Source organism: Paroedura picta, chromosome 3 (genome assembly GCF_049243985.1).
Source record: "Paroedura picta isolate Pp20150507F chromosome 3, Ppicta_v3.0, whole genome shotgun sequence".
Taxonomy (NCBI): Eukaryota; Metazoa; Chordata; class Lepidosauria; order Squamata; family Gekkonidae; genus Paroedura; species Paroedura picta.
Genome location: NC_135371.1, coordinates 5,298,763 through 5,534,511, shown reverse-complemented (window position 1 = coordinate 5,534,511; position 235,749 = coordinate 5,298,763). Strand labels below are relative to the sequence as shown.

Genomic DNA, 235,749 nt, shown 5'->3' with positions numbered 1-235,749 from the left:
TACTCCCCCCCCTCTGCAAAGCAGCCATCTGCTCCAGGGGAGCTGATCTCTGTAGTCTGGAGCTGAGCTTTCTTTCCAGGGGTTCCCCAGGCCCCACCTGGAGGCTGGCATCCCTATCACTAGCCCATCTAACCAAATGCATCACTCATATGCCTTAAACTGAATCCCAGGATTTCAGGCCTTGGTCTTTCACATCAAACTGGAGATGCCGGCGATTGAACCAGGGACTTTTGGGATTCAAAGTGGAGAATCTTCCATGGAGCCGCAGTTTCTGAGGACCAGGGGAAACCGTGCTTTTAAACCAGGGATGCCAGCCTCCAGGTGGGGCCTGGGGGATCTCCCAGAATCACAGCTCCCTTCCAGACTACAGAGAACAGCTCCCCAGGAGAAAAAAGCTGCTTTGGAGGGGGACCTCTGAGGCCTTGTATCACCCTATGGTTCCACCCTCCCCAAACTCTGCCCTCCCCGCAGCCCTCCACTAAATCTCCAGGAACCCAAAGTTGACCTTATATTGTTGGTAGATTCTGGGGGTGGGACAAGAGCTGACTTGCTCAGACACATCTTGAGAGTAGCTTGGTGCCATGGAGAAGAGCTGAGGCCTCTAATCTGAAGAGCCACGTTTGATTCCCCATGCCTCCTCCTCCACATGTTGCCAACTGGGTGACCTTGGACTATCCCCAGTTCTCGCAGAGCTGCTGTTTTTTTTTCCAGAGCAGTTCTCTCAGAGCTCTCTCGGCCTCACCTACCTCCCAGGGTGTCTGTTGTGGGGAGAAGAAGGGAAGGCGATAGTAAGCTCCTTCCGGCAGTTACCAGCTTGTCATCTTGACATCTGTGGGTGAAACTTCCTCTTTCTATAACAGAGGTGGCACATTCTGTTTCCTTCCCATTGTCAACTTTCCTATCGGCCTGCTGAAGCTTTGTTCATATAAGAAGTGGGCTGTGTGAAATATCAGTTCCCCTTTAGGCTGCAACAAATCTCTTTGGCTGTTACAGACAGACCGACTCTGTACAAGATCCTTGGTCCATTGAGGGGACGGCCATACATTTTGTTAATCTTGAGAGGCAGCGTGGTGGAGTCCTTAAGAGCGGCAGCTACTAATCTGGCGAGCTGGGTTTCATTCCCTACTCCTCTTCCACGTGCTGCCGGCTGGGTGACCATGGGCCATTCACAGTTCTCTCAGAGCTCTCTCAGCCCCACCTACCTCACAGGGTGTTCTGTTGTGGGGAGAGGAAGGGTAAGCGATTGAAAGCTGCAGCTTTGGGTAATTAAAAGTGGGGTACAAAAAAAAAACCAGTTCTTTTTCTCTTCTTCTTAAAGGTGCTATTGGGCTCTCACTGTTTTCTGTTGTTCTGCCAAGGTCTGGGGATTTCCGCACCCGTTAAAAATAGTGAAACGCTTACCTTTTGTTGTCGTTATATTCCGGCCCCTCCATAGGTTGTCGCCAACATGCAGCGTCAGGCCAGTAAACGGCCGGCTATATTATATCCCCAAAAGTGGATTCACCAACCTATGTAACGCTACCTAATGGAGATCAACCAGCAAGCAACCAGCGGAGGGAAAATATGGAGGCTAAAACACACAAAAGGTGCCTGCCTCGTCCTGATCCTGCTCCCGCCCTCCCTCTCCTGGGGATAGAGACATGCTGGAGGAACGAATAGAAGAAGAAGAGTAGGTTCTTATATGCCGCTTTTCTCTTCCCAAAGGAGTCTCAAAGCAGCTTACATTCGCCTTCCCTTTCCTCTCCCCACAACAGACACCCTGTGAGGTGGGTGAGGCTGAGAGAGCCCTGATACTACTGAAGAAGAAGAAGAGTTGGTTCTTATATGCCACTTTTCTCTACCCGAAGGAGTCTCAAAGCAGCTTACATTCGCCTTCCCTTTCCTCTCCCCACAACAGACGCCCTGTGAGGTGGGTGAGGCTGAGAGAGCCCTGATACTACTGAAGAAGAAGAAGAGTTGGTTCTTATATGCCACTTTTCTCTTCTCGAAGGAGTCTCAAAGCAGCTTACATTCGCCTTCCCTTTCCTCTCCCCACAACAGACGCCCTGTGAGGTGGGTGAGGCTGAGAGCCCTGATATTACTGATATACATGACCACAAAATGGCCGCCATGGGAGGCGGAGCCAACCGTACACACAGAGGAATCCCAAGAATGAGGGTGTCAACTGTATCTCTCCCAATAGATAAAGCACTTGCCACAAAAAAGACTCCCACCACATCTGATTGTTATTAATATTTATTAAATCCATGAAAGCTGTTCAGCAGAAACAATTGTTTTGTGTGTCACTACAAGAAGAACAAAATTCTGAAAAAAATCAGCAAGTAAGTTTGTTCACCGCATCTTAAAATTGTCCTGTTTCACACGCAGTTTCCCCTCTATGGTGTCTGTACCTAGAGATGCCAGCCTCCAGGTGAGACCTGGGGATCCCCTGGAATTGTAGCTGATCTCCAGGTGAGAGAGACCAGTTCCCCTGGAGAAAATGGCTGCTATAAGGTGGACCCTATAACATTATGCTCCACTGAGGTCTCTCCCTGGCCCCAAATCCCACCCACTCCAGGCTCCACCCCCAAAGTCTCCATGTCTTTCCCAACCCAGAGCTGGCAACCCTACTTTGAGAAAAAATATCAGTAGAAATAAAATCAAAATGAAATAAATAGGAAATCATGTCGAGGGACGCAGCACGAGGGGACTGGGAAATGAGGCTACTCTGACAGCAAGCAGCTGTCCTCTTTTATACCAATCAGGCTTTTGGACAAAAGACCTGCAGCCCAAACCATTTAGTTCCCACTCCGTCCCAGTCCGGTCTCCTCAACTCCGTGCCTCACGTTCTTCCCTGTCCCCAAAAACCTGCCGAGGCCTGCTCTGGTGTTATCTGACGGGCCGCACCAACGTCCCCCTGTAACAGACCTGCAAGGCCACGAATGCTTTTAACCACGCGGGTTGAATGTTTGTGCGCATTCCGTGCCACTCCATCCAACCCCAGCCACGCCAGCTTTCCCTTTAACGGACCCGCCCTATGGGGCCGCCCTTTTCGGTTCGTGCAGCTCGGCTCTTGACTCGGAACCAACTGGATGCAACGGGCGAGAGGCGAATCTTGCGGCCTCCCCGGCCTACTACAGGTTCTCTCGCAGGTGGATCTTCTTGTGCTTCGTAAGCGCCGGCCTCTCCCGGAAGCTCCTCTCGCACACCAAGCACTTGTAAGGTTTCTCCCCCGTGTGGATGCGCAGGTGAGCCATGAGCAGCGCCGTGCGCGTGAAGCTCTTCCCGCAGACCGAGCAGGTGTAGGGTTTCTCCCCCGTGTGGACCCGCCGGTGCACGATGAGGTTGGAGTGCTGGCTGAAGCCCTTCCCGCAGTCCGAGCAGGTGTAGGGCTTCTCCCCCGTGTGGGACCGCACGTGGTCCGTCAGGGCGGAGCTGCGGTGGAAGCTCTTCCCGCACTCGAGGCACTTGTAGGGCTTCTCGCCCAGGTGGATCTTCTCGTGCTGGTGCAGGCCGGAGCTCCAGACGAAGCTCTTGGGGCAGAAGGAGCACGAGTAGGCCTTCTCCCCCGTGTGGATCCGCTGGTGTCCCAGCAGGCAGGAGCCTTGGGTGAAGGTCTTCCCGCAGTCCAGGCACTTGTAGGGCTTCTCCCCGGTGTGGATTCTCAAGTGCCTGTTGAGGTGGGAGAGCTGGTGGAAGCGTTTCCCGCACTCGGAGCACTTGTGCGGTTTCTGCCCGGGGGGGGTTTTCTCGCAGGCGCCGACGTCGGGACTCGAACCCAAGGCTCCCCTACAGTTCTCCAACAGTTCCTTTCTCGTAGGGCTGTCCAGCTGAGAGATCGCTGGGCTTTTTCTGGCCCGTCCCTCACCGTCTGCAGGAATTATGAGAGAATGAGCATTTGGAGAGAATTCCAGCTCATAGCCAGCACGATGCAGGAGTTAAGAGTGGTTGCCTCACAGCATCGTAATCAAGGAATTAATCCATTAATTAATTATTTCATTCATTACTTCATTCATTACTTCATTCATTGGCTGCCCCTCCCTGACAATCGACTTAGGGCAGCTAACGTCAAGAAAAACATGGACCAAGTAGATATAAAAACGGTTACGAACAACCATCTAATTTTTTTAAAAACTGAAACTCTAAAGAGTCCTCTGAACTCTGGAGAGCCAGGTTTGATTCCCCACTCCTCCTCCACATGAAGCCAGCTGGGTGACCTTGGGTCAGTCCCAGTTCTCTTGGAGCCGTTCTTGGAGAGCAGTTCTCTCAGAGCTCTCTCAGCTCCACCTCACTCACAAGGTGTCTGTTGTGGGAAGAGGAAGGGAAGGCGACTGCTGCTTTGGGTAGTGAAAAGCGAGGTTTAAAAGAAAAAAACAACCTCTTCTTCTTCTAAGTGAACACACTTGTTTTTTAAAAGAATTTCCAGAACCTTCTACTAATTCAGACTGTGGCTGCTGAAATCCTCACTGGACGTCTGTGGAGATCCAGCTGTTTTCACCACTAAGGCAGACCAATTCTTTTCAGGCCAAATACTGAATATATAATGTTTCCATTTTCTGAACTAATTTTAAGGCTTGTCTGAAAACTGAAATATTAGAAGAAGTGCTGGGGTTTTGTATCCCACTTTTTACTGCTGGAAGAGTCTCAAAGCGGCTTACAAATTTATTTCCCTTCCTCTTCCTACAGCGGACATCCTGTGAGGGAGGTGGGTCTGAGAGGGCTCCGATAGCCCCCGAAAGCATCCAAAAGGCATGCTGTTAGATATCTTCCCTGAAAGCTGGCCCACGTGTGCGAGAGAATGCTTCTTTTACACAACAACTGCTGCTACTTCAGACTGCCTCAAGACGGGAGCAGCAAAAAGGACCTTACTTGGCCTTATAGCTAGAGAAGGAGAGGATCTGCTGCTAGGCCAGACTCACCAGTCTGATGAAGTAGAAGAGTTGTTTTTTATACCCTGCTTTTCTCTTCCTGAAGGAGTCTCAAAGCGGCTTACAGTCGCCTTCCCTTTCCTCTCCCCACAACAGACACCCTGTGAGGGAGGTGAAGCCGAGAGAGCCCTGAGAGAACTGCTGGGTCAGAACAGCTTCTAACAGGACTGTGACTAGCTCAAAGTCACCCGGCTGGCTGCATGTGGAGGAGGAGCGGGGAATCAAACCTGGTTTGCCAGACTAGAGGCTGCCGCTCTTAACCATGACCCCACGCTGGCTGCATAGGAGACCACCTGAATTTTACAAACCCTGGGATGGCTTCTTAAAATGTGTTGATTTATAATGTACCGCTCCTAGTGTTAATCTTTTCTTTCTTTTCTGTCTTTCTATTGGTGGAAAGCAAATAAAACATTTTTGTTAAAAAGAGGGAGAACCTCAGAAGCAAAGCCAGGCCTTACCCAACGGAGCGGGATCCAGGCTGCTGTCTCGCGCCCCCCCTCTGGAGCTGCCCAGGAGAGCTGCCTTCGTTCTGGAGGGATACAGGCCCACCTCCGCCAACAGCCCGGAGACCTGAGAGGGAAGGAAAATCCGGGTCAGAACATTGAGGCGGGCCCCACACGGAGCATCAGCAGAACGGAAGGTCTCCAATTCAACCCCCGGCCTCTTAAGGTCTCGCCCATGCGTGACTGTCCAACAATTTTATTTTATTTTTCTTGGACTTGTCGCCCGCCACTCCCATACAATGGCTCGTGGCGAGCAACATCATAAAATCCTCCGGGTGGGGCCTGTAGAGCTCCCAGAACAACAAGTGAGCTCCAGGGCAGGGGTAGTCAGCCTGTGGTCCTCCAGATGTCCATGGACTACAATTCCCATGAGCCCCTGCCAGCATTTGCTGGCAGGGGCTCATGGGAATTGTAGTCCATGGACATCTGGAGGACCACAGGTTGACTACCCCTGCTCCAGAGGACAGAGATTACCTCCTCTGGAGAAAACGAAGAAAAAGAACTGTTTTTTTCCTCCCCTGTATCTCCCTTTTCACTATCGGAAGGTGTCTCAAAGCAGCTGACAATCCTCTTGTCTTTCCTTTTGAGGCAGGTGGGGCTGAGAGAGCTCTGAGAGAACTGGGATTGGCCCAAGGTCACCCAGCTGTGGAGGACTGGGGTATCAAACCCCCGCTTCTCCAGTCCAGAGGTCGCTTCCTTTAACTACGACACCGTGCTGGCAGATCTGGGGGGTGGACTCTTATGGAAGCCTGCACTTCTGAAGCACGCTCCTCCCCAAATTTCCAGGAATCCCCCAACCCAAAACTAGCAGCCCTCCTTGAGGCTCTGAGTCGTAGAATCATGGAATCATAGAGTTGGAAGGGACCTCCTGGGTCATTTAGTCCAACCCCCTGCTCAACGCAGGATACTCACAATTCTATCACTGTAACCTGCCACCCCCTTGAGCCTTCACAGAATCAGCCTCTCCGTCAGATGGCTCTCCAGCCTCTGCTTAAAAATTCCCAAAGATGGAGTCACAGCTGGCCAGTACCTCATTTCTTCCAGAAAAGCTGAAAAGGGTTTTGTCAGCAGCCAGAATCCCCCCCAGCCTCCCCATTTGATTGTGCATGTCTAAGCTCTGGGGATCTTTCACTAATGGGTGGTAGTGTGGGGTGGGGAGCTGAGGCAGGGAAGCCGGAACCTCACCACTTTCTCCATGTGCTGCAAGGGTAACAGAGACCCCGGGCTCTCTTCCCCTTCCGCCCGAGGCTCGGAGAGATCCCCTGCCAGTCTCAGGGGCTCTTCCCGCCGCTGCAAGAAATCCTCGGCCAAGGCCACCGCCTGAGTGCAGCTCTCTGGGCCTCCTTCCTTCACCCAGCTCTGGATCTCCGGCGGCAGGACGGCCAGGAACTGCTCCAGGATCAGCAGCTCCAGGATCTGCTCCTTGGTCCTCCTCTCGGGCGTCAGCCACTGGTAGCAGAGGAGCCAGAGGCGGCTGCACACCTCCCGTGGACCCTCGGCCTCCGGGTAGCCAAACTGACGGAAGCGCTGGCGGCGGATCTCCACGCTGGCCGTCTCTTCCGCCCCAGCCTCGTCTTTGGCAAATGTTCCGCCATCCGTCACCGGGCCAGGGCAAAGCTGGGCCAGCTGTTCTCCTGCAGGCTGACGGCTGGAGTTGGCGGCTCCTTCAAACGGCGGCGGGAAAGGGCCGGCCTGGTCCCACGGGGAGGGCTCTGGGACCTGTGGGTTCCCCCACCCTGCACAAAAGGACTGCAGCTCCTTTGGGAGATCCTGCCACCGGGTTGCCCAAGGAGATGCCAACCTCTCCTCGGCTTCCTCCTTGATTTGTGAAGGCGTTAATTTGTCCTCCATTTTCCCTGTCCTGGTGCTGCGAGGCATTTCTCTCCTTCCCTCGGCTTCCTCCTCCGGTTTGGGACCTACCAGGCCCCGTTCTTCTGTTTGCACTTTAGGCCGGAGCAGCAGAACGGAATCCGCCACAGTCTCTGGCTCGGCAGCCATTTTGTTTCTCAGGGCCAGGGCAGCCTGCTCGTAGCGGTCTCCGTTGGCGTCAGTCCCTGTCTCCCCACCTCGAAGGGCAATCTCCTCCCGGGTCTTCTCCTCGAACCCTGATGGAAGCCGGACTCCCAATCAGGGCTCAAGTCTTCTCAAAAGTAATCCTCAGAAGTCCCGTGGTTAAGCGAAAGACGCATTGAACGGGGGTCAGCAGAGACTTGCATGAGGGACATCATCCTGCAGGAGTGACATAAAATCATAGAATCCAATAAGAGTTGGACGGGACCTCATGGGTCATCTAGTCCAACCCCCTGCACAAAGCAGGACACTCACATCCCAATTGCTCACCAACTGTCCCCCTCCACCCCCTTGAGCCTTCACAGAATCAGCCTCTCCGTCAGATGGCTCTCCAGCCTCTGTTTAAAAATTCCCAAAGATGGAGAACCCACCACCTCCCGGGGAAGCCTGCTCCACTGAGAAACCACTCTAACTGTCAGGAACTTCTTCCGGATGTTTAGATGGAATTTCTTTTGGATTAATTTCCTCCCATTGGTTCTGGTCTGTCCCTCTGGGGCAAGAGAGAACAACTCTGCTCCATCCTCTCCATGGCAGCCTTTTAAATACTCGAAGATGGTTATCAGATCCCCTCTCAGTCGTCTCCTCTCTAGGCTAAAACACACAGGAACAAATTTTTAGGGAAACAGAATGTATTCATATGGCGAAGGAAATTAGCTCCTACCTGCAGCCTGAAGCAGGTATGACTGAGAGTCTGATATTGCAGAACATCAGACTAAATTCACAGGTGCAAATTCTGGCTTTGCTGCTTCCAGAGAGCTGGAAGAACGAATATTTCTACATTCACAGAACTCCATTTACCCTAACTGAGAGCCAGTTTGGTGTAGTGGTTAGGAGTGCGGACTTCTAATCTGGCATGCCAGGTTCGATTCTGCACTTCCCCACATGCAGCCAGCTGGGTGACCTTGGGCTCGCCAGGGCACTGATAAGGCTGTTCTGACGGAGCAGTGTTATCAGGGCTCTCTCAGCCTCACCCTCCCCACAGGGTGTCTGTTGTGGGGAGAGGAATGGGAAGACAACTGTAAGCCGCTTTGAGCCTCCTTCGGGTAGGGAAAAGCGGCATATAAGAACCAACTCTTCTTCTTCTTCTTCTAACCAGTAGCCCAGGAGTGGCCAAACTGTGGCTCTCCCAGCGCCCATGGACTCCAATTACCCCGAGCCCCTGTCAGCATGGTATTGGCAGGGCCTTATGGTAACTGTAGTCCTTGGACATCTGGAGAGCCGCATGAGTCCCACTTTCATGCACCGTGGCCAGATGTTGACAAACTGCCCAGGGAAAGGTGAGCCCACATTTATCCAAAAGGCAGAGAGGGCAGAACCCCGCGAAATGGCAGGAAATTATTGCAATCCCTTTCCCAAAGCTATAAGAAAGAAGAAAAAAGCAGAAAGAAAGGATAAAGGAAATGCATTAAAAAATAACTATATTCATTTTGTCCCATTCAAAATGCCTGGCTGCAATTCTCCCCATTACAGGACATATTTAATCTCCCAATGCCCCCACCTTAAAGCCCCCCCCCAAAAAAAATTAAAATCCAGCTCACCCCAGGTGCTGCAATGCAACCCTCCCAAAGGCTCAATAGCTGCCCTGCAGAAGCCCAGCTGGGAAGCCAAGCAGGAAAGGGGCTTCCCATTGTTTACCGTCCCCTCCCCAGCGCCTCTCAAAGTTCGAGAGCCCGTCTGCGAAGGACCTCTCTATGGCCTTAACCCTTGAGAGCCTACGGGGCTAGGGTTGAGGAAGCCCCCAAGGCTTCTTCCAGAGGGTGAGCCCCTGAGGGCAGGGGGCCATCTGGTGCCCTCTCCTCTGTTGCTTCCCCTACACCAGCTTGGTGTCGTGGTTAGGAGCGCGGACTTCTAAAATGGCAAGCCGGGCTTGATTCCCCGCTCCTCCGCATGCAGCCAGCTGGGTGACCTTGGGCTTGTCACAGTCCTGATAGTGCTGTTCTGACTGAGCAGGCATATCAGGTGAAGTAGGTGGGGCTCTCTCAGCCCCACCTACTTCACAGGGTGCCTGTTGTGGGGAGAGGAAAGGAAAGGCGGTTGTAAGCATCTTTGCAACTGTAAGCATCTTTGCAACCCCTTCGGGTGGAGAAAAGAGCTTCTTCTTCTTCTTCTAAATCCAGGTTAAGATTGCAAACTCCTTGGGGGCAGGGATTGCTTCTGTTGCCTCCCTCCCCCAGTCCCATTACAGTGGGGTTGCCAACCTCTGGGTGAGGCCTGGAGATCTCTCTGAATCATGATCTCCAGGTGACAGGTGTCATTTCCCCTGGAATAAATTTTTGCATTGAAAGGTGGATTTGATGACGTTAGGTCCCCTATGAGGTCTCGCCCCTGCTCAAACTTTGCCGTCAGAACTGTTTTCAGACTGGTTTTAAGCAGCGGTTCTCAACCTGGGGGTCAGGACCCCTTGGGGGGTTGAAAGAGCCTTTCACAAGGGTCGCGGCAGGGAAAGCAGCTTGGCTGGGGGGGTCGCCATCCACACAACAGCCTTGCGGGGTAGATCGAGATAGAGTGTTTGTCTGTCTGGAGCAGCGGAAAAGAACAAGATAGGCGTGGTGGGACAAGAGGCAGAACTGAACTGAACTGAACTGAGAAACCCTGGGAAAAAACCCAATTTATATACAATCATTAACAATGGATCTTCACGCCATTGTCCAGTTTTGTTTTAATTTCTGTGAAAGAACACTTGTATAACGTTATGGTTGGGAGACACCACAACATGAGGAGCTGTATTAAAGGGTCGCGGCATCAGGAAACCTGAGAACCACTGACCTAAGAGATTATGAAAGAAACTTCAGCTATCAGTTCTGTGCCTTCCTTGAACTGCTGCCAAATATTTCGCCTTGTGATATTTTTGAAATAAACTGTAATTTGAAATGAAAACGTGTGGTTTGTTATCGGAAGAATCAGCATATGGATTTTTTTTTGGTTTGTATTTTTACGATGTTTTAATTATACTGTATTTTTATTTGATTTGATACTTGATTGTGAACCGCCGCGAGCCAGCTTGCTGGGAGCAGGCAGTATACACATTTAATTATATATTAAATAAATAAATAAATGAAGTACCTGGAGACTTTGGGGGTGTTGCCAGGAGTCGGCAGGATTTAGGGGTGGGGAGGGACCTCTGTGGAGCATAATGCTATGGAGCCCCCCCCCTGAAGCAGCCATTTTTTCCAGGGGGACTGATCTCTGGAAATGTGCTATGATTCCAGGGGTGGTCATGTTCCACCTAGAGCAGGGGTAGTCAAACTGCAGCCCTCCAGATGTCCATGGACTACAATTCCCAGGAGCCCCTGCCAGCGAATGCTGGCAGGGGCTCCTGGGAATTGTAGTCCATGGACATCTGGAGGGCCGCAGTTTGACTACCCCTGACCTAGAGTCTAGCAACCCTATTTGGATTGGAGACCACCAAGGAAATCTAGGGTTACTGGCAAACCAACTCCATTCATCTGGCAGCGTCCGGCCACGGAATTGGCACCACTGTGGGTGGGCAGGTAGTTGTGGATTTCCTGCATTCTGCAGGGGGTTGGACTAGATGACCCTGGAAACAATATGACCCCGGATTCTCTAACCCTACAGAGTCATCGTTAGTCAGCTGCGACTCGATAGGACTCTCCACCACCAGGTGTTAAAAAAAACCTTATCCAAATTAAAAGGAAGTCACAGCGGCAAAATTGAAGGAGGCCAAGTGGAAGAATTTTTCTTAAACAGCCTAATTAGTTTTTTTCCCCCCGGGGTTTCTCAGTTCAGTTCTGCCGATCTCGCTCTTTTCCGCTGCTCCAGACTGACAAATGATCTATCTCGATCAACCCCGCAAGACTGTTGTGTGGATGGCACCCCCCCCCCGGCCAAGCTGCTTGCCCTGCCGTGACCCCTGCGAAAGGGTCGTTCGACCCCCAAATTGGTCCCGACCCCCAGGTTGAGAACCACTGCATCAGAGGGATCATTGGCTCCAGCGCCAAAATATACCACGGATCAACTTATCTGAAGAACTATTCAAAAGGGACTCTTGGCAAAGATCACTCCGAATGTCTTGCCGAAGGCTTTCACGAGTGGAATCAACCAGCTTTTGTAGTTTTCTCAGATTGTGGGGCCATGTTCTGGCAGTTTTTGCTCCTAACGTTTCGCCTGCATCTGGGGCCACTGCCAGCCAGAGACGCAGGCAAAACACTCGGAGCAAAAAGGACCAGAACACAGTTCCGCAGCCCAAGAACACAATAAAAGACAGTCACGGTGAATCCTTCCTTGTTCAAGCCCCGTGAAACAGTCAATTTGTAAAAAATGCGTTTCTTGCACTCTGCAGCTCTGTGTGTGCTGACTGCGGACCAAAATTTCTCTTTATCAATCCCTGCTCCCGCATCAAAGGTTCGTGCTCTCCCTCGATTTTTCACCTGGTTAAAAAAAAGCCTGTTAGAACCCAGAGTAACATAGATCCAAGCGGGTAGCCGTGTTGGTCTGAAGCAGCACAACAAAGCAAAATCAGACTCAAAACAATGACATACCCTGGACTCAACAAGGACATTGGTTTTTTTTTTTAATCTCACTATGCATGCTAAAGAGCCTCTTGTGGCGCAGAGTGGTAAGGCAGCCATCTGAAAGCTTTGCCCATGAGGCTGGGAGTTCGATCCCAGCAGCCGGCTCAAGGTTGACTCAGCCTTCCATCCTTCCAAGGTCGGTAAAATGAGTACTCAGCTTGCTGGGGGGTAAACGGTCATGACTGGGGAAGGCACTGGCAAACCACCCCGTATTGAGTCTGCCATGAAAACGCTGGAGGGCGTCACCCCAAGGGTCAGACATGACCCGGTGCTTGCACAGGGGTTACCTTTACCTTTACCTATATGCATGCTAAACTTGTTTAACTCATGTGTCCACACTCCTCACAATTTAATTGGGACAATGTGACTGTAAGGGGATGTATATAATGTAATTTTGAATTTAACCCTCAGGCCTCAGGACAAGCCGGCTCAGCTTCTACTTGCAGGAACGTTTTGCACTTGGGGGGAGACAGATGGGGCCGGCAACAAATGGTAAAGCATAAGCTGTTAGTCACTAACATAGACAGTTTTATTTCTCCTGTGTTTTTTGTGAACTACAACAAAATTGGAGGGGACCAATTGGCAGTTTTAGCAAAAGAATCATCATATGGCTGTATTGTGCCACAGTTTACTAATTTAACAGAATGAACTTTATATTCCCACTGTCATGATGGTCAGTTCATAGTCTGAGGAAGAGGGCTTGCGCTCGAAAGCTCCTGCCTTGAATAAATCTTTGTTGGTCTTAAAGGCGCCCCCGGACTCTGATTTTGTGTTGTTGTCCTGAGTAACACAGCTGAGTATTTCACAGCTTCTACGTTTCTCTTCATAAGTTCCAGCCCACAACGAAGAACTGAAATGGCTTTCTCTCTCACTCAGGCCCCCCCTACCTGTACCCCCAGTTTTTACGCCATGTGGGTTCTCTCGTGTTTCGTGAGCTTCGACCTCTGACTGTAGCTCTTCCCACAAACCGAGCAGTGATAAGGTTTCTCCCCCGTGTGAGTCCTCATGTGTAACTTTAGCCCCGAGCTCTGACTGAAGCCCTTCCCGCAGGCCGGGCACGGGTAAGGCCTCTCGCCCGTGTGGGTCCGTTCGTGCTTGATCAGGCCCGAGTGGTGGCGGAAGCGCCTCCCGCAGACGGGGCACTTGTAGGGTTTCTCCCCCGTGTGGGTCCTCTCGTGCGCGGTGAGGGTCGAGCTGTGGCCGAAGGACCGCCCGCACTCCGAGCAGGTGTACGGCTTCTCGCCCGTGTGGGTGATTTCGTGCCTCACCAGGTCCGAGCTGCGGAGGAAGCTCTTCCCGCAGTCCGAGCACCGGAAAGGCTTCACCCCCGTGTGGGTCCTCTCGTGCAAGATCAGATTGGAGCGCTGGCTGAAGCTCTTCCCGCAATCGGCGCATGCGTACGGCCTCTCCCCCGTGTGGGTCCGCTTGTGGAACCGAAGGCCTGAGCTTTTGCTGAAGTCCTTGCCGCAGGCGAGACACTTGTACGGCTTCCCCGCCGGGAGTTCGGGGGCCGGGGGGCCGTCGCCCGAACGCAAGTTTTTCTCGCGGTCAGCAGGCGGACGCGACTCCTCCCCGGCGTGGCTCCACTCGTGTTTCACCAGACTCGAATACAGGCTGAAGCTCTCCCCACACGTCACACAGGCGTAAAGCTTCTCTTCCAGGGCCAGTTCTTCATGCTGGTTCAGGCCCGAGCTTTCGGTAGAGTTTTTCCCACAATCAGAGCATTCAGGAGCCTTCAGCCCCACACTGTTTTGTGCTCCTTCCTTCACCTTTGAGCCCTGAAGGGAGTTTTCCCCACAGCTTAGGCACCGATTCGGCTTCTCGCTCCAGCGCCGGACCAAGTCGGGGCTCTCCCTAGACACGGAGCGTTTATGAGGTCTGCCTTCGGCGTCGATTAAGAAATCCGAGCCCTCGTCAAAATCGTCCCCGACGTAGATTTCCGAGCTCTCGAATGCAGACCGGCCTGACGGGTCATTGGATTCTCCTCTGCCTTCTTCCAAAACACACAGGCTGGCCTGTCTCACTGGGCTGGGTGCAGTCTTCCCTTTGAGATCGTGCCGTTTCTCGGGGGATTGTCCCGGATCTTGATGCCGGGAAACGTCTTTTACATTTCCGGGATCCACTCCATGGAATTCCACTTGCGTTGCTTTTCCCCTTGAAGAAATGTGTTCATGTTCACTCGATCCCTCATCATTGCCTGGCAAAGAGAAGAGCAAAAAGGTTGCCTTTGGTCATTACAGATTCAGGACCATTTCTACCGAATAGAGCCAACATTCCCTTTTTAAAAAAAAGACATGATTCCTTAAAGTATTTATACTTCACTTTCCCATCATAGCTACGAAGGAGATTTATTTATTATTATATATTTTTATATATAATAAACAAAAAAAAAAAAAACATGAAAGAAAAAGAATACGCATACTTGCATGGTTGAATACATGTTTTGCCCTGTGCCCCCAATCCCCCCCCCGAAATCCATTTTCACTCCAAATCTAGTTTCTTATCTGGCGAGCCGGGTATGATTCCCCGCTCCCCCACATGCAGCCAGCTGGGTGACCTTGGGCTCCCCATAGCACTGATAAAGCTGTTCTGACCGAGCAGGAATATCAGGGCTCTCTCAGCCTCATCCACCTCACAGGGTGTCTCTTGTGGGAAAAGGGAAGGCGACTGTAAGCCGCTTTGAGCCTCCTTCGGGTAGGGAAAAGCGGCATCTAAGAACAAACTCTTATTCTCCTTCAATTGTGGATTTCTTAATTTTGAATCCTATGGCACTGCCACGGATTGTACTGACTTTACACAACGGTGTTTGCCTGCTAGAGTCTCAGGGCAAAAGAGCAAAAGTAGTCACACTGGAGATCAGAGTCTGCGAGCCAAGAGGTTACCCAGTTTACTGTGCAAGCTAACATTCTTACTGAAATGGTCTTCCTTGGGCTCTCCGTTAAGCAGGACACAGCTGGAATCCGTCTGTTTGCCCTTGAGACAGATTACGGCTCCTTCAAACAGCCCCAGGTTCTGAAACAGCAACAAGAGACCCATGTTCAGGGCAAGAAACAGGGCTGAGAAAGCAGAAGCTACAGACAACATAGCAGCATGTTACACTGGCTGGTCCATGGATCAAGGGAACTGGGTTCAAATCCTACGAGAAGAGGAAAAAGAGCTAGTTTTTTGTAACCTGCTTTTTACTTCTTTTTTTTAGTGGTTAAGAGTGACGGCCTCTAATCTGGAGAACTGGGTTTGAGTCCCACTGCTCTGCATGCAGCCAGCTGGGTGACCTTGGGCTAGTCACAGTTTCTCTTAGAGCTCTCTCAACCTCACCTGCCTCCCAAGGTGTCTGTTGTGAGGAGAGGAAGGGGAGGCCACTTTGAGACTACTTTGGGTAGTGAAAAGTGGAATATAAAGGCCAGCTTCAACAGACACTTTGTGAGAGAGGTGAGGCTGAGAGAGCCCCGATATTGCTTCTCGGGCAGAACAGCTCTATCAGGACTGTGACTAGCCCAAGGTCATAGAATCATAGAATCACAGAGGAATAGAATAGAATCACACACCGATCTGGCCCAATCTGATTGAGCCTTTCCACAGGCCCCGTGCCCTGCCTCCATCCCTCTCAAACCGGCCTCTCTCTTTCTCCACCTCCTCACCTGCTCTTCCGGCCTCTCGTCCTCTGGCTGCGGCAGCCGCAGGTACTCCTCAGCCAGGGCCACCGCCTGAGCACAGGTCTCCGGACCCCCTTCCCGGACCCAGCCCTGCATTCCCGGAGGCAGGACGGTCAGGAACTGGTCCAGGATCACCAGCTCCAAGATCTGCTCTTTGGTCCGCCTCTCCGGCTTCAGCCACTGGTAGCCAAACTCCCGGAGCTGGGCACACGCCTCTCGGGGCCCCTCGGCCTCCTCGTAGCAGAAGTGCCGGAAGCGCTGGCGTTGCCACTCCCGACAGCTGGCCTCTCCACGCAAGAGGGCCGCCCTCATTTTCCCGACGCTCTCCCGGATGTCGAGGCTGTGAAGGGCCTCCTCAGCATCTCCGAGGCCAGGGACCAAGCGAGCGAGCCACTGGCCGGCTTCCGCTCCCTCAAAACGGGCCAAGAAGGCCTTGATATCTTCCCACGTAGACCTGGTTTCCACCAATGGTTTGTTGCCCCAGCAAGCCTGCGTCCCCTTTGGGGACGCCGGAGTTTTCTGACATTCAAAGAGCTCTCCCTCCGGCTCTTCTTTAACTTGTAGAGCCATTGCGCTTTGGGGAATGTTCCTTCCGGAAAGCATGCCTTGAGGAGACGTTTTCCTCTCCCTCTTCAAAAACTCTATTGGTTTGCCGACCGGCGCATCCATCTTTTCTCCCGGCTCTTCCTCCTCATCCAGAGAAGCCCGTTCTCCCACAATTCTCTGCTCAGCCGCCATTTTGTGTCCCGAGGGAAGGAACGGGTAGGCCGTGGCTCCAGCCAGCCTCAGCTCTCCCTCTCCTCAGCAGAGAAAAGTCTGCCGTTTTCGGCTTCCCTTCAGGTCGCCGGGAAGCCTTGATCCTATGGAAAAACAGAGACAAAATTAACTGTAAATTAAACTGACGACGGCCACTTACCTCATGGAGATGAGGCGCCTTTTCAAAAAAGAGTTTTTCAGAGTTTACTGACAACAATTCCTGGCGACTCGGCAGCTGGAACCTAGGCAGGGTGTGGTTTGGAGAGGAGAGAAACCCCAACAGGGCTTAGTGACCCAGAATCCACCCTCCAAAGCAGCCCTATTCTCCATTTCGGTAGCCCAGAGATCAATTGTGATTCCAGGAGAATTGCAGGCTGCACCTGGAGGTTGGTAACCCTTCCCAGCAGTCAACTCTCCCCATAGCAAATCCAGTGTCAACCAGGAGAGGCAGCAGGAATGAACTGAGCTCATCTCTGGGGGTGATGCCTGCTGTTTCCTCTCTATGGATTTAGGATTTGGGGGCCAAGGGACCAAGCCCTATGAAGATAGGTTGAGGGACTTGGGAATGTTCAGCCTGGAGAAAAGGAGGTTGAGAGGGGACATGATAGCCCTCTTTAAGTATTTGAAAGGTTGTCACGGAGGAGGGCAGGATGCTGTTCCTGTTGGCTGCAGAGGAGAGGACACGCGGTAATGGGTTTAAACTTCAAGTACAACGATATAGTACAACTGGCAGTCTTCAAGTACAACTGGCAGTCTTCAAGCAAAGGTTGGATGCACACTTTTCTTGAATGCTTTAGGATGCTTAGGGCTGATCCTGCGTTGAGCAGGGGGTTGGACTAGATGGCCTCTATGGCCCCTTCCAACTCTAGGATTCTATGATTCTAGGATGATCAGTCTCTCAAGGGCCCTTGTAACTCACCTCCACTGGAAACCTGCAGCGTCCAAGGCAGAGAAAAGCACTTTGCAGGTGTCCCAACCTCTGCAATAACCGGGGCTGGGGAAATTCAAAAGGCAGATTCCCTCCTGGGGAAGGTGGAGCAGGAAAAGGATTCCCCTTCCCAGCCCTCCTTTGAAACAGCTGGTCCGCTCTGGGAAGTGGATCCTCTATTGCGTTAACCCTTTGAAGGATCACAGCCCTGCACTCTGGGCCCCTCCTGAAAAAAGAGAAGGAAAACCCTGAGAGATTCTTGGCTTTTAATTTTGTTGACAAATCTTTTAAAAACAAAACAAACCCCCCGAAAACAAACCTAGCCCTGCTCCAGGGCTTCAGCAGTAATCTATGATGGAGAAATTCAACAGGTCAAGTTTTGTTCTGTTGGTTTCCCCCTGCCTGCAAAGGTCATGATTGCTGCCTGTGAATTGTGGTTCTTGTTATTATTAAATTTTATTATAATGGAGGTTCCCCTGCATGTCTTATTCAGAGGTTCATTAGCTGCCAGGACTCATGGGAATTGTAGTCCCTAGTCCATCTGGAGAGCCACAGTTTGCCCCCCCTGCATGTCTTATTCAGATGTCCATCCTAGCTAGAGCTGCCGGGACTCATGGGAATTGTAGTCCATGGACATCTGGAAAGCCACAGTTTGCCTCCCCTGCATGTCTTATTCATATGTCCATCCTAGCTAGAGCTGCTGGGGCTCATGGGAATTGTAGTCCATAGTCCATCTGGAGAGCCACAGTTTGCCCCCCCCCCGCATGTCTTATTCAGATGTCCATCCTAGCTAGAGCTGCCGGGACTCATGGGAATTGTAGTCCATAGTCCATCTGGAAAGCCACAGTTTGCCCCCCCCTGCATGTCTTATTCAGATGTCCATCCTAGCTAGGGCTGCCGGGACTCATGGGAATTGTAGTCCATAGTCCATCTGGAGAGCTACAGTTTGCCCCCCCTGCATGTCTTATTCAGATGTCCATCCTAGCTAGAGCTGCCGGGACTCATGGGAATTGTAGTCCATGGACATCTGGAGAGCCACAATTTGCCCAAGGCTGATTCTGGGCGAAAGCTTGCACGTGCGGGCTCCACAGAGCAGCTGGCCTTCTCCAAGAGGACCCTGAGACGAAGGGGTTAAGATCACCGGGTCCCTGTTTCCTAGAGCGGCTCCAGACCCGTGGGGACCAGCCCGGAGATCACTTCCGGGCCCGCCTGCCGGGGGGGGGGGCAAAGTAGGGTTTGAATTTCCCAGGCGCTGCGGCGGCACCGGGTGCGAATCTCTTCATTGCAGGGAGGGGGCATCAGGTGAGTGCGGGAAAGAGCACGGGAGGCCCTTTTTTTTGTTGCAATGGCACATCCTGCTGTGCTGTATTGAAGCTGTGCCTGTTGGATCCCTGCCTGTTTTGGCTTTGAAGCGTACCGGCCAGACCACGCAGGCCAATAACCTGTTTCCTGCAGCAGCCGATCAGATCTCTCCTCCTAGCAAAGCAAAATCCTTCCCCAGTATCTTCCCCTGCAGCAACTGGAGTACAGGGGTGTACTGCCACTGAACCTGGAGGCTCCATTAGCCGTGGTAGCTACTATTCAGGGATATGCTGCCACTGAACATGGAGGTTCCACTAGTCATGATAGCTGCTAGTTCAAAGGTATGCTGCCACTGAGCATGGAGGTTCCATTAGCCATTATAGCGGCTGTTCAGGGGTGTACTGCCACTGGAAATGGAGGTTCCATAGCTGCTGTTCAGGGGTATACCGCCTCTAAACATGGAGGTTCCACTAGCCATTATAGCTAGCAGCTATGGATGGATTTGCCTTCTATGAATTTGTCTAATTCATCGGTAAATGTAGTGGTTACAGGGCTATGCTTTCAAATCTACGCTCAGTCCTGACTTTCGGAGGGTAAGCTTGGACCTGTTGTCCTTGCTCTGGCAGTCCTACCTCACAGGATTGTTGTCAGCATAAAATGGGAGCTGGGGAGAGCTGTATAAGCAAGAGGAGGGCAAAAATCAAGTAATAATGGTTTTAAAGTTGTGTAATTCCAAGCTTGCTTTATCTTGGAAGCTAAGCAGAGTAGGCCTAAGGGGTGTCGAACTCATTTATTATGAGAGCTAGATTGGACATAAATGTGACTTTAAAAAGAGTTCTTTATTTCACACATGCAAGCAAATCCCACAACAGAAACCCCCAAGTAAAACAAAACCTTCTGATAACTTTATATCTAATCGAATATAGAAGTAATGTCATATTAGTGTATTATTCCAACCAATTAAAAATGAAAATATAAAAACCAAAAATAAGGGGGGAAAGGGGGGAGGAGCTTCCATCCAAGTTGGCTGTCTTTTATATAAATCCATTTCTGAAAGATTATATCTCCTGATATAATTATTCACTACCTTAGGGAAAATTTCAGACAAGGATTAAAGAAGATTTTGAAGAACTGTGTTTTTGTACCCAGCTTTTCACTCCCCAAAGGAGTCTCAAAGCAACTTACAAACACCTTCCCTTCCTCTCCCCACTTCAGAAACCTGTGATGTAGATGAGGCTGAGAGAGAGGACTGCTCCGGGAGAACAGCACCATCAGTACTGTGACTAGCCCAAGGTGGCTGCATGTGGAGGAGCAGGGAATCAAACCCAGCTTGCCAGATTAGAAGCCATTACTCTTAACCACTCTGGCTATATAAACCCTTCTACTAATTCTGTCAGAAATGCTGATTTTAGGAATTTAGGCAGATGGTGAGTGGGTGAGCAGGAAGGGACATGCCAGTGTTTGTCTCTTGTGGCCTTTCCTTGCATACCCAGGGAATTGCTGATCGCCCCTGTGGGATGGCAGGGGGATTTTCTCCAGGCCACGCTAGAGTCGAGATTTTTGGTGGTGGGGATTGCTTGGCCATGAAATTGGGGTTATTGTGGTTGGGAAGGTAGTTGTGAGTTCCTGCGTTGTGCAGGGGGTTGGACTAGATCAGGGGTAGTCAACCTGTGGCCCTCCAGATGTTCATGGACTACAATTCCCATGAGCCCCTGCCAGCAAATGCTGGCAGGGGCTCATGGGAATTCTAGTCCATGAACATCTGGAGGGCCACAGGTTGACTACCCCTGGACTTGATGACCCTGGAAGACCCTTCCAACTCTGTGATTCTGTGAACTGCAGATAAATGTGGGCTTATGATACTCTGCACATGTTCAGAAACCTTTTGGAGGTATTAGCCACGTTCGTGTCCAGATTGTTCCTCATTTTTATTAGAGAAAAGCTCTTTTTGGCTGATTCTCATTAGGAATGCGGCTCTTCTCTTCCAGATCTCTCACATGCCTGGATTTTGTGTGTCGTCATAAAGAAAATCTTTCCCAGTTGGGATTATCTGCTAATAGCAGGTCCGGCCAGGTGTCACCTGGGAAAGAAAATGGCTGGTGAGCAGTGCAACATGGCCCCTTTGGGTCTTCACGTGGGGGCTGGGGTACGGCCAGGGGTGAAAATGGAGAATCCGGACTCCGTGTCCCTTGACGGGGGGCCTGGAAAAGGCCTTCATGCAAGGCATGCTGGGAACCTTGGGGAATTCTGGGAAAGAAACGAACCAGGCCCCGTAAAACGGGAGAAGGCAAAGTCCTGGGAAGCCCAGTGGCAAGACTTCCGGAAGGCGATGGAGACCTCTCAGTCCGAGGGGAGAAATCCACGCCGGCTTGGGCCGACGGTGAGAGAGTCTCGGACTCTTCCGTCCCCTCTTGACAAAACGTCTGACCTCAAGCAACGCACGAGGGGTCAGAGGCTAACCCAACAGCTGCTGGATCTCAGCAGAGAAGCCCAGTATGGGGACAATGGCCCGGAAGAGTGTGGGAAAATGAAGGAAGAAATCCTGGAAGACGACGCCGTCAGGGCGGAAGTGCAATGCCAGCGCTTCCGGACGTACCGCTACCAGGAGGCCAAGGGCCCACGACAGGCTTGTGGACACCTCTGGGAACTCGGGCATCAGTGGCTCAAGCCGGAACGCCACACCAAGGAGCGGATCCTGGAGCTGGTGATTCTGGAGCAGTTCTTGACCGTCCTGCCCCCGGAAATGCAGAAGACAGTCCGGAAAGGCGGGCCGGAGACCTGTGCCCAAGCGGTGGCTCTGGCTGAGGATTTCCTGCAGAGGTGTCCCCAGGGAGAGAGGCAGGAAGAGCAGGTGAGAATGGCTCATCCGTTAGGCCGTGAGGGGCTCTGATAAAGGTCCCTGTGCTCAGGTGAGAGGGTGGAACCCCACTGCGGAGCGCGCCAAGCTGAATTATTTTCGGAATGTTTCCCCCATGTCTGTTTCGGAGTCAGCCTGCAGCTAGAAAGCTAGCTTGTAGCTTAGCCCACATCTTCATGAGCTAGTTTTCTGTAAGCAGGGAGTTTTTCTCCCTACACAGGGAGTATTCAGATTTGGCAGTGGGAGGCCTTCTGATGGAACTGGAGATTTGGCTTTCACGTGGCACAGAGCACTGCACTGGATGGGTCATTGGCCTGATCCAACATGGCTTCTCTGACGTTCTTATGTCTGGCCCAGTGATGCTCTGTCTTCTTGCTGCTTGGGGGGGGGGGAGAGCAACAGTGTGGGGGTTTCTGGCCCTGCTACGGGACCTCCTGAGGACCCCTGGGTTTTGGCCACTGTGTGACACAGGGTGTTGGGCTGGATGGGCCATTGACCTGATCCAACATGGCTTCTCTTCTGTTCTCAACTGTGATCCGCTGTAACAGAATCACACAGGTTTGTTGGGCTGCGGAGGTCAACTGTCCCTCTTTTTCAGGCATCGAGGCCATTTGAGGACGGGGTGGCTGGTATTCCTGAGGCAGAGGGGAGCCCTCCCGACCCCCGGCAGAGCTTGCTTGTTAGAGAAATCAAACAGGAAGGTGACAGAAGCACCATCTCTCTGGGTAAGGGTTCCCTTCTTCCAACCATTGCAGCCATGTCTGTATTGTAACGGGTTCAAATCTTAACATTGGGGTGGATCTCGAACTGGAGTTCAATGCGCTGGACCTTAAGGGGGGTGCGTTTCCACCCATCTCCTGCCTGCCCTGTGAGGTAAGCGACCCTTAATTTGGAGGAAACCTTCAAGCTTGACTCGAGGAAGGTGGGGAATGAATATATAAGTAAATAAAAACAGGAGTAAAACAGGAGTGTTTTGCAAGCTTCTAATAACAACATGACATAAGGTGGCAGGTTCCATGCACTCTGAAGGCTATTGGTGGACCAAACAAGGTGTATGCATTTCCTGGACTCCTTATGGTACAGAAAAGTGGGGTATAAAATCTATTGTTCTTATTTTATTTATTAAATTTGTATACCACCTTTCCCCACTGGGATGATTCTTCCTCTCAATGGGTTTTCGTTTTGATCCCGAAGGGTTGTTGTTATTTTGTCCAAATATTGCTACGATTCCCATTACGGCCCTCTCTTTTTTCCCAGCGGGAGATGGCCAGAGGCCGAATCAACCTGGAATCCTGCGGAAACTGCAGCCGGGGTGGATTTTTTCCGGACGAGCCGGACAAAACCTTCCCTGGCCGGATCGAGGAGACATCTCTGCCAAGCGGGAGGAAACGTACCCCGAGAAGGAGGGGGACAAGTTCATTAATTCTCAGGGTCTTTACGTGGAACTCTGCGGCAACGTGGACCGGCAATCCAGACCCCCAGAGGAGGCGCGGAAGCCGGAGAGGGAGAAGGAGAAGGCCTGCGTTCACTGCGGGAAGGACTTCCAGCTGCGGTGTAACCTCCAGGCCCACGAGAGGACCCACACGGGGGAGAAGCCGTACAAGTGCTCCGTTTGCGGGAAGGGCTTCAGCACGAGGGCCTACCTGGTCACTCACGAGCGGATCCACACCGGGGAGAAGCCCTACCAGTGCGCCGACTGCGGGAAGAGCTTCTGCGACAACTCCAACCTGATCGTGCACAAGCGGACCCACACGGGGGAGAGGCCGTACCAATGCACCGACTGCGGCAAGAGCTTCCGGGAGCGGCCGGTCCTCATCCGGCACCAGAGGATCCACACGGGGGAGAAGCCCTACAAGTGCCGGGACTGCGGGAAGAGCTTCAGCCAGAGCTCGGGCCTGCTGGTACACGAGAGGACGCACACGCGGGAGAAGCCCTACACCTGCACGGACTGCGGGAAGAGCTTCGGGGGCAACTCCAACCTGCGGGTCCACATGAGGATCCACACGGGAGAGAAGCCCTACAGGTGCTCGGACTGCGGGAAGATCTTCAGCGACCGCTCACTCCTCCTTCGGCATCAGACTGTCCACCAGGAAGGGAAGGGCTAAACGCACAGATTGGGGACGCGCTCCGGATGGGGCGGGCCCTCCTGCACGGCTCATAAACCCTAGAACGTCGAGAAATGGGGAATTCATAACCCCCGCAGAGCCGAGAAGCTGACGGCCAGTAGGGTCCCCGAAACGGACAAACGATTGCATGTCGGAATTCGATTGCTCCTTCGGGCGTCCGTCGGCAGCTGGAGTGGGTGGGCAGGAATGCGTCTAGCACGATCCTAGGAATGTGTTTTTTAATCTATGCTTGTGCTATGTAGGCTGTAGGATGTAAATCTTTAGCCCTTTAAACCAGATGTCCATGGACTACAATTACCATGAGCCCCTGCCAGCATGTGCTGGCAGGGGCTCATGGTAATTGTAGTCCATGGGCATCTAGAAGAAACACAGTTTGACCACTCCTGCTTTAGGCCATTTCTTTATACGACAGACGTTGGGTCAAGTTTAGCTTTGTTTAGTCTGTAGCCATTCTGACTGCAACCTTAGGTCTAGATAATTATCGATAGACCCACGCTCGGCGGTTTGACTATTGTCATCTCCCATCAAAAAAGGATCTCCGGGTGCTGTGCTGTGACAGTAACCTTTGCCTGACACCTTTGAGATGGGTGCATGCAGACTCAAAAAGGTTGGGGAACCCTAGAATGAACAATATTGGGCTGGGTGTATCAGCAGGTGGACTCAATAGAAGAGCATTCATGGAATCCTAGAGTGGGAAGGGGCCAGACAGGCCCCCTAGTCCAACCCCTTGCTCAATGCAGGATCAGCCTCAAGCATCCAGGAGAAGAAACATAGAACCATAGAGTTGGGAGGAGCCAGACAGGCCATCTAGTCCAACCCCTTGCTCAATGCAGGATCAGCCTCAAGCATCCAGGAGAAGAAACATAGAACCATAGAGTTGGGAGGAGCCAGACAGGCCATCTAGTCCAACCCCTTGCTCAATGCAGGATCAGCCTCAAGCATCCAGGAGAAGAAACATAGAACCATAGAGTTGGGAGGAGCCAGACAGGCCATCTAGTCCAACCCCTTGCTCAATGCAGGATCAGCCTCAAGCATCCATGAGAGGAAACATAGAACCATAGAGTTGGGAGGAGCCAGACAGGCCATCTAGTCCAATCCCATGCTCAATGCAGGATCAGCCTCAAGCATCCATGAGAAGAAACATAGAACCATAGAGTTGGGAGGAGCCAGACAGGCCATCTAGTCCAATCCCATGCTCAATGCAGGATCAGCTTCAAGCATCCATGAGAAGAAACATAGAGTTAGGAGGAGCCAGACAGGCCATCTAGTCCAATCCCATGCTCAATGCAGGATCAGCCTCAAGAATCCAGGAGAAGTATCTGTCCAGCTGCTGCTTGAAGACCACCAGTGTGGGGGGAGCTCACCATCTCCTTGGGCAGCCCATTCCACTGCTGAACCACTCTGACTGTGAAAACTTTTTTCCTCCTATCTAGCTGATATTCTACATGAAGTTTAAACCCATGACTGTGGGTTCTATCCTCTGCTGCCCACAGGAACCACCTGAGGAACCACCCTATGAGGAATGGCTGAGAGACTTGGGAACATTCAGCCTGGAGAAGAGGAGGTTGAGAGGGGACAGGGTGGCTCCCTTGAAGTATCTGGAAGGTTGTCCCTTGGAGGAAGGCAGGGAGCGGTTACTGATAGGCCGGAAAGGGGAGTGATCCTGGCCACTTAAATCATTGATGGCCGAGGCTCCTCTCTCTTGGGGCGGAGAAGAGAAGCGTGGCCAGCCGACATCACTTCCTGGCCTGTTGAAGCCTTAAAAACATTCCAGCGGTACCTCCACGGGCAGAAAGTTGAAAAATGTGGATATACCCTGAATGCAATCATTAGCTACAAAATACAGATGTGTATGTACTAAAGCAGGGGTAGTCAAACTGTGGCCCTCCAGATATCCATGGACTACAATTCCCATGAGCCCCTGCCAGCAAATGCTGGCAGGGGCTCATGGGAAATGTAGTCCATGGACATTTGGAGGGCCGCAGTTTGACTACCCCTGTACTAAAGTGTTAAGGCCTAGGGCTTTTTCTCTCCGTCCTCCTTGGATTTTTAGCCACTCTTTTCAAGGGGTGGCTCTATAATGACAGACTGATTTTGCTTCCAGATAGCCACGTAACTGTTGTACAGAGGTAACAATGACAGTTACGAGGACACACACCCGATTTTGTGCTGTCGCCACCGTTCACCCCTTGCTAGTCGGACAGAAAACCGATTTTTATCCCGTTTCTATCCTGCCCTTTTTCCGAGCAGCCCAGGACGGTGTCCGCTCTATTCCTGCCTCCTACGTTTTATCCCTAGAACATCGACCCTGCGAAGCAGCAGGAGAAAAACGAACAAGAGTCCAGGAGCACCTTCAAGACTACTCAATTTTGGGTCTGGGGATCAGCTCTCTTGAGTCACTGCCTCTAGATACTGTTAGAATATGAGTCCAGAAAGACTCGCGTTCACGCTGTATCGGAAGAATTGAGCAGCGCCTCACGAAACCTCCTCTCCGGCCACAGAGGTTGATAATCTTGAAAGTGCTCCTGGACTTGGTCTTTCCTACTGCTGCAGACAGACTCACCGGGCGATCCATCTGGGCCTGTGAGGCTGAGAGAGGACAGTCATCCCTCATGGGCCTAAATATCCAGTATATTAGCGGTGGCTAAGCTTTGGCTCTCCAGATGTCCATGGACTACAACTACCATGAGCCCCTGCCATGCTGGCATGGGCTCATGGTAGTTGTAGTCCATGGACGTCTGGAGAGCCACAGTTTGGCCCCTCCTGCAGTAGGCTGGGTTCTTAGGGGCATGGGGGCCCACTGGGGCAGGAATTTGGAGGGAGAGGGCTTAGTTTGCTCCTGGGATTATTCTCCTGAACTGCAGGCTGCTGTTTGCCCCCCACCAATGAAACTGACCTCTGTTTGAGTCAGCCCTCAATGCCTGAGAAGGCCCAGTTTCCACTGCTTTAACCATAGAGTTTTGCCCAACTGCCAGAGCGTCCCCCAGGAACACACTGATATGACATCCGGGCACACTGGGAATTGACGTTTGTTGGGATGCTGCTCACATTGGGCCCTCGTTTGCTGTCATTTTTTCACAGCCAGTGTGTGTGTGTGTGTGGGGGGGGGGTGCCCAGTGCCCGCTGGTGGTGAGGAATACCCTGCCCCAAGCAGGGGAACTGCAACAGAGGGACTACCAGGGCACATGTAGTTGACGGACCCTGCAGCTAGCTAACTAAGCCCTTAAGTGGAGATTTGAACCTGGACCCTACTCCAGGACCTTGGCTATTGTATGACTCCAGCGATCCCGAGGGAAGAACGGCTGCACCAGCGCAGTGGCCAAGGAGGTGTGTGTCCGGTCATACGGGATTGTAGAATATTTTGCTCCAGGTGACTTAAGACGCGTCTTAGATGCCCTTGAGGATTTCCCCTCCGTTTTGTTTAGAAAAAAATGTATTGAGAGATATGCAAGACAACTTGTATACAAATAAAGGTTTTGTTTAAAGAAAGCATGGAGGTTTGATCCTCAGAAAAAATTATTACAAGGATTTTACTACAAGGGGAAGCCCATTTCTCCACCCCCCTCTTTCTCTCCCTTCCCTTCCCTTCCCTTCCCTTCCCTTCCCTTCCCTTCCCTTCCCTTCCCTTCCCTTCCCTTCCCTCCCTCCCTCCCTCCCTCCCTCCCTCCCTCCCTCCTTTCTTTCTTTCTTTCTTTCTTTCTTTCTTTCTTTCTTTCTTTCTTTCTTTCTTTCTTTCTTTCTTTCTTTCTTTCTTTCTTTCTTTCTTTCTTTCTTTCTTTCTTTCTTTCTTTCTTTCTTTTGTTTTCCAGAAAAAAAGATGTTTTTCTCTTTCTGTACTGAAAAATAGCAGTGTACGCCTTTAAGGAACAGCAATCCTGTAACATGCAGTGTATTATTCTTTAAAATAAACTATTTAAATTTTAAACAATACTTTGGCGGGCTGCACCACAATCTCATTTAGGACAATCACGTTTAAACAACAGGTCTGCACAGCTGCCCAAAGGCAATTGTAGGGAAATTTCTGCAAGCTGAGATCTCCCCCAATATGCCCGAGTCAGGGGTAGTCAAACTGCGGCCCTCCAGATGTCCATGGACTACAATTCCCATGAGCCCCTGCCAGCGTTCGCTGGCAGGGGCTCATGGGGATTGTAGTCCATGGACATCTGGAGGGCCGCCGTTTGACTACCCCTGCTTCAAGCACTACTGAATGTCTGAACTGAACGGCAGTTAGGGAAAACCTGACAGTTGGAGAGACGGCGGAGGCCTTGCGATGGAGGGGGCCTTGTGTGTGTTGTGTCTGTGTGCGAGGACAACACATCCTGAGCCATTTGAAAAAGATTGTCGCTAGGATGAGAATGTGCGTGCCCTGTTCTTGCTTGCAAAGGTGGGTCCTCCTCATTTCCAAGGCTTTTGGGACACCCCCCCCAGCTAATGTTTTAGAAATACAAGAAGAGTTGGTTCTTATATGCCACTTTTCCCTACCCGAAGGAGGCTCAAAGCAGCTTACAGTTGCCTTCCCTTTCCTCTCCCCACAACAGACACCCTGTGAGGTGGGTGAGGCTGAGAGAGCCCTGAGATTACTGAAGAAGAAGAAGAGTTAGTTCTTATATGCTGCTTTTCCCTACCCGAAGGAGGCTCAAAGCGGCTTACAGTCTCCTTCCCTTTCCTCTCCCCACAACAGACACCCTGTGAGGTGGGTGAGGCTGAGAGAGCCCTGATATTACTGAAGAAGAAGAAGAATTGGTTCTTATATGCCACTTTTCCCTACCCGAAGGAGGCTCAAAGCGGCTTACAATCCCCTTCCCTTTCCTCTCCCCACAACAGACACCCTGTGAGGGAGGTGGGGCTGAGCCCTGATATTACTGAAGAAGAAGAAGAGTTGGTTCTTATATGCCGCTTTTCTCTACCCGAAGGAGGCTCAAAGCGGCTTACAATCCCCTTCCCTTTCCTCTCCCCACAACAGACACCCTGTGAGGGAGGGGAGGCTGAGAGAGCCCTGATATTACTGAAGAAGAAGAAGAGGTGGTTCTTATATGCCGCTTTTCTCTACCCGAAGGAGGCTCAAAGCGGCTTACAATCCCCTTCCCTTTCCTCTCCCCACAACAGACACCCTGTGAGGTGGGTGAGGCTGAGAGAGCCCTGATGTTACTGAAGAAGAAGAGTTGGTTCTTATATGCCGCTTTTCTCTACCTGAAGGAGGCTCAAAGCGGCTTATAGTCACCTTCTCTAGTTCACGGGGGCTTCCTAGTCGAGCTAGCAAAATTCAGTGCAATCTGGACAGTCATTCTTATTCTCTTGCTCCCTTTTGAACAGATTCAAGTGGGGTAGCCGTGTTGGTCTGAAGCAGCACAACAAAATCAGAGTCCAGGGGCAGCTTTAAGAGCAGCAAAGATTTATTCAAGGCTTGAGCTTTCGAGTGCAAACACCATTGGTAGGCTGAGGAAGAGGGCTTGCACCGGAAAGCTCCCACCTTGAATAAATCCTTGTTGGTCTTAAAGGTGCCCCTGGACTCTGATTTTGTTTGTTGTGAGTGCAAACACCATTGGTAGGCTGAGGAAGAGGGCTTGCACCGGAAAGCTCCCACCTTGAATAAATCCTTGTTGGTCTTAAAGGTGCCCCTGGACTCTGATTTTGTTTTGTTGTGTCCCTTTTGAACAGAAAGACTGGGTGTGTTCCTGTAATTGGGCGTGTTCATTTTGCTGTTCCTTTTTTGTCGTTCTTTCTCCCCCAGCCTTTGATTGTCCACATTATTTTGTTGGAGTAGGAATCTTTGCTGTCAGAGTTAAGAGTCGCATCTTCGTCATCTTCACCGATCCGATCAATTTTAGTTGGGTCGCCGTGTGGGTCTGAAGCAGCAGAAACAAGTTTCAGTCTTATTCGAGGTATATCAGCTTTCGTTTGTTGGCCTCACAGGTGTCACTGGACTCACACTTTGTTCAGGTTTCCTGAGGGTATTGTATTTTGGAATTCACCAACTGACTGTCTGAAATTTTAAAGAAAATCAGACTTGGGGGGGGGTAGCGTTGCCAGCCTCCAGGTGGGACCTGGAGATCTCCTGGAATTACCACAGATCTCCCTCAACATATTTAAACACCAAAACTGGGGGATCCCCAGGTCCTGGAGGCTGGCATCTTTAGAGACCTTCAGGTGGGACCTGGGAATCCCCAGAGCTTACAGCTCATCTCCGGGTGACAGAGATCAGTTCCCCTGGAGAAAATTTTATTTATTTAATTTTTATCCCACCACTCTCTGGGGACTCATGGCAGAAACAAACCCCAATAAAAATAAATCACCTCCCTTGTGTTAAAAATCCATAAAACCCCTATAAAACCTAAAACAGCAGCATAATCCCCAAAACTTCCTCCATTCACTATCAAGCCATCACAGTTACAAGATACGCAGGATGTAATAGCGCTGGCCGGAGGAGAGGCCCCAATTGTCCCTGGAGAACCCGGCCTCAACCCAAGACCTGGCGGAAGAGCTGCTTCGTAGGATGGACTCCCTTGCTCTATGCAACACCGGGACCCCTCCCCATCCCAAATCCTGCCCACTCCTGGCTCCACCCCCCCCACCCCAAAGTCTCCAGGTATTTCCCAACCCAGAGCTGGCAACCCTGGGTCCCTCCCACACTCCCCCCCACAAAACATCCAGATATTTCTGAACCAGGAGTTGGCACCCCCCCCCCCATCCACCATTGCTCCTGGACTATCCTAGAGCTGCCAGCCTCCAGGTGGAATTACAGCTCATATCCAGGCTACAGAGATCATTTCTCCTGGGGGAAATGGATCCTTTGGAGCAGGGGTGGCCAAACTGTGGCTCTCTGGATGTCTGTGGACTACAATTACCATGAGCCCCTGCGTGCATGGTGCCAGCAGGGGCTCATGGTTATCGTAGTCCACGGACACCTGGAGAGTCAGGGGGGACTTTATGGCATGGCCTTCCCAGGCTCCATCTCCAAAATCCCCAGGATGCATCTGTCCAAAACCCCCAACCTGCATTTGTCAACCCTACTTTTCTTCTATATTTTGCTATCCCACCCTTCCTATCCAGCTCAAGGCGGGTGAAAACATCATAAAAAAACAAAAATTAAGTTAAAAACCTAACAGCCTTAATCCCCCCCCAGCCCACATGTTGGTGGCCGGGGAGAGAACACGTGACCTCCCTAATCCCCTCTCCCCAGCGAAGGCATCGGTCGCAACCTCCCCTCCCGGGCCTCTCTAGGCATCCAAGCCGGTGCTCGACGGGTTAAGGCGAGCGAGTCCCGCTCCAGCTGCCTAGACGGGCCGCGCGAGCCGGAGGCGCCGGAAAGGAGCCACTTCCTGCCCCACCTCGAGGGGGAAAGTTGCCTTCGGATCCCCGCGGCTGCTGGGCGGGGGTGAGCGGCTGGGGGGCTGCGGGGGGGGGGGGAAGTGGGCGGAGGAGAAGGAGACGACACGCGTGTCCATTCACACGTTACGCGGCTCCCGAGTTGGGCTTGCTTGCAGCTCCCGCGGTGGGGAGGCGAGGGGAGGATCGGAGGCTTCCAAATGGGGCGAAGGCCAATGTTAGGGGGCTGCCAGGGGCGGGTTGGGGAATTCCTGAAGGTTTTGGGGAGGAGCCACATTATTTTGTGTGTTTCCGGGAGATCTCCATGCCCCCCCGGGAGGTTGGCACCCTATGTACCCTTTTGGGCAACCCCTTTGCCCGCACCGCTTCTCCCAATGAGCCCAGTCCTATGGAACAGGTACAAGGGGGAGGAGACCCGCTTGTGGCTTTCTTGGTTTCCTTTTTTCCAGCCTTTTCCCCCACTGAGACTTCCAGTGGATGGTCAGACAGCCTACAACAGGGGTAGTCAAACTGCGGCCCTCCAGATGCCCATGGACTACAATTCCCATGAGCCCCTGGCAGGGGCTCATGGGAATTGTAGCCCATGGGCATCTGGAGGGCCGCAGTTTGACTACCCCTGGCCTAAAACAATCTGGGAGCCGTGCAAGGGAACCCCGTTATACCTAGGGGGCCAGTCTCCAGGTGGGACCTGGGGTACAGCTCATCTCCCCTGGACGTATAGCTCATCTCCAGGCAGCAGAGATCTGTTCCCCTGGAGAAAATGGCTGCTGGGTGGGGGTGCACGCCATTATATAATGCTGAGGTCCGTCTCTGCCTCAAATCCCGCCCACCCCCCGGCTCTACCCCCAAAGGTATTAACCAACCTAAAGTGGCCTATGTTACCCCCTCTCCTCAATTTGAACCTCACAACAACCCTCTGAGGTAGGCTGAATGTTGGTGAGCAGCTGAATACCAGCCAGCAAGTCTCCACAGCAATATAGGGGGTCTGAAACGGGGGGTTCCTGGACCCTCCCTCAGCCTTTCTCAATTTTTTAACCCTTGAGAAACCCCTGAAACATTGTTCAGGCTTCGAGAAACCCCAGAAGAGCCACGATCCATCCTGCAGAATAGGTTTGGGAAGTAAGCACCCATCGAGGCCTCCTCCCTTTCCCACCCATTCCAGGCCCATCACTGGCTATTTTGGGAGGGGTGGGGCTGACATGACCATGTATGGTCATAACACCATTAAATGTTTAACAAATTTAAAATATATATATATGAAGACTTAATTAACTCCTCATCCATTGGGGAAAACCTTCCTGGACCATCAAGAAACCGTAGTGTTTTGTGTACCACGCTGCCTCTCAAGAAATAACACAGGAAGCCCATGACATCCTCCAGACAAGGCAGGGAACGGTGATAACTACAGGAAGCATCTTAAGGAGCTCGTTCTGCTGTGAGGGGGCCTTCCTGTATTGTTTCGATCTACGTCTTCAAAATGCCCTCCGAAATGCTGCTGAGAAACTCCTGATAAATTCTTCAGGCTGTGAGAAACCCCAGAAGTAGCGCTGTGGAGCAGAATATTATTATTATTATTATTATTATTATTATTATTATTATTATTATTATTATTATTATTGGATTTATTATGGTTGGGAGAGAGCTGTTCTCCCAGAGCGGTTCTGTCAGAGCTCTCTCAGCCCCAACAATTGTCTATTGTGAGGAGAGGAAGGAGAGGCAATTGCAATACTCTTTGAGGTTCCTTTGGGTAGCGAAAAGCAAGGTCTGAAAGCCCAACTCTTCTTCCTCTTAAAAGGCTAACGAAATTCGTGGCTGGGGGAGGAGCTTTTGTGAGAAGGGTGCAGCAATGGGTTTGGGATAAAGGAAATGACTTCCAAACCCCTGACCCTTCTTCTTGATGGTGGTCTTCCCACAGGGAGACGCCTCTTTTGCCCGGCTACGTCACCAGCGAGCAGTCCTCCCCGGCTGCATCTCGACAAAAGGGACACCGCCTTGCAGAGTGTGACCTAACAGCGCCAGGCAGGACGAGGAGCAATGGCGACAGGGCACGGAGGTGGGTCAGCGCAGCACGCTCACTCCGATGGTGAACAAGAGCCGGGGGCAAAAAGGCTCAAAATGGACCCAGCCTGTCACGTCGCCCAGGCTGGGGGTCTGGAGAAAGTCGGGGAAGGACTCCCCCTCGAAGGCGTGAAGCAGGAACCGGGCGAAGAGCCGTGGCAGGGCGCTGAAGCCCAGCGGCAGCCCTTCCCGAAGGTCGTAGAGATCTTCAGTTCAGAACGGGGATCCTCGGGAGACCAGGGACGAGCTGGCGGTTTGCAGCCCCCCCTGGAAGCAACCCCGGAGCCGAGAGGCTATAAGATCCCCCTGCTCCTGTCTGGCTCCGCCCAGAAGCCCCAGAGCCCCCCGGTGGGCCAGGGCAAGACGGTCTACAAGATCGTGAAGGCGGGCTTCACGGGCGAGGTCGGGCGCGAGGAGGTGATCCTGGGCGACGACCTCTCCAGCTGGGACGCCGAGAGGCGACGCTTCCGGGACTTCTGCTACTACGAGGCTGTGGGACCCCGGCTGACTTCCGTCCGGCTCTGGACGCTGTGCCGCCAGTGGCTGCGGCCCGAGAAACGCACCAAGGAGCAGATACTCGAGCAGGTGATCCTGGAGCAGTTCCTGGCCATCCTGCCCCCGGAGATGCAGAGCTGGGTGAAGGCCCATCACCCAAACAGCTGTCCCCGGGCCGTGGCCCTCGCCGAGGGCTTTCTGCTCATCCAGGAGCAAAAGGTGAGAGCCTTTGGGGGCTAAGGGCGTGAGAGAGTAGGCCAATTTTGACACACTCTGTGCAGGGACGGAGGCCGGGCTGCAGCCTCTCAAAACAAGATTGCAGGGATTCCCAACCAGGGGTCCGTGGGAGGTCCGGAGAGGGTCCGTGGCCATTCTCTTCTTTCCTGAAAGGCCTTGGCCACAAGCTGGGGAACCGGGTTGGCTCCGCTCAGAGGGCTTGGTGGTTGGGCCCTGGGGTTAAAAATCAAGGGGAAGGGGAGTCGGTCGGGTCACACTATGGGTCCTCTGGGTCGTCTTCTCAGCTCCTGCCGTTCTTTCAAGCCAACCTGAGGCGGAGCTGCTGCAATAGTCGTAAAGGTGGGGGGAGGGAGCTAAAGGAGGACGGTGTGAGAGGTGATGTCACTTCTGGCGGTGCACCAATTGCAATTTCTGGGTGAGGGGCAAGGGAAGCCCTGTGTACAGCGAGTTACGGAAGTCTCATCTGGAAGAGATCGTGTCATGGATCACTGTGGCCGAGTGTTCCGGGGACAGGTAGGCCTCTAGTGGCTTAGCTTGACGTAGGTGGGAAAACGCTGCGTGTGCTACCTTCGTGATCTGAGTCTCCATAGACAAGGACACATCAAAGATCCCCCCCCCCTAGATGCAGGGATGAGCTGTACCCTGTCCAAGCAGGGGAGGCACGCTTCCTGGTCCTGCCCCCTTCTACCCAGCCACAGGACCTCTGTCTTGGAGGGGTTGAGTTTCAGACGACTCTGCCTGAGCCATCCAGACACTGCTTCCAAACATCTGGCAGATGTTTCCGAGGGGAAGTCCAGCCAGCTGTCTATCAAGAGTAGGAATGGTCACTTTGGCACCCCTTGGCCAGCGGCACGTAGGGAAGGGGTGGTGCTGGCACGCCATCTGGCGCCCGAATGCAGGCCCAGAGCTCTGCACCTGCATGTGGGCACCAGCTGGTGCATTGGTGCCACACCCCTCCACGCCACGGCACTGGCTGCCTCGGGCTTCCATTATCGCCAAAGCGGCCGAGGTGGACCGAACCGTTGAACTGCCGAACCGCCGAATCGTAATCAGGAGGTATAGCTGGGTGTCATCCACATATTGGCTTGAGACTCCCCGTGTCTGCTCCTTCCCATCCAATTTCTTCTCCGCTCATTCTGCCCTAAACGGGCATCCTCGCTGTTTGCTGCAGGCGCAGGAAGCGCTCCAGAAAGAGGCAGCCGGCATCCCCAAGACGGAGGAGCCTCCGTTGGAGTCTTGCCAGAGGCCATTCGCCAGCATGGAGATCAAGCAGGAGAATGACGGAGATCCCAAGCCAGGTAAGGCTTATGTGCTCCCACTCTGGATGGGGCAGGGCGGACGGTACCATTGCAGACAACAAATGTGTGTGGGGGGGTCAGGTTACATAGGTAAGATGTACATAAGCTGGCCCAGCAGAACAGTATTTGAACCCATTTTGGCCCTACTTTCTTTTTTTCCGAGTGAAATCCTTCTGGACTTGCACAGATATCTTTGTCTATCCCTCTCTCCCTTGTCAGAATATGCAAGATCTGTAGCAGCCATGATCCAAGAGCATATGAATAATATTTTACAGGGGGCATTGGTGGAGATCTGTGCTTAGCAGAGTTAGATTAAGAACTTCTTGGTATTTTCCAGATAATCTCATCCTGGGTCTCAGTTGCCTTCTGTTTTATTTAAGAGCGACAGCGGTTAAGGATTCTTTAATCTTGGTGTTACGCTCCTTTGCATATCTAAGCTCTGCCAAATGTCTCTCCCTCTCTCTTCTCTCTCCATCCATCCAACCGTCCATTCATTGCGGGTTTTTTTCTGCCTACCCTGAAAGGGGCTGGGACTCTGCCAGTGGTCAAAGAGGAGGATCTCAGCCAAGAAGACCCTCTCATGGAACCACCTGCAACTGCTGCAGGAAGGGCACAGGGGAGCGTACCCTCTCCCAGAGAGCCGAAAGAAGAGCCAGGAACGACCTGTAATCCAGGTAGCTAGAATATGGATGACAGTGGTTGCAGTTTAAATAATGTACTCGGGGCAGGGGGGGAAAAAAAGCCATCAAATTGCAGCTGACTTTCTATGACCCCAGGGCAAGAGTTGTTCATAGGTGGTTAGCCATTGGCTGCCTACAAGAGGGGGCTGTCCGCAGCCTCTGAAAGACCCCTGGCTGAAGCCGTCCGAACCGTTGAACTGCCGAACCGTCAGAGGGTGGCACAAATGTTCTTCCCTTTTGTCTACCTCCGAAGGTGATGGGATTGGGAGGAAGATCAAAGAAGAGGATCTAAGTGAGGAGGAGTCCCCCATGGAAGTGGCTGCATCTGCAGAAGAAGGACCCCAGCAGAACGTTTCCTTTCCAAGCGGGTCTGCGCTGGTCGGGTTACCAGAAGAAGAACCAGGAGCAACCTGGAATCCAGGTAAGTAGAATACGGAAAAGCGTGGCTCTAATTTAAATAAGGTATTGATGGGTTCTTCTAAACATCTGGCAGAAAGGGCAGAAAGGCCTGGAGGATCATTGTCCGAGGGGTCACGATGGGTCGGACACGACTTCACACCTAACCACAGCAACAATTGATGGATTGAATTATTTAGAAGTGGGGTTCTTATACCCCGTTTTTCACTACCTGAAGGAGTCTCAAAGGGGCTTATAGTTGCCTTCCCTTCCCTCTCCCCACAACTGACACCCTGTGAGGGAGGTGAGACCAAGAGAGCTCTGACAGCTCTGCTTTGTGAGAACATCCCTATCAGGACTGTGAGTAGTCCAAGGTCACCCAGCTGGCTGCATGCGGAGGAGCGGGGGATCCAACCCAGCTCTCCAGATTAGAGGTCACCGCTCTTAACCATGGCACCACACTGGCTGCATTCCTATCCTGCCCTTCTCCTCACAGGGGACCCCAAACGGATTCAATCTTTTGCTTCTCCGTTTTTATAATCACCACAACCTTGTGAGGTGGGTTAGGACGAGAGGTACCAACTAGCTATCGGGGGGGAGGGGGAGAATCCACAGTTCCTGTAGTTCAGCAGTGGTGCCTAAGGAGGTGGTGAGCTCCCCCTCACTGGTGGTCTTTAAGCAGTGGCTTGATGGATACTTTTCGTGGATGCTGGAGGCTGATCCTGCATTGAGCTGGGGGGTTGATGTGAAAGACCTCTACCAGAGACCATGGGCAGACACTGTCTAGGATTCTTCTCATGGATGCTTGAGACTGATCTTGCCTCAAGCAGGGGGTTGGATTAGATGGTCTGTATGGCCCCTTCCAACTCTATGATTCTATGATTCTTCTGCACTGAGCAGGGAGTGGGACTAGAATCTAGCTGGCCTGTATGGCCCCTTCCAACTCTATGGTTCTAGGATTCTTCCCACAGATGCTTGAGGCTGATCCTGCACTGAGCAGGGGATTGGCCTAGAATCTAGCTGGTCTGTATGGCCCCTTCCCACTCTATGGTTCTATGATTCTTCCCATGAATGCTTAAGGCTGATCCTGCGTTGAGCAGGGGGTTGGACTAGATGGCCTGTGTGGCCCCTTCCCACTCTATGGTTCTATGATTCTTCCCATGAATGCTTGAGGCTGAGCCTGCATTGAGCAGGGGGTTAGACTAGATGGCCTGTATGGCCCTCCCAACTCTAGGATTCTGATATGCCCCTTTGGATCCAGACGTCCCTCGAACTGGGCCAGCAAGAGAAAGACCAAGCCCATTCCGGGCACTAGCAAAAGTGTTTTTTTTTTCCCCCTCTTGGATTCGCTATCCCCGAAAGGTGATGGGACCGTGAGCGAGATCAAAGTGGAGGTGCTAAGCGAGGAAGACGCTCTCGCGGAAGAGCCTGAGACAGCTGCGGGGGGAGCCCAGCCGAGCAGCGCCTTCCCAAGCGGCTCTTCCACAGTCAGACTTCCAAAAGAACCCGGGACAGCCTGCAATCCCGGTAGGTGAAATATGTAAAACAGTGACTAATTAAAATATATATATTTATTACAGGGGTGGCCCCAGTGTGGCTTTCCAGATGCCCGTGGACTACAATTCCCACAAGCCCCTGTAGAATGCTGGCAGGGGCTCATGGGAATTGTAGTCCGTGGACATCTGGAAAGCCAGATTTATGATTTGCTATGTTCATATGCTGCCTTTCTCCTCACGGGGAGGGGGGGCCAAGAACCTGCCCACTTCTGTGTGCTGGTACCTGGGGCGCACCACATCCTTGCCAGATGAATATCAAAGGCAGGTGCTCATGTTCTTCCATTCTTCTCTAGAGCTGTGACCAATGACAGAGCTTTTACAGTTTTACCCATGCTTGGTCACGCCCCCGTGCTCCGCCCAAGCTGAATACAAGGGCCGGTATATGTCTGGTCTTGGATATACAATACGTTTATTTACAGTACCGAGTCTGCTGCATTTTATTTGTCTTATCTGTCTTGCTGCCTTCTATTGCCAATAGATTTTACTTGTTTATACGTACAGTTGCCTGGACAACCCCGTTTCCCCTGTAAACGGACCTCTTTTAGGATCTATAACTAGGGCTTTTCTTTTTGGAGCAGGGCTGACGGTATATTTTGAGAAATCCCATCGCTCCGGTGCGGAATTCTTCTTCAAAGCCTTTTCTTTTTATCCTGCTAGAATTGGATTCCAGCGCTTCTAACCCCGGGCCAAAACAAAAACGCAGGTCCTACGAAGCCGGTTTCAAACTCATGGTTGTGTCGAGAGCGGAGGAGAGCAACAACAGTGTCGCGAGTAAGGAATTTTGTGTCGACGAAAAGCAAGTGAGGGAGTGGCGGAGGATGAAAGCGGCCCTGGAGAAGATCCCGAAGGCGAAAAAGGCTCGACGCGGCTCCACGACTTCATACGGGGCCCTGGAGACGGAATTATATAAATGGATTATGGAGTGTCTTCAAAACGGTTACTGCGTGACCCGCATGGGCATTCGCTTGCGTGCCCTTCAGATGGCGAAGGAGGACACGTTACAAGCGCCAGGGATTGAAAATTTTGTCGCGTCAGCCGGCTGGTGTACCCGCTTCATGAACAGATTTGCCCTCTGCTTGCGGCAAAGAAGAAGGATTTCCCTTAAGATGCCCAAAGACCTCGATGAAAAAGTCCTGTCCTTCCATTCATTCGTCGTCGAACAAAGAAGGACCCACAACTACGACCTGGGAGACATCGGGACCATGGATGAAACGCCTATGACCCTGGACCTTCCAAGCGACAGAGCCGTGGCACGTTTGGGAGACAGAACCGCGGGAAACGAAAAGAACCACTTCACCGTCGTCCTGTCGTGCTTGGCTAACGGAACGAAGCTGCGCCCGGTCGTGATCTTTAAAAGGAAGGCCTTGCCGAAAAAGGTCCAATTCCCGCCGCGCATCACAGTGCGCGCGCATGCGAAGGGCTGGATGAATGAGAAGGGGACCAAAAAATGGCTGGAAGAAATTTGGAACGGGCGACCGGGAGCCGGCTCCAAGAAAAAACCATCGCTGCTCGTCTGGGACATGTTCCGAGCCCACACCTCCGAGGCGGTCAAAAAACTGGCCAAGTCTTCTCAAGTGACTTTGGCCGCCATTCCGGGGGGGCTCGCACCTGTATTGCAACCCCTAGAGGTGCGCCTGAACAAAGCTTTCAAAGACCGTGTGCGAGCGAGGTGGCGCGAGTGGGCGTCATCCGGTCAGGCCCGACTGACAAAACTCGGAAATCCGGTGAAACCCGACCTAGGAGTGATAGCAAGGTGGATTCGCGATGCTTGGGAGGAGATTCCAGAGGACACGGTGCGATGCGCCTTCAAGAAATGCGGCATCGGCAGCTCTGCGGATGGCGGTGAAGACGGCGCTTTGTACGGGGGCGACGGCAGCGACGGCGAGGACTGCGAACTCAGTGACGATGACAATGTCTATGCCGGAAACCTCACGCCGGCTGCAGCCGAAGCTCTGTTTGGCCAGACGGAGGTTGAGGAGGAATCCAGCAGCAAAGGCCTTTAACTCTGGCGTTTGAGCTGGGTTGCGGGTTGAGCTCCGTTTTTTTGTACTCCGAAAGCTGTTGCTGATAGCGTATTGCTTCTGTTGACCCTCTCTTCCACTTAACAGGGCTGGCTGGCTGTTCTTCCTTGAAATAAATGTTATTCCCAAACGTTTCATCGTGCCTCGATCGATGTCATTTTATTCAGATCTGGTTTCATTTTGGAAATTGACCGGTCGCTCCTGCATTTCCCACCCTAGGCTTATACTCGAGTCAATAAGGTTTCCCCAGGGTGGTGTTTTTTTTTGTGTGTGGTGAAATTAGGTGCCCCGGCTTATATTTGGGTGGGCTTGTACTCGAGTAAAACCCTCCGGGGCACTAGCAACAGTCTTTCTTTCCCCTTGGAACGGCTACCCCCAAAAGGTGACGGGACCGTGAAGGAGATCAAGGAGGAGGTGGTGAGCGAGGAGGAAGCGGCCGCCCCAGCCGGAGGAATCGCCCAGCGGAGCGTTGCCTTCCCAAGCGGGTCCGCGTTAGCCACGCTTTCGAAAGAAGAGCCGGGGACGACCTGCAGTCCAGGTAGGCAGAGCATGGAGAACAATGTTTAGGATTCGGTTTTGATTATAATGATTTTCCGAGCAAACCGTGAACCCCTCTCTTTGCCAGGGGTGGGGGATAGGTCTACGGACCCCCAAGATGGAGGTGGCAGAGGGTTGTTCTTCATCTTCATCCTCTTATTCTCTAGGGGTCCTTCCTTCCTTCCTTCCTTCCTTCCTTCCTTCCTTCCTTCCTTCCTTCCTTCCTTCCTTCCTTCCTTCCTTCCTTCCCTTCCTTCTGTCCTTTCGTCCTCCCTCCCTCCCTTCCTCCCTCCCTCCCTCCCTTCCTTCCTTCCTTCCTTCCTTCCTTCCTTCCTTCCTTCCCTCCCTCCCTCCCTCCCTCCCTCCCTCCCTCCCTTCCTTCCTTCCTTCCTTCCTTCCTTCCTTCCGTCTATTTCGTCTTTCCCTCCCTTCCTCATTTGCAGACTGCAGTTCAGTTGGGGCTGGAGGGTCCAGTTAGAATCACAGAATCCTAGAGTTGGAAGGGACTTCCTGGGTCATCTAGTCCAACCCCCCTGCACTATGCAGGACACTCACAACCCTCTCGCTCACCCACTGTCACCTGCCACCCCCTCGAGCCTTCACAGAATCAGCTTCTCCGTCAGATGCCCATCCAGCCTCTGTTTAATAATATCCAGTCGAGGCTTGAGCGCAAAATCAAAGGGCTTCCTCATAAGAAGAGGGATTTGATGAGACAAGTGACTCCGCCTAGCCATTCCCAGGGCTGGTGTTAGCACCTGGGCATTGCCATCTAGGCCCCCTCTCCTCCCCGATAGTGGGTTTTAGTCTTGGCTGCAGGGCTTGTGTTATTTATCGCCTGTTCACTGTGTGTTTTTATATTGGATCGGTACGTCCTTTTAATGAATCATAGAATCATAGTTGGAAGGGGCCATACAGGCCATCTAGTCCAACCCCCTGCTCAACGCAGGATCAGCCCAAAGCATCCTAAAGCATCCAAGAAAAGTGTGCATCCAACCTTTGCTTGAAGACTGCCAGTGAGAGGGAGCTCACCACCTCCTTAGGGTCTTTTAATGGGATTTTTTCCCTACGGGCCATTGTAAATCCCACAAAGAAGTAAGGGGAGAGGGGATGCAGCCAAGTCCTGCAGAGGGGGAGAAATCTTTCTGCTTCGGTAAAACATCTCTCGCCTTCCTACCGATGCCTGGGATTTAGCCTGCGACCGCCCTTCACGCAGCGACTGTTTTCCTTTCAGGCTCTCTCTCCTCCGCCCTTTGCAAGCCGCCGGCCGCAACGTCGGAAGAGCCGCCGGGGAAATCGGGAGAGCCGGACGCCCAGGGGCTGGCGCTGGGCCGCGAGGAAGAGGTCGCGGGCGAGAGGGAGGAGGTCTGGACCGGCTACGGGAAGACCTTCCGCTGGAAGTCGGTCCTGACGCCCTGCAAAGAGGCCGCGACCGACTGGAAGATCTACCAGTGCTGCGCATGCGGGAAGAGCTGCGACGCGCGGTCCATCCGCGCGCACCAGAAGCTGCACACGGGCGAGCGCCTGTACGAGTGCATTTACTGCGGCCGCACCTTCAGCCAGCGCAGCCACTTTGAGAGCCACGAGAAGATCCACACGGGGGTGAAGGTGCAGACGAGCGAGAACCTGTACATCTGCGTCACCTGCGGGAAGAGCTTCGCCTACTACTCCACCCTGGTGGCTCACAAGAGGAGCCACGGGGAAGACGACGCCTCCATGACGGGCTGAGCCTTCCGGGAAGGCGTGGGGAGATTCAGCTGCCCGGAGCGTCAAAGGACCCCCTGTTGCGTCTCTGGCTCCGGACTGGTCGCACGGCCCTCGGGGCAGCTCTCGGGGAGCTCTCTGCAGCCTGCCGCACGTTGAAACCCGGAGACAACAGAGATTGTCCAGCCAGGTCGTCTCTGGCAGAACAGTCCGGCAGCCCTTTAGAGACGGGCAAGGTTTTCCCGGAGCGGGCTTTTGAGAATCAAAGCCCCCTTTGTCAGGTGTGAGTCGAACCAGCGATCCCTGGATCCTCATATCCCAGATGCAGAGGCACCGTGCGATATCTGCTGTATTTGAGCAGAGGAGAAAGGGAGAACTGCAGAGAGGCTTAAAATTAGCATCGGCAGGGAGAGAAGAATCCCATGTCCCTACTCAGGACAGTGGACCCTCTGAAGACCGAATAGGGACATAGGATTCTTACCTCTTCAAAGATGCAAATTGTCTGTTCCCCAGTAGTTCTCCCTTGCTCTGAATGAAGGGGATGATATTTCCTGCCGCACCCCTTTGAAACCCCCCCCCGCCATCTTCCGACTTGGGATATAAAGACCCCCGAGATCGCCATTCCTTCTTGCATCTGACGAAGGGCACTTTCGCCTGTCCAAAACTCATCCCCCGGAAATCCCATCTGGCCACAGCGCCACGTCTGAACACAAATCTAGAGACGGCCGAGTTATTTCCACGTTAGATTAGATGAGGCTCCGTTGAAATCCCCCATGCTAGCTGTGTCGTCTGTCATTTGATGTGGTTCCTGTGCTGTAATGTAATGCAATATAATATTCTTCCCAAATTGTTCCATTCCAGCTTGCCACCCCCCGCCTCCCTTCTTCCGCAATCTTTTCCCACAAGTTTAAAAAATTTTAACATTCAGTTGTAGGGCCGTCCAGTGTGTGTCGGCTAAATGCGAACCCCAGCTTCCTGGAGCTGCTCTCTTTTTGGACCGTTTCTTTCTTGCCCCTTCATGTTCAAGGGGTGTCCATTCCCCCGCTTCTGATTAGGCCGTTTCCGGGTTTTCCCGGCTGGCCTTTTAATGCAGCTCTTCTTTATCCCGAACTCAGAGGGGGGATCAAAATCACACCAATGCCTCTTTTGAAAAAAAGCGGAAGAGCGTTTGTGCCTGACGCTTTGGATCATTGGGGCTTAGTTCGGAGTAAATACAGGGTCTTGCTACCTTTCCTCCCGAGAGCCGAACAATGGAGACGGCTTGAACTCCGAGGATATCGGTTCGTCCGGAACTGGTCCAGAAGGGGAGGCAGGAGGTGCATCGACTAGCTCAGACCAGCCGTGTATATTGTACATAGTTGTGTGTGTTTTGTTTTGGGGTTGTTAGGGGGGGGGGTTTTGTCTGTTTGTTTTTGCACAGGAGCAAGCATGTGACTAAAAGAAGACTGCTTTGGAAAAAATTCCACGTGCAACCTCAGTGGTTTTGTGTTCGCCGTGCGCACTTAGGAACGCGATCCCGTTCCAGCGAAAATAATGTCCGTGCAATCTCGGGCCCTAAAAGGTGCTTCGCAAGGGGTGTTGGCCACATTGTAGCTTGAGAGAGTTCACACTTACACGCTCACACTGAAACATACGGCACTCCAGGCCACTGTTGTTCTACAGCAAAGGGTGAGAGAGAGAGAACAGCAAGAGTCCAGGAGCACATAGAATCATGGAGTTGGAAGGGACACCCACGGTCATCTAGTCTGACCCGCTGCTCAATGGAGGAAACTCACAATTATCTGCCCACCCACAGTGGCGCCAATTCCATGCCCAGATGATTCCTCCCCCCCCCCCCAATTCACCTTCAAAACTGAGAACGTTTGGGGCAGGGGAGGTGCTTCTGGGAGGCCCTGCTCACTTTTCCGGAACTGCAGTGACTCCCGAAAGCTAGCACCAGTTTTCTTAGTCTCGAAGGGGCTCCGGGACTCCTGTTCTTTTCTACAGACTAATACAGCGACGTGGTCATGGGTGCAATTCCACTTGGGCTCTCCCCTCCCTTTGAGCAAATTTCTCTCGCCCGGCTACCAATTTTTGTCAGCCTTGAAGGTGCTCCTGGGCTTCTGACCTTTCCTCCTGCTGCAGGCAAACGTGGTGACCTGTTGGGGCCTACCTCCACGGAGGGCACAGCATTGAGCTGTGCAGAAGGCTGGCCGTGCCTGAAGAAGTATACAGCGTCTCACCAGGGCTCCTCCCCTGCCATCAATATGGTCAGTCTTGTGGCTCTATGGATGTCCATGGACTACAATTCCCATGAGCCCCTGCCAGCATGTGCTGGCAGGGACTCATGGGAATTGTAGTCCATCGACATCTGAAGATCTCGTTTGGTCACTGCTGGTCTCGAAGATACTAACATCTTGGTCGACAACACATAGGGTTGGCAGGTTCCCTCTGGCCACCTGCAGGTGGAGAGGAGATGGGAGTTGCCACATTTCTGTTGGAGATTTTCGGCTAGGAAGTGCTCTCGAATTCTTGTTTTTTTTCCTACTGCTCACTGGTTCTCGCTGTCTGCGGCCGCAGTAAAGAACAAGAGTGTAGGACACGGGTAGTCAAAGTGCGGCCCTCCAGATGTCCATGGACTACAATTCCCATGAGCCCCTGCCAGCGACTGCTGGCAGGGGCTCATGGGAATTGTAGTCCATGGACATCTGGAGGGCCGCACCCTTGAGAGTAACAAATATCTGAAGAAGTGAGCTCCCCTGCCACCAATTTTGCTAGTCTGGGTGCTCTTTTCTCCACCAGCCAAGTCCCCAAAGACTGCGTCGGGCCTGTCAGGAGAGCTAAGCCAGGTGACTCGAAAACGCGTCTCTCCCAGAACTCTTCATCGGGTTGGGGGTAAAGTAAAAGGCGGAGAGGGGGGAACTGAGCTCTCCGCCTCGGACCTTGAGCCCTTGTCCGGATCTGATGTCGAAGGCCGATCGGGATTAAAATGCCGCGGGTGGGAGCCTGGATCCTTGACGTTTTGGAAGAAAAAGAAAACGGAGCCCTCCCTTGTAAATGGAAAGCCCCACGACGGCCCGAATGTCTTCCTCCCACTGGGCACGATGCCCAAATTGCAGAGAGGCGAGGAAGGACGGGACGGCCCCTTGTGGACATGGGGCTGGAGCTGGATTTTAATCGGCGCAGGAGTTTAAAAAACGGTGCACAATTGGGGAGGGTTTCCTCGTAGTGCACAGCCAGCACGCCTCTAATCTGGAGAACCGGGTTGGATTCCTCACTTCTCCACAAGCAGCCAGCTGGGTGACCTTGGGCCAGTCCCAGTTCTCTTAGAGCTGGAACAGTCCTGTCAGAGCTCTCTCAGCCCCACCTCCCTCCCACTGAACTCCAACGGCTTCAGACCGGCTACCCACTCGAGCCTATAAGTAAAATATTTCTACTAATTACTGGATAGCAGGGGAAGGCCTTGGTCTACCACCTGCTTGTAGGCCTTCCAGAAACATCAGAAGTGCCTCTCTGGAGCAGACCAGGGGTTCACCTAGTCCAGCATCCCATCACACAGTGGCCAACCAATTTCCTCTGGAGGGCCGATAAAAGGGCAGAGAGGCCGAGGCCTTCCCCTAATGTTGCACTGGTATTCACAGGTTTACTGCCTCCGTATGTGGAGGTTTCATTTAGTCATCATGGCTAGCAGCTACTGAGAAATCTCATGAAACGAAGGCGTCGTTACCTGTGGTAACATACCTTGGTAGCAAATTTCAGATTCAGTAAATTTCAGATCCAGCAAATTTCAGATCCAGCAAATTCCACATTTTTGTTAGCCTCCGTAGGAAACATAATGCTGTCCTAGGTGGACCACTGTTTTGATCGAGAACGGCTGGCGTGAGGCTAGCGGTATTAAATTTTAACAAAGTACAGAGTTGACTGCATGAATCCCTCATTTACAGTGAGCTGACACACATTGTGGGAACTACACCAACATTCAGAAGAAGAAAAATTGGTTTTTATACCCCACTTTTCACTCCCTGAAGAAATCTCAAAGCGGCTTACAAATCGCCTTCCTTTCAATTGCCAAGTGACTCCGTGGGCCTAAACTCCATGCATTTGTCTTTAAAGCTAAGAAAAGAAGCAGCGCTGGGTTTTTTTGGACTGGTTTTTACTCCTCAATGGAGTCTTCTGGGGGGGGCATCATTGGGGCATGGAATTGGGGGTCACGGTGGGTGGGCAGGTAGTTGTGAATTTCCTGCATTCTGCAGGGGTTGGACTAGATGACCCTGGAGTTACCTTTCAACTCTGATTTTATGAACTCAGTGTGTGATCCATGGCATATGACCAATGCCTCAATCTGTTTAGATCTTTTTTTAATTAAAAGCTTCTGCACGGGATCCACAAGGCAGCAGATCATGTTAAAACGAAGTATTTCAGATCCAGTAATCTCACAACATTCTCTAGCCCAGGGGTAGTCAAACTGCGGCCCTCCAGATGTGCGTGGACTACAATTCCCATGAGCCCCTGCCAGCGTTAGCTGGCAGGGGCTCATGGGAATTGGTCCACGCACATCTGGAGGGGCGCAGTTTGACTACCCCTGCTCTAGCCACTGGGGAGAAACCTTTGGTAACTAAGGCGCATCACCTTCCAAACCCTCTCCCGAAAAACTCTACCTCGCCACCCAAATGCCAGTAAGGGGAAGAGCAGGCTGCACCTCCCGAAGGAAACAATTCTGCATTTGCGGGGCCACCGACAGAAAGGCCCTGTCCGCATCATGCTTATATTTTCCACAATGGAGGCACATGGAAAGTTTGAATTTCTACTCCAGTTTTCTCTCACGTCACCAGGTCGAGCCTCGATACGACTCGCTTTATGGTTAGTGGTGCGGAATTCGGTGGACTCTTTCCCACCGTTCACGGGCTTTGCCTCCAATGCGAGTGTTTGCGATGCCGAATCAAGTACTGCCTCTGACCGAACCGTTTCCCGCAGTCCGAGCATTCGTGCAGTTTCTCTGTCGTGTGTCTCCTCTGGTGCCGGGTGAGATACTGGCAGACGCTGAACCTCTTCCCGCAGTCCAAGCATTCGTAGGGCTTCTCCCCCGAGTGGAGCCTCTGATGGCTCAGGAGGTTGGATTTATTAGAGAACCTTTTGGGACAGTCCGAGCAGCCGTACGGCTTCTGTCCGGTGTGGATCCTCAGGTGGCTGAGAAGGTTGGACCTATCCGAGAAAGTTTTGGAACAATCCGAGCACTTGTACGGCTTCTGTCCGGTGTGGATTCGCTTGTGGGTGTTCAGGTGCGAGCTTCGGCGGAAACATTTTTCACAATCCGGGCATTCGTAGGGTTTCTCCCCGGTGTGGGTTCTCTTGTGGCTAATGAGGTTCGAGCTCAGACGGAAGCTTTTCCCGCAGTCTGGGCATTCGTAGGGTTTCTCTCCAGTGTGCGTCCGCTGGTGGCTAGTCAGGCTCGAGTGGCAACGAAAACTCTTCCCACAGTCGGCGCATTCGTAGGACCTCTCGCCCGTGTGGGTCCTTCGATGCCGGTGGAGGTTGGAACTCCGGCGGAAACTTTTCTCGCAGTCCGAACATTGATAGGGTTTCTCTCCCGTGTGGGTCCTGTGGTGGCGGTGAAGATCCGAGCTCCAGCGGAAGTTTTTCCCGCAGTCGGGACACTCGTAGGGCTTCTCCCCCGTGTGGGTCCTTCGATGCTTTTGAAGGTAAGTTTCGTCCCTGAATACTTTCCCGCACACGGGACATTGATTCCTTCGTTTCCTGCTGTGTATCCTTGGCTGCGTGGAGATTTCGTGAAAACTGCCATCTTTTAAAAAAATATATATATAACGTTTTGTATTTAGAGAAAAGAGAAACAGAATACAGCATAGTAAATGAAAATTGCAAGTTCCACTTAATATTTATGGTAAGGGCTTGGAGGAGGAGCTGGTCTCATGGCCTAAGTGCCATTCAGTGCTTCACACCCACTCACGGCAGCTGTCCCGCCCCTCAGGGCCTCCTCCTCCTCCAACCGGCTTGCCTGTCTGTCAAGCAGCCAGCCAATCGCCTTGTGTCCCCCCACCCCTGGCCACCCCCTCCTCCTTCCACTTCCCTCTGAGGCTCGGAGGCTGCAGATCCCTGCCACGTGAGAGCTGCCCCTGCCGGTGAGTTCTCTTCCCCAGGGACCTCCAGCCTGCAGCCTTTCCAGGTCCTGGGGGGAGAGAGAGGCCATCCACAGAATTCTTTCACACACACACACACAATCTAGCACCGGTTGTAATCCTGAATGCAACGGGCTTGACCCCTAGTACATAAATAAGTGACTTTTAAATATTTTAAGCGAACACTTAAATTTTACAAACCTCAATTAAACGTTGCAATTATCTCTCATCCCCGCCTCTGCCAAATCTCTTTTTTGTCCAACAAGGCCCCTAAATTATAACTTCAAATTTAAACACTGTTAATTCACCTTTTATAAAACCACCATCTTGATAAGCGATGGCTACGTGGTTCCATTCCTCTGTTACGCTGCCTTCCTTCCATTTTCGCCTGGCTTGATTGCCGACGTTGATTCTTTCCACGCCGTGCTGCTTGGGGCCTTCCGGCAATGCTACACACGACTGCCCTTTTCTCTCGTCCTGGATCTCGTCATCTGCTGGAATCAAGAAGGAAAAGTCTATGTGACTAGAGCCAGCTTGGCGTAGTGGTCAGGAGTGCGGACTTCTATCTGGAAAGCTGAGTTTAATTCTCTGCTCTTCCTCCATATGCAACCAACTGGGTGACCTTGGCTTCACCACAGCCTTGATAAACCCGTTCTGACCGAGCAGGAATATCAGGGCTCTCTCAGCCTCACCTCCCTCACAGGGTTTCTGTTGTGGGGAGAGGAAAGGGAAGGCGACTGTAAGCCGCTTTGAGACTCCTTTGGGTAGAGAAAAGTGGCCTATAAGTACCAACTCTTCTTCAGTAATCTCAGGGCTCTCTCAGCCTCACCTCCCTCACAGGGTTTCTGTTGTGGGGAGAGGAAAGGGAAGGCGACTGTAAGCCGCTTTGAGACTCCTTTGGGTAGAGAAAAGTGGCCTATAAGTACCAACTCTTCTTCAGTAATCTCAGGGCTCTCTCAGCCTCACCCACCTCACAGGGTGTCTGTTGTGGGGAGAGGAAAGGGAAGGCGACTGTAAGCCGCTTTGAGACTCCTTTGGGTAGAAAAAAAACAAACTCCTCTTCTTCTAGTATGGAAGGGACGGATCCGAAGAAGGACCACTGCTTCTAAATGGACTTCTTGCATGAAACGGGGAAAAAAACCCTGATGATTTGTGGATTTGATAATTAAGAAGAAGAATTGTTTTTTTTTAATATACACCATGCTGCTTATTTCCCAAAGGAGTTCCAAAGCAGCTTGCAAACACTTTCCCCTTCCTCTCCCTACAACAGACACCCTGTGAGGGAGGTGAGGCTGAGCAAGCTCTGGGAAAACTGCTCTGCAAGCACAGCTCCAAGAGAACTGGGACTAGCCCAAGGTCACCCAGCTGGCTGCAAGTGGAGGAGCAGGGAATCAAAGCCGGGTCTCCAGATTAAAGGCTACCACTCTTAACTGCTACACTGTGCTGGGCGCTTGAAAACAGAAAAAAATGAGGGGTGGGTTTTTTTTTGGTAATTTTACAGTAAGTGATATGTTCAGAATTTTACATGTATTTGCCGCATAGAGAAAATCGGAAGCGTCTTTATATTTTTTCTGCTTTGGGTTTTTCTTTGCTTTCCCGTTTTTAAATATTTTGTCTTGTATTATTTTTTGTCACATTTTATCTTTGCTGTTAAAAAACAGCAACGTTCATCATTTTACATGTATTTGCTGGATAGGGAAAACTGGAAGATTCTTTATATTTTTTCTATTTTTCTTGTTTTTTAAATTTTCTCTCTTACTTCACTTTGCTTTCCTGTTTTTAAATGTTTTGTCGTATCTTGTATGACTTTTTTAACATTTGACCGTTCCTAATATAACATATATTTGCCACAGAGAAAATCAGAAGCTTCTTTATATTTTCTTTCTGTTTTTTATGTCCTCTTTTTCTTTGCTTTCCTGTTTTTAAATATTTTGTCGTATCTTGCGTGACTTTTTGTTACATTTTATCTTTGCTGTTAAAAAAGCTTTTAATAAAAATTAATGTAGAAAAAGAACTGCGGATGGACCCTGTCAACAGTGTAGTGGAGATGGACAGGAGAGAAAGAAAGTAATTGGTTTGAATCCTACAGGATTTTCGTGGGCCGGGGGTGTGTGTGAGATTATTCCTCTCCTCATGAATCAGTTTTCCAACTTTCCCCTTGTGTTGTTTGGGGGAAGCTGTCCCCCAGGAGCAGCATTTCAGGCCTTTTGTTCTGTGTTGGGACAGAAACACCTTCTATCCATGAATATAAAGTTAAAGGTAAAGGTATCACCTGTGCAAGCACCGGGTAATGTCTGACCCTTGGGGTGACGCCCTCCAGTGTTTTCATGGCAGACTCAATACGGGGTGGTTTGCCAGTGCCTTCCCCAGTCATTACCGTTTACTTCCCCCAGCAAGCTGGGTACTCATTTTACCGACCTCTGAGTCAACCTTGAGCCGGCTGCTGGGATCGAACTCCCAGCCTCATGGGCAGACAGCTTCAGACAGCATTTCTGCTGCCTTACCACCCTGCGCCACAAGAGGCTCTATCCATGAATATAAGAACCACCAAAGAGCCCTGCTGGGTAGGACCAGCAGTCCGTCTTCTAATCCGTCATCCTGTTTCACACAGTGGCCAACCAGCTCCTCTGGAGGGCCAACAAGCAGGGCATAAAGTCTGGGCCCCTCCCCTGTATCCGCCTCATGGAGTTAGTACTCAAAGGTTGACTGTTTCTGTGGATGGAGGCTCCCTTGCTGTCCCCGTGCTGGGTATCCGTTCATGGATTTCCACCACAGACTCCAAACCATTGTCTACCCCAGGGATTCCCAGCCAGGCATCCCCAGAGAATGATAGCCCATGGACATCTGGAGAGCCACAGTTTGGTATGTGGTACACATAATGTGGTACACCATAATGGTATGTGGTACACATTGCTCAGCACACTGAAGACAAGAAAGCACATTGAAAAAAGTCTGTAGTAAAGTTCATAAACAGGCAAAGGAAGGGGAGGAGGGTTGTTTGGAAGAAAAAAACGTAGGGGTCCTGGTGGGGGTGAGAGGAGGAGATGGGCTCCGGGGCCTTCTGAGCCCAGGGCCCCCCTAAACCTGGGACCCGCCCTGAAGAGAATGCCTAGCGTTAAAAACTGCAAAGCAGCAAAAACAAACAGAGCAAAACAAAGCAATTTGCCATAATGGTGAGACTGACGGAACCAACGTGGATTTTGTTCGGCTTTTCCGCGTGGATTCCCTCTAGGAGCAGAGACGAGACAAAACCCACATTGAACATCAAGCTCCCATCGCGAGAAACCCGGCAAGGTCCCCTCCCCACCCCCCAAGCCACCCAGAACCATCAATTAACGATGGGCACCGCCAAGCGTCACCTGACAAGCTGGCATCACCTTCACATTCTTGTTTGACCTCTCCGGATGGCTCTCTCTGTGAGGTTTCTAGCAAAGGCCCCTCTTCTCCTGGAAGACAGATGAGCGCCCCTTGGAACAGCCCCTCGGGCTCCTGCAAATGAGAAATAAAACACTTATCTCGAAGAAAGGATGAAACACTCAGTGGGTGATACGAACCTCAGAAGAGCCTTGCTGGATCAGACCAGTGGTCAATCTAATCCAGCATCCTATCTCCCACAGTGACCAACCAGCTCCTCTGGACAGCAAATAGCAGGGTATAGAAGAAGAAGAAGAAAAGTTGGCTCTTATATGCTGCTTTTCTCTCCCTGAAGGAGTCTCAAAGCGGCTTACAGTTGCCTTCTCTTTCCTCTCCCCACAACAGACACCCTGTGAGGGAGGTGAGGCTGAGAGAGCCCTGAGATTACTGAAGAAGAAGAGGAGTTGGTTCTTATATGCTGCTTTTCTCAACCTGAAGGAGTTTCAAAGCGTCTTACAGTCGCCTTCCCTTTCCTCTCCCCACAACAGACACCCTGTGGGGTGGGTGAGCCTGAGAGAGCCCTGAGATTACTGAAGAAGAAGAGGAGTTGGTTCTTATATGCTGCTTTTCTCAACCTGAAGGAGTCTCAAAGCGTCTTACAGTCGCCTTCCCTTTCCTCTCCCCACAACAGACACCCTGTGAGGAAGGTGAGGCTGAGAGAGCCCTGATATCACTTGCCGGTCAGAACAGTTTTATCAGTGCCGTGGCGAGCCCAAGGTCACCCAGCTGGTTGCATGTGGGGGAGCGCAGAATCGAACCCGACTCGCCAGATCAGAAGTCCGCACTCCTAACCACTACACCAAACTGATGATTTTACTGATGTTGAATTGATGTTTGTTTTTACATCGTAAGCAGCCCTGAGCCCGTTTGTGGGGCTGGACAATATACCAACTTAATAGTAACTAGAATGAATGAATGAATGGATGAATGAATGAATGAATGAAGGAAGGAAGGAAGGAAGGAAGGAAGGAAGGAAGGAAGGAAGGAAGGAAGGAAGGAAGGAAGGAAGGAAGGAAGGAAGGACCCGATGTTCTCACCGCCTTTTCCTGGCTCTCTCCTTCCTGCCGTCCCAGGAGGAAATCCTCCGCCAGGGCCACCGCCTGCGAGCAGCTCTTGGAGCCCCGATCCTTCACCCAGCTCTGCATCTCCCGGGGCAGGATGGCCAGGAACTGCTCCAGGATCACCAAGTCCAGGATCTGCTCCTTGGCGTGTCTCTCTGGCTCCAGCCACCGATGGCAAAGTTCCCGGAGGCTGCCATACACCTCCCGTGGACCTGCGGCTTCTGGATAGCGGAACTGTCTGAATTTTTGGCATCGCCCCTCCGAGCTGACGGCACCCTCAGCGGGGTCTGGGGAGGGCTTTGCCTCCTCCCACAGCGCAGGCTCTGGGTGCAATGTCTGCCATCCAGAAGGAGGGGCACGAACCGTCTTGAGGAACGCCTGCCACTGGGCTTCCCACTGCTGCGAAGAGAGTCCATCTTCTTGCTCGTTTTTGACATGTCGCAGTCCTGGTCCTCTGAGACAAGGCCTGACGGCTCCCTTTTCCAGGTCGGGACCAGTTGATTCCGCTTCCTCCATTTTCATACTTGGAAATGGGGGAATGGGAGAGGAATTCAATGGTTTCTTGGTAGGGCAGCGTGGTGAGAGCCAGCTTGGTGTAGTGGTAAAGGGCAGGGGACTCAAATCTGGAGAAAGTGGTTTGATTCCCCAGTCTTCCTCCACGTGCAGCCGGCTGGGTGCCACTCACAGTTCTCTTCGAGCCCTCTCAGCCTCACTCACCTTTTGTAGGAAAAGGAAAAATGGAGAACTGTAAACTGCTTTGACACTACCCCAGGCAGAGAAAAGCGGGGTTTAAAACCCAACTCTTCTTTGTCTTTGAAACAAAGCCACCCCCTCCCTCCCAACAAACCCTCCGCTGTGGAGGAAGGTCAAAATCAATCCTCTCTCTGCTTCTAATTGAATTCACCTGGGAAGATCAGGGCAGGATCTGACCTCGCCTAAGAAAGCTTCAGACGGTCTCAACCTTGGAAGTAGGGTTGCCACCTCCGGGTTGTGAAAAACTGGAGACTTTGGGGGCGGAGCCTGCAGAGGGCAGGGCTTGGGGAAGGAAGGGACTTCAACAGGGTATAATGCTCAGCCCAGCTTCCGAGTTGCCATTTTCTCCAGGGGAACTGGGCTTTGTTGCCTGGAGAGGAGCTGCAATTCAAGGGGATCCCCAGGTCCCACCTGCAGGCTGGCATCCTTACTCTTTGCACGCTCCCCAGCTGCGGTGGAGTGGATTGAAAACTTAAGAGATTCGTGTTTAGGGAGACTGCCTGGTTTTATTTGGGGAGGGGTCCTTCTATCTCCCACCCACCCCCTGCATCTTCTTCATTTCTCATCTAAATCTCCAACTGGAGGCCCCTCTCCACGGCGATGCACCCACCCGACAGGGCAGGTTCTACAGCTGGCTGTCCTGCGTGTGATCCTGTTTCTCCCACCCCCAGCAAGCCCCTTTAACTCACCCCCCCACTTGAAAGCGGCAGAAGCAAAGCCTTCTGGGAGCTCCAGCCGAAGCCATCCCTCCGGCAGCTGTTCCAGGAGGGAGGGAGGGTGGGGAGGGTTAGAAAGAGGAGAGCAAGGGACATTGCACAGAAATTGACATCTCCCTGCAAATGTCTTTTGCGCCTCTCTGGGAATCACAGAGCTGTTGGTTTTAACTCTTGCAGGGCTTGTGCAAAAAAAAAAACAATCTTTTTTTGTAGTGTTGGCCCTTATACCCCATTTTTCACTGCCTAAGGGAGTCTCAAAGCAGTTTACTATCTCCTTCCCTCCCTCTCCCTACCACAGGCACCCTGTGAGGGAGGAGGGGCTGAGAGAGCTTTGGCAGGACTGCTCTGGGAGAACAGATCTAACAGGACTGTGAGTAGCCCAGGGTTACACAGCTGGCTGCATGTGGAGGAGCGGGGAATCAAACGATTAGAAGCCGCTGACGCTCTTAAGCACTACACCAAGCTGGACTCTATAACATTATAAAGCACTGAGGTCCTTCACTCCAAATCCCACCCTTTCCGGTGTCACCCCCCAAAAAACTCCCCAGATGTTTCCTAACCTAGAGGCTGCAGAGGAGAGTGAAATTCCAGACACAAGGATTTCCTGTACTGATTGCTGGGAGGCGGAAGGGTTGTGTTTGTATTAATTGCCTGTAATTTTGGTTCGTGATCGTTTTGAATGTTTGCGGTAGATGTTGTATGAATCTTCCCATTGGATTGAGGGCCTGACACTGCGGGTAGCTTACCTGACCCACTAATTTTCTAGGGAAGGGGTGGGCAAATTGTGGCTCTCCAGACATCCACGGACTACAATTACCATGGCTCCCTGCCAACCTGGCTAATTGTCAGTGGCTCATGGTAATTGTAGTCCTCTGGAGAACCAATCTGGCCACCTCCGTTCTAGGGCTACAAGAAACTCCTGAAAAGAATGAACAGACGACACAAGCTGCAGGACAATTAACGGTGTGTGTGTGAATTTTTAATTTATCAGGTGGTATGACCATACATAAGAGCCTCTTGTGGCGCAGAGTGGTAAGGCAGCCGTCTGAAAGCTTTGCCCATGAGGCTGGGAGTTCAATCCCAGCAGCCGGCTCAGGGTTGACTCAGCCTTCCATCCTTCCGAGGTTGATAAAATGAGTACCCAGCTTGCTGGGGGGCAAATGGTTATGACTGGGGAAGGCACTGGCAAACCACCCCATATTGAGTCTGCCATGAAAACGCTAGAGGGCGTCACCCCAAGGGTCAGACATGACTCGGTGCTTGCACAGGGGATACCTTTACCTTTACCTTATGACCATACATAGTCATGTCAACGTGCCAAATGGCCAGTGATAGGCCTGGAGGGGGTGGGAAGGGGAGGGCCCCCAGGTGGGCATGTCCATAGGTATGCTTCCCAACCATATTCTGCACAATCGTGCCACTTCTGGGGTTTCTCAAAACCAGAAGACTGTTTCAGGGGCTTCTCAATGTTAAAGAAGTGGAGAAAAGCTGAGCTAGGCTGAAGTCACCAAAGACCGAGGCCCTTGTCTGAACACCTTAAGTACTCACCAAATTGTTGGCAGGGTGTGAGCTTTTGTGAGTTGCTGGTCACTTCTTCAGATACAACTTTGATAGTCCTCTGACCGAGGAGACGATGTGCGTGCAAACAGCACGGTCATTAAACAGAGATTCTGCCTGAAATACTGAAAAGTTTCTATCAGAGCTGTGCATGCCCTTGCTCCCCAATGTTCTGTAGTTGGCTCCGCCTCTTGGGGCAGCCATTTTGGCGGATGGCTCCCTCTCTTGCTGGCAGCCATTTTGGGATTGCGCCCACCACCCTGGATCTGACCTCCAGAGGCGTCCACAGGCTCCCAATAGAGACCCCTACACTAAGATGCCTCACATTGTGTCTGTCACTTCTACGGTGTCTTTTCTCCCAGGATCAGGTTCTCTGGAGTTCAGTCTTCCCCTCCGCTTTTTTCCAGTTACCCCCTTAAATACGTTACGGCCCAAGATGGCCGACTGCTACGTTTCCACAAACCTTGCATTTAAAACAGAGAGAGCTGGCTTTTGGGGGATGCTTAATCAAAGGGACATTTATTTCGAGAAAACGGCATAAACAGGCACACAAAACCCATGTACAAGACAATCATAGACATTAAGATTGCGAGTTAGCACTGCCCAGAAGCTGTGGCCAGCCAGAGATGGCAGGGTATCGGATCTTGAGTATTTTTCCCATTCCAGTCGGAAAGCGTAAGACAGGCTGTCTTTCGGGCATGCACTGTTCCACAGACGACCCCGCCACGGAGCCAGGAAAATAGAAACCAGACTCTCCCTTAAAACACTGTATCATACGGTCAACAAGCTCCAGACGGCACACGCCTGGGTCATCAAAACCCACGTGATCCAGAACCCGTCTTAGCCCCACCCACCCCCCAATCCCCAATGGCTTAATTAAACATGCAAATTTGAGTCACATCAAAACTAATTTATCAGGCAAAAAGGAGATAGAGCAGAGAAGGGAAGACGGAGGACAGACACCTTGGAGGAGAGCCACTTCGTCATTTCTGCTACGACCCCTTACCACGGGCGAGACTTTGCGGTTATAAGCTTCTACCAGTTGATGCAAAGAACATGGCCGCCCTTTGGTCAAGACGCCAACCCAAGACCAACGTGGGCGTTGGGGAGAGAACGAGTCCCGTCTCTCCAAATCTCCTCTCCCAGAATCCGCTGGGGTTGTGTTTCTCCACAAGGGCTTTTGTAGGAGGCGGTGCAGCAAGTTACATGCTCCCGTTGCCAAAGCAAAACAAAAAAACGCTACGGGCCAGAAGACAAACACAGAAAAGTGCCGCGCACTGCACATAAATGTCTTTGGGATGCTGAGAAACTTAGTCCGGGTGGAGTCTTTCGCCACATCCCTGACAGGCCAGCGAGGGTTCACGCGCCTGTGGCGAGTTTAAACGCTTCACGGGCGAGCCGGCAGGGACGCTTGTATAAAACTGGAAGAGAGCTGCTCCTTTCCGTGTTCCGTTCTGTACCCTGATGTGTCGTAAACAACACAGGTCACACGCGGGGAAGGTTTTCTTTTTGTTTTGTTCCTTGAGGACTAGTCACTTTTGCAGACATTTGGAGTAAGGCAGAATGCTCTTTGGCAAAAATCTGGCTTTCAGTTTTGGGGTGGGAGTGGGGAGAGAACACACAGACGGACACGGGGCTGGGTAGCAGTCAATGTCACAAGCCAAAAAAAAAACACACACATCTCCAGGGTTGCATAGCTGCACTTTCCGAGATTCACGGCTACCTGAATGGCATTGTTGACCCCAAACATACTCAGTCCATCAAGGCATAGAAATGTGCAAGGTTATATACATCATAAAACACAGCATAAACATAGAACCTTCAACACAAGGACAGGGATTAAAATTTACCCATGCGTTCCCCCCTCCCACCCCCACCCCCCCAAGCATAGACATGTAGTGTCCTGAAATCTTCCATTAACTCAAGCTCACACGTGCCAGAAAACTGGGGCGGCAGAGCCCTGAGGTTAAAGAAAGGGCGGGACTTCAACCTACGGGCGACAGTTCATAGCTTGGAACGTTCCGTTATGTTGCCAATCCCCCCCCGCAAGCAGAAAACTAGCGCGGCAAGGCAACTTTCTTCTCATGGGGTTAGCTTTCTAGTTGCGGGGAAAGGTTTGCTTTTTAACGCGACGGGAACGTTCAAAGTGGTTGTCTACCAAAGCAGTGCAGTTCTCTCTACCACCCCATTCTCCAACTCGAGAACCGGGCCGCAAATGCATTCAGAAAGATAGAAACTTGCTTTCTGTCGTGATGCTAGCAGTGTCTACCTTCGGAGTAGCACCCAATTTTCTCATTTTAGGAGCTAACCTGGGCTAGGCCCACGGAAGGATAGACTTCTCCGTATCTACAAGGATTGACTTCCCAGAAGAGGAAATACACACCAACGACCCCACAAGGGATTTCGGACACAAGCAGCCGGACAATCTCCTCGCAACGTCCGTCTGGCACCCACAAACGTCAACTCACCACAATCTCATGAATCGATCAACTAATCCAGGGGTGGCAAAAACGTGGCTCCCCAGATGCCCATGGACTACAAGCACCATGAGCCCCTGCCGTTAGCCATTTGGAAAGAAGTCGAATTTCATTTTGTTAAGTAGTACACAACCATAACCGTTTTCGCGTTCCGGAGCTTGTTTGCACCATCCACAACATCAAGCTCGCTGTTGACATCGGTGTGCACGGCCTCCCTGTCCTGAATCTCACACATGAAGCTAAGCCACCTGGGATGCCAGCCTCCAGGTGGGCCCTGGGGATCCCCTGGAATCTACAGCTCCTCTCCAAACTACAGAGATCAGCTCCCTAGGAGAAATTGATATTTTGGAGGGGGGGGGACTCTGGGGCAGTAGACCCCACTGAGATCCCTGTCCTCCTCGGGAATTTCCCTACCACCTGTCCCCATTCTTTAGGGGGACCCAACAGTCCTTTAAGCCAGTGGTCCCCAACCTTTTTATCACCTTTTTATCATCAAAAGTGAGCAGAGTGGCAGGGCAGCCCCTGAGGCAGCAGCCAAGTAGGAGAGCAAGGAGGAGCCACGACCCAGTACCGACTGATCTGCGGACCGAGACCGGTCCCCCGATCGGGGGTTGGGGACCACTGCTTTAAACCACACCTATACCCATCTGTATGTTCATCAGCCAGCTTTTGCTGTTCTTCCACTGCTTAAAAAAAAAACCTTAGGTGGAAAAAAAATATCCTTCCACATTAAACACCGGTCTCTTTCCGCCTCCCCCCCCCCTCTCCCCCAAATATTGAGATTTGTACATTCAAAGCTGGCCTGGCAGCGATGAGAGCTCAAAGAATCCGCCCAAAGTCCTGAGCACAAAAACACGTCCAGACTAAAAGGTGGGCTGTTTTAAGGATGATCTAAAAACCCAACTCTTTCATTTCCATTTTAAGCCGTGTTGTTACCTGCCCAGAGCCTATTGAGAAGGGCGGGTTATAAGGAAAAAATTATTCAGTTTTGCTAGTATCAACAGGGATTACCAGCCGCTTCAAGAAATCTTCGGTTCATTCGACAGAGAAGAGTGTTGGGGGATTTAAGCCAGACTTTCTCAATTTTCTTCTACCGTTGAGAAACCCCTGAAATATTCCCTCCTTGAAGGAGTCTCAAAGGGGCTTACATTCACCTTCCCTTTCCTCTCCCCACCACAGACACCCTGTGAGGGAGGGGAGGCTGAGAGAGCCCTGATATCACTGAAGAAGAAGAAGAGTTGGTTCTTATATGCCGCTTTTTTCTACCTGAAGGAGTCTCAAAGGGGCTTACAGTCACCTTCCCTTTCCTCTCCCCACCACAGACCCCCTGTGAGGTGGGTGAGGCTGAGAGAGCCCTGAGATTCCTGCTTGGTCAGAACAGCTTTCTCAGTGCTGTGGTGAGCCCAAGGTCACCCAGCTGGCTGCATGTGGGGGAGTGGGGAATCAAACCCGGCTCTCCAGATCAGAAGTCCGCACTCCTAACCATTGCACCAAGCTGGCTCTCTACCTAATTCCCACACGTTTGGGCAACCCATTCAGGGCCGTTATGAGTCATAGAATCACGAAAGGTGCCAGGGAGGCCATCTAGTCCAACCCCCTGCTGAAGGCAGGGTCAGGCTCAAGCCTCCAAGATCAAGATCTGTCCAGCCGATGCTTGAAGACCGCCACCGTTTCACGGAACCCCGGATGAGAAGGCCTGATTTAATCTGTCGGGCCCATTGGCGTCAGTCGGTTTGCATGCAAAACAAAAATGTGTTTTGGAGGAATGCGATTTCCGGATCAGGCTGCTCAGAAGACACCAAATTGCGCAAATATCAGGGCCGTTTGCCAGCTCCTGCCCAGCCAGAAAGCAGGGAAGGGACAGAAATGAGAGAGAAGTAAAATGGCCCCAGATGTAATCAGGAGCCAGGTTTAATTAACTCTTCTGGGAGTTCCTGAATTATCATTGGGGCATCAGAGCCCCAATTGAGCCAGTTTGGATTTGTACCCACTGGGGGTCTTTCAAGAAGTGCTTTTCTGAACCGGATAAAATATTTCCCCTATGCCCTGCTTATTTGGTTCTCTAGGGCAGGGGTAGTCAACCTGTGGTCCTCCAGATGTTCATGGACTACAATTCCCATGAGCCCCTGCCAGCATTTGCCAACATAATGCCAAGGTGGCGAAGTTGTGTATTTCCGGACATCCGTGGACTACAATTCCCATAAGCCCCTGCCAGTATTTGCTGGCAGGGGCTCATGGGAATTGTAGTCCATGAACATCTGGAGGACCACAGGTTGACTACCCTTGCTCTAGGGCCACTGTGGAGAGCAGAACACTGGATAGATGGACCACTGGTCTGACTCAGCAGGGCCATTCAAGAATGGCTCTCCAGATGTCCATGGACTACAATCCCCAAAAGCCCCTGCCTCTGCTGGCAGGGGCTTATGGGAATTGTACTCCACGGATGTCCGGAAATACATAAATTTACCACCTTGGCGTTACGTTGCAGCAACCAGATGTTTCCCCAAAAAGCCGACAAGCTAGGCATCTCTGTTGTCTGGTATACCACAGCCTGGTATTTTAAGGTACCCTGCCTTTAAACATGGAGGCTCCACTAAACCTATCAGGAGGAACTGCCATTCGCAGAACGAACCTCCACGAATGGTCAGATTCCTTTCTGGAGTTTATGGATGCCATGAACGTCTCTCTAAGCAGCCGATTCCCCAAGCTGAAAAGGAAGATCTACATCACGCCATGCTCCGTGGAGGGATAAAAATCTAACTGACAGATCGGGCAGCTTCCTGCCCCCTAAGTGCGCACAGAATCTAAATGCAGGAGGTATACAATAAAACGCTTCCTTTCATCGCTGGTAAAATTCCTTTCCATTAAAGCTATAGTTTTCACTCCTCCCTGTGGCTTGAGTTGTTACTCTGATTTGGCCTGAGTTACATGTACAGTAAATCCTAAATCTGCACATTTCTCCAGTGATAAGCACAAGTCTACGAGGAATCACGGTGGGAGAGGAAAAGGACAATTTGGAATTCTTCGCTGTGGCCCTGTGACAGAGCATCTGCTTGTCATGCAGAATGACTGATTTTTTATACCCCACTTTTTACGACCTGAAGGAGTCTCAAAGCGGCTTACATTCCCTTTTCTCTCTCTGCACAACAGACACCCTGTGGAGTCAGTGGGGCTGAGAGAGAGCTCTGAGAGAGCTGGGACAGGCCCAAGGTCGCCCAACTGGCTGCCTGTAGCGGAAGAATTGGGAAACAAAGCCAGTTCTCTGCTGCTCTCCACCATGATACCAGGCTAGCTCTCCAGCTACAGGGTGGTGGGCTTAATCCCAGGTGTCTTCAGTTAAAAGGATCAGGTCACAGGTGATGTGAAAGACCTCCGTCTGAGGATTTAAAGAGCTGTGGCCAGTTGGAGTGAAGAGACTGACTGTGGTTTGTTTTAAAAGGGTCCAATTTCAGGTTCATCTGCCCCTCACTTTAACCTGCAATGAGAAATGCTCACCCCTGTTCTCTATACCAGTCTCTATACCAGTTTGCTTTAATAAGTTTAATTGGTTCAGTGAGGTATGGTGTCATATTAGGCGGCAATCCCCATGGTTCTGGGTTCAAATCTCCCTTCCACTATGAGTATGCTAGGTGGCCTTAGGCCGTCGTCTCGCAGCCCCCCCCCCAAAAATACATAATATTGGGCTAAAAGTGGCCTACCATACAGGGTTGTTGTACAGTTTGCGGGGAAAGTTTTCGAAAGCTCAGAAGCGCTCTCCAAATTAACGCAATTAGACCACCATTAATAAGACATATCCGTTGCTCATCATGCAAGCAATCTGAGAGCTTCTCTGGGTCATCGTCCCCTCCCCCAAGCAATACGATTTTTCTTCTCTCCCTCCCTCCTGCGTGCGTGAACGTGTTTTATTCCCTGGTCATCGCACGACGTAAGAGCCAGTTTTGACCATCGACAGGGCTTTTCCGCGACGTTATCGTCGCTCCTGGGATGTACCACTTCCGGCCAAGAGATCTCGGAACAGCTGAACATTCGGCTAATCCTAGAAAAAAAAAATATCCCCGTTTATAGGAACCTAGCACGTCAGGGAAAAGGCTAGCCTAGCACCCGTTTCCCTGAAATGCTGGGTTTTGCACGTGCAAAGAGATTTTTTTTTTTTTTGACAGCGAAGGCAACATTCAAAGATTCAGTCCTCCTCTCCCGGGCCGAAGCGGCACAGTCCGGCCCCAAAGTCCCCCGCGGACGGCGCGATTCGGCTCTCCCCGCGGCGCGATTCGGCTCTCCGTTCAGTGCATCGGCAACGGCTCTTGCCCCAGGTGCATCCTTTGGTGCTTGACGAAGTACGAGCTGGTGGTGAAGCTCTTCCCGCAGAAGTTGCACTTGTAGGGCTTCTCCCCCGTGTGGGTCCGCTTGTGCAGCACCAGGTGCGCCTTGCAGCTGAAGCCCTTCCCGCAGGCCGTGCACGTGTAGGGCTTCTCCCCCGTGTGGGTCCGCTCGTGGTAGAGGAGCGCCGAGCGCTGCCGGAAGCACTTCTCGCACGTCGAGCACTTGTACGGCCTCTCGCCCGTGTGGATCCACTTGTGCTTGACGAGGTCCGAGCTCCGGTGGAAGCTGCCCCCGCAGTCCGAGCACTTGTACGGCTTCTCCCCCGTGTGGATGCGCTCGTGCTTGACCAGGTCCGACCGCTGGTGGAAGCTCCGCCCGCAGTACGAGCACGTGTGGGGCTTGTCGCCGGTGTGGAAGCGCTCGTGGACGATCAGCTTGGACCGCTGGCTGAAGCGCTTCTGGCAGGTGGTGCACTGGAAGGGCTTCTCCCCCGTGTGGATCCGCTCGTGCCGGGAGACGTCCGAGCTGCGGTTGAAGCTCTTCCCGCAGAAGGAGCACTTGTACGGCCAGTCGCCCGTGTGCAGCCGCTCGTGCGCGATGAGCTTCGCCACCTGGCAGAAGCTCTTGTCGCACACCGAGCATTTGTACGGGTTCGCGCCATCCGGCCCGAGGAGGCCCGTGCTCGGGTTGAAGACCCCGCCGCAGTTCGAGCAGAGCGACTGCTTCTCTCCGGGCGCGCTGCCTTCGCTGGCCTGCGGGGCGCCCCCCTGGGGCCCTTTCGGGGCCTCCGCATTCCCTTGTCGGCCGATCGCTCCGGCTGTCCCCGCCAACGGTCCTCTCGGCTCCGTTTGCCCGGAGCTTCTCCACCCGGCGGCCTCCTCGCTTTTGGGCCCGTCGTCAGCTGGAACAAAGGAGGGGGATCGACACGTGAGTCATTCCCGGTTGCGAGGAAAGGCAACTGAATTGTAAGCAGGAGGATGGATTTCAGCATGGGGAGCAGGGCTCAGAGGCAATGGCCCCTTGAAACTGGACCGCTCTCTGACACGGGGAGAAGAGGGAGAGCTGGTTTTTGATGCCCCGCTGTTCACTACCCAAAGGGGTTCCCAAGCATCTTTTTCTTCCTCTGCCAACGACACACACCCTGTGACTTGGAGAGGGCTGAGAGAGCTCCGAGAGAACTGGGACTAACCCATTTCACCAGAGAAAACAGCAGTGTTTTCTCTGTGACTCGCCTCGAGCCTCCTGGGTGAGGAGAGTAAGAAATCCAAATATAATAAATAAATAAGTGTTGAAGGGTGGATCCACGCATGCCAATAAAGAAGCAGCAGAAGAAGAGTTGGTTCTTATATGCCGCTTTTCCCTACCCGAAGGAGGCTCAAAGCAGCTTACAGTCGCCTTCCCTTTCCTCTCCCCACCACAAACACCCTGTGAGGGAGGTGAGGCTGAGAGAGCCCTGAGATTACTGAAGAAGAAGAAGAGTTGGTTCTTATATGCCGCTTTTCCCTACCCGAAGGAGGCTCAAAGCGGCTTACAGTCACCTTCCCATTCCTCTCCCCACAACAGACACCCTGTGAGGTGGGTGAGGCTGAGAGAGCCCTGATATCACTGCCCGGTCAGAACAGTTTTATCAGTGCCGTGGCGAGCCCAAGGTCACCCAGCTGGTTGCATGTGGGGGAGCGCAGGTGCTTCTAATGCTGGCATTGGATCCTGCTGTGGTCCGTCTCCTCCCCAAATCCCACCCCCGAGCCCCCAGGAATTCCCCAATCTGGGATTCACAAACTGATGACCCCTGCTCTAAGCAGGACACCACGCTGCCTTTGCAAGCTCACTGTGTCTCCGCTCAGCCAGGCCTCTAGCGTCTAAAAGCTTTTGCTTTCCTGCCGCGCAGGTTCCGTGAATGGGGCGTCTCACGCAGCCCTTACCCGTCGACTGCCCATCCCCTTCGCTCTCTTCCTTGATCTGCCTCCCGAGATGCCTCTGGGCGTCTTCCAGCGACGCTGGGTCCGTGTCAGGGAAATTCACGGTCACGACGTTGAACATCCCGGGCCCCTGAAAAAAACAGCGGTGATTTGTTTGACTAAGACAAGGCGGGAGGGAACGAATGAGCTGTGGAAACCCGACGGCCATGCTTTTCCATTTCCCAATAAAAAACGTGGTGCCACCAAGTCGCAGCTGAACCTGTCCAGTTTTCCAGGCAAGAACAGTTCAGAGGCGGGTTTTGCCATCGCTTGTTGCCCCGTCTCACCCCTGGTATTCGGCAGTCTCCCTTCCAAATTTTAACCAGGCCCAACCCTGCTTAGCTTCCAAGATCTGACGAGACGGGGTTAGCCTAGCCTATCAAGGTCGGAGCAAACCAATAAGAATGGATACAACACAAGTCCCTTAAAGCAGCATAGAGCCTCTTGTGGTGCAGAGTGGTAAGGCAGCCGTCTGAAAGCTCTGCCCATGAGGCTGGGAGTTCGATCCCAGCAGCTGGCTCAAGGTGGGCTCAGCCTTCCATCCTTCCGAGGTCGGTAAAATGAGTACCCAGCTTGCTTGCTGGGGGGTAAACGGTAATGACTGGGGAAGGCACTGGCAAACCACCCCGTATTGAGTCTGCCATGAAAACGCTGGAGGGCGTCACCCCAAGGGTCAGACATGACTCGGTGCTTGCACAGGGGATACCTTTGCCTTACCTTAAAGCAGCAGTAGTTTAAGGATTCATAGGACTCACTGCACTACAGCCTGGTTAAGGATTTCCCAGGCCCTAACTGAGTACAACAGTGTGGGAGCACAGACTGGGGGCCCCCACAGTGGAAAGGGGTGTCATCCCGAGGGCCCCAAAAGAGGCAAAAGGGTGGAGGAGACCACCTAGGGCCCTGGGGAGGAAGGCACAGCGGGGCCTGTAGTACGTGCTACATGTGCGACATGGATTAACCAGCCCTTCCTTAAAGCGTGCAAGGCGCTGAAAGCTAATCCTTCTGCAAGCGTGCAAGGCGTCCATTTAAGGCACCACGAAAACATGACTCACAAATAATTGCAGGTTTGGTCTGCTTACCTTTATGGCTTGTAATAATAACAGTCAGCCACAGCTCATGAAGGCTCATAACCCTACCCAAAGATTTTTTGTTCACCTTTGCTCTCTTTTACGAAAGCGGTTTCATTTCAGAGAGCCGCTGTGCAGCCAAATTTGAGCCGAGTAACCCAGGGGTAGTCAACCTGTGGTCCTCCAGATGTTTGTGGACTACAATTCCCATGAGCCCCTGCCAGCAAATGCTGGCAGGGGCTCATGGGAATTGTAGTCCACGAACCTCTGGAGGACCACAGGTTGACTACTTCTGCTCTAGAGAAGGGGTAGTCAACCTGTGGTCCTCCAGATCTTCATGGACTGCAATTCCCAGCAAACTCTGGCAGGGGCTCATGGGAATTGTAGTCCACAAACATCTGGAGGACCACAGGTTGACTACCCCTGGAGTAACCTATTCCAGACCGACAAGGATTTGGGGGTCAGATCCAACAAACGGAGCTTTGACTCTTGAAAACTCAACACCCACCCACCCCCATAAAATCTTGCCGGCATCTAAGAAGCTAAGGGGCTCCCAATCAAATGCTTTTCGAGCATCTCGAATTATCAGCGTTCAAAAGGAACGCCCTAAAAATTCAAAACGCACACTCAGCAACCCTGAGGACGCATTGCCCATAACAGACGCCCTCACCTTCTGTTCGTGCTGCCCGTCCTCGCGTTGCCTCCGGAGGAAGTCTTCCGCCAGGGCCACCGCCTGACTGCAGGTCTCCGGCCGCCCTTCCCGCACCCAGCCCTCCATCTCCGGAGGCAGGACACTGAAGAACTGCTCCAGGATCAGCAGCTCCAGGATCCGCTCCTTGGTGTGCCTCTCCGGCCTCAGCCACTGGTGGCAGAGCTCCCACAGACGGCTGCAGACCTCACGGGGCCCCTCCGCCTCCTGGTAGGCGAACTGCCGGAAGCGCTGGCGCTGCCCCTCTGCGCCCACGGCGTCCTCGCTCCCCGCCTCCTCCTCCTTCACCTTCCTAAACTCTCTGCCGCTCCTCGAATCCGGCCGGCCGTCGAACGCCGGCAGCGAGCGGATAAACGGCCCTTCCGCGGTCTGCGGGGCGGCGGAGCCCTCGAAGTGGACCACGGAGGCCTTCATGTCCCCCCACGGTGAGCTCCCCGGGAGCTGCTCCCTGGTTCCCCACCCTACCTGAGGGGGCTGCACCCCCCCTAGGAAATCATGCCACTGGGCCTCCCACTGCTGAGTGGAAAGCCCGTCTTCCGGCTCCTGTTTAATATGCAGCGGCGTTCTCCATCGCGGGCACTGCCCGGCTGTCCCTGGGTGGGTGGCGTGAGGAGGGTCTTCTCTCTGCTCCTCCAGTTTCATCTCCGGCTTCAGGTCTTCGGGTTCCTCATCCTCCACCTTCATGGTGGTGTTCATCCCTTGGTCGACCACGGCCGGGAACTGGAGGCCCAGGGCCGACGCATGTCCCCGCTCGGCTGCCATTTCTTGAGGCGGCAGAGGGTCTCGGCCGGGCGGGACGTTTGCGGTCGCCGAAGAAGACACGGGCAGGCCACCAGTTGTCGGTTTCTTTAAAAAAAACGTCAATTGCAGTCACATCACTATGTAATTTCTTTTTTTTTTTGAAAAAGTTTAAACGGTCGTCACATCACAATGAAACAGGGGGTTGGAGGAAGTTCCCTTGGCGAATGGTTTTTCTCCCTCGAGGGGTCTCCGGAGGGACTTTCGTCACGTGGATACGGTTGGCCTATTCAGTCCAGATACGGTTGGCCTATTGAGTCAGTAAAGGCATTTTTTGTTCCTGGGAGGAGGAAAAGATTTCGTTAAAGTTTGAGAAAACACGTAGAACTGAATCATGAGTTCCTATTGTCCACTTCTGGGCTGCCGTCTTTGTTATTTCCCCCCCCCCCCCCCCAGTTCTGCCATGTCCGTTTTAAGGCAGAGCAAGATTTAGAATCATAGAATCATAGAATCATAGAGTTGGAAGGGGCCATAGAGGCCATCTAGTCCAACCCCCTGCTCAACGCAGGATCAGCCCTAAGCATCCTAAAGCATCCAAGAAAAGTGCACATCCAACCTTTGCTTGAAGACTGCCAGTGAGGGGGAGCTCACCACCTCCTTAGGCAGCCTATTCCACTGCTGAACTACTCGGACTGTGAACATTTTTTTCCTGATATCTAGCCTATATCATTGTAGTTGAAGTTTAAACCCATTACTGCGTGTCCTTTCCTCTGCAGCCAACAGAAGCAGCATCCTGCCCTCCTTCAAGTGACAACCTTTCAAATACTTAAAGAGGGCTATCATGTCCCCTCTCAACCTCCTTATTTATTTACCGTTCAGCACGTGTGGCAATACAGCCAGGAGTTCCTAAGATTGTCTGGCAGCCAGGCCACCGACGTTCAGAGGTAGCCTGCCATTGCCTGTCCCTGTGTCATGAGCCTGGTATTTCTTGGAGCAGGGGGTCCATGGGAGCTCCAGAGGGGGGGCCCGTGGCCTTCCCCCTCCTGCCTAAATGGACTTGGCCACAAGCTGGGAAACTGGCTCGCTCCACCCAGACGGCTTGGTGGGTAGGCCGTGGGGGGAAAAAACAAAGGGGGGGGAAGAGTCAGATGTGGCATGGTATGGGGACGGTCTGGGCTGTCTTCTCAGCTCCGCCCTTCTTTCCGGCGTATGTGAGGCAAAGCCACCGTAGTAGTAGTATAGGTAGGGGGAGGGAGTGAAAGAAAGGAGAAGGGAGTGGATGGTTATACTACTTCTGGGGGGCGTGGCAAAGCGGCGTGGCCAGCTGACGTCACTTCGAGGGGTCTCCGAAGCCTGAACATTCCTTTCAGGGGCTCCAATACGGTCAGAAGACTGAGCAAGGCTGCCTTGGAGGTTGCCTTTCCAAACGCTAGCCAGGGCCAACCCTGCTTAGCTTTCAAGAGCTGGCGGGACTGGCCCATGCAGGTCAAGTAGGGCGACCGAAATCCTGCCCAGTGGGATCCATCGCAGCAAAAGGCAGGTTGTTCTAATCAGGCAAGAGATCAGCAGCCAGGGGGAAATCGTGAATTTGGGGGACTGGGCGCCAGAGTCCCGGAACATTTGAAGACTTCCCCCAAGTAGAACAGGGCTGCTCGGGAAACATTTTACCATCCCTGGTGTCAGGAACCGGTTTATGGCGTTTGGATCAACAGCCTGTCCCTGCACGTTTTACGACCCGACGCTGTGTGACTTGAAATACATGACTCGAATCAGATTCATGCGTAGGTCTGTTAAAAAAAAAATGACAACTCCCGAAACGTGGCTGACGTTTGCTTTGATTCCTCTTCTCCGAATCAAAGGACATGTTTGGGGTTTCCAGACAAACGAATCCAGGGTCTCATCAGGCTAGATTTATGCTCTAAATCAGGGGTAGTCAAACTGCGGCCCTCCAGATGTCTGTGGACTACAATTCCCATGAGCCCCTGCCAGCATTCGCTGGCAGGGACTCATGGGAATTGTAGTCCACAGACATCTGGAGGGCCGCAGTTTGATTACCCCTGCTCTAAACACATAATCCCCACCGCAGACATTTTAGACCTAGTCCTTCTGTTCAGGAAGGAAGACGGCCGACGGGCCCAACGCCCCAAATCAGCATAAATATTTTGTTTTATACAAGGCTGGGCTTTTATAACCGGTTTTTATTCAGTGGCACACCAGCTATTTGCATTCAATTAAACTGATCGGGACTAAAGAGCACTGGGTCACCCCTCCCCTCTGTGAAGCTCGACTCTATCAATTAAAACCCTGGAGGGGAGGAAGCGGCCGGTAGGTTTTTAAAGCCTGCGTTTCTATTTCTATTTTTTTTTTAATTGGCTTGGTGGTTATATCTGATGCTCGATCGCTTGCGTTTTCAATCTCGCGTCTGAATCCTGAAATGATCCGCCCTGAGCTGCAAAGGGACAGTCAGAAACCAAATGGAAAATTAAATTCAATTAAGTTTTGGAATTGCTGTTGCGTTAGCCGATCTTCTAGCTTACAATCCCCTTCCCTTTCCTCTCCCCACAACAGACACCCTGTGAGGGAGGTGAGGCTGAGAGAGCCCTGAGATTACTGAAGAAGGTTGGTTCTTAGATGGCCGCTTTTCTCTACCCAAAGGAGTCTCAAAGTGGCTTACAATCCCCTTCCCTTTCCTCTCCCCACAACAGACACCCTGTGAGGGAGGTGAGGCTGAGAGAGCCCTGATAATACTGAAGAAGAAGAGTTGGTTCTTATATGCCACTTTTCTCTCCCCGAAGGAGGCTCAAAGCGGCTTACAATCCCCTTCCCTTTCCCTAATGTTTTTAGGGAAAACTTTATTCTGCACCCACATTAGGCCTACAGACATCTCCTTGTCAATTTTTTGGGGTCCCTCCCTGCCGGAAATCCATGCAATTCTATTCCGGCTAAAGGGTTCTTGTGACCCTCCCCCTGGACCGAATTGGGGAATTTAGGGTGCATTGCTGGCTTTAAGGGTTTAAAATCTATTCGTTTAATCAAATTCTCAGATCTATGTTTTATTATATTTCTGTAATGCACGATGTTGGGAGCTGCCCTCAGTCCCTGGAGAGAGGGCGGCAAAGGAATGTAACTATAAATAAATATTATGTGTTTTTAAAACACTCCACCCAGCGGTGGGGGGTGGGGAACAATACTTGGTGGTGTAGCTCTCCTTTATTCATTTCAGTCACTCCCATTTCTGCCAGTCAGACATCTGTGGCGGTTTACAAAACCAGAACTGAACAAATAATCCAACCGCCACTGAGGTTGCCAGACTGAATTTGGGCTGTGCTCAGTTAATTCTGCAAATGAGGGCCTCCTGGATTCAAATGCCCTGCAGATGAATGACCTCCTTGCAGGCAGAAAACTAGGGTTTCAGGGAGAAGCACCGGGAGATCTCCTGCTATTACAGTTGCTCTCCAGACCATCAAGTTGCATTCCCTTGGAGCAGGGGTAGTCAAACTGCGGCCCTCCAGATGTCCATGGACTACAATTCCCAGAAGCCCCTGCCAACATTCGCTGGCAGGGGCTTCTGGGAATTGTGGTCCATGGACATCTGGAGGGCCGCAGTTTGACTACCCCTGCCCTGGAGGATGAACACTGCGGCATTATACCCCACTGGGGTCTCTCTCTTTCCCAAACCCCGCCTTCCCCAGGCTCCACCCCCAAAATTTCCAGATATTCCCCAACCCATAAATATGAGCACATGAAGCTGTTTTATATGAATTGGATCATCAAGGCTCCTCTAAGATTACTCGGACAAGCAGTGGTTCTCCAGGGTCTCAGAATCCAGAGAGGTCTTTCGTATCGCCAACAGCCTGATTGATTTAGATGTCGGAGATCGAACCTGGGCCCTGATGCATTCAAGACAGGTGCTCTACCACTGAGCCCCTGCCTCTTTCCCACTTGAACCTGCCTTTTCCTGAGTCAGTTCTACTCCATCCTTTCAACTGGAGATGCCGGGAGTTGCATCTACAGTCTTCTGCGTGCCAAACGGATGCTGCACCACCGAGATGGTTTCTCACACTAGTGACATGGTTCGGATTTGCGTTTTTCAAGGGTCGGCTTTTTCATTCGTTTCCGCATCGACTTCCCCCAGTTCCGTAGGGCCTGTAAAAGGAGGCTGTTCCACCAGGCCATTCTTACCCAGAAAAGTGTGGTTTCTTGTAAAAGCAGTCCTAATAATTTCAGACCAAGGGGGGCCACTGTGTGAGTCCATCGGCAGCAGCAGAAAAGTGCAAGAGTCCATGAGCACCTTCAAGACTGACAAAATTTCTGGCAGGGGAGGAGCTAGCCCAAATCACCACCCTCTCCTTCAGCTTGACCCACTGCAACCAAATGTGTTTAATCATAGAATCATAGAATCCTAGAGTTGGAAGGGGCCACACAGGCCATCTAGTCATAGAATCATAGAGTTGGAAGGGGCCATACAGGCCATCTAGTCATAGAATCGTAGAATCATAGAGTTGGAAGGGGCCACACAGGCCATCTAGTCATAGAATCATAGAATCCTAGAGTTGGAAGGGGCCACACAGGCCATCTAGTCATAGAATCATAGAATCATAGAGTTGGAAGGGGCCACACAGGCCATCTAGTCATAGAATCATAGAATCATAGAGTTGGAAGGGGCCACACAGGCCATCTAGTCATAGAATCATAGAATCCTAGAGTTGGAAGGGGCCACATAGGCCATCTAGTCATAGAATCATAGAATCCTAGAGTTGGAAGGGGCCATACAGGCCATCTAGTCATAGAATCGTAGAATCATAGAGTTGGAAGGGGCCACACAGGCCATCTAGTCATAGAATCATAGAATCCTAGAGTTGGAAGGGGCCACACAGGCCATCTAGTCATAGAATCATAGAGTTGGAAGGGGCCACACAGGCCATCTAGTCATAGAATCATAGAATCATAGAGTTGGAAGGGGCCACACAGGCCATCTAGTCCAACCCCCTGCTCAACGCAGGATGAGTCCTAAACATCCTAAAGCATCTGTTCGACCCCGAATATTTATTTATCGTACGGTGGGTGGGCAGGGCCTCTGTGTCATGACCCTCCATGTTCCTTGGAGGTCTCCCATCCCAATACTAACAAAGGCCAAGCCTGCTTAGCTTCCAAGATCGGGTGTGCCTAGTTTAGCCAGGCTAGGGCTCTACTGCTCATAATTTTAGACCTTAGTTCGTGGATTCCGCACGGCAGAAGAAATCACTTGCGAGTAAATATCCCGGGGAGGGCCGCGTGAAGAACATGAAGAGGAACCTGATGCAAAACAGTGCCGCTGTTTCCTATATATCCCGGGTGGGGAAGAACCAGTCTGGTGCACAACTGGGTGCCAACCTCTAGGTGGGACCTGGCAGTCTTCCAAAATTATAACTCTCCAGACGACGGGGATCAGTTCCCCCTGGAGGAAAAGCAATTTAGGACGGTGGACTCTGTGGCATCACATCGCTGCTGAGCCCCCTTCTTTCGAAATCCTCCGGGGAGTCCAAGGGATCACAATCTGCCCAGGGGACTGGGCCTAAAGAAGTCAAACTGGCCTTCCGGCCTGGTGGAACGCTCTACCTAACGAGATCAGAGCCCCGGGGCACCTTCACCAGTTCCGCAGGGCAGGGGTAGTCAACCTGTGGCCCTCCAGATGTTCATGGACTACAATTCCCACGAGCCCCTGCCAGCAAATGCTGGCAGGGGCTCGTGGGAATTGTAGTCCATGAACATCTGGAGGACCACAGGTTGACTACCCCTGCCGCAGGGAGTGTAAAAGGGGGCTGTTCCACCAAGCCAGGAATACACAACCCTCCCTGCTTAAAAATACAGCCAATAGATTAGGGATTCCGATCCAGGAGTCGGTGGACCCCCAGGGTGGACCCCCCAGCCTCTCCCCTCCTGCCTTAATGGACAGTCACAAGTTAGGGAACAAGCTACTTCCATTGCTCTCCCTCCCACCCTCCCAAGCATGAGATTTCTCTGGGTTTCTGGGTGGGTGGGAACGTGCATGTCTACTCCTGCCTTAAACTGCTTCCTCTCCCTCCCCGCTCAGTCCTCCTTGAGCCTGCCCGTTAACGTGGTTGGTGATGTCACTTCCAGGGGTGTGGCTGGGAGGCACGACCAGCTGACCTGACTTTAGGGGCTTCTCGAAAGCCGAAAACGTATTTCGGGGGCTCTCCCGTGGTCAAAAGGCTGGAAAAGGCTGCATTAGATACACCCTGTAGAAACTTACACACACACATATCCCCTCCAAGTTCAGTTCGACTCAATTATAATCCTGCGAGGAGACGGCAGCCTGTAGTTTCTTAAATCTTACGTTTACACATCATCGTACAGCTTTGATTTGCAGATAAGTCTTATGCTTATACTTTACTTTAAAGGCTGTACTTTAAAGGCTGTATCTGAATTCTGACGTAATCTGCTCTGAGCCCCTAAGGGAAAGGCAGGATCTAAATGGAAAATTAATTTCCCAATCTGGAACCGGCAGAGGCAATATTGATAGAATATTGATTTCTTTTTTTTTAAGATGTGGTGTGGCAGTTAAACAGCAGCAGCCTCTATTCTGGAGAACCGTGTTTGATTCCCCACTTCTCTTCCGCATGCAGCCAGCTGGGTGACCTTGGTCCAGCTCCAATTCTCTCTCTCTCAGAACTCTCTCAGCCGCACCTACCTCACAAGGTGCTCGTTGTGAGGAGGGAAAAGGATGGAGATTGTGACCTACTTTAAGAGCTGTTAAGAGCGGCGGAAAGCCCGGTTTGATTCCCCATTCCTTCTCCACATGCAGCCAGCAGGATGGCCTTGGGCTAGTCATAGTGCTATTAAAGCTGTTCTCACAGAGCTCTCTCAGCCTCACCTACCTCACAGGGTGTCTGTTGTGGGAAGAGGAAGGGAAGGCGATTGTAAGAAGCTTTGAGGCTTCTTTGGACAGTGAAAGAGGGGTATAAAAACCAGCTCTTTCTCGTCTTTAGAGCAGTTCTCTTAAAGCTCTCTCAGACCCCCCTGCCTCCCAGCATGCCTGTTGTGGGGAGACAAAGGGAATGGTGTTTGTAAACTGCTTTGGGGCTCTTTTGAGGAGTGAGATACGGGGTATAGAAAACCAACTCTTCTTCTATAAGCCACATTTAAAGTTACCAGATACTGGTGAGAACACACCAAAGTACAGAGCTAAACTTGAAGGTTTGTTGTGCCCACATACCTTACACCACTTCTCCGACAAACCGCTCTACGTGAATTCTTTTGTCTCTCAAGAGCCTGTCTTAAAGAGCTTCCCTGACAAGGGTTCATGCAGCTGCTGCTTGAAGGCTGCCAGGGGATGCCTGAAAGGGAGGTGTAGGGAAAGGCGGTTTAAATATCTAAATAAAAATAAATAAATAAAAATAATGAAAGCTCCTCTCCTGCCGCCAATTTTGTTAATCTTTGAACCGCTCCTGGACTCGGAATCCTAGAGTTGGAAGGAGCCACACAGGCCATCTAGTCCAACCCCTGCTCACTGCAGGATCAGCCTCCTGGTTCAGTATCTGTCCAACCGCTGCTTGAAGACAGCCAGTGAGATGTAGTGGTGAATTTCCTAGTGGTAGTGGTGAATTTGCAGGGGGTTGGACTAGATGACCCTAGAGGTCCCTTCCAACTCCGTGATTCTATAACCACAGATGTTTTGTTGACCCAGTCCCCAAATGGCCAACGACAGTCCTGGACGGGGTGGGAAGGAGAGGGGCCCTGGGTGGGTGTGTACACAGTTATGCTTCCCCAGGACCGGGCCACTTCTGGGGTTTGTCGAAGCCCAAAGAATCTTCCAGAGGTTTCTCAACAGTAAATAAAGTTGAAATAGGCTGCTTCTAACCATTAATACCAAACCAGCTCTTTAAAAAAAAGAGAGAGAGGGAGAGAACATGTAAAATGACTGGGACATGTAAAATGACCGGGACCTGCCTGACATTACAGCTCAAAGACAGATAAACTGTTTATTGCTGGCGATACAATCTTTGCCACCCAGTGAAAACTTAGACAGCGGCCCTCTAAGATCTGAGTTTTTACAAGGTCCTCTGAGCCTTTGAACTGAAGCTGTTGAGGATTCGAACTGGGGACCTTCTGCCCGCAATGCAGGGTCTCTTACAGCAAAGACGTCACCGGTGATTCTCGATCCACTGTGTGCACCGAGGCCCCAGGGAGGAGGAGAGAGTCGGCTTGAAACGTTCACCCACTGAATATTTAAAGAAGAAATTGCAATCTATCTTTGCAGACTGTCTCTTTTTACTTCCTGCTCTAGGGCCCAGCCCTGCTCTTTGCACCACTCTCTTGCAGACTACCTGGCACCTGCTGATGGGAAAGATTTGTCCAAGACGAATGGTCGAAAGAGAGAATCATAGAGCTGGAAGGGGCCAGACAGGCCATCTGGTCCAACACCCCTGCTTAACGCAGGATCAGCCCTAAGCATCCTAAAGCATCCAAGAAAAGTGTGTATCCAACCTTTGCTTGAAGACTGCCAGTGAGGGGGAGCTCACCACCTCCTGAGGAAGCCTGTTCCACTGCTGAACTACTCTGACAGCTCTCTTCTCCGAGCTGAACATTCCCAAGATCTAGAAAACAATGTCCTGCCCCTTTAATAAAGGCTTAAAGGGATATTATTTACCCGGTGAGGTTACTAATCTCATCTCCGTGCCAGGAAATCCACGCATTAAGCTTCTGTTAAAGGGACAGTTCCCTCTCCAGGTTGTTCCCTGTCCTTGTCTTGTTATGCGTTGACCTGACAATAGGGCACAGATCAGAGCATTGACATTTGAAGTTTTAAATACACAGTTTGAGTGTGCAGGTGCACATGTATGCAAATACGCTGTACGGGGGTTCACTCTGTGCTCTGGGTGAAGTGGCTTCTAACTCAGGAATGCTTAGAAAACAAGGAGCCAATTTGCTTTCGGGCTACTACGAGGCCCCTTTTGAGCTATGCTGTGTGACACTACAGCGAGGATCGCCAAAAGAAGAGGGGGTTGCAAATTCTTGGAGATCTGTGGTGGGGACCAGAAGAAGAGTTGTTGTTTAAACCCTGTTTTCCACTACCTGAAGGAATCTCACTGGCTTGCAATCACCTTCTCTACCTCTCCCCACCATAGGCACCCTGTGAGGCAGGTGGTGCTGAGAGAGCTCTGGAAGAACTGTGCTGCGAGAAAAGCTCTAGGAGAACTGTGACAAGCCCAAGGCCACCCAGGCGGCTGCATGTGGAGGAGTGATATATAATGCTGTAGAGGTCACTCTCCAAAAATACCCTTTTCTCCAAGTGAACTGATTTATCCAAGGAGAAATGGATCGTTCCCTGGGGAAGTGATTTCTCCTTGGAAATCAGTTGTAATTCTATAATTTCTTCTGGCTCTACTGTCCTGGAGGCTGGCATTCCTACCCAGTGTGAACCCACAGAGCCCAGATAACCTTTGGGCTGATCTAGCAAGATTTCGAGCACACCCTGATAGGTTCAATTTCAATTACTGGCTCGGTCTACACTCTTAGTTACCATAGAGAAAAAGCCACCTGGCAGCGATTAAGACGTGGTGCTCTTTGCTTCCTAAATTTAAAACACCTTGGTGGGCGAGCTCACTGTATAACTCTGAGTAATTAAAAAAAAATACAGAAAGGTGGAGAGTCATTAAAATGTGGAGGGATGGCCACAGAAATAATCAGGATTAGATAGGTTCATGGAGGATAAGTCTATCAGTGGCTACTAGCCATGATGGCTGAGGAGAACCTCCACAGTCCAAGGCATTAATCCTTTGAATCCCAGAGCCCAGGAAGCAACCTCAGGGATAGGACTTGGCCTCTATGCTCTGTTGATGGCCCTTCAGAGGTACTGGTTAGCCACTGTGTGCAGCAGGATGGACCCCTGGTCTGAACCAGCAGGGCTCTTCTTGGGTTCTTGCAGGAAGGAGATGAGAGAGATTCATAATCCATCAATGGCTACTGGCCATGGTGACTGAGGGGAACCTCCCCATTCAGAGGCACTAATCCTCCAAAACCCAGAGCAAGGCAGCAACATCAGGGGAAGTCCTCTGTCCAGATAAAAGCGGTTGGCCACTGTCTGAGACAGGATGCTGGACTAGACAGACCCCTGGTCTGATCCAGCAGGTCTCTTCTTACATTCTCATGACCCATCCCAAATTCCTAAGGCTTTTCAGGCGGCCCCCCTCCCAAATATGTATTTCTCTTCGCTTTATTTATTTCTTAAATTCTTATCCCTCCCTATCTCAAGTGACTGAGCTTTGAATTCGTTTTAACTCTTGTCTTTAATTCGTTTCAGCCTTCTGTTCTTCTGGGGTGGGGCAGGAAAGAATTCTAATCTAGACGCTTTAATACGCGACTTAAAAAAAAAAAAAGATCTATCACACCTCTCTCCAAGGGAACCTTTGCAAGCCTTCTATGCGACCCCGCAGCCCTCCCACCTTCCCACCGGGATAAAAGGACTCCGCGCCCTGCATTTCTCTTTAGACACTCGGAAACGCAAAACTGGCGCTTTGCTTTTTTTTTTAGTCCCGGCTCCGAATCGAGCCGTTCAGACGGGCTAAGCCGCCTCGGGAGGCCCCGATCGTGGAAGAAAGGCGGGATATGATTTTTTTTTTTTGTTGTTGCTGTTGTTGTTGCAAAAAATCAAGCAAACCCAAGGGCGGTGGGCGGTGCTTTTGCTTTTTTGCAAAGATCTCCGTCCTGTGCATGGCCAGGCGGGCCCTCCCTCCCTCCCCGGAGTCTTGCAGCCCCGGATAACAAAGCCGAGGAAAGGGGATCGGAAGCGATCTCCGCGCAGCTCTCCACTCACCGACCCTCCGGGGAATTGCAGCTCGTGCCACGCCGGATCCGCAGGGCGGCCCCGAATTGCAGCTCCCTCACCGGGGCATGGAGGCTCCCTTGCACCCGGGAGGCGGCCGGAGGGATGAAGGCGGCGCGGGTCCTCCAGGCTGCGGGGCGAGGAGCAGGAAGGGGCCGCCGACTGTTTACTGCCTCCCTCCCGCCTCCAGCCCCGCCAGGCGAAAGGCAGCTCTCGCTGGTTTTAACTCTTCCCGCTGCAAACGAGGGCGGCTCCTTGCAGGGCTTTTTTTTTTTTCTGGGCATGGCTTGCAAGAGCTCCCGCCCGGCTTGGGTTGGAGATCTGCTTGCAATTTTGGAATCCCGCCCTTCCCCGAGGGCTCCGGGCGGGTTGCAAGACTGTGGGCGGGGAGAAACCCAAAGCAATCTGCAGCCTTCGGTAAAAATCAAGAGTCCAGCGGCACCTTTAAGACCGACAAAGATGTATTCAGGGCGTGAGCTTTGGAGTGCAGGCGTCTGCAAGGTTAAGAAGCACGGCCCCAGTTGGAATAGAATATAGAGTCCAAAAAGCACGTTTAGGACCAGCAAAGATTCATTCAAGGGCCTCTTCCTCAGACCAGATGGAGTGTAGAGATAAGGGGAAAGAAATTGTGGCCAATCAGTAAACTGTGTCATAATATCCAAATTTTGTAACCATGCTTGGATCACTTTTCTTTTGTTAGGAAGAGCCTCTTGTGGCGTGAGGTCAGGGGTAGTCAAACTGCGGCCCTCCAGATGTCCATGGACCACAATTCCCATGAGCCCCTGCCAGCGAATGTTGGTGGGGGCTCATGGGAATTGTAGTCCATGGACATCTGGAGGGCAGCAGTTTGACTACCCCTGTGTAGCGTGGTAAGGCAGCCGACATGCTGCCTGAAGCTCTGCCCATGAGGCTGGGAGTTCAATCTCAGCAGTGCTGTCTGAAGCTCTGCCCGTGAGGCTGGGAGTTCGATCCCAGCCGCCGGCTCAAGGTTGACTCAGCCTTCCATCCTTCCGAGGTCGGTAAAATGAGTACCCAGCTTGCTGGGGGGTAAACAGTAATGACTGGGGAAGGCACTGGCAAACCACCCCGTATTGAGTCTGCCATGAAAACGCTGGAGGGCGTCACCCCAAGGGTCAGACATGACCCGGTGCTTGCCTTTACGTAGATAGAAGGTTGTTCTTTGTATGTAACATTTTTCTTAATAAGTTCTTAAAAAAAAACCAACCTCCAGACTTGCCCGGCAGATGTCACCCATGGACTTCAGAGTTTTCCATTCAAACAACCCGTTCTAATCATGCGCAGCCTTTTTTATTATTAAAAAGCAACTCTAGGCAATAAACATGATTTGCTTCGTCCAGAACCTTCTTGCCTGATTTACTTTGCCCTACATGGGACTTTTGCTCTTTAGGGCAGTGGTCCCCAACCTTTTTATCACCAGGGACCGGTCAACGCTTGACAATTTTACTGAGGCCCAGGGGGGGGTAGTCTTTTGCCGAGGGACGTCACCGCTGCCGCCTGAGCCCTGCTCCACATGCTTTCCCACCGGCACCCCTGACTTCCCACCGCCCCTGGGGTGCACTGCCAGCAGCAGCTGTGCAGTGCCATGCTGAGGGGGTGCCCCAGCCATGGTGAGCCAGTGGCAGAGTGGCAGGGCAGCCCCCGGGGCAACAGCCGGGGAGAAGGATGAGGAGGAGCCACGGCCCGGTATCAACTGATCTACGAACCGGTACCGGTCTCTGGACCAGGGGTTGGGGACAGCTGCTTTAGGGGTTTATACTTCTGTACCAGGACTTTAGGCTTAATCCCCATAGAAAAAATAACAAGAACTTTGATTCCTCTCTTTGAGCCCAGCGGGAGGACTTCAGAGGAGATCCAGAAGGTTTTCAGGGGAGGAGTTTTCGGGTGTCAAATCTCCCTCCCTCAGACCTGAGAGGGACTTTGGAGAGTTCGGTTTCCGTGATGGAACTGATTTGCTCCCACCCACCCCTCCCAGAGAAGCTTATTACATTCAAAAGACAAGAACGAAACACGATTTTCTAATACACTCAAGGCCCAAGAGAAACTGAAGACCCCGCTAGAGACTCAGAGAGGAGGATGTAACGTTCACATGGACATTTCTTCATTAGCTTCCAGTTCTTTTTTGGATCCTTCTTGAACTTTACTCCTTGCTTCTACGTTCCCAGGAATTCCCCGCCACACCCTTCAGTAAACAGCAGGAGTAGTCAACCTGTGGTCCTCCAGATGTCCGTGGACTACAATTCCCATGAGCCCCTGCCAGCAAACGCTGGCAGGGGCTCATGGGAATTGTAGTCCACGGACATCTGGAGGACCACAGGTCGACTACCCCTGCTCAGCAGCATCCTTCAAAGACCCGGGCGGGATGGGAGGGCCTTTCAGAAGATGAGCCCCAGCTCCAATGGCCTGTTTTCCAAAGTGGCTTCTAAGATGCCTGCTTGCCTCAAGGTATGAACTTTGTAGAGATGCCCATGGCAACCGACCTTCAGAGCTAAACTACCCCTGAGCGTGGAGGTTCTATTTAACCCTCCTCCCTCATGACCACTGCTGGCCTCCCCACCTTCCAATCCGCTGGCAACCATCTCAAGGACTGGGAGGGGCATCTCAGTCCCCACCCACTGAGGGCTCTCCAGGAGATGGGGGGGGGCCTTCCTTTGCCCCCCCCCCTCTTGCCCAGGGAGAAATCTGGTCGAAGGGAGCTGGTGCCTTCTCTCTCGTGGTCTCCCACGCAGGGCCCTGTGTGTTTGCTGCCTGTCTGGTTTGTTGAAGGTGGTTGGGGCGCAAGGCAAAGAAATCCAACGGACCAGGAAAGAAATATGCATTAAAAACACGTTTTGTATGCAGGGGATTCCTGAGCTGATGCCATCCTCAAGGTGGGACCTGGAGATTTCCCAAAGAGGTCCCTGGAGGAAATGGGTGCTTTGGAGGGGGAGTTCCTGGACATTGTACCTTCTCACAGGGTGTCTGTTGTGGGGAGAAGAAGGGAAGCCGACTGTAAGCCTCTTCAAGACACGCGAGGCCTGCTGGGGGATCTTGGGCCTGTCCCAGTTCTCTCAGAGCTCCCCCAGCCCTACCTACCTACATGCTGGCAGGGGCTCATGGCGACTGTACTCCATGGACATCTGGAGAGCTACAGTTCGACACACACACACCCTCCTGATTTAGGGGGATCACCCATTCATCCTGCATACCCAGCCTGCCTACCTGGCTACATATATTATCCCATGCTTCCTGTGTGTAATGTGGCGATACGATAAATAATATTAGCTAAGGGGTAGGACCCCCTGGAGAAGAGCCTACGGCCGGGAGCGATTGAGGGCAAAAGAAGAAGGGGACGACAGAGAATGAGGTGGCTGGATGGAGTCACTGAAGCAGTCGTTGCGAACTTAAATGGACTCCGGGAAGAAGAAGAAGAAAGAAGAAGAAAGAAGAAGAGTTGGTTCTTATATGCCGCTTTTCCCTACCTGAAGGAGGCTCAAAGTGGCTTACAATCCCCTTCCCTTTCCTCTCCCCACAACAGACACCCTGTGAGGGAGGTGAGGCTGAGAGAGCCCTGATATTATTGAAGAAGAAGAAGAAGAGTTGGTTCATATATGCCGCTTTCTCTACCCGAAGGAGGCTCAAAGCGGCTTACAGTCGCCTTCCCTTCCCTCTCCCCACAACAGACACCCTGTGAGGTGGGTGAGGCTGAGAGAGCCCTGATATTCCTGCTCGGTCAGAACAGTTTTATCAGTGCTGTGACTAGCCCAAGGTCACCCAGCTGGCTGCATGTGGGGGAGCGCAGAATCAAACCCGGCATGCCAGATTAGAAGTCCGCACTCCTAACCCCTACACCAAACTGGCTCTCTCAGGAAGGCCTGGAGGATCCTTATCCGTGGGGTCGCGATGGGTCGGACACGACTTCGCAACTAACAACACAACAACATTTTTTTTTTTTAATAGCACCCCCTCTACAGGGCGGATCTGCTAATTGCCGATCCGGGTCCTGCGGTGCGGGCTGTCCTCAAGCCGACAGGGCTTTGTCCACGTGTGTCCTCATGTGCCTGACAAGATTCTCACGCCGGTTGAAGCGCTCCCCGCAATTGGAGCACTTGTACGGCTGCTCCCCGGTGTGAGTCCTCTGGTGGCGGAGGAGATCCGGGCTCCAGGTGAAGCGTTTCCCACACTCTAAACACTGGTACTGTTTTTCCCCCGTGTGGACTCTTTGGTGGCTGAGCAGGTTCTGGCTCCGGTTGAAGCTTTTCCCGCAGCGGGAGCAGGCGTACGGCTTCTCCCCGGTGTGGATCCGCTGGTGGCTCACCAGGGTCTGGCTCAGGCGGAAGCGCTTCCCGCACTCGTAGCATTCGTAGAGCTTCTCCTCCGCGTGGCTGCTCCGGTGGCGCGTGAGGTTCTGGCTCCGGCTGAAGCTCTTCCCGCACTCGGGGCACTCGTACAGCTTCTCCCCCGTGTGGGTCCGCTGGTGGCTGAGCAGGTTTTGGCTCCGGTTGAACGTCTTCCCGCACTCGGCGCATTTGTACGGCCGCTCGCCCGTGTGAGTCCGCTGGTGGCTGATCAGCGTCTGGCTCAGCTCGAAGCGCCTCCCGCACTCGCAGCACTCGTACGGCTTTTTCCCGGAGTGGGCCCTCTCGTGACGGCTGAGGCTGGACTTGTCGCCGAAGGTCTTGCCGCACGCCGGGCAGCTGTAGGGCTTCTCTCCCGTGTGGGTCCGCTGGTGGGAAGCCAGATTTGCGTTCCGGCTGAAGCTCTTCCCGCAGTACAAGCACGGGTAGGGTTTCTCGCCCGTGTGGGTTCTCAGATGGCGCTTAAGGTTCGAGTCATCTCTGAAGATCTTCCCACACGCAGCGCAGGTGTTCTTGTTTTCGCCCCTGGGGACCGTTGGCGGAATCTCTGGGAAGTGGCTTCCTTGGAAAGAGAACGATTCCTCCTCCCAGGTTTCCATTCGGCTGCCTGCTTGTCCTTTTGGGTTTTCTCCTGGCTCCCACGTGGATCTTTCTGGCAGAATGTCCATTTCTTTTCCCCTATTCGCACTCTCCTGCCTGTCACCTGCTGGAGTAAACAGGGGGAAGAAACAGGGAAGAGGCCAAATTAGAAGAATGACAGGCTACAGGACTGGATCTAAGAAGAAGAGTTGGTTCTTTATATGCCGCTTTTCTCTCCCTGAAGGAGTCTCAAAGTGGCTTATGGTTGCCTTCCCTTTCCTCTCCCTACAACAGACACCCTGTGAGGTGGGTGAGGCTGAGAGAGTCCTGATATTACTGAAGAAGAAGAAGAGTTGGTTCTTATATGCCGCTTTTCTCTACCCAAAGGAGTCTCGAAGTGGCTTCTAATTGCCTTCCCTTTCCTCTCCCCACAACAGACACCCTGTGAGGGAGGGGAGGCTGAGAGAGCCCTGATATTACTGAAGAAGAAGAAGAGTTGGTTCTTATATGCCGCTTTTCTCTACCCAAAGGAGGCTCAAAGTGGCTTCTAATTGCTTTCCCTTTCCTCTACCCACAACAGACACCCTGTGAGGGAGGGGAGGCTGAGAGAGCCCTGATATTACTGAAGAAGAAGAAGAGTTGGTTCTTATATGCCGCTTTTCTCTACCCAAAGGAGGCTCAAAGTGGCTTCTAATTGCCTGCCCTTTCCTCTCCCCACAACAGACACCCTGTGAGGAAGGGGAGGCTGAAAGAGCCCTGATATTACTGAAGAAGAAGAGTTGGTTCTTATATGCCGCTTTTCTCTATCCAAAGGAGGCTCAAAGTGGCTTCTAATTGCCTTCCCTTTCCTCTCCCCACAACAGACACCCTGTCAGGGAGGTGATGCTGAGAGACCCCTGATATTCCTGCTTGGTCAGAACAGTTTTATCTGTGCTGTGGCGAGCCCAAGGTCACCCAGCTGGCTGCATGTGGGGGAGTGGGGAATCAAACCTGGCTCGCCAGATTAGAAGTCTGCACTCCTAACCACGACACCAAGCTGGCTCTCTAACTTTACACCCTGTGGAAGCCAGTGTCCTTCATACATCTGACAAGGCAGGATTTTGGCTCACAAAAACCTGTGCCACTATAAATTTCTCAAAGTGTCAAAAATTTGTCTTTCCTTCCGCTGTAATCCACCCTGTGTTCCCAAAGGAAACGGCAGAATAGAAATCCCAAAATAATAAATACTGCTGACAAATACGACCTTGTTTTTGGTACCCCATTTCTTATTAGAAGAAAAGTTGGGTTTTATACTCTGCTTTCACTCCCCAAAGGAGTCTCAAAACCGCTTACAACTCTTCCCAGGAAGTGGATCCCGAGAACAAGGTATGATGCTTGTGTTCCTATGTCATTTGAGCAGAGGCTAGGCTCAGTGGTGGGGCATTTGTTTGGCACGCAGAATCGCCCAGGTTCGATCCCTGGCATCTCCAGTTAATGAATCAGCCAGGAGAATGGTGGGAAAGACCCTGCCTGAGATGCTGGATAGTTGTTGCCAGTCTGGGTCGACAATACCAAAGGACAAATTCGATTTAATTTAAACCAGATTGCAGCTGATTTAAAATATTAAAGAAATACTTATAAAATACTTCAATTTTATACACACAAACACACACAGTCTAATAAGCAACATTTGATTTTGCACTCCGTAATGCTACCTGATCTACTAACCAGGATTCTGCTAGCTGTCCCGACAGAGCAAAAATGAAGGTTTTCTCTGCTTTTGAGACTAGCGTTTTTACCAACCTTTCACTACAACGCCTGCCTAGTTCTGAAATCCAAATGATACAGGCCACAGAAAAAGAGGGTAGCACAAACTCTGCCACTTCCCATGAGATGCTTAGCCCCAATGCTTTAAAAATACCCACCATGTACAAAAATACCCACTTCCCCGCAAGCAGAAAACAAGAACATCAGGGAATAGGCTGCCCTGATGCCTTTCTCCTTTATGAGTTAGCTCCTTACTCACAGGGAGATTTTCATGGCAGAAGCATACAAGCACGTTCAGTTGCTTTATGCCAAGTCTCTCAAGGTCAGTTCAGTCTACTGAACATGGACATGGTTTTCTATGATTTCAGGCCAGAGTCTTTCCTATCATCCACTACCAGTTCTTTTTAACTGGGGATGCTGGGGATTGAACTGGCCTTCTCCTGCATACATGGTGAGTGCTCTGTAGGAATTCCAGTCCCCACGTGGAGAACCCAAACCAAAAGGAGATCTCTAGGCTTAATGCTCAATTTTATTGGATATCATGTAGGCTTCTGGTCATAGATTCCTGCCTGTAAACATTGGGGTCCATACCATAAGCTGGCCAGGGGGTTTCCTGGAATTAAAGCTCCTCTCTGGACTAAAGCAATCAATTCCCCTGGAGGAAATGGCTGCTTAGGTGGGTGGGCTCTATGACACCTCCATCCCCCAAAATCTCCAGGGTTTTCCCAACCCAATGGTGGCAGCCCTAATGCTCTGCCTCTGAACCGCCCCCCTACCCCAATTTCACCCACTCTCCGTCTGATGCATCCAATTCATTCAACCCCCCCCCCAACTGCACGTGTAAATCAGCCCCCACCAACAGCAGAAGTGGCAGCAAACCCCTTAAAAGTTCTGAATCCAGCAGCGCCTTTACTACACCGGACCAACACGGCCACCCACCAGTCCCTGCTCTGCCCTGTGCACCATTTCCGATGCGAATCTGGGCTCGCTCCGCACATGTAGGCTGATGCACTGTCAATGTGCGTTTGCAGCTGGATTTTGCCTAACACAGCTGGAAAATCGCCTTCTAAACTGCTTTGAAAGTGCATTCACCGACGGGTGCAGAAGGAGCCCCGGATTCACGGGCATGAACGCGCCTCCCTGCACGCAGAAACCTAGCAAGGCATTGCTTGCCCACCCTGAAGTGCTAGGTTTCCTGCATGCAGGGACACCTGCAGTTAGGCACAGTGGCTGCTATATTCCCTAGGTGCAAAGCCACCTCCTTGTCGCTGCCTCCTCCTTCCTGCCCAGCCCATTTGCACTCACCAGGACGGTCACAGCAGCTCATCTGGACCCCAGTGGGAAACACCAGGCCCACTTTCCCACGGTGGGGGGCGGGGCCAGGAAGTAGCTCAAACAACTTCCGTCTTCCTCCCATTCAGGCCTCTCTAGGAGGGCTACTCTGTCCCCTTAACCCTGTAGGGGCCGCTCCAGTGCCAAGCAAGTGTGAGCTTTCCTGCGCAGGCGCACTTCCTCAGAGACGCTGTCCTGGGATGGGAGTGATCAGCTCACAAGGAGAGGGAGAACAATAAAATCAGAGCCCAGCGGCACCTTTAAGACCAACAAAGATTTATTCAAGGCTGTGAGCTTTCGAGTGCAAGCACTCAGTGCTTGCACTCGAAAGCTCACAGCCTTGAATAAATCTTTGTTGGTCTTAAAGGTGCCGCTGGGCTCTGATTTTATTGTGCTACTTCAGACCAACAGGGCTAGTCATTTGAAAGTAAAGGGAGAGTAAATTACGACCCAACATAATGGGAAATGGCCAACAGAGCCCAGGGATGAATAGGAAAAATCAGACCTTTGGGTTTGTTTGCATTCGCTTGGGGCTGAGTTGTACGGGACAGATTTTGCGAAGAATTATAGAATAACAGAGTTGGGAGGGCAACAAAAATAGAGTCCAATAGCACCTTTAAGGCCAACAAGGATTAATTCGTGAGCTTTCGAGTGCATCCCTCTGACGGGAGAGGCTGATTCTGTGAAGGTTCAAGGGGGAGGCGGGTTACAGTGGATGAGCGATAGGGTTGGGAGTGTCCTGCAGAGTGCAGGGGGTTGGACTAGATGACCCAGGAGGTCCCTTCCAACTCTTATAAGTGGATGCACTCGAAAGCTCACACCTTTAACAAATCTTTGTTGGTCTCAGATTTCGGCCGCGCAGCGCGCATGTGCGCATGCACGGCCCGGCCGTGCATGTGCGATGCGTGGGCGGGGCCGCGCATGCGTGATGCGCGGGCGGGCCTGTTGCCCTGCCGGTCCCCAGCCGAAAAAAGGTTGGGGACCACTGCTTTAAAACAAATCTCAGACCTGAGTTAAATTTGCAGGGGGAGGCGAACCTCTCTTTTGCTTCTTGGTGGGCTGCAGTGTCCCCCCAGTGGCTAGAATGTGTTATCACGGATACAAAAAATGTGACTTTTCTCTTTCAGAGGGCAGGAAAAGAGTAACCAGGCTGAAAATGGAGGGAAGAGGATTTGAGTGCAGTTGTTGGACAATGTTCTCATGGAAAAACCGGAGCTGAGATTCTGTGGGGCAGGACCCCTGGCACTGCATTTCAGGGATGATTAAATGCCCACTTATTTGAACCCAGATTTCCCCCAGGATTTTTTTGTCCACTATCTGCCTTGCTTGGTCATTCGTGGGGCTTGATTGTTATGTTTTAATGGGGGTGGGGGGTTGTTTTTAGTGTTTGTATTGTATTTATTATTTTAAAGGCTGTTTACTTTTTATTTAAGTGGGTAGCCGTGTTGGTCTGCAGCAAAATCAGAGTCCAGTGGCACCTTTAAGACCAACAAAGATTTATTCAAGGCGGGAGCTTTTGAGTGCAAGCCCTCTTCCTCAGACTATGAACTTCCATCATAACAGGCTTTATATTTCCACTGTTATGATGGTAGTTCATAGTCTGAGGAAGAGTGCTTGCACTCGAAAGCTCACGCCTTGAATAAATCTTTGTTGGTCTTAAAGGTGCCTGACTGGACTCTGATTTTGTTGTGCCTTTTATTTGTAAGCCGCCCCAAGCCGACTTGTCGAGAGAGGCGGGATATAAATTTAATCATAAATAAATGAAGGTGGCATGCTGCCCCAGGATGGATGGTTTGAGAGGGACAGTACATAAAATGAATGAATGAATGAATGAATGAATGAATGAATGAATGAATGAATGAATGAAGCTCCTTCAACGGGCTTTCATAGCTGGATTTTTCCGCCAGGAACAGAAAAATCTTCTTCTAAAGCACCTTGCGTGCGGAATCCCCCGAGATGGATGGTTCAAGAGTGACAGCGCATGAAATGAATGAATGAATGAATGAGTGAAGCTCATTCAATGGGCTTTCAAAGCTGGAATTTTCCCGTACAGAACAGAAGAAATCTTCTTCTAAAGCACCCCGCATGCAGAATGTCCCGAGATGGGTGGTTCGAGAGGGACAGTGCATGGAATGAATGAATGAAGCTCCTTCAATGGGCTTTCAACCTGGATTTCCCCACTAGGAACAGGAAAATCTTCCTCTAAAGCAGTGGTCCCCAACCTTTTTTTGGTGGGGGACCGGCAGGGTGATGGCCACGCCCGCGCAGCGCGGCTGTGCCCGTGAAGTGCGCCCGCGCGGCCGGTTGGGGACCACTGTTCTAAAGCACCCTGCATGCAGAATGCCCGGAGATGGGTGGTTCGAGAGGGACCACCATACAAATGAATGAATGAATGAATGAATGAATGAATGAATGAATGAATGAATGAAGCTCCTTCAACGGGCTTTCAAGCTGGATTTCCCCGCCAGGAACAGGAAAATCTTCTCCTAAAGCACCCTGCGTGCGGAATGGGGCCGACTTTCGAAAGTGCGCCCACAACGCCATGCCTTCCCATTCCGCACACGTGGGCTAGTGTCCTTTCCATGTGCTCCAGACGCCGATTTCCCTGCCCCACCCGGGAAAACAAAAGCACACTGTCTCCAAAAGGTGCGGGGCCCGATCCCCCAGCCCCTTCCCCTCCAGGCTCCCTGCGGCCCATGCGGGGCGCATCCCGGGCATCCCCGCGCGCAGCCCGGCGCTCCCCGCATCACCGCCTCCCCCTCGGCAAAGGGTTAAAAGCGGCGGCGCGTTTCCTAGACGAGCTCGGCGGAGAGCCGCGCAGGAGGGGAGGCGGCCGAGGGAAGGACCTTCCTGTCCCCGCCGCAGGACGAGCATCCCGCGCCCCGGCTTCCCGCGGGGATCGGCCGCGTTCCCACGAGACGCTGGACACGGGAGCAGAGGAGGAGAGCGGCGGGCGAGCCCAGGCAGGCAGGCAGGCATCTTCCTGGCCCCGATCCCCTTGGCACGACCCCCCCATCGCGCTTGGGAAGGGGAGCCAAACCCGAAGACCCCCCCAAGAGATGCCTCCTAGACGCGCGTCCCCCGGCGCGGGTTGCGAGGCTGTCCGTGGGAAGGGATCCGCGTGGATTCCCGTGCCTGGGGGGCGCAGGAGCGACAGGATGCGGAGAAAGTTGGCGGGCAGAGCTTAGGGCATCCTTGCATCCTTGCTTGGCCACCTGCACCGGTTGGGGTGTCAGATCTAAAACGCTGGAGATTTGGGGGGGGCAGGGGCCTCGGTGGGGGTCACTGGCACAGAGGCCACCCTCCAAAACATCCACCCCCCCCCCACACACACACACCCCGGGGATGGATATCTGGTCTGGAGATAGAATCGTAGAGTGGGAAGGGACCTCCTGGGTCATCTAGTCCAACCCCCTGCACTATGCAGGATGCTCACAGCCTTACCTCTCACCCACTGTCACCTGCCACCCCCTTGAGCCGTCACAGAATCAGATAAATCTGGCCATCGATTTTGCCAGTCTTGAAGGTGCTCCTGGACGCTTGCTCTGGGCTGCTGCTGCAGACGGACTCGCAGGGTGACCCATCTGGGTCTTCCGGAGAGAGGGTCACCAGCCCCCCACCCCACCCCACTGGTCAGGACTGAGGGGGTCAGGTTGCCAGATTGAAGTTGGGAAATTCCTGGAGATTTGGGGAGGGCTGGGACCTCAGTGGGGAACAAAGCTGGACAGGGCCCCCTCCAAAGCCTCATTTTCTCCCCGGGGACTGATCTATGTAGTGTGGAGTCTGGAGATGAGGTATTATTTTGGGGGATCCCAAGGCCCCTATATGCAAGTTCACCCCCTTGTTTCTTTAGATCATCTCCCAGCCCACCCCAGCCCCATCAAATTCTGGTTCAGCTCATCATTTAAAAAGAAATCCCAAAACTAAATAGGTTTCAGTTAGATTTGCTGAGGAAATGAGATTTGACTCTTGAAATTTAGCACCCCGAAACCCTTTTTGCGGACTAAAGCAGTGATCCAAAATGAATGGGACATTACAGCCCAGCAAGAAGTACCAGGAGCGCAAATCAAAACTAACTTGCTTTTTAAAGACTTCGGTTTCTGTTATAGGACTTTGGCGACTGGAGAAATCCGTGCTCCATCTGCAGCTAGTAGCCATTATGGGGGGATGTTTTAAGATCTAGGTCCGGATACCCCACAGAAGTTCTATGGATGACGATTGTTTTATGAGGTCATAGATTTTCACTTTTAAAAAAGGTCATTGCAAGAGGGCAAATGATGGGAAATTAGGAAGCTGAGAATGAAAAGGGGCGGGATGGAGATGTCCTTTTAAAAGGGAAAGCTGGGAATTCCCAGGAATCATAAATAGAATATTGTAACGTTAGACTGCCATAATCGAGTGACTGTCATTAAAAAAAAACCCATAACGTTTTTTAACAGGATTTAAACCCTGTGCTGGAAAAGCAAAAGCTTTTTGTATAGTTTTTGGAATTTATTTATTTGTTTGGATTTTTGATTTGAATCAGAATCATAGAGTTGGAAGGGACCTCCAGGGTCCTCTAGTCCAACCCCTTGAAGAAAGCAGCTCCATGCCTGGTGTAGGGTTTTTAATCTGTTTTAACTAACGGCTGTCTAATTGTTTTTTAATGTTATTTTAATCACTATATTATTTATTATGTTAACCACCTCTAGCCGGTCATATAAAGTCAGTCAGTCAGTCAGTCAGTCAGTCAGTCAGTCAGTCAGTCAGTCAGTCAGCATTCATTCATTCATTCATTCATTCATTCATTCATTCATTCAGTCAGTCAGTCAGTCAGTCAGTCAGTCAGTCAGTCAGTCAGTCAGTCAGTCAGTCAGTCAGTCAATTGAGCAACCTCAAGTGTTTTCAGGAAACAAGTGAATCCGCTGCGTTTCTTTTCCTCCAGGGAGAACCTCTTCCTCTAGTCCTTGAAAGCCACAACCACCCGTCTTAATGACTTCTGTTGTTATCTTTCGCACCCGAGCCTCCTCGTGAACGAGCCGAATTTCTGAGTCGGAAGCCAAACGAGTAAAAAAAAATAATTTCCTGTGAAATTTCCCGTTCCGGAATACATCTGCTTGCGCGTCGCCTACGGAAATTCATATGGAAGAGGCGGATCTTGTGAGCAAGGAGGACGCGGGAGGGATGGAGAAGGCGCTGAATTCGGACCCGGCTGGGGACGCCGAAGGGGCAATGCCACAAGTGATCAAACAGGAACTGGAGGAAAGACTGGCTCAGCGGTGGGAAGCCCAATGGCAGGAGTTCCTGAAGACCCTGCAGCCCCCTCATGCCGGAGGGGGCGACCCCCCGCAGCCGTGGGGTGAGAAGACTGCCTCGGAGCTATTCTTGGCTGCCTTGGAGGATGGGACCGACGTTGGCCAGCCTTCCCTTCTGGAGGGGGCAGCCCACATCTCTCTGGCCTGTGAGAGAGCCCCGGATGACGGAGATGGGGGTAAAGCCAAGGGCGGCCCGTTGGGCGAGGTTAATGTCAGCGCCGAGATCCAACGCAAGCGGTTCAGGCATTTCTGCTACCGGGAGACGGAGGGGCCTCGAGAGGTTTGCAGCCGACTCCGGGAACTTTGCCACCACTGGCTGAGGCCGGAGAGACGCACCAAGGAGCAGATCCTAGAGCTGGTGGTCCTGGAGCAGTTCCTCACTGTCCTCCCCCAGGAAATGCAGAGCTGGGTCCGGGAAGGGGGGCCAGAGACCTGCGGCCAGGCGGTGGCCTTGGCGGAAGACTTCCTCCTGAGTTGGGAGGATCGGTGGGAAGAGGGGGTGAGGGCATTCACTGACTAAGGCTCTAGTAAGGGGGGGGGGGAGACTAGAGGGGCCGGGCCCCCCATAGTAGTGGGAGACCTCCCAGGCTGGGACCCCCCTCTTTGCTTTACAGGTTGGTGGAAGAAAATGGTTCTTTGGCATCTCACCAACATGTGACGTCACTTCCTGCACAAATCCGGAAGTGACGTCATCGTGTTGGCCAGATGTGTAAGGATTCACCCGAAACTCTGTGGTTTAACCGTCATTGCACCAGGGTGACACTGTCGCTCTCCAGATGTTCAAGGACACATTTCCCATGAGCCCCCGCCAAGTGTCCATATGGGCAGGGGCTCATGGTAACTGTGGTCCATGAATATTTGGAGAGACACAGTTTGGCCTAGGGTTGTGCGATTCGGCTGGTTCGGCGGCCGTTCCCTCCGGGCGCAGCCAGCGCCGCACCGCAGGGGGGGGAGGGCGGTGCCGGCAGCGGCGTGACAGCGGGCGCAACCACGCAGGCGTGCCTGTGTGGTTGCGCCCGCTGTCACGCCGCTGCCGGCACCGCCCTCCCCCCCGCGCGGAGTGGCGCTGGCTACGCCCGGAGGGAACGGCCGCCGAACCAGCCGAATCGCACAACCCTAGTTTGGCCATTCCTGCCAGGGCACACCCAGAATCTGGATTCACTCTATGGTTAAACAACAGAGTATGGATGAACCCTAGCGCCTCACCTTGGCACCATGATGTCACTTCCTGCTTAGCACCAGAAGTGACACCCCCCAATTCTCCTGCTGTGATTTTCCTATGTGACTTCAGATTATAAGAAAGTCCCTAAAATGCTTGTGTGTACTCTGGGGAGACAATTCTAGCCCTTCAGATCAGACCTTTGGAATTATAATCTGTCAGAAATTTCTCATTGCTGTAATAATTGTGGGTTTTGGTATCTGGCCAGAAGCTGCCTTGCTCCGTCAAGCAATTGGTCAGTCTCACCCAGTGTTGTCCTGTCTACAAGTGGCTACAAACAATACAAAGAGGATACGCAGGACAAATAGTCCAAATTTAACAATCTCAAAAAAACTATTGAAGTCAATCTTCTGAGTAATCTTCTCAGTCACATCTGGTTGCAGATGGATTGTTTTTAATTTCTCAGCGTATAGTATGACAAGCAAACTAGTAAAGAACTTATTTCATTCCTCTTAATCAGAGGCATACGTATATTCCTCGGGACCATACAGCATTCACCGTTTCGGTACTCCGACAGACAGACCATGCACAGACTGCAAATCGTTCCAAGCCGGTAACATGTTCTACTCCAGGGGCGGCCAAACTGTGGCTCTCCAGATGTCCGTGGACTACAGTGACCATGAGCCCCTGCCCGCACATGCCTAGTCTGTGCATGGCCATTACAGAAGCTCTGTATGTATCCGAGACATTAGGCCAGGGGTAGTCAAACTGTGGCCCTCCAGATGTCCATGGACTACAATTCCCACAAGCCCCTGCCAGCATTCGCTGGCAGGGGCTCGTGGGAAATGTAGTCCATGGACATCTGGAGGGCCGCAGTTTGAATACCCCTGCATTAGGCTCACAGCTGCCTTGCGGCCTAGGCGGACATGACGCCTAGCCTACCTCACAGATAGGCCCGATGACCATTTGGATGCCCTTGGGCCCGTCCCAGTTCTCTCAGAGCTCTCTCAGCCCCACCTACCTCACAGGGAGTCTGTTGTGTGGAGAGGAAGGGAAGGCGATTCTAAGCTGCTTTTGGACTGAGAAGGTAGGAGCGTTGGGTTCTGATCAGCCCCTGCTGGTTAGAGGTTAGAGTAGGAAGTGGAGTGGGTCGGTTAAGATGGTATTAGCTTGGTTGGGAGGTATAAGTAAGTTAGTGGGGTCAGGGGGGTGTTGGCTGTTGTGCTTACAGGGGCACTCTGCAGGGGGGGGGGTTTAGTGTCAGCTCAGAGGGCCCAGATGGGGGCTGGGATCCCGACTATTATGGACCAAGGGCAATATCATGGGGGAGGAAGGCCGGACAAACGAAGATCTGGGGTCCATAAGGGAGACAGGGGTGTGGCTCCGGGCATCCTTGTTCCTCTTCTAGCCTTCGTCCCATCCCCAGAAAGGCAGAGCATAAATTAAATAATAACCATCCTTTTAATGGGGGGGAGCATTGCTCTGCATGCAAAGCGGGTAGAATCAGGAGACGAGTTTGTCTTTATACCCCACTTCTATCACTGCCCAAAGGAATCTCACAGCGGCTTACAATGATTAAGAGTGTAAGGAAGAAGAAGAAAAAGAGTTGGTTCTTATATGCCGCTTTTTCACTCCCCGAAGGAGTCTCAAAGCGGCTTACATTCGTCTTCCCTTCCTCTCCTCACAACAACAGACACCCTGCGAGGTAGGAGGGGCGGAGAGAGCTCTGAGAGAACGGCTCTGCGCGAACAGCTCTAGCAGAACTGTGACCATCCCGAGGTGACCCAGCTGGCTGCATGGAGAGGAGGAATGGAGAATCAAACCTGGGAGATGTCAAATTGATCTTCAAATGATAGAGTTCCTTCATTCCCAGGGAGAGTAGCGGAAGGAGACATTTCCCTTTTTGGCATCCTGGCAGTGCCAGGATCTAACCGGATCCTCTCTGCGATTTCAGGTGCTTCTTGGATCTCCGGAGGAGGAGCAGAGGAGAGCCTCTATGGACCTGCTGTCCTCTTCAGATCTCAATCCAGGCCAGGTCTGCAAAGGAGTCAAGGAGGAAGAGGACGAGGAGGATCCTGGCTTGTTTGGTAAGAGTCTGAATTTGGTGGGACATGCTGGTGTTTCCTCTCCGCCTTAACTGCCCTTTCCTCTCTGTTTCACAAAGCCTGTCGAATTGCAAGGCGAATCTTCTGCTCTCAGACTGTTTGTCTTATCCTCACCCCAATTTAGTCTACCTTTTTCATGCAAAAGACCCGAGGGAGGCAAACTTCTCTCAGCTGCGAGTTTCCTGTATAATACAGGGGTCCCCAACATGGGCGCCATGATGCCCGCTGACCTTTTTTCCTGGTGCCCACCTATCGTTTTCAGGGAAGTGGGCGGGGCCAGGTGTGGCCTGCTGCTCCTCAGGGGTTTCCGTTGCTCAGGTGGCAGCGGCTTCTGCCACGACTCCAAAATCTTCACTGGGAGACTGGAGGTATGCTACGGCAGCCATTTTGTGGCCGGCTCTGCCTCGCGCGGCAGCCATTTTGTGGCCGGCTCTGCCTCCCGCGGCAGCCATTTTGTGGCCGGCTCTGCCTCCCGCGGCAGCCATTTTGTGGCCGGCTCTGCCTCCCACGGCAGCCATTTTGTAGCAGCCGTTTTATGGCCGGGCCGGCCAACCTCTGTCAGAATGAAAAAGGTGCCATAGACTTGAAAAGGGTGGGTACATCTGGTGTAATATCTTTCTTTCTTTTATTTATTTTTGAATTTTCATACCGCCGCTTTCAGTAAACTGGCTCGCGGCGGTTCACGATAAAACATCCCCTAAAATACAACAAAAACGCCAAAACCTCATAAAATTCTGTGTGTCTGATTCCCCTTTTTCACACGCAGCGTTATATTCTTAGCCTGAAAAAAATGGGTTCAAATTTACCCAAACAAAAAATTGTTTTTTTTTGGGGGGGGGGGGTGTCGGTGGATAAAACTATTTCCTGTCTCATACCGTTCTATATTATTTATTGCATGACTTTATTTATATCCATGCCGTGGGGAGCTTCTATCATTCTTCTTTCCTCCATTTTATCCCCACAAAACCACCAGCTTGGCGTATGTGACTGGCTCGGGGTCACCTAGCCCAGGGGTAGTCAACCTGTGGTCCCCCAGATGTCCATGGACTACAATTCCCATGAGCCCCTGCCAGCGTTCGCTGGCAGGGGCTCATGGGAATTGTAGTCCATGGACATCTGGGGGACCACAGGTTGACTAGCCCTGACCTAACCAGCTGATGAGGAAGTACGGGGATTCGAACTTTGATTTTCCGGATCCTAGCCTAGTAATCTAATCTCTTCAGAATGGCTTCATGCCTTCGTTAGCCCTAATAAGATCCATTAGTAACTCCCAAAGTCCAGTTTAGCCCAATCGTGTCAAACTGGGAAGCTAAGCTGGTTCGGCCATGACTGGTACTTGGGGAAGATAAGGCTGAGACGGTTTATTTATTCATTCTGGGATTTATAGGCCTCCCTGTCTTTGGGGACAGTGTCCAGTCTGAACTCCGTGGGTTCCCAGGACAAATAGCAGACTCTTGTAAAAAATACACATGCAGTTTTATCAGAAGCTTTTTAGAAATTATCATCAGGTTATCAGCATGTACAAATTTTATTTATTTATTTTTGTTTGTTTCCTTCCATTTCTAGCCTGCCACTTCTGGCAGAGCTGGCTCGTTGCGGTTTGTAACAGTTTAAAATTAGAATATTAAAACGACGTTAGAACCTTAAGACCATAACCCAAAGCAACCATAGTAAGCAACACGGTTCTCTAAAGCCAGCTTGGTGTCGTGGTGAAGTGCGGCAGCCTGTAATCTGGAGAACTGGTTTCTGATTTCCCATTCCTCCCTCATGTGCAGCCAGCTGGGTGACCTTTGGCTAGTCACAGTCCTGTTAGATCTGTTCTCATACAACAGTTCTGTTAGGGCTCTCTCAGCCTCACCTACCTCACAGGGTGTCTGTTGCAGGGAGGACACCAAAATTTGAGCCCAGTGGCACCTTTAAGACCAACAAGGGTTTATTCAAGGTGTGAGTTTTCATGTGCATGCCCTTTTCCTCAGGCAAGGAAGGGAAGGCGATTGTAAGCCGCTTTGAGACTCCTTCAGGTAGTGAAAAGTGGGGTATAAAAACCAACGCTCCTTCTTCTTCTAAAACCAAGCAGCTCAGAGAATAACAACAGCCAACGTAACTGCCTAATACACTGAATGTTGCATCAATTACAGGCCTCAGCTTAAGTATTTCTCTATGTTGCTGTCAGCATTTCATAGGCTTGGGCCCGTATTCCTTCAAAATCCAAACTGGTCTCCGAATTCTTAGGCCAATTCTAGTTCTTGGCCTACCTGAATCAGGCAAGGTAGGCCAAAATCAGAACACTATTTTGTGATGGTGTTGTGCTTCCAAGGTAAAGGATTTCTTTTGTTTGTTTCACCCTATCATAATAACCATTTCTGTCATTTTTTTCCTCTCCCCGATAGTCAGCGGAACGACAGCCCTGAGACTAGATTCGAATCCGTCTCCTCTCTGCACCACTCTGGATCCAGCCCAGGTAAGGACGGGGCGGAGGGGGAGAAAGGAGAATGTCATGGAGACATGGGTGGGATGGTTTGTCATTGGATGATGGGGGAGTGTTCTTGGCCAGTGGCCTCCCTCCGGTTGGCCGTGGGTCCCCACCTGTTGGATCATGAGCTGCTGAAGAGCTGTATTTTGCTGCTTTTGGGAACCTGCACCCCATGCTTCTCCCAACATGCATGGCAGGAGGAGTGGCAGGACAACAGGGTGAGCTTATTCGGGGGCTGAGAAGACTTTCCCTTTGACTTGTTCTCTGAGTCTGCTGCCCCCAGTCCTGGCCTTGACACCAGCACGTTACTATCCTGCCTTCCCTTTGCAGTGGGTAAGAACAGGTGTCTCTAAGTTTGATTCCCCACTCCTCTACATGCAGCCAGCTGGGTGACCTGGGGCCAGTCCCAGTTCTGTCAGAGCTCTCTCATCCTTCCCTACCTCACAGGGTATCTGTTGTGGGCAGAGGATGGGGAGGTGATTGCAAGCCACTTTGATCATCTATCTGTCTGTCCGTCCGTCCGTCCGTCAATCCATCCATCCTTCTGTCCATCCGTCCGTCCGTCCGTCCGTCCATTCATCCATCCATCCATCCATCCTTCTGTCCATCCATCCATCCATCCATCCATCCATCCATCCATCCATCCATCCATCCTTCTGTCCATCCATCCATCCATCCATCCGTCCGTCCGTCCATCCTTCCGTCCATCCATCCGTCCGTCCGTCCATCCATCCATCCATCCATCCATCCATCCATCCATCCATCCATCCATCCATCCATCCATCCAGCTTGTGGCGGTTCACAACAGAATAAAAAAGACAGCAAGATGACAATCTCGCCCATAAATACAACACAATCACCACAGTTTAAAAATGACAAAGATGGCAGGGATAACTAGACCCTACTAGACCCATGGTCCTCGTTCACCAATATCCTGCAGTGTAACAGATGCAACGCTAGAGCGATGGGTGACCCCAGGGGGATCCAGATGCCACAAGGGTGGGGCAGGACCTTTAAGCATGCTCTAGTCACAATGTCTGAGGCCCCCTCAGTAGGCTCATGCCAGGGTAAAGGGGGAGGGAGTCTCCTTGCCTGTATTCTTCATGACCGATCTCTGCCACTGGAAGGCCCGAAATCTGGGATGGGGCCAAACTGTGTCTCTCCAGATGTCCACAGACTACAACAGGGGTAGTCAAACTGCGGTCCTCCAGATGTCCATGGACTACAGTTCCCAGAAGCCCGTGCCAGTGAATGCTGGCAGGGGCTTCTGGGAATTGTAGTTCATGGACATCTGGAATGCTGGCAGGGGCTCCTGGGAATTGTAGTCCATGGACATCTGGAGGGCCGCAGTTTGACTACCCCTGGACTACAACGACCAGGAGTCTCTGCCAGTGCAGAAGTTTGGATCCGTCCCCACCGTAACCGTTCCTCTGTTTCCAGGGCCTGGTGACGTTCGAGGAGGTGGCCGTTTGTTTCTTTGAGGAGGAATGGGCCCTGCTGGATCGAGACCAGAGAGCTCTGTACCAGGAGGTTATGATGGAGAACTATGACAATGTGGCTGCTCTAGGTAAGGACGTGAGAAGCGCCCTGCTGAATCAGACTGGCAGTTCCCCAAGTCCAGTTTCCTGCCTCACGCAACAGGGCATAGAGGCTGAGACCTTCCCCTGATGTTTACCCCTGGAGACCAGAACTGGGCACGGTATTCCAAATTAGGCCGCACCCAAGATCTGTCCAGGGGCATTACAATACGGAGCAGGATTCTGTGCTTGGAGGACTTGGTTCTCGGGTGTCAGTAGGCCTCATTTGGATCTCCACTGCATTGCAGAAGGTGGGGGTTTAAGCTTCTTCTCAGTGAACTGGGCTTCTGCATGCTCAGAAATCAAGCATTAAGCCACACACTCCCAGCGTCGAGGTGAACTCGTGTGGTGGCACCTTGATTTCTTCCCCGTTTTCGTATCTGAAGGTCCCGGAATTATCTCCTTGTTTTCCGTCTCCTCCTCTCAAGGATTATGGATTCCCAAACCAGAGCTCATCTCTTGGCTAGAAGGAGGAGAAGATGCATTCATCCGTGATTCTAAGGAAGTGGAAGGTTTTGCAGGTGGGTTGATTCATGTCTGAGGAATCGGGAATATTCTTGGCGGGCTGGTGGGATTTGGGTTTGCGTCTATGATAAGTCGAGCAATTCAGTTTTGAGAAGAGCTTTTTCTGCAACCATTTTGTCTCTCAGAATTCCCGTGTGTGCACACGGGTCTGGCCGTTTTTCACCGATGTTTTTTTCCAGCTGCCTTCCAAAAAGTTCCGTCTGCTCACAAGGCATTTCCTTTGCTGAAGCAACGTTGTTTATTCCCAGTGACATCACCACAAAGCCCAACCTGATTGGCTGTGCAGTCTCACAACACCATCCAAGGTGGTTCTGTGACTTCCAGGTTCACCCATCCGACTGCCCCAGGAAGTCATGCCCTTGTTCTGAATGGCATCACATCAGATCTGATTGGCTGGGGAAATCTACCAATGGAAATTTTTGTTCGTTCTATGAATGGGGGAGGCCAGAGAGCCCATTTCCCCTGCCGGCTTCTGAGATGTGCATTGCAGTCAATGCAGCTTGGCCTTGCTGTTGTTGTAGGATCATAGAATCGTCATAGAGTTGGAAGGGGCCAGACAGGCCATCTGGTCCAACCCTCTGCTCAGTGCAGGATAAGCCTAAAGACTGCCTCTGCAGGTGGGTGGCCTAGAAATATAAATACATAAAATATATGAATAAATTCATTCTAAATATATGTTCAAGTGCTGCTTAAAGATTGGGGGGAGGGGGTTGCCACTTCCTTAGGTAGCCTGTTCCACTGTTGAACTTCTCTGACTGCAGATTTTTTTAAACTCAGGACTGTGGGTCCTCTCCTCTGCTGCCAACAGAAACTGCTCCCTGCCCTCCTCCAAGTGACGACCTTTCAAATACTAAAAGAGAGCCATCCTGTCCCCTCTCCACCTCCTCTTCTCCAGGCTAAACATTCCCTGTCCTCCAGCCTTTCCGGATAGGGTTTGGTCCCCAGGCCCCAGATCATCCTCGTCGCTCTCCTCTGCCCCCTTTCCATTTTGTCCATGTCGCTTTTGAAATGAGGCCTCCAGAACTGCACACAGGACTCCAGGTGGGGTCTGACCAGTGGGGCATGGCTCTTTCTGTACTCGTTTCCCTCCCAGCAATTTTTTCAGCCTTCCTCCTGCAGCCTTGAGGACTAGAAACATCACTGTTACTTTTCAAAGGCTGAAAACTCTTGCATTTCTTGCATTTTCTTATATAACATTCTCGGATGCTACAATTTAATGACGTGGTCATGGACTCCCCCACTCGCGGGAGAGAGGCCTTGAGGTGTCCTGTTTCTCCCCTCTCTCGACAGGTGACACAACTGTGAATGAGATCAAAGAGGAGGCTCTGAGGCTAGAAATCCCCTGGCCAGAAGAATCACTGGAGATTTCCCCAGGAAGATTTCAAGAGGATATTTCCTTGGCAACTCCGCAGCACTGTGAGAGTGAGTGAGCCATTCAGGAGAGGCACTGCAGCAGAAAAGGCCCTGCTTTATGCCATGGCTCCTAATCTAGCGAGCCCTGAGAGAACCGTCACAGGCCCAAGGTCACCCAGGAGGTCTCATGTGTCTCAAAGTGGCTTATACGTTTAACTTCCCTTCCTCTCCCCACAACAATGCTGTTTTTATCATTTTATTGTGAACCGCCCTGAGTCTGAATGGAATGTGGCGGTATATAAATATGAAAATAAATAAACAGGCACCTTGGGGGCAGGGCTGAGAGAGCTCTGAAATAACCCTGACTAACCCAAGGTCAACCAGCAGGCCTCACGTGTTTCAAAGCGGCTCACAATCGCCTTCCCTTCCTTTCACCGCAACGGCCACCCTGTTGTGAGGTAGGTGAGGCTGAGCGAGTCCTAAGAGAACTGCTCTGCCAGAACAGCTCGTAGAGACCTGTGATTGGCTCAAGGTCTCCCCGATGGCTGCATGTGGAGGAGTGGGGAATTGAACCTGGCTCTCCAGATTAGAGGCCGCTGCTCTTAACCCCTACGCCACATTGCCTCTCACCTGGCTGCAAAAGCAACCTCCCCTGCAGATGAAAAGGCAAGAAGGCCATCTAATGTCTCTAGTGTTTATTCCTGCTAACCATTTCCTTTCTCTCTCTCTCTCTCTCTCTTTCTCTCCATCACATGACGTGACCCCTTCCTGTTTCCCCTCCTCCCAACCAGGTGACAGCTCAGCCAGCGAGAATGAGGAAAGGGCCACTCTTCCGGACAACTCGGAGTTGGCGGGATCACTGAGGACATTCCCGGGAGCGCCCTTCGGGGATGTTTCCGTGAAGCCGGAGCCCGGCGACCAGGGCCTGGAGCCAGACAGGCAGCCGTGGTCCCAGGCCATCAGCCTGTGGGGCATCTCCATCCAGAAAGTGGAGACCGTCATGGCGGATCCCCTGGGCATCCTCCCCGTGGGGGAGGAGAGCCACATGTGCCGCAAGTGCGGGCAGACATTCGAGCACCAGTCAGGCCTGATCGTGCACCAGATGATCCACACGGCCGAGAGGCCCTACGAGTGCCTCGAATGCGGGAAGAGCTTCTGCCAGAGGGAGAACCTGCTGGCCCACCAGAAGATCCACCTGGGCGAGAGGCCCTACGAGTGCCTCCAGTGCGGGAAGCACTTCAGCACCCGGTCCCACCTCGTCACCCACCAGAGGATCCACACGGGCGAGAAGCCCTACAAGTGCCCCCACTGCGCCAAGAGCTTCAGCAACAAGTCCTCCCTCGTCACCCACCAGAGGATCCACACGGGCGAGAAGCCCTACGAGTGCCTCGAGTGCGGGAAGAGCTTCTGCCAGAGCGGCCAGCTGATCCGGCACCAGAGGATCCACACGGGGGAGAAGCCCTACGCCTGCCCGCAGTGCGGGAAGGGCTTCTGCCAGAGGGGGCAGCTGATCCGGCACCAGCGCATGCACACGGGGGAGAAGCCCTTCGAGTGCCTCCAGTGCGGGAAGAACTTCAGCCGGAAATCGTACCTCGACATCCACCTCCGCATGCACACGGGGGAGAAGCCCTACGGGTGCCCCGAGTGCGGGAAGAACTTCTGCCAGAGCGCCCAGCTCATCCGGCATCAAAGGATCCACACGGGGGAGAAGCCCTTTGAGTGCCCGGACTGCGGGAAGAGCTTCTTCCAGAAAGAAAAGCTGGGGAGGCATCAGAGGACCCACACGGAGGTGAAACCGTACGAGTGCTCCGTGTGCCAGAAAACCTTCGTGCGGCAAGATAAGCTCTTTAATCACCAGAAATCTCACGTGGGGTTTGAGATGTTATGAAAGATTATTTTAAAAAAAAACTTGTCAATCTGGCAAAAATTCGTCTCGTTCCTCGTCCGAGACGTGTTGACAGACCTTTGCCGTGGCTTAACTCCCTTCCCAGAGGTAAGGAAAAATGATACCTGGACGGAGTTGAACGAGGAGAAGGAAAAACAGGTGCCATGGGAAAAGATAGTTTCGTTTTAGTTCTAGATCCCTCTGTGTCTTGCGCATGGTGTCTTCGGGGGACGCGGTAAAGTAGCGATTTCTCAGTCCGGTCACACCGTGATAAGAGAATGGACAGATGCCTCTGTGTGTTGACGGGCAGAGCTGGGAGACCACGGCTTTCCCTTTGAATCAGTGGGCGAACTTTCTGCTCCATCCCTGACTACACCTTTCCCGTAATCCGCACAGACGAGGATATCTTGTCGTCGTCGTTCCTGTCCGAATTGGCGTGGGATCGGGGCTCTTGTTCCTGTTCGAAACAGAAAATACAAAGCCATCTTGCAAATCTTTCTGGGGACCGTCGCGAACCTGACATCCCGCGGTTTTTAACGCGGGCGACCCGCAGCAGGTGGGAGACGTCAACCAGAGCTCTCGTAGTGGTCTGTCTCGGTGCCGCTCATGTATATAAAAATCCACTCCGACACATTACTTAGGCCAGCTTTCAGACGTGGGAATAAGCTTCCGCGAGGACTTCTGCGTCTTTAAGTGGTACTTGGTGCTGTAACGAAACTTCATTCATCATAGAAGGTCGTGGATGGGGAAGACATTTCTCAAGGGAATGAATTATTTGCCGGAATTTTGGAATGTTCCATTTGAAGCCATGGGGTCGTTTCACCGCTGCTGTCAGCAGACCTGGCACCGATCCCATGGTTGACGCCATCTCGTCATCTTCTGATGGACTCATTGTCTCCTCCTGCACCTCCTGCGTCTTTGACCATGGGTAGCTCCGGCTCTTTCAGAACCGATTGGCAATTTGGGGAGGGAACGCAGGAGCGTGCTAGATGAGAAGTTTGTTTTGACCAAGAAGTCATAAATCAGGGAGAAGCTGTAGCTTCTGATTCACAATTCGGTGCAGGCCAAGGGTCTAAAGGTCTGGAATGCTTGCTCCCTTTGGGTTCATGCATCCCCACAACTAGCAGGCCTAAAGTTGATAGGGGGGGAAGAGGGAGTTGTCGTGTGTGTGTGTAGCCATAGAACCCAGTTTCAGAAACTGAGCAAACCGTAGCCAGTTGTAATAAACCTCCCCTTATAGGATTGCAGAAAACACAGATGGAATTCCTACCTACATAGTATCCTTTTTCCTGTGGTGGGTTTTTTTTGGGGATGGGGGAGAAGACCATTTGCCATAAATCTGAACACTGGGAACAGCAGGAAAGGGTAAGTCTACCCTGCCCAAACTGTCCTTGAACTCCCTCAACGCAGACACTTTAGACTGGCCACATGCTGCTGACACCACCACTCGCACATGAACCAGACCTCTGGTCCATCCAGGTCAGTCTTGTTCTACTGGCAGGGGTTTTAGGCTGAGCTCTCTTCCATCGGAACCTGCCACCCCCTTTCCATTGGAGATTCCAAGAGTACCTGATCTCTTGAACGCCCAGCAGATGCTTTACCCCCGAGCCACGGCCCTTCCCAGAAGCTCCTCCTGCTCCAGGTTTCAGGTTGGAAAAAGACCCCTTGGAATCCAGGTGGAAGAAGGCACGCACCTGACCCAGCTGGGCTTCGCTGCAACGTTGGAGGGAAGCTCCCAAATCGAAAGTTCGATGTAGTCTCGGATGCCGGTTCGGCTCAGTTTCTTTGCAGGCGTTGGCTGAGCAGATGTTCCGAGGGAGCCCCAAGTGGGTGCTGGGTGCTGGGTTGGGAGAGGTGCGTGTGACCAACCCAGTGAGTGATGAGGGTTGTATGCTGAAGCACACTGGCTGGCACGTTTGTCCAAGGTGGACAAGTCAACTGACTCTTTCATGCCCTTTAATAACTGACTCTTTCATGCCCTTTAATAAAAGATAAGGGTCCCTCTGCCCCTGTTTTTCACTGAGACTTATCTAGAAGGTCTTCCCTCTGGCTTGTGCCTCACAGATTATACCAGGAGTGGCCAAACTGTGGCTCTCCAGGTGCGCATGGACTACAATTACCAGGAGCTCCTGTATAATGTTGGCAGGGACTCATGGTAATTGTAGTCCATGGGCAACTGTAGTCCAAAGATCTACTCCAAGGATGGTCAAACTGTGGCTCTCCAGGTATCCATGGACTACAATTACCAGGAGCCCCTGTATAATCTTGTCAGGGACTCATGGTAATTGTAGTCCATGGGCAACTGTAGTCCAAAGGTATACTCTAGGGATGGTCAAACTCTGGCTCTCCATGTGCCCCTGGACTACAATTACCATGAGCCCCTCTATAATGCTGCCAGGGACTCATGGCAATTGTAGTCCACGGACATCAGGAGAGCCACCCCTGGATTACACCTTTGGGTCACCCGCTCTGCCTCTCATTCCCCCCAAAAAGATTGCTTTCAATGCTTGAGGTGATGGCTTCCCCTGATCTCCATTCCTGACACACCGTCCGCTTCAATGAAGGGAAATCCGTCAGTACGTTAACTTTTCTCTTCACAGATGTGATTGATTAGCAGAATGGATTCCCCTCCCTTTCCCACATAAACCCACCTGTGGAAAAAGGAAATTAAAAGTTGTTCCATCTGTTTCTCCCCTCCCCCTGCTGTGGGAAGCCCACAGAGGAGCGTACCAGATGCGCGCATTGTCATGAAGTAAACTGTTATTCTGCTTGACCAGTGTTCGTACGTGGCATTTGTTTGGCGGCCGTCGCCGCAGTGGTGTTTGACCGTCTTGACGTTGCTTTCAATAAACTGAGCTTTAAGAGCGGCCCAGTGTAGAAATATGGGGCGGGTATTTTTCCTCGCCGTCTGACCGGAGAAACGTTGGAATTCCAATTGAAACCCAAAAAGAAAGAAACTAGCATTTCGTTCGTTCAAGTGGGTGGCTGTATCGTGAGCCGTGTAGGACTCAACATTTATTCTATTATTTCCTTCATTTTATACCCTGCCTTCGCAGCTTCCCTCAGTTTTATCCTCACAGCAACGACCCTGTGAGGTAGCTTAAGTGGGCTGGCCCAAGGTCATGCCGTGATCTTCCACAATGCTCTGCCAAGTTCTAGTCCAACCTTGTAACCCAGGGGTCCCCAACTTTTCCGAACCAGCAGGCGCAACTGGAATTCCGACAGCATGGTGGGTGTGACAAAATGGCTGCCGCAGGAGGCCAAGCCAGCCACAAAATGATTGGGAAGGCAACTGTAAGCCGCTTTGAGCCTCCTTCAGGTAGGGAAAAACGGCATATAAGAACCAACTCTTCTTCATTGTCACAGTATGACCTCAGTCACGCACAGGCTTTCTCAACTAGGGTTTTGTTAAGGCCCAGGGAGGGTGGGAGCCATTTTTTAATATATTTTTTAAATTTGTTAAACATGATATGACCATATATGGTCTAGTTCAGTGGTCCCCAACCTTTATTAGGCTGGGGACTGGCAGGGCATCGGGCCGCGCCTGCAGGCCGCACCCGCGAATCGGGCCGCGCCCGCGAGCCGCGCCCGGCCGCACCCGCGGGCCGCACCCGCGGATCGGGCCGCACCCGCGGGCCGCACGGGCGCGGCCTGTCCCTGATTCCCTCTCCCCGCCCTCCCCGCAGTAAGAAGCTTCCCGGGCCGCAAGCTTGTGGCCTGGGAAGTTTTTTACTGGGGGGGGGCGGGGAGAGGGAGCCGCGGCCCGGCGCCATGGCCTTTGCGGCCCGGCACCGGGCCGCGGCCCGCAGGTTGGGGACCACTGGTCTAGTTGACCTGCCCCCCTCCCCAAATGGCCATTGATGGGGCTGGAGGGGGTGGGAAGGAGAGGGACCCTGGGCGGGTGTATACAGCGATGCTTCTCAACCATATTCTGGACGACTGGGCCACTTCTGGGGTGCCTTGAAGCCTGACACATGTTTCTAAGATTTCTCAATGGTAAAAAAGTAGAGAAAGGCTGAGGCAGAACCTTGAGCCATGGTGGCAGCTGCCGCCAAAAGCAACATTTAAAAAAATCTGCACAGCCAATCAAATCACCAGTAGTCAGTCCGGTACTGCCCACTCCGTCAAAACACCTTTCGGGCACCCGAATAAGTCCCAGTGGGCATTCTAGAGTCCATGGGCAACCGACTGGGGGATCCCTGCTGCAAACTGTATCCCGTGCATGTAAAGAGGGTCTTTTTCGTGAGAAAAGGGGAATGGGAGTTGCTGGACTTTGGCTTGCGGGACGAAGAATTCTCGCTGCTTTTTCCGCGCGTGCCATGCTGCTATTTGGGGAGGAGATACAGAAGTTCTATTTCGGTCCCTGGCACCTTCAGCTAGAAAAGTGCACATTAGGACAAAGCGCTCGGCTCGAAAACCGCTGAGTCACGTCCGTCCGTGACTGTAGAACGAATCTGGGGGCAACTGCCAGTTACCAGGCGGTGCAGCGGCTCCAGACCTGCCCTGTGTGGATCGGCCTTTCTGCTCCGTCGAAGCGGAAGAAAAGTGACATGGCCTGTCAGGGTCTTGATCAAGGATTCCCAGCCAGGGAATCCTGGCTCCTAACTCGAGAGCCAGTTTGGTGTAGTGGTTAGGGGTGCGGACTTCTAATCTGGTATGCCGGGTTTGATTCTGTGCTCCCCCACGTGCAGCCAGCTGGGTGACCTTGGGCTCCCCACGGCATGGATAAAACTGTTCTGACCGAGCAGTGATATCAGGGCTCTCTAGCTAGTACTGTTTTACACATAGTTTAAACCTATTACTATGGGTCCTCTCCTCTGCTACCAATAGGAATTGCTCCCTGCCCCTCCTCAACTCCTCAAATACTTGAAGACAGCCATCTTGTCCCCTCTCCACCTTCTCTTCTCCAGGCTGAGAGCCAGTTTGGTGTAGTGGTTAGGAGTGCGGACTTCTAATCTGGCATGCCGCGTTCGATTCTGCACTCCCCCACATGCAGCCAGCTGGGTGACCTTGGGCTCCTCACAGTACTGATAAAACTGTTCTGACCGAGCAGTGATATCAGGGCTCTCTCAGCCTCACCCACCCCACAGGGTGTCTGTTGTGGGGAGAGGAATGGGAAGGCGACTGTAAGCCGCTTTGAGACTCCTTCGGGTAGGGAAAAGCGGCATATAAGAACCAACTCTTCTTCTTCTTCTTCTTCTTCTTCTTGATGTTTGTTTGTTTTTAAAAACCAATGACATTTTATTCAAGGCCTAAGCTTTCACGGGCGAGTCGGGATCTGGATTCTGAGGGACAAAGTTCATTGCTCCCCGTTTACGCCCAGGCCCATATACTCAGATTGCCATTTGTCACTGAATTGGGTTTATTTACGGCGAGAAACGAACCTGCAGTCGGGGGGGGGGGGGAATCAAGGGGAGGTACCCCCCTGCCCAGTGCTACTGTCTGTAACGACAAGAACGACAACAACAATTCGTACGAACAGTTTCAATAATTTAAGAACCGTTATCCGTAGTATTTCCAGAGGGCGAAACCGGAGACAAAAATTTCGCCGGCTGTGCTGCACACCGCGTCCGAGAACCCGCTTCCCCCGTGACTGTCCTTAGTGTTTCTCCCTGTTCGTACAAGCCACCCTTTCCCAAGACCCCTGCCCCTCAGCCCCCTGCCCCATTTCCTTCCGGGCCTTCTGCAAGGTCGTTTCACCCGGGTTTCAGATCGGGTTGCTTGTGGACGAGCCGATGCTTGTATAAAGTCGAGGAGGCCGCGAACCGCTTCCCACAGGTCAGACACTCGAAGGGTTTTTCGCCCGTGTGGACCCGCTGGTGCCGGATGACGTCCGCTTTGTCCCGGAAGCCTTTCCCGCACGTGAGACACCAGTGGTTCTTTTGACCCCGGCGGCTCAGGTTTTTTTTCAAGAGTCTGTTACCTCCTGGGTTTGGCGTGAGGTCCCCGTGATGTTTCTTCAGAGGCTGGTGACCTGCTCGGCTCCGGTTTGCAAGGGTGCTGGAGGCGTTCTCTCGGGAGGGTCCCGACACCCTGTGTGCCGATTCCACCGGGTTCAAGCGGGTGCTTTTGTGGAACGCACCCAGGTCCCCGTTGCCTGTGGAAAGAAAGGAAATCCCTGCAGGAATCACACCGTGTGTTATGGGTTATCGGCAGAAGCAAAACTACCAGGGAGAGAACAAAGTTTGGGACTGGTGGCCCCGTAAACACCAACAAGGTTTAATTTCGGGTATCAGCTTTCGTCTGCTTGACGGCTGGTTCGCCGATTCCTCAAGAAGGCCCCGAATGACTCGGTGACCCGCAGCCTTCGAAACCGTCTGACTTGCTGCAGAAGGCAGAGCCAGCCATATAGTGGCTGCTGCAGGATGCAACCATGTTTAGGATCACAGAGATGGTGGATTTCATCTTTGTTTATTCATTGTAAGCTGCCTCCAAAAGGCAGATTGGAGACGTATCCTAACCCAGAGGTCCCTAACCTTTTTTCGGGCCTGCGAAAACCTTGGGAATTCGGACACAGCGCGCTACAAAATGGCTGCCGGAGAAGGCGGAGCTAACCACAGAATCGCTGCTACAGAAGGAAAAGCCGTACTCACAGAAGAAACCTACACCCAGGAGCTTCTGTGTGTGCGGCTCTTCCTCCTGCAGCAGCCGTTGTGTGGTTGGCGCCGCCTTCTGCGGCAGCCATTTTGTAGCAGGGGAGAAGACGGGTAAATACAGTGGGAAAGAGAGAGAGAGAGAGAGAGAGAGAGAGAGAGAGAGAGAATCAAACCAAGACTGTGGTGGCAACTTCAACGGTAACGACATTCTTGTCATCAGCACAACCCAGGGATTCCCAGGCAGGGGTCCACAGACCCACAGGGGTTCACGAGAGCTCCAGAGGGGTCCGTGGTCCTTTCCCTCATGCCTTAACGGACTTGGCCACAAGCTAGGGAACTGCCCCTTCCATTCCTCCCCCTCTCCTTTCTTGAGTTCTCTCCTGGTTTCTGCAACTTGGAGGGGGCAGAACCGGCCTGTCTACTCCTGGCTTAGACCTTCTCCTTTCTCAGGCAAGGTGTCATTAGGCGCCAGGCTGCCAAGGCCACCATAATACCTTAAATAATAAGAAACGTTGGTACTTATATGCCGCTTTTCTCTCCCCGAAGGAGTCTCAAAGCGGCTTACAATCGCCTTCCCTTTCCTCTCCCCGCAACAGACACCCTGTGAGGGAGGCGAGGCTGAGAGAGCCCTGAGATTATTGAAGAAGAACAAGAAGAGTGGTTTTTATATGCCGCTTTTCTCTACCGGAAGGAGTCTCAAAATGGCTTCCAATCCTCTCCTCGCAACAGACACCCTGTGAGGGAGGCGAGGCTGAGAGAGCCCTGAGATTACTGAAGAAGAAGAAGAGTTGGCTCTTATATGCCGCTTTTCCCTACCCGAAGGAGGCTCAAAGCGGCTTACAGTCGGCTTCCCATTCCTCTCCCCACAACAGACACCCTGTGGGGTGGGTGAGTCTGAGAGAGCCCAGAAATCCCTGCCCGGTCAGAGCAGTTTTCTCAGTGCCGTGGCGAGCCCAAGGTCACCCAGCTGGCTGCATGTGGGGGACCGAGGAATCGAACCCGGCTGGCCAGATTAGAAGTCTGCACTCCTAACCACGACACCCAGCTGGCTCTGGATTCTAGCAGCTCTGAATTCGTCCCGCTTCTCTCCCAAATCTCGCCCTACTCCGTAATACCTGTATAGGGCTTGGTCTCCAGGTGTTTCTGCTGGTGCCTGTTGAGGGCCGTTTTTTGAGTAAAGCCTTGTCCGCACTCCGGGCACCTGTACGGTTTCTCGCCCGTGTGGACCGTCTGGTGCCGGAGGACGTGAGAAAAGTCCCGGAAGGTCTTCCCGCACTGCGGACACTGAGAACGCCTGCGGAGGGGGAGGCTCCTTTGGCGCAGAGGTTGGCTCTGGAGACCTGTTTGGACGGAGGTGAAAGCGGGTGAAAACTGGATTTTTTAAAATGGCAGGGTCCATTAAGGCAGGACGGGAAAGGCCACGGACCCCATCCAGAGCTCCCGCGGACCCCTGGCTGGGAATCCCTGATCTCGACCTTGGGGCTAAGAGCCATGAATGGACCTCTGCTTCAGATGTTTATCTAATCCCTTCTCGAAGCTGTCTGTGTTGGTGGCCGTCACCACTTCTTGCAGCAGGGAATTCCATGGGTTAATGGTTAAGGGTGTAAGGAAGAAGAACAAGAAGAGTTGGTTCTTATATGCTGCTTTTCTCCACCCGAAGGTGTCTCAAAGCAGCTTCCTGTCGTCTTCCCTTTCCTCTCCCCACAACAGACACCCTGTGAGGTGGGTGAGGCTGAGAGAGCCCTGAGATTACTGAAGAGGAAGAAGAGTTGGTACTTATATGCCGCTTTTCTCTACCCAAAGGAGTCTCAAAGCGGCTTACAGTCGCCTTCCCTTTCCTCTCCCCACAACAGACACCCTGTGAGGTGGGTGGGGCTGAGAGAGCCCTGAGATTCCTGCTTAGTCCGAACAGCTTTAACAGTGCCGTGGTGAGCCCAAGGTCACCCAGCTGGATGCATGTGGGGGAGTGCAAAATCGAACCAGGCTTGCCAGATTGGAAGTCCGTACTCTTAACCATTACACCAAGCTGGCTCTTTGGAGGTCACGTTGGATCCGGACAACAGCCCATGCAGTCCAACACTGTGTCACAGTGGCTAAAACCCAGGTGCCTTCAGGAGGTCCACCAGCAGGGCAAGGACTCCCACTGTTACCCCCCAAACACCAAGGAGACAGAGCATGTCTGCCCCAAACAGACTGTTCCATCTATACCAGGTATTCCCAACCAGGCTTTCGTGAACACGGAGTTTCTCGATGGCCTTGGAAGGGTTTCCAGGATGGGTGGGAGTTAATTAATCCTTTAAAAATCTGTTAAACCTTTATTGGGCGATTCGGCCATACATGGCTATGTTGACCAACCCTCCCCCTCCCAAAATGGCCAAAGATGGGCGGGGAGGGGGAGGAAAGGGGATGGACCCCAGGTGGCTGTGTCCATAGCTATGTTTCCCAACCATATTCTTCACAATTCTGGGGTTTCTCAAAGCCCAAAGACTGATCTAGAGGGATTCACTGCCATAGGAATGGGTGAACTGCTTCAAAAGGAGCTTGAATAAACATTTGGAGCAGAGGTCTATTAGCAGCCAAGAGTCACAAGGGACAGATAGAAGACTCAGTCTGGGGCAGTGATACTCTGTATCTTTAGTACCTGGAGGGGCAACGGTGGGACGGCCTCTGGAATTGTTGTCGTTGTTATTATAAAATTTCTAGTCTGCCACTCCCAATAAGGCTGAAGGCGGGTTACAAACGTGCATAAAAACCCAAATAAAATCACCCCTAAAAACAGTTTTAAAAAACCACTCCACCATGCATACACTCAATGCCCAAGATTTACAGTGGCAGAAAACCAACAACCGAATCCCACCAGATATCACCCCCCCAGGGACGGACGGAGGGGACGCTGAGCCATCATCCGCCCACAGAACGACCCGGTTCTAGCCTGCTGGGGGCCCTCCCGACGGCCCCTGGGTTGTGGCCCCCCGCGGGACCCAGAGGGCTGGACCGGACGGGCCGCTGATTCTGAGCTTCTCTTACGACGCCCCTCTCGACCCGCACCACTCCACGGCTCACCTCCCCGATGTTTCTCCTGGTGGCGCCGGAGGGCCGGCTTCTGGGTGAAGGTTTGCCCGCACTCCAAGCAGCTGAACGGCTTCTCCCCCGTGTGCACCGTCTGGTGCCGAATGACGTGCGAAACGTCCCGGAAGCTCTTCCCGCATTTCGGGCACTCGGGGCGCCTGGGATGCGCGTGGGCCTTCTGGTGCTCGACGAGTTGCGGGACGTCGAGGAAGCTCTCGCCGCATTCGAGGCACCATTGCTTGTGGTCCTCCAAGCGCACCTCGGTTTCGTACCCCCCTTCGCCGCAGTAAGTGATCTCCTCCCAAGTCGGAGGCGGTTCGGTCTCGTGCGCCTGCTGAGGCCCGCGGCGGCCTTCGAGCCACCCGAACTGTCCCGAGAGCAGCCCGACGGGGACCGGCGGCCCAGAACCCCCCTGCTGAGAAGGACCCCAGTTATTCCCATTCAGAGATCCCTCGCCTGGTGAAATGGGATAAACATGCAGACATCTGGCTTTCCCTGGACCGGAGAAAGAGAGAGAATGAGGTTGGCTTCCAGTGGCCAAGAGAAGAACATCAGAAGAGCCCCCCGAGGGTCAGACAGAGGGCCCGCCTCGCCCAATATCCTGTTCCCCAGTGTGGTCAGCCTGAAGATTTTGGAAAGGCCCCCGTGGCGACAGAAGGCAACAGTTCTCCCCTGGTCATGCGCCTCTTTGCTCTCAGTCCTAATATCGATTGGATAGACCCTCTCCTCCATAAATAGATCTGATCTTTTTGACGCTCCTCTGCAAGTACGTCCCTTACCACGTGACGCAACTGATTGATTGACTGGTTGATTTTAAGGCCGCCCCTCTCCGAATGGTCTCAGGGCGGCTTACAACTCGGCATTTAAGGTAACTGGTGTCTACTTCCATTGTGCGCTTGCTCTCATTGGGTTTTATATTATTGTTGCATCTTATATGGAGTAGGACTGTCTTAAATTAGAACCGTGATACCGGCAGTGAGGGTGGCACAGGGCTTAGAATCCCAGAATCCTCTGGGAAACCCAGGTTCAGATCCTTCCAGGTGGCATAGAGCTCCTAGGTCAACTTGGTTCAGCCTTCCCACAAGTTTTGACCTTCCTTCCTTCCTTCCTTCCTTCCTTCCTTCCTTCCTTCCTTCCTTCCTTCCTTCCTTCCTTCCTTCCTTCTTTCCTTCCCTCCCTCCCTCCCTCCCTCCCTCCCTCCCTCCCTCCTTCCTTCCTTCCTTCCTCCTCCTTCCTTCCCCTTCCTTCCTTCCTTCCTTCCTTCCTTCCTTCCTTCCTTCCTCCTTCCTTCCTTCCTTCTCCTTCCTTCCCCTTCCTTCCTTCCTTCCTTCCTTCCTTCCTTCCTTCCTTCCTTCCTCCTTCCTTCCTTCTCCTTCCTTCCCCTTCCTTCCTTCCTTCCTTCCTTCCTTCCTTCCTTCCTTCCTCCTTCCTTCCTTCCTTCTCCTTCCTTCCCCTTCCTTCCTTCCTTCCTTCCTTCCTTCCTTCCTTCCTTCCTTCCTTCCTTCCTCCTTCCTTCCTTCTCCTTCCTTCCCCTTCCTTCCTTCCTTCCTTCCTCCTTCCTTCCTTCTCCTTCCTTCCCTTCCTTCCTTCCTTCCTTCCTTCCTTCCTTCCTTCCTTCCTTCCTCCTTCCTTCCTTCCCCTTCCTTCCTTCCTTCCTTCCTCCTTCCTTCCTTCTCCTTCCTTCCCCTTCCTTCCTTCCTTCCTTCCTTCCTTCCTCCTTCCTTCCTTCTCCTTCCTTCCCCTTCCTTCCTTCCTTCCTTCCTTCCTTCCTTCCTCCTTCCTTCCTCCTCCTTCCTTCCCCTTCCTTCCTTCCTTCCTTCCTTCCTTCCTTCCTTCCTTCCTTCCTTCCTTCCTTCCTTCCTTCCTTCCTTCCTTCCTCCTTCCTTCCTTCCTTCTCCTTCCTTCCCCTTCCTTCCTTCCTTCCTTCCTTCCTTCCTTCCTTCCTCCTTCCTTCCTTCTCCTTCCTTCCCCTTCCTTCCTTCCTTCCTTCCTTCCTCCTTCCTTCCTTCTCCTTCCTTCCCCTTCCTTCCTTCCTTCCTTCCTTCCTTCCTTCCTTCCTCCTTCCTTCCTTCCCCTTCCTTCCTTCCTTCCTTCCTTCCTTCCTTCCTTCCTTCCTTCCTTCCTTCCTTCCTTCCTTCCTTCCTTCCTTCCTTCCTTCCTTCCTTGTTTTTCTAGGCCACCCATCTCCAAAAAGGTCTCAAGGCGTCTTACAACAAGAAGAATGATCTTCTACAAGGAAACCTTTTTCAGCCCTGGCCCCAGCCTGGTGGAACAAGCTCCCGGAAGCGCTAAGGTCCCTGCCGGAGTTGTCAGCTTTCTGCAGGGCCTGCAAGATGGAGCTCTTCCGCCAGGCATATGGTTGAGGCCGGGCTGAGGTCCCAGAGTGGATCCTCTAAAATTAGTTTGATTAGGACCCTTGCCCCTAACAAAAGAGCTCTTGACTGCCGTTGGACAGGGGAATGGAGACGGGGAGTTAACGGCAAAATAGCCATCTTTTAATATATTTGGGAGTTTTATGGGATGGGTTGTTTTAGCCTTTTATTTTAAACCGCTGAGAGTCTCTGACAGAGGCAGTATATGTTGACAGGATGGACCAGAAGCAATGGAATGAAATTAATTCTAAAGAACTGCTCGAAGACCACTGTGACTAGCCCAAGGTCACCCAGCTGGTGGTATATGAAGGAGGAGTGGGGAATCAAATCCGGCTTGTCAGATTATAAGACACCAGGGATAGAACCTGGGACCTTCTGGCAACAAATGGGTCTCTTCCTTTGAGCCATCGTAATAAACTACACTGGCTTATACTTGGTCCATCTAGATTAGTATCACCTGCACTGGCCTATAGTATCCTGGGCAGAGAGGGATCTTTCCCATCTTCTGAGGTCCATTTCAATGACAACACCAAACATTGAACCTAGAACCTTCTTCCTGTAAATCAGGAGAAGCCAAACTGTGGCTCTCCGGATGTCCATGGACTACAATTACCATGAGCCCCTGCCAGCACCATGCATGGTCACTGTAGTCCATAGACCTCTGGAGGGCCACATTTTGGCCGCTCCTGCTGTAAACCATGGGCTCTAGTCTTCAGATACACCATCGTTCCCCTTGAATGCAGCAAGGACATACCTGTTAAACTGGAATCCCTCCGGTCCTCCGTCTGAGCTTCCCCACCGAAATATCTCAGTCTGGAGTCCAAGGGAGACCACTCTTGGTCAGAGGAGGCCAAAACCACGTCACAAGGTGCCACCATCTGTAAGAGAAAGAACGATTCCCAGCAAGGTGACACAACAAAGGTGGGGTTAGTTCCTCAGGTAAAAGCTGCCCTCCTTGGCCTCTGCATGGATCTTCTTGTCGTTAAGGTTAAGGAAATCTCACCTTGTGGTGAACTTTCCCCTCTCTATAAAGCACATGAGTGAATTAGCCACCCAAATTATGAAATGTCTTCATCAAAACTATGACATTTCTCCCTCATGACATTTCTCTGAAGGTAGAGTGGGGTAGGGCAGGAGTAGAACCTGGGTCAGAGCTAGAGAGCTGGGGGAGAGACGGGGCCTGCTGAGGGGACAGGGCAGGGCCTATGTCTCTCGGGACCCTCCCACGGCCAGGAGACACCCATGTGGTCAGGGTGCGGCCCTCCTCTGAAGGAGGGACACAAGAAAGCCCTCATGCAGGCTGAGGCGGTCGCCATGGTTACAGAAGTGGTACCACAGAGCTCTGGATGGGGAGGGAGTTGGCTTGCCACGTGGGTCAATGCGCCCAGTGGGGAAGGGCGGCACATTCCAGGAACGTAAACCAAAGCTGGAAGGACTCATGACATTAACCCGATGCACTGATGTGATAATGGCATGTGTGTGTGGGGATGCTGATGGTCTGGCTTTTGGGCAAATCTCTATGGAAGAATTGGCTTCTAACCATAGAGCTTGGCACAAAAAAACCAGAGCGTCACCCTCCTGATGATCACTTCTGGATGATCAGGTTAATTTCTGGAGACCTTCCCACTTGGAGTAAATGTAGGGCAGGCGAGCAGCACTGGCCTATGAGGGGTCGGGTAGGAAATAACCGAAACTAAATTCGGCCAGCCCCCCTCTCTTACCTTGTCCTCTTGTTGCTCGTCCCTCAGGAAATCCTCCGCAAGGGCGACCGCATGAGAACAAGCCTGAGGGCCACAGTTCCTGAGCCAGCTCTGGATTTCCTGAGGCAGGACGGCCAGGAACTGCTCCAGGACCACCAGCTCCAGGATCTGCTCCTTGGTGTGCCTCTCGGGCCTCAGCCACCCGCGGCAAAACTCCTGGAGTCGCACACAAAGCTTGCGGGGTCCTTCCCCTTCCTGATAGTGCAGTTGCCGGAAGTATTGCCGCTGCATCTCCGCATCCCGGGCCTCCTTTCTCACAGCCTCTTCCTCCGTTGTCCCATTCCCTCCGTTGTCTGGATCGCTCATCACCTGTAGACCGTCTCTGTCATCCTCCGCGAGGAGCTGAGGGTCTCCTTCTCCTGTAGGCCACTGGCCAGTATCGGAGATTACCTCGGAGGAGTCCCTTGTATCGTCCCATGCTGAAGTTCTCAGCGGCTGTGGGGTTTCCTGCCCGGTCGTCAGGGGCTGCACGGCCTTCAAGACCTCCTGCCACTGGGCTTCCCAACACTGGGCCAACCCTTCCTCGGGTCCCTGAGTCAACTTTGGGGGGGCCTCGCAGCCTAGAAACTCCCCGATCGTCCCCACCTGGATGACACGCGGGATCACACTGTCCTCTTCTGGAGGCCTCGTTTGCGGTGGCCCCATGTTTTTCACGGCCGGGTTCACGCCCTGTTGTAGGACAATCTGGAAAGGCCAATTCAAGGTGGCCATTTTGTCTCCCGGCGCTTAACGGGGGGGGGGGGGGGTCCCTTCACGCCGGGAAGAGGTGACGCCCTTCTCTTTATGCGTGCAAGTCCATGCGAGCAAAAGTTCTGAAACGTTTCAACAGCAAGTCCCTCGAGATTCGCAACAACCAAACGAAACAGAGACGAGCTTTTCAACTCTCCGCCAAGGTGCAATGACTTGCACCTTCAACGGTTTACCACCGGAGGGCAGCAGGGAGGAACACGTGCTGCTCCTAACAACCAATCACACCTCTCTATATAGGCACGTCTCGCACTCTGACAAGCCCCATTGGTTGGATAGACAGAGCAGGCTCAGAACCATTCGAGGAAGTAGTTTTCTGCCGAAACGGAACAAATATCCGAAACAGGAGCTTCTTTTCCCTGAAAGAAAGAAATACAAGCGGCAGACGCCTGAAGAAAGGGAGCCTGGATTCTCGGAAGCTTACATCCTGAAACATTTGTTTGTCTTCACCAGGCTGCGGATTCGAATCTAGCTCTTCTGCTGCAGATGAATAGGGCTGCTACCTTCCTAAGACTGAAAAATTTCACACTGAAACAGTTTCAATGCTTTTCAGAAATATTCCCCTTAAACAACCCAAGGAACCCACACAGGTGGGGGGGAAAACCTAGCACATCAGAGCACAGGCTGAAGAAGAACTCACAACTTAGAACAAAATAGAATCAGAGATCTGGAAAGGGTCCTCCAGGACATCTAGTCCAACCCCTTGCTCAATGTAGGATCAGCCTCAAACATCCAGGAGAAGTATCTGTCCAGCCACTGCTTGAGTGAAGGGGAGCTCACGACCTCCTTAGGCAGCCGATTCCACTGAACTACTCTGAATTTTCCGCTCCTGAAATCTAGCTAGTGCTGTTTTACACATAGTTTAAACCTATTACTATGGGTCCTCTCCTCTGCTACCAACAGGAATTGCTCCCTGCCCCCTCCTCAACTCCTCAAGTCCTTCTCTTCTCCAGGCTGAGAGCCAGTTTGGTGTAGTGGTTAGGAGTGTGGACTTCTAATCTGGCATGCCAGGTTTGATTCTGCACTCCCCCACATGCAACCAGCTGGGTCGCCTTGGGCTCACTACGGCACTGATAAAGCTGTTCTGACCGAGCAGGAATATCAGGGCTCTCTCAGCCTCACCCACCCCACAGGGTGTCTGTTGTGGGGAGAGGAATGGGAAGGTGACTGCAAGCCGCTTTGAGCCTCCTTCGGGTAGGGGAAAGCGGCATATAAGAACCAACTCTTCTTCTTCTTCTCCAGGCTGAACATTCCCAAGTCCATCAGCCTTTCCTCACAGGGCTACAAGCAAATCATCTTTTTTTTTGGTTCGGAGGCACCTTTGGTCACGTGACTATACAGGAACCTGCCTTCTACCTGACTGGTCTATCAGGGTGAGTCTTGTCTACTCTCTCTGGTAGCCGCTCTCCAGGGTCTCAGTCTTAACTCTTCAACTGAAGATGCTGGGGTTGAACCATGGACCAAGCAGACTCCTTGAGATACCTTCAGTTCCTATCCTCAGCTACAGCCCATGCCAAGAGGCTGTCTACTCGGACTCTTGACCTATCAAGGTCAAATCTCGTCTCCCCTGGCTGGCAGCTGTTCTCTAAGGTCTCAGGCAAAGAGGTCTTTCATATCATAGAATCATAGAGTTGGAAGGGACCTCCTGGGTCATCTAGTCCAACCCCCTGCACCATGCAGGACACTCACAACTCCATCGTTCACCCACTGTAACCTGCCACCCCCTTGAGCCTTCACAGATCAGCCTCTCCGTCAGATGGCTCTCCACCCTCTGTTTAAAAATTCCCAAAGATGGAGAACCCACCACCTCCCGAGGAAGCCTGTTCCATTGAGAAACTGCTCTGTCAGGAACTTCTTCCAGATGTTTAGATGGAATTTCTTTTGAATTAATTTCATCCCATTGGTTCCGGTCTGTCCCTCTGGGGCAAGAGAAAACAACTCTGCTCCATCCTCCATATGGCACCCTTTTAAATACTTGAAGATGGTTATTAGATCCCTTCTCAGTTGTCTCCTCTCCAGGCTAAACAGACCAAGCTCCCCCAACCTTTCCTCATACGTCCTGGTCTGCAAACCCCTCACCATCTTTGTTGCCCTCCTCTGGACACGCTCCAGTTTGTCTACATCCCTTTTCAACTGGGGTGCCCAAAACTGAACACAGGACTCCAAGTGAGGCTGAACCAGAACAGAGTAAAGGTGTTGTGGTTAAAAGCAATAACTTTTAATCGGGAGACCCAGGATTGATTCTGCACTCCTTACTCACCCAGCTAGGTGACCTTGGGCCTACCGCAGTTCTCTTAGAGCTGTCCTCCAAGAGCAGTTCTGTCAGAGATCAGGGGTTTCTGTTTTCAAGAGAGGAAGGGAAATCGCTCTGAGACTACTTTGGATAAAAAAAAAACTGTTCTTCAAGCTGCTGAGAAAACAAGAAATGTGCTAGCTTAACTATCTAACACAATGAGTATTGCACCATGTGGCCAAGGTCACTGTCATGAAAAAGCAGGCCTCAATTCAAGCATTCTTCTACACTGCTGTCAACTATCGCTGTCAACTGTTCATCGGTGTGGGCCACTAATCTTTCAAAATGCAAGCTAGTCTTTCCTTCAAATTCTTTGGGCAGTTTTAGTTTTTGGTCTACTTGAATCAGGTGACGACAGTGACCCAGCCAGAACCCTCTAGAACAGGGGTAGTCAAACTGCGGCCCTCCAGATGTCCATGGACTACAATTCCCAGGAGCCCCTGCCAGCGATGCTGGCAGGGGCTCCTGGGAATTGTAGTCCATGGACATCTGGGAATTGTAGTCCATCCTGGGAATTGTAGTCCATGGACATCTGGAGGGCCGCAGTTTGACTACCCCTGCTCTAGAAAATCACCTCACCGCTCAGGTTCTCCCCTCCCTTGTGTCTCCCTACATCTCAGGTAGAGGCCCTTCCCAGTGGCCTTGAATGAGGCCTGTGGGTCGTAAGGGCCCAGTTAGTAACACCTGCAAGATGGAACCAGTTAGTTAGTATACAGGTTAACCCTTGGGGGGAAGAATTAAGCCCTCAGGGGTGTTCTGCCTGACAAATTCGACACTTGCTCTTTTCTACAGCTGCAGACAGACGAACACAGCTCCCCACCCTGGTGTGAGAGAACCAGTTTGGTGCAGTGGTTAGGAGTGCGGACTTCTAATCTGGCGAGCCAGTTTGGATTCCCCACTCCCCCACATGCAACCAGCTGGGTGACCTTGGGCTCAACACAGCCCTGATAAAGCTGTTCTATCAGGGCTCTCTCAGCCCCACCTCCCTCACAGGGTCTTGAACCTGAAAGCTATTGTGAATCACAATCACCATCACAAAGAGCTGGAAGGGACCACAAAGGGGCCATCCGTTCCAGCCCCCTTAGGGAGGTTTGGCTCTCCAAAGATTATCCCTCTTCCTGCCCCCAAATCTTACTGGTCTCTAGGAACTGCCCAAGGAGAACATCTGGGGGGAGATGTGGTCAGCTATGACCGGACAGCTGCTTCAGTTTCGATGTTTTGAAGTGTTTTAAAGAATTGCTTGAGAGTTAAATGGCTGCATTTTATTTACTTTTTGTATATTGTATAATGTTCTATATAGTTCATCGTCCTGAGCCAGCATCGGGAGGGCGGTGTGCAAATCTTAATAATAATAATAATAATAATAATAATAATAATAATAATTATAATTATAATAATAATACACTACTGGATTAAAATCCAGCTGTATAAAATATCCATTGTTTAAATTAGTCTTCTGCCTTCACCAGTTATTTTTTTTCCTAACTATCAACTGTCAAAAATTAAGGATCCATGTGCAATGGGGCTGGGGGTGGGGGTAAAGGTCTCCCCTGTGCAAGCACCGGGTCATGTCTGACCCTTGGGGTGACGCCCTCCAGCGTTTTCATGGCAGACTCAATACGGGGTGGTTTGCCAGTGCCTTCCCCAGTCATTACCGTTTACCCCCCAGCAAGCTGGGTCCTCATTTTACCGACCTCGGAAGGATGGAAGGCTGAGTCAACCTTGAGCCGGCTGCTGGGATCGAACTCCCAGCCTCATGGGCAGACAGCTTCAGCCAGCATTTCTGCTGCCTTACCACTCTGCGCCACAAGAGGCTCTTAATAATAATTATTATTATTATTTGCAGACCAGGGGGTGGGGGTAGGAATCTGCAATTCCTTCTTAAGCACCGGGGATCCTAAGCACTATCCCAATAGAAAATGAAACTATTCCTAAATGCCACCAACACCCGGAATCATTCAGGGTTACACGGTGACCAAGATCTAAATCACTCGCCAAAAAGATTTTTGCCCCCCTCCCCCTAAAAATTTGCTTGGTTCCCCTTCCCTGGGGTGCCTTTTCCCATTCTGCAAGGCTGGTGTTCATGGCAGGGGCAGGGGGGTCGGGCTGCTGCAAGCTTTCCCGGGCTCCCCCCCGCTCTGCACCTCGGACAGCGCGTGCCGCCCACGGCGCCCGGGCGAGGCGCGAGGCATGCGCGCACATGACGCGACCGAGGCCGGGGTACCTGCAGGAAGGGCGCCGGGACGAGCCCGGCCAGAGCTCTGGGTCAGGAGCGCGCGGATCGGGGCCGGCTGCAAGCTGGGAGGCTCGCGCGTCTCTCTGCGGGCCCTGCGCGCTTTCTCCGCCAGCGCTCCGCGGCCCGCCGCCAGTGGCGCAGTCAGGGCTCCCTGCGCAGCCCTTCCGACCAGGCAGGCAGGCAGGCAGGCAGGCAGCGAGCGAGGGAGGGAGGGCGGGGCCAGGACAGGAAGGGGCCCGGCCGGGCTGACAGCTGGTCCCCCCCCTCTCCCCACCAGACAGCCACAGCGCTTAACCCGTCGCGCGCCGCTGCGGCACCTCCGGGGACTCGAACGCGCAAGAGAGGGGGGCGGCCTGCGCGGGAGACCGGCGGGAGGGAGCAAAAGGAAGTCAGGGGAGCTGATGATGATGATGATGATGATGGGGGAGATCGGGGAGAGGCGGGAGGAAGCAAAGGAAGTTCAGGGGAGCCAATAATAATAATAATAATAATAATAATAGGGAGGGGGAGATCGGGGAGAGGCGGGAGGAAGCAAAGGAGGAAGCGAGCCAACAACAACAACAACAATAATGATGATGATGATGATGATGATGATGATGGGGTGGGGGAGATTGGGGAGAGGAAGCCGAAGAAGTTCAGGGGAGCCAATAATAATAATTATAATAATGACAATAATAATAATAGGGAGGGTGAGATCGGAGGGTGGCGGGAGGAAGCAAAGGAAGTTCAGGGAAGCCAATAATAATAATCATAATAATAATTATTATTAGTATGATGTTGATGATGATGATGATGGGGTGGGGGAGATCAGGGAGAGGTGGAAGGAAGCAAAAGGTCAGGGGAGCCAGCAATAGTAATAGTAATAGTGATAGTAATAGTGATAGTAATAGTAATAGTAATAGTAATAGTAATAGTAATAGTAATAGTAATAGTAATAGTAATAGTAATAGTAATAGTAATAGTAATAGTAATAGTAATAGTAATAGTAATAGTAATAGTAATAGTAATAGTAATGATGGGGTGGGGAAGATCAGAGAGAGGCGGAATGAAGCAAAAATAGTTCAGGGGGGCCAGTAATCATCATGCTCACCAGGCCCCAGAGGGAGAGTGTCCCACCCCTAGGGAGAGGGTTCCACCGGGACGGGGCCCAGTCTGAAAAAGCCCTGGCTCTGGGGGAGGCCGGTTTTGCTTCTTTAAGGCCAACAACTCTTCATTCTGGGTCTAACCTTCAGACCCGCGCATGGTCGTCTCTGGCCCCTGTGGGCGATGGATAGGGGGTCCAGTTGCCAGCTCCAGGTTGGGGAAGTCCTGGGGATTTGGGGATGGCGTCTGGGGAGGGCAGAGATTCCCCCCAGTGGGCCTGGCCTCTGCAGTCTGGAGATGGGCTGTCATTCCAGGAGATCTCCCGGTCCCGCCTGGAGGTTGGCCTCCTTAACTTTAAGTATGCCCCTAAATTATTAAGCGTGGGCAAGAGACGGATCAGTTGCACGATGAACAGAACCGGACAGGGGTAGTCAAAGGCGGCCCTCCAGATGTCCATGGACTACAATTCCCATGAGCCCCTGCTGGCAGGGGCTCATGGGAATTGTAGTCCATGGACATCTGGAGGGCCGCAGTTTGACTACCCTTGCTGCAGATTGAAGGTCACAGACAGCAAACGTCCCTTTGCCCCCCCGCAGGCCGCGGACTACAATTCCCAGAAGCCCGCGCGAGTCCAATTTCGCTTTTCCATCGGCCGGCCAGGCACAGAGATGGAAGGGGCGGGTTCCCACGATCGCGGGCGTCCCTCCGGGTTTGCTCGGGTGGTTCCTCCGGCTCTGCCCTCCCGGGTCGGGGGAGGGATCGGGCTTTTGCGCGGCTGCAGCCGAGAAGGTGCGCTGGGAGCTCCTTGCAGGAGATCTGGGGCAAGGAAGGGGCGCGGGGGGGGAGGAAACCCGTGCCTGGATTTAGAGGGCTCCTTGGGGCGGGCAGGGGGGCTTCCAGGGCCAGATCCTACCACGCGGAGGAGCAGCCTTTGGTAGGGAGGTCTTGCCACCCCGGGGTGGGTGGGGTGGGGGTGCTGCACTTGGTTTTGGTCGCCAGGTGGGCTCCGCGGATGGGGCAGAGTGAGGCAGGAAAGCATCGGCCCCAAATCGCATCCCGGTCCCAAGGGAGCCCCTGCCCAATTGCACCCCAGTCCCAATGCAGCCCCTGCCAGATTGCACCCCATTTCCAATGCAGCCCCTGCCGAATTGCACCCCAGTCTCAAGGCAGCCCCTGCCAAATTGCACCCCCCTTCCAAATTGCACCCCAGTTCCAAAGGAGCTCCTGCCCAATTGCACCCCATTTCCAATGCAGCCCCTGCCGAATTGCACCCCAGTCTCAAGGCAGCCCCTGCCAAATTGCACCTCCCTTCCAAATTGCACCCCAGTTCCAAAGGAGCCCCTGCCCAATTGCACCCCATTTCCAAGGCAGTCCCTGCCAGATGGTCTACTGCAATATATTTCAATGGAGCCCATGCAAGTCAATTGGCGTTCTTGCCTCCCATCATCTTCCAGCGTCCCCCGCTGTTTCCAGTGGGCCTTCTTGACACTTGTTTTAGTCCATCCCCTCCCCACTCCACTTCTGCTCCCTCCCCTCTCTGCTGCTAGGCAACCAGTTAGGGTGGCCACCCTCCGGGTAGGGCCCGGTGACCTCCAGAAGATTCAACTCTGCCCCACCAAGGCCCCTCCTCAGGCCCCGCCCCCAAATCTCCAGGAATTGGCATCCCTGCCCTCAGCCTACCTGGGCCAGGGGCGTAGCACTGCAGGCTGTGGCCGGGCCTCATGGAAAGGCACCTCCCTCCAGGTTGGGGTCCTGAAACTTTTGAGCCTGTCGGCACCTGTGGAATTCTGACGGGTGGTGGGTGCAGCCACAGAAAGTGGGGCCGACCCCAAAAATGGCTAGTGTGGGAGACAGATCCACACACACAACTCTGCACCATGGGGGGCCCGGAACACCCCACCGCGATGTTCTGCCCCCTTCCATTTTATCCCCACAACAACAACCCTGTAAGGGAGGCTAGCCGGAGCGAGCAATAGGCCCACAATCTCCCAGAGAGCTTCCGTGGCAGAGCGTGGATCAGAAACCGGGTCTCCAAGTCCAGCGCACTAACCACTCCGCTACACTGCCTCTAATTTAGGTCCCAGTTACGTTTCTGTGAGCCCTAAGGCACTTTATTTGTGTTATAAGAGTCACAGAGTAAAAAATAACAAAAATCAGCTCAAATGTAGCAGGTCTGAAAGTAGAAAGGGAGGCTGGAGGGGAGAACTGGTGTTTTTTTCCTGTTCCACAGGCATTTTTATTGGTATTTATACAGCAGGGGTAGTCGACTTGTGGTCCTCCACATGTCCGTGGACTACAATCCCCATGAGCCCCTGCCAGCTGTTGCTGGCAGGGGCTCATGGGAATTGTAGTCCACGGACATCTGGAGGACCACAAGTTGACTACTCCTGTTATAGAGAAAACAGGTACAAGAGATTATTGTAGGGAGGGGAAGAGTCCATCCCTGTCTGCTCAGACTGAATTCCATGTGCAGTTTGAAAGCAAACAGGATTCAAGAGATGTTTGGTTAGGTACGTTTCTCAAAATCTGTATTCCTCTGCTCTCCCCAGGTTCCGTATGACTTGCGGGATACTCTTCAGAGTCTGTGAAGACGCAGTTCAGTTCTTTGCCTTCGGTTTGATATTCTGTCTTTTTCTATTAAAGGACTCGGCAGTGGGATTCTGCAGTTCTTGTGTGGGTACTCGGGGACAGACAGAGAGGATGAACGTGGGAAATCGTCCTTCCGGGCCCCCCGTGTGCTTTGAGGAGGTGGCCGTGTTCTTCACGCAAGAGGAATGGGCTCTGCTGGATCCGGCCCAAAGAACTCTTTACAGGGAAGTCATGTGGGAGAATTACGAGACGGCAGCCTCTCTGGGTAAGGATCTTGGCCCCCTTAGCAAGATAACCGAAAAGAAGGGAGGAAAGGCAGTCTGCAACAAAAATGTACAAAAAAGGATACACAGAACCCAGCAGTAGAAAAAGACACAATCTGTGTATTGCTGGCTATACACAATAATGTAAGGAAGAAAAGATCTTCATACAGTTGTCAGCTTAGATCTCAACTTTTTTACCACTGAGAAACCCCTGAAACATTCTGCGGGCCACAAGAAACCTCAGAAGGGGCCAGATTGACTAGAATATAATTGGGAAGCACAGCTGTATACTCACCCACCCAGGGCCCCTCCCCAGCCCCTCCAGGCCCAGGATTGGCAATTTGGGAGGGGTTGGGTCAACATGACCATGTATGGTCATATCACCCAATAAACGTTTAACAATTAAAAAAAAATTAATTAACTCCCACCCATTCGGAAGACCCCAATAAACATTTAACATTTTTTCCCCATTCGGGAGACCCTTTCAGCTCTGTCAAGAAACCCCAGGGTTTCTTGAAATCTTGGTTGAGAAAGCCTGGTTTAGATATTCTTAACTCCAATGGATTCAGTTTTAATATTCTCAACTTCAATTCAAGTCCCCAGCTGCCGTGTAGCGACAAACATCTGGTTCAGCTTGTTTCAATAATTCTTCTTCAGCACAGATATCTGGACTTGGAGCATAACTATCTTTATAGTTGGCTCAGGATATTGGTGTCGATAGATCTTAAACCCTGGATGAAGGGCAGTGCTTATTATGGAAGGATATCTGGGTCTGTTAATGTCATTAAAGGCCTCTCTCTCTCTCTCAGAGATAGGAATTAAAGATACTTGTCACTACACAACAATTGGAGAGTAGAATGGAAGTCCAGGATGGGGAAATCCAGAGTCTGCAAAGATGCAGTTCTGTTTTCTTGCCATCCGTTTGATATTCTGTCTTTTTCTTTCAAAGGAATCACCTGTGGGATTCTGCTTTCTTGTGTAGCTACTTGCGTCCAATCAGAGAAGGTGAACAGGGGAAATCCTTCTTCCGGTTCCCTCGGGTCCTTCAAGGAGGTGGCTGTGTTCTTCACGCGGGAGGAATGGGCATTGCTGGATCTGGCCCAAAGAACTCTTTACTGGGAAGTCATGCAGGAGAATTACGAGACGGGGGCCTCTCTGGGTAAGGGTCTTGGCCTGTTGGGTCATTTCTTCCAAATAATGCTTTCTCTCATTTTCAAAGGAGGCCTTTTTCCCATTTCAGTGCCCCCTCCAAGAGCCTGCCTATGTTCTTGAGACCATAAACACGCTTGGATTGTAAATGATCAATAATATTATATAATGCACTCTTATCTAAAACCAATTATGAAGCATAGCTGGGTGGTCAGGGGAAATCTGTTAGGGGTAGCCCCCCAAAATACTGGTCTGGTGTTTCTTTTTTTTAGAGCCTCTTGTGGCGCAGAGTGGTAAGGCCGCAGACATGCAGTCTGAAAACTCTGCCCATGAGGCTGGGAGTTCAATCCCAGCAGCCGGCTCAAGGTTGACTCAGCCTTCCATCCTTCCGAGGTCGGTAAAATGAGTACTCAGCTTGCTGGGGGGTAAACGGTAATGATTGGGGAAGGCACTGGCAAACCACCCCGTATTGAGTCTGCCTTGAAAATATTGGGCGTCACCCCAAGGGTCAGACATGACCCAGTGCTTGCATAGGGGATACCTTTACCTTTTTAGTGTTTCTTTTTGGAGGCCCACCTTCTAAGATAGGTAATATCTAGGAACACCACTCTCAGTTTTAGATAAGAGTGCATTATTTAATAATATTGACCACTGAGGAAGACCCAGTAGGGTCAAAACACGTTCGGTCTATTCATGTGCAGTTAGATCTGTATAGTTTTTAAATATAGTTTTGACTTTGTTTTTAACCTAATATTGGTGCAATTTAATAAATGATTGTTAACATTTTATTTCGTTTTATAGCTCAGCTTTTGAGTTCCTGACTGTGTTAAGGTTGGGGGTTTCGCTCCCTTTTTGGTTTTGCATGGAGTGTCTAAATGCCATCCTGGTGTTTTCTGTTCCCCTGGAAGGACTTTGGGCCCCTGGGCCGTTCCTTGATGCACGGCCCCTTCCAAGAGAAACGTGGTTCTTCCAGAGCTTTGAAGAATCAGGAGGGTGTGCAGGTATCTCCTTGTCAGGTAAGTGAAAGGGCCACCTCAGTGCATTCTGCAGGGTTTTTTTTTCTGTGGGAGTTCTGTACATTTCCATTTTGTCTAATCGAGAGCACAGTCCATAAAAGCCGTCCTGTTCTCATGCTGGACCTTGTGGATGAGATCCCCTGAGGAGGAGCCAAATCCTGGCCCATTGAGGCATGACAGCGAATATTCACCTGCTCCAAGGGACAGCAGTCGCAAATCTGGTTCCTTCCTTCTTGGATGATCCTTCAGCCTGTTTTGTTTCATCTGGGACGGATCTCTCCTGCTCTGGGTTTTCCTCCTGCTGCTTGATGTTGCCACAGGCCCTGAGGTTCTCAATTTTTAGGCCACTGGCCCTGTTAGGAAGCTCTCCTCTGGTTCCAGGGCCCCCTGGCTGATGAGCTAGGCTAAGAAAGGCCTAATCTAAGAGTGAACGAACTATACTCGATGCACCGTGTCTTAACCGATAACGTGAGACAGATTTCTAGAACGTTTGACCAAGAGAAGCATGTGCGTTCCTTATTTTTCTTGACCGTATTAATTCAAGCCCGCTCCAAGCAAACGGATGACACGGTTTCTTTTTTCTTCCCCTTGGCAAAGGTCAAGACTCTCTAGCAATTAATGGCATCATATATGACAAAAAAGGGTATTTCATTGGTTCAGTTACCATGGTACCTCATCAACCTTTTGAGCTCCTCTTCTCATATTCTTTCCGAATCACCAAAGTCCCCCCTCCATGTGCAGCCAGCTGGGTGGCCTTGGGCCGGTCCCTGTTCTCTCGGAGCTCTCTCACCCCTACCTACCTCACAGGGTAGGGAGAGGAAGGGAAGGCGAATGTAGGCTGCTTTGAGATTCCTTTGGGGAGAGAAAAGCGGCATATAAGAACCAACGCTACTTCTTATTCTTCGTCTTTTGTTTGAAAACCGGAAAAGCAAGGTTAGTGCATGAAATTCTAGAACAGGGGTAGTCAAACTGCGGCCCTCCAGATGTCCATGGACTACAATTCCCAGAAGCCCCTGCCAGCAGGGGCTTCTGGGAATTGTAGTCCATGGACATCTGGAGGGCCGCAGTTTGACTACCCCTGTTCTAGAACAATGCTGAGGAAATAAAAAAACATTAAGGGACCATTAAAACACTGTAGTTGTGGCATTCCAGAGTGGCTTGGACTGCAGAAAAAAATAGTCCTCCTTTTGTCTGGTCCCCTCTGTTGTCCTTTCCCTCTCCTGTCATTGTAGCGATCCAGCGGCCTTTCGAGCGTTCCAGTTCTTCTTTCGGAAAGTACCATTTGGTAATGACAGGCTGGGCTAAGTGGCCTTTCTTTCCCAGAGCTCTAACTGGATTTCTGCCTCTCCTTTCCAGCAGGACATGTATCAGAGACTGAAAGACAGGAGCAATCGGGAGAGGTGCCTTCAGAAGGAGACAAGGATCTGGAGGCGGAACCTCCGAGGCCGCCAAAAAGAAAACAAGAAGGAAAACAGAAGCAGCGGAAGGAACTGGTTGGCGGAAACTTGCCTGCAATCCCAGCCCAAGGCCGAACGCCAAAAGAAAATAAACGTCCCTTGAAGTGGGCAAAGCTCAGCTGCGTATCCAGCTTTAAGAAAGATCAGAAGAAGATCCAAGCCAGCAGGAAAACATACGGCTGCTCGGAGTGCGGGAAGTCCTTCAGCCGGAAGGGAAACCTCGGTTTGCACCAGAGGATTCACACAGGGGAGAAGCCGTATAAATGCTTGGAGTGTGGGAGGAGTTTCTACCACAGCAGCCACTTCATTGACCATCGAAGGATCCACACCAAAGAGAAGCCGTACAGATGCCTGGTGTGTGGGAGGAGCTTCATTCGGAAGGACAACCTGGCCATGCACCAGAAAGTTCACATCGCCGACAAGCCGTACAAATGTCCAGAGTGCGGGAAGAGCTTCAGTTGGAAATGCAGCCTCAGTTCGCATCGGAGGATCCACACGGGGGAGAAGCCGTATAAATGCCTGGAGTGTGGCAAAACGGTCTCCCACAGTGGCGACTTCGCAAAACACCAGAGGATCCACACAGGGGAGAAGCCATATAAGTGCTCGCAGTGCGGGAAGGGCTTCTCTCAGAGGGGCAACCTCACGAACCATCAGCAGATCCACACGGGGGAGAAGCCCTTTCAGTGCTCGGAGTGCGGGAAGAGCTTCCGGCAGAGATGCCACCTGACCTCCCACCAGCTCATTCACACCGGGGAGAAGCCCTTTCAGTGCTCGGATTGTAGCAAGAGCTTCCCGGACGTGTCGGAACTTCATAAACACCAGAGGGGCCACACTGGGGAGAAGCCCTATAAGTGCTTGACGTGCGGGAAGAGCTTCAGACGGAGCAGCCACCTGAATTCACACCGACAGGTTCACATCGGCGAGAAGTCGTTTAATTGCTCGGATTGTGGCAAGAGCTTTTCTTATCAGTCGAGCCTTAATAAACACAAGAGGATTCACGCAGGGGGGAAACCGTAGAAACACCTGGAGTGCGGGAAGAGCCTTCTCAAAAAAAAATGTTTTTATTTGACAAGCGGCACGAGTCTATCGATACGAGACTAATCTAGGATCGCTGAATTTTAAAAAAATGTAAGTGACCGGCGGCGGGAGGTTTAAAAAGAACTGCATGAGGTTTAGATCCCTGCTGGTGTTGACTTGAAAGTGGGCTTGGGGAGGAGGGAAAGAAGAGTGCAAAAGAAAAGGACACTGCCAAAAGAAAACAAACAAGAAAGAAAGGATTTCAGCGCTGCATGGAAACAAAGGGGATCGTCAGCATGAAATGAAATAAGACATAAAGAGAGACACTGGGAGGGGAAGCGGAAAGCTTTGGAAACATTTCCGCCCTTTGATGCTTTAAAGAACCATTTTGACAGTCTCTTGATGCCCAGCGTTAACATGGTGGACCTTCTGCAAAGCATCGAGCTGAAGAATTGCGTGGTTTCGAGCCGTTTGGAGGGCAGAGTGTAATGTCCTGTGTTGACCTGTGTTGCTGTAGATTAGCCTTTTCCAACCTTCTGACCACAGAGGTATCCCTGAAATATTTTTAAGGCTTTGAGGTACCAGGAAGTGATGCCAGCTGGCAATACCTCCCTGCCACCCCCCCCCCTAAGGTGAGAGGAACCTTAGGCAGCAAACTTTTCAATGGCTGGACCCGCCCCTTCCCACCTCTTCCAGGCCCTTCATTGGTTACTTTTGAGAGGAGGTGTGTCAACCTGCCCAAAGATGGGTAGCATCTGCTTAAAATATTTAAAAGCCTTTTTGTTCCCTATTCACCCAGAGCTGGAAACAGCAGGGCCAAGGTGGGAGGTGCTGTTTTGAAACCGCCTCCTCCCCCAACACGGTACCATTGACCAGCCTTCATGGTATTGTATGGTATATTGGTTGAGAAACCCTGCTGTAGATAATTATCCATCTTTGATGGCTTTAAAGGAGAAGGCCTGCCATTACAAGGCTTACTAGCTGGCCAGGAATCTGTTCTTCCCATGTTAGCCACGTCAGTGACGATTGCAACAGAAGCCAACGAGTTACTAAGCAACTTCTTAGTTCTACATACAGTTGTTTCTTCTTCGTCACTGTAAAACGGGTAGTCAAACTGCGGCCCTCCAGATGTCCATGGACCACAATTCCCAGAAGCCCCTGCCAGCATTCGCTGGCAGAGGCTTCTGGGAATTGTGGTCCATGGACATCTGGAGGGCCACAGTTTGACTACCCCTGCTGTAAAGGGTTCCAGTGTAACAGAGCTCAGGTAATCGAACCCCTGCGGTTTGCAATTCTGAAAAAAAAATTCAAGAAGCGAATCGAAACCTTGTAAAGAGCCAGCAGAACACACGCAATTCATCCTGCATAGAGATAGATAATGGGTTGGCAAATGCTAACAAATCAGTCTGCCCAACAGTCTCTCCTTGAGGAGAAAGCGTCTAGGAATGGTGAGCCAACGGTTGTTTCCAGTTATCCCCGATTACACTGGAGTAGCTTCGTAGTTCGCCAGCCTTTCCGGATCAACAATAAGAAGTCAGAAACCGAAATCAGAATGGCACAAATGGAATAAAGCTTTTTTCTTATTCAATGAATATATTTCTAATTTTCAACTTATCAGTACCCAGTGAAAAGCAGAGTTCTTGCCTAGGTTTTACTGGTTCATATTCATGGAGAGATGTGATAACTGTGATATTTTGTTCAGATATTGACCGGCAATCGCTGAAGAAGACACTGAAATCGGGATAAGCACACCTGAGGCCCTGTTCTGGTTGCCCATATCTGGTATTTATGGATACTGATAAGCTGAAAATTTGAAATATATTCAATTAATAAGAAAAAAATATCTTATTACATTGGTACCATTTTGATTTCTACTTTTGGCTTCTTATTATTCACGAGAAATCCACAGTGTTTTTCTAGTTTCGGATGAACAAACAGTCGCTTTTCAGCTTTTGTCCTTTAATTAATGCTTCATTCCCTGTTCAACCATTTTTGTAAGATAAATTATTCTTGACGCTGCCATCTTGTTCCCCACGGATTCCGGTATGGTCAACGAATACCTTGCTCATGTTGGGTCTCTCTGTACTATTATAGTATCAGTAGTTCGTTGTTAAACCTTTGTAACCCTTTGTTACAAAGAGTCATGTTTATTTATTATATATTATGTATTATGTATGTAGAGCCTCTTGTGGTGCAGAGTGGTAAGGCAGCAGACATGCAGTCTGAAAGCTCTGCCCATGAGGCTGGGAGTTCAATCCCAACAGCCGGCTCAAGGTTGACTCAGCCTTCCATCCTTCCGAGGTCGGTAAAATGAGTACCCAGCTTGCTGGGGGGTAAACGGTAATGACTGGGGAAGGCACTGGCAAACCACCCCGTATTGAGTCTGCCATGAAAACGCTGGAGGGCGTCACCCCGAGGGTCAGATATAACCCGGTGCTTGCACAGGGGATACCTTTACCTTTTTATTATGTATGTAGAACTTGTTAATAGATATTTAATGGGCTCTAATGTGTATATATGATTGTTTTTATGCTGTGCTTTTTCCTTCACATTGTTTGCTATGGTTGTGAGTGAATGTAATAAATTTGATTTGACCAATAGTCAAGCAGGGAGCAGATTTTTGTGTCACAGGCAGGAGATTCCTCAAAGCTCCAAACGGCAGTTTTACCTGGCAAGAGGTTGAAGTTATTAGACAAGAAACTCTCAAAGATTTTTAGAGAAAGTGTCTCATGTAAGAGAGAGCTTGGAGAATCACACGTGAAAGCAAGATCTTTTCTAAATCCCTACTGGACGTGCGCTAGACTCCCTTTGTTCCATGGAACTCTCTTTCCTGGTGCAGAAGAGTAAGAATAATCCTCCGGTGCAAGATGGATGTCTGAGAATGCCCATGCATAGAAGGGCATGTAAGGGGCCATGCATAGAACCGGGGGTCATACAGAGTTGCAACAGCCTGATGCTAGCTTATTCTTCTGCATCAAGAGTGATTCATGTCACAACTGTGGATTTCTCACAAGGGTCATATAAGGAGTGGCCAAGATGTGAATGGACTCCAAGTCCCACGAGCCCTTGCCAATTGGCCATGCTTGAAGGGGCTCATGGTAATTGGAGCCCATGAACATCTGGAGCGCCACAATCTGGCCAGCCTTATTATGTGCAGGATGCACTGAGCTTCGACTACTATAAGCTCTTGTCATTTTTTTAAGTTAGCCGAGATGCAACCCCAGATTTCGCCTTCTCTTTCTTGCCACTCATAAGGAGCCGAGACGCTCCGAAATGAACCCTAAAGTTCGGTGTGCAATCGCAATACCCAACTCTCGAGGCCGTCATAACCACAACGGGGCCCTAGAGCAGGGGTAGTCAACCTGTGGCCCTCCAGATGTCCATGGACTACAATTCCCATGAGCCCCTACCAGCATTTGCCAACATAATGCCAAGTGGCAAAGTTGTGTATTTCCAGACATCCGTGGACTACAATTCCCATAAGCCCCTGCCAGCATTTGCCAACATAATATATGTTATATATATTTGCCAACATAATATAATAAATATAATAAAAATAAATAAAGTAATGCCAAGGTGGCGAAGTTGTGTATTTCCGGACATCCGTGGACTACAATTCCCATAAGCCCCTGCCTGCATTTGCCAACATTATATGTTATATATATTTGCCAACATAATATAATAAATAAAAATAAAATAATGTCAAGTTGGCGAAGTTGTGTATTTCTGGACATCCGTGGACTACAATTCCCATAAGCCCCTGCCTGCATTTGCCAACATCATATATGTTATATATATTTGCCAACATAATATAATAAATATAATAAATAAAAATAAATAAAATAATGCCAAGGTGGCGAAGTTGTGTATTTCCGGACATCCGTGGACTACAACTCCCATAAGCTCATGGGAATTGTAGTCCATGAACATCTGTAGGCTGACTACCCCTGCCCTAGAGAAACGGCTCTTTTGACTGCGCATGCGTCCTCTGGGCTATTGATTGAAGTGCCGCCGACCGTCTCTCTCTCACGCCTCCATTCGCGACAACGGCGGCTCAGAGGAGACAACCCGCGCTTCTCCGCCACTCTGAACATGGCCGCCCGCTTATCTTATTCTCTCCTTTCCCTACAAACATGGCCGGCGGCTGTCTTGCCACTCACCCAACATGGCGGAGCGCCTCCGACACGTCACATCCGGCGGTAGCCCCTGCCGCTCCCAGCATGGCGCCCCCTCAGAGCCCCTCCCCTTCCTCTACGTCACGGAGTCCCCGGCGCGTCTTCCGGAGGCCGCTGTCAGGAGGCGCAAGATGGCGGCGGCAGTGAGCGCGGGGCGGGCGGGGCTCGTGTCCTTGACGGGCGCCCCTCGGCGGGTGGCGGCGCAGGTGAGGCGAGGCAGGCCGCACTTCTCCAGGGTCGCCGAGGGCCGCCAGGCGCCTCCTGCAAGGGGCTCCCCCCCCGCCTTCCATTGCAATGCGCACAAGGACTTCAGCATGCCAACCTCCAGGTGGGGCCTGGAGATCTCCCGGGGTGACAGGTCGTCTCCAGGCTCAGGGGCTCCGTTCCCCTGGAGGAAAGGCTGCTCGGGAGCCATCTGTGGCGTTGAGGTCCTTAAATCTGCAGGAGTTTCCCGGCCTGGAGGTGGCAACCGTAACCCCTGTCCTCTGGTGCTGCCCAGGGAGGACCTGGCGACCCTGACAATGGCTATGTGGGGGATGGTTGACAACTCTGGATTGGGACAGGCCTGGAGGCTTTGGGGGTGGAGCTGGGGGGTGGGTGGGATCGGGCCTGGGGAAGGACCTCGGTGGAGTATAATGCTGGGGAGCCCAATCTCCAAAGCAGATGTTCACTCCACGGAAATTTGTCTCTTTAGGCTGCTTATTATGTGTGTGTGTGTGTGTGTGTGTGTATGTGTATATATGTGTATATATGTGTGTGTGAATGTGTATGTGTATGTATATGTATATATATGTATATGTATATGTGTATATATATGTGTGTGTGTGTATGTATATGTATATGTATATATATATGTATATGTATATATATGTATATGTGTATATATGTGTGTGTGTGTGTATGTGTATGTATATGTAAATGTAAATATGTATATATGTATATATGCATATATGTATATATATACCGCTTTTCGGGGAGGGTGGTATATAAATATAATAAATAAATAGGTTGGAGGTGAACCTGTCATTCCAGGGGATCCCCAGGTCCTGCCTGGGGAATGGCAACCCTATTCCTGACCCTCTTTCTCTCCTTCCAGGAATTCGACCTGGAGACTTTGGGGGTGGAGCTGGGGGGTGGGTGGGGTCGGGCCTGGGGAGGGACCTCGGAGGAGTATAATGCTAGGGAGCCCAATCTCCAGAGCTGCCATTTTCTCCAGAGGAACTGATCTCCTGCTCCCCCCACTCCGTACGAAGCAAGAATGCAGAGCATCTCTGCCCCAGACAGAGTGTGACATCTAAATCATGAGGAATTCACAGGAAGTGGCGGTGGCTGCAAGCATTGGCTGCTTCAGGAGGGGACTGGATAAGCCTCTGAAGCAGAGGTCCATCAGGGGCTCTTAGCCCCAAGGTCCAGGCACTCTGCTTGGAACAGGGATGTTCTGTATTCTTGGTACTTGGGGGGGGGGGCAACAGTGGGAGGGCTTCTGGAATTCTGACCTCATTGGTGGCCTCAATTTTGGCCATTGCATGATGTAGATTGCGTGGGTCCTTGGCCTGATCCAACATGGCTTCCCTTATGTTCTTCTGTCACCCAGTGAGCTTCCAAGTTGGAAGTAGGGATTTGTACCCAGTTACTCTTGGTCCACTGTAAGTGCCCTAGATGGCAGTGGTTCTCAACCTGGGGGTCGGGACCCCCTTTGGGGGTTGAATGACCCTGTCACAGGGTTCACGGCAGAGCAAGCAGCTTGGCTGGGGGGGAGCGCCATCCACACAACAGCCTTGCGGGGTAGATCGAGATAGAGCGTTCGTCTGCCTGGAACAGCGGGAAAAAGCGAGATGGGCATGGTGGGACAAGAGGCAGAAGTGAACAGAGAAACCCCAGAAAAAAACCAATTTATATACAGTGATGATGAACAATGGAACTTCACACCATTGGTCAGTTTTGGTTTAATTTCCGTGAAAGAACACTTGCAGAATTTTATGGTTGGGGGTCACCACAACATGATGAACTTTATCAAAGGGTCGTAGCATTAGGAGGGTTGAGAACCACCACCATACAAGATGATGGGATGAGGAAGCAGAGGGTGAAGCCCACAGCTTTCAGGGAATCCTGCTGCTGCTGCCAATTAATCCCCCCTCTCCCCCCCCCCCCCGGTGTCATCCGAGAGAGAGAGATTATCCTTTCACTTGTGGAATGCTCACAGGCGAGATCCTCCATGCTGTCTCCCCTCTGAATCCTGCTCTCTCTGTGTCCTCATCTGGGAGGGGTTTGTGACAGCTCCTTCTGCTTGCTGTCTTCCAGGTCTGCCGCAGAGCGCATGCAGCAGCTGCGGCTGCCGTCGCCACAGAGGCCCCTGCGCGCATCAAGAAGTTCGCCATCTACCGGTGGAACCCGGACAATCCCGGAGAGAAACCTCGCATGCAGACCTACGAGGTGGACCTGAACAAGTGAGTCAGCTCAAGCCACTTCCACCCGGGGAGGGATTTTTGTGCAGAGTGAGGAGCTGGCCCAGAGGTCTGTGATTTCTCCCCCCTGCCTGGGCTTCTTGGTAGCTGTTTCTCAGCACAAAGCTAAAGGTTCATCACAGGCCCTGGGCTGCCCTCCCAGGGGAGCTCTGCAAACGATGGGGCAGGCCTGTTTGCTTCTGACGCCGACTCCTTGGAATCTTTTCCCCTGCTGAGGCTTCAGGTGGACAGAGCTGGGCTGGGCTGTTTTTGGCACCCTTCCCATCACTACCCGAAGGAGTCCCGAGGGAGTTTGCAATCGCTTTCCCTTTCTCTGTTTATTTTCTTTGGGGCTCGTGTAGCCGGATCGGAGGATCGTCTGGCAGCCAGGCAAAGAGCGTTTGGAGGAGGTTTGGTGCTGCCTGCCTGCCTCCGCCAGTCTGCTGTAGTGGTTAGGAGTGCGGACTTCTAATCAGGCGTGCCGGGTTCGATTCCCCGCTCCCCCACATGCAGCCAGCTGGGTGACCTTGCCACAGCACTGAGAAAGCTGTTCTGACCGAGCAGGAATCTCAGGGCTCTCTTAGCCTCACCCACCTCATAGGGTGTCTGTTGTAGGGAGAGGAAAGGGAAGGCGAATGTAAGCTGCTCTAAGATCCCTTTGGGTAGAGAAAAGCAGCATATAAGAACCAACTTCTTCTTCTTCTTCCTCCTCCTTCTCCTCCTCCCAATTTTGTTATCATGACTCCGAGTGTTCCTTGCAGGTCGCCCATCCTCATAGTAACCTGGATTGGCCTTGCTTAGCTGCTGAGCTCTGACAGGTCCCTTCCTCTCCCCACAACAGAAACCCTGTGAGGCAGCTGAGGTTGAAAGAGCTCTGGGAGAGCTGTCCTGCAAGAATGGTTCTAAGAAAACTGTGACTAGCCCAAGGTCACCCAGCTGGCTGCACGTGGAAGGAGGAGTGGAGAATTAAACTCAGTTCTCCAGATTAGAGCCCACTGCTGTTTAATCACCACACATGCTTTCATACAAAGTCTCTAGTTTGGCCACGTGTGGGCGTGTGTGTGTTCACATGGAGATACCCAGGTTTTTAATTAGGTCTCCCTCTTTTTGATTCTATTCTCCCCCCCCCCTGCTTTTATTTGAACAATATACTTTTTTAGCACCTTCAACAGCTCAGGATCCTGTTTTAAGTTGAAGGTATGCATTTAATTAATACGGTGTTTAGCCAGAACAGATTTACATCCTGAAATAATTATTTAAAACTAGGGGCCAAGCCCATTGCATTCAGGAATACAAGGAATACAAGGGGCACTAGGCTACGGGGTTGGAGTGGAAGAATTCTGCGGACGGCCTCCCCCTCCCCCCAGGACCTGGAAAGGCTGCAGGCAGCTGTTAGGGAACTAAACCGACTGGGGCATCTCTCATGCAGCAGGGATTTGCAGCCACCGAGCCTCGGAGGGACGTGGAAGGAGGGGGTGGTCAGGGGTGGGGGATGGAAGGCTGGACGCTGGACAGACAGACAAGCCAGTTGGAGGGAGAGGCACTCAAGGGCAGGACAGCCGCCCTGAGCGGGTGTTAAGTGCTGAATGAAACCAGCTCCTCTTCCAAGGCTTTCCCAGCAATAGATAGTGGATCAGATAAGATTTTGAGCAACAGAGTCCCGTCTTTATCTGCCGATCATCTTTCGACGTGCTCTACATGCAAAAGCAGAAAATGTAGCAACCTGCCCGAAAATAGGCTCCTTTCCTTGCCAGTGTTCCTTTTTGGGGAAATTTGGGGGGGGGGGGGGGAGAAACGAGAGCGAGGAATCTCACGGAACATAACAAACGCTGATCTGTTGGCCGTTCTCCTCCTTTCAGGTGCGGGCCGATGGTTCTCGACGCCTTAATCAAAATCAAAAACGAAATGGACTCCACGTTGACGTTCCGCCGGTCCTGCAGAGAAGGTGAGCTCGGGGTGGGGGCCCTCCGCTTCTGGGTCCTGGCGAGCCCAGGTGGGTTGCGGGAGTTTGAGGGGAGGGCGAGGGGGAGGCCGAAAGCGAGCCCAGTTTAAGGCCTCCTGGAAAGGTTGGGACAGAGATGAGGCAGCCGAACCGAGCTGAAATGCAGATCCCTAGCTAGGAAAGCCTCTGCCCCCCCCCTCAAGCAACTTAGAGCAGGGGTAGTCAACCTGTGGTCCTCCAGATGTCCATGAACTACAATTCCCATGAGCCCCTGCCAGCAAATGGCACATCCCTAGCTAGGAAAACCTCTGCCCCCCCCCCCAAGCAACTTAGAGCAGGGGTAGTCAACCTGTGGTCCTCCAGATGTCCATGAACTACAATTCCCATGAGCCCCTGCCAGCAAATGGCACATCCCTAGCTAGGAAAACCTCTGCCCCCCCCCCCAAGCAACTTAGAGCAGGGGTAGTCAACCTGTGGTCCTCCAGATGTCCATGAACTACAATTCCCATGAGCCCCTGCCAGCAAACACTGGCAGGGGCTCATGGGAATTGTAGTCCATGGACATCTGGAGGACCACAGGTTGACTACCCCTTCTGTTTACTGAAGGGTGTGGTGGGGAATTCCTGGGAACGTAGAAGCAAGGAGTAAAGTTCTATCGGAAGGAGGTGAAGACTCTCCAAGGGGCTTGGCGTCCTTTCCACACTCCAGTCGCCCGGACTCCGTTCCTAACCGCTGGCCCGCTTCTCCCTCCTGCAGGCATTTGCGGCTCCTGTGCCATGAACATCAACGGGGGGAACACCTTGGCCTGCACCAGGAAGATTGACGACGACCTCGGCAAAGTCTCCAAGATCTACCCGCTCCCTCACATGTATGTGGTGAAAGACCTCGTCCCGGTGAGTGCCGTCCTCTCCATGGCAGCCTTTTAAAGACTTGAAGAGGGTGACCAGATCCCCTCTCAGTCGTCTCCTCTCCAGGCTAAACAGACCAAGCTCCCCCAACCTTTCCTCATACGGTCTCCAAACCCATCACCATCTTCGTTGCCCTCCTCTGGACACGCTCCCGTTTGTCAACATCCCTTTTCAATTGGGGTGCCCAAAACTGAACCAGAGCAGAATAAAGCGGGTACCCTGCGGGATCTACCAGCTTTCCGCAGGGCCTGCAAGACGGAGCTCTTCTGCCAGGCATATGGTTGAGGCCAGGGCAGCTCTCCCACAAATCCATCAGAGGATCCCCTCCAATATTGAGATCTCTAACATCGAGATCATTGTTAGATCTATTGTATTGGTGCCACCCTCTTCTGAATATTATTCTCCCCACCAGGCTCAACTTGGGGGGAACTCGGGTAACTAAGATCAGAATTGTGACTACCGCCGCTATATGTTATATGTAACTTTTGTTGATGTTAAATTGGGGTTTTAATGGGGATTTTATGGTGTTTTAACTATTTATGTTGTAAACTGCCCTGAGACCTATTTGGAGAAGGGCAGTCTAAAAATTAAATAATAATAATAATAATAATAATAATAATAATAATAATAATAATAATAATACCATCACCTCCCGTGATCTAAACACGATGCTCCATTTGACACAGTCCAAAATCCCAATCTGCCTTTTTAGCCACCGAGTCACACTGCAGACTCATGTTCAGTGTATGCTCTACTACTAGATCCTTTTCGCATGTGCTACTGCCAAGGCAAGTCTCCCCCATCCTATATTGGAGTGGAGATGTCTTTCCTTTTGTAATTCCCTCTGGCCTTTCTCTTTCTCTCTCTTTTAAAGGATTTGAGCAACTTCTATGCTCAGTACAAAGCGATCCAGCCTTATTTGAAAAAGAAGGACGAGTCCAACCAGGGCAAAGAACAATACCTCCAGTCCATAGAGGAGCGGGAGAAGTTGGTAAGTCTCTCTTATCTCTTTCGATTTTATCCCGCACTCCCGTTATTTTGTTGTCTTGAGGCTCATCCCACGTCTGTCCGCGGCCTTTCCGCTCCAGCCTTAATGGACTTGGTCACAATCCCCTTCTACGGCATGGAGTAGGGGAGGAATGGGGCACGGCCATCGGATGGAAATTCTAGATTGTTTAGTGTCTTACTGGGGATCAGTTGAAGGGGGTTCTACGGCAATTGTTGCATTTTATTCTTTTATCTGGATGTAAGCCGACCCGGGCCGACTACGTCGGGAGGGGCGGGGTATAAATGGAAATATAAATGAATAAAAATAAATAAATCTTGCTCCCCCCCCCTGCCAGTTTGAGTCCCCTTCGTGGTTTCTGAGCTTGGGAGGGGGCGGAGCCTGCATGGCTACTCCCAGCTTCAACAACCTTCTGTCTCTCCCTTCTCCCAGTCCTAAAGTTTGTCCGTTATTGTGGGCAGCGATGTCACTTCCGGGGTTCCTTGACGCCTGGAAAATTATTTCAGGGGGCTCCTTCATGGTCAGATGGTTGAAAAAAAAGACGCCTTAGAGCGGGGTGGCCATACTCACCGGATGTCCATGGACTACAATTCCCATGAGCCCCGGCAGCTCTAGCTGGGGTATAGAATGGGCATCTGAATAAGACATGGGGAGGGGGGAGGGGGCAAACCGTGGCTCTCCAGATGTCCATGGACTACAATTCCCATGAGCCCCTGCCAGCACCAGGGCATTGCAGTCCATGGGGCATCTGGTGAACCACAGTTCGGCCACCTCGCCCTAAGGTATAAAGGTATAAAAAATCCGGGAATCCCAATTATTTACCGAAGCCCAACAGCATACTGGTCTTGGGATTCGGGCGTATTGGGAAATCCTGATATTTTTCAAGTTGAGCATAGGCTTTAGGGAGGGGGGCCTCTTGCTTTCCTACCTCGGGGTCTTGGATGGCCTCCGCGTTCTTCTGTTATCAACCGTCCCCTTCTCATTTGTCCCCTGCCAGGACGGGCTGTACGAATGCATCCTGTGTGCCTGCTGCAGCACCAGCTGCCCCAGTTACTGGTGGAACGGGGACAAGTACCTGGGCCCTGCCGTGCTCATGCAGGTAAGGAGCACGGGGGAGGGTGGAGGATCGGGTCCCCTGGGATCCAGAGGATGAGTTGCCTCTGAATGTGGAGGTTCCCCTCAGCCACCCCGGCGAGTAACCATCGACAGGCTTCTCTGTGAATCTGTCCAATCCCCTTTCCAAGCTGTTTATCCCTGCGGCCCTCCCGGCACCCCCTGGTAGCAAATGCCATCTTTCCGCTGCCGGCTGCCCAAAGAAGCATTCCCTTTGGCCCGCCCTGAATCCGCTGCCCATCGTTGGATGCCCTCGAGGTCTAGAGTTCGGGGAGAGCAAAGAAATGGGGGCATTCCTCGTTCGGATCCCTTCGTCTCACAGGCCTACCGCTGGATGATCGACTCCCGGGACGACTACACGGAAGAGCGGCTGGCGCAGCTGGAGGACCCCTTCTCCCTCTACCGCTGCCACACCATCATGAACTGTACCAAGACCTGCCCCAAGGTAGGTGGGATGTCCCCTGCAGCCTCCCACGATTGAGACAGAAGTGGCTTTGCTCTCCCCCACCCCCATTCCCTAGATCAGGGGTAGTCAACCTGTGGTCCTCCAGATGTCCATGGACTACAGTTCCCATGAGCCCCTGCCAGCAACGCTCTTGCTGGCAGGGGCTCATGGGAATTGCAGTCCATGGACATCTGGAGGACCACAGGTTGACTACCCCTGCCCTAGATTACAGAAGATGGGGAGCAGTGTTTGTGTCAGGGGATGAGCTTCCCCTCCCGGAAGTTCTGTTAGCCTTTAAGCCGCTTCTGAACTGTTGCTCTTTCCTCCCAGCGCAGCCTAACTTGGCCACCTGTCTTGTGAGGTAGGCCAGGCTGGAGGGGAGTGTGTTTTTCCCTCGTAGGCAGGTTACTCTAATCTCCCATGAATCTCTCTGAAATCATAAGAACATGGGAAGAGCCCTGCTGGATCAGGCCAGGGGTCCATCTAGTCCGGCATCTTGCCTCGCACAGGGGCCGGCCAGTCCCTCTGGAGGGCCAATGACAGGGCAGTGAGGGCTAAGAACACCCTCCTCCAAATGGCCATAGAAATTCTCAGGCCATAAATAACTCAGGCCATAGGATAGAACTGAGGGAAACTACAGAAGTGTGGCTTTGGGTCCCCCTTGTGGAGAAAGGTGGAATATCAATGAAATAAAGGTAAAGGTGTCCCCTGTGCAAGCACCGAGTCATGTCTGACCCTTGGGGTGACGCCCTCCAGCGTTTTCATGGCAGACTCGATACGGGGTGGTTTGCCAGTGCCTTCCCCAGTCATTACCGTTTACCCCCCAGCAAGCTGGGTCCTCATTTTGCCGACCTCGGAAGGATGGAAGGCTGAGTCAACCTTGAGCCGGCTGCTGGGATCGAACTCCCAGCCTCATGGGCAGAGCTTTCAGACTGCATGTCTGCTGCCTTACCACCCTGCGCCACAAGAGGCTCTTATAATGCTATAATCAATATTTATATAAGCATTGCTTATTATAATGCTTATAATCAATGAAATACAATATTTTGTTGTTGTTTTCCTGTCTTTTCCTTCATAGCCCCCCCCCCCAGTCTTGGATAGCTATATCTCACCAGCCAAGCAATGCAGCTGTAATTCTGCTCTCCCCGCCGACAGCTTTTAAATCCGTTTCTCTCTTCCAGGGCCTGAATCCCGGAAAAGCCATTGCAGAAATCAAGAAGATGATGGCCACTTACAAGGAGAAGGCAGCCAGGGCTTAAGGCTCCCCAGTGGCCTCTGCTCCGTCATACGCACATACCCTGGGGCCAGGAGTAACTTGATCTCCCAAGCCTCAGCTTCTCGTGTGATTTTCCCCTCCCCTGCCTAGACAGACCTGCATGTCGGACGTTGTCATGGACTCATTAAATCACTACTTTGATTAGGAGAGTCGGACCAAGGTCTTTGTCTCACTCTGTCTCTCTCTCACTCACCCCCCAGCTCCCTTTTCTGCTCTGAATCTGATACATCAACAGTTAGATTTGAGACCAGCAAGGTTATTTGGGGGAAGGGGAAGGTCGAATCATAGAATCATAGAGTTGGAAGGGCCCTCCTGGGTCATCAACCCCCTGCAGGGGGTAGGACTAGATGACCCAGGAGGGCCCTTCCAACTCTATGATTCTAACCTTCTCGCTCATCCACTGTCACCTGCCAACCCCTTGAACCTTCACATGTAATCAGGTAAGGACATTCAAGTGTCCCAGCTGTGTTGGTCAGATATGAGTCAAAATGGAGAGCTCCAAGTCCGGTCAGAAGGAGCATTACAAAGGAGAGATTCAGGGTGCAGAGTTACAAAGCACATTGGAATCGGCTGGATCCGGGAGGAAGAGAAATGCTTGGAGGCAGGAAATCAGCACCTGTCTGGGATAAGAATCCCGTGCCTCTCTTCGGCCTTGGGAGGGAGGGCGTGTGCGTTTTCCATGATTCTGAATTTGTGAATGGATTCCCAATTCTGCGGTCTCACGTTGAGATCTCCCCTTGAAACGCCTCCGTTTGGGGACGGCCACTCTTAGGTCTGCAGTGGACTGACCCCAAAAGGTTGAAATGTTTTTCCCCTTGGGTTTGGGGGGCAGTGGCTTTCAACAGACCGTTCAGCGGATCCTAACAAAGAGCTGCTTCTCTGGTCGCCAGAAAAACCCACCCAGTGTCTGTGCTTCTGTGGAATGGAGACTTTTATCATGCGATTCTTGTCTGGATTTCTTTTTACTGTCTTTGATCCTTTTTGGGAGGGAACGGGGTTGATCAATAAAAGACAAAGACCACCAGGTGCTCCTGTGATAGTAAGAGAGGTGGCGGGATTTTGGCCGGCCCAAACCAAGCAGTTCTTAGCAGTTCCTTAGTGGACGAGGCTTCCCTGGGAGGGGTCAGACTAGATGACCCTTGAGGTACCTTCCAACTCTATGATTCTAAATCCTAAGTGTGAAGAAGAAGAAGAAATATATATATATTTTAAATACACCGCTTTTCACTGCCCAAGGCAGAAGGAGAAGAGCTGGCTTTTTATACCCCACTTTTAACTTGTTTGTCCCAAAGCAGCTCCAAGAGAACTGTAACTAGCCCACGGTCACCCAGCCAGCTTAGTGTAGAAGACTGGGGAATCAAACCCACTTTCCCGCAAAGATACTTGGTTGTATTCTTGAAGTGCTCATACCATTAGCTGTCCAAACCAGGGAACTCGGACTCTCAAAAGCTTTTGCTCTCTCCACCTAACTTGTTGGATTTTAAGTACTCTAGAATCATAGAGTTGGAAAGGGCCATACAGGCCATCTAGCCCAACCCGCTGCGTTTGTGACTACAGGACTCAAATCTGTTCAATTGTAGACCGAGATGGCTCCCCTCCGAAATTGTTCTAACATTCCAAAATTGCTGGAAGCAGCGTAGTGAAGAACTGGGTTTGATTCCCCCACTCTTCTTCCATGGGCGGCCAGCTGGGTGACCTTGGCCAGTCTCAGTTCCCTCAGAACTGTTCTGTTAGCACAGTTCTCTTAGAGCTCTCTCAGCCCCATCTAAAAGCACCCTCCCCCCCAGTTCTTCCAACTTCCTTAGGTTCCACTGAATGGAAGATGGGGTGGTGGTGGTGATGGGAGGAGTAGCAGAATGAAAAATTCTTGTAGCAGATGTGCTTTCAAGCAGGTTTGGGAGGGGGGAGGAGGCGTGTGGCTCATCCATTTCCGAAATCAGATCTCCTCACGGCGCCTCAGGCTTGGTCGCTTCCTTCATTTACATCCTCCACATGCTGGCAGGGGCTCATGGGAATTGTAGTCCGTGGACATCTGGAGCGCCACCGTTTGGCCACCTTGGCCGTAGGCCCGCTAACTTTGCTCTGGAAACAGCACTGAGGGCTTCTTCTTACCACCTTTGTGTTTCGTGCAGCAGGAAATTCTGACGCTCTGCATTTTGGGCCCAGCCAATCCTATCATCATTTTGAAACCAGAGGCCAGTTTTGAGGCTCCCTGGCTTTCGTTTGTCAGGAAGTGCGACGGTCACGGACGGTGAGGCAAAAGTATAATGACACATTATCAAGGGATGATTATCCTTTTATCCTCAAGACTCCTTGGGAACGACCTCAGTTGCTGGCGATTCAGGGGTGATTCACCGTCCTTTTCATGGGGGACAGTATAAAGGCACTCTCCCAGAGAGGTCTCCTTCAGCTCTTCCTGTCTTCACCCCTTCTCTTCCACCACCCAGAGGGCCAGGTAAGTCCAATTGAATGCCACCTTTTAAAAATCTAGTGCCGTGTATTCTCTTATTGTATTTGCCCTTCCTCGTCTCCCGGGGATTGCGTTCCTTTAGCCCAACGGGCTCACCAGATGCCCATGGACTACAATGACCGTGAGCCCCTGCCAATTGACAGGGGCTCATGGTTATTGTAGTCTATGGCAGGGGTAGTCAACCTGTGGTCCTCCAGATGTCCATGGACTACAATTCCCATGAGCCCCTGCCAGCAACGCTGGCAGGGGCTCATGGGAATTGTAGTCCATGGACATCTGGAGGACCACAGGTTGACTACCTCTGGTCCATGGGACCTCTGGAGAACCTCAGTTTGGCCACCCCTGCTTTAATGTTCTAAGGCATGGTCTGTACCAGGGCTAGTCTAACTGCGGCCCTCCAGATGTCCATGGACTACAATTCCCAGGGGCTCCTGGGAATTGTAGTCCATGGACATCTGGAGGGCCGCAGTTTGACTACCCCTGGTCTGTACCCTAGTCCCGCTTAACACCAAACTCCTCCCACGACCTCTTATCCTTTTTATTTAGACGCTCGTGGTTATAGATTTGGGGCTTTGACAGGGAGGCCAATTCAATTCAGCGATGATTTTGGGCCTTAACTGCAGGCCTGGTGGACCACTCGGATGGCTCCCTGCATTAGTAAAGTCCTCCCTCTGATACTGTCTAAAATAGCTTCTCAGGGGCTCCCAGGGCTTTCCCTCCTATCCTGCCTTACTGGACTTGGCCACCCTTCCGGCCCGGCCCTGGGGCTCCTTGAAGCCCAAATAATATTTCAGAGGCTTCTTCCTAGTCCAAAGGTCGAAAAAGGCTGGTTGAAAGGCACTGCCAGCCCCCAAGAGAAGCCAGGCTGAGCGTGTTCCGTAAGGTTTTAAAAAGTAAAAGGTGTCTGGCAGACAGCAGCCCAGGGCTGGTTCCCGTTGGTTCGTTCTGCAGGGCGAAACGGCGCCAACAATTCCTCTCTTCTGCGAACCCTCATTGCAGGCTCGTCACCACCTTTCCACGATGTCTCAGCCTCAGCCTGCAGCACGTGCTACACCACAACCCGCACAACCAGCACCACCTACGAACAGTGTCAATATGACGATATCCATTCAAATTTCAGGCTTACCGTCAACGTCAATTACTGCTTCAGGAAACAGTCCGTCCAGCAACCGAGCAGCAAACGCCACGAGGGCACTTCCTGCTCCCAGGAGGAAATGACCCGGGGACAGGTTCTTTGGTCTTGTTTCCGAAGAGGTTTCCTGGGGGTGTTTCCCCTGACGTGAGAATGGGGAAGACGGGTGGGGGCCTGGAGGTCAGAGACATTGGTAGACACAATGGATGCTAGAATCTACCACGGTTGACCACCTCTGGCTCTCATTCCCACACCTGTTTTTCTCTGCTTTCTTTCTCTTAAGCCTTTTTTCCTTTTTTTTGGCCATCTCTTTTTCTTTTCTTTTTTTTTTGGCCATAGCCTTCCCTTCACTTTGAGAGGCATTTGTTGTTGTTAGGTGCGAAGTCGTGTCCGACCCATCGCGACCCCATGGACAATGATCCTCCAGGCCTTCCTGTCCTCTACCATTCCCCGGAGTCTATTTAAGTTTGCACCGACTGCTTCAGTGACTCCATCCAGCCGCCTCATTCTCTGTCGTCCCCTTCTTCTTTTGCCCTCGATCGCTCCCAGCATTAGGCTCTTCTCCAGGGAGTCCTTCCTTCCTTCTCATGAGGTGGCCAAAGTAGAGGCATAACAGTAGCCATTTGGACCCTGAGTCTAGCTTTTCTCATTTGGGACTAACGATGAAGGGGACGCTTCCTAAATGGATAATGCATATTCCTTGGAGATTGACTTCCGACATGTAATCCTAAATGGGGTTTTGACTTAAACAAAAAACGTCGAGAATTCATATGCCCGGAATTTGGGCCACGACAAAACAAAATGAGAGTCCAGTTTAAGACCAACAAAGATTTATTCAGGGCGTGAGCTTTCGAGTGCAAGCACCCTTCCTCATACTATGAACTGACCATCTTGACCAGGGGTAGTCAAACTGCGGCCCTCCAGATGTCCATGGACTACAATTCCCAGGAGCCCCTGCCAGCGAATGCTGGCAGGGGCTCGTGGGAATTGTAGTCCATGGACATCTGGAGGGCCGCAGTTTGACTACCCCTGATCTTGACAGCGGGAATATATAAGCAAAAGTTAATCCTGCTAAATTAGTAAACTGTGTCACAACATCCAAATATAGTTTTTTTTAGCAAAGAATTATCATATGGCTGTAAGTGTAAACTAAATTCCTTATTGTACCCAATCACCTCTTCTTTATCCATCTGTTTTACTGCGTTTCCTGGCTTAAACTGAGAGTATGTTGTTGGGGCCTTTTCTTTGTTGTTTTTAAAAGAATCCTTTACAATTAATTTATAAGAACTGCTTCTGCCTGCGTTTGTTTGACTAGACACTCTCTTCGTATACACTGGTGGATTATCCCGCCTGCTCCCCTTCTTGCATTGCTTCTTGTCTGTTAGAATTGCTAATTCCCCCAGCATAAATTCAGGAGACAGGTCTGTTTGGGTTAGAATCATAGAGTTGGAAGGGGCCATAGAGGCCATCTAGTCCAACCCCCTGCTCAACGCAGGATCAGCCCTAAGCATCCTAAAGCATCCAAGAAAAGTGTGCATCCAACCTTTGCTTGAAGACTGCCAGTGACTTTAGTTACTTTAGGAGTCTTCTCCTACCTCATATCTATCTACATGAGATTTGTCCTTGAAACGAAACAGCTCCTTAGAGGTGGTTTCTCTGCTTTATAGGGCATCTCCTTCTACCACACATACACCTGTTCTTGGTTGGATTTGGAGGGAGGAGCAAGAGGAAATAGCCCAGCCTATTCCTCCTGTGAGCTCAGCTAAGCTGAAAGCAAACATGAAACTGAGATGGGTTAGTTGGAGTTAACTCCAACTAATAGCCATCTTCAATGTGTTTTAATGTGCGGGGGATTTTAAGGGTTCTGTGTTTTTACCATTTTATTGTAACCCGCTGCGAGTCTTTGAGAGAGGCGGCATATAATTCAAAGAATAAATAAAATAAATAAATAAAAACCACTAGATTAGCATCCAGTAGTACTTAAAAACCCACATGATTTTCGGGATGCGACAGTGTGCATGCTGCAACCTCTGAGCCTGCACAGAGCTACTGTGCGTTTTCCCCATGGCTCCCCTGAGTCTTGCCAACCTACAGATAAGAAGAAGTGTTAGGTTTTTGTACCCCGCTTTCTACTATCCAGAGGAATCTCAAAGCGGCTTACAATCGCCTACCTTTCTTATCCTCTCCCCACAGCAGACACCCTGTGCGGTAGGTGCGACTGAGAAAGCTCTAACAGAACTGTGATTGGCCCAAGGTCACCCAGGGGGCTGCATGCAGTGGAGGAGAGGAGAATCAAACCTGGTTCCCCAGATTTGAGGCTGCCGCTCTTAACCACGACACAAAACCTGCTCTCCGGGTGGCCCCGGAGATCTCTCACAATTACAACTGATATCCGGGTTGGTTTGTCTGGAAAAACATGGCTGTTTCGGAGGGTGGACTCTATGGTATTGATGTTGTTGTCTCTCCTGTCCCCAAACCCCACCATCCCCAACCCAGGGTCAACCCCTCACATCTCCAGCAATTTCTTAACCCAGAGATAACAAACATCACCAGGAGTGCTCCTCACAGTCCAGCACTTTTTTTTCCTTTGAGGAAGACATGAGCTGGGGATCATGTGCAATTTCATCATAGAGTTTTCTGGCTTTGCTGGAGTGTCCAAAGGGAAACTGCCTTCTACTGATCCAGACCACTGGTCTTTCAAGGGCACTACGATGTCCCTATGTGGAAGGCACAAGATTTCCCCGTTTATTACGTGTTGCGTGGCAGGCTGCTGGAAATCCATAGATTTAATTGCTGTTTTCACAGTGAATTTTACTTGTTATGAATTTTATTGTTCAATGCTGGTCATGTTGTTTACTGACCCGAGACAGCAATTGCTGAGGAGGTGGTATGAAAACAAGCAAGCAAATAAACCAGGGGTAGTCAAACTGCAGCCCTCCAGATGTCCATGGACTACAGTTTTTGATGCAGTTGGTTTGGCAACCCTTTTATATCATCCTAGTTAAAAACGTTTTTTAAAACATTCCCATTTATGCATGTGCTTTGATACTGCGTTTGTCCCCCCCCAGTGATTATGCACCTTAAAATGTTTCTACAGTAACGGGGAGGGGATGAGAGTTCGAGGAGGGAATTCTGTTGCTAAGCAACGTCATTCACATTTCAGATCGTTTGTCCGCAATTAGCGTTTCAACTCTAGCCAGTATCTTAAAGACAGAGAGCCTTGGTCTGTGGAAATCAAGCTACAAAGGACTGCTTTCTGGGGGAAATCACTCTAAAGTGGCTGCCAGAGAGTCATCTGGAGTCAAGGCAAAGCCACGCGGAACATCTGTACTTGGGCTATTACGGGTAATGGGAGACTGAATCAAATTACATGTGAGGAAGCAGAAAACAGCAGCAGGTGACTTGAGTCCTGCCCTGCCCCCCCCCCCCAGGTCACTGATCAGACGTAGAGTTTTGTAGTCTTAGGAGCATTTGCGGAAGGAGGAACTGCCATAAATACCCCCGGGAAATCTCTACTAATTTACATAGCAATACAACTTGGTTGCCAGGTCAAATAGCATGTTCATGTGATCGCTGACAAAGGCGCTTGAGGTCCTATAGGCAGACTAAGAACTGTGAGCAGAAAAGGGGATCATTTGAAAAACTGGCATTTATGCATCAAAAAAGACCGTTCTCAGTGTCATAACCCAAGAAAAGTCATTGTAAAGCTGGTTTCAGATAAAACACTGATAAAACACTGCTGGACGGGTGGGCTGTGTTTGCAATGCAAAAACAAAAACAACACAATGGGTTTCATGCTGTGAAAACGGTGCCACATTAGGAATTGAAAAAAAAACAAGATTTTGGTTTCGGTAGTCTTTTTGCGAGATTTCTGTGATGCATAATACACCGAGGTCTCTTGGCTCTACCTCCTTAGGGCTGCGCCAAACCTGCTTGAAAGCACAACTGCTACACGACACACCTACTTTCCTTCCTTTCCCAACACTTTGACGCTGCAATCCCAACATCCTCATGCCATAAAAGGCTGAGGGAGGAGGAGGAAGAGGGGAGGAAAGAGGCTACAGCTCTGATCCATGGGGGAGAAGGCACCACATGAGTTCCCTGGGAGCATGGGGTTCGTAGCATGTGCTGCATATGCTACATGGATAAACAGGCCCCGGTAACATTGAATGGCTGGAGGCTATCTGATTCCAGTAACCTAGGCACTTAACTGCTGCATCTTGAGATTAAAGACCTATTCGAATGAACGTGCACTGTTTCTTAGATCATCAAAACAAAGCATGTAATTAGCTGGAATGAGGAGCACTGAGGGATGTCACATGCACGTTTTATTACAGAGGAAGAAATAAACAGATGTAAGTGAAGGAAAATTCGCAGGGATGAATCATATACCACCCTGAAGCCAAATGAAATCACGTTTAGCGCTAATATGTATAATTACACTTTGTCTGGATAACCCGGACTCCAGCCCAAGGGAGCTCGCCCCCAACCGTCATCCTGCCACAGATGTCCCAGCACTACCCCCCGCTCATGGCAGGCGGGAGTCTTGTGCCAGCCCTCCTCAGGGATGAAGGTGGGGGGAGGAGTTCCTCCTCAGTGGGCCAACAGCGAGAAGGAAAGATGGGAAGCTGTGTGCTGGGCATCGTGTGACATTTCACTATAGAGTTTCTGTGGCATTGCTGGAGTGTCCTCTTGGCACATGACATCACATAGAATCATAGAATAATAGAATTCTAAGGGACTTCCTGGGTCATCTAGTCCAACCCCCTGCACTATGCAGGACACTCACAACCTTATCACTTCTAGTTTCACAGCCCCAATCACATTTCTGGCCTTTTTTTCCTCCCACTGCTGCACCAAGGGACCAAAGGTAAGGGATGGGTGAGAGGTATGCCTGGGAAGCTGCTTTTTACTGCTTTAGACCAGGGGTAGTCAACCTGTGGTCCTCCAGATGTTCATGGACTACAATTCCCATGAATTCCCGGGAATTGTAGTCCATGAACATCTGGAGGACCACAGGTCGACTACCCCTGCTTTAGACCAATGGTCTTTCAAGGGCACTATCACATCCCTGTGGAAGGGAGAAGATCTACCTGTCAACTACAACTTGAGCAATATAACTGGCAATGCTCGGAACTAAACTTGGGATCTACTGCGTGGGACATCAGGCAGTTCCTCTCCTATTGATGCTAAATATACATCCACCCCCTGCAGGACACACTTTATAGTCTGCTCAGTTATGCACAGGTTTCATCTGCAGTTTCATCTGCTCAGGTTTCATCTGCAGGTCTCGCATATTCCAATGAAGAAGTTGTTTTTTTAATATTTGTTTATATTATAAGATAAGAGCCTCTTGTGGCGCAGAGGCAGCGACATGCTGTCTGAAGCTCTGCCCATGAGGCTGGGAGTTCGATCCCAGCAGCCGGCTCAAGGTCAACTCAGCCTTCTATCCTTCCGAGGTTGGTAAAATGAGGACCCAGCTTGCTGCTGGGGGGTAAAAGGCAATGACTGGGGAAGGCACTGGCAAACCACCCCGTATTGAGTCTGCCATGAAAACGCTGGAGGGCGTCACCCCAAGGGTCAGACATGACCCGGTGCTTGCACAGGGGATACCTTTACCTTTACCTTTATATTATAAAATAAAAGAATATTTAAAAAATCAATAAAGAAGTTGTGATAGAATTTCTGGGTATGATGATCTAGGAATTCCCAGTATCTATGACCTTTGCAATAGAGACTGGGACACCTAGAGTGTCAAGGATTGAGACGGATGCTTCATTCCCATTTTTCTTCTCCTGCCACTCAAATGGTCAAGGACAGGAGACTGAGTGCAAGGTCAGAGATTGGTAACTGTCACCATGGAAAAGGCAAGCCATCTTTCCGAAGTGGGAGCCATTATCCATTCTTACATAGCACCTGCCCTGCCCTCACAACTGAGGCCAGATAAGACTGGGATTTTTGTGCCCTGAGAGAGTTTGTTCTGCTTCTCAACAGTGTTTGGCCAATTGTTTGGAGCCTGGGCAATGCCTGTAAATGGCATGCAAACAGAGAGAACGAGACAGAGAGAATGATCCCTCGCTGGGGGAGGGATGATATTTTTTACCACCATGCTTGTCTTAATATTCATCATCCTCATCATTTCAATTTATTACCCGCCACGCCTAAACAGCTCGTGGAGGGTAACAATTGTCTGAATAAAATCCCAGTTAAACCTCCCATTAGAGGAAGAAGAAGAAGAAGAAGAAAAAGAAGAAGAAGAAGAGTTGGTTCTTATATGCTGCTTTTCTCTACCTGAAGGTGTCTCAAAGCGGCTTACATTCGCCTTCCCTTTCCTCTCCCCACAACAGACACCCTGTGAGGGAGGTGAGGCTGAGAGAGCCCCGATATTACTGAAGAAGAAGAAGAATTGGTTCTTATATGCCGCTTTTCTCTACCCGAAGGAGTCTCAAAGCGGCTTACAGTCTCCTTCCCTTCCCTCTCCCCACAACAGACACCCTGTGAGGGAGGGGAGGCTGAGAGAGCCCTGATATTACTGAAGAAGAGTTGGTTCTTATAGGCCACTTTTCTCTCCCTGAAGGAGGCTCAAAGCGGCTTCCAATCCCCTCCCCTTTCCTCACCCCACAACAGACACCCTGTGAGGGAGGTGGGGCTGAGAGAGCCCTGAGATTACTGCTCGGTCAGAGCCCAAGGTCACCCAGCTGGCTGCATGTGGGAGAGTGCAGAATTGAACCCGGCTTGCCACCACTTACACGGCTCTATCCTGGGAGGGGGGGGGGCATACAGATCTTCCTTGCCGCTCCGGCCTCAACCATAGACCTGGTGGAAAAGCTCCATTTTGGAGGCCCCGCGGAACGCCGAAAGCATCCTCAGGGCCCGCAGCTCCTGTTTTAATAAGGGTTTTTAATAAGGGTTTTGTGGTTTTATGTGTGGTTTTATTGTGTAACCCACCACGAGACGGCTTTCTGTGGGTGGCGGGAAACAAATCTAAGTTATAATAATACTAATACAGCAACTTTTTTTTTTAAGTGCAGGATTAATAAGGGTGAGTAACTACATTGAATTAACCCTGGTCTGTGAGAACGACAAACATATATTTGTATCCTTCCCCGTGGACTAGAATGTGTACATTGCATCCTGCATTTCCCTTTTATTATAGGTGATTATAAGATTTGTCAGGACATTCTGGTACACACTGTTTGTTCATTTACATTGTTGTTTCATCTCAGGTTGCCTCCAGTGTGTCCTGCTCAGTCACAATGACAGGATCAGACAGATGGAAGGGAATTTAGAAGCCATTGAATGCCATCCAATGAAACCCCATCAGGGGGTTCTTACCTCCTAATGAAAACCTCCAGAGAGGGAGATTCTGGTGAGCTGATGACCCAGAAACAGATGTCAGCCAGATCTTAGGTGTAAATGCACTGTCTGGCCCAAACAGGACCCCAAAATGGATGCTAGCTGAATGGCTTTCCTGTACACATTGGATTGTGCACTTTCAGTGCATTATTGAAAATCTGCTTCTAAAGTGCCTTGAAAGTGCATGATCCAATGTGTGTGGAATGAGCTAGAGACAAGTCTCCAGGATAGGCCTGGACATATAGTGTGGGGAAAGAACGACTGACATGCTGAAAGTCTCCTCCACCTCAGGGAGATCCATAATTTAGGACCATAGGCTCTCCAGGAACTTGCAACTAATCTCATCTGTATTAAAGAAAAGGCCAATAACAAATTAAATCCCAGATCTATTAGTTTCTGTTCCATTGGTGTACTGGTGTAGTGGTTAGTACTTTTTTGAGTTTGGTTTAATTATAATTGGCACATAGTGATAGGATTGACCTAAGAAGCTGCATTACTGGAGATTTTCAGTGCAAACATGGAACCCATACATTTGAGGTACATTCAGAGTCAGTTTACAGATTTGTGGCGTCCTAGCAGAGAACAATTGTGGCAGAAGTAGCCAGATTGGTGGTGGAAGGGCCCTCAACAGTGGAGAGGGGAGACAGTCTGTTTTTAAAGAGCCCCATCAACCAAGCTCACTTTTTAGAAAAAGGGATGTGGACAGAGGGTTGTATTGGGGAGATGCAGTAATACTGATATCACCTTTATTATTGGGTGCCACAAGATGTGATCCTCTCCCTGACAAATATTCATGCATCCTCTTACCCAGCTGGTCTGTGGGTTAAGACAACACCTTGGAGGGCACATATTCGACCGGTCCTTCAACAGCTTCAATGGCTCCCAGTTGAATTCTGGGTCAAGTTTAAGGTATTGGTACTTACCCATAAAACCATTTGTGGTCCATATCTGGCAGATCTGAGAGATCACCTTTATATCCCCTAATGAGCATTGTGCTTTGCCAACTCCAACCATATGGTGGTCCCTGACCCCAAGGAGATACATCTGCTCTCAACCAGGGCCAGGACATTTTACGTCCTGGTTCCCACCTGGTAGCATGAGCTCCTGGAACATATCTGGGCCCTGTCAGAACCGGCACAATTCCTCAGGGTCTGTAAGATGGAGCACTTCCACTAGGCTTTTGGTTTGGGGCCAATTATATATTTAGCATCTAATGGACCCCACCTCCCTGTCACTCTCCATCCACTGTAAGGCAGCCAGATTGCAGTCTGGCCTGGGTGAAGTTGGAAGACGTTCTACAAAATGAGCTGCTGATACCGATCTTTTAAAGGGAATGCTGTTTAATCATTTTCATTCAATTTTAAACTTTTAACCTTTCAATTTTTAACTTTTAACTTATGAAGAAGAAAAAGAAGAAGAAGAGTTGGTTCTTATATTACCGCTTTTCTTTAACCAAAGAAGTCTCAAAGCGACTTACAGTCACCTTCCCTTTCCTCTCCCCACAACAGACACACTGAGAGGGAGGTGAGGCTGAGAGTTCTGACATAACTGCTCTGTGAGAACAGAACTATCAGGGCTGTGACTAGTCCAAGGTCACCCAGCTGGCTGCATGTGGAGGAGTGAGGAATCAAACCTGGCTCATATATATATACACGACACTGTACACCACCGTGAGTCGGTTCACTGGGAGAGCGGTATGAACATTAAATAAATAAGTAGCAGAGGAGAGAGTGGTCCTCTGACTCATTTGCTCCTGCCTCATCTGAAGGCCGGGGGGGGCGGGGGGGGGACGGGGACAGTGGAAGCAATGTGAGCCCAGGGCCTGGAGGAAAGAACAGCGGTGGCAGCGAGGTAGCAGAGGTCAAGGAAGGGACTAAGCTCAGACAGAGAAGGATGAAGAGACTTCTCCCCTCCACAGTGCAGGCAGGGGGTGCATGCAGGCATGTTGTTAGTTCCCACTGGGCCTCTTGGCTTGACCTCCTTAGGGCGGTACCTGTACAATGCTGCCACTTTCCTTCCTTCCCTGGCATCTTGATACTGCAGTCCTAGCAACCTCATGCCATGGAAGATTGAGGGCAAAGAGGAGAGGCTACAGCTCTGATCCAAGGGGGAGAAGGCATTGTGCGGTGCCTCATGGAGCATGGGGTTTATGTCATGTGCTACCTATGCTCCATGGTTAAACTGGGCCTGGTCACATTGAGTGGCTGGAGGCAGGGCTTATGGGCGTCTTTCTATCTTTCTGATCTTCGTCTCCTATATGCTTAACTAGGACAACTTTGCTGCGTCTTGAGATTATTAAACAATATAAACGAGCGTACAGTGCGTCTTAGATCACCTGAACAAAGTGTGCAATTATGTGAAGCGAAGGACGTGATGTGCACATTTTATGACGGGGGAAGAAATAAACAGATGTACGTGCAAGAAACAAACCGGGCAAGCAATTGGGGCCTCGCAAGGCGATGTGATTTTGCACGGATGAATCATATACCCCGTGGAAGCCCAAGGGAACCACGTCCAGTACAAATATTTTTCATTACACTTTATTACAATATTCATTTTTTTAAAATGACATTTAAAAAAATTAAAATGGTCCACCCAGTGAGTTTCATGAATCCTGCTAAGGTTCTAATATTTTCAGGGGGGGGGGTGAGGATCCCAAGCGTTGGCAGAGTATGTATGAAGAGTGAGCAAAACACCAGACTGCTTAAAAAATAAAACAGTGTTTATTCCAAAGAGAATCATAGAATCATAGAATCACAGAGTTGGAAGGGACCTCATGGGTCATCTAGTCCAACCCCCTGCACTATGCAGGACACTCACATCCCAATTGCTCATCTACTGTAACCTGCCACCACTTTGCCTTCACAGAATCAGCCTCTCCGTCAGATGGCTATGGAGAACCCACCAAAGATGGAGAACCCACCACTGGGTTTAGGAGGAGAGAGACACGTAGGAGACCTGTCTGTCTAACTAGGGAGCTGTTGTCTGCAGTCCACTTCTCTTGCCCTGGGAGGATTATTATCCTGAAAATGCTTCCGCGTTCTATATTTTAACGCAGTGGCCCCCAACCTTTTTATCACCGGGGACCACTCAACGCCTTTTACTGAGGCCCGGTGGGGGGGGGGTAGTTGACTCCTCTACTCTCAACCACTGCCCTAACGCTCTCTGGTCGCTCTGGTAATGTTTAAGGCTCGCAGTTGCTCCCTTGCCGGAGGCTTGACGTGTCGGGAGCCGCGAAGCAAGGGAGCCCCCGGCAGCCGGGGCTGATGAAGTACACCAGGCGAAATGCTCTCCCGTGCGGAAGCAGGAAGGGGGAGGGTAACCTCAAGCACGAAGGCTCAACCTGGCCCGGAACCTCCCATGTGGGGGAGGTCTGTCGGGGAGGTCAAGCTGAGAGACCTCCGAAAGGTGACTGGCCCAAGGTCACCCGGCATGGGGAGGAGGAGTGGGGAATCAAACACAATGCTCCAGATGGGAGCTTGCCGCTCTTAACCACAACACCACGCTGTCTCTCAATAGAATAATATAACGACACCTTATTATTTGTCCTGAACGTTCCTTGGAGGAATGTTGCTCGTTTTAGGATTCTACCTCAACGTCTGGCACCGGTAGCCCATTGGACAATTCAGGGGTGATTCATAGCCCTTTGCTCGAGAAACAGTATAAAGGCACTTGACAGACAGGGCTCTTTCAACAGCTCCTGTCTTCATCCCTTCACACCCACCAAGCCAGAGGACTCGTCCCAGAGGTAAGCCCAATGGAACGCCACTGTGTTTTATCCACTGCTGTGTATTCTATTCTTATTGTATTCGCCGTTCCGCTTTGTCTCTCTGGAATTCTGTACCTTTATATTCTGTGTAGGTTCAAGGGGGTGGCAGGTTACGGTGGATGGTCCATAGGGTTGTGAATGTCCTGCATAGTGCACGGGGTTGGACTAGATGACCCAGGAGGTCCCTTCCTACTCTATTATTCCATGATTCTATAGTTTTGTTCTAAGGCAAGGTCCTTCTCCTAATCCTGCTACCCGGCAATGATGCTGAGGCTGTGAAATGCAGCAGTGTGAACTATGGGAGGCTTTCCAATGGTTAGAGAAGGGAACCAGAGAGAAGGGAACCAGAGAGGCCCTCTTAGAGAAGGGAACCAGAGAGGCCCTCTTAGAGAAGGGAACCAGAGAGAAGGGAACCAGAGAGGCCCTCTTAGAGAAGGGAACCAAAGAGAAGGGAACCAGAGAGGCCCTCTTAGAGAAGGGAACCAGAGAGAAGGGAACCAGAGAGGCTCTCTTAGCTAGAAGTCCCATGTACTGGCCAGTGGTGTCGGTGGAAAGCTTAGAGCAGGGGTGGCCAAACTGTGGCGCTCCAGATGTCCACGGACTACAATTCCCATGAGTCCCTGCCAACATGGCAGGGGCTCATGGGAATTGTAGTCCGTGGACATCTGGAGATGTCCCCCGCTCCTGGCCCTCAAGAGAATGAGACAAGGCCCCTTATAGGCATTCCCAACACCCAGGAGTGGACAGGGCAGAACATGGCTCGCATCACAACCCCTCTCTTCCTTATCCTCTCATTGCAGACTCATCACTTGCCTTCCAAGATGTCTCAGCCTCAACCTACACCCGTGACTTCCTCTCAACCTGGAACCCAAATTCAACTCTCTATGAAAGTTGGGCTCTCGAGAGCAGGAGCTGCTGCTTCTGGATGTACCTCAAGCAATCCCAACCCCCAGGAAGCAGTGATCCAGGATAAGGTCGCGGGTTCTGCCTGCTGTGAGGGTTCCAAAGGGTGATTCCTTTGACATGGGAATGAGGAAGACGGGGCCACTGCCAGACAGACTGATCGACACCATGGATGCTAGAATCTAAACCACCTCTGGCTCCTCTTCCCACACCTGCCTTTCTCTGCTTGCTTTCTCTTTAGGGTCTCTTTTTGGGCTCTCTCTCACCTTTCCTTTCATGTGTGTAACCAGTAGCCGTTTTGACCCTGAATCTAGCAACCTGACGAGCAACGAACATCTCCCGATCCTCTCTTTTCATTGCTTCACTGGCAAACGCATTAGAATCATAGAATCATAGAGTTGGAAGGGGCCACGCAGGCCATCTAGTCCAACCCCCTGCTCAACGCAGGATCAGCCCTAAGCATCCTAAAGCATCCAAGAAAAGTGTGTATCCAACCTTTGCTTGAAGACTGCCAGTGAGGGGGAGCTCACCACCTCCTTAGGCAGCCTATTCCACTGCTGAACTACTCTGACTGTGAAATTTATTTTCTGATATCTAGCCTATATCGTTGTACTTGTAGTTTAAACCCATTACTGCACGTCCTCTCCTCTGCAGCCAACGGAAACAGCATCCTGCCCTCCTCCAAGTGACAACCTTTCAAATACTTAAAGAGGGCTATCATGTCCCCTCTCAACCTCCTTTTCTCCAGGCTGAACATTCCCAAGTCCCTCAACCTATCTTCATAGGGCTTGGTCCCTTGGCCCCAGATTATCCTCGTCACTCTCCTCTGTACCCTTTCAGTTTTATTCCTTCTGTACCCTTTCATTCCTTCCTTCGGCTCCGTGGAATACCGGTGAATAATGCAGTTTTCAATCCAGTGATTGTTTGCAAGTGGATGATCTGGTCACGAAACCCTGGTTGATAAATCGTGGTGTAGAGAACTCATATGTCCAGGGTTCTGTACTTAGGGAGGGCCTTCCTTCTACATCAGCCATTCTCAACTTTTCTTTTCTTTGGCCATGGCCATTTTAGGAGCTCTTCTCCAGTTCCAGGGCCTCTTCTGCATGAAGGATAAGCTGATGAAAACTCACTAAATACATCGTTTTTCTGATCTCTGCACAGAAGAGCGAATTTACCCCGCAAAACTGATTTTGCTCTGCATGGTGAACTGCCTCTTTGGTGCTTTAAGCGTTTTTTAAGTGTTGTTTCTGAAAGATGCTTTTCACTGATTCATTTCTCTCCTGCCTGCCTGAGACGTGCTATTAGCCATGCAGAGAAGTTCTTTAGTTATGCAGATTAGTGACTACAGTAGAGAACAAAGCGGAGTTGGCAAAACTACAGCAGGCAGGGCTATGAATTGTTTCATGCAGAGAGCATTGCAACGTAGTTTTTCAGCAGGCTATATTAAATGCAGAATAATGATTGTAATATAATAAAGCGATCTAAACTGATTGTTTTTTAAACTGTTTTATTTGGCTCCATGCAGAATATCTCCAGGGCCCCTGCAGTAGGCTGGCCGCTTGTGCAATGTGCTAGGCTAAAAAAGAGTGAATGAACTATACTCGATGTACCTTGTCTTATATATACGTAAGGCAGATTTCTAGGTGGTTCGACCGAGAAAAGCACATGTGTTCACTTTTTCCCCTTGAATGTACATACAAAGGAGCAGATCAAATGATTTCTTTTTCTTTGCCTTGATGGAGGTTGATAGATAGATAGATAGTCACAAACATGTAACTGTTTGACCAATAGGTATTTGTAACTGTTCAAAGAGATCCCTTGGCTCTCACTCCTTAGATAAACAGCATAAACTTATATGGCAAATAAACTTATATGGCAAATAATAGCAAAACTCTGCAAAGTTCTGAGTCTTGTGGGGAAGCTAAAAGTGTTGGAAGGTGGGAGTGGACTTAAGAGAGGTCTTAAGATAGGAATGATTCCCAACTGGATCCTTCTGTGATTTAAGGGTACATTATCCAAGCCAGTCATTGAAATAGCCACTGCATTTTGAGTGGGAAAAGGACTCATACTATTGCTTCCCAGGTAGGCCTATTCAGGCCGCATGAGTTCAGGTGGGGAGATGGCTGAGTAGGGATGTGGGTGGTACATCAAGAGAATCACAGTCCGGTCTTGTAATCCCAACACTAGGTACGTATCTCTAAATCAGAAATGTTCTGAACAGGTTAACATGGTGGGGAAAAAAATCAGATATGTATATTTTGAATAACTGATCAGGGCAGGTGGGAATGCTGTTTCTTGTGCTCAGTAAACGATGCTCTTCAAAATCATGTATGTCCTTTCTTTTTTATCATAAGCTGCTCCTTTGTGTTCAGGTCAGGCCTCAGTAAAATGATGTAGCATTTGGGGACAAAGATGCAGCCCAGCAAGCCAGCACCAGAGGCCAGGATGGAGAAGATCTGCACGGCTACCATGTATTTCCCCTTGGTGCTCAGGTAGGTGGGCACAAAGGACACCCAAACACTGCAGAATACCAGCATGCTGAAGGTGATCAGCTTGGCTTCATTGAATGAGCCAGGCAGCTTCCTGGCCAGGAAAGCCACAGTGAAACAGATGGCTGCCAGGAAGCCCATGTAACCAAGGGCTGTATAAAACATGGCGACAGAGCCTTCATTGCACTGCAGTGTGATCTGTCCGGGCAGGGATGTCACATCAGAGTCTGGGAAAGGGGGAGAGATTCCCAGCCAGATAGAACAGATCCCTATTTGAAGGCTTGAACAGAAAATCACAATGGACTTTGCCAGGCTCTTCCCCAACCATCTCCTCGCTGTGTTTCCTGGCTTAGTGGCCATGAAGGCTGCCACCACCATGATGGTTTTGGCCAACACGGAAGAGACGGCAATGGAAAAGATGATGCTGAAGGCTGTCTGGCGGAAGAGGCAGGTCACCTTCCGTGGCTGGCCAATGAAGAGGAGGGAGGACAGGAAGGAGAGCAGGAGTGAGATGAGAAGAACGTAGGTGAGATTTCGGTTGTTGGCCTTGACGACGGGACTTTCCCGGGATTTAAGGAAGATTCCGAAAACAATAGCTGTTGTTACAGAAAAGAAAAGGGAAGAGGACGCCAGGGCGGTTCCTAGAGTTTCTCCGTAAGTCAGGAAAATGATGACCTTGGGGATACAGCGTTCGTTGTCTTCATTTGGATGTTGATCTTCTGGACACTCATCGCAATGTTCAGAATCTGCAGGGGGGAAATGGGTCCCAGAATTCCTGCTCTCTTCTTATTTGCTGGGTATAACGAGATCTTTTAAACTACCTGGTTTTTACAGTGTAATCTTATTCATTCATTCATTCATTCATTCATTCATTCATTCATTCATCCATCCATTCAGATTTTTATACCGCCCTTCCCTATGACTCTGGGTGGATCTTAATCTTAATCTTAATCTTAATCTTAATCTTAATCTTAATCAGAATTGCACTCTTCTAAGTCCATTGAAGTCAACGGGTTATAGGGCTTGCAACTCCAGGGGAAAAGATACCTGTCTGAGATGAAATGGTCCCTCCCCTGCAGTGCAGGCAATCATAGCAGCACACTGGCTGCCCTTCTGGAACCATCTTCCTATATCCGGGCACGCAGCTTTCGGTACATGTCGATCGGGGCCTTGTCTACAGGACACGGAGAAAGAAAAAAGGTCTGAAGTAACTTTATTTCAGAAGAATCAGCATGGTGCAGTGCTTATGGAGAACCCGGATTGATTCCCCACTCCTCCCATCAAGCCATCTGGGAGACCTTGTGCCACATTTCTCTTAGATGTGTTCTCACAGAACAATTCTGTTAGAGCTCTCTCAGACCCACCTACTTCACAGGGAGCAGCAATATATCGGGAATTGTCAGAGAAACTAAAACTTGGGGATCCAAAATTTCCGATGGCCTTCCAGTAGTCATCGCTCTCTGCTTGACTAAAGATTTTGCCAGTTCTATCTTTAAAAGGCTTGGAGGTCTGAGGCTGGGTTTCTCTGCTCCTAGTCTAAGCCAGCTTGGTGTAGTGGTTAGGAGTACGGACTTCTAATCTGGCAAGCCGGGTTTGATTCCATACTCTCCCAAATGCAACCAGCTGGGTGACCTTGGGCTCACCACGGCACTGATAAAGCTGTTCTGACTAAGCAGGAATCTCAGGGCTCTCTCAGCCTCACCCACCTCACAGGGCGTCTGTTGTGGGGAGAGGAAAGGGAAGGCAAATGTAAGCCGCTTTGAGACTCCTTTGGGTAGAGGAAAGCGGCATATAAGTACCAACTCTTCTTCTTCAGTAATCTCAGGGCTCTCTCAGCCTCATCTACCTCACAGGGTGTCTGTTGTGGGGAGAGGAAAGGGAAGGCGATTGTAAGCCGCTTTGAGACTCCTTTGGGTAGAGGAAAGCGGCATATAAGTACCAACTCTTCTTCTTCAGTAATCTCAGGGCTCTCAGCCTCACCTCCCTCACAGGGTGTCTGTTGTGGGGAGAGGAAAGGGAAGGCAAATGTAAGCCGCTTTGAGACTCCTTTGGGTAGAGAAAAGCGGCATATAAGTACCAACTCTTCTTCTTCAGTAATCTCAGGGCTCTCTCAGCCTCACCCACCTCACAGGGTGTCTGTTGTGGGGAGAGGAAAGGGAAGGCGACTGTAAGCCACTTTGAGGCTCCTTTGGGTAGATCCATAGAGTGGATAGAGAAAAGCTCTTCTTCTTCTTTATCCCCTCTGTCACAATGACAGCTATTCATGTGCCCGGTGGATTCTCCGTTCTCTAAGCAGCAAAGCACAACATGGACCCAACATACAAGGAAAGGTCTCACCTGATTAAACCAGCCGGGCCACACAATGCTGTTCTCCTGGATGTGCAACTCGTGGTCGGAGGGCGGCTGGATCTCAAGACGCCCGACTTTCACCCTCAAGGCAGAGCCATTAGGGCGGATGACCAAATTCATAACATCATAGCTGGCCACTAACGTCCTGTCCTTCTTAAAATAGACGTCGTTCATGGCGGTCGTATTGAAATGTTCCGTCCTCAGCAAAGCGTTAAGCTGGAACGAGAATGTCAAGGTCGGCCCCAAGGACAACACTCCCCTCCCACTGGTTTTATTGTTGGGAAAAAGGTTACCTGGAGGAATCTGCACTTAGAACTGCAGTGAAGAGACACTTCATGGGGCGTTTGTTGGGAGGTTATAGAATCATAGAATCATAGAGTTGGAAGGGACATCCTGGGTCATCTAGTCCAACCCCCTGCGCTATGCAGGAGACACAGAACCCTATCACTCATCCACTGTAACCTGCCACCCCCTTGAACCTTCACAGAATTAGCCTCTCCGTCAGATGGCTATGTAGCCTCTTTAAACATCTCCAAAGATGGAGAACCCACCACCTCCCAAGGAAGCCTGTTCTATTGAGAAACCTCTCTGTCAGGAACTTCGTCCAGAGGTTATGATGGAATTTCTTTTGCATTAATTTCATCCCTTTGGTTCTGGTCCATCCCTCCAGGGCAAGAGAGAACAACTCTGCTCCATCCTCTATATGGCAGCTTTTTAAATACTTGAAGATAGTTATCAGATCCCCTCTCAGTCGTCTCCTCTCCAGGCTAAACAGACCAAGCTCCCCTGACCTTTCCTCATATGTCTTGCTCACCAAACTCCTCACCATCTTGGTTGCCCTCCTCTGGACACGTTCTAGTTTGTCTACATCCCTCTTCAACTGGGGTGCCCAAAATAAGCTGGTACATCATAGAGTAGTGGTATGACATGATTGGTTCTTTATTATCCAATTTATATGCTGCCCTTTCCTGAGGGCTCAAGGCATCCTAACAATAATAAAACCCAATAGGATGACTCACCGCCTACCCAATTGGCTATGTGGCATAGGTATCCAATACGGAGCAGCCACTGGATGAAAGCAAGCCAATGGTGCGTCTGCTCCGCTCCCGGGTTCTTCCCCCCTTCTTCATTCCAGAAGAAGAGCCGGCCGCCAAGGCTGTCCCCTGAGACCGGTGTGGCTGGAAGGTCAGGGAGGGAGAGAGAGGCTCACCCATTTACCCCTTTGTGGTCTTTGCACCCACCGTACACCTGCCATAGACCCAGAAGGTGGGAGAAGGGCAGGAGGATTCCAGACTATAGTGCGTTTCACTCTCCAAACGTTCTTTCGTCTGGTTGCCTGCTGGTCGTTCGCTGGTGCCGTTTGCCTTTTAGGGTGGTGAATCCACTTGTTGCGATTCCCGAAGCCACGGATTGACATGAAGGAAATCGCGAGCCAGCCTCCGGAGGTAGGCGGCGTCATGTGGAAGGACCAGAATATGGCGCCTTCCTTCAGAGCCTGTACCGCTACATTCCTTATGTGCGGAAAAGCCCATGGTATCTCAGTGGAAATATGATTTGCAGTTGTCATGTAGAGAAAGCTCCCCATGGGAACTTTTTACTACCCAAAGAAGTCACGGCTTACAATCCCCATGGGAACTTTTGGCATTCCGCAGGGCTTGCAAAATTGAGCTCTTCCGCCAGGTTTATGGTTGAGGCTGGCACGGCGAGGAAGAGCTGCCAGGCCCCCCCAGTGATCAGAGCGTGACACTCACTATACAATCTGCATGCCCTCCTCCCACTCCTATATTAGATCTTTCAGGGGTTAGCTAGGTAATGACCCCCATGGTTTTTTAAAATTGTTTTGGAGTCTGTTTTAGGAGCTGTATTGATGTATGTCCGGATAACTTTTAATGGGGTTTTAATGGGTTTTAACAGACTGTGTAATCTGCCATGAGTCTACTATGAGAGTGGCAGGCAACTAACCAACCAACCAACCAACCAACCAACCAACCAACCAACCAACCAACCAATAAGCCCCACCTACCTGCCAAGGTTGAGTATCATAATGTTCCCATCTGCCTTTAGGCATCTGATGTTTGTGTCCAGACGAACGTATCCTATGCAGGGAATGTGCCAGGATGTAGACAGCATTATAAACAATGTAGCTTTCGGCAAAGATTCGCTTTTCAAGCCAGCTTGGGCGGGAGACTTTCCCCACGCATCTGTTCCACAACTTCTGTGGCCATGTGGGGACATGAGCCTCATAGGACAGCGAGTCGTAGCAGTGAAATATTTCTGACCAGGCATCCAGAAGGAGAGCTTCATCTTGAGTCAGGAAAAGCTCTCGGGCTTTTAAGCTGTCGCTCGTCCTGATCACGAAAGACAAGGCGCCGTGAAAGTATTCGATAATCCAGTTGGCAAAGGTGGTGCTCAGACTGAAGCCCCACAGCGTGGTGGTGACCCAGACTTTCCCCACGGGGCCCACTCTTTGACTATCAAACTCTTGCAGGATGACCATCACAACAAACATGGAATGAGGGTCCCCATAATAAATGAACACATTAGCTTTCCTCTGCATCAGTTCTGCTCCATAATTTTGCACCACGCGGAATCTGTTAAAGAAAACAGTCCCTGCCGTAGGGATCCTCCACGTGAAGGCAATGCAGCTTCCGCTTCTAGTGATCATCATCGACAAGGTGTCCACAAACCCATCTCCGTCTTCGTTGACCGGAGCAACAAGGCAGACCCACGTCCACCTGAAGTGCAGGAGTAGCTTGACGATCCCCGTGAACTCAGACTCTTCCTTTGGGCTCATCCAGTAGGAAGAAGGGAACCGAGCTTCATCGCTGATCATGTTATTTGCTGAGCCGTAGATGAGCTAGTAAAGAAAGGAACGGGCGTTTCACAGCAGAAAGAAATTGGCAGGCATAAAATTCAGGGCTGATGCTACAGTGGGACAATTATGAAGGCTTTGGGAGGGAGCACCTTTGTGCCCCCACAGTGACTTCTTCCTGCTTCCAGGGACAGTTCTTTGTTCAAGTCTCATGAGGGGCGTCCATAGGTTAGAAGTTGAGAACCTGCTTTGTAGACAGAAGGTCCCCGGGTTCAATAACCAGCATCGATGGCTAAAAGATTCAGGTAGATGATGACATGAAAGGCCTCTAGAAGACAGCCTGAAGACCTGATGTCTATTTGAGAAGATAATGCTGGCCTTGGTAGACCAAGGGTCTGAGTTGGTAGAAAGCATTTTCTTGTGGCATGACCAAAACAGATGTTTGGGATGGCACAATGAGGAGCGTGGCTGACACACTCCTGAGAGGAGATGAAAAGGTGCTCCAAACCAGCCTTTTTCAACGTTTTGACAGTGGAGGAGCCCCTGAAATATCTTCCAGGCTTTGAGGAACCCCAGAAGCAGTGACATGAAGAGGAGGAGGAGGAGGAGGAGGAGGAGGAGGAGGAGGAGGAGGAGGAGGAGGAGGAGGAGGAGGAGGAGGAGGAGGAGGAGGAGGAAGAAGAAGAAGAAGAAGAAGAAGAAGAAGAAGAAGAAGAAGAAGAAGAAGAAGAAGAAGAAGAAGAAGAAGAAGAAGAAGAAGAAGAAGAAGAAGAAGAAGAAGAAGAAGAAGAAGAAGAAGAAGAAGAAGAAGAAGAAGAAGAAGAAGAAGAAGAAGAAGAAGAAGAAGAAGAAGAAGAAGAAGAAGAAGAAGAAGAAGAAGAAGAAGAAATGTTGGTTCGTATATGCCACCTTTCTCTAACAGAAGAAGTCTCAAAGTGGCTTCCCTTTCCTCTCCCCATAACAGACACCCTGTGAGGGAGGTGAGGCTGAGAGAGCCCTGATATTACTGCTTGGTCAGAACAGCTTTATCAGGACTGTGGGGAGCCCAAGGTCACCTAGCTGGCTGTATGTGGGGGAGCGCAGAATCGAACCCAGCTCACCAGATTAGAAGTCCGCACTCCTAACCACTACACCAAACTGGCTCTGAGAGAAATGTTTCTCTCAGTTTAGGCTCAAGGAACTCAAATTGCCCTGAGGACCTGCAGTCCAGTGGTGGTCATATTTCAACATTAAGGACTGAACTTTCGTCGGTAGAACCCTGTCCCATCCCATCCCAAAGGGATACAGCCGTTACAATAAGCTTTCCCATCTTTCTTCCCAAGACCGTACATACCTGAGGGATTTTGTAAAGGCTCAGTATGGATGCTGTGTGGAAGAAGACCTGCTTGTCACCCCCCTGAATGACAGCCAGGGGCTTCTTCTGCCTCCCACACACATAGTTCGGGATGACCGAGTGCTCCTGCCCGGTGGAAAGGAGGTCTACGGTGGTCTCGCAAGCTACCCTTGCGCTTTGGTAGTTTTCATAGATGTTGTAGCCCAGCGTGATGTTCGGTAAGAAACCGGGGTTCTCATTGATCTCGTTAACGGCAGACGAGATGGCCAAAGTGTGCTGGTAGTTCCTTTCAAAGTAGCTGCAATGTAAATTCGGTGGCATAGCATAAGGTTACGTACAACTGAAGCCCGGATCAAATGCAAAATGTTTTGGTTTTAACCTAATTTAAGGCCATCTGCGGTCTGGGCCCATCATATCTGCAGGATCGCCTATATCCTTATGCCTCCTACAGGGCTCATTGTACTGTTGGTCCAAATTGGTTGGAGGTCAATGCCCTGAGGGAAGCATGGTTAGCCTTGACCCTAACCTGGTGGAATGAGTTCCTTGTGTCCGAAACCCTGTTATTCTGCCATATGGTTTGTAATTGATTTCTGTGATTGACGTTCACAGTGGAAGAGGCTTCCTCGGGAGATGGTGGGTTCTCCATCTTTGGAGATTTTTAAACAGAGGCTGGAGAGCCCTCTGACGGAGAGGCTGATTCTGTGAAGGCTCAAGGGGGTGGCAGGTGACAGTGGATGAGCGATGGGGTTGGGAGCGTCCTGCATAGTGCAGGGGGTTGGACTAGATGACCCAGGAGGTCCCTTCCAACTCTATGATTCTATGATTCTATGTCTGAAGCTTCCCGGCCTAGGATGTTTCCCAGTTCCTGTCTCGGTTCGCAGCTCAAGGCTGAATTCTCTAGCTTGTGTTTTATTATTATTATTATTATTATTATTCGATTTATTATGACTGGAGCTTCCCATAACAAAGCCATGCGATACCATCCCCCTGAAGACTCCCCTTGCTTTGCTGTGCCTAGCGCCCAGATTAAAGTAATGTTTGTCTTTCCTTTGAAACCCGAGACATTCACTTCCCATGGAAGGGAGGGAAGGGGATGCACCTGTGTTTTATACATGTGAATCCTTGCCGGTACCTTTAATTCTGCCTATGCTTCCTGCTGGATGTCTTTGATTGAGAATTAAGAAACTTTCTAAAATAGACGTTTGCTTACCTTCAAGTCTAGAACTCTGACACACGGGAGTGCGGAGGGCCCTGACCAAACTTTTGCAGTTCCGCAGGCCTCTGAACGGGAGCTTTTCCGGCAAGTAGGCCAGTGCAGTCAAGATTTGGGTCCCTCCCTGAGCCAGCTGAATCATTGGGCTACACCTACTGATATGCCCCCAAAGGCATTGCAGTGAGGTCTGTAGAGTTGGGGGAGGCTTTTCCTTCCTGCCATCAATGGTGTTTTTTTTTATTGTTTTAGGAAGATTTTATCGTGGGCTGTTGCTATTTGCCACAAGCCACTGTGTGGGAGTGGTGGGCTACAAATGGAATAATAAACGAACCAACGTTTTCTGGTTCTTCCTGGCTAGACTAACTGACATCTTCTCTCACAGACAAGCACCAACTGTCAAGACCAGGGGTAGTCAAACTGCGGCCCTCCAGATGTCCATGGACTACAATTCCCAGGAGCCCCTGCCAGCGAATGCTGGCAAGGGCTCCTGGGAATTGTAGTCCATGGACATCTGGAGGGCCGCAGTTTGACTACCCCTGGTCAAGACTTATGGAAAAAGTGCACACCAGGGAAATAGAACTCTCCCACTGTGTGTGTGTGTGTGTGTGTTTTATTTTCAGGCTCTCTCTCTCACTCCACAGCATCCCAGCTCACCTATACGAACTGGCAAGCAGTAACTTTGCATTGCCCATCTAGAATGGATGCATGGTCCAACACCTAAAAGGATATGACTGCTTAGGACTGTACTTGTCCTCTCTTCTGGGAAGAATGCCACCAAAGGGTGTCTCTGAGAGCCAACTTGGTATAGTGGTTAGGAGTGTGGACTTCTAATCTGGTGAGCCGGGTTTGATTCCCTGCTCCTCCTGCACGTGCAGCCAGCTGGGTGACCTTGGGCTGGCCACAGCACTGAGAAAGCTGTTCTGACTGAGCAGGAATATCAGGGCTCTCTCAGCCTCACCCACCTCCCAGGGTGTCTGTTGTGGGGAGAGGAAAGGGAAGGTGATTGGGAGCCGCTTTGAGACTCCTTTGGGTAGAGAAAAGCGGCATATAAAAACCAACACCTTCTTCTTTTTCTTCTTCTCTTCCTCCTCCTCCTCCTTCTCCTCCTCTTGAAGCCACCTTACTATCAGCCTTGATAAGACCAGCCTGATATTCCCCCTCTGTCTCCCCCCCCCTCCACCCTCAGGGTCCAGTGTATTTTGACTGGTGTGAGAGCTGCTTTGGGACCCAGCCAGGGCATTAAACAATCTCTCTCAAAACACAAGAACCCTGAACACCATGCTCAGTGATCAATCTGTCATATCCCCATAGATGGGTATAACATCACCATAGATGGCTATAATGTCCCCCTTGATGGATCCGTTGTTCCCTTCTCGGCTGCCTCTTTCATCTGGGGAAATGAGCGTTGACCGCTCTCCAGAAGGTTGAGTGGTGCTTGATCATACAAATGAACCCACACATACGGCAAAAAGTCAAGGACTGGACTCCACCCGAAGTTATGCCCCACGTAGAGATCCGTCTTGGAAGGGACGACCGCCGCAAGAAGATAGTCCCCTGGCTTGTAGTAATTATTTGGATAGCAGGTTGTGATGCCAGCACAGGTTACATCCTCCCAAGTCAAGCAAGGCAAAAACAGCAATAAGAGAATCACCAGCAGGGTCACCATCATGGCTAGAGCTACCCACCCTCCACTGATCAGCTTGACAACTACTTAGATCACAGTCTCCTAACTACATTTTCCTCTCGTTTTCCTTCCTTGGCCCTAAATATCCTGCAATCCCCGAGTGCTCAGGTGGTTTCACAGGCAGCCAACAGCTGGACTCACATTGACCAGCTTAGCTGAATCTCAAAGCATCTACTCTGGCTGATTTACCCCAAGCCCGACTCTGGATTCTGTGCAGGTGGAAAGGCTCTCCGGCATGACGTGAGCAGGGTCTCCCGTCTGCATTTCAGCAACCACCCACCCCCAGGTTGTTTTCGTGATGTGCCTTTTATTCCTTCAAATGATGCAAGGAATCAGCAATCGGGACAGGGGTTTCTGCCAATGTTGTTACGGATTTCCAAGGCGAGCTAAATGGCTGCTCATAAGCAGAAGGAAACAAGCGAGTGATTTTGCAAACTGCAGGCAAAATAATGACACCCCTAAAGTCCCAGACTCCCTTGGCGGCCACTGGCGCAGCTGGCAAAACTATGATTGGAAAAAAAAACTTCACAGCCTGATGTCACACATGGCTCAGAATCCTAGGGATACGGGAGCTCTTCCGCCAGGCATTTGGTTGAGACCAGGTGTAACCAACACCATCTGCAGGGCCTCAGCTCCCTCCCTCCCAGAAATCCACCCATGTGGTCTGCTCCTGGACCTGTTTGCACTGTATCAATGTGATGGTTATCTATATGTTATGGATTATTTCTTGTATTGTTTTCTATGCTTTATGGAAACCGCCCTGAGCCTCCTGGGAGGGTGGTATATAAATATCATAAAATAAATAATTCCAAAGTCCATGAATTCTAAGCGGATGATCAGGGACCACATCCCCCGGCCCCGAAGAGGCGAGACTGGTCTCAAGCAGGCCAGGGCTTTTTTGCCCTTGGCCTGGTGGAATGCCCTGCCAGTGGAGATCAGGGCTTAGTGGGGGCTTAATCAAGTCTGCAGGGCTTGCTAGACAGTGTCTTGCCGAGTGTCTTCCAAGGTCTTCAGAAGTCTGTTGCAGCAAGGGATGCAGAGAGATACACATCTTGTTGTGACAGACCTTGCAAGATGCCAGCCATAGAGGTAGGCGAAACGTTAGGAGCTAAAATGACCAGAAGATGGCCCCACAACCTGAGAAAACTACAAAAACCAGTTGATTAAGGCCATGAAAGCCATCAACAATACACAGAATTAAAAAAAAGATAACCCCCCCCGCAAGTGGTAGCCAGAAGCAAGAGGAACATGTGGGTGTGCAGAGATGCCCCACCCCTGCCAGGGGACTGCCCCCCCTAGGGAGAAATATTTGATTTTGTCCGGGAATCCTTGGAGTTCTCTTAGCCAACAACTTGCACTAACTTTGTTGAAGGTGGAAACATTCAAGACAGGTGGATAATTATCTCAGCTTCTGGGAAACTGGTTAGATTTCTTTAGTGGCGCATGTACCACAGCCTATTTCTGCCACCCCGTTTTCAGGCCTTAATTTCCTCATGGATCCAGTCACCCAGTTACCCAGCACCCGCACAAGATTAAAGCAGCCAAAAAGGACTAGGATCACATTAATTTTTACCCTCAAAGCAAAACCAGAGCAGAGCTTGGCCATCTCGGTGCCGCAGAGCTGGTAAGGGCATTTGTGTCAGGAACCAGGCTGAAGACAGCCGAGTCAAGTCCTTGCAAAGCCAGTCGAGACCACAGGGTTTGTGAAACCCAAAAGGAAGCTTTATTCAAAAGACTAACACATAGGCATCTGCAGGCAAAGTTCAGTGAACAAACCTCTTGGCAGAGACAAAGGATCGATAGCCCCCCCAAAGACAGAAGACCAAATAAGGGAGGGGTGAAGAGGGGTGCAAAGGTGGGAAATTACACTGGTTCTCAGCAGGGCCATATGGTCCCTGCTTTGATCTAAAATGTTACTAGTGCTGAGACTTCGCAGATTCTAGCGAGGTCTTTAGGAGCAGGATGAGATAAGGTGTTCTGGCGGTTAGATGCTTTGGTATGCAAAAGGAGGACAGGAACCAACAGGCAATTCATGGCTTTATGACAACCATCCGGGAGTCTCCAGGAGAACTCAGGTGAAACTTGGGTCATGGACCGGGGTTCATGACAATCTTGCCTTCAGACACAACAGAGAAGCCGATACTGATAATGCGGCAGAAGACAGAATGGCAAAACACCCAGGCGGGTGGGGAATATGGCAGAGAGCCACCGGAAAACCAAAGTGTCCAAATCACCAGAACAAGCAGCCATGTAGACCACCTTGGACACGCCATCAGAATAAAGTGTGTGTGTAGTGGGGCGATGTGACAGTAATGTGTTGACTCGCACATACAAAGCCCTTCATGGCCTTGGTGTCAGAATCCCTGGAATTCGGCCATGTGGTTTGTCATTGATTTCTTTGATGGATGTCTGAAGATGGATGGCTCGTGACGTTACCCAGTTCCTGTCTCGGTTTGCACCTCAAGGCCAAATTCTCTAGCTTGTGTTTTATGACTTGCGGCTTCCCATAACAAAGTGGTGCTGTGATGCCGTCTCCCTCGCTTCTTGCTTTGAGCACCTAGATACAGAAATGTTTGGTCTTCTGCTGAAACCCGAGTCATGACCTTGCCAAGGGAGGGAGGGAGGGGATGAGCCTGTGTTTCATATATGTGTACTTTTGCGTGTAACGTCAGTTCTGCCTAAGCTTCTGCTGGATGTCGTTGCTTAAGAATAAAGAAGCTTTCTAAAAACAGAAGTTTGCTTGTTCTGAGTCAGGATCTCTAACACTTGGTCCCTCGTATCTGCGAGATTGTCTCTCCCTCTTTGCTCCACTGCATCAGCGTTGCTTGTCTGAGAAGGATATTAGGCAGGTGCCACTTTGCAAAGGAGCAAAATGAATATTGCCTGTACCCATGTGGAATGCTCAGCCTGTGACCTTCATGACATCCTGGCTTTCTACAGACTATGCACAACAGTATAATTTAAGAGGGTTCTTCTGTGCAGATACCAGGGCAGCACTGTACAAAATCGTTCACAAAAGGGATGAATTATTTTTTTCATTTTATTTTTTTTTCCAGTTTATTATTGGGAGGGCGGTATATAAATATAATAAATAAATAAATAAATATTTATATACCACTTTCAGGGCGGTTCACGTGAAACAGATAAAATACAGGTAACTTAGTGTAGCAATCATAACCACAAGCATAGGAGCCATAGGATCGCCAAGACTTGGACACAGCTGAATGGCCAACTTCATAATCTGTGTGTGTCACATTAACAATTTGCTTAGTTCCAGTTCTATGTTTATAAACGTTACTTTGATTCCATAGCCCAAATCCTATTTCACTCTTTCTTGGGTGTCGCTTAAGTCTGATGGGACTTTGGATCTGCCTGATCCTCAAGGTGGCAACGGCCATCCCAGGTGGGACCTTGTGGCTAAACGGGTCCTCCTTCCCCTAGCAGCACCAAGTTCCTCTGGCTGATGGATGCTCAAGGTGAACTCTGGTTCTGGGTCATGCCTATACTGTTGTCTGGTGTGGATGTCGTGGCAGCCAGTGGGAAAGCAAAGGACCCCTGGGTCTTAACCCAGCCTCCCATTCCCCTGGTCAGAACTTCTTCCATGCCGACCTCTTCTGAAGGTTGTTTTTCCCAGAAAGTTAGGTCTAACTCAATTGCCTCTTCTTGGAAACATCTTTTCTCCCACTCTGCACATGTGGTCAACCAAAGAGTCCAGGGCAGCGCAGATGCTTACCCTTAGAATTATCCATATCATGGTGATTTATTCTGTAGATCAGCAAAGCTCCAGGGATTTCTCGAAATTTCACTCTGAAACTAGTAAACATGAGGACGAAGAGCAGGGTGATGCAATGTCTTGCAACAGGCCAGGAAAGTCTGGTGCATAAAAGACTTTTCTCCCAGTGTGTTCCGGGGTTGTCTGGGGGGACACTGTGTTGGTGTGAGGCTTATGATCCTCCCCTTTTAGTCAGATCAAGCCAGGGCAGGACTGCTCAAGTAACTATCGCCCCGGTCTTACCAGGGGATGCTGAAGCTCCTTCTGTCGATCCCTGAGAGCTGGCTCCTGGGAAGGGAAAAGGCACACACAGGCAAGAATGGTCTTGCTTCGGCTTTTCTTGCTCCTTCTTCCAGCCTGCAGGGGGGTGAGTGCCAAATGCCCATTCACCGGGACCATGGATGAAGTTGAACCCTTTAATATCTTCCGGACAGGAGACCACCTCATTGCTGGGCTTCTCACTTTTGTGAGTAAGAAACGTCCATCGCCAACCTTCAGGGAGCCTCCCTTTTTAAATCAGAAATGGTAAGTCAGTCCTTGGGGGAACTTTCAGATGTCTATGATGGGACAGAATTCTGGGCTCTTTCTTATTAACAGATTTAAGGGTGCTGCTTTGCTTTGGTCTCCTGCACCTAATAAAGGGGCAAATGTGGCTGTTTTCCCCTGCTGAGAGTCTGGCGGTAAAGCATCTTACGTCAGACTCTCTAAGTGGCAAAGAAAGTCACGGATTTGGTGAGCTCAGCACCTAATTCTCATAGGTTTTGGAACACCAAAATGAACAACCAGGAAAGAGCCAGGGAGGTTTGTAAGGATTGTTTCAACGAGAGAAACCAAGGACCCAATGATTGTCCTTACATCTTTGCTGGGAGGATGTGGTCCAGTGTTTCGTACGGTCATGTGTGGTACTGTCCCACCGAAGTGTCTCCCATGTGGGCCAGAGACTTGCAGATACATGAGGGTGCTGGGGGGTGGTGGTACATCGTGAGGACCCATTATAGTTCCTGCCGTGGAAACCAGAATGTCTGTTGACACAGAACACCAGAGGTACCCCTGATTCAGGCTGGCAGCAGGGCATCCCCTGGCCGGTGTCAGCATTATGCAGTGTCAGGTGCTTCCCCCACCTCTGGATAAGTGGTGAGTTGGGGAGTCGTCCCTGTGCGGAATCGGCCTGTCAATATTTGTAGACAGTCCTGAATCATAGAGTTGGAAGGGGCCATACAGGCCATCTAGTCCAACCCCCTGCTCAACGTAGGGTCAGCCCAAAGCATCCTAAAGCAGTCCTGACTTTGATAGAGGAGAGGTCTTCTTCACTAAAAGGAAGCTTCAAGTGTGCTTATGTTGCCTTTTTGGGCTGCCACGAGTTAACTCCGTTTGTCGTGATCATCACTGCAAAACACCAGAACAGCTTCTGCCCATACTAGGTAAGACCTCAGCAAGGCCCAGATAATGGCATCCCTGGACAATGTGACATGTATACGTATTTTTTTGGCAGGGATTTACAGATGCAATGGCACCTCCTAGCCTTCTCTTTAGCTATTCAGGAGGTCAACCAGAATCCCAGGCTCTTACCGGAAAATATCACCCTGGGCTACACCATCTACGAGAACACTTTCCATCCCAGACTGAGCTACGATGCTTTGATAGACCTGCTACCCTCTGCCCAGGAGACTGTTCCAAACTACAAATGTGGCAGCCAGAATCATCTCTTGGCTGTTCTTGAAGCGTCTTATTCTGTCATCTCCACTGACGTTTCAACACTCTTGAGCACCTCCAAAATTCCTGAGGTATGAATGAGGGATGGGGCAATGTCTCTGGTACAGATCAAAAACAGATTTCAAGAGAGTTGAGAGGGATTTGGGACAGGATTTAGGTCCTCTGGTGGTTCATCTGCATCCCTCTGTAGATGACTTTACAAGATTTCGGATCAGACTTTGTTGACTTGGGGAGCAGCAGGGAGACAACAAGAAAACTCTCCCTGCAAAAAGGGACAGTCTTTTGGAAGAGCAAGTCAAACAGAGCCTCTTTGGAGAAAGACATATTTTATGAGGAAATTTGTATATCAATGTAATCTGGTTTTATTCTTAAGTGCACAATTGGTTTTTTCCCTAATTAAAACTTCAATGTTGTTTCCAGGGATACTTTCCCAATGATCTGGTGAGGGTTACAGGCCTGGGGTTGTTAGGGGATGAGTTCAAATGTAGGACAGAATCCCCCTCCACTGGAAGGGCAGATCCCCCACCCCCACTGAAATGGACCCCATAGAGAGTCTCAGAAAAGTTCTGGCCTGAAACTGAGCCTTGCGGTTGAAGAGTTTCTTGGGGATCATCATCATAGAGCTGTATGAGGTACTTTGCTGTTGATCGACACTTGTTGAATGTGATGAATTCCAAATGTGTCCTTTTCCCCATTAGATCAGTCACGATTCGGATTTGACTGTTTTTAAGGATCAAAGTCAGTTTCCTTTTTTCTACCAACTGGTTCCACCAGAAGAAGCCGAATACCGGGGAATTGTCAGGCTGCTCCTGCATTTCCGATGGACGTGGGTTGGTCTCTTTGTTTCAGAAACTGACAGTGGGGAAAAGTTCAAGGTCACCTTGACCCCTCTCATGCTCAGGAGCGGCATCTGCGTTGCCTTTGAAGAGAGGATGTCCATTCAGGGTATTAATTCCGATGTTTGGGCAACAGAAAGAAAGCAACGCTTGAATTCGTTCCTCAGTCAAGACCAAGTCAATGTATATGTGTTCTATGGGACATTTATATATGTAATATATCTTGAAGACTTAGTAACAATGATTGAAGATGCCATGGTGGTCAGACTAGGTAAAATTTGGATCACAACCCTTTTGCTCGACAATCTGTACAGCTTGGTGTGTTACACCTTCCATTTTAAGTTCCCTATGCATGGATCTCTCTCCGTCAAGACCCAGACAAAGAAAAGAAGGATGTCTCTGTATTCACAAACATGTCACCCTCTGTTTGAGGAGTTTCTGGGAAAAGGATTTGAACCTGTCTACTCAAAGCCCGTTTTGTCTGGGAGAAGCCACCTGAGATGCAGGGAGAAAGAGGGGCTGCAAGACAGGCCCTGGGAGGTCCTCAAAGAACTCCTGCCTCCCAGGGCCAGCAATGTTTACTCCTCCATCCAGGCGGTGGCCCATGCATTACATGATGCCTACTCTTCCAGGTCTGAGAGGACAATGAGGGCTGGAAGAAGGAGACGAGAACATGAGCGAATCCAGCCTTGGCAGGTATCCATTACCCCCTGAATTAAGAATACCAACCAGTAGTTTCTCTTTGAAATGATTATTGTGCATCTAGTCTAAGGTGGTTGTCACACAGACTTTAGCATATGTCTGAGGCACTACCAGTCTCTCAGTCTCTCAGATAACTCCCTCGTAGAATCGTAGAACCCTCTTGTTGGAGGGGGCCAGACAGGCCATCTAGTCCAGACCCCTGCTCAATGGAGGATCAGCCTTTAGCGTCCAGGATAAGCATCTGTCCAGCTGTAGGCCACCAGTGAGGGGGAGAGGACAATGTCCTTAGACAGTCAATTCCGCTGCTGATCTTTTTTTTTCTTCTTGTTACCTAATATGAATAAAAGAGAAAACACCTCTTTTAGTTCCTACTGGGTTCCCTATTACTCATCCTTTTAATTGAATTGTAACCCTCCTCCTTACCACATTCAATTTTATCTGGACTGGAATGACTAGCATGGAAAGCAGGACCTGGCGGTAGGATAACAACACCCCAGTGTAATATATTTACAGAGGGTGTCCGTGCTGGTCTGTAGTAAAAGAGCCCAGAGGGGGATGGGAGGACTCAAGGATTCCTTATCCTTCTTGTATAGGAGGAAGGCGAATTTGACTCTCAAATGCTGATACCTCCCAAATCTTCTTGGTTCTCAAATGCTGGTAGACTAGAATCTTCTTCTTCTTCTTCAAGGTCATCTAGTTCAACCCCTTGTATGATGCAGGAACCTCACAATTAAATGTTTTCAGAAATACATTTGCGTTCAGTTGAACTTCCGAAATAGTGAAGATTTCGGAATAGATTGGAGAAAGTCTTGGTCCGGGGTCTCTGGTGCTGGGTTTCTTGTATTAACCAGCATCAACTGTGACCCACGATGGGCAGGGATCTAGATTTGAGGGCGAGGCCTGGCTGTGGAACATTTCGTGGAGAGCCAACATAGTTGAGTGGTTCATGGCTTCACCTGAGATTTGGGTCCTCAGTCTACCATGGAGCCTTCAGCTACTGATTCCCTCTGAGCCTAACGTACCTCCGTCATTGGGAGGTGGAGATCAATGTGCTCCTATCATTTTTTTTTTACTATTTATTTTATTTCTCACATACACACCGGAAGCACGTAATGCTACAAAATATGTAGTCCAGTCGGTAGAATGCTTATGCAGTAGGTAGTACAAAAAGCTCTGTCACATCTCCCTGAGAAGCATGATGCCCCCATTCTTGTGAAAGACGTAAAATAGTTTGGGAGGCTGCAACACAATCACATTCCCCACCTATTTACACAAACCATCTTCACAACTGCCAGAGCCGGTTCTTATTCCATTAGATATCTTCCAGGTCACTTATGTGGAAGAAAGTTTACGAGAAAGCTCCAAATGTATCAAAGTGATGACTAAGGAGAAAAGCACAGCTGCAATGAGGTTGTGGAAGAGCCTTCTGTTTGTAAACATGGGTATTTTTCCTGTGGTTCTAGCTTCATCCTTTCCTGAGACGCTACCAGTTTCAAAACTCTTCTGTGGGTGGAATCGATTTGGGTGAAAACGGGGGCCTGGAAGCCAACTTGGACATTGTGAACATGATCATGTTGACCAACCTTTCCATCCGGAGCATCAAAGTTGGGAGTATCGAAAGACAGGCCTCGGGGGAGATGAAGCTGACCCTGGATCAGGCTGCTATTGTGTGGCCCCCCTGGTATAAGGAGGTGGGGAGATTGGTTGTGTAAGGTCTAAAAATCTATTCAGTCTAATCCATGAATCCTGCTTGAGAGTCTTCTTTCATTTTAAACAATAGTTATGAAAGTGGCCAGCGATAAGCACGTGGAACATAGCATTTCATTGTATCAGCATTTTATAGATCTTTTTAAAAAATGCCATTCCCTGGTGAACCAGTTCTCCTTTCCGCGGATAACGCTCCTTGTCTTTGCAGAGGCTGCCAGATTCCAGGTGTGCCAAAAGCTGCCTGCCTGGATATGTGAAGGTGGCCCTGGAAGGGAAGCCCATCTGCTGCTATGAGTGTTCTCTGTGTGGGGAAGGAACCATCTCCTCTCAGGAAGGTGGGTGATGGGTAGAAACGTCATCCTCCCGGCTATGGAGCAAACAATCCGTTTGTTGTTTTCTCAGCATTGTTCTAGAATTTTGTGGACAAATTGTTCTTTTCCTGTTTTCAAAGGAAAGACCTCCTGGCGAGAGACTTCTGGGTAATTGCTGGTGAGTGTGGAGAGAAGGGATCAAGCCCTATGAAGATAGGTTGAGGGACTTGGGAATGTTCAGCCTGGAGAAACGGAGGTTGAGAGGGGACATGATAGCCCTCTTTAAGTATTTGAAAGGTTGTCACTTGGAGGAGGGCAGGATGCTGTTTCTGTTGGCTGCAGAGGAGAAGACACGCAGTAATGGGTTTAAACTTCAAGTACAACGATATAAGCTAGATATCAGGAAAAAAATTTTCACAGTCAGAGTAGTTCAGCAGTGGAATAGGCTGCCTAAGGAGGTGGTGAGCTCCCCCTCACTGGCAGTCTTCAAGCAAAGGTTGGATACACACTTTTCTTGGATGCTTTAGGATGCTTTGGGCTGATCCTGCGTTGAGCAGGGGGTTGGACTAGATGGCCTGTATGGCCCTTCCAACTCTATGATTCTATGATTCTAAGTTCAGCCCCATCAGTTGTCATGGCTTTCAGTGGCATTCAGGGTTGTTGGTGCAACACAATACATGGCGTCCCTTCATTGGCAGGGTCAGTTCTGTCAGGAAAATCAGGCTTCCTTGGAGTCCTTGAGGGCCCAACTGTAAGCATTGTAACGTGTCCCACATATATTCTTCAATCTTCTTGGATCCTGCAACCCGTTGATGTCCCTCAAGTGGTAGATGAGTGATTCTGAGACACTTGTGCTGGGTTGGTGTGAGGATATAGTGGGAGAGTTCCATGTACTTCGGACATGTACTTCGAGCATCGAAAGATCTGCTTTAGGATGCTTTGGGCTGATCCTGCGTTGAGTAGGGGGTTGGACTTGATGGCCTGTATGACCCCTTACAACTCTATGATTCTATGAAAGGGAACCTGCACACACAATCCTCAAGTCATGGTTTTCTCCTTGACATCCATTCATATATTTCTTTCTACTAGAGCTCCCAGCCCTATATTAAAGTTGAGGTCTATCGAGGCCACAGGAGTTTACAGCAGCTCTCCCATATCTGAGGGAGTTTTCTTTTGATCCCCCAGGAACCCCTTGTGGTGGGGGATATCCAGGTTGAACCAGCAATGCTGCCTTGCAATGTTTTCCATCTCCCCGAGAGCATCTGTTGTCCTGCTGAGTAAATGGTGCTTTCACTCAGTCCTATTTTTGATTTTGGTGACTTCTGAAAAGAAGTCCGTCTGAAACCAGAACAAGCTTTGGCCATCTTAACTGATGACCCTGTTTGAGTGAGTGATATCAGGAGCGCATCCCTGGTCATACTTCAGGTCTTGTTGTTGAAACTCCACACCAGTAACAATGAAACCCAAAGACATGAGAGACATGGAATTTGGGTCTATGGATTGCAATAGAGTCCACATTGTGGTCGATATGAATGAGATAAATATGATGCTGAAGTCTGTCTTTTCCCTTCCAGATGCAAATCGTTGCACCAAATGCCCAGAAGATCAGTATCCCAACCCAGACCACACTCAGTGCATTCCCAAAGAGGTGACTTTCCTTTTTTATGAGGAGACTTTGGGAATAATCCTCATTGTTTTGGTCCTCTTCTTCTCCATGGCCACACTTCTAATTCTAACAATCTTCATTAAAAATATGGACACGCCGATAGTCAAAGCCAACAACCGAGACCTCAGCTTTATTCTTCTCATCTCCCTCCTGCTTTCCTTCCTGTCCTGCCTTCTGTTCATCGGCCAGCCAAGGAAGGCGACCTGCCTTCTCCGACAAACAACCTTCTGCACCATCTTCTCAGCTGCTGTCTCTTCTGTGTTGGCTAAAACGATCACTGTGGTGGTGGCCTTCATGGCCACCCAGCCAGGGAACAGGATGAGGAAATGGGTGGGGAAGAGTCTGGCAAAGTCCATTGTTCTTACTTGTTCCACTGTTCAGATTGGCTTCTGTGCCCTCTGGCTGGGCATCTCTCCCCCTTTCCCAGAGTTTGACATGCACTCCCAGCATGGACAGATCATATTGCAATGCAATGAGGGGTCTGTGGCCATGTTTTATGGTGCCCTGGGCTACATGGGCTTCCTGGCTGCCATCTCCTTCACAGTGGCCTTCCTGGCCAGGAAGCTTCCTGGGGCCTTCAACGAAGCCAAACTGATCACCTTCAGCATGCTGGTCTTCTGCAGTGTTTGGGTGTCCTTTGTGCCCACCTACCTGAGCACCAAGGGGAAATACATGGTTGCCGTGCAGGTCTTCTCTATCTTGGCCTCCAGTGCTGGGCTGCTGGGCTGCATCTTCATCCCCAAGTGTTACATCATTGTAATGAGGTCTGGTCTGAATATCAAGGACCATCTCAGGGTGAAAGGTCAAGATGGAAGTTGATTCTCTGCAGTTAATTTGTGTTCCTATATCCGCATTCTATATTATAGAAGATCTAGTCTTGTGTGAGTTTGTGCATTGGATGAGGGGACTTTCGGGAAAGATTTCCTGCTATCACATTGATTTGTTTATTTAGAACATCTTTATTAAGACTTGTCTACCCACTCAGGTTCTTCAAAGTCATGAAGATGAAGAGATGATAACATTTTGATGTTCTCAGTTAGCCAAGATAGGGCAAGGGCAGTGATGTCTGATTCTGACTCACTGCAGCTAGGGTCATTGTCTCTCCAGACAAACACCAGCACTAATTTTATATCTCCGATGTGGAAATCATCCCCTTTAGGACCAATATGTTTGAAACCAAGAGTCTTTTTGTCTATTTCAAAGCAATTCATTAGCCTCACCTCTAAGCTACAGGACTGTACTGGCAGCACTGAAATGGTTCTTTAATCTTATAATAATTTCTTCTGCCAGTCATTTGTTTGAAGTCGACCGGAGCCAGCAACACCCACTGGCCTCTGAACAGCCGTCCCAGGACTCCATGTCTCTGAACTGAACCATGGACCTCTTTGATTGTTATTCTGTAAAACTGTTATTCTATGTTGTTGTTGTTGTTATTATTATAATGCTGTATTTCTATTGGACACAAAAAACGAGTTTGCTGTATTGTTCTTTTACTTTCCATGTGAACTGCCCTGAGCCTGATGGGCACACAAATGGAATGAATGAATGAATGAATGAATGAATGAATGAATGAATGAATGAATGAATGAATGAATGAATGACAGTGAATCAGTCCTCTGACTGAGCAGGTCTATTTATTCCAGGTATGACATGAACACTTTAGGCTTTTCCGCACTCATTAAATTTAGTGAGATGCTTATCTTACATCGTCGTTATATTCCTGCCCCTTCATATGACATCACTAGTATCCAGCGTCTGGGCAGTAACCAGGTCTCTACATCCTCCATTTTAAAGCGCAAGTTGGGGAATCGTATGAAGTAGATTCACCAACCTATTTAGAATGCTCTACAGGAGAGCTACCAGCATGCAACCAGGAGAGGGAAGGTGTGGAGGCTCAAACGTGCTAAAGGCACCTGCCTTGTCCCACCCTCACACCTGCCTCCCTCTCCCTTGTTCCTGGGGACAAGAATGTCTTTTTAAAAATGGCTAACTTCCTGGAGCAACAAATACGCAGACAAGTGTGCAGGTGATGGCAGAAATAAAAGAATTTTTTGCAAAGCTGTAGCACAAAGCACACCTCTCTTTAGCCCCTCCTCCAATCAGGAAAAAGATTAATTTTTAAAGTATCGGGACTCATGATCCCATAAGGGATTCATAAAAAAAATTCCATAAGGGGCTCTGTTCTTCTAATCTATGGTTAGATGCATAGGCATAGCAATGGAGAAGTATGCATAAATAAAAATGTGCAGGCATCGCAAGACCTTTAATATACGGGAAAAGGGGTTTGGTTGCCTGAATTGATTGACAGGCAGAAGCACAATGCATATAAGACACGTTGCTCTCTTCTGCCATTTCAAGCAGCAGACGTGAAGCGCAAGACACGTGAAAAGGAGGGAGACAAAGGCAAAACAGCAAAAATGTGAGGAGGGGCTGGGGAGGCATGATATGATTTAGCGCTACGCCGTTCAGCTGGGCTAACACTATTTTTATATATGTGCAGAAATTGCCTTTGTATCCCAGGCAAGGATCATTCAGGTTATGGTTTAAATTTGCGGACAATCAACTGGAGAATTCTTGATAAGATTGAATATTAAAGACAGATGCGCCAAACGTTTGCATGTATTAATTATATCAGACACAAAGAAGTTACCTCAAATCATGAGGAATAGGCATGTTAGAGATGTTTTAATTATTGAATTCATTATACTTAAAATCAGAAAAATGACATCTATCAGATCCCCGACAAAGGGCTGTTAGGAATACTAGAGAGTGTCCCGCTACACCCACTGACGTTCTCTGGAGTGCTTGAGGCACAATTCCCTTCTAAGGGCCGAGTTAAGTGAAATTCACTCGACGTTCTCTGAGCCATTTGATGTGTTGCCTTTGAGGGTGCAATTTCACAGGCTCTCAAAGTAGAATGGATTCTCAAAGAACAATTGTTTTCAGTTCTGTGAACTCTCATGTGTTCGAATTAGTTCTGGGGATGAAAGGAAGAGAAAGAGCCGTGCTGACCCAGCAAGGGTTCTCATGGGCGTGGGCCATGTCAATAAGACCTCAACCTTGCGAGTATTTCCCAAGACATGAGGCAGTCCTGACTTGCGTGACTGAGAGTTGGGTGAGGGAAGGCAAGAGAGTTGCCTTGGAAGATCTTGCCCCGCCCGAGTACTCGGTCCTGCACCAGCCTCGGCTCCATGGTAGGGGGTGGTAATCCTGGGCCTATTCTGCACACAGCAGATAATGCACTTTCAATGCACTTTTTCCTGCACAGGAAAATCCAGCTGCCAAAGCACATTGAAAGAGCATTATCCTCTCTGCAGACTAGGCCCTCGTCCGAGAGACCTTTTCCTTCAGGGCTCTCCCTGCGCCATCAATTCCAAGGGTTTAATTTTTCAGCCTCGGGTGGGAGTCAATTGAGAACACAGCTATCTGGGTGGGGTACTCATCACCCACTAAGCCCTCGGATTCCCTGCCGGCATGAAGAATGTTTCAGGGGTTTCTCAATTGGAAAACTCTTGAGAAAGACTGGTTTAAATGAACAAAGTTTGGTCTCTTACAGAAAACTTGAGAACCTATAGAATTCAATAGGAAGTGGGACTGCGTTGAGACTGGATGTATAAAATACTGAGTAGCGAATGGAAATTGAGCCACAGTTTGAAGACATATGACAAGATGATCTTGCATAGTACTGTTTTTTTCCTCTTTTTAATTGCATGTATCTGAATTTTGATCTGAATGACCGTAAATAAATATTGATTGAAGATGATCCGCATAAATCAGGCTTTTGCAAGGAGGGGCTTTGCGAAACCCTTGGGTTTTTCAGTGAGCAACCTGAAATATTGAACCTCTCAATCAGTAAGCAGGCTGCAATTTGGCGAATGTAGTTGAGGCAATGAAAAAATCCCTTTTTATTGCTTTCACGGCCAGCTCAGTTAAGTTTGATGTCATATAGGACAGCGGTCCCCAACCTTTTCATCACCGGGAACTGGTCAACGCGTGACAATTTTATTGAGGCCGGGGGGGGGGGCGGTAGTCTTTTGCCGAGGGACGCCGCCGCCACCTGAGCCCCTGCTCCACTTGCTTTCCCGCCGGCACCCCTGACTTCCCGCCACCCTCTGGGGGCGCTGCCAGCAGCAGCTGCGCAGTGCCATGCCGAGGGGGAGCGCCAGCCGTGGCAGCCACCGGAGAGCACCAAAGGTGAGTCGACGGCAGAATGGCAGGGCAGCCCAAGAGGCAGCAGCTAGGGAGGAGGACGAGGAGGAGCCACAGCCTGGGACTGACCAACCCACAAATTGGTACCAGTCCCCGGCCTGGCAGCACCTTTGCGTACATGATTTCGCGGCTATAGAGGATCTTTTGATCTGCTGCCTTGCTTTTGTATCTAGACATTTCACACCTGCCTGAATCGAATTTGGCTTGAAAGAATTCAACTTTTTGACTCCAAGGCAGATTATATAGCATGAGCCAAGCCAAATCAACACGATGGGACATTCTTAAAGAAAACTTGAGAACATATAGAATTCAACAGGAAGTGTGACTGTATTGAGACTGGATGTATCAATTACTGAGTTGTAAGAAGAAAAGAATGAGTGATCGTCATGACTTGAATGAACACTTGGTGCTTAAACCTGATTTCTCTTTGAACATTCCTGCTCTATTCTTCAAGGTAGCCGCCCTGGTGGGACCTTGTGGGAAAAAGGGTCCTTCTTTCTCCAGCAGACAAGGGATGTTCCAGTTGAACTCTGGTTCTGGGGTCATGACTCTGTGATTACCTGATGTGGCTGTCAAGGCAACCAATGGGAAAGCATTGACCACCAGGTTTTAACCCGGTCTCCCATGGATTGAGCCATGCTGCCATCTTCTGAAGGTTGTTTTCTCCCAATCTTAGTTGGCTCTTCCATGACCCAAGTCATCTGAGGCCCTGTTGGTGAGTTCTGGCAAACATTTTTTCTCTATCTCTGCACCTGTGTTCAAATCCAAAGGGAGAGTCCAGGGCAGTGTAGAATCTTGCCCTTAGTATTATCAATATCATGGTAATTTATTCTGTATATCCACAAAGCTCCAGGGATTTCTCAAAAGACCAGTAATATCAACACAAGGAGCAACAACAAGGTGATGTAATGTCTTGCAACTAGCCAGGAAACTATGGTGCATAAAAGACTTTGCTCCCAGTGAATTCAGGGGTTGTCTGGTAGGAGGGGACACTATGTCAGTGTGAAGCGTGAGACCCTTCCCTTTCATTCTGATCAAGGCAGAGTTGGACTGCTCGACTACAGGCCCGGTCTTGCCAGGGGAAGCTCCTTCTGTCAGTCTCTGAGATCAGGATCCTGGGAGGGGAAAAGGTGCACCCAGGCAAAGAATGGTCTTGCTCCTGCTTCTGCTGATACGTTTTCCAGTCTGCAGGGTAGGGAGTGCCAGCTGCCCATTCGCTAGGACCATGGATGAATGTGAGCCCTTTAATGTCTTCCGGACAGGAGACCACCTCATAGCTGGGCTTCTCACTTATGTTCTTAAGAAACATCCAACACAAACCTTCGGGGAACCTCCCTTTGTAAATAATGACTGGTAAGTTAGTCCTGGGTAGACCTAAATTTATGTCATGGGTCAGAATTCTGCATGCTTTCTTAGTAACAGGCTACAGTGTGCTACTCTGCTTCCATGTTCTATATCTAAGTGAGCAAATGTGGCCAAGTGTTTTCTGTTTCAAGAGACTTCTAATCTGGCATGCCAATTATAAAGGATCAGGCAGTCAATGCTGTGAAATAGTCTGTGTAGACAGTACTTACGTTGATGGGGCAGGGGTCTGCTTCACTAAAGGCAAGTTCCACTGTGCTCATGGGCTGCCACCAATTTCATCCAGTTTGTATGATCATTACTGGAAGCCATCAGAACAGCTTCTTCCCATACTAGGTAAGGCTTCAGCAAGGCACTGTTTCTGGCATCCCTAGACAATGTGACATGTATACGTATTTTTTGGCAGGAATATACAGATGCAATGGCACCTCCTTGCCTTCTCTTTAGCCATTCAGGAGGTCAACCGGAATCCTAGGATCTTACCGAAAAATATCACCCTCGGCTACAACATCTACGAGAACACTGTGCATCAAAGGGCGAGGTATGGTGCTTTGATAGAACTGATACCCTCTACCCAGGAGGCTGTTCCAAACTACAAATGTGGCAGACAGAGCCATCTCTTGGCTGTTCTTGAAGCGTCTTATCCTGTCATCTCCACCGACTGTCCACCACTCTTGAGCACCTACAAAATACCTCAGGTACGAATCAGGGACAGTGCAATGTCTCTGAATAAATATGGGTGGACATCAAAATGGTTCTGATACGGATCAAAACCAGCTTTCGGGAGAGTTGAGAGGGATTTGGGAGAGGATTCAGGTCCTCTGGCGGTTCATCTTCATCCTTCTGCAGATGATATTACAAGGTTTTGGAACAGCCTTTGTTGACTTAGGGAGCAGCAGAGAAACAAAAAAGAAACTCTCTCTGCCAAAAGGGACAGTCTTTGAAAGAGTCCCTTGGAGCAAGATATATTTTTTCACGAAGTAATTTGTATATCAATGTAATTTGGATTTATTCTAAGTACAGATTAGGTTTTTTTTCCTCATTCAAATTTCAGTTGTTTCCAGGGATATTTTCCCAATGATCTGATGAGGGTTAAAGGCCTGGGGTTGTGAGGGGAAGAGTTCACCCCAGGACAAAATCCCTCCCCCACTTCTGATGCTGGAAGGTCAGATCCTCAACCCCCACTGAAATGGACCCTCACAGAATGTGAAGTCTCTCTGAGAAAAGGTCTGGACTGAAACTGATCCAGGCCGTTAAAGGGTTTTTTTGGGATCACCATCATAAAGCTGTATGAGGTACTTTGCTTCTGACTGTCAATTGTTGAATGTGATGAAATCCAAATCTGTCCTCTTCCCCATTAGGTCAGTCATGATTCAGATTTGATTGTTTTGAAGGATCCAAGTCAGTTTCCTTTTTTCTACCAACTGGTTCCAACGGGAGAAGTCCAATACCGGGGAATTGTCAGGCTGCTCCTGCATTTCCGATGGACGTGGGTTGGTCTCTTTGCTTCAGACAATGACAATGGGGAAAAGTTCAAGGTCACCTTGACCCCTCTCATGCTCAGGAGCGGCATCTGCGTTGCCTTTGAAGAGAGGGTATCCGATCAGGGCATTAATTCTGATATTTGGTCAACAGAAGGAAGGAAGCGTTTGAATTCACTCCTCAGTCAAACCCAAGTCAATGTATATGTGTTCTATGGAAGTTATTTCCCTCTACTATTGCTTGAAGACTTAGTAACGATGATTGAAGATGCCATGCTAGTCAGACTAGGTAAAATTTGGATCACAAGCTTTCTGCTGGACAACTTGTTGAGCTTGATGTGTGACGCCTTCCCTGATAAGTTCCCTCTGCATGGATCTCTCTCCATCAAGACCCAGACAAAGAAAAGAAGGATGTCTCTCTATTCACAAGCATGTCACCCCCTTGTGCAGGAGTTTCTAGAGAGAGGATTTCTCCGAGTCTCCTCAAAGCCCATTTTGTCTGGGACAGGCCACCGGAGATTCAGGGAGATAGAGGGGCTGCAAGACAGTGCCTGGGAGGTCCTCAAAGAACTCCTGCCTCCCAGGGCCTGGAATATTTACTCCTCCATCCAGGCGGTGGCACAGGCATTACATGCTGCCTACTCCTCCAGGTCTGAGAGGACAATGAGGGCTGGAAGAAGAACAGGAGAACATGAGCGAATACAGCCTTGGCAGGTATTCATTACTCCCTGAATGAAGAATCCCAATCAGCAGTTTCTCTTTGAAAGGGTTATTGTGCCTCCAGTCTAACATGGTTGTCACACAGCCTTTAGCAAATGTCTCAGGCACGTCCATTCTCTGACATTTTTGGGGAACAAACTCATAGAATTGTAGAACCCTAGGTGTAAACTGCGTGGAGCTTTTATTCCAATCCCAGGTCGATTCGGTCTCTGCCGTCTACACAGAATGCGATTTCCGTTTTGATTTGGGGTGATTTAAATTTTCCTTCTGCAGCAAGAAGGATTGATCTGCAGTGACCCTACCTTTATTGTGCTATATCTTAGAGTGCTTTTAATCCTCAAAATTTAAAGGCTGTTTTGAATCTGGGCTCTACTCCGTGGTAGAGGACCCGTGATTGGCCACAGGTGGTCATGTGACAAACTTGCCTTTAAGTAGAAGCCCCTAATTTCTCTCAACTTCTGTCGGTCTTGGATTTTTTTTCTGCCTTCTTCGATCCTCTCCCCCCTCCCTTTAAGAAAAGAAAAGATTTTTCCTTCGTCCTCTGACTTCTTCGATCCTCTCCCCCCCTCCAAGAAAACTAAGAGTCTCCATTTGCCTCCCCCCCCCTCTTCTGAGCCTCCCTAACCACGTGAAGAAGACTTTCCTATTTCAATGGGGAGGGCGGGAGAGGAAGACTCGAGTTCAAATCAATCTGAATTCAACAGGATTGACAATGGAATAAACAAAGTAAGTGCAGAGTCTGCCCTAGTGTTGGAGAGGGCTGGACGGGCCATCTAGTCCGACTCCCTGCTCAGTGGAGGATCAGCCTTATGCATCCAGGATAAGTATCTGCTTGAGGTCTGCTCATGAGGGGGAGTGCACCACCTCCTTAGTGTATTCTACTGCTGATCTCAGACTATAGAAATGTGAATTTAAGAGAAAACATCTCCTCTAGGACCCCCTGGGTGCCCTATTACTCATCCAGGATAAAAACAACCGAAACTAAAATATTTTCAGACATTGTGCATGCTGGTATGCTGTAGAGGAGCCCGGGGTGGGGGGATAGAAATACTCAAGGATCTCTCATCCTACATGTATAGGAGAAAGGGAACCTTGAGTCTCACATGCTGATACCTCCCCAATCTTCTTGGTTCTCAGGTGCTGCTAGACTAGAATCTGCCAAAGGAAAAACAGGGCCCAGATCTTAGGTTAAAAATCTACCATTTGAAGAAAGTTGATGTCTTTAAACATGGAGAATTTTTAATCACAGAGAGTATTAAGAAGAAGACTTGGTTTTTATACCTTGCTGTTCTCTCCCAGAAGGAGTCTCAAAGCAGCTTACAATTGCCCTCCCTGCCTCTCCCCACAACAGGCACCCTGTGAGATTGGTGGGGCAGAGAGAGCCCTGATGTTACTTCACTGTGAGAACAGCTTCTAACAGAGCGTTGACTGGCTCAAGGTTGCCCAGCTGGCTACATGTGCTTGAGTGGGAATCAAACCGGGTTTGCCAGATTAGAACCCACTGCTCTTACCCAATACATCATCCATTCATTGCACTGTGCTTTAGTACTTATTTTATTGAGTTTTATTATGTAATTGTACAGTGTTGTGGCGAGCCCAAGGTCACCCAGCTGGTTACATGTGGGGGAGCACAGAATCGAACCCGGCTCACCAGATTAGAAGTCTGCACTCCCAACCATGTTCAGCCTGGAGAAAAGGAGGCTGAGAGGGGACATGATAGCCCTCCTTAAGTATTTGAAAGGTTGTCACTTGGAGGAGGGCAGGATGCTGTTTCCGTTGGCTGCAGAGGAGAGGACGCGCAGTAATGGGTTTAAACTTCAAGTACAATGATATAGGCTGGATATAAGGAAAACATTTTTCACAGAGTAGTTCAGCAGTGGAATAGGCTGCCTAAGGAGGTGGTGAGCTCCCCCTCACTGGTAGTCTTCAAGCAAAGGCTGGATACACACTTTTCTTGGATGCTTTAGGATGCTTATGGCTGATCCTGCGTTGAGCAGGGGGTTGGACTAGATGGCCTGTGTGGCCCCTTCCAACTCTGTGATTCTATGATTCTATGATTCTAACCACTACACCAAACTTGCTGATTTTTTGTAACTATTTATTCTTGTATAGTAGGGATACTATCAGGAAGCATGTAATACTACGAAATATGTAGTCTAGGCTGAATGGGTATGCATACACATAGGGTCCTCCTCCTAAATACTAATATCTACTCCAGTGCAGGTGAAGATAGTAAAAAAAGCTCCACCACATCTCCCAGAATAGCATGACAAACCCAATCTTGTGAAAGATGGGAAATAGTGTGGCGGGTTGCAATACAATCATGTTAGGGACCTGGCCTTCCCCCCCTATGTACACAACAGATCTGCACAAAGCCAGTTCTTATTCTATTAGCCATCTTCTGGGTCGCTTTCAATAAAAGCTTACGATAAAGCTCCAAATGTATCAAACTGATGAATCAGAAGAAAAGCACAGCTAGAATGAGTTTGTACAAGAGTCTTCTGCCTTCTAAAGACTGTTATTCTCCCTGTGATTTCAGCTTCATCCTTTCCTGAGACGCTACCAAATTCAAAACATTTCTACGGGTGGAATGAATGTGGGTGAAAACGGGGCCCTGGAAGCCAACTTGGACATTGTGAACATGATCGTCTTGCGCAACCTTTCCTTCAGGAATGTCAAAGTTGGGAGTATCCAAAGACAGTCTTCGGGGGAGATGAAGCTAATCCTGGATCAGGGTGCTATTGTGTGGCCCCCCTCGTATAAGCAGGTGGGGAGACTGGTTGTGTAAGGACTGAAAATCTATTTGGTGTCATCCATGAAACCTCCTTGAGAATCTTCTGAGCCTTTCATTTGAGACAATAGTTATCCAAGTGGCCAGCGATCATCGTGTGGAATGTAACATTTCATCATATCAGCATTTTATAAATCTTATAAAAACTCCATTCCCAGTGAATCCGTTTTCCTTCCCCCGGATAACGCTCCTTGTCTCTGTCTGCAGAGGATGCCTGATTCCAGGTGTACCAAAATCTGCTTCCCTGGATACGTGAAGGTGGTCCTAGAAGGGAAGCCCATTTGCTGCTTTGACTGTTCTCTCTGTGGGGAAGGAACCATCTCCTCTCAGGAAGGTGGGTGACGGCTGTGGAGCAAATAATCCGTTTTTTTATTTTCTCAGAATTGTTCTAGAATTTCGTGGACTAACCTTTTCCCCCCAGTTTTCAACGGAAAGATGAAGAAATAGTGTTGGTTCTTATATGCTGCTTTTCTCTACCCAAAGGGGTCTCAAAGAGGCTTACATTTGCCTTCCCTTTCCTCTCCCCACAACAGACCCCCTGTGAGGTGGGTGAGGCTGAGAGAGCCCTGAGATTACTGAAGAAAAAGGTTTGGTTCTTATAGGCCACTTTTCTCTACCCGAAGGAGTCTCAAAGGGGCTTACAATCCGCTTCCCTTTCTCCTCCCCGCCCTGCGAGGGAAGGGAGGCTGAGAGGGTCTTGATATTGCTGCTTGGTCAGAACAGCTTTATCAGGGCTGTGGCGAGCCCAAGGTCACCCAGCTGGCTGCATGTGGGAGAGTGCAGAACTGAACCCTGATCGCCAAATAAGAAGTCTGCACTCCTAACCACTACACCAAACTGTCTCTCTCAAACAGACCTCCTGGGGAGAGGCTTCTGGATCATTTCTGGTGAGTGTGGGAGAAGATCAGCTCCATCAACTTTTGTTGCTTTCAGTGGCATTGATGGTTGTTGGTGCAGTGCTGCACATGGCGGCCCTTTATCTGCAGGATCAGTTTTCAGGCAACACTGGCTTCACTGGAGTTTGAGGACACAACTGGAAGCGTTGTCACGTGTCCCCTTGGATCCTGCAGCTCGTTGATTTTGAGTCACTTGTGCATTTACTGGATTGGTGTGAGGATGTCGTGGGAGAAGTCCATGTGCTTCTAACTTCTAAACTCCAAACACAATCCTCAAGTCATGGTTTTCTCGTCGGAATAATTCCTGCCATTTATTTCTACTAGAGCAGCGGTCCGCAAGCTTTCGCCCGCTGCGGACTGCTGCGGCGTAGTGGGGAGAGAGGGTGGCCCGGGGACCGACGCATGCGCGGCAGCCCCACCGCAAACGCAGGTGCGCGGCAGTCCGCGCATGCGCGTTTGCGCTGCCGCCATGCCGACGGCTGTGGCTCCCCCTCTTGGTGACATTCCACACCAGTAACAATGAAACCCAAGGACAGAACGGACAGTTAGTATATTCTAAAAAAATTCTCACCCTGATGGAATTTGGCTGTATGGAATGTAAAGGAGTCCATTTTGTGATGGATATGAATTACATTAGTATGATCCTGATATCTCTTTTCCCTTCCAGATGCAAATCGTTGCACCAAATGCCCAGAAGATCAGTATCCCAACCCTGACCACACTCAGTGCCTTCCCAAAGAGGTGACTTTCCTTTCTTATGAGGAGACTTTGGGGGTTACCTTCATTGTTTTGGTCCTGTTCTTGTCCACAGCTACACTTCTCATTCTAAGAATCTTCATTAGAAATATGGATACCCCAATAGTCAAAGCCAACAACCGAGACCTCAGCTTCATTCTTCTCATTTCACTCCTGCTTTCCTTTCTCTCCTGCCTTCTATTCATTGGTCAGCCAAGGAGGGTGACCTGCCTTCTCCGACAAACAGCCTTCTGCATCATCTTCTCAGTTGCCATCTCTTCTGTGTTGGCTAAAACAATCACTGTGGTGGTAGCATTCATGGTCACCCAGCCAGAGAACAAGATGAGGAAGTGGGTGGGGAAGAGTCTGGCAAAGTCCATTGTCCTTTCTTGTTCCACTGTTCAGATTGGCCTCTGTGCCCTCTGGCTGGGCATCTCTCCCCCTTTCCCAGAGTTTGACATGCACTCCCAGCATGGACAGATCATACTGCAGTGCAATGAAGGGTCTGTGGCCATGTTTTATGGTGCCCTGGGCTACATGGGCTTCCTGGCTGCCATCTCCTTCACAGTGGCCTTCCTGGCCAGGAAGCTTCCTGGGGCCTTCAACGAAGCTAAGCTGATCACCTTCAGCATGCTGGTCTTCTGCAGTGTTTGGGTATCCTTTGTGCCCACCTACCTGAGCACCAAGGGGAAATACATGGTTGCCGTGCAGATCTTCTCCATCTTGGCCTCCAGTGCTGGACTGTTGGGCTGCATCTTCTTCCCCAAATGTTACATCATCATAATGAGGTCTGGTCTGAATATCAAGGACCATCTCAGGATGAAATATCAAGATGGAAGTTGATTCTCTGGAGATATTTTTCTTTTTAAACCTGTGTTGTGTGTGAAGACCCGGCTCCACCTTAGATGGTCTCCCTGAGGCAGTGGTCCCCAATCCTCGGTACAGATACCGGTACCGGTACCGGTCCGTGGATCAGTCAGTACTGGGCTGCAGGTCCTCCTCATCCTCCTTCCCGGCTGCTGACTCGGGGGCTGCCCTGCCACTCTGCTGCTGGCTCACCTTTGGTGCTCTTCAGCGGCTGCCATGGCTGTGGCTCCCCCTCGGGGTGGCACTGCGCAGCTGCTGCTGGAAGCACCCCCCAGTGTGCGGCGGGAAGACAGGGGCGCCGGCAGGAAAGCAAGTGGAGCAGGGGCTCAGGCAGCAGCAACGACGTCCCTCGGCAAAAGACTACCCCCATGGGCCTCAGAATTGTCAAGTGCTGACCGGTCCCCGGTGATAAAAAGGTTGGAGACCACTGGCCTTGGTATCGGAAGGTCTGTTGAGGCAGGGCGGCAGGAGAGAGTAGTTGCCGTTATGGGCTAGTTTTTACTGGGGTTTTCATGAATGTCATTGGGGTTTTAATTGTTGTTTTATGGAGGTTTATGATGGGGTGAATACATGTAAATTGAAGTATAAATAAAATAAAATAAAATAAAAAAGCTTGTGCTGATCTTTTTAGTAAGATACCTTCACTATAGAACCAGTCATTGAACGGGCTGTTAGCTAGCAGATGCAGAGGAGGGGGGCAAAACAACTCCTTTTTATGGCTTTCACGGCCTGCTCAGTTAAGCGTTTCATGTTATATGGGAACCAACATTACTGCTGGAGAACAAGGGGATGTATTTTAAAGGCTTCTTCCCACTCATCCAAGCCCAAAAACTAGACCTCTTATCTTGGAATTATAGAGTTGGAAGGGACCTCCAGGGTCATCTAGTCCAACTCCATGCACAACCCCCTACCTCCCCACCTACTTACAGTCTGCCTAAGTTCATAAAATCAGCATTTTTGCCAGATGACTATCTAGCCTCTGCTTAAAAACTTCCCAAGAAGTTGAACTCACTACCTCCTGAGGAAGCCTATTCCACTGAGGAACTACCCTGGCAGCACTGAAATGGTTCTTAAATCTTATAATGAGTTCTTCCGCCCGTCAGGGGAGGGCCCACACAATTGGAATGAATGAATGAATGAATTACAATGAATCAGCCCTCTGACTGAAAAGTTCTATTTATTGTAGTTATGAAATAAACACTTTAGGCTTTTCCGCACTCATTAAATTTAGTGAAATGCTTACCTTACGTAGTCGTTATATTCTGGCCCCTCCATATGATGTCGCCAACTCCGAACCCTCCTGGCTTGCCTACATCTCGATCACGACGAGACCCGGACAAGGAGCCACAAAAGCCTTGTTCCCCCCAGACGTCTTTGCACCAGACAACCCGGTCTACGTCTGGAACTATAGTGATGGGCCCAATTGAATTCCGGCAACCGTCACACATGCAATGGGACTGGTGTCCTACAGGGTCCAGGACGAGGACACGTAGACCAGGTGTGCCACCGAGACCACCCCGTGCACTTGGAAGAAGCAACCGCTGGGCCCACCTCCAACACCACCCCCGATGTGGTACAGCAACCCTGCAGTCCGGTAGTGGAGCAGAGGGCGCCAAGGACAGAGCCAGCGATAGCCGATGCAGTGGCAGCCCACCGGATCGTGGCAGTGCAGCCCAGCAACAGCCAACCCATGCTGACACCAGAACCACGGTATCTACAGGACTTCATCCATCACATCCTGACTATCTAAGGGGGGTAGGGGTGTTGTATATGCAAGGCAGCAGAGGGCTGAGCTTGGGGTCTGGAGCAGGATCAAAGCAGCCCCGAAGGACAGCCAATGAACTGCCAGCTTCCCAAGTGCAGGGTCCAATAGGTTTAAATCAATCAGGCTCCGCTAATCCAATCAAGGCTCAGCCAAGGGCGTGTTCACCTTTGCCCATGTGTATATATTTGGGGGCTTGTCCAGGCAAGTCCCCAGTCAGTGTGGTTACTTCCAACCTGGAATCACTATAAGAAATAAAAGAGCTGTAATGCACGACTACACCTCGGTTATTCTCTATTGAAGCCACTATGCGAAATTTTTCATTCAGATGGAAGGCAGGACTCCTTTCTTAAAATATTAATAGGTAGTTTTCATACCAAGGAGTGCTTCTGAGGGGAGAGGGCTTCTCCCTGCAGCTTCAGGCCTCCAGTCCTTCTGGGGAAATTGCATATAACATTCATTTCAAATAATCCCCACAACAATCAAAATCCAGAACAGACAATTGATATAAACACAGTCCCCCCTTCCAGTAATTAGTGTAATAACCTTTCCTAACTAAAATTTTGGTAGTTTTCAGACAAAGGAGTGCTTCTGAGGGGAGAGGGCTTCTCCCTGCAGCTTCAGGCCTCCAGTCCTTCTGGGGAAATTGCATATAACATTCATTTCAAATAATCCCCACAACAATCAAAATCCAGAACAGACAATTGATATAAACACAGTCCCCCCTTCCAGTAATTAGTGTAATAACCTTTCCTAACTAAAATTTTAGTAGTTTTCAGACAAAGGAGTGCTTCTGAGGGGAGAGGGCTTCTCCCTGCAGCTTCAGGCCTCCAGTCCTTCTGGGGACATTTCATATAACATTCATTTCAAATAATCCCCACAACAATCAAAATCCAGAACAACAGACAATTGATATAAAAACAGTCCCCCCTTCCAGTACTTAGTGTACCTTTCCTACCTAAAATCTTAATAGATAGTTTTCAATCAGAGTAGTGCTTCTGAGGGGAGAGGGCTTCTCCTCACAGCTTCAGGCTTCCAATCCTTCTGGGGAAATTGCGCCTTTTTTTCCTTATAAGGAATATCCTAACTCTCTATCTCCCTCTAGTGGACCAAGGGTTACACTGGCCCAGCAAGTAATAAAATGCTTGCAAGAATGGTCCAGCCCTGCTCTGCTATGCCAGCACTTCCCACTGACACCGTGTTTGGCAAAACGGGCTTCTCTGCAAAGATACACACAAGGATGAGCCATGACTATCAGGATCTTCTTTTGCTGACTAATCCTTCTGACCCAATTAGCATGGTGTGTGTATGTGTGGCAAAATGAGGCCTGAAGAGGGATTGGTGCTTTAAAATGGCTGCCCTGGGCCTGCATGTTAAAATGGCTGCTAGGGGGTAGAAAGGCTGTGATTACCTACACTTCCCAGGAGCCTCAAGGAAGGGAGAAGGTCACATGCCCCAATGGGAATGGAGGAGTCAGGATCCACCAGGGGGAGGAGCTTGTATTTAGGCTCCAGACCTCCTGGGAGGGGGCAGTCTCTCCAGGATCTCCAAGGGAGAGGGTGGCAGATCTGCTGTCCAGAGGGAAGGCCCTGCTTGCCCTAGGAAGAGGGATGGAGCCTGGCCTGACCCCAGGAAAAGCAGACACCAAGCAGGTGGGCAGTGAGCCTGGCAGGCAAGTACTCACAGGAGCCTCTCCCCCTATTCAGTAGGGAGTGTAGGGAAAGAGGACTGTGTTTAATCATCTATTTAAGTTCTTGCCCAGAGTGTGTATAAGTGCTTCAGCTTGATTCCATTTGGTGTGCTGGAGGGAGTGTAAATGTATCAATCTGAGTGTAAATAGTTGAATAAACTTGAGTTATGCATATAACCAAGTGGCTGGTGCTCTGGACCACCTAGACTCCCCTGCTTAGGTACTATTAGTGCATTGGGAGGGCCCAGGAGAGGAAAACAAGGCAAAAGGGGTGATTGCCAACTCTCCAGGTGGGACCCAAAGATTGATGGTTTTGACCCAAAAACCCAGCTGAGAGGTCTCACTGTCCCTCAGGAAGGGGTATTGCAATCAGTGAGTGGTGGCAGCAACAGACCAGAAGAGAGAGGCCCCACCCAGGGAAGGGGTGGAGGGCTGGAACAGGGCCCACAGACTTGGCATCTGGCAAGCATCTGGCTGGTTCCACTACAGGGGGATAGGCCGGGTTGGTGCTCGCATGGCAGTGGGGCTAATCCCCGCTTATAGATGATGTTACCACTGGCCCATCTCTTTCCTGGGCCTTGTTCAGTTTAGGGCTTCTGATGCCCTGTTGCAAGGGAATGTGGATAGCTTCCTCCTTCCCTTTTATGCTGTGGGCGCCATCGCCTGCCATGCTGGGACAGGCCTCTGTGCGTAGGGAAGAGCTGGCCCTTCTAGGCCTGACGTATCCCCCACCTACAATGTCCCCAGGAAAATCACTGAGCAGGCTGCAATCTAGTGGGCCCTAGTACCTGCAAGACTGTCTCCGAGCCAGCTTGGTGTAGTCGTTAGGAGTGTGGACTTCTAATCTAGTGAACCGGGTTTGATTCTGTACTCCCCTACATACAGCTGGGTGGATGACCTTGGCCTTGTCACAGCACTGATAAAGCTGTTTTTCTGGGGTTTTTCAAAGCCTGAAGAATATTTCAGGGGTTTCTCAATGGAAAGAAAGTTGAGAAATTAATAAAGTTGAATCTCTTAAAGAAAACTTGAGAACATATAGAATTCAATAGGAAGTGTGACTTTGTTGAGACGGGATGTATAAACTATTGAGTGGGTTGTAGGAAGAAAGCAAAGCATGATTATCATCATGGCTTTAAGGAACACTTTGTGCTGAAGTCTGTTGAGACTTGATCTGCCTGATCTGCTCATCAAGGTGGCAAGCAGCCATCACTGGTGGGACCTTGTGGCTAAAAGGGTACTCCCCCCAGGAGCACTAAGCTCCTCTGGCTGATGGATGCTCAAGGTGAAATCTGGTTCTGGGGTCATGACTCTACTGTTGCCTGGTGTGGTTGTTGTGGCAGCCAGTGGAAATCAATCGACCCCTGGGTATTAACCCAACCTCCCATTCCCCTGGTCAGAGCTTCTTCCATGCTGACCTCTTCTGAAGGTAGTTTTCCCCGGAAAGTTAGGCCTAACTCAATTGCCTCATCTTGGAAACATCTTTTCTCCCGCTCTGCACAGGTGGTCAAACACAGATCCAGGACACTGCAATTTTTTCCCTTTATAATTATCCATATCATGGTGATTTCTTCTGTAGATCAGTAAAGCTCCTGGGATTTCTCGAAAGTTCACTCCGAAACCAGTCATGTAAACAGGAGGACCAACAACAGGGTGATGCAATGTCTTGCAACAGGCCAGGAAAGTCTGGTGCATAAAAGACTTTTCTCCCAAGGTGTTCAGGGGTTGTCTGGGGAGAGGAAAAACTGTGTCAGTGTGAGGCTTCCAACTCTTCCCTTTCAGTCTGTTCAAGCCAGGGCAGGATTGCTCAAGTGACTACAGCCCCGGTCTTACTAGGGGATGCAGCAGCTCCTTCTATCAATCTCTGAGAGCCGGCTCCTGGGAGGGAAAAAGGTGCACCCAGGCAGAAAATGGTCTTGCTTCGGCTTTTCTTGCTCCTTCTTCCAGCCTGCAGGGTGGGGAGTGCCAAATGCCCATTCACTGCAACCATGAACGAGCTTCAACCCTATAATATCTTCCGGAGAGGAGACTACCTTGTTGCCGGGCTTGTCACTATTGTGAGTAAGAAACTTCCATCACCAACCTTCAGGGAGCCTCCCTTTCTAACTGAGAAATGGTAAGCCAGTCCTTGGGGAAATGTTCAAAGGTATGTGATGGAACAGAATACTGGTTTGGTAGTGTCCCGCTGCTGTTTCCCCCATGTGGCTAGCAGCACTGCAGGCATGCAAGGGTGCCGGATGCTGGTACATTGGGAGGGGGCCATCACGGTTCCTGCTGTAGAACCTGGACTGTCTGCTGACACCCGGCCATGCAGTGGCAGAGGCCCCGTTGCAGCCCTGGCTCCCTACCGGAAAGCCGGAGAGATCCGCATTCCCTTGTTCTGCAGTTTCCGGGTGCCTGAGTCAGAAAAATGGTGGTGTAGCCCCTAGTCAGTGTCAACATGACGTGGCATCACAGGTTTCCACTGCATCTGGGTCACCGGTATATCGGGGCATTGTCCCCGTGCGGAATCGGCTTCTCAATATTTGTAGACAGTCCTGACTTTGATGGAGCAGGGGTCTACTTCACATAAAGGCAGCTTCAACTGTGCCCTTTCTTGGCTGCCACCTATTAACCCAGTTGGTGTGATCATCACTGCATACCATCAGAACAGCTTCTGCCCATACCAGGTAAGGCCTCAGCAAGGCCCACGTTTATGGCATCCCTGGACAATGTGACATGTATACCTATTTTTTGGCAGGCTATTATCGATGCAGTGGCACTTCCTTGCGTTCTCATTAGCCATTCAAGAGGTCAACCAGAATCCTAGGCTCTTACCGAAAAATATCACCCTGGGATACACCATCTACGAGAATACTGTGCATCCCAGGCTGAGCTTTGGTGCTTTGATAGACCTGCTACACTCTGCTCAGAAGATTGTTCCAAACTACAAATGTGGCAGACAGAATAATCTCTTGGCTGTTCTTGAAGCATCTCATTCTGTCATCTCCGCTGACATTTCAACACTCTTGAGCACCTACAAAATCCCTGAGGTAGGAATCAGACGGGGCCATGTTTCTGAAGAAACATGAGTGGATATCAAAATGTTTCTGGTATAGATAAAAACCAGCTTTCAGGAGAGTTAACAGGGATGTGAGAGAAGATTCAGGTCCTATGGTTTTTCATCTGCATCCCTCTGTAGATTTTGGAACAGACTTTGTGGACTTGGGGAGCAGCATGGAGACAAAAAAGAAACTCTCTCTACAAAAAGGGACAATCTTTGGAAGAGCTTTTTGGAGCAAAAGATATTTTGTGAGGAGGAGAAATTTGTATATCAATGTAATTTGGTTTGATTCCAAGTGCACATAAAGGATCTTTTCCAAAATGAAACTTCAATGATTTTTCCAGGGAATCTTGACCAATTATTTGGTGAGGGTTACAAGTCTTGGGTTGTTAGGGTTTGAGTTCAAATGTCGGACATAATTCCCCCTCCACTTCTGATGCTGGAAGGTCAGATCCTCCGAAATGGACCCCCACAGAGGGTGAAATCTCTCTCAGAAAAGGTCTGGTCTGAAACTGATCCTTGCCGACGAAGGGTGTATTTTTTGGATCATCATCATAGAGCTGTTTAAGGTACTTTGCTTTTGATTGACACTTGTTGAATGTGATGAATTCGGAATGTGTCCTTTTCCCCATTAGGTCAGCCATGATTCGGATTTGATTGTCTTTAAGGATCCAAGTCAGTTTCCTTTTTTCTACCAACTGGTTCCACCAGAAGAAGTCCAATACCGGGGAATGGTCAGGCTGCTCCTGCACTTCCGATGGACGTGGGTTGGTCTCTTCATTTCAGACAATGACAGCGGGGAGAAGTTCAAGGGCAGCTTGACCCCTCTCCTGCTCAGGAGCGGCATCTGCGTTGCCTTTGAAGAGAGGATATCCATTCACGGCATTTCTGATATTTGGTCAACAGAAAGAAGGTTGCGCTTGAGTTCATTCTTCAGTCAAGTCCAAGTCAATGTTTATGTGTTCTACGGAAATCATTTCCTCATAATGTTTCTAGAAAAATTAAGTATTGAATATGCTACGGTAGTCAGACGAGGTAAAATTTGGATCACAGTTCTTTTACTGGACAATCTGTTCAGCTTGGCATGTAGCCCCTTCCGTGCTCAATTCCCTAGGCATGGATCTCTCTCCGTCAAAACCCAGACAAAGAAAAGAAGGATGTCTCTCTATTCACAAGCATGTCACCCTCTTATAGAGGAGTTTCAGAGAAAAGGATTTGTGCCTGCCTACTCAAAGTCCATTTTGTCTGGGAGAGGCAACCAGAGATACAAGGAGAAAGAGGGGCTGAAAGAAAGGCCCAGGGAGGTCCTCAAAGAACTCCTGCCCCCCAGGGCCTGCAATGTTTACTCCTCCATCCTGGCGGTGGCCCGTGCATTACATGATGCCGACTCCTCCGGGTCTGAGAGGTTCACGAGGGCTGGCGGAAGGAGACGAGAACATGAGCGAATCCAGCCCTGGCAGGTATCCATTAGGCCAACCAGAAGTTTCTCGTTGAAAGGATGATTGTGCATCTAGTCTAAGATGGCTGTCACACAGCCTTTAGCAAATGTCTCAGGCACGTCCAGTACCTGCCTCTCTTGGGGAACTCCCTCATAGAATCATAGAACCCTAGTGTTGGAGGGAACCATATGGGCCGTCTAGTGCCACCTCCCACTCAATGGAGGATCAGCCATAAGCATCCAAGATAAGTATCTATCCAGCTGTTGCTTTGAGACTACCAATGAAGGGGAGCGCACCACGTCCTTAGACAGTCAATTCCACTGCTGATCCCGAACTGTAGAAATGTTTTCTTTCTGGAGAATTTAAGAGAAAAAAATCTCCTGTAGTTCCCTTTTGCTCATCCTTTTAATTGAATTGTAACCCTCCTTACAACATTCAATTTTGTCTGGGCTGGAGTGACGGGTCTGCAGAACAAGACCTGATGGTAGGATAACAACACTCCGACGTGAAATATTTTCAGAGGGTGTCCGTGCTGGTCTGCAGCAGAAGAGCCCAGAGGGGGCCTGAAAGAGTCAAGAGTCCCTCTTCCTTCTTGTATAGGAGGAAGGGAACTTTGACTCTCAAATGCTGATACTTCCCAAATCTTGTTGGTTCTCAGGTGCTGCTAGACTAGAATTTGCCAAACAAAAAACAGAGCCCCGATCTTAGGTTAAGGAGTCTCAAAGCAGCTTACAAACTCCTTCCCTTCCTCCTCCCACAACAGGCAGGAGACAGCCCTGAGGTTTCTGCTCTCTGAGAACAGCTTCTAACAGGGCTGTGACTGGCTGAAGGTCACCCGGCTGCTTGCAAGTGGTTGGGTGTGAACCGAACCCAGTTTACAAAAACTTCTCTTACCCATTACATCATCCACTCTTTTTACTGCACTTTAGAACTATATATTACTGTATTCCTATTATGTTATTGTCATTGATTGTGTTTTGATTGCTATGAACCGATCTGACTCCATAGAGCTGGAAGGGATCTCCAGAGAGCCAGCTGTATGTAGTGGTTAGGAACGCTGACTTCTAATCTGGAGATTCGGGTTTGATTTCCTGCTCCTCCCCCACATGCAGCCAGCTGGGTGACCCTGGGCTCGCCACTGCACTGAGAAAGCTGTCCTGACCGAGCAGGAATATCAGGGCTCCCTCAGCCTCACAGGGTGTCTGTTGTGGGGAGAGGAAAGGGATGGCGACTGTAAGCCAATTTGTGACTCCTTTGGGTAGAGAAAAGTGGCATATAAGAACCAACTTGTCGTCATCATCTTCTTTTTCTTCTTCTTCTGGGTCATCAAGTTCACCCCCCTGCACAATGCAGGAAACTAGATTCTAAAAAATTTCAGAAACACATGTATGCTCAGTTTAATCATTCTTCCCAAAAAGTGAGGACATCAGAATAGACATTGTGATTGGAGAAAGTCTTGGTTGGTCCAGGGTCTCTGGTGGTGGTGGTGGATTTCTTGTATTATCCAGCATAAACTGTGACCCACGATGGGCAGGGAAGTCCCTCTAGATTTGAGGGTGAGGCCTGGGTGTGGAACATTTCATGAAGGGCCATCAGAGTTGAGTGGTCCATGGGTTCACTTGGGAATGGGGAGATGCACATTTGGGTTCTCAGGGAGCCTTCGGTTACTTATTCCCTCTGAGCCTAACAAGCCTCAGTTGTTGGGAGGTAGAGACAATTGTGCCCCTGATAATCATTCTTTGCTACTACTTATTTCTCATAAAAAAGGTTTACTCACGGGAAGCACATAATACTAGAAAATACGTAGTCAAGTAGGCAGAATGGTCAAGCATACAGATTGGGCCTTCCTCCTAAATACTAATATCTACTCAATAACAGCTGGGAATAATAAAAAAACTCTTTCTCATCTTTCCGAAAAGCTGAACGCCCCCATTCCTGTGAAAGTTGGAAAATAGTGTGCAGACTACATCTCAATCACAGGAGGGACCTGGCCTCCCCCCCCCCCCTATTTACACATCTGCCAAAGCCTCTTATTCTATTAGCCATCTTCCAGGTCGTTTATGTAGAGGAAAGCTTACTGTCAAGCTGCAAACGGATCAAGCTGCAACGAGTACGTAGAAGAGTCTTCCGTCTTCTAAACACTGATATTCTCTCTGTGATTCTAGCTTCATCCTTTCCTGAGACGCTACCAGTTTCAAAACTCTTCTGTGGGTGGAATCGATCTGGGTGAAAACGGGGCTCTGGAAGCCAACTTGGACATTGTGAACATGATCATCTTGAGCAACTATTCCATCCGGAGCGTCAAAGTTGGGAGCATCGAAAGACAGGCCTCGGGGGAGATGAAGCTGACCCTGGATCAGGCTGCTACTGTGTGGCCCCCCTGGTATAAGGAGGTGGGGAAATTAGTTATGTTAGGTCTATAAATCTATTTAGTATCATCCATGAAACCTCCCTGAGAGTCTTCTGAGCCTTTCATTTTAGACAACAGTTCTCAAAGTGGTGTGTGATAAGAGCGTGGAATGGACCATTTTATCATATCCGCCTTCATAAATCTTACCAAATTGCCCTTCCCCAGTGAATGAGACCTCCTTTCCCCGGATAACGCTCCTTATCTCTGTCTGCAGAGGATGCCTGATTCCAGGTGCACCAACAGCTGCCTCCCTGGATATGTGAAGGTGGCCCTGGAAGGGAAGCCCATTTGCTGCTTTGACTGTTCTCTGTGTGGGGAAGGAACCGTCTCCTCTCAGGAAGGTGGGTGATGGGGAAAAAGATCATCCTCCTGGCTACGGAGTCAAGATTAATTTCTCAGCATTGTTCTGGAATTTCATGCACTAACCATACTTTTACAGTTTTCAAAAGAAAGATGAAGAAGAACTTGTAGTTATATGCCGCTTTTCTCTACCCAAAGGAGTCTCAAAGCGGCTTACATTCGCCTTCCCCTTCCTCTCCCCACAACAGACACCCTGAGAGATGGGTGAGGCTGAGAGAGCCCAGATATTCCTGCTCGGTCAGAACATCTTTTTCAGTGCTGCGTACAGCCCAAGGTCACCCATCTGGCTGCATGTGGGGGAGCGTAGAGTTGAATCTCATAACCACTACACCAAACTGGCTCTCTCAAACAGACCTCCTGGGGAGAGACCTCTGGGTAATTGTTGGTGAGTGTGAAGAGAAGTTCATCTCGGTCAACATTTGTTACTTTCAGTGGCTTTCATGGTTGTGTTTGCAATGCCGTACACGGCGGTCCTCCATTTGCAGGGTCAGTGTCACGGGCTACTCTGGAGGCTCAGATGAGTTCCATTCATTGGTACAGATCAACAAACATCCTATGTAAAGGAATGCTCTTTATTTAAGGATTAATTAAAGGAATCCAGACATCAAGCATGGCAGGTACAAACAAGCATTTCAAGAGGCAAGCAGAAATAGTCTTCCGGGGCCTATATATATAGGGGGGCAAGGTGGGAAGACCTGGTTCCCAGTGGGCAGGCTTTTCATCTTTAGGTGCAATATTAGGGAGACTGCTAGTCTGCTCTCCCTGTACTTTTCCACAATAAATTCGCTAAGGCAACTGGGGGAAACCAAGCCCAGAGAGCGACAAGGAATTCTCTCCACAGTGGGAGACCCATCTGTGTAGGGTTTAAACCATGACATGAGCAGGAGGGAGCCCACTGGCCTAGAATCCGAGGGTGGGGATCAGATAGGAGCCAAGTGAAGAGCTCCTGGCTGTACCAGGAAGGCATCCATGACGATCAGTTCTCTCGGGCCAAAGAAGCTTGATTGGAGTTTGAGGACACAACTGTAAGCATTGCTAGGTGTCCCCTTGGATCCTGAGACCCCGTGAAGTCACCTAGGTTTTAGCTGAATGAATTTGAGCCACTTGTGCATTTACTGGGTTGGTGTGAGGGTGTAGTGGGAGGATTCCATGTACTATCTGCAAGAGAAACTCCATACACAATCCTCAAGTCATGGTTTTCTCCTTGGCATAATTTCAGCTATACGTTTCTACTAGAGCACTGAGCCCTATCTTAAAGCTGAGGTCTATATGAGTTTATGGCGGATCGCCCATACCTGAGGGAGTTTTGTTCTGATGCCCCAGGAACCCCTTGGGTGGGGGGATGTCCAGGCTGAACCAGCAATGCTGCCTTGCAGTGTTGTCCATCTCCGTGTGAGCACGTGTTGTTCTTCTGCGTAACTGTTTCCTTCACTCAGTCCTATTCTTGATTTCGGTGACTTTTGAACAGAGTTCTGCCTGAAGCCAGAACAGCTTTCGCCATCCTAACTCATGATCCCAATTCGGTGAGCGACATGGGGCACGCCTCCCTGTTGATCCTTCAGGTTCTCTTGGTGATATTCCACACCGGTAACCACAAAACCGGAAGGCGGAACGGACTTGATATTTGGCTCGATGGAATGCGAGAGAGTCCCAATCGTGGTGGACATGAATTAGATAAATATAATGCTGAAGTCTGTGTTTTCCCTTCCAGATGCAAATCGTTGCACCAAATGCCCAGAAGATCAGTATCCCAACCCAGAACACACTCAGTGCATTCCCAAAGAAGTGACTTTCCTTTCTTATGAGGAGAAACTGGGGATTATCCTCATTGTTTTGGTCCTCTTCTTCTCCGTGGCCACACTTCTAATTCTTACAATCTTCATTAAAAATATGGACACGCCAATAGTCAAAGCCAACAACCGAGACCTCAGCTTCGTTCTTCTCATCTCACTCCTGCTTTCCTTTCTCTCCTGCGTTCTATTCATCAGCCAGCCAAGGAGGTTGACCTGCCTTCTCCGACAAACAGCCTTCTCTGCCATCTTCTCTATCGCTGCCTCTTCAGTGCTGGCTAAAACGATCACTGTGGTGGTGGCCTTCATGGCCACTCAGCCAGGGAACAGGATGAGGAAGTGGGTGGGGAAGAGTCTGGCAAAATCCATTGTCCTTTCTTGTTCCACTGTTCAGATTGTCTTCTGTGCCCTCTGGCTGGGCATCTCTCCCCCTTTCCCAGAGTTTGACATGCACTCCCAGCATGGACAGATCATATTGCAATGCAATGAGGGGTCTGTGGCCATGTTTTATGGTGCCTTGGGCTACATGGGCTTCCTGGCTGCCATCTCGTTCACAGTGGCCTTCCTGGCCAGGAAGCTTCCTGGGGCCTTCAACGAAGCCAAGCTGATCACCTTCAGCATGCTGGTTTTCTGCAGTGTGTGGGTGTCCTTTGTGCCCACCTACCTGAGCACCAAGGGGAAGTACCTGGTAGCAGTGCAGGTCTTCTCCATGTTGGCCTCCAGTGCTGGGCTGCTGGGCTGCATGTTCCTCCCCAAATGTTACATCATTGTAATTAGGTCTGATCTGAATATTAAGGACCATCTCAGGATCAAAGGTCATGATGGAAGTTGATTCTCTCCAGTTAAATTGTGTTCCTCTGTCCTTATTCAATAATATAGGACATCTAGTCTTGTGTGAGCTTGTGGGTTGGAAGATGGGACTTTTGGGGAAGATTACCTGCTGTCTCATTGATTTGTTTATTTAGAACATCTTTATTAAGACTTGTCTACCCACTCAGGTTCCTCAAGGCAATGAAGATGATGATAACGTTTTGATAGTTCTCAGTTGACCCAGAGAAGGAAAGGGCAGTGATGACTGATTCTGACTCACTGCAGCAAGGGTCATGTTCTGTCTCTCCAGACGAACATGTCCACTCATTTTACGTCTCCAACGTGGGATGCATCCCCTTTACGACCAACATGTTTGAAACCAAGAATCTTTTTGTCTATTTCCAAGCAATGCATTATCGTCACCTGATCTGAACCATGGACCTGTTTGTTATCCCATTAGAGTGTTATTCTCTGTTGTTATTATTATAGCCTTTGCTGTATTTCTATTGGACACAAAAATGTTTGCTGTATTGTTCTTTTACGTTCCATGTGAACTGCCCTGAGCCTCAGGGGAGAACGGCACACAAATGGAATGAATGAATGAATGAATGAATGAATGAATGAATGAATGAATGAATGAATGACAGCGAATCAGCCCTCTGGCTGAGCCATTCGATTTATTCCAGGTATGAAATGAATACTTCAGGCAGTTCCGCACCCATTAAATTTAGTGAAATGCTTACCTTACATAGTCGTTAGATTCCTGTCACTGCATATGATGTCACCAACATCCAGCTTCTGGGCAGTAACCGGCTCTCTGCATCCTACATTTTAAAGTGCATAGGGAAGAGCTGACCCTTCTAGGCCTGACTCCTCCCCCACCTTTGGTATCCCCAGCAAAATCACTTAGCAGGTTGCAATCTAGTGAATGCAGTGGAGGCAATGAGAAAATCCCTTTTTATTGCTTTCACGGCCAACTAGGTTAAAAGTTTGATGTCATATAGGACCTAACATTATTAATGGAGAAACAAGGGAACCATTGCAAACCCAAAGTGTCATAATCCTTAAGAAAATCAGCCTTGAATTTATTTATTTACTAAAAGAAATTGTAGGTGTCATCTCTGAACCTCTGTCCATTATTTTTGACACTTCTTGGAGAACAGGTGACGTGCCATACGAGTGGAGGCAGGCAAAAGTTGTCCAAATCTTCAAGAAAGGGAAAAAGTAGGATCCGGGTAATTATCGACCCATCAGCTTGACATCTGTAGCTGGCAAAATTTTGGAACAAATAATCAAACATTCGGTCCTTGAGCAGCTGGAACTGAGAGCTGTGATTTCCAAGACTCAGCATGGGTTTCGCAAGAACAAGTGATGTCAGACCAACGTTATCTCTTTTTTAATGGGATTTCTTAATGGGAGTGTGACCCCAGATTCAGATGGAAGGCACAATTCTTTACTTAAAATGTTAATAGATTTTATACCAAGGAGTGCTTCTTAGGGGAGATGGCTTCTCTCTCTGCAGCTTCAAGTTTCCAATCCTTCTGGGGAAATTGCGCCTTTTCTTCCTTATAAGGAATAACCCAACTCACTATCTCCCTTTAGTGGACTCAGGTTTGCAGGAATGGTGCAGCACTGGTCTGCTCTGTCAGCACATTCCTCTGGCATCATGTTTGGCAATAGGGGCTCCTGTGCAAAGATACACACAAGCGTGTGCCATACCTATCAGGAACCTCTGTGGCTGACTATTCCTTCTGACACAATTAGCATGGGGGGAAAGGCTGGGTTGGCGCTCGCATGGGAGTGGGGCTAATCTCTGCTTACGGGTGATGTTACCATCGGTCCGTTCCTCTCTTGGGCCTTGTTCAATTTAGGGCCTCTGATGACCTGCTGCAAGGGAATGAGTTTAGCTTCCTCCTTCCCTGTTACGCTGTGGGCGCCATCGACTGCCACGCTAAGACAAGCCTGTGCGCATAGGGAAGAGCTGGCCCTTCTAGGCCTGACTCCTCCCCCACCTATGGTATCACAGAATCATGGAAGGGGCCATACAGGCCATCTAGTCCAACCCCCTGCTCAACGCAGGATCAACCTAAAGCATCCAAGAAAAGTGTGTATCCAACCTTTGCTTGAAGACTGCCAGTGAGGGGGAGCTCACCACCTCCTTAGGCAGCCTATTCCACTGCTGAACGACTCTGACTGTGAAAATTTTTTCCCTTATATCTAGCCTATATCGTTGTACTTTAAGTTTAAACCCATTATTGCGTGTCTTCTCCTCTGCAGCCAACAGAAACAGCATCCTGCCCTCTTCCAAGTGACAACCTTTCAAATACTTAAAGAGGGCTATCATGTCCCCTCTCAACCTCCTTTTCTCCAGGCTGAACATTCCCAAGTCCCTCAACCTATCTTCATAGGGCTTGGTCCCTTGGCCCCAAATCATCCTCGTCACTCTCCTCTGTACCCTTTCAATATTATCTACTTCTTGAAGTGAGGCCTCCAGAACTGCACACAGTACTCCAGGTGTGGACTGACCAGTGCCGTATACAATGGGACTATGGCATCCTGTGATGTATAAACTATTGAGGGGATTGTAGGAAGAAAACAAAGCGTGATCGCCATGACTTTAAGGAACACTCTGTGCTTTTCTCCTTCAGCCTGGGACTCAAAGGCCACTTGTCTGGAGGCACTTATCAGTTCACAGAGAACAGAAACAGACAGTCAGCTAATAAGTTGGTTTCCCTGTCCAGATGGGACTTCAACTGATGTCAACCTGATTTACAATACAAAGCAGTTTTCTCTTTTGAGCAATGCTCCATAGGCACACAGGATCACAAGAAGGGCAGGGGGGGGGACAGTCTGGAAATTAATACACTAAAACCACAATTATTTGGCAGAACCAACCTGGTTCTGAAATCATGTTGACACCCACAATGCCTAGTGATGGGCCTGGAGTGGGAGGGAAGGGGAGGGGCTCTGGGTGGGGGTGTCCACAGCTATGCTTCCCTACCATGTTCTGCATGAACACTCCAATGCTGGGGTTTATAGAAGATTTAAGAATGTTTCCGGGTTTTCTCTATGGTAAGAAATTTGAGAAAGGCTGGCTTTAATGAAGAAGAAGAAGAAGAAGAGTTGGTTCTTATATGCCGCTTTTCCCTACCCGAAGGAGGCTCAAAGCGGCTTACAGTCGCCTTCACATTCCTCTCCCCACAACAGACACCCTGTGGGGTGGGTGAGGCTGAGAGAGCCCTGATATCACTGCTCGGTCAGAACAATTTTATCAGTGCCGTGGCGAGCCCAAGGTCACCCAGCTGGATGCATGTGGGGGAGCGCAGAATCGAACCCGGCATGCCAGATTAGAAGTCCGCACTCCTAACTACTACACCAAACTGGCTCTCTGAATAAAGTTGGGTCTCTTAAAGAAAACTTGAGAACATCTTGAATTCAATAGGAAGCGTGACTGTTGAGACAGGATGTATGAACTATTGAGGAGATTGTAGGAAGAAAAGAAAGCGTGATCATCATGGCTTTAAGGAACACTAGGTGCTGAAGTCTGATTGGACTTTGGATCTGTGTCATCTGCTCCTCAAGGTGGCAACCAGCCATTCCCGGGGGGACCTTGTGGCTAAAAGGGTCCTCCTTCCCCCAGAAGCACTAAGCTCCTCTGGCTGATGGATGCTCAAAGTGAACTCTGGTTCTCGGTCCATGACTCTACTGTTGCCTGGTGTGGTTCTTGTGGCAGCCAGTGGAAAAGCAAACGACCCCAGCCTCCCATCCCCCTGGTCAGAGCTTCTTCCATGCCGACCTCTTCTGAGGGTTGTTTTTCCCGGAAAGTTTGGCCTAACTCAATTGCCTCATCTTGGAAACATCTTCTCTCCCTTTCTGCACAGGTGGTCAATCACAGAGTCCAGGCCAGGGCTGATTATTTCCATTATACTTATGTGTATTGTGGCGAATTGTTCTGTCGATCAGCAACCTCCTGGGATTTCTTGAAAGTTCACTCTGAAACCAGTCATGTAAACAGGAGGACCAACAGCGGGGTGATGTAATATCTTGCAACAGGCAGGAAAGTCTGGTGCATGAAAGACTTTTATCCCAAGGTGTTCAGGGGTAGTCTGGGCGGAGGGGACAATGTGTGAGTGTGAAGCTAGTGATCCTTCCCTTCCAGTCTGATCAAGCCAGGGGAAGCCTCTTCTGGCAGTCTCTGAGAGCTGGCTCCTGGGAGGGAAAAGGGAAAAGGTGCACACGGGCAGAGAATGGTCTTGCTTTGGCTTTTCTTGCTCCTTCTTCCAGCCTGCAGGGTGATGAGTCCCGAATGCCCATTCACTGGGACCATGGATGAGATTGATCCCTTTAATATCTTCCGGACAGGAGACCACATCATTGCCGGAGTTGTCTCTTTTGTGAATACAAAACTTGCATCCACAACCTTCAGGGAAACTCCCTTTCTAAGTAAGACATGGTAAGTCAGCCTTGGGAAAACTTTCCAATGTATGTGATGGGACAGAATCCTGGGTTCTTTCTTATTACCAGATTTCAGGGTGCTGTTTGCCTCTTTGTTCTGCATCTATGAAGTGGGCCAATTTGGATGTTTTCCACTGCCAACACTCTGGGAGTGAACCCCAGCAGGATGAATTGTAAGCAATGTTCCTTCAAGAGAAACCGAGGACCCGATGATTGTCCTTGAGGAGTGAGTAGGGGGATGCGGAAAGCCCCATCCCTTCTGTTGGAATCAGGAGGACTTGCATTTCTTCAAAGGGCAAGGTCAGATTCCCAGTTGTTATTTGAGAGAAGATCTTTCGGGTGAAATTTCAACCCCTTTTTGACTTCCTGGGCAGCCCTGGTATGCCTGACTGTAAACAAACCAAAGCTACTCAAACTTCAGAAGGAAGATACTGCGTTTGGACAGGTACTCCAGCTTTGGAAGTGGCAGGGAGGGTGGATGAGTCGGGGTATTGACCCCGTGCGGAATCCGTCTGTCAATATTCCTAGACAGTCCTGACTCTGCTCATGTATACCCTCTCTCTTGGCTGCCGACCATTAACCCACTTTGTGTGATCATCACTGCCAACCATCAGAACAGATTCTGCCCATATTAGGTTAAGGCCTCAGCAAGGCCCACGTTTACGGCATCCCTAGACAATGTGTAGATTTGTATATGTGTTTTTTGGCAGGGTATTCTCGATGAAATGGCACCTCCTTGCCTTCTCACTAGCCATTCAAGAGGTCAACCAGAATCCCAGGCTCTTACCAAAAAATATCACCCTGGGATACACCACCTACGAGAACATGATCCATCCCAGGCTGAGTTATGGTGCTTTGATAGACCTGCTATCCTCTGCCGAGGAGACTGTTCCAAACTACAAATGTGGCAGACAGAATAATCTCTTGGCTCTTCTTGAAGCGTCTTATTCTGTCACCTCCACTCACATCCCAACACTCCTGAGCACCTACAAAATCCCTCAGGTATGAATCAGGGATGGGGCAACGTCTCTAAAGATACCTGGGTGGACATCAAAATGTTTCTGGTACAGATCAAAAACAGCTTTCGGGAGAGTTGAGAGGGAATTGAGAGAGGATTCAGGTCCTCTGGTGGTCCATCTGCATCCCTCTGTAGATGATTTTACAAGATTTTGGAACAGACTTTGTTGATTTAGGGAGCAGGAGGGAGACAAAAAAGAAACTCTTTCTGGCAAAAGGGCAGTCTTTGGAAGAGCCCTTTGGAGCAAAAGTAATTTAGTGAGGAAGAAATTTGTATATCAATGTAATTTGAATTGATTCTAAGTACACATTAACATTTTTCCTAATTAAAACTTCAATGTCATTTCCAGGGATTCTTGACCAATGATCTAGTGGGGGTTACAGGTCTTGGGTTGTTAGGGGATGAGTTCAATCATGGGACAAAATCCCCCCTTCCCTTCGGATGCTGGAAGGTCAGACCCCCCCCCACTGAAATGGCCCCCCACAGAGTGTGAAATCTCTCTTAGAAAAAGTCTGGGCTGAAATTCATCTCTGCCATTGAAGGATTTTTTTTTTCCCGATCATCATCATAGAGCTGTGTAAGTTATTTTGCTTTTGATTGATACTTGTTGAATGTGATGAAATCCGAATATGTCCTTTTCCCCATTAGGTCAGTCATGATTCAGATTTGATTGTTTCTAAGGATAAAAGTCAGTTTCCTTTTTTCTACCAACTGGTTCCACCGGAAGAAGCCGAATACCGGGGAATTGTCAGGCTGCTCCTGCATTTCCGATGGACGTGGGTTGGTCTCTTTGCTTCAGACAATGACAGCGGGGAAATGTTCAAGAGCATATTGACCCCTCTCATGCTCAGGAGCGGCATCTGCGTTGCCTTTGAAGAGAAGGTATCTATTGAGGGCTTTTATTCCCACGATTGGTCAACAGAAAGAAGGCAGCGCTTGAGGTCATTCCTCTGTCACAACCAAGTCAACGTATTTTTGTTCTATGGAACATATATCTCTATCATATTTCTTGAAGATTTTATAACATTTATTGAAGATGCCATGCTAGCCAGACTAGGTAAGATTTGGATCACAACCCTTTTGCTGGACAACCTGTACAGCTTATTGTGTGACCCCTTCCATTTTAAGTTTTCTATGCATGGATCTCTCTCCGTCAAGATCCAGACAAAGAATAGAAGGATGTCTCTCTATTCACAAGCATGTCACCCTCTTTTAGAAGAATTTCTGGGGAAAAGATTTGATCGTCTCTACTCAAAGACCATCTTTTCTGGGAGAGGCCATGTGAGATACAGGGAGAAAGAGGGGCTGCAAGACAGTGCCAGGGAGGTCCTCAAAGAACTCCTGCCCCCCAGGGCCTGCAATGTTTACTCCTCCATCCAGGCAGTGGCACGTGCCTTACATGCTGCCTACTCCTCCAGGTCTGAGAGGACAAAGAGGGCTGGACGAAGAGGACGAGAAAATGAGCGAATACAGCCTTGGCAGGTATCCATTCCCCTGTGAATTCAGAATATCCATCTGTAGTTTCTCTTTGAAAGGATTATTGTGCATCTAATCTAAGATGAATGAGCCTCTTGTGGCGCAGAGTGGTAAGGCAGCCGTCTGAAAGCTCTGCCCATGAGGCTGGGAGTTCGATCCCGGCAGCCGGCTCAAGGTTGACTCAGCCTTCCATCCTTCCGGTAAAATGAGCTTGCTGGGGGGTAAATGGTAATGACTGGGGAAGGCACTGGCAAACCACCCCGTATTGAGTCTGCCATGAAAAGGGTCAGACATGACTCGGTGCTTGCACAGGGAATACCTTTACCTTTTAATCTAAGATGATTGTCACAAAACCTAGAGCAAATGTCTGAGGCACGCCCAGGAGCTGACCGTCTTCGGAACAGCCTCATAGAATCATAGAATCCTAGTGTGGGAGGGAGCCAGACAGGCCATCTAGTCCTGACCGCTGATCAATGGAGGATCAGCCTTAAGCATCCAGGATAAGTATCAGTTCAGCCACCACTTAAAGCCTGCCAGTGAGGGTGAGCTCACTAACTACTTAGACATTCAATTCCACTGCTGATCTCCTCAGACTGTGTATATGGTTTTTCTCTGGTGAATTTAAGAGAAACTATCTCCTTTAGTTTCCCCCGGGTGCCGAATTACTCATCCTTTTAACTGAATTGGATTCCTCCTCCTTACCACATTCAAATTTGTCTAGGCAGAAGTGATGGGCATGGAGAACAAGACTTGACGGTAGGATAACAACTCTCCAATGTAAAATATTTTCATAGGGTGTCCGTGCTGGTCTTCAGCAGAAGAGGCCAGGGGGGGATGGGAGGATTCAAGGATCACTCATCCTACTTGAGTAGCAGGAAGGGATCTTTGACTCTCAAATGCTAATACCTACCAAAATTCTTGGTTCTCAGGGGCTGCTAAACTAGAATCTGCCAAATGGAAAACAGGGCCCAGATCTTAGGATTGAAATCCATCGTTTGGAGGAAGTTGATGTTTTTAAAAAATACAGATTTTTTAAATCACAGAGAGCATTAAGAAGTATAAGACGTGGTATTCATGCCTTGCTTTTCTCTCCCAGAAGGAGTCTCCACGCAGCTTACTATATTTCATTGTATTCTTATTGTGTTATTTTACTTGACTCTCTGTGGTTTTATTGGTGTGAAACAACCCAACTCCATATCGTACACAAATCAAATGATCAGAATTATAAAATCACTAGAATTAAAGCCGTTGTAGCTAATACAATGAGTGCTAGCAGTAGGGATGGGGAAATAGCAAAGAGAGTTGGAGGTAGAAAGGAAGAGAGTGATTAAGATAGAGAGAGCTTGACATTCGGAAGAGGAAGGGGAGGGTTGTCCATTCTTCTTCTTCTTCTTCTTCTTCTTCTTCTTCTTCTTCTTCTTCTTCTTCTTCTTCTTCTTCTTCTTCTTCTTCTTCTTCTTCTTCTTCTTCTAGTTCAACCTCCCACACAATGCAGGAAACTCACAACTAAATAAGTTCAAAAAAACATCTATGTTTATTTTAATTATTTTGGCCAAATATTGAGGATTTCGGAACAGACATAATGGTTCGAAAAATTCTTGGGTAGTCCTGGAGCTCTGTTGGTGGATTTCTTGTATTAACCCAAATAAACTTTGAAGGCAAAGGGATGGCAGGTTACAGTAGATGAGTGATTGAGATGTGAGTGTCCTGCATAGTGCAGGGGGTTGGACTAGATGACCCATGACCCATGAGGTACCTTCCAATTCTATTATTCTATGAAACTGTCAAGTATTTCTGGGAGATCCCTTGCACACCTGGGGAAGAGGGCTTTAAATTAAATCCAAAGGGGGAGCAAGACATAAAGTTAGAACTTGCAAATCTAAAGGGAACAGCACATACGGGAGGAACTACTAACTTACAAGATAGTTCAAAAACCAAAACTATGGGCACACAAAGGATGGATTATGATGTCTCTATGCTAATGCACAGAGTATGGAAAACAAGCAGGAGGAATTAGTAGTCCTAATCGAGGAAGGGGACTATGACCTGATAGGAATCACAGAAACTTGGTGGGATAATATGGAATACTAGAATTGTGGGGTACATTCTACTCAAAAGGGACAGACAGGTAAAATAGGGGGGAGGTGTATCAATATATGTTAAGAATCTTTATACTTGTAAAGAAATGCAGTTATCTGAGCATGAAAGTTCAGTTGAGTGTATTTGAGTAAATATAAAAGTAGGAAATAAGAATGGTATTATTGTGGGGGTCTGCTATAGACCACCAAACCAGTCAGAGGACTTAGATGAGATACTGCTAGACCAAATCACACAATTCTCAAAAAAGGGGGAAACAGTGGTCATGGGTGACTTCAGTTACCCAGATATCCATCGGAAGACCAACTCTGCTAAAAGTACAAACTCCGTTGATTTCTTGTCTTTCTGACAGCTTCATTTCCCAGAAAGGGGAACCAGAGAGGGGAACCAGGAGGTCTGCTATTTTAGACTTGATTCTCATCAATAGGGAAGTACTAGTAGATGAGGTGGAAGTAGTGGGCACACTTGGTAGTAGTGACCATGTGCGTTTGGAATTTTCAATTGTGGGAAAGAGAAAACCTTTACAGAGTCGGACGTACACAACTGGACGTCAGGAAAGCCTAAATTTAACAGACTTAAAGGTATGTTGGGTAGAGTCCTGTGGTCAGAAAGACTTAAAGAGATGGGAGTCCAAGAGGGCTGGGAGTTTCTTAAAAGTGAAATACTGAAGGCTCAATCATAAACAATTCCCTTGAGAAGAAAAGATGGAAAGACTCTAAAGAAGCCAAGGTGGCTCTATAAACAGATGTGAAATGATTTGAGGAATAAAAAGAATCACTTAGGAAATGAAAGGACTGCCTTATTACTGAGGATGAATAGAAACAAATAATCAATATTTGTAGGGAGAGTGTTAGAAAAGCTCAATATGAGCTTAGAATAGCAAGAAATGCTAAACATAGCAAAAAAAAGGGTTCTTTAGTTATATTTCAAGTAAGAAAAAGAATAGGGACACCGTAGGACCACGGCAAGGACAGGAAAGTGAACTTATGACAGATGATGAAGAGAGGGCTGAACTGCTTAACTCCTATTTCTCCTCAGTCTTCTCTTGTGAGGAAAATAGTGCCCAATGTGGCAGGAACGTAACACAATGGGGAGGAGGATGGGAATGGTGGCCTACGATCAATGTGTGGGCAGTCCATAGACACCTAGTTTCTTTAAATGAAACAAAGAACTTGCAGATTTCATCTTTGAACCTCTGCTCATTATTTTTGACACTTCTTCAGTTGAGGTGCCAGATGATTGGAGGTGGGCAAATGTTGTCCCCATCTTCAAGAAAGGAAAAAAAGGAGGACCTGGGTAACTACAGACCCATCTGTTTCTATGAACCATCTTCCAGGTGCTTTATGAAGAGGAAAATTTACGAGAAAGCTCCAAATGTTAAGAAGGAAAGCACAGCTGCAACGAGTTTGTAGAAGAGTCTTCTGCCTTCTAAAGACTGTTATTTTCTCTCTCTGATTCTAGCTTCATCCTTTCCTGAGACGCTACCAGTTTCAAAACTCTTCTGTGGGTGGAATGGATTTGGGTGAAAATGGGGCCCTTGAAACCAACTTGGATATTGTGAACATGTTCATGTTGCGCAACCTTTCCTTCCGGAGCGTCAAAGTTGGGAGCATCGAAAGACAGGCCTCGGGGGAGATGAAGCTGACCCTGGATCAGGCTGCTATTGTGTGGCCCCCCTGGTATAAGGAGGTGGGGAGATTGGTTGTGTAAGGTCTAAAAAATCTGTTTAGTGTCATCCATGAAAGCTCCCTGGGAGACTTCTGAGCCTTTCATTTGAGACAATAGTTATGAAAGTGGCCAGTGATAAGCCCGTGGAATGTAACATTTCATCATATCAGCATTGTATAAATCTTATAAAAATGCCATTCCCCAGTGAATCAGTTCTCCTTCCCCCGGATAACGCTCATTGTCTTTGCCTGCAGCCACTGCCAGATTCCAGGTGTGCCAAAAGCTGCCTCCCTGGATATGTGAAGGTGGCCCTGGAAGGGAAGCCCATTTGCTGCTTTGACTGTTCTCAGTGTGGGGAAGGAACCATCTCCTCTCAGGAAGGTGGGTGATGGGGGAAACGATCATCCTCCTGGCTATGGATCAAATAAGTATTTGAAAGGCTGTCACTTGGAGGAGGGCAGGATGCTGTTTCTGTTGGCTGCAGAGGAGAGGACATGCAGTAATGGGTTTAAACTTCAAGTGCAACGATATAGGCCAGATATCAGGAAAAAATATTTCACAGTCAGAGTAGTTCAGCAGTGGAATAGGCTGCCTAAGGAAGTGGTGAGCTCCCCCTCACTGGCAGTCTTCAAGCAAAGGTTGGATGCACACTTTTCTTGGATGCTTTAGGATTCTTAGGGCTGATCCTGCGTTGAGCAGGGGGTTGGACTAGATGGCCTGCATGGCCTCTTCCAACTCTATGATTCTAAAACTTGTTTTCTCAGCATTGTTCTAGAATTTTCTGGACTAATCTTTCTTTTCCAGGTTTCAAAGGAAGGATCCTTCAACCCGTTCATGTCACTCAAGTTATAGATTAGTAATTTTGAGCCACTTGTGCTTTGACTGGGGGTTGGTGTGAGGATCTAGTGGGTGGATTCCATGTACTTCTAAGTGAAATGGAACCTCCATACCAGAATCCTCAAGTCATGGTTTCCTACTTGGAATAATTTCAGCTATTTGATTCTGCTAGAGGACTCAGCCCTATATCAATGCTGAGGACTCTCTAGGCCACAGGGGTTTACAGCAGCTCTCCCATATCTGAGGGAGTTTTGTTTAGATCTCCCAAGAACCCCTTGTGGTGAGGATATCCAGGTGGAACCAACAATGCCTCCTTGCATTGTTTTTCATCACCCCATGAGCATCTGTTGTTCTTCTGCGTAATTGGTGCTTTCACTCAATCCTATTTTTGATTTCTGTGAAATTGGAACAGAAGTCCGTTGAAAGCTAAAATGCCTTCGGCCTTCCTGACACTCCTGATTGGGTGAGTGGCATGGGGAGCACCTCCCTGTTGATCTTTCGGGTACTCTTGGTGACATTCCACAAAACGCAAAGATAGAAAGGACAGTTAGCACTATAAAAGTACCGAAAAAACAATTCACACTCTGATGGAAGTTGGCTCTATAGAATACATTGTGGCGGATCTGAATAAGATAAATATGATGTTGAAGTCTCTCCTTTTTTATTCCAGATGCAAATCGTTGCACCAAATGCCCAGAAGATCAGTATCCCAACCCTGACCACACTCAGTGCATTCCCAAAGAAGTGACTTTCCTTTCTTATGAGGAGACTTTGGGGGTTACCTTCATTGTTTTGGTCCTGTTCTTGTCCATAGCCACACTTCTGATTCTAAGAATCTTCATTAGAAATATGGACACGCCGATTGTCAGAGCCAACAACCGAGACCTCACCTTCATTCTTCTCATCTCACTCCTGCTTTCCTTCCTGTCCTGCCTTCTATTCATCGGCCAGCCAAGGAGGGTGACCTGCCTTCTCCGACAAATCACCTTCATCACCATCTTCTCAGTTGCCATCTCCTCTGTGTTGGCAAAAACGATCACTGTGGTGGTGGCCTTCATGGCCACCAAGCCTGGGAACAAGATGAGGAAATGGGTGGGGAAGAGTCTGGCAAAGTCCATTGTCCTTTCTTGTTCCACTGTTCAAATTGGCTTCTGTGCCTTCTGGCTGGGCATCTCTCCCCCTTTCCCAGAGTTTGACATGCACTCCCAGCATGGACTGATCACATTGCAATGCAATGAGGGGTCTGTGGCTATGTTTTATGGTGCCCTGGGCTACATGGGCTTCCTGGCTGCCATCTCCTTCACAGTGGCCTTCTTGGCCAGGAAGCTTCCTGGGGCCTTCAATGAAGCCAAGCTGATCACCTTCAGCATGCTGGTCTTCTGCAGTGTTTGGGTGTCCTTTGTGCCCACCTACCTGAGCACCAAGGGGAAATACATGGTCGCCGTGCAGGTCTTCTCCATCTTGGCCTCCAGTGCTGGGCTGCTGGGCTGCATCTTCCTCCCCAAATGTTACATCATTGTAATGAGGTCTAGTCTGAATATCAAGGACCATCTCAGGAGGAAAGGTCCATTTCGAAGGTGATTCTCTGCAGATATTTCCCATTCTAAACCTGAGTTGTCAATGAAGATCTGGCTCCCCAGATGAGCATTGGTACTGGAAGGCCTGTTGAGCCCAGGAGCCAGGAGAGAGTGTGTTTGCTGTCATGGGGTGGTTTTTGCTGGGGTTTAATGACTGTCTCTGGGATTTCAATTGTTCTTTTATGGGGGTTTATTGTGGGGGGAATTCTCATAAACCACCTCGAGCCACTTGGGTGTGGTGGTATAGAAATTGACATATAAATAACAAAGTAAATTAGTCTGCGCTTGCTTTTTGAGCAGGCTGCAATTTGGCAGATGCAGTGTAGGCTTTCATGGCCAACAGTTAAGAGCAGGGGTATTCAAACTGTGGCCCTCCAGATGTCCACGGACCACAATTCCCATGAGCCCCTGCCAGCAAATGCTGGCAGGGGCTTGTGGGAATTGTAGTCCGTGGACATCTGGAGGGCCGCAGTTTGACTACCCCTGGTTAAGAGTTTCATGTTATATTGGACCCAATATTATTACTTTAGAAGCAAGTTAAGGGTGTTTTTAAAAAGACTTCTTCCAAGCCAAGCTCAAAAATTAAGCCTCTCAGAATCATAGAATCCTAGGATCATATAGTTGGAAGTGCTCTCCAGGGTCATCTAGTCCAACCCCCTGCAGAATGCAGGAACTCACAAGTACCTGCCCACCCTCGCACAATCGGCTTAAGTTCATCAAATCAGCTTTTCCGTCAGATGACTATCTAGCCGCTGCTTAAAAACTTCCAAAGAGGGAGAACTCACCACCTCCGGAAGAATCCTGTTCCACAGGAACCGCTCTAACTTTAAGAAACTTCCTCCAGATGTTAATTCCAAAATTAATTGGAATTAACTGAACAAAGTACTCCAAGTGAGCTCTAACCAGAGCAGAGAAGACTGCGGAGAAGTAGGATTTCAGCAATTCAGCCCTCTCTTCATCACCTGTCACAATGTCACTTTCTAGTCTCCACAATGGTCCTCCCAGGACCCTATTATTTTTCGTCCTTTGAGTATAACTAAAGAATCCTTTCTTCTGGTTTTTAGCGTTTCTTGCTAGCCTAAGCTCATACTGAACTTTAGCTTTCCTAAGACTCTCCCTAAAAGCATTGATTATTTGTTTATATTCTTCCTTGGTTATAAGGCCCTCCTTCCATTTCCTCAATGAGTCTTTTTTATTATTAAACTCTTTTGAAAACTGTTTATGAAGTCCTACCGGTTTCTTTAGGTCCCTCCCAGTTTTCCTTTTCAAGGGAGTTATGCTGCCCTAGCTGGCCACACCCAGTAGCAGCTGCCTCGGTGAGGCCTGGGCGGCCAGCCCAGACGGAGATAACATTCAGTCCAAGTCACCGGGAGCTAACAACGTAGAGCCAGGCAAAGAGTAGTCAAACAGTCCGAAGGTCTGAGTCCAGAAAGTCCGCGAGTTAACCAAGCCAAAGCACTTTACCCAAAGCCGTCGTCAGGTCCGAAGCCAGGGGGTCAAGGATTAAGCAGCAGAGCCGGTCCAGGGGGTAGTCGCATAGATTGCTTCCACGCTGGCTAGCTGTTTCTGTCTCCCTAAATGCAGCCCATCTAATGAGCTGCACCTGCAGGATGACTCAGCCCTCCTCTCCCAGCGGGAGTCCAGCTGAACCCCATCGCTTCTGACAGCTCGCCTGCAATCTCTGACTCCTTCTGCGTTCTGTCAGCCCCACCCTGTGGCTTCGTCTCAAACGTACAGCCACTTCTTCTGGATCCGATGTATCCTCCTGTTGAGGTCTGTTATCTGTCAGCTGCCAGGAACATCCCTCCCCCGGGTCCATCTCAGTCCTCAGATCTGGCTGGGCTGTTGACCCTGGTTGCTCCGTCAACCCCGGGGAGCCGGGAGGCAGCAGTGGGTGTGTGACAAGAGTTGTCTGCGACTGTGCCGTCAGTATTTCCCTTTTGAGAAACTCTGAACCTTCTTGGACTTCTATCTCCTTACGTTTTCCTGACCATGGGATTCTACCCAACATAACTTTAAGTTTGTTAAAATTTGCTCTCCTGAAGTCCAGCCTCTAAAGTGTGACACAAAGCTTTTCCCTTCCCCGAGATCATAAAGTCCAAAATCACTTGGTCACTACTGCCAGGTGCACTGATGCCTTTTACCTCATCAACCAGCTCTTCCTGTTACCCGAACCGCACTTACACGTGTCCTGTGACACGTATATTAAGCCATAGGAAATCAGCTGAGCAGCGAGAGGGTGAGTAACGGGTAAGGACCAATTTTATCTGTGCCTACAAGGTCGATTACCCCTTTACCAAACTCAAGGCAGACAATGTTGTTAAATGGTAATAATAATAATAATAGTCTTTATTAATAAGAAAAAAAAACACACAATACAACTAACATTCCCGACAAACAGCCAGATAGAGAAAACTAGAGTGAGGAAGAAGATGGTTCCATATAATTACCGTTCCTGGTGGTTGGATAGTCAGAGAGCAGCAACATGAGCTAGCATGAAGGGAGGTTCCAATGGGTCATGAGTTGGAAGGCACTCAGAGTGGTTGTGTGAAGCCACAATTTGCATAGGGCTTTTGGGGTAAGTGACAGGACTCTGATGATGGGATTTCCCATGGGGCAATGTGTTGAGCAATGCTGTGGCCAGGTCCAGAGATGGCCGGTGATGGGTTTAGACAAAGGCGTTATACTAGGTCTAAGAAAGGGGAGCCAACATGTCTCAATGGGTCTAGCTGCTTGTGTTTGGGGAAGAGATTTCCCTTGGCAAAAGGGCCAAGTATGATTAATATGAATGATAAATAGATCTGCCTAGGAGCCCCTGGGCAAACGAAAGCCAGTTTGGCATAGGGGTTAGGAGTGCGGACTTCTAATCTGGCGAGCCGGGTTCGATTCTGCGCTCCCCCACATGCAACCAGCTGGGTGACTCGCCACAGCACTGATAAAACTGTTCTGACCTAGCAGTGATATAAGGGCTCTCTCAGTTTCACCCTCCTCACAGGGAGTCTGTTGTGGGGAAAGGGAAGGCGATTATAAGCCGCTTTGAGCCTCCTTCAGATAGAGAAAAGCAGGAAGAACTCTTCTTCTTCTTCTTCTTCTTCTTCTTCTTCTTCTTCTTCTTCTTATTATTATTATTATTATTATTATTATTATTATTATTATTATTAACAGGTTTGTGCCAGTCCACTGAATCAGTAACACAATGGGGTTTAGGAAGAACAATACAGTCAGGAGGCACTTGGGTCACACACAGGCTGTCATTCAAAACCTACTGCAGAGAGCAACTTGAAGATGGCATCTGGCCTGGCTTGGCTAAGCTCAAAAATTAAGCCTCTTATCTTACAATCATAGAATCATGGAGTTGGAAGGGACTTCCAGGTCATCTAGTCCAATCCCCTGCAGAATGCAGGAACTCACAACTACCTGCCCACCCACTCACAATCTGCCTAAGTTCATAAAATCAGATATAGTTCTTGAGCCTGTCAAGGAAATAAACAATTTGTCTCCAACCCAATTCGGGACAGAGAGACCTTAACAAGACACAACACTAAGAAGACACTGGGGGAGGTTGTAGCTCCTCCAAGAATCAGACCAAGGGTTGTAAAAAAGCCATTTGATAATGATTTCAAAGGTGCACAAATACGTAAGTTAATACTATCAGTGAAGAAAATCAAGACATGTATAATATCTCTATATAAACACTTAGACTCACAGGCAAGAGGTTATAAGAGTTCACAGTCCAAGAGGATAAGCCAAGTTCCAGAAGTCTCAAACTTGTCAGCTCCGCAAAGCAGCCAGGAGGGGTTGACAAGAGGGTTTGACACTTGACATACGCAAAGATGGATCCTTCATGGAATTGCCCACCACCGACTCCGCCCTGTCTTTAAATCTTGAATAGAGTATGAAAAACCAAGGACACAACCCTGATTACCAAATGTAGATTAGTTCTATCTATCATATTTCCAATAGACAATTATGGCTGGGAAAGTTGGATGATGAAAAATCAGGTCAGAGGAGAGTTCATTTGTTTGAACTCTAGTGCTGCAGAAGGTTTCTGTGGATTCCACGGAGGGCAAAAACAAGGAAAAACTAGAGCACATAAAATATGGACTATAGAGAGATGAAAACCAGAAGAAATCTCAGCCAGAGCTGAAAGGGAGCAGGAGCTTTTGAACATGATACACGAAGAGGAGCAGAAGCTACTTAGTCTGGAAAGATGGAGAGCAGGTCAGTGGGGCAGGTCAGAATCCCTTTACCAAAGTCCCTTTCTGGCCATTTCACTATAGCACAGTTTTATGGATTTAGGCAGAAAAGCCCTTGGGAATAATTAAACTTCGTGCACTTCTCCAAAGGTCAGGACAGTGGGACTCCTCCTATCCTGGTCTTCTTCTTCCTTGCCGTCTTGGATCTCCTTGAAAATATTCTTAAGCAAACCTTCTGTAAATGCTTTCAAATCTTGGGTTTGTTTCTCTATTAGATGGGCCATTCTTTTTAACATAGACATGTTTTAGGCTTATAAATCAGCAACCAATCTCAGACAATTTTGCAAATAGCCAGTAGAGGTCAGCAAGTTGAATTTAGTATAGCCAAATAAGGTGTCCTTTAAGAGCTGGTCGCACATCAAGATTTCCTGGCACTAGTAGATGACGTTTTGAAGTCAGTGAAGCCAATAGTCTCATCCTGGAGCAGAGTTCTCGTGGGATCTTCCCAGTCATGGCTCTTATCTCTTATCTCCAGAAACCAAAACAATTGCAAAAAAGCTATTACTAGCTAATCTAAATCCTCTTCTTCTACTTAAGAAAATTAGCCTGCCCCGAATCAAGGTGGCTACTCGGGCAGAGCGAGGGGGAGGGAAAGAGAGAAGCGAAAAGTGGCTCGGAGAGAATACTTGCTGTTATTTATTGAAGTGTTGATTAATAGCTTTCGTTGAGGCTGCCAGATGCTGTCCTCCACTCAGTCACTTGCAGTGTTCACTTGCACTAAATAAATTGTTGTGGAGGGTTAAAGCAGTTTCTTTTAAGAGAGAAAGAAAGAAAAATAGTCCAAGATAGAATATGGCGGTCATCCTCTTGACCTGAAACGCTGACAGCCTGTAATCCGGGGAGATAAACCCCCTAAAGGATTGGAGACGGCCCCAAGAGTTCACTAGGACTTCCTGGGTAGAACAAATGAGGTGGGGTTTGCGTATCCCTCCTCTTTTCTGCCATTTGCTTCCACAATTGACCCCTGTCAGGCTCCAGTGATTGCACTGCAATCCCCTCAGGACGACATCTTTAGCCACACCCCCTAATTGGAGAGATTTGACAAAATGATCTGCTTATATCAGGCTTTTTCAAGTAGGGGTTTCTGAAACCCTGAGGTTTCTTTTGACCCTGGAAAGGTTTCCAAAATTCATAATTTAAATATATATTTTAAATATTAGTTGAACATTTATCATGTGATATGACCATATATGGTCATGTTGACAACCCCAATGACTAATGATGGCCCTGGAAGGGGTGGGGAGAGGAGGAGCCTGGGGTGGGCATGTCCACAGCTATGCTTCCCAACCACATTCTGCATAATCGTTCCACTTCTGGGGTTCTTGAAGCATGAGGAATGTCTCAGGGGGTTCTCAATGGTAAGAAAGTTGAGAAAGCCTCGCTTAAATTAATAAAGTTAAATCTCTTAAAGAAAACTTGAGAACATATAGAATTCATTAAGAAGTGTGACTGTATTGAGATTGGATGTATAAACTATTGAGTAGGTTGTAGGAAGAAAAGAAAGTGTGATCATCATGAGTTTAAGGTAAGGTAAGATTGTCCCACTTTTGGAGGGACATCTGAGGGCACCTGGCAAATTGTACTTATGTTGAAATTGAAAAATATATATTACAATACTATTTTTGCGTTCTATGAAATTTTTGTGTTGCTCCATATAGATCTAAAGAGCCTTTTGATGCGGGTGAAGGAGAGTGCAAAAGTTGGCTTGAAACTCAACATCAAGAAAATGAAGATCATGGCATCTGGCCCTCTCAATTCCTGGCAAATAGATGGGGAAGAAATGGAGATAGTGACAGGTTTTATTTTCCTGGGCTCTAAGATCACTGCAGATGGGGACTGCATCAAAGAAATTAAAAGACACTTGCTCCTGGGGAGGAAAGCTATGGCAAATCTAGACAGCATCCTAAAAAGCAGAGACATCACCCTGCCAACAAAAGTGTGTTTAGTCAAGGCTATGGTATTCCCAGTTGCAATGTATGGCTGTGAAAGTTGGACCATAAGGAAGGCTGAGCGTCAATGAACTGAGGCTTTTGAACTCTGGTGCTGGAGAAGACTCTTGCGAGTCCCTTGGACTGCAAGGTGAACAAACTGGTCAGACCTAGAAGAGATCAGCCCTGCCTGCTCCTTAGAAGGCCAGATCCTGAAGATGAAACTCAAATACTTTGGCCACCTCATGAGAAGGAAGGACTCCCTGGAGAAGAGCCTAATGCTGGAAGCGACTGAGGGCAAAAGAAGAAGGGGACTACAGAGAATAAGGTGGCTGGATGGAGTTACTGAAGCAGTTGGTGCAAAGACTTTGAGAAATGGTAAAGGACAGGAAGGCCTGGAGGATCATTGTCCATGGGGTGGCGATGCGTCGGACACGACTTTGCACCTAACAACAACAATAGACCAAATTTTTAATCAAGAACCCCCCCGGTCAATGGTGTCCCACTTTACCAATGTTAAAATCGGGTCACCTTAGTTTAAGGAACACTTTGTGCTTAAGTCTGATTAGACTTCGGATCTCCCTGATCTGTTCCTCAAGGTGGCAACTGGGCATCCCTGGGGAGATCTTGTGTTAAAAAGGGTCCTCCTTCCCCCAGCAGCACTAAGCCCCTCTGCCTGATGGATGCTCAAGTTGAACGCTGGTTGTGGGGTCACGACTCTACTGTTGCCTGGTGTGGTTGTTGTGGCAGCCAGTGGGAAAGCAAAGGACCCCTGGGTCTGAACCCAGTCTCCCGTTTCCCTGGTCAGAGCTTCTTCCATGCCAACCTCTTCTGAAAGTTGTTTTTCCTGGAAAGTTAGGCCTAACTCAGTTGCCTCTTCTTGGAAACATGTTTTCTCCCTGTCTGCACAGGTGGTCAAACACAGAGTCCAGGCCAGGGCAGATTCTGTCCCTTATAATTATCCATATCATGGTGATTTCTTCTGTAGATCAGCAAAGCTCCTGGGATTTCTCGAAAGTTCACTCCGAAACCAGTAATGTAAACATGAGGACCAACGGCAGGGTGATGCAATGTCTTGCAACAGGCCAGGAAAGTCTGGTGCATAAAACACTTTTCTCCCAATTTGTTCAGGGGTTGTCTGGCGGGAGGGAACACTGTGTCGGTTTGAGCCTTGCCATACTTCCCGTTCAGTCTGATAAAGACAGGGCAGGACTGCTCAAGTGATAACAGCCCCAGTCTTATTAGGGGCACCTCCTTCTGTCAGTCTCTGAGAGCTGGCTCCTGGGAGGGAAAAGGGGAAAAGGTGCACACAGGCAGAGAATGGTCTTGATTTGGCTTTTCTTGCCGCTTCTTCCAGCCTGCAGGGGGGTGAGTTTCAAATGCCCATTCACCGGGACTATGGGTGAGTTTGAACCATATTATATTTTCCGGACAGGAGACATCGTCATTGCCGGGCTCGCCACTTTTGTGTATGAGAAACTTCCATCGCCAACCTTCACGGAGCCTCCCTTTTTAAATCAGAAAGGGTAAGTCAGTCCTTGGGGGGTTTTCCAATGTATGTGATGGGATAGAATTCTGGGTTCTTTCTTATTCCCAGATTTCAGAAGCCGTTTGCTTCTGTCTCCTGCAACTGTGAAGTGAGCCAATTTGGCTGTTTTCCACTGCCAAGAGTCTGGGGGTGAAGCATCGTACTTCGGACTCTCCAAGTGGCAGAGAAGGTAAGGTGAGCTCATTGATTTGGTGAGCTCAGCACCGAATTCTCAGGTCTCTGAACACCAAAATGAACAACCAGCCAAGAGCCCCAGCAGGGTGATTTGTAAGCATTGTTCCTCCAAGAGAAAACAAGGATCCCATGAGTGTCCTTGTGGAATAAGTGGGGGAAGGAGGAAAGCCCCATCCCTTCTCTTGGAATCAAGAGAAGGGATGCCTTTCTTCAAAGGATAACATCAGAATCTGATAACATCAGATTCCCAGTTGTTATTTGAGAGAAGATGTTTCAGTTGAAATTTCAATCTCCCTTTGATTGGCTGGGCAGCCCTTCTATGCCTGACTGTAAAAAATATCAACGCTGCAACCATTATAGTAAGAAGATACTGCATTTCGACAGGTACCTCAGCACTGGGAGACTGCCCCTAAGGGCACTGGAAAATACCCTGTCTAGGCACCAGGACAGGCAGGGAATGTGGCTTAGTGTAGGAGCCTCTGCTTTGCATTCAGAAGTGCCCAGGTTCAATCCCTGGCATCTCCAGTTATAAAGGACCAGGCAGCCTATGACATGAGAGAGTTCAGCCTGAAATCCTGGAGAACCACTAGGGCCAATTCCGCACTGAGGGTATATCATCGGGCTGCCCACTGATGTTTCCGTTGGGAAGACGTGGTTCAGAGTTTCTTTCCATCACATGCGGTAATGTCCTGCGGCCGTGTCCCCCATGTGTCTAGTTGCACAGCAGGCACACAAGGGTGCTGGATGGTAGTGCATTGCAAAGGCCCATTACGGTTCCTGCCGCAGAACCTGGACTGTCTGCTGACACCCGGCCTTGCAATGGCAGAGGTCCCATTGGAGCCCTGGCTCCCTACCGGAAACCCGGAGATATCTGTGTTCCCCTGTTCTACAGCTCCCCCGTGCCTGAGTCAGGCAGGTGGCGGGGAAGCCCCTGGCCGGGGTCAAAGTCATGTGGGGTGAGATGAGCGGTATGTCGGGGTGTTGCCAATTCCTGGCTGCCACCAATTAACCCAGTTAGTGTGATCATCACTGCAAACCATCAGAACCCCTTCTGCCCATACTAGGTAAGGCTTCAGCAAGGACCAAGGTTATCGACTCCCTAGACAATGTGTATATTTGTATATGTGCCCTTTTTTCAGGGAATTATCGATGCAATGGCACCTCCTTGCCTTCTCTTTAGCCATTCAAGAGGTCAACCAGAATCCCAGGCTCTTACCGAAAAATATCACCCTGGGCTACACCATCTATGATAACACTGTGCATCCCTGGCTGAGCTATGGAGCTTTGATAGACCTGCTAAACTCTGCCCAGAAGACTGTTCCAAACTACAAATGTGGCAGGCAGAATCATCTCTTGGCTGTTCTTGAAGCATCTCATTCTGTCATCTCCACTGACATTTCAACACTCTTGAGCACCTACAAAATCCCCCAGGTATGAACCAACGACGGGGAAGTGTCTCCGAAGAAACATGTTTGGACATCAAAATGTTTCTGGTACAGATGAAAACTAACTTTCCAAAGAGTTGAGAGAAGAGTTGTGAGAGAAGATTCAGGTCCTCTTATGTTCCATCTGCATCCCGCTGTAGATGATTTTACGAGATTTCGGAACATACTTTTTTGACTTGGGAAGCAGCAGGGAGACAAAGTGGAACTCTCTCTGCAGAAAGGGATAATATTTGGAAGACCCCTTTAGAGCTAAAGATATTTTGTGAGGAAGAAATTTGTATATCAATGTAATTTGTATTGATTCTAAGTACACAGAAGGGAACTTTTCCTAATAAAAACTTCAATGTTGTTTCCAGGGATTCTTGATCAATGATCTGGTGAGGGTTGCAAGTCTTGCGTTGTTAGGGGAGGAGTTCAACCGTAGGGCAGAATCCCACCTCCACTTTGGATGCTGGAAGGTCAGATCCTTCCCCCCACTGAAATAGATCCCCACAGAGGGAGAAATCTCTCAGAAAGGGTCTGGGCTGAAAGTGATCCCTACCGTTGAAGAGTTTGTTTTTTTGGATCATCATCATAAAACTGTATGAGATACTTTGCTTTTGATTGACACTTATTGATTGTGATGAATTCAGAATGTGTCCTTTCCCCCATTAGGTCAGTCATGATTCGGATTTGATTGTTTCTAAGGATAAAAGTCAGTTTCCTTTTTTTTACCAACTGGTTCCCACGGAAGAAGCCGAATATCGGGGAATTGTCAGGCTGCTCCTGCATTTCCGATGGACGTGGGTTGGTCTCCTTGCTTCAGATTCTGACAGCGGGGAAAAATTCAAAGGCACCTTGACCCCTCTCATGCTCAGGAGCGGCATCTGCGTTGCCTTTGAAGAGATGATGTCCATTGAGGGCTTTTATTCAAATTCTTGGTCAATAGAAAGAAGGCAGCGCTTGAGTTCATTCCTCCGTCAAGACCAAGTTAAAGTATTTGTGTTCTACGGAAATTATTTCCTCTTAATATATCTTGAAAATCTAATTATACTTATTGAAAATACCATGGATGTCAGACTTGGTAAAATTTGGATCACAACTCTTTTACTGGACAATCTGTATAGCTTGTCATGTTGCCCCCCCATGGAGCTGTTCCCTATGCATGGATCTCTCTCCGTCAAGACCCAGACACAGAAAAGAAAGATGTCTCTCTATTCACAAGCATGTCACCCTCTTGTTGATGAATTTATGGAAAAAGGATTTAATCCTGTCTATTCAAAGCCCCTTTTGTCTGGGAGAGGGGGCCGGAGATACGGAGAGAAAGAGGGGCTGCAAGACAGGCCCTGGGAGGTCCTCAAAGAACTCCTGCCCCCCAGGGCCTGCAATGTTTACTCCTCCATCCAGGCAGTAGCACAAGCATTACATGATGCCTACTCCTCCAGGTCTGAGAGGACAACAAGGGCTGGAGGAAGAAGAGGAGAACATGAACGAATCCAGCCTTGGCAGGTATCCATTACCCCCTGAATGAAGAATCCCAATCAGCAGTTTCTCTTTGAAAGGATTATTGTGCATCTAGGCTAAGTTGTTTGTCACACAGCCCTTAGGAAATGTCTCAGGCACATCCAGTACCTGCTATAAGTTTCTAAGCAGCATACAATTGCCTTCCCTTCCTCCTCCCACAACAGGCAGGAGAGAGCCCTGATGTTTCTGCTCTCTGAGAACAGCTTCTAACAGGGCTGTGACTCACTCAAGATCACCCGGCAGCTTACAAGTGGTTGGGAGTGAATCGAACCCAGTTTGGGCTCGCCACAGCACTGATAAAGCTGTTCTGACCGAGCAGGAATATCAGGACTCTCTCAGCTTCACCTCCCTCACAGGGTGTCTGATTTGTCACTCCTTTGGGTAGAGAAAAGCGGCATATAAGAACCAACTTGTCATCATCGTGTGAGGAAGACTGTTTGCATTCGAAAGCTCATGACTCTGATTTTATCAAGCTGCAAATGTATCAAGTTGCAACGAGTACGTAGAAGAGTCTTCTGTCTTCTAAAGAGTGTTGTCCTCTCTGTGGTTCTAGCTTCATCCTTTCCTGAGACGCTACCAGTTTCAAAACTCTTCTGTGGGTGGAATCGATCTGGGTGAAAATGGGGCCCTTGAAACCAACTTGGACATTGTGAACATGATCATCTTGCGCAATCTTTCCTTCCGGAGCATCAAAGTTGGGAGCATCGAAAGAGAGGCCTCGGGGGAGATGAAGCTGTCGATGGATCAGGCTGCTATTGTGTGGCCCCCCTGGTATAAGGAGGTGGGGAGATTGGTTGTGTAAGGTCTAAACATCTATTCAGTGTAATCCATGAAACCTGCTTGAGAATCTTCTGAGCCTTTCATTTTCGACAACAGTTATCAACAGTTGCCAGCGATAAGTGCGTGGAATGGACCATTTCATCATATCCGCCTTCATAAATCTTACAAAATTGTCCTTCCCCAGTGAATGAGATCTCCTTTCCCCGGATAACGCTCCTTGTCTCTGTCTGCAGAGGATGCCTGATTCCAGGTGCACCAACAGCTGCCTCCCTGGATATGTGAAGGTGGCCCTGGAAGGGAAGCCCATTTGCTGCTTTGACTGTTCTCTGTGTGGGGAAGGAACCATCTCCTCTCAGGAAGGTGGGTGATGGAGCTCCTGGCTATGGAGCGATGGGTCAGTTTTTTAAAATGTTCTCAGCATTATTCTAGAATTTCATGCCCTATTTTACAATTTTCAAAAGAAAGACGAGGAAAAATAAGTAGTGTTGGTTATCATATGCCGCTTTTCTCTACCCGAAGGAGGCTCAAAGTGGCTTACAGTCGCCTTCCCTTTCCTCTCCCCACAACAGACACCCTGTGAGGGCGTTTAAGCTGAGAGAGCCCAGATATTCCTGCTCAGTCAGAACATCTTTTTCAGGGCTGCATAGAGCCCAAGGTCACTCAGCTGGCTTCTTGTGGGGGAGCGTAGAATAGCTTTCGCCATCCTAACTGGTAACCCTGATTGAGTGACATGGGGAGTGCCTCCTTGTTGATCCTTCAGGTTCTCTTGGTGATATTCCACACGAGTAATCTCAAAACCGATAGGCAGAATAGACTCGGAATTTGGCTCGATGGAATGCAAGGGAGTCCAAATTGTGGTGGACGAACTAGATAAATATAATGCTGAAGTTTGTGTTTTCCCTTCCAGATGCAAATCGTTGCACCAAATGCCCAGAAGATCAGTATCCCAACCCAGACCACACTCAGTGCATTCCCAAAGAGGTGACTTTCCTTTTTTATGAGGAGACTTTGGGGATAATCCTCATTGTTTTGGTCCTCTTCTTCTCCATGGCCACACTTCTAATTCTAACAATCTTCATTAAAAATATGGACACGCCGATAGTCAAAGCCAACAACCGAGACCTCAGCTTCATTCTCCTCATCTCACTCCTGCTTTCCTTTCTCTCCTGCCTTCTATTCATCGGCCAGCCCAGGAGTGTGACCTGCCTTCTCCGACAAACAGCCTTCAGCACCATCTTCTCAATTGCCGTTTCCTCAGTGTTGGCTAAAACGATTACTGTGGTGGTGGCTTTCATGGCCACCCAGCCAGGGAACAGGATGAGGAAATGGGTGGGGAAGACTCTGGCAAAGTCCATTGTTCTTTCTTGTTCCACTGTTCAGATTGGCTTCTGTGCCCTCTGGCTGGGCATCTCTCCCCCTTTCCCAGAATTCGACATGCACTCCCAGCATGGACAGATCATATTGCAATGCAATGAAGGGTCTGTGGCCATGTTTTATGGTACTCTGGGCTACATGGGCTTCCTGGCTGTCATCTCCTTCACAGTGGCTTTCCTGGCCAGGAAGCTTCCTGGGGGCTTCAACGAAGCCAAGCTGATCACCTTCAGCATGCTGGTCTTCTGCAGTGTTTGGGTGTCCTTTGTGCCCACCTACCTGAGCACCAAGGGGAAGTACCTGGTAGCAGTGCAGGTCTTCTCCATGTTGGCTTCTAGTACTGGTCTGCTGGGTTGCATCTTCCTCCCCAAATGTTACATCATTGTAATAAGATCGGGTCTGAATATCAAGGATCATCTCCGGATGAAAGGTCAAGATGGAAGTTGATTCTCTGCAGTTGATTTGTGTTCCTCTGTCCTTATTCAATAGTATAGAATATCTAGTCTTGTGTGAGCTTGTGCGTTGGAAGATGGGACTTTTGGGGAAGATTACCTGACTTTCTCATTGATTTGTTTATTTAGAACATCTTTATTAAGACTTGTCTACCCACTCAGGTTCCTCAAGGCAATGAGGATGAAGTGATGATAACGTTTTGATACTTCTCAGTTGACCCAGAGAAGGAAAGGGCAGTGATGACTGATTCTGACTCACTGCAGCAAGGGTCATTTTCTGTCTCTCCAGACGAACATGTCCACTCATTTTACGTCTCCAACGTGGGATGCATCCCCTTTACGACAAACATGTTTGAAACCAAGAATCTTTTTGTCTCTTTCCAAGCAATGCATTATCGTCACCTCTAAGCTACAGGTCTGTACTGACAACACTGAAATGGTTACTTAAACTGATATCGAGCTCTTCCGCTAGGCATTTGGTTGAGGTCAGCAGGAACCAGCAACACTCGCTGGGCTCCTGAACCTCTCTACTAGCACTCCTGGGGACAGGAACGTCCTAGGGACAGGAGCAACTAATAGGTGGACACGTGTGCAGGTGATGACAGAAATAGAAGAATTTTTTCCATAGTTGTAACCCAAAGCATGCCTCTCTAAAGACCCCCCTCAAATTAGGAATGAGATTAATTTTTAAAGGCATCAGGACTCATGATCCCATAAGTGTTTCTTTTAAAAAATCCATTAAGGGGTTCTGGTAATCTAATCTATGATTGGATGCATAGGCATACCAACGGAGAAGTATGAATTAAAAAATACATAGTCGGCATTGCGGGACCATTAATATATGGGCAAAGGTGATTGGTTGCCTGAATTGATTGACAGGCAGATGCACAATGCATAGAAATGGCGTTGCTCTCTTCTGCCATTTCAAGCAGCAGATGTGGAGGGTAAGACATGAGAAAAGGAGGCAGAGAAAGGCAGGACAGCAAAAATGTGAGGAGGGGTTGGGGAGCACAATATGATCTGGTCTGATCCTGCGTTGAGCAGGGGGTTGGACTAGATGGCCTTCATGGCCCCTTCTAACTCTATGGTTCTATGATTCTATGATTTAGTGCTATACCATTCAGCTGGCCTAACACTTTTTTTTAATATATGTGTGGAAATTGCCTTTGTATCCCAGGCAAGGATCATTCAGGTTATGGTTTTAATTTCTGGACAATCAACTAGAGAATTCTTGAAAGGATTGAATATTAAAGATTCGCCAAATATTTGCATGTTTGAATTGTATCAGACTCAGAAAAGACATCTCCAATCAGGAGGAAAAGCCATGTTAGATATTGAATTCATGACCGTTTATGCACTGAAGGTTTCATGCAGGGCTGCAGACTGGAGTTTTAGTCATGGCAGGTTGCCCCACCTCTTCCTGGACCCACATGGGGGAATATTTGGCCCCTCATCTGCCCCCGATCTGTGATCCTGACAGCAGGGTGGGGCTGTGAATTTCCAGTGCATAAACGGTCCATTATACATTATACAGAATTCATTATACATTATACAGAAAAATGACATATATCAGATCCCAAACAAAGAGCTGTTAGGAA

General features: G+C 50.0%; 14 protein-coding genes and 1 long non-coding RNA gene across 32 annotated transcripts; 10 read left to right on the top strand and 5 right to left on the bottom strand.

Moving 5' to 3' along the window:
• Nucleotides 1-2,219: 2,219 nt before the first annotated feature.
• LOC143834175 (uncharacterized) lies at nucleotides 2,220-17,952 on the bottom strand. Its single transcript, XM_077330776.1, has 5 exons — nucleotides 17,341-17,952; nucleotides 15,651-16,525; nucleotides 14,925-15,024; nucleotides 12,923-14,209; nucleotides 2,220-3,718 (listed from the first exon to the last, which is right to left on the bottom strand). Exons 2-5 carry the CDS (start codon nucleotides 16,401-16,403, stop codon nucleotides 3,114-3,116), a joined length of 2,745 nt encoding a protein of 914 aa, XP_077186891.1. The 5' UTR covers nucleotides 16,404-16,525; nucleotides 17,341-17,952; the 3' UTR covers nucleotides 2,220-3,113.
• Nucleotides 17,953-18,565: 613 nt separating this feature from the next.
• LOC143834033 (uncharacterized) lies at nucleotides 18,566-27,123 on the top strand. 2 transcript variants are annotated; one of them, XM_077330553.1, is made up of 4 exons: nucleotides 18,566-18,651; nucleotides 20,640-21,502; nucleotides 22,107-22,233; nucleotides 22,766-27,123. In XM_077330553.1, the coding sequence occupies exons 2-4, from the start codon at nucleotides 20,744-20,746 to the stop codon at nucleotides 23,611-23,613; spliced, it is 1,734 nt and encodes a 577-aa protein (XP_077186668.1). In that variant the 5' UTR covers nucleotides 18,566-18,651; nucleotides 20,640-20,743; the 3' UTR covers nucleotides 23,614-27,123. The 2 variants fall into 2 exon arrangements, with proteins under 2 accessions (XP_077186668.1, XP_077186669.1); XM_077330554.1 differs by lacking the exon at nucleotides 18,566-18,651 and adding an exon at nucleotides 19,946-20,078.
• A 768-nt stretch (nucleotides 27,124-27,891) lies between these two features.
• On the top strand, nucleotides 27,892-44,209 carry LOC143833921 (uncharacterized). Of its 4 annotated transcripts, XM_077330247.1 has the most exons (8): nucleotides 30,863-31,009; nucleotides 32,876-33,732; nucleotides 34,922-35,048; nucleotides 35,573-35,722; nucleotides 35,982-36,149; nucleotides 37,487-37,651; nucleotides 40,084-40,239; nucleotides 41,470-44,209. In XM_077330247.1, the coding sequence occupies exons 2-8, from the start codon at nucleotides 32,995-32,997 to the stop codon at nucleotides 41,961-41,963; spliced, it is 1,998 nt and encodes a 665-aa protein (XP_077186362.1). In that variant the 5' UTR covers nucleotides 30,863-31,009; nucleotides 32,876-32,994; the 3' UTR covers nucleotides 41,964-44,209. The 4 variants fall into 4 exon arrangements, with proteins under 4 accessions (XP_077186361.1, XP_077186360.1, XP_077186359.1 ...); XM_077330246.1 differs by lacking the exons at nucleotides 30,863-31,009; nucleotides 40,084-40,239; nucleotides 41,470-44,209 and adding exons at nucleotides 27,892-28,018; nucleotides 38,338-39,838; XM_077330245.1 differs by lacking the exons at nucleotides 30,863-31,009; nucleotides 40,084-40,239; nucleotides 41,470-44,209 and adding exons at nucleotides 29,380-29,516; nucleotides 38,338-39,838.
• Nucleotides 44,210-45,947: 1,738 nt separating this feature from the next.
• On the bottom strand, nucleotides 45,948-77,867 carry LOC143834180 (uncharacterized). The gene is made up of 5 exons (XM_077330782.1): nucleotides 77,639-77,867; nucleotides 66,046-67,162; nucleotides 64,273-64,399; nucleotides 62,327-63,251; nucleotides 45,948-47,663 (listed from the first exon to the last, which is right to left on the bottom strand). Exons 2-5 carry the CDS (start codon nucleotides 66,844-66,846, stop codon nucleotides 46,817-46,819), a joined length of 2,700 nt encoding a protein of 899 aa, XP_077186897.1. The 5' UTR covers nucleotides 66,847-67,162; nucleotides 77,639-77,867; the 3' UTR covers nucleotides 45,948-46,816.
• Nucleotides 77,868-81,583: 3,716 nt separating this feature from the next.
• LOC143834085 (uncharacterized) lies at nucleotides 81,584-85,768 on the bottom strand. Of its 2 annotated transcripts, none has more exons than XM_077330668.1 (2): nucleotides 85,633-85,768; nucleotides 81,584-82,708 (listed from the first exon to the last, which is right to left on the bottom strand). In XM_077330668.1, the coding sequence occupies exons 1-2, from the start codon at nucleotides 85,742-85,744 to the stop codon at nucleotides 81,666-81,668; spliced, it is 1,155 nt and encodes a 384-aa protein (XP_077186783.1). In that variant the 5' UTR covers nucleotides 85,745-85,768; the 3' UTR covers nucleotides 81,584-81,665. The 2 variants fall into 2 exon arrangements, with proteins under 2 accessions (XP_077186783.1, XP_077186784.1); XM_077330669.1 differs by having other exon boundaries at nucleotides 81,584-82,705; nucleotides 85,633-85,757.
• A 2,693-nt stretch (nucleotides 85,769-88,461) lies between these two features.
• On the top strand, nucleotides 88,462-130,834 carry LOC143833954 (uncharacterized). 4 transcript variants are annotated; one of them, XM_077330330.1, is made up of 9 exons: nucleotides 88,462-91,452; nucleotides 94,067-94,199; nucleotides 96,608-96,678; nucleotides 98,131-98,257; nucleotides 98,696-98,788; nucleotides 100,083-100,214; nucleotides 100,937-101,955; nucleotides 109,869-109,871; nucleotides 128,850-130,834. In XM_077330330.1, the coding sequence occupies exons 1-9, from the start codon at nucleotides 90,781-90,783 to the stop codon at nucleotides 129,675-129,677; spliced, it is 3,078 nt and encodes a 1,025-aa protein (XP_077186445.1). In that variant the 5' UTR covers nucleotides 88,462-90,780; the 3' UTR covers nucleotides 129,678-130,834. The 4 variants fall into 4 exon arrangements, with proteins under 4 accessions (XP_077186445.1, XP_077186443.1, XP_077186444.1 ...); XM_077330328.1 differs by lacking the exons at nucleotides 109,869-109,871; nucleotides 128,850-130,834 and having other exon boundaries at nucleotides 88,462-88,622; nucleotides 90,584-91,452; nucleotides 100,937-104,803; XM_077330329.1 differs by lacking the exons at nucleotides 109,869-109,871; nucleotides 128,850-130,834 and having other exon boundaries at nucleotides 88,462-88,626; nucleotides 90,584-91,452; nucleotides 100,937-104,803.
• LOC143833987 (uncharacterized) lies at nucleotides 107,381-121,309 on the bottom strand. 8 transcript variants are annotated; one of them, XM_077330420.1, is made up of 7 exons: nucleotides 121,092-121,309; nucleotides 118,835-118,913; nucleotides 115,789-116,933; nucleotides 114,822-114,945; nucleotides 111,690-112,190; nucleotides 109,742-109,966; nucleotides 107,381-108,148 (listed from the first exon to the last, which is right to left on the bottom strand). In XM_077330420.1, the coding sequence occupies exons 3-7, from the start codon at nucleotides 116,536-116,538 to the stop codon at nucleotides 107,727-107,729; spliced, it is 2,022 nt and encodes a 673-aa protein (XP_077186535.1). In that variant the 5' UTR covers nucleotides 116,539-116,933; nucleotides 118,835-118,913; nucleotides 121,092-121,309; the 3' UTR covers nucleotides 107,381-107,726. The 8 variants fall into 8 exon arrangements, with proteins under 8 accessions (XP_077186535.1, XP_077186536.1, XP_077186539.1 ...); XM_077330423.1 differs by adding an exon at nucleotides 108,624-108,702 and having other exon boundaries at nucleotides 107,795-108,127; nucleotides 115,789-118,913; XM_077330421.1 differs by lacking the exon at nucleotides 118,835-118,913.
• A 3,080-nt stretch (nucleotides 130,835-133,914) lies between the features above and the next one.
• On the top strand, nucleotides 133,915-143,133 carry SDHB (succinate dehydrogenase complex iron sulfur subunit B). The gene is made up of 8 exons (XM_077330697.1): nucleotides 133,915-134,058; nucleotides 136,154-136,299; nucleotides 138,156-138,241; nucleotides 138,995-139,131; nucleotides 140,021-140,137; nucleotides 141,150-141,251; nucleotides 141,588-141,710; nucleotides 142,892-143,133. Exons 1-8 carry the CDS (start codon nucleotides 133,984-133,986, stop codon nucleotides 142,967-142,969), a joined length of 864 nt encoding a protein of 287 aa, XP_077186812.1. The 5' UTR covers nucleotides 133,915-133,983; the 3' UTR covers nucleotides 142,970-143,133.
• A 146-nt stretch (nucleotides 143,134-143,279) lies between these two features.
• Nucleotides 143,280-147,875, top strand: LOC143834198 (uncharacterized). Its single transcript, XR_013229754.1, has 2 exons — nucleotides 143,280-145,441; nucleotides 146,456-147,875. It is a non-coding gene; the product is annotated as an uncharacterized LOC143834198 (long non-coding RNA).
• Nucleotides 147,876-160,127: 12,252 nt separating this feature from the next.
• On the bottom strand, nucleotides 160,128-197,062 carry LOC143833943 (vomeronasal type-2 receptor 26-like). Of its 3 annotated transcripts, XM_077330300.1 has the most exons (8): nucleotides 196,985-197,062; nucleotides 196,404-196,461; nucleotides 195,508-195,669; nucleotides 167,600-167,897; nucleotides 165,478-166,311; nucleotides 163,443-163,670; nucleotides 162,153-162,279; nucleotides 160,128-161,851 (listed from the first exon to the last, which is right to left on the bottom strand). In XM_077330300.1, exons 3-8 carry the CDS (start codon nucleotides 195,537-195,539, stop codon nucleotides 160,941-160,943), a joined length of 2,430 nt encoding a protein of 809 aa, XP_077186415.1. In that variant the 5' UTR covers nucleotides 195,540-195,669; nucleotides 196,404-196,461; nucleotides 196,985-197,062; the 3' UTR covers nucleotides 160,128-160,940. The 3 variants fall into 3 exon arrangements, with proteins under 3 accessions (XP_077186415.1, XP_077186416.1, XP_077186417.1); XM_077330301.1 differs by lacking the exons at nucleotides 196,404-196,461; nucleotides 196,985-197,062 and having other exon boundaries at nucleotides 195,508-195,776; XM_077330302.1 differs by lacking the exons at nucleotides 167,600-167,897; nucleotides 195,508-195,669; nucleotides 196,404-196,461 and having other exon boundaries at nucleotides 196,985-197,050.
• On the top strand, nucleotides 177,058-182,643 carry LOC143833770 (vomeronasal type-2 receptor 26-like). Its single transcript, XM_077330003.1, has 4 exons — nucleotides 177,058-177,135; nucleotides 178,983-179,210; nucleotides 179,435-179,561; nucleotides 181,112-182,643. Exons 1-4 carry the CDS (start codon nucleotides 177,058-177,060, stop codon nucleotides 182,020-182,022), a joined length of 1,344 nt encoding a protein of 447 aa, XP_077186118.1. The 3' UTR covers nucleotides 182,023-182,643.
• LOC143833769 (vomeronasal type-2 receptor 26-like) lies at nucleotides 186,638-194,240 on the top strand. Its single transcript, XM_077330002.1, has 5 exons — nucleotides 186,638-186,765; nucleotides 187,181-187,472; nucleotides 191,515-191,742; nucleotides 191,974-192,100; nucleotides 193,330-194,240. Exons 1-5 carry the CDS (start codon nucleotides 186,638-186,640, stop codon nucleotides 194,238-194,240), a joined length of 1,686 nt encoding a protein of 561 aa, XP_077186117.1.
• A 7,519-nt stretch (nucleotides 197,063-204,581) lies between the features above and the next one.
• LOC143834094 (vomeronasal type-2 receptor 26-like) lies at nucleotides 204,582-208,072 on the top strand. The gene is made up of 2 exons (XM_077330685.1): nucleotides 204,582-204,946; nucleotides 206,677-208,072. Exons 1-2 carry the CDS (start codon nucleotides 204,823-204,825, stop codon nucleotides 207,585-207,587), a joined length of 1,035 nt encoding a protein of 344 aa, XP_077186800.1. The 5' UTR covers nucleotides 204,582-204,822; the 3' UTR covers nucleotides 207,588-208,072.
• A 3,818-nt stretch (nucleotides 208,073-211,890) lies between these two features.
• Nucleotides 211,891-221,042, top strand: LOC143833872 (vomeronasal type-2 receptor 26-like). The gene is made up of 6 exons (XM_077330098.1): nucleotides 211,891-212,018; nucleotides 212,731-213,022; nucleotides 213,687-213,920; nucleotides 218,073-218,300; nucleotides 218,534-218,660; nucleotides 219,787-221,042. Exons 1-6 carry the CDS (start codon nucleotides 211,891-211,893, stop codon nucleotides 220,695-220,697), a joined length of 1,920 nt encoding a protein of 639 aa, XP_077186213.1. The 3' UTR covers nucleotides 220,698-221,042.
• Nucleotides 221,043-228,275: 7,233 nt separating this feature from the next.
• Nucleotides 228,276-234,146, top strand: LOC143833871 (vomeronasal type-2 receptor 26-like). Its single transcript, XM_077330097.1, has 6 exons — nucleotides 228,276-228,403; nucleotides 229,513-229,568; nucleotides 229,781-230,031; nucleotides 232,102-232,329; nucleotides 232,562-232,688; nucleotides 233,236-234,146. Exons 1-6 carry the CDS (start codon nucleotides 228,276-228,278, stop codon nucleotides 234,144-234,146), a joined length of 1,701 nt encoding a protein of 566 aa, XP_077186212.1.
• The last annotated feature ends 1,603 nt before the right edge of the window (nucleotides 234,147-235,749 follow it).

What these genes read in the sequence shown, in the direction of transcription:
- LOC143834175 (XM_077330776.1), bottom strand. Translation starts at nt 16,403, where the DNA reads ATGGCGGCTGAGCAGAGAATTGTGGGAGAACGGGCTTCTCTGGATGAG. An exon ending in ACGAGAGGCCGGAAGAGCAG is followed by an intron (nt 15,025 to 15,650) that starts GTGAGGAGGTGG and finishes TTGCTGTTTCAG; the next exon opens with AACCTGGGGCTGTTTGAAGG. An exon ending in GAAACACGAGAGAACCCACA is followed by an intron (nt 3,719 to 12,922) that starts TGGCGTAAAAAC and finishes AGAAAACCCCCC; the next exon opens with CCGGGCAGAAACCGCACAAG.
- LOC143834033 (XM_077330553.1), top strand. Translation starts at nt 20,744, where the DNA reads ATGGCTGGTGAGCAGTGCAACATGGCCCCTTTGGGTCTTCACGTGGGG. An exon ending in GAGAGAGGCAGGAAGAGCAG is followed by an intron (nt 21,503 to 22,106) that starts GTGAGAATGGCT and finishes CCTCTTTTTCAG; the next exon opens with GCATCGAGGCCATTTGAGGA. An exon ending in CAGAAGCACCATCTCTCTGG is followed by an intron (nt 22,234 to 22,765) that starts GTAAGGGTTCCC and finishes CTTTTTTCCCAG; the next exon opens with CGGGAGATGGCCAGAGGCCG.
- LOC143833921 (XM_077330246.1), top strand. Translation starts at nt 32,995, where the DNA reads ATGGCGACAGGGCACGGAGGTGGGTCAGCGCAGCACGCTCACTCCGAT. An exon ending in TGCTCATCCAGGAGCAAAAG is followed by an intron (nt 33,733 to 34,921) that starts GTGAGAGCCTTT and finishes TGTTTGCTGCAG; the next exon opens with GCGCAGGAAGCGCTCCAGAA. An exon ending in TGACGGAGATCCCAAGCCAG is followed by an intron (nt 35,049 to 35,572) that starts GTAAGGCTTATG and finishes CTACCCTGAAAG; the next exon opens with GGGCTGGGACTCTGCCAGTG.
- LOC143834180 (XM_077330782.1), bottom strand. Translation starts at nt 66,846, where the DNA reads ATGGCAGCCGAGCGGGGACATGCGTCGGCCCTGGGCCTCCAGTTCCCG. An exon ending in ACGGGCAGCACGAACAGAAG is followed by an intron (nt 64,400 to 66,045) that starts GTGAGGGCGTCT and finishes TGTTTTTTTCAG; the next exon opens with GGGCCCGGGATGTTCAACGT. An exon ending in AGGGGATGGGCAGTCGACGG is followed by an intron (nt 63,252 to 64,272) that starts GTAAGGGCTGCG and finishes CCTTTGTTCCAG; the next exon opens with CTGACGACGGGCCCAAAAGC.
- LOC143834085 (XM_077330668.1), bottom strand. Translation starts at nt 85,744, where the DNA reads ATGGGAGGAAGACGGAAGTTGTTTGAGCTACTTCCTGGCCCCGCCCCC. An exon ending in GAGCTGCTGTGACCGTCCTG is followed by an intron (nt 82,709 to 85,632) that starts GTGAGTGCAAAT and finishes TGTTTACTCCAG; the next exon opens with CAGGTGACAGGCAGGAGAGT.
- LOC143833954 (XM_077330330.1), top strand. Translation starts at nt 90,781, where the DNA reads ATGGAAGAGGCGGATCTTGTGAGCAAGGAGGACGCGGGAGGGATGGAG. An exon ending in GGAGGATCCTGGCTTGTTTG is followed by an intron (nt 94,200 to 96,607) that starts GTAAGAGTCTGA and finishes TCTCCCCGATAG; the next exon opens with TCAGCGGAACGACAGCCCTG. An exon ending in TGACAATGTGGCTGCTCTAG is followed by an intron (nt 98,258 to 98,695) that starts GTAAGGACGTGA and finishes CCTCCTCTCAAG; the next exon opens with GATTATGGATTCCCAAACCA.
- LOC143833987 (XM_077330420.1), bottom strand. Translation starts at nt 116,538, where the DNA reads ATGGCCACCTTGAATTGGCCTTTCCAGATTGTCCTACAACAGGGCGTG. An exon ending in CCAGGAGAAACATCGGGGAG is followed by an intron (nt 109,967 to 111,689) that starts GTGAGCCGTGGA and finishes CCGTCCAAACAG; the next exon opens with GTCTCCAGAGCCAACCTCTG. An exon ending in GGAGACCAAGCCCTATACAG is followed by an intron (nt 108,149 to 109,741) that starts GTATTACGGAGT and finishes TGATTCCTGCAG; the next exon opens with GGATTTCCTTTCTTTCCACA.
- SDHB (XM_077330697.1), top strand. Translation starts at nt 133,984, where the DNA reads ATGGCGGCGGCAGTGAGCGCGGGGCGGGCGGGGCTCGTGTCCTTGACG. An exon ending in TGGTGAAAGACCTCGTCCCG is followed by an intron (nt 139,132 to 140,020) that starts GTGAGTGCCGTC and finishes TCTCTTTTAAAG; the next exon opens with GATTTGAGCAACTTCTATGC. An exon ending in GTACCAAGACCTGCCCCAAG is followed by an intron (nt 141,711 to 142,891) that starts GTAGGTGGGATG and finishes TCTCTCTTCCAG; the next exon opens with GGCCTGAATCCCGGAAAAGC.
- LOC143833770 (XM_077330003.1), top strand. Translation starts at nt 177,058, where the DNA reads ATGATTGAAGATGCCATGGTGGTCAGACTAGGTAAAATTTGGATCACA. An exon ending in TCGACAATCTGTACAGCTTG is followed by an intron (nt 177,136 to 178,982) that starts GTGTGTTACACC and finishes CTGTGGTTCTAG; the next exon opens with CTTCATCCTTTCCTGAGACG. An exon ending in AACCATCTCCTCTCAGGAAG is followed by an intron (nt 179,562 to 181,111) that starts GTGGGTGATGGG and finishes TTTCCCTTCCAG; the next exon opens with ATGCAAATCGTTGCACCAAA.
- LOC143833769 (XM_077330002.1), top strand. Translation starts at nt 186,638, where the DNA reads ATGGATGAATGTGAGCCCTTTAATGTCTTCCGGACAGGAGACCACCTC. An exon ending in GGCCCCCCTCGTATAAGCAG is followed by an intron (nt 191,743 to 191,973) that starts GTGGGGAGACTG and finishes CTCTGTCTGCAG; the next exon opens with AGGATGCCTGATTCCAGGTG. An exon ending in AACCATCTCCTCTCAGGAAG is followed by an intron (nt 192,101 to 193,329) that starts GTGGGTGACGGC and finishes TTTCCCTTCCAG; the next exon opens with ATGCAAATCGTTGCACCAAA.
- LOC143833943 (XM_077330300.1), bottom strand. Translation starts at nt 195,539, where the DNA reads ATGGAGGGGCCAGAATATAACGACTACGTAAG. An exon ending in GGCCCGGCTGGTTTAATCAG is followed by an intron (nt 162,280 to 163,442) that starts GTGAGACCTTTC and finishes CGTGTCCTGTAG; the next exon opens with ACAAGGCCCCGATCGACATG. An exon ending in GACCATTTCATCTCAGACAG is followed by an intron (nt 161,852 to 162,152) that starts GTATCTTTTCCC and finishes TCCCCCCTGCAG; the next exon opens with ATTCTGAACATTGCGATGAG.
- LOC143834094 (XM_077330685.1), top strand. Translation starts at nt 204,823, where the DNA reads ATGCCTGATTCCAGGTGCACCAACAGCTGCCTCCCTGGATATGTGAAG. An exon ending in AACCGTCTCCTCTCAGGAAG is followed by an intron (nt 204,947 to 206,676) that starts GTGGGTGATGGG and finishes TTTCCCTTCCAG; the next exon opens with ATGCAAATCGTTGCACCAAA.
- LOC143833872 (XM_077330098.1), top strand. Translation starts at nt 211,891, where the DNA reads ATGGATGAGATTGATCCCTTTAATATCTTCCGGACAGGAGACCACATC. An exon ending in GCGTTGCCTTTGAAGAGAAG is followed by an intron (nt 213,921 to 218,072) that starts GTATCTATTGAG and finishes CTCTGATTCTAG; the next exon opens with CTTCATCCTTTCCTGAGACG. An exon ending in AACCATCTCCTCTCAGGAAG is followed by an intron (nt 218,661 to 219,786) that starts GTGGGTGATGGG and finishes TTTTTATTCCAG; the next exon opens with ATGCAAATCGTTGCACCAAA.
- LOC143833871 (XM_077330097.1), top strand. Translation starts at nt 228,276, where the DNA reads ATGGGTGAGTTTGAACCATATTATATTTTCCGGACAGGAGACATCGTC. An exon ending in GCACCTACAAAATCCCCCAG is followed by an intron (nt 230,032 to 232,101) that starts GTATGAACCAAC and finishes CTGTGGTTCTAG; the next exon opens with CTTCATCCTTTCCTGAGACG. An exon ending in AACCATCTCCTCTCAGGAAG is followed by an intron (nt 232,689 to 233,235) that starts GTGGGTGATGGA and finishes TTTCCCTTCCAG; the next exon opens with ATGCAAATCGTTGCACCAAA.